This window comes from Triturus cristatus, chromosome 1_1 (assembly GCF_964204655.1).
Source record: "Triturus cristatus chromosome 1_1, aTriCri1.1, whole genome shotgun sequence".
NCBI lineage: Eukaryota > Metazoa > Chordata > Amphibia > Caudata > Salamandridae > Triturus > Triturus cristatus.
In genome coordinates, this window is record NC_140579.1 from 70797185 (window position 1) to 71085542 (window position 288358).

A 288358-nucleotide genomic window follows, 5' to 3' on the forward strand; every position below is an offset into this window, starting at 1 on the left:
ATGCTAAAGTAGCGCAGAGGATTAAGGTGCCTGCTGCATAGAACATGTCCTTGTGTGTCTGTAAGTTTTTAGGCACCAATAAAAATGTAAAGGTAACTTTGGCGATTCATGTTCCTGCTGGAGAGAGATGGAAGTTTTATCTAGTGGCTGTTTTCACTCATGCTAAAGTAGCGCAGAAGATTAAGATGCCTGCTGCAAAGAACATGTCCTAGTGTGTTCAGAGGTTTTCAGGCAACAATAAAAATGTAAAGGTAACTTGGGCGATTAATGTTCCTGCTAGAGAGAGATGGGAGTTTAATTTAGTGGCTGTTTCCACTCATGCTAAAGTAGCACAGAGGATTAAGATGCATGCCTGCTGCAAAGAACATGACCTTGTGTGCTCAGAGGTTTTCAGGCAACAATAAAAATGTAAAGGTAACTTTGGCGATTAAAGTTCCTGTTGGAGAGAGATGGAAGTTTTATCTAGTGGCTGTTTCCACTCATGCTGAAGTAGCGCATAGGATTAAGATGCCTGCTGCAAAGAACATGTCCTTATGTGTTCAGAGGTTTTCAGGCAACAGTAAAAATGTAAAGGTAACTTTGGCGATTAAAGTTTCTGTTGGAGAGAGATGGGAGTTTTATCTAGAGCCTGTTTCCACTCATGCTGAAGTAGCGCAGGGGATTTAAATGCCTGCTGCAAAGAACATGTCTTTGTGTGTTCAGAGGTTTTCAGGCAACAATAAAAATGCAAAGGTATCTTTAGCGATTAAGGTTCCTGCAGGACGGAAAAGGAAGTTTTATCTCGTGGCTGTTTCCACTGATGCTAAAGGATCACAGACGATTAAGATGCCTGCTGCAAAGAACATGTCCTTGTGTATCAAGAGATTTTCAGGCGAAAATAAAAATGTAAAGGTGACCTCGGCAATTAATGTTTCTGTGGGAGAGAGATCTGAAGTTTATCTAGTGGCTGATTCCACTCATGCTAAAGTAGCGCAGATGATTAAGATGCCTGCTGCAAAGAACATGTCCTTGTGTGTTCAGAGGTTTTCAGACAACAATAAAAATGTCAAGGTAACTTTGGCGAATAAAGTTTGTGCGGGAAAGAGATGGAAGTTTTATCTAGTGGCTGTTTCCACTCATGCTGAAGTAGCACAGAGGATTAAGATGCCTTCTGCAAAGAACATGTCCTAGTGTGTTCAGAGATTTTCAGGCAACATTAAAAATGTAAAGGTAACTTGGGCGATTAATGTTCCTGCTGAAGAGAGATGGGAGTTTAATTTAGTGGCTGTTTCCACTCATGATAAAGTAGCACAGAGGATTAAGATGCATGCCTGCTGCAAAGAACATGACCTTGTGTGCTCAGAGGTTTTCAGGCAACAATAAAAATGTAAAGGTAGTTTTGGCGATTAATTGTCCTGCTCTAGAGAGATGGCAGTTTTATCTAGTGGCTGTTTCCACTCATGTTAAAGTAGCGCAGAGATGAAGGTGCCTGCTGTATAGAACATGTCCTTGTGTGTCAGTAAGATTTTAGGCAACAATAAAAATGTAAAGGTAACTTTAGCGATTAATGTTACTGCTGGAGACAAATGGGAGTTTTATCTATTGGCTATTTCCAGTCATGTTAAAGTAGCGCAGAGGGTAAACGTGCCTGCTGCAAAGAACCTTGTGTGTCTGTAAGTTTTTAGGCAACAATAAAAATGTAAATGTAACTTTGGCGAATAAAGTTCCTGCGGGAAAGAGATGGAAGTTTTATCTAGTGGCTGTTTCCACTCATGCTGAAGTAGTGCAGAGGATTAAGATGTTTGCTGCAAAGAACATGTCCTAGAGTGTTCAGTGATTTTCAGGCAACATTAAAAATGTAAAGGTAACTTTGGCGATTAATGTTCCTGCTGGAGAGAGATGGGAGTTTTCTCTAGTGGCTGTTTCCGCTCATGCTAAAGTAGCACAGAGGATTAAGATGCATGCCTGCTGCAAAGAACATGACCTTGTGTGCTCAGAGGTTTTCAGGCAACAATAACAATGTAAAGGTAACTTTGGCGATTAAAGTTCCTGTTGGAGAGAGATGGAAGTTTTATCTAGTGGCTGTTTCCACTCATGCTGAAGTAGCGCATAGGATTAAGATGCCTGCTGCAAAGAACATGTCCTTATGTGTTCAGAGGTTTTCAGGCAGCAATAAAAATGTCAAGGTAACTTTGGCGAATAAAGTTCGTGCGGGAAAGAGATGGAAGTTTTATCTAGTGGCTGTTTCCACTCATGCTGAAGTAGCACAGAGGATTAAGATGCCTGCTACAAAGAACATGTCCTAGTGTGTTCAGAGATTTTCAGGCAACATTAAAAATGTAAAGGTAACTTTGGCGATTAATGTTCCTGCTGGAGAGAGATGGGAGTTTTCTCTAGTGGCTGTTTCCACTCACGTTAAAGAAGCGCAGAGGATTAAGGTGCCTGCTGCAAAGAACATGTCCTTGTGTGTTCAGAGGTTTTCAGGCAACAATAAAAATGTAAAGGTAACTTTGGCGATTAATGTTCCTGCTGGAGAGAGATGGGAGTTTTCTCTAGTGGCTGTTTCCACTCACGTTAAAGAAGCGCAGAGGATTAAGGTGCCTGATGCAAAGAACATGCTCTTGTGTGTTCAGAGGTTTTCAGGCAACAGTAAAAATGTAAAGGTAACATTGGCGATTAATGTTCCTGCTGGAGACAGATGGGAGTTTTATCTTGTTGCTTTTTCCACTCAAGTTAAAGTAGCGCAGAGGGTTAATCTGCCTGCTGCAAAGAACCTTGTGTGTCTGTAAGTTTTTAGGCAACAATAAAAATGTAAATGTAACCTCTGCAATTAATGTTTTTGTGGGAGAGAGATCAGAAGTTTTATCTAGTCGCTGTTTCCAGTCATGCTAACATAGCGCAGAGGATTAAGATGCCTGCAGCAAAGAACATGTCCTTGTGTGTTCAGAGGTTATCAGGCAACAATAAAAACTGTAAAGGTAACTTGGCGATTAATGTTCCTGCTGGAGAGAGATGGGAGTTTTATCTAGTGGCTGTTTCCACTCACGTTAAAGTAGCGCAGAGGATTAAGGTGTCTGCTGCAAAGAACATGCTATTGTGTGTTCAGAGGGTTTCAGGCAACAGTAAAAATGTAAAGGTAACATTGACGATTAATGTTCCTGCTGGAAAGAGATGGAAGTTGTATCTAGTGGCTGTTGCCACTCATGCTGAAGTAGTGCAAAGGATTAAGATGCTTGCTGCAAAGAACATGTCCTTGAGTGTTCATACATTTTCAGACGGCAATAAAAATGTAAAGGTAACTTTGGCGAATAAAGATCTTGTTGGAGAGAGATGGGAGTTTTATCTAGAGTCTGTTTCCACTCATGCTGAAGTAGTGCAGAGGATTAAAATGCCTGCTGCAAAGAACATGTCCTTGTGTGTTCAGAGGTTTTCCGGCAACAATAAAAATGTAAAGGTAACTTTGGCGATTAAAGTTCCTGCGGGAAAGAAATGGAAATTTTATCTTGTGGCTGTTTCCATACATGCTGAAGTAGCGCAGAGGATTAAGATGCCTGCTGCAAAGAACATGTCCTAGTGTGTTCAGAGATTTTCAGGCAACATTAAAAATGTAAAGGTAACTTTGGCGATTAAACTTCCAGTTGGACAGAGATGGAAGTTTTATCTAGTGGATGTTTCCACTCATGCTGAAGTAGCGCAGAGGATTAAGATGCCTGCTGCAAAGACCATTTCCTTGTGTGTTCAGAGGTTTTCAGGTGACAATAAAAATGTAAAGGGCACTTTGGTGATTAATGTTCCTGCTGGAGAGAGATGGGAGTTTAATTTAGTGGCTGTTTCCAGTGATGCTGATGTAGAGCAGAGGATTAGGATGCATGTCTGCTGCAAAGAACATGCTCTTGTGTGTTCAGAGGTTTTCAAGCAACAATAAAAATGTATAAGTAACTTTGGCGATTAAAGTTCCTGTTGGAGAGAGATGGGAATTTTATCTCGTGGCTGTTTCCACTGATGCCAATGGATCGCAGAGGATTAAGACGCCTGCTGCAAAGAACATGTCCTTGTGTATCAAGAGGTTTTCAGGCGACAATAAAAATGTAAAGGGAACCTCGGCAATTAATGTTTCTGTGGGAGAGAGATCGGAAGTTTTATCTAGTGGCTGTTTCCACTCATGATAAAGTAGCGCAAAGGATTAAGGTGCCTGCTGCATAGAACATGTCCTTGTGTGTCTGTAAGTTTTTAGGCACCAATAAAAATGTGAAGGTAACTTTGGCGATTCATGTTCCTGCTGGAGAGAGATTGAAGTTTTATCTAGTGGCTGTTTTCACTCATGCTAAAGTAGCGCAGAAGATTAAGATGCCTGCTGCAAAGAACATGTCCTAGTGTGTTCAGAGATTTTCAGGCAACATTAAAAATGTAAAGGTAACTTGGGCGATTAATGTTCCTGCTGGAGAGAGATGGGAGTTTAATTTAGTGGCTGTTTCCACTCATGCTAAAGTAGCACAGAGGATTAAGATGCATGCCTGCTGCAAAGAACATGACCTTGTGTGCTCAGAGGTTTTCAGGCAACAATAAAAATGTAAAGGTAACTTTGGCGATTAAAGTTCCTGTTGGAGAGAGATGGAAGTTTTATCTAGTGGCTGTTTCCACTCATGCTGAAGTAGCGCATAGGATTAAGATGCCTGCTGCAAAGAACATGTCCTTATGTGTTCAGAGGTTTTCAGGCAGCAATAAAAATGTAAAGGTAGTTTTGGCGATTAATGGTCCTGCTCTAGAGAGATGGCAGTTTTATCTAGTGGCTGTTTCCACTCATGTTAAAGTAGCGCAGAGATGAAGGTGCCTGCTGCATAGAACATGTCCTTGTGTGTCAGTAAGATTTTAGGCAACAATAAAAATGTAAAGGTAACTTTAGCGATTAATGTTACTGCTGGAGAAAAATGGGAGTTTTATCTATTGGCTATTTCCAGTCATGTTAAAGTAGCGCAGAGGATTAACGTGCCTGCTGCAAAGAACCTTGTGTGTCTGTAAGTTTTTAGGCAACAATAAAAATGTAAATGTTACTTTGGCGAATAAAGTTCCTGCGGGAAAGAGATTGAAGTTTTATCAAGTGGCTGTTTCCACTCATGCTGAAGTAGCGCAGGGGATTTAAATGCCTGCTGCAAAGAACATGTCTTTGTGTGTTCAGAGGTTTTCAGGCAACAATAAAAATGCAAAGGTATCTTTAGCGATTAAGGTTCCTGCAGGACGGAAAAGGAAGTTTTATCTCGTGGCTGTTTCCACTGATGCTAAAGGATCACAGACGATTAAGATGCCTGCTGCAAAGAACATGTCCTTGTGTATCAAGAGGTTTTCAGGCGAAAATAAAAATGTAAAGGTGACCTCGGCAATTAATGTTTCTGTGGGAGAGAGATCGGAAGTTTATCTAGTGGCTGATTCCACTCATGCTAAAGTAGCGCAGAGGATTAAGATGCCTGCTGCAAAGAACATGTCCTTGTGTGTTCAGAGGTTTTCAGACAACAATAAAAATGTCAAGGTAACTTTGGCGAATAAAGTTCGTGCGGGAAAGAGATGGAAGTTTTATCTAGTGGCTGTTTCCACTCATGCTGAAGTAGCACAGAGGATTAAGATGCCTGCTGCAAAGAACATGTCCTAGTGTGTTCAGAGATTTTCAGGCAACATTAAAAATGTAAAGGTAACTTTGGCGATTAATGTTCCTGCTGGAGAGAGATGGGAGTTTTCTCTAGTGGCTGTTTTCACTCACGTTAAAGAAGCGCAGAGGATTAAGGTGCCTGCTGCAAAGAACATGTCCTTGTGTGTTCAGAGGTATTCAGGCAACAATAAAAATGTAAAGGTAACTTTGGCGATTAATGTTCCTGCTGAAGAGAGATATGAGTGTTTTCTCTAGTGGCTGTTTCCACTCACGTTAAAGAAGCGCAGAGGATTAAGGTGCCTGATGCAAAGAACATGCTCGTGTGTTCAGAGGTTTTCAGGCAACAGTAAAAATGTAAAGGTAACATTGACGATTAATGTTCCTGCTGGAAAGAGATGGAAGTTTTATCTAGTGGCTGTTTCCACTCATGCTGAAGTAGTGCAGAGGATTAAGATGCTTGCTGCAAAGAACATGTCCTTGAGTGTTCATACATTTTCAGACGGCAATAAAAATGTAAAGGTAACTTTGGCGAATAAAGATCCTGTTGGAGAGAGATGGGAGTTTTATCTAGAGCCTGTTTCCACTCATGCTGAAGTAGTGCAGAGGATTAAAATGCCTGCTGCAAAGAACATGTCCTTGTGTGTTCAGAGGTTTTCCGGCAACAATAAAAATGTAAAGGTAACTTTGGCGATTAAAGTTCCTGCGGGAAAGAGATGGAAATGTTATCTTGTGGCTGTTTCCATACATGCTGAAGTAGCGCAGAGGATTAAGATGCCTGCTGCAAAGAACATGTCCTAGTGTGTTCAGAGATTTTCAGGCAACATTAAAAATGTAAAGGTAACTTTGGCGATTAAACTTCCAGTTGGACAGAGATGGAAGTTTTATCTAGTGGATGTTTCCACTCATGCTGAAGTAGCGCAGAGGATTAAGATGCCTGCTGCAAAGACCATTTCCTTGTGTGTTCAGAGGTTTTCAGGTGACAATAAAAATGTAAAAGGCACTTTGGTGATTAATGTTCCTGCTGGAGAGAGATGGGAGTTTAATTTAGTGGCTGTTTCCAGTGATGCTGATGTAGAGCAGAGGATTAGGATGCATGTCTGCTGCAAAGAACATGCTCTTGTTGGTTTCAGAGGTTTTCAAGCAACAATAAAAATGTATAAGTAACTTTGGCGATTAAAGTTCCTGTTGGAGAGAGATGGGAATTTTATCTCGTGGCTGTTTCCACTGATGCCAATGGATCGCAGAGGATTAAGACGCCTGCTGCAAAGAACATGTCCTTGTGTATCAAGCGGTTTTCAGGCGACAATAAAAATGTAAAGGTAACCTCGGCAATTAATGTTTCTGTGGGAGAGAGATCAGAAGTTTTATCTAGTGGCTGTTTCCACTCATGCTAAAGTAGCGCAGAGGATTAAGGTGCCTGCTGCATAGAACATGTCCTTGTGTGTCTGTAAGTTTTTAGGCACCAATAAAAATGTAAAGGTAACTTTGGCGATTCATGTTCCTGCTGGAGAGAGATGGAAGTTTTATCTAGTGGCTGTTTTCACTCATGCTAAAGTAGCGCAGAAGATTAAGATGCCTGCTGCAAAGAACATGTCCTAGTGTGTTCAGAGGTTTTCAGGCAACAATAAAAATGTAAAGGTAACTTGGGCGATTAATGTTCCTGCTAGAGAGAGATGGGAGTTTAATTTAGTGGCTGTTTCCACTCATGCTAAAGTAGCATAGAGGATTAAGATGCATGCCTGCTGCAAAGAACATGACCTTGTGTGCTCAGAGGTTTTCAGGCAACAATAAAAATGTAAAGGTAACTTTGGCGATTAAAGTTCCAGTTGGAGAGAGATGGAAGTTTTATCTAGTGGCTGTTTCCACTCATGCTGAAGTAGCGCATAGGATTAAGATGCCTGCTGCAAAGAACATGTCCTTATGTGTTCAGAGGTTTTCAGGCAGCAATAAAAATGTAAAGGTAGTTTTGGCGATTAATGGTCCTGCTCTAGAGAGATGGCAGTTTTATCTAGTGGCTGTTTCCACTCATGTTAAAGTAGCGCAGAGATGAAGGTGCCTGCTGCATAGAACATGTCCTTGTGTGTCAGTAAGATTTTAGGCAACAATAAAAATGTAAAGGTAACTTTAGCGATTAATGTTACTGCTGGAGAAAAATGGGAGTTTTATCTATTGGCTATTTCCAGTCATGTTAAAGTAGCGCAGAGGATTAACGTGCCTGCTGCAAAGAACCTTGTGTGTCGGTAAGTTTTTAGGCAACAATAAAAATGTAAATGTAACTTTGGCGATTAAAGTTCCTGGGGGAAAGAGATTGAATTTTTATCTAGTGGCTGTTTCCACTCATGCTGAAGTAGCACAGAGGATTAAGATACCTGCTGCAAAGAACATGTCCTTGTGTGTTCAGAGGCTTTCAGGCAACAATAAAAATGCAAATGTATCTTTAGCGATTAAGGTTCCTGCAGGACGGAAAAGGAAGTTTTATCTCGTGGCTGTTTCCACTGATGCTAAAGTAGCGCAGAGGATTAAGATGCCTGCTGCAAAGAACATGTCCTTGTGTGTTCAGAGGTTTTCAGACAACAATAAAAATGTCAAGGTAACTTTGGCGAATAAAGTTCATGTGGGAAAGAGATGGAAGTTTTATCTAGTGGCTGTTTCCACTCATGCTGAAGTAGCACAGAGGATTAGGATGCCTGCTGCAAAGAACATGTCCTAGTGTGTTCAGAGATTTTCAGGCAACAATAAAAATATAAATGTAACTTTGGTGATTAATGTTCCTGCTGGAGAAAGATGGGAGTTTTATCTAGTGGCTGTTTCTACTAATGCTAAAGGATCACAGAGGATTCAGATGCCTACTGCAAGGAACATGTCCTTGTGTGTTCAGAGGTTTTTAGGCAACAATAAAAATGTAAAGGTAACCTCGGCAATTAATGTTTTTGTGGGAGAGAGATCGGAAGTTTTATGTAGTGGCTGTTTCCACTCATCCTAAAGTAGCGCAAAGGATTAAGATGCCTGCTGCAAAGAACATTTCCGTGTGTGTTCAGAGGTTTTCAGGCAACAATAAAAATGTAAAGGTAACATTAGCCATTAATGTTACTGCTGGAGACAGATGGGAGTTTTATCTTGTGGCTGTTTCCACTCATGTTAAAGTAGCGCAGAGGATTAATCTGCCTGCTGCAAAGAACCTTGTGTGTCTGTAAGTTTTTAGGCAACAATAAAAAAGTAAAGGTAACCTCTCCAATTAATGTTTTTGTGGGAGAGAGATCAGAAGTTTTATCTAGTGGCTGTTTCCAGTCATGCTAAAGTAGCACAGAGGATTAAGATGCCTGCTGCAAAGAACATGTCCTTGTGTGTTCAGAGGTTATCAGGCAACAATAAAACCTGTAAAGGTAACTTGGCGATTAATGTTCCTGCTGGAGAGAGATGGGAGTTTTATCTAGTGGCTGTTTCCACTCACGTTAAAGTAGTGCAGAGGATTAAGGTGCCTGCTGCAAAGAACATGCTATTGTGTGTTCAGAGGGTTTCAGGCAACAGTAAAAATGTAAAGGTAACATTGTCGATTAACGTTCCTGCTGGAGAGAGATGGGAGTTTAATTCAATGCCTGTTTCCAGTGATGCTAATGTAGCACAGAGGATTAAGATGCCTGCTGCAAAGAACATGACCTTGTGTGTTCAGAGGTTTTCAGGCAATAATAAAAATGTAAAGGTAACTTTGGCGAATAAAGTTCCTGCGGGAAAGAGATGGAAGTTTTATCTAGTGGCTGTTTCCACTCATGCTGAAGTAGTGCAGAGGATTAAGATGCTTGCTGCAAAGAACATGTCCTTGAGTGTTCATACGTTTTCAGACGGCAATAAAAATGTAACGGTAACTTTGGCGAATAAAGATCCGGTTGGAGAGAGATGGGAGTTTTATCTAGAGCCTGTTTCCACTCATGCTGAAGTAGTGCAGAGGATTAAAATGCCTGCTGCAAAGAACATGTCCTTGTGTGTTCAGAGGTTTTCGGGCAACTATAAAAATGTAAAGGTAACTTTGGCGATTAAAGTTCCTGCGGGAAAGAGATGGAAATTTTATCTTGTGGCTGTTTCCATACATGCTGAAGTAGCGCAGAGGATTAAGATGCCTGCTGCAAAGAACATGTCCTAGTGTGTTCAGAGATTTTCAGGCAACATTAAAAATGTAAAGGTAACTTGGGCGATTAATGTTCCTGCTGGAGAGAGATGGGAGTTTAATTTAGTGGCTGTTTCCACTCATGCTAAAGTAGCACAGAGGATTAAGATGCATGCCTGCTGCAAAGAACATGACCTTGTGTGCTCAGAGGTTTTCAGGCAACAATAAAAATGTAAAGGTAACTTTGGCGATTAAAGTTCCTGTTGGAGAGAGAGGAAGTTTTATCTAGTGGCTGTTTCCACTCATGCTGAAGTAGTGCAGAAGATTAAGATGCTTGCTGCAAAGAACATGTCCTTGCGTGTTCATACGTTTTCAGACGGCAATAAAAATGTAAAGGTAACTTTGGCGAATAAAGATCCTGTTGGAGAGAGATGGGAGTTTTATCTAGAGTCTGTTTCCACTCATGCTGAAGTAGTGCAGAGGATTAAGATGCCTGCTGCAAAGAACATGTCCTTGTGTGTTCAGAGGTTTTCCGGCAACAATAAAAATGTAAAGGTAACTTTGGCGATTAAAGTTCCTGCGGGAAAGAGATAGAAATTTTATCTTGTGGCTGTTTCCATACATGCTGAAGTAGCGCAGAGGATTAAGATGCCTGCTGCAAAGAACATGTCCTAGTGTGTTCAGAGATTTTCAGGCAACATTAAAAATGTAAAGGTAACTTTGGCGATTAAACTTCCAGTTGGACAGAGATGGAAGTTTTATCTAGTGGATGTTTCCACTCATGCTGAAGTAGCGCAGAGGATTAAGATGCCTGCTGCAAAGACCATTTCCTTGTGTGTTCAGAGGTTTTCAGGTGACAATAAAAATGTAAAGGGCACTTTGGTGATTAATGTTCCTGCTGGAGAGAGATGGGAGTTTAATTTAGTGGCTGTTTCCAGTGATGCTGATGTAGAGCAGAGGATTAGGATGCATGTCTGCTGCAAAGAACATGCTCTTGTGTGTTCAGAGGTTTTCAAGCAACAATAAAAATGTATAAGTAACTTTGGCGATTAAAGTTCCTGTTGGAGAGAGATGGGAATTTTATCTCGTGGCTGTTTCCACCGATGCCAATGGATCGCAGAGGATTAAGACGCCTGCTGCATAGAACATGTCCTTCTGTATCAAGAGGTTTTCAGGCGACAATAAAAATGTAAAGGGAACCTCGGCAATTAATGTTTCTGTGGGAGAGAGATCGGAAGTTTTATCTAGTGGCTGTTTCCACTCATGATAAAGTAGCGCAAAGGATTAAGGTGCCTGCTGCATAGAACATGTCCTTGTGTGTCTGTAAGTTTTTAGGCACCAATAAAAATGTGAAGGTAACTTTGGCGATTCATGTTCCTGCTGGAGAGAGATGGAAGTTTTATCTAGTGGCTGTTTTCACTCATGCTAAAGTAGCGCAGAAGATTAAGATGCCTGCTGCAAAGAACATGTCCTAGTGTGTTCAGAGATTTTCAGGCAACATTAAAAATGTAAAGGTAACTTGGGCGATTAATGTTCCTGCTGGAGAGAGATGGGAGTTTAATTTAGTGGCTGTTTCCACTCATGCTAAAGTAGCACAGAGGATTAAGATGCATGCCTGCTGCAAAGAACATGACCTTGTGTGCTCAGAGGTTTTCAGGCAACAATAAAAATGTAAAGGTAACTTTGGCGATTAAAGTTCCTGTTGGAGAGAGAGGAAGTTTTATCTAGTGGCTGTTTCCACTCATGCTGAAGTAGTGCAGAAGATTAAGATGCTTGCTGCAAAGAACATGTCCTTGCGTGTTCATACGTTTTCAGACGGCAATAAAAATGTAAAGGTAACTTTGGCGAATAAAGATCCTGTTGGAGAGAGATGGGAGTTTTATCTAGAGTCTGTTTCCACTCATGCTGAAGTAGTGCAGAGGATTAAGATGCCTGCTGCAAAGAACATGTCCTTGTGTGTTCAGAGGTTTTCCGGCAACAATAAAAAATGTAAAGGTAACTTTGGCGATTAAAGTTCCTGCGGGAAAGAGATGGAAATTTTATCTTGTGGCTGTTTCCATACATGCTGAAGTAGCGCAGAGGATTAAGATGCCTGCTGCAAAGAACATGTCCTAGTGTGTTCAGAGATTTTCAGGCAACATTAAAAATGTAAAGGTAACTTTGGCGATTAAACTTCCAGTTGGACAGAGATGGAAGTTTTATCTAGTGGATGTTTCCACTCATGCTGAAGTAGCGCAGAGGATTAAGATGCCTGCTGCAAAGACCATTTCCTTGTGTGTTCAGAGGTTTTCAGGTGACAATAAAAATGTAAAGGGCACTTTGGTGATTAATGTTCCTGCTGGAGAGAGATGGGAGTTTAATTTAGTGGCTGTTTCCAGTGATGCTGATGTAGAGCAGAGGATTAGGATGCATGTCTGCTGCAAAGAACATGCTCTTGTGTGTTCAGAGGTTTTCAAGCAACAATAAAAATGTATAAGTAACTTTGGCGATTAAAGTTCCTGTTGGAGAGAGATGGGAATTTTATCTCGTGGCTGTTTCCACTGATGCCAATGGATCGCAGAGGATTAAGACGCCTGCTGCATAGAACATGTCCTTGTGTATCAAGAGGTTTTCAGGCGACAATAAAAATGTAAAGGGAACCTCGGCAATTAATGTTTCTGTGGGAGAGAGATCGGAAGTTTTATCTAGTGGCTGTTTCCACTCATGATAAAGTAGCGCAAAGGATTAAGGTGCCTGCTGCATAGAACATGTCCTTGTGTGTCTGTAAGTTTTTAGGCACCAATAAAAATGTGAAGGTAACTTTGGCGATTCATGTTCCTGCTGGAGAGAGATGGAAGTTTTATCTAGTGGCTGTTTTCACTCATGCTAAAGTAGCGCAGAAGATTAAGATGCCTGCTGCAAAGAACATGTCCTAGTGTGTTCAGAGATTTTCAGGCAACATTAAAAATGTAAAGGTAACTTGGGCGATTAATGTTCCTGCTAGAGAGAGATGGGAGTTTAATTTAGTGGCTGTTTCCACTCATGCTAAAGTAGCACAGAGGATTAAGATGCATGCCTGCTGCAAAGAACATGACCTTGTGTGCTCAGAGGTTTTCAGGCAACAATAAAAATGTAAAGGTAACTTTGGCGATTAAAGTTCCTGTTGGAGAGAGATGGAAGTTTTATCTAGTGGCTGTTTCCACTCATGCTGAAGTAGCGCATAGGATTAAGATGCCTGCTGCAAAGAACATGTCCTTATGTGTTCAGAGGTTTTCAGGCAGCAATAAAAATGTAAAGGTAACTTTGGCGATTAAAGTTTCTGTTGGAGAGAGATGGGAGTTTTATCTAGAGCCTGTTTCCACTCATGCTGAAGTAGCGCAGGGGATTTAAATGCCTGCTGCAAAGAACATGTCTTTGTGTGTTCAGAGGTTTTCAGGCAACAATAAAAATGCAAAGGTATCTTTAGCGATTAAGGTTCCTGCAGGACGGAAAAGGAAGTTTTATCTCGTGGCTGTTTCCACTGATGCTAAAGGATCACAGACGATTAAGATGCCTGCTGCAAAGAACATGTCCTTGTGTATCAAGAGATTTTCAGGCGAAAATAAAAATGTAAAGGTGACCTCGGCAATTAATGTTTCTGTGGGAGAGAGATCTGAAGTTTATCTAGTGGCTGATTCCACTCATGCTAAAGTAGCGCAGATGATTAAGATGCCTGCTGCAAAGAACATGTCCTTGTGTGTTCAGAGGTTTTCAGACAACAATAAAAATGTCAAGGTAACTTTGGCGAATAAAGTTTGTGCGGGAAAGAGATGGAAGTTTTATCTAGTGGCTGTTTCCACTCATGCTGAAGTAGCACAGAGGATTAAGATGCCTTCTGCAAAGAACATGTCCTAGTGTGTTCAGAGATTTTCAGGCAACATTAAAAATGTAAAGGTAACTTGGGCGATTAATGTTCCTGCTGAAGAGAGATGGGAGTTTAATTTAGTGGCTGTTTCCACTCATGATAAAGTAGCACAGAGGATTAAGATGCATGCCTGCTGCAAAGAACATGACCTTGTGTGCTCAGAGGTTTTCAGGCAACAATAAAAATGTAAAGGTAGTTTTGGCGATTAATTGTCCTGCTCTAGAGAGATGGCAGTTTTATCTAGTGGCTGTTTCCACTCATGTTAAAGTAGCGCAGAGATGAAGGTGCCTGCTGTATAGAACATGTCCTTGTGTGTCAGTAAGATTTTAGGCAACAATAAAAATGTAAAGGTAACTTTAGCGATTAATGTTACTGCTGGAGACAAATGGGAGTTTTATCTATTGGCTATTTCCAGTCATGTTAAAGTAGCGCAGAGGGTAAACGTGCCTGCTGCAAAGAACCTTGTGTGTCTGTAAGTTTTTAGGCAACAATAAAAATGTAAATGTAACTTTGGCGAATAAAGTTCCTGCGGGAAAGAGATGGAAGTTTTATCTAGTGGCTGTTTCCACTCATGCTGAAGTAGTGCAGAGGATTAAGATGTTTGCTGCAAAGAACATGTCCTAGTGTGTTCAGTGATTTTCAGGCAACATTAAAAATGTAAAGGTAACTTTGGCGATTAATGTTCCTGCTGGAGAGAGATGGGAGTTTTCTCTAGTGGCTGTTTCCGCTCATGCTAAAGTAGCACAGAGGATTAAGATGCATGCCTGCTGCAAAGAACATGACCTTGTGTGCTCAGAGGTTTTCAGGCAACAATAACAATGTAAAGGTAACTTTGGCGATTAAAGTTCCTGTTGGAGAGAGATGGAAGTTTTATCTAGTGGCTGTTTCCACTCATGCTGAAGTAGCGCATAGGATTAAGATGCCTGCTGCAAAGAACATGTCCTTATGTGTTCAGAGGTTTTCAGGCAGCAATAAAAATGTCAAGGTAACTTTGGCGAATAAAGTTCGTGCGGGAAAGAGATGGAAGTTTTATCTAGTGGCTGTTTCCACTCATGCTGAAGTAGCACAGAGGATTAAGATGCCTGCTACAAAGAACATGTCCTAGTGTGTTCAGAGATTTTCAGGCAACATTAAAAATGTAAAGGTAACTTTGGCGATTAATGTTCCTGCTGGAGAGAGATGGGAGTTTTCTCTAGTGGCTGTTTCCACTCACGTTAAAGAAGCGCAGAGGATTAAGGTGCCTGCTGCAAAGAACATGTCCTTGTGTGTTCAGAGGTTTTCAGGCAACAATAAAAATGTAAAGGTAACTTTGGCGATTAATGTTCCTGCTGGAGAGAGATGGGAGTTTTCTCTAGTGGCTGTTTCCACTCACGTTAAAGAAGCGCAGAGGATTAAGGTGCCTGATGCAAAGAACATGCTCTTGTGTGTTCAGAGGTTTTCAGGCAACAGTAAAAATGTAAAGGTAACATTGGCGATTAATGTTCCTGCTGGAGACAGATGGGAGTTTTATCTTGTTGCTTTTTCCACTCAAGTTAAAGTAGCGCAGAGGGTTAATCTGCCTGCTGCAAAGAACCTTGTGTGTCTGTAAGTTTTTAGGCAACAATAAAAATGTAAATGTAACCTCTGCAATTAATGTTTTTGTGGGAGAGAGATCAGAAGTTTTATCTAGTCGCTGTTTCCAGTCATGCTAACATAGCGCAGAGGATTAAGATGCCTGCAGCAAAGAACATGTCCTTGTGTGTTCAGAGGTTATCAGGCAACAATAAAAACTGTAAAGGTAACTTGGCGATTAATGTTCCTGCTGGAGAGAGATGGGAGTTTTATCTAGTGGCTGTTTCCACTCACGTTAAAGTAGCGCAGAGGATTAAGGTGTCTGCTGCAAAGAACATGCTATTGTGTGTTCAGAGGGTTTCAGGCAACAGTAAAAATGTAAAGGTAACATTGACGATTAATGTTCCTGCTGGAAAGAGATGGAAGTTTTATCTAGTGGCTGTTGCCACTCATGCTGAAGTAGTGCAAAGGATTAAGATGCTTGCTGCAAAGAACATGTCCTTGAGTGTTCATACATTTTCAGACGGCAATAAAAATGTAAAGGTAACTTTGGCGAATAAAGATCTTGTTGGAGAGAGATGGGAGTTTTATCTAGAGTCTGTTTCCACTCATGCTGAAGTAGTGCAGAGGATTAAAATGCCTGCTGCAAAGAACATGTCCTTGTGTGTTCAGAGGTTTTCCGGCAACAATAAAAATGTAAAGGTAACTTTGGCGATTAAAGTTCCTGCGGGAAAGAAATGGAAATTTTATCTTGTGGCTGTTTCCATACATGCTGAAGTAGCGCAGAGGATTAAGATGCCTGCTGCAAAGAACATGTCCTAGTGTGTTCAGAGATTTTCAGGCAACATTAAAAATGTAAAGGTAACTTTGGCGATTAAACTTCCAGTTCGACAGAGATGGAAGTTTTATCTAGTGGATGTTTCCACTCATGCTGAAGTAGCGCAGAGGATTAAGATGCCTGCTGCAAAGACCATTTCCTTGTGTGTTCAGAGGTTTTCAGGTGACAATAAAAATGTAAAGGGCACTTTGGTGATTAATGTTCCTGCTGGAGAGAGATGGGAGTTTAATTTAGTGGCTGTTTCCAGTGATGCTGATGTAGAGCAGAGGATTAGGATGCATGTCTGCTGCAAAGAACATGCTCTTGTGTGTTCAGAGGTTTTCAAGCAACAATAAAAATGTATAAGTAACTTTGGCGATTAAAGTTCCTGTTGGAGAGAGATGGGAATTTTATCTCGTGGCTGTTTCCACTGATGCCAATGGATCGCAGAGGATTAAGACGCCTGCTGCAAAGAACATGTCCTTGTGTATTAAGAGGTTTTCAGGCGACAATAAAAATGTAAAGGGAACCTCGGCAATTAATGTTTCTGTGGGAGAGAGATCGGAAGTTTTATCTAGTGGCTGTTTCCACTCATGATAAAGTAGCGCAAAGGATTAAGGTGCCTGCTGCATAGAACATGTCCTTGTGTGTCTGTAAGTTTTTAGGCACCAATAAAAATGTGAAGGTAACTTTGGCGATTCATGTTCCTGCTGGAGAGAGATTGAAGTTTTATCTAGTGGCTGTTTTCACTCATGCTAAAGTAGCGCAGAAGATTAAGATGCCTGCTGCAAAGAACATGTCCTAGTGTGTTCAGAGATTTTCAGGCAACATTAAAAATGTAAAGGTAACTTGGGCGATTAATGTTCCTGCTGGAGAGAGATGGGAGTTTAATTTAGTGGCTGTTTCCACTCATGCTAAAGTAGCACAGAGGATTAAGATGCATGCCTGCTGCAAAGAACATGACCTTGTGTGCTCAGAGGTTTTCAGGCAACAATAAAAATGTAAAGGTAACTTTGGCGATTAAAGTTCCTGTTGGAGAGAGATGGAAGTTTTATCTAGTGGCTGTTTCCACTCATGCTGAAGTAGCGCATAGGATTAAGATGCCTGCTGCAAAGAACATGTCCTTATGTGTTCAGAGGTTTTCAGGCAGCAATAAAAATGTAAAGGTAGTTTTGGCGATTAATGGTCCTGCTCTAGAGAGATGGCAGTTTTATCTAGTGGCTGTTTCCACTCATGTTAAAGTAGCGCAGAGATGAAGGTGCCTGCTGCATAGAACATGTCCTTGTGTGTCAGTAAGATTTTAGGCAACAATAAAAATGTAAAGGTAACTTTAGCGATTAATGTTACTGCTGGAGAAAAATGGGAGTTTTATCTATTGGCTATTTCCAGTCATGTTAAAGTAGCGCAGAGGATTAACGTGCCTGCTGCAAAGAACCTTGTGTGTCTGTAAGTTTTTAGGCAACAATAAAAATGTAAATGTAACTTTGGCGAATAAAGTTCCTGCGGGAAAGAGATTGAAGTTTTATCTAGTGGCTGTTTCCACTCATGCTGAAGTAGCGCAGGGGATTTAAATGCCTGCTGCAAAGAACATGTCTTTGTGTGTTCAGAGGTTTTCAGGCAACAATAAAAATGCAAAGGTATCTTTAGCGATTAAGGTTCCTGCAGGACGGAAAAGGAAGTTTTATCTCGTGGCTGTTTCCACTGATGCTAAAGGATCACAGACGATTAAGATGCCTGCTGCAAAGAACATGTCCTTGTGTATCAAGAGGTTTTCAGGCGAAAATAAAAATGTAAAGGTGACCTCGGCAATTAATGTTTCTGTGGGAGAGAGATCGGAAGTTTATCTAGTGGCTGATTCCACTCATGCTAAAGTAGCGCAGAGGATTAAGATGCCTGCTGCAAAGAACATGTCCTTGTGTGTTCAGAGGTTTTCAGACAACAATAAAAATGTCAAGGTAACTTTGGCGAATAAAGTTCGTGCGGGAAAGAGATGGAAGTTTTATCTAGTGGCTGTTTCCACTCATGCTGAAGTAGCACAGAGGATTAAGATGCCTGCTGCAAAGAACATGTCCTAGTGTGTTCAGAGATTTTCAGGCAACATTAAAAATGTAAAGGTAACTTTGGCGATTAATGTTCCTGCTGGAGAGAGATGGGAGTTTTCTCTAGTGGCTGTTTTCACTCACGTTAAAGAAGCGCAGAGGATTAAGGTGCCTGCTGCAAAGAACATGTCCTTGTGTGTTCAGAGGTTTTCAGGCAACAATAAAAATGTAAAGGTAACTTTGGCGATTAATGTTCCTGCTGAAGAGAGATATGAGTGTTTTCTCTAGTGGCTGTTTCCACTCACGTTAAAGAAGCGCAGAGGATTAAGGTGCCTGATGCAAAGAACATGCTCGTGTGTTCAGAGGTTTTCAGGCAACAGTAAAAATGTAAAGGTAACATTGACGATTAATGTTCCTGCTGGAAAGAGATGGAAGTTTTATCTAGTGGCTGTTTCCACTCATGCTGAAGTAGTGCAGAGGATTAAGATGCTTGCTGCAAAGAACATGTCCTTGAGTGTTCATACATTTTCAGACGGCAATAAAAATGTAAAGGTAACTTTGGCGAATAAAGATCCTGTTGGAGAGAGATGGGAGTTTTATCTAGAGCCTGTTTCCACTCATGCTGAAGTAGTGCAGAGGATTAAAATGCCTGCTGCAAAGAACATGTCCTTGTGTGTTCAGAGGTTTTCCGGCAACAATAAAAATGTAAAGGTAACTTTGGCGATTAAAGTTCCTGCGGGAAAGAGATGGAAATGTTATCTTGTGGCTGTTTCCATACATGCTGAAGTAGCGCAGAGGATTAAGATGCCTGCTGCAAAGAACATGTCCTAGTGTGTTCAGAGATTTTCAGGCAACATTAAAAATGTAAAGGTAACTTTGGCGATTAAACTTCCAGTTGGACAGAGATGGAAGTTTTATCTAGTGGATGTTTCCACTCATGCTGAAGTAGCGCAGAGGATTAAGATGCCTGCTGCAAAGACCATTTCCTTGTGTGTTCAGAGGTTTTCAGGTGACAATAAAAATGTAAAAGGCACTTTGGTGATTAATGTTCCTGCTGGAGAGAGATGGGAGTTTAATTTAGTGGCTGTTTCCAGTGATGCTGATGTAGAGCAGAGGATTAGGATGCATGTCTGCTGCAAAGAACATGCTCTTGTTGGTTTCAGAGGTTTTCAAGCAACAATAAAAATGTATAAGTAACTTTGGCGATTAAAGTTCCTGTTGGAGAGAGATGGGAATTTTATCTCGTGGCTGTTTCCACTGATGCCAATGGATCGCAGAGGATTAAGACGCCTGCTGCAAAGAACATGTCCTTGTGTATCAAGCGGTTTTCAGGCGACAATAAAAATGTAAAGGTAACCTCGGCAATTAATGTTTCTGTGGGAGAGAGATCAGAAGTTTTATCTAGTGGCTGTTTCCACTCATGCTAAAGTAGCGCAGAGGATTAAGGTGCCTGCTGCATAGAACATGTCCTTGTGTGTCTGTAAGTTTTTAGGCACCAATAAAAATGTAAAGGTAACTTTGGCGATTCATGTTCCTGCTGGAGAGAGATGGAAGTTTTATCTAGTGGCTGTTTTCACTCATGCTAAAGTAGCGCAGAAGATTAAGATGCCTGCTGCAAAGAACATGTCCTAGTGTGTTCAGAGGTTTTCAGGCAACAATAAAAATGTAAAAGGTAACTTGGGCGATTAATGTTCCTGCTAGAGAGAGATGGGAGTTTAATTTAGTGGCTGTTTCCACTCATGCTAAAGTAGCATAGAGGATTAAGATGCATGCCTGCTGCAAAGAACATGACCTTGTGTGCTCAGAGGTTTTCAGGCAACAATAAAAATGTAAAGGTAACTTTGGCGATTAAAGTTCCAGTTGGAGAGAGATGGAAGTTTTATCTAGTGGCTGTTTCCACTCATGCTGAAGTAGCGCATAGGATTAAGATGCCTGCTGCAAAGAACATGTCCTTATGTGTTCAGAGGTTTTCAGGCAGCAATAAAAATGTAAAGGTAGTTTTGGCGATTAATGGTCCTGCTCTAGAGAGATGGCAGTTTTATCTAGTGGCTGTTTCCACTCATGTTAAAGTAGCGCAGAGATGAAGGTGCCTGCTGCATAGAACATGTCCTTGTGTGTCAGTAAGATTTTAGGCAACAATAAAAATGTAAAGGTAACTTTAGCGATTAATGTTACTGCTGGAGAAAAATGGGAGTTTTATCTATTGGCTATTTCCAGTCATGTTAAAGTAGCGCAGAGGATTAACGTGCCTGCTGCAAAGAACCTTGTGTGTCGGTAAGTTTTTAGGCAACAATAAAAATGTAAATGTAACTTTGGCGATTAAAGTTCCTGGGGGAAAGAGATTGAATTTTTATCTAGTGGCTGTTTCCACTCATGCTGAAGTAGCACAGAGGATTAAGATACCTGCTGCAAAGAACATGTCCTTGTGTGTTCAGAGGCTTTCAGGCAACAATAAAAATGCAAATGTATCTTTAGCGATTAAGGTTCCTGCAGGACGGAAAAGGAAGTTTTATCTCGTGGCTGTTTCCACTGATGCTAAAGTAGCGCAGAGGATTAAGATGCCTGCTGCAAAGAACATGTCCTTGTGTGTTCAGAGGTTTTCAGACAACAATAAAAATGTCAAGGTAACTTTGGCGAATAAAGTTCATGTGGGAAAGAGATGGAAGTTTTATCTAGTGGCTGTTTCCACTCATGCTGAAGTAGCACAGAGGATTAGGATGCCTGCTGCAAAGAACATGTCCTAGTGTGTTCAGAGATTTTCAGGCAACAATAAAAATATAAATGTAACTTTGGTGATTAATGTTCCTGCTGGAGAAAGATGGGAGTTTTATCTAGTGGCTGTTTCTACTAATGCTAAAGGATCACAGAGGATTCAGATGCCTACTGCAAGGAACATGTCCTTGTGTGTTCAGAGGTTTTTAGGCAACAATAAAAATGTAAAGGTAACCTCGGCAATTAATGTTTTTGTGGGAGAGAGATCGGAAGTTTTATGTAGTGGCTGTTTCCACTCATCCTAAAGTAGCGCAAAGGATTAAGATGCCTGCTGCAAAGAACATTTCCGTGTGTGTTCAGAGGTTTTCAGGCAACAATAAAAATGTAAAGGTAACATTAGCCATTAATGTTACTGCTGGAGACAGATGGGAGTTTTATCTTGTGGCTGTTTCCACTCATGTTAAAGTAGCGCAGAGGATTAATCTGCCTGCTGCAAAGAACCTTGTGTGTCTGTAAGTTTTTAGGCAACAATAAAAAAGTAAAGGTAACCTCTCCAATTAATGTTTTTGTGGGAGAGAGATCAGAAGTTTTATCTAGTGGCTGTTTCCAGTCATGCTAAAGTAGCACAGAGGATTAAGATGCCTGCTGCAAAGAACATGTCCTTGTGTGTTCAGAGGTTATCAGGCAACAATAAAACCTGTAAAGGTAACTTGGCGATTAATGTTCCTGCTGGAGAGAGATGGGAGTTTTATCTAGTGGCTGTTTCCACTCACGTTAAAGTAGTGCAGAGGATTAAGGTGCCTGCTGCAAAGAACATGCTATTGTGTGTTCAGAGGGTTTCAGGCAACAGTAAAAATGTAAAGGTAACATTGTCGATTAACGTTCCTGCTGGAGAGAGATGGGAGTTTAATTCAATGCCTGTTTCCAGTGATGCTAATGTAGCACAGAGGATTAAGATGCCTGCTGCAAAGAACATGACCTTGTGTGTTCAGAGGTTTTCAGGCAATAATAAAAATGTAAAGGTAACTTTGGCGAATAAAGTTCCTGCGGGAAAGAGATGGAAGTTTTATCTAGTGGCTGTTTCCACTCATGCTGAAGTAGTGCAGAGGATTAAGATGCTTGCTGCAAAGAACATGTCCTTGAGTGTTCATACGTTTTCAGACGGCAATAAAAATGTAACGGTAACTTTGGCGAATAAAGATCCGGTTGGAGAGAGATGGGAGTTTTATCTAGAGCCTGTTTCCACTCATGCTGAAGTAGTGCAGAGGATTAAAATGCCTGCTGCAAAGAACATGTCCTTGTGTGTTCAGAGGTTTTCGGGCAACTATAAAAAGGTAAAGGTAACTTTGGCGATTAAAGTTCCTGCGGGAAAGAGATGGAAATTTTATCTTGTGGCTGTTTCCATACATGCTGAAGTAGCGCAGAGGATTAAGATGCCTGCTGCAAAGAACATGTCCTAGTGTGTTCAGAGATTTTCAGGCAACATTAAAAATGTAAAGGTAACTTGGGCGATTAATGTTCCTGCTGGAGAGAGATGGGAGTTTAATTTAGTGGCTGTTTCCACTCATGCTAAAGTAGCACAGAGGATTAAGATGCATGCCTGCTGCAAAGAACATGACCTTGTGTGCTCAGAGGTTTTCAGGCAACAATAAAAATGTAAAGGTAACTTTGGCGATTAAAGTTCCTGTTGGAGAGAGAGGAAGTTTTATCTAGTGGCTGTTTCCACTCATGCTGAAGTAGTGCAGAAGATTAAGATGCTTGCTGCAAAGAACATGTCCTTGCGTGTTCATACGTTTTCAGACGGCAATAAAAATGTAAAGGTAACTTTGGCGAATAAAGATCCTGTTGGAGAGAGATGGGAGTTTTATCTAGAGTCTGTTTCCACTCATGCTGAAGTAGTGCAGAGGATTAAGATGCCTGCTGCAAAGAACATGTCCTTGTGTGTTCAGAGGTTTTCCGGCAACAATAAAAATGTAAAGGTAACTTTGGCGATTAAAGTTCCTGCGGGAAAGAGATAGAAATTTTATCTTGTGGCTGTTTCCATACATGCTGAAGTAGCGCAGAGGATTAAGATGCCTGCTGCAAAGAACATGTCCTAGTGTGTTCAGAGATTTTCAGGCAACATTAAAAATGTAAAGGTAACTTTGGCGATTAAACTTCCAGTTGGACAGAGATGGAAGTTTTATCTAGTGGATGTTTCCACTCATGCTGAAGTAGCGCAGAGGATTAAGATGCCTGCTGCAAAGACCATTTCCTTGTGTGTTCAGAGGTTTTCAGGTGACAATAAAAATGTAAAGGGCACTTTGGTGATTAATGTTCCTGCTGGAGAGAGATGGGAGTTTAATTTAGTGGCTGTTTCCAGTGATGCTGATGTAGAGCAGAGGATTAGGATGCATGTCTGCTGCAAAGAACATGCTCTTGTGTGTTCAGAGGTTTTCAAGCAACAATAAAAATGTATAAGTAACTTTGGCGATTAAAGTTCCTGTTGGAGAGAGATGGGAATTTTATCTCGTGGCTGTTTCCACCGATGCCAATGGATCGCAGAGGATTAAGACGCCTGCTGCATAGAACATGTCCTTCTGTATCAAGAGGTTTTCAGGCGACAATAAAAATGTAAAGGGAACCTCGGCAATTAATGTTTCTGTGGGAGAGAGATCGGAAGTTTTATCTAGTGGCTGTTTCCACTCATGATAAAGTAGCGCAAAGGATTAAGGTGCCTGCTGCATAGAACATGTCCTTGTGTGTCTGTAAGTTTTTAGGCACCAATAAAAATGTGAAGGTAACTTTGGCGATTCATGTTCCTGCTGGAGAGAGATGGAAGTTTTATCTAGTGGCTGTTTTCACTCATGCTAAAGTAGCGCAGAAGATTAAGATGCCTGCTGCAAAGAACATGTCCTAGTGTGTTCAGAGATTTTCAGGCAACATTAAAAATGTAAAGGTAACTTGGGCGATTAATGTTCCTGCTGGAGAGAGATGGGAGTTTAATTTAGTGGCTGTTTCCACTCATGCTAAAGTAGCACAGAGGATTAAGATGCATGCCTGCTGCAAAGAACATGACCTTGTGTGCTCAGAGGTTTTCAGGCAACAATAAAAATGTAAAGGTAACTTTGGCGATTAAAGTTCCTGTTGGAGAGAGAGGAAGTTTTATCTAGTGGCTGTTTCCACTCATGCTGAAGTAGTGCAGAAGATTAAGATGCTTGCTGCAAAGAACATGTCCTTGCGTGTTCATACGTTTTCAGACGGCAATAAAAATGTAAAGGTAACTTTGGCGAATAAAGATCCTGTTGGAGAGAGATGGGAGTTTTATCTAGAGTCTGTTTCCACTCATGCTGAAGTAGTGCAGAGGATTAAGATGCCTGCTGCAAAGAACATGTCCTTGTGTGTTCAGAGGTTTTCCGGCAACAATAAAAAATGTAAAGGTAACTTTGGCGATTAAAGTTCCTGCGGGAAAGAGATGGAAATTTTATCTTGTGGCTGTTTCCATACATGCTGAAGTAGCGCAGAGGATTAAGATGCCTGCTACAAAGAACATGTCCTAGTGTGTTCAGAGATTTTCAGGCAACATTAAAAATGTAAAGGTAACTTTGGCGATTAAACTTCCAGTTGGACAGAGATGGAAGTTTTATCTAGTGGATGTTTCCACTCATGCTGAAGTAGCGCAGAGGATTAAGATGCCTGCTGCAAAGACCATTTCCTTGTGTGTTCAGAGGTTTTCAGGTGACAATAAAAATGTAAAGGGCACTTTGGTGATTAATGTTCCTGCTGGAGAGAGATGGGAGTTTAATTTAGTGGCTGTTTCCAGTGATGCTGATGTAGAGCAGAGGATTAGGATGCATGTCTGCTGCAAAGAACATGCTCTTGTGTGTTCAGAGGTTTTCAAGCAACAATAAAAATGTATAAGTAACTTTGGCGATTAAAGTTCCTGTTGGAGAGAGATGGGAATTTTATCTCGTGGCTGTTTCCACTGATGCCAATGGATCGCAGAGGATTAAGACGCCTGCTGCATAGAACATGTCCTTGTGTATCAAGAGGTTTTCAGGCGACAATAAAAATGTAAAGGGAACCTCGGCAATTAATGTTTCTGTGGGAGAGAGATCGGAAGTTTTATCTAGTGGCTGTTTCCACTCATGATAAAGTAGCGCAAAGGATTAAGGTGCCTGCTGCATAGAACATGTCCTTGTGTGTCTGTAAGTTTTTAGGCACCAATAAAAATGTGAAGGTAACTTTGGCGATTCATGTTCCTGCTGGAGAGAGATGGAAGTTTTATCTAGTGGCTGTTTTCACTCATGCTAAAGTAGCGCAGAAGATTAAGATGCCTGCTGCAAAGAACATGTCCTAGTGTGTTCAGAGATTTTCAGGCAACATTAAAAATGTAAAGGTAACTTGGGCGATTAATGTTCCTGCTGGAGAGAGATGGGAGTTTAATTTAGTGGCTGTTTCCACTCATGCTAAAGTAGCACAGAGGATTAAGATGCATGCCTGCTGCAAAGAACATGACCTTGTGTGCTCAGAGGTTTTCAGGCAACAATAAAAATGTAAAGGTAACTTTGGCGATTAAAGTTCCTGTTGGAGAGAGATGGAAGTTTTATCTAGTGGCTGTTTCCACTCATGCTGAAGTAGCGCATAGGATTAAGATGCCTGCTGCAAAGAACATGTCCTTATGTGTTCAGAGGTTTTCAGGCAGCAATAAAAATGTAAAGGTAGTTTTGGCGATTAATGGTCCTGCTCTAGAGAGATGGCAGTTTTATCTAGTGGCTGTTTCCACTCATGTTAAAGTAGCGCAGAGATGAAGGTGCCTGCTGCATAGAACATGTCCTTGTGTGTCAGTAAGATTTTAGGCAACAATAAAAATGTAAAGGTAACTTTAGCGATTAATGTTACTGCTGGAGAAAAATGGGAGTTTTATCTATTGGCTATTTCCAGTCATGTTAAAGTAGCGCAGAGGATTAACGTGCCTGCTGCAAAGAACCTTGTGTGTCTGTAAGTTTTTAGGCAACAATAAAAATGTAAATGTAACTTTGGCGAATAAAGTTCCTGCGGGAAAGAGATTGAAGTTTTATCTAGTGGCTGTTTCCACTCATGCTGAAGTAGCGCAGGGGATTTAAATGCCTGCTGCAAAGAACATGTCTTTGTGTGTTCAGAGGTTTTCAGGCAACAATAAAAATGCAAAGGTATCTTTAGCGATTAAGGTTCCTGCAGGACGGAAAAGGAAGTTTTATCTCGTGGCTGTTTCCACTGATGCTAAAGGATCACAGACGATTAAGATGCCTGCTGCAAAGAACATGTCCTTGTGTATCAAGAGGTTTTCAGGCGAAAATAAAAATGTAAAGGTGACCTCGCCAATTAATGTTTCTGTGGGAGAGAGATCGGAAGTTTATCTAGTGGCTGATTCCACTCATGCTAAAGTAGCGCAGAGGATTTAGATGCCTGCTGCAAAGAACATGTCCTTGTGTGTTCAGAGGTTTTCAGACAACAATAAAAATGTCAAGGTAACTTTGGCGAATAAAGTTCGTGCGGGAAAGAGATGGAAGTTTTATCTAGTGGCTGTTTCCACTCATGCTGAAGTAGCACAGAGGATTAAGATGCCTGCTGCAAAGAACAAGTCCTAGTGTGTTCAGAGATTTTCAGGCAACATTAAAAATGTAAAGGTAACTTTGGCGATTAATGTTCCTGCTGGAGAGAGATGGGAGTTTTCTCTAGTGGCTGTTTTCACTCACGTTAAAGAAGCGCAGAGGATTAAGGTGCCTGCTGCAAAGAACATGTCCTTGTGTGTTCAGAGGTTTTCAGGCAACAATAAAAATGTAAAGGTAACTTTGGCGATTAATGTTCCTGCTGAAGAGAGATATGAGTGTTTTCTCTAGTGGCTGTTTCCACTCACGTTAAAGAAGCGCAGAGGATTAAGGTGCCTGATGCAAAGAACATGCACGTGTGTTCAGAGGTTTTCAGGCAACAGTAAAAATGTAAAGGTAACATTGACGATTAATGTTCCTGCTGGAAAGAGATGGAAGTTTTATCTAGTGGCTGTTTCCACTCATGCTGAAGTAGTGCAGAGGATTAAGATGCTTGCTGCAAAGAACATGTCCTTGAGTGTTCATACATTTTCAGACGGCAATAAAAATGTAAAGGTAACTTTGGCGAATAAAGATCCTGTTGGAGAGAGATGGGAGTTTTATCTAGAGCCTGTTTCCACTCATGCTGAGGTAGTGCAGAGGATTAAAATGCCTGCTGCAAAGAACATGTCCTTGTGTGTTCAGAGGTTTTCCGGCAACAATAAAAATGTAAAGGTAACTTTGGCGATTAAAGTTCCTGCGGGAAAGAGATGGAAATGTTATCTTGTGGCTGTTTCCATACATGCTGAAGTAGCGCAGAGGATTAAGATGCCTGCTGCAAAGAACATGTCCTAGTGTGTTCAGAGATTTTCAGGCAACATTAAAAATGTAAAGGTAACTTTGGCGATTAAACTTCCAGTTGGACAGAGATGGAAGTTTTATCTAGTGGATGTTTCCACTCATGCTGAAGTAGCGCAGAGGATTAAGATGCCTGCTGCAAAGACCATTTCCTTGTGTGTTCAGAGGTTTTCAGGTGACAATAAAAATGTAAAAGGCACTTTGGTGATTAATGTTCCTGCTGGAGAGAGATGGGAGTTTAATTTAGTGGCTGTTTCCAGTGATGCTGATGTAGAGCAGAGGATTAGGATGCATGTCTGCTGCAAAGAACATGCTCTTGTGTGTTCAGAGGTTTTCAAGCAACAATAAAAATGTATAAGTAACTTTGGCGATTAAAGTTCCTGTTGGAGAGAGATGGGAATTTTATCTCGTGGCTGTTTCCACTGATGCCAATGGATCGCAGAGGATTAAGACGCCTGCTGCAAAGAACATGTCCTTGTGTATCAAGCGGTTTTCAGGCGACAATAAAAATGTAAAGGTAACCTCGGCAATTAATGTTTCTGTGGGAGAGAGATCAGAAGTTTTATCTAGTGGCTGTTTCCACTCATGCTAAAGTAGCGCAGAGGATTAAGGTGCCTGCTGCATAGAACATGTCCTTGTGTGTCTGTAAGTTTTTAGGCACCAATAAAAATGTAAAGGTAACTTTGGCGATTCATGTTCCTGCTGGAGAGAGATGGAAGTTTTATCTAGTGGCTGTTTTCACTCATGCTAAAGTAGCGCAGAAGATTAAGATGCCTGCTGCAAAGAACATGTCCTAGTGTGTTCAGAGGTTTTCAGGCAACAATAAAAATGTAAAGGTAACTTGGGCGATTCATGTTCCTGCTAGAGAGAGATGGGAGTTTAATTTAGTGGCTGTTTCCACTCATGCTAAAGTAGCACAGAGGATTAAGATGCATGCCTGCTGCAAAGAACATGACCTTGTGTGCTCAGAGGTTTTCAGGCAACAATAAAAATGTAAAGGTAACTTTGGCGATTAAAGTTCCAGTTGGAGAGAGATGGAAGTTTTATCTAGTGGCTGTTTCCACTCATGCTGAAGAAGCGCATAGGATTAAGATGCCTGCTGCAAAGAACATGTCCTTATGTGTTCAGAGGTTTTCAGGCAGCAATAAAAATGTAAAGGTAGTTTTGGCGATTAATGGTCCTGCTCTAGAGAGATGGCAGTTTTATCTAGTGGCTGTTTCCACTCATGTTAAAGTAGCGCAGAGATGAAGGTGCCTGCTGCATAGAACATGTCCTTGTGTGTCAGTAAGATTTTAGGCAACAATAAAAATGTAAAGGTAACTTTAGCGATTAATGTTACTGCTGGAGAAAAATGGGAGTTTTATCTATTGGCTATTTCCAGTCATGTTAAAGTAGCGCAGAGGATTAACGTGCCTGCTGCAAAGAACCTTGTGTGTCTGTAAGTTTTTAGGCAACAATAAAAATGTAAATGTAACTTTGGCGATTAAAGTTCCTGGGGGAAAGAGATTGAATTTTTATCTAGTGGCTGTTTCCACTCATGCTGAAGTAGCGCAGAGGATTAAGATACCTGCTGCAAAGAACATGTCCTTGTGTGTTCAGAGGCTTTCAGGCAACAATAAAAATGCAAATGTATCTTTAGCGATTAAGGTTCCTGCAGGACGGAAAAGGAAGTTTTATCTCGTGGCTGTTTCCACTGATGCTAAAGTAGCGCAGAGGATTAAGATGCCTGCTGCAAAGAACATGTCCTTGTGTATCAAGAGGTTTTCAGGCGAAAATAAAAATGTAAAGGTGACCTCGCCAATTAATGTTTCTGTGGGAGAGAGATCGGAAGTTTATCTAGTGGCTGATTCCACTCATGCTAAAGTAGCGCAGAGGATTAAGATGCCTGCTGCAAAGAACATGTCCTTGTGTGTTCAGAGGTTTTCAGACAACAATAAAAATGTCAAGGTAACTTTGGCGAATAAAGTTTGTGCGGGAAAGAGATGGAAGTTTTATCTAGTGGCTGTTTCCACTCATGCTGAAGTAGCACAGAGGATTAAGATGCCTGCTGCAAAGAACAAGTCCTAGTGTGTTCAGAGATTTTCAGGCAACATTAAAAATGTAAAGGTAACTTTGGCGATTAATGTTCCTGCTGGAGAGAGATGGGAGTTTTCTCTAGTGGCTGTTTTCACTCACGTTAAAGAAGCGCAGAGGATTAAGGTGCCTGCTGCAAAGAACATGTCCTTGTGTGTTCAGAGGTTTTCAGGCAACAATAAAAATGTAAAGGTAACTTTGGCGATTAATGTTCCTGCTGAAGAGAGATATGAGTGTTTTCTCTAGTGGCTGTTTCCACTCACGTTAAAGAAGCGCAGAGGATTAAGGTGCCTGATGCAAAGAACATGCTCGTGTGTTCAGAGGTTTTCAGGCAACAGTAAAAATGTAAAGGTAACATTGACGATTAATGTTCCTGCTGGAAAGAGATGGAAGTTTTATCTAGTGGCTGTTTCCACTCATGCTGAAGTAGTGCAGAGGATTAAGATGCTTGCTGCAAAGAACATGTCCTTGAGTGTTCATACATTTTCAGACGGCAATAAAAATGTAAAGGTAACTTTGGCGAATAAAGATCCTGTTGGAGAGAGATGGGAGTTTTATCTAGAGCCTGTTTCCACTCATGCTGAAGTAGTGCAGAGGATTAAAATGCCTGCTGCAAAGAACATGTCCTTGTGTGTTCAGAGGTTTTCCGGCAACAATAAAAATGTAAAGGTAACTTTGGCGATTAAAGTTCCTGCGGGAAAGAGATGGAAATGTTATCTTGTGGCTGTTTCCATACATGCTGAAGTAGCGCAGAGGATTAAGATGCCTGCTGCAAAGAACATGTCCTAGTGTGTTCAGAGATTTTCAGGCAACATTAAAAATGTAAAGGTAACTTTGGCGATTAAACTTCCAGTTGGACAGAGATGGAAGTTTTATCTAGTGGATGTTTCCACTCATGCTGAAGTAGCGCAGAGGATTAAGATGCCTGCTGCAAAGACCATTTCCTTGTGTGTTCAGAGGTTTTCAGGTGACAATAAAAATGTAAAAGGCACTTTGGTGATTAATGTTCCTGCTGGAGAGAGATGGGAGTTTAATTTAGTGGCTGTTTCCAGTGATGCTGATGTAGAGCAGAGGATTAGGATGCATGTCTGCTGCAAAGAACATGCTCTTGTGTGTTCAGAGGTTTTCAAGCAACAATAAAAATGTATAAGTAACTTTGGCGATTAAAGTTCCTGTTGGAGAGAGATGGGAATTTTATCTCGTGGCTGTTTCCACTGATGCCAATGGATCGCAGAGGATTAAGACGCCTGCTGCAAAGAACATGTCCTTGTGTATCAAGCGGTTTTCAGGCGACAATAAAAATGTAAAGGTAACCTCGGCAATTAATGTTTCTGTGGGAGAGAGATCAGAAGTTTTATCTAGTGGCTGTTTCCACTCATGCTAAAGTAGCGCAGAGGATTAAGGTGCCTGCTGCATAGAACATGTCCTTGTGTGTCTGTAAGTTTTTAGGCACCAATAAAAATGTAAAGGTAACTTTGGCGATTCATGTTCCTGCTGGAGAGAGATGGAAGTTTTATCTAGTGGCTGTTTTCACTCATGCTAAAGTAGCGCAGAAGATTAAGATGCCTGCTGCAAAGAACATGTCCTAGTGTGTTCAGAGGTTTTCAGGCAACAATAAAAATGTAAAGGTAACTTGGGCGATTCATGTTCCTGCTAGAGAGAGATGGGAGTTTAATTTAGTGGCTGTTTCCACTCATGCTAAAGTAGCACAGAGGATTAAGATGCATGCCTGCTGCAAAGAACATGACCTTGTGTGCTCAGAGGTTTTCAGGCAACAATAAAAATGTAAAGGTAACTTTGGCGATTAAAGTTCCAGTTGGAGAGAGATGGAAGTTTTATCTAGTGGCTGTTTCCACTCATGCTGAAGAAGCGCATAGGATTAAGATGCCTGCTGCAAAGAACATGTCCTTATGTGTTCAGAGGTTTTCAGGCAGCAATAAAAATGTAAAGGTAGTTTTGGCGATTAATGGTCCTGCTCTAGAGAGATGGCAGTTTTATCTAGTGGCTGTTTCCACTCATGTTAAAGTAGCGCAGAGATGAAGGTGCCTGCTGCATAGAACATGTCCTTGTGTGTCAGTAAGATTTTAGGCAACAATAAAAATGTAAAGGTAACTTTAGCGATTAATGTTACTGCTGGAGAAAAATGGGAGTTTTATCTATTGGCTATTTCCAGTCATGTTAAAGTAGCGCAGAGGATTAACGTGCCTGCTGCAAAGAACCTTGTGTGTCTGTAAGTTTTTAGGCAACAATAAAAATGTAAATGTAACTTTGGCGATTAAAGTTCCTGGGGGAAAGAGATTGAATTTTTATCTAGTGGCTGTTTCCACTCATGCTGAAGTAGCGCAGAGGATTAAGATACCTGCTGCAAAGAACATGTCCTTGTGTGTTCAGAGGCTTTCAGGCAACAATAAAAATGCAAATGTATCTTTAGCGATTAAGGTTCCTGCAGGACGGAAAAGGAAGTTTTATCTCGTGGCTGTTTCCACTCATGCTGAAGTAGCACAGAGGATTAAGATGCCTGCTGCAAAGAACATGTCCTAGTGTGTTCAGAGATTTTCAGGCAACAATAAAAATATAAATGTAACTTTGGTGATTAATGTTCCTGCTGGAGAAAGATGGGAGTTTTATACACTGGCTGTTTCCACTCATGCTGAAGTAGCACAAAGGATTAAGATGCCTCCTGCAAAGAACGTGTTCTTGTGTGTTCACAGGTTTTCAGGCAACAATAAAAATGTAAAGGTAACTTTGGCAATTAAGGTTCCTGCAGGACATAAATGGAAGTTTTATCTAGTGGCTGTTTCTACTAATGCTAAAGGATCACAGAGGATTCAGATGCCTACTGCAAGGAACATGTCCTTGTGTGTTCAGAGGTTTTTAGGCAACAATAAAAATGTAAAGGTAACCTCGGCAATTAATGTTTTTGTGGGAGAGAGATCGGAAGTTTTATGTAGTGGCTGTTTCCACTCATCCTAAAGTAGCGCAAAGGATTAAGATGCCTGCTGCAAAGAACATTTCCGTGTGTGTTCAGAGGTTTTCAGGCAACAATAAAAATGTAAAGGTAACATTAGCCATTAATGTTACTGCTGGAGACAGATGGGAGTTTTATCTTGTGGCTGTTTCCACTCATGTTAAAGTAGCGCAGAGGATTAATCTTCCTGCTGCAAAGAACCTTGTGTGTCTGTAAGTTTTTAGGCAACAATAAAAAAGTAAAGGTAACCTCTCCAATTAATGTTTTTGTGGGAGAGAGATCAGAAGTTTTATCTAGTGGCTGTTTCCAGTCATGCTAAAGTAGCGCAGAGGATTAAGATGCCTGCTGCAAAGAACATGTCCTTGTGTGTTCAGAGGTTATCAGGCAACAATAAAACCTGTAAAGGTAACTTGGCGATTAATGTTCCTGCTGGAGAGAGATGGGAGTTTTATCTAGTGGCTGTTTCCACTCACGTTAAAGTAGTGCAGAGGATTAAGGTGCCTGCTGCAAAGAACATGCTATTGTGTGTTCAGAGGGTTTCAGGCAACAGTAAAAATGTAAAGGTAACATTGTCGATTAACGTTCCTGCTGGAGAGAGATGGGAGTTTAATTCAATGCCTGTTTCCAGTGATGCTAATGTAGCACAGAGGATTAAGATGCCTGCTGCAAAGAACATGACCTTGTGTGTTCAGAGGTTTTCAGGCAATAATAAAAATGTAAAGGTAACTTTGGCGAATAAAGTTCCTGCGGGAAAGAGATGGAAGTTTTATCTAGTGGCTGTTTCCACTCATGCTGAAGTAGTGCAGAGGATTAAGATGCTTGCTGCAAAGAACATGTCCTTGAGTGTTCATACGTTTTCAGACGGCAATAAAAATGTAAAGGTAACTTTGGCGAATAAAGATCCGGTTGGAGAGAGATGGGAGTTTTATCTAGAGCCTGTTTCCACTCATGCTGAAGTAGTGCAGAGGATTAAAATGCCTGCTGCAAAGAACATGTCCTTGTGTGTTCAGAGGTTTTCCGGCAACTATAAAAATGTAAAGGTAACTTTGACGATTAAAGTTCCTGCGGGAAAGAGATGGAAATTTTATCTTGTGGCTGTTTCCATACATGCTGAAGTAGCGCAGAGGATTAAGATGCCTGCTGCAAAGAACATGTCCTAGTGTGTGCAGAGATTTTCAGGCAACATTAAAAATGTAAAGGTAACTTGGGCGATTAATGTTCCTGCTGGAGAGAGATGGGAGTTTAATTTAGTGGCTGTTTCCACTCATGCTAAAGTAGCACAGAGGATTAAGATGCATGCCTGCTGCAAAGAACATGACCTTGTGTGCTCAGAGGTTTTCAGGCAACAATAAAAATGTAAAGGTAACTTTGGCGAATAAAGTTTGTGCGGGAAAGAGATGGAAGTTTTATCTAGTGGCTGTTTCCACTCATGCTGCAGTAGCGCAGGGGATTTAAATGCCTGCTGCAAAGAACATGACCATGTGTGTTCAGAGGTTTTCAGGCAATAATAAAAATGTAAAGGTAACTTTGGCGATTAAAGTTTCTGTTGGAGAGAGATGGGAGTTTTATCTAGAGCCTGTTTCCACTCATGCTGAAGTAGCGCAGGGGATTTAAATGCCTGCTGCAAAGAACATGTCTTTGTGTGTTCAGAGGTTTTCAGGCAACAATAAAAATGCAAAGGTATCTTTAGCGATTAAGGTTCCTGCAGGACGGAAAAGGAAGTTTTATCACGTGGCTGTTTCCACTGATGCTAAAGGATCACAGACGATTAAGATACCTGCTGCAAAGAATATGTCCTTGTGTATCAAGAGGTTTTCAGGCGAAAATAAAAATGTAAAGGTGACCTCGGCAATTAATGTTTCTGTGGGAGAGAGATCGGAAGTTTATCTAGTGGCTGATTCCACTCATGCTAAAGTAGCGCAGAGGATTCAGATGCCTGCTGCAAAGAACATGTCCTTGTGTGTTCAGAGGTTTTCAGACAACAATAAAAATGTCAAGGTAACTTTGGCGAATAAAGTTTGTGCGGGAAAGAGATGGAAGTTTTATCTAGTGGCTGTTTCCACTCATGCTGCAGTAGCACAGAGGATTAAGATGCCTGCTGCAAAGAACATGTCCTAGTGTGTTCAGAGATTTGCAGGCAACATTAAAAATGTAAAGGTAACTTTGGGGATTAATGTTCCTGCTGGAGAGAGATGGGAGTTTTCTCTAGTGGCTGTTTTCACTCACGTTAAAGAAGCGCAGAGGATTAAGGTGCCTGCTGCAAAGAACATGTCCTTGTGTGTTCAGAGGTTTTCAGGCAACAATAAAAATGTAAAGGTAACTTTGGCGATTAATGTTCCTGCTGAAGAGAGATATGAGTGTTTTCTCTAGTGGCTGTTTCCACTCACGTTAAAGAAGCGCAGAGGATTAAGGTGCCTGCTGCATAGAACATGTCCTTGTGTGTCTGTAAGTTTTTAGGCACCAATAAAAATGTAAAGGTAACTTTGGCGATTCATGTTCCTGCTGGAGAGAGATGGAAGTTTTATCTAGTGGCTGTTTTCACTCATGCTAAAGTAGCGCAGAAGATTAAGATGCCTGCTGCAAAGAACATGTCCTAGTGTGTTCAGAGATTTTCAGGCAACATTAAAAATGTAAAGGTAACTTGGGCGATTAATCTTCCTGCTGGAGAGAGATGGGAGTTTAATTTAGTGGCTGTTTCCACTCATGCTAAAGTAGCACAGAGGATTAAGATGCATGCCTGCTGCAAAGAACATGACCTTGTGTGCTCAGAGGTTTTCAGACAACAATAAAAATGTAAAGGTAACTTTTGCGATTAAAGTTTTTGCGCGAAAGAGATGGAAGTTTTATCTAGAGGCTGTTTCCACTCATGCTGAAGAAGCACAGATGATTAAGATGCCTGTTGCAAAGAACATGTTCTTGTGTGTTCAGAGGTTTTCAAGCAACAATAAAAATGTATAAGTAACTTTGGCGATTAAAGTTCCTGGGGGAAAGAGATTGAATTTTTATCTAGTGGCTGTTTCCACTCATGCTGAAGTAGCGCAGAGGATTAAGATACCTGCTGCAAAGAACATGTCCTTGTGTGTTCAGAGGCTTTCAGGCAACAATAAAAATCTAAAGGTATCTTTAGCGATTAAGGTTCGTGCAGGAGGGAAAAGGAAGTTTTATCTCGTGGCTGTTTCCACTGATGCTAAAGGATCACAGAGGATTAAGATGCATGCTGCAAAGAACATGTCCTTGTGTATCAAAAGGTTTTCAGGCGACAATAAAAATGTAAAGGTAACCTCGGCAATTAATGTTTCTGTGGGAGAGAGATCGGAAGTTTATCTAGTGGCTGATTCCACTCATGCTAAAGTAGCGCAGAGGATTAAGACGCCTGCTGCAAAGAACATGTCCTTGTGTGTTCAGAGGTTTTCAGGCAACAATAAAAATGTCAAGGTAACTTTGGCGATTAATGTTCCTGCTGGAGAGAGATGGGAGTTTTATCTAGTGGCTGTTTCCACTCACGTTAAAGTAGCGCAGAGGATTAAGATGCATGCCTGCTGCAAAGAACATGACCTTGTGTGCTCAGAGGTTTTCAGACAACAATAAAAATGTAAAGGTAACTTTTGCGATTAAAGTTTTTGCGCGAAAGAGATGGAAGTTTTATCTAGAGGCTGTTTCCACTCATGCTGAAGAAGCACAGATGATTAAGATGCCTGTTGCAAAGAACATGTTCTTGTGTGTTCAGAGGTTTTCAAGCAACAATAAAAATGTATAAGTAACTTTGGCGATTAAAGTTCCTGGGGGAAAGAGATTGAATTTTTATCTAGTGGCTGTTTCCACTCATGCTGAAGTAGCGCAGAGGATTAAGATACCTGCTGCAAAGAACATGTCCTTGTGTGTTCAGAGGCTTTCAGGCAACAATAAAAATCTAAAGGTATCTTTAGCGATTAAGGTTCGTGCAGGAGGGAAAAGGAAGTTTTATCTCGTGGCTGTTTCCACTGATGCTAAAGGATCACAGAGGATTAAGATGCATGCTGCAAAGAACATGTCCTTGTGTATCAAAAGGTTTTCAGGCGACAATAAAAATGTAAAGGTAACCTCGGCAATTAATGTTTCTGTGGGAGAGAGATCGGAAGTTTATCTAGTGGCTGATTCCACTCATGCTAAAGTAGCGCAGAGGATTAAGACGCCTGCTGCAAAGAACATGTCCTTGTGTGTTCAGAGGTTTTCAGGCAACAATAAAAATGTCAAGGTAACTTTGGCGATTAATGTTCCTGCTGGAGAGAGATGGGAGTTTTATCTAGTGGCTGTTTCCACTCACGGTAAAGTAGCGCAGAGGATTAAAATGCCTGCTGCAAAGAACATGCTCTTGTGTGTTCAGAGGTTTTCAGGCAACAGTAAAAATGTAAAGATAACATTGGCGATTAAGGTTCCTGCAGGACGGAAAAGGAAGTTTTATCTCGTGGCTGTTTCCACTGATGCTAAAGGATCACGGAGGATTAAGATGCCTGCTGCAAAGAACATGCTCTTTTGTGTTCAGAGGTTTTAGGGCGACAATAAAAATGTAAAGGTAACCTCGGCAATTAATGTTTCTGTGGGAGAGAGATCGGAAGTTTTATCTAGTGGCTGTTCCACTCATGCTAAAGTAACACAGAGCATTAAGATGCCTGCTGCAAAGAACATCTCCTTATGTGTTCAGAGGTTTTCAGGCAACAGTAAAAATGTAAAGGTAACTTTGGCGATTAAAGTTTCTGTTGGAGAGAGATGGGAGTTTTATCTAGAGCCTGTTTCCACTCATGCTGAAGTAGCGCAGGGGATTTAAATGCCTGCTGCAAAGAACATGTCTTTGTGTGTTCAGAGGTTTTCAGGCAACAATAAAAATGCAAAGGTATCTTTAGCGATTAAGGTTCCTGCAGGACGGAAAAGGAAGTTTTATCTCGTGGCTGTTTCCACTGATGCTAAAGGATCACAGACGATTAAGATGCCTGCTGCAAAGAACATGTCCTTGTGTATCAAGAGATTTTCAGGCGAAAATAAAAATGTAAAGGTGACCTCGGCAATTAATGTTTCTGTGGGAGAGAGATCTGAAGTTTATCTAGTGGCTGATTCCACTCATGCTAAAGTAGCGCAGATGATTAAGATGCCTGCTGCAAAGAACATGTCCTTGTGTGTTCAGAGGTTTTCAGACAACAATAAAAATGTCAAGGTAACTTTGGCGAATAAAGTTCGTGCGGGAAAGAGATGGAAGTTTTATCTAGTGGCTGTTTCCACTCATGCTGAAGTAGCACAGAGGATTAAGATGCCTTCTGCAAAGAACATGTCCTAGTGTGTTCAGAGATTTTCAGGCAACATTAAAAATGTAAAGGTAACTTGGGCGATTAATGTTCCTGCTGAAGAGAGATGGGAGTTTAATTTAGTGGCTGTTTCCACTCATGATAAAGTAGCACAGAGGATTAAGATGCATGCCTGCTGCAAAGAACATGACCTTGTGTGCTCAGAGGTTTTCAGGCAACAATAAAAATGTAAAGGTAGTTTTGGCGATTAATTGTCCTGCTCTAGAGAGATGGCAGTTTTATCTAGTGGCTGTTTCCACTCATGTTAAAGTAGCGCAGAGATGAAGGTGCCTGGGGTATAGAACATGTCCTTGTGTGTCAGTAAGATTTTAGGCAACAATAAAAATGTAAAGGTAACTTTAGCGATTAATGTTACTGCTGGAGACAAATGGGAGTTTTATCTATTGGCTATTTCCAGTCATGTTAAAGTAGTGCAGAGGGTTAACGTGCCTGCTGCAAAGAACCTTGTGTGTCTGTAAGTTTTTAGGCAACAATAAAAATGTAAATGTAACTTTGGCGAATAAAGTTCCTGCGGGAAAGAGATGGAAGTTTTATCTAGTGGCTGTTTCCACTCATGCTGAAGTAGTGCAGAGGATTAAGATGTTTGCTGCAAAGAACATGTCCTTGAGTGTTCATACGTTTTCAGGCGACAATAAAATGCAAAGGTAACTTTGGCGATTAAAGTTCCTGTTGGAGAGAGATGGGAATTTTATCTAGAGCTTGTTTTCACTCATGCTGAAGTAGCGCAGAGGATTAAGATGTTTACTGCAAAGAACATGTCCTTGAGTGTTCATATGTTTTCAGGCGATAATAAAAATGTAAAGGTAACTTTGGCGATTAAAGTTCCTGTTGGAGAGAGATGGGAGTTTTATCTAGAGCCTGTTTCCACTCATGCTGAAGTAGCGCGGAGGATTAAGATACATGCTGCAAAGAACATGCTCTTGTGTGTTCAGAGGTTTTCAGGCAACAGTAAAAATGTAAAGGTAACTTTGGCGATTAAAGTTTTTGCGTGAAAGAGAGGGAAGTTTTATCTAGAGGCTGTTTCCACTTATGCTGAAGAAGCACAGATGATTAAGATGCCTGTTGCAAAGAACATGTTCTTGTGTGTTCAGAGGTTTTCAAGCAACAATAAAAATTTATAAGTAACTTTGGCGATTAAAGTTCCTGTTGGAGAGAGATGGGAATTTTATCTAGAGCCTGTTTCCACTCATGCTGAAGTAGTGCAGAGGATTAAGATGCCTGCTGCAAAGAACATGTCCTTGTGTGTTCAGAGGTTTTCAGGCAACTATAAAAATATAAAGGTAACTTTGGCGATTAAAGTTCCTGGGGGAAAGAGATGGAATTTTTATCTGGTGGCTGTTTCCACTCATGCTGAAGTAGCGCAGAGGATTAAGATACCTGCTGCAAAGAACATGTCCTTGTGTGTTCAGAGGCTTTCAGGCAACAATAAAAATGTAAAGGTATCTTTAGCGATTAAGGTTCCTGCAGGAGGGAAAAGGAAGTTTTATCTCGTGGCTGTTTCCACTGATGCTAAAGGATCACAGAGGATTAAGATGCCTGCTGCAAAGCACATGTCCTTGTGTATCAAGAGGTTTTCAGGCGACAATAAAAATGTAAAGGTAACCTCGGCAATTAATGTTTCTGTGGGAGAGGGATCGGAAGTTTATCTAGTGGCTGATTCCACTCATGCTAAAGTAGCGCAGAGGATTAAGACGCCTGCTGCAAAGAACATGTCCATGTGTGTTCAGAGGTTTTCAGGCAACAATAAAAATGTCAAGGTAACTTTGGCGATTAAGGTTCCTGTTGGAGAGAGATGGGAGTTTTACCTAGAGCCTGTTTCCACTCATGCTGAAGTAGCGCAGGGGATTTAAATGCCTGCTGCAAAGAACATGTCTTTGTGTGTTCAGAGGTTTTCAGGCAACAGTAAAAATGTAAAGATAACATTGCCGATTAAGGTTCCTGCAGGACGGAAAAGGAAGTTTTATCTCGTGGCTGTTTCCACTGATGCTAAAGGATCACGGAGGATTAAGATGCCTGCTGCAAAGAACATGCTCTTTTGTGTTCAGAGGTTTTAGGGCGACAATAAAAATGTAAAGGTAACCTCGGCAATTAATGTTTCTGTGGGAGAGAGATCGGAAGTTTTATCTAGTGGCTGTTCCACTCATGCTAAAGTAACACAGAGCATTAAGATGCCTGCTGCAAAGAACATGTCCTTATGTGTTCAGAGGTTTTCAGGCAACAGTAAAAATGTAAAGGTAACTTTGGCGATTAAAGTTCCTGTTGGAGAGAGATGGGAGTTTTACCTAGAGCCTGTTTCCACTCATGCTGAAGTAGCGCAGGGGATTTAAATGCCTGCTGCAAAGAACATGTCTTTGTGTGTTCAGAGGTTTTCAGGCAACAATAAAAATGCAAAGGTATCTTTAACGATTAAGGTTCCTGCAGGACGGAAAAGGAAGTTTTATCTAGTGGCTGTTTCCACTGATGCTAAAGGATCACAGACGATTAAGATGCCTGCTTCAAAGAACATGTCCTTGTGTATCAAGAGGTTTTCAGGCGAAAATAAAAATGTAAAGGTGACCTCGGCAATTAATGTTTCTGTGGGAGAGAGATCGGAAGTTTATCTAGTGGCTGATTCCACTCATGCTAAAGTAGCGCAGAGGATTAAGATGCCTGCTGCAAAGAACATGTCCTTGTGTGTTCAGAGGTTTTCAGACAACAATAAAAATGTCAAGGTAACTTTGGCGAATAAAGTTTGTGCGGGAAAGAGATGGAAGTTTCATCTAGTGGCTGTTTCCACTCATGCTGAAGTAGCACAGACGATTAAGATGCCTGCTGCAAAGAACATGTCCTAGTGTGTTCAGAGATTTCCAGGCAACATTAAAAATGTAAAGGTAACTTGGGCGATTAATGTTCCTGCTGGAGAGAGATGGAAGTTTTACCTAGTGGCTGTCTACACTCATGCTGAAGTAGTGCAGAAGATTAAGATGCCTGCTGCAAAGAACATGTCCTTGTGTGTTCATACATTTTCAGGTGACAATAAAAATGTAAGGGGAACTCGGGTGATTAATGTTCCTGCTGGAGAGAGATGGGAGTTTAATTTAGTGGCTGTTTCCAGTGATGCTAAAGTAGCGCAGAGGATTAAGATGCCTGCTGCATAGAACATGACTTTGTGTGTTCAGAGGTTTTCAGGCAACAATAAAAATGTAAAGGTAACTTTGGCAATTAAAGTTCCTGTTGGAGAGAGTGTGGAGTTTTAGCTAGAGCCTGTTTCCACTCAAGCTGAATTAGTGCAGAGGATTAAGATGCCTGCTGCAAAGTGTTAGAAGGTGGTTCTGACACTATGGGCCGCCCGAAGTTTTCGCTTTTTGAGCACCTAATTGTTGAGCTTCTACTGTGGGGGAGCCTCATAAGTTGGGACTCACCCACAGTGAACTCAGGATGTAAGAGACTGCATGGGGATTTTACTGGTGTTCCCCTGGCTTGGCCAGGCCACTGCGTAGCAGCTGGAGTAAGGGACATCGGGCTGGTTACATGCAGACACATGTGTACATGCATGTGCACACGTGTACGGGCTGCACAGGGGAGATTCCTAGCGTGCGCAGTCCAGGAGCAGCTACAAAGTGAATGCTGTCGCAGGACTTATGCAGTATTGGGTGGTGACATGGAATAGGCTTTATACACTGGAAAGAAACATGCCAGGGAAAGTCAGTGTGTCTTATTGTGTTTTTTACTTCCTTATTCCCCTATGGGAATGTGGAGCCAGGGGCTAGATTAACTTCTATTATCCTACAGATTCCAGACACGCGCTTAAGTCCACCTTAGAGGATGTGAAAAGAAGTATTCTGCAGAGTCCAAAGTCATATTTGTACTGCTTTTGGGTCATCCAGAACTGTCATATTTCTCTGAGCCAGCCATGACCAGACCCAGGCTGAGGGCTGGCCTCAGCTGGATGGACTGATAACCTTTCTTCCACAAGGGAGGGCCTCCTCTCCATGAAGAGATGATGGGTGGGGCGACAGGCTCATCCATTAGCAGCTGTCACTGGGTGCCAGGCACCAGGCTGCACCAAGGAGGGAAGGCAGCGTGGGGGGAAGGGACTTCCGAGACATGTGGCCAGAGACACCGGACAACGCCATTTTGAACACACCCAGAGGCTGGACAAGAAGTATGGAGCAGAGGCAGGGATGTGATGTGTCGCTGTTTGATAGGACCAACAGAGACTTCCTGCCAGCCCCCTACTCAACTTTTAAAAAGTACTTGCACAGGAGGAGAAGCTCTCTCTGGGGTGTGGTCTGCTGAGGCTGAAGGTGCTGGAGCCTGGCGCAATGGGCAGTTGGAAGGAGAGGCCCCCTGACTGCCCCCAGGACCCTAACAGCACCAGAAGAAGAGCCCAGGACCGGTGCGCAGGAGCAGTGGCCTCTGCGCAGGGAGAAGAGAGGTCAAGGAGGAGAGCCAGGTGAAAGGCTGGCGCAGGGAGCCAGTGAAGACAGCTCCCTGCTGAATCCACCCTCTCAGAGACCCCGAGGGCGGAGGAGAGTGTTCCCAGTGGCTGGGGCTGGTAAAGAGGAGCATGAAGCGCCCCATAATGCCTCGCCAGGCATTTGGAAATCTGCCGTTTTGGTGCTTTGTGGCCTCCTGAGGAGGGGGGTCACCCTCACTTGTGGAAAGGTGCTGGGGGGAGCTGCTGGAGAAGCGCAGTCTTCCCCCCCCCCTCCCCCTCCGTAGCACGAAGAAAAGTCCCACCCTCAGTGCCATGGGGACCTAAAGGAAACTACCCCTCAAGGGCTCAGCTAGCATTTAAACACCTTCTAGGCTGGAACTTTTGTTCTACAGCTGAGGGTGTACTATGAAGTGCATCATGAAGTGAAGGGCTGAGTTGGGGATGTCTGGAGAAGGGCATCCCCTGGAGGTGAAGTGGTGAAATTGCACCGAAATGCATTTACTAGTGGTTATTTCTTTTTAGGTGGACTGAAAGTCACATGTGTAAAGTGAAGTACCTGTGTACGGTGATGTTAAGCTAAATGGACTTACGTTGCTGGACCTTCCTGCTAGGGGTCTGGCTGTATTTATGTAATCCCATGCTTTTACCTGTGATTCCTTTTAAAGTGAAGAGGCGCACTGCAGGAGAAGGCTAGTTGCCAGGAGTACTTCTTTTGAAGGGACTGTAAGTCACATGTGTAAGGAGATGTCATAAGCCAAGTGGGGCTATGTTGCCAGACAGTCCTGCTAGGGTGTCTGGCTGTATATGCGCAATCCTGTGATTTAATCTGTGATGCCTTTAGAGGCTGTAATTGCAATGCATTCAAATGATCAACCAAGGTGATGAGTACTCTCATTCTAAAGTGTGCGTAAACATGGATTCTTGCTGCTGCGCTTAGGTGAAGACCCCAGACTGCTAGCCCTTAAGATATAGAGGTGCCAACTTTATGGTCAGTAGGAGATGCTCAGTCAGGGTCATGTGTCACCAAGGCAGGTTTACCCCTTTTTAATGCTTGTTGAGGTAATGGGGTGGGTCGCCACTGGGATGGTGCCAGTGCGCAGGGCCCTCGCTCCAGGTTATGTTCAACTAACTGCATTGGGGGCAAGTTGTTGTGCATACATGGGAGTGGTACAAGACCCCACCCCCCCTGCGGGAGGGGTGGAGATGTTATGCAATGTCACAAAGTAATTCCAACAGCTTATGTATATTTGTAAATTGGTGCATAGTATTGAGTAGTGTGTGTGTTTAATAAATGTACTCTTACTTTTATAAAGCAAAGTACAGACTGGACAATCAATTATTGAGTGTTATTTTTGCGCACCTGCAAATGGCGATTACTAGCCCACACCACCTCCCTTGAGTAAGCCTCAGACTGCTCTGCAACGCTACCCTCTGAGAGTCAGCCGCTACAATGGGGTGTTTGGTTCCCAGTGAAGGACAAATGTAGTCATGTTATTTGTGCAGGCCCCACAGATGCTGCCTCATTTTCCAACACAAAGAACATGTCCTTGTGTGTTCAGAGGTTTTCAGGCAACAATAAAAATGTAAAGGTAACTTTAGCGATTAAGGTTCCTGCAGGACGGAAATGGAAGTTTTATCTCGTGGCTGTTTCCACTGATGCTAAAGGCTCCCAGAGGATTAAGATGCCTGCTGCAAAGAACATGTCCTTGTGTATCAAGAGGTTTTCAGGCGACAATAAAAATGTAAAGGTAACCTCAGCAATTAATGTTTCTGTGGGAGAGAGTTCGGAAGTTTTCTCTAGTGGCAGTTTCCATTCAACCTAAAGTAGCGCAGAGGATTAAGATGCCTGCTGCAAAGAATATGTCCTTGTGTGTTCAGAGGTTTTCAGGCAACAATAAAAATGTCAAGGTAACTTTGGCGATTAATGTTCCTGCTGGACAGAGATGGGAGTTTTACCTAGTGGCTGTTTCCACTCACGTTAAAGTAGCGCACAGGATTAAAATGCCTGCTGCAAAGAACATGCTCTTGTGTGTTCAGAGGTTTTCAGGCAACAGTAAAAATGTAAAGGTAACATTGGCGATTAAGGTTCCTGCAGGACGGAACTGGAAGTTTTATCTCGTGGCTATTTCCACTCATGCTTAAGGATCACGGATGATTAAGATGCCTGCTGCAAAAAACATGTCCTTGTGTGTCTGTAGGTTTTCAGGCAATAATAAAAATGTAAAGGTAACTTTGTAAATTAATGTTCCTGCAGGAGACAGAACGGAGTTTTATCCAGTGGCTGTTTTCACTCAAGCTAAAGTTTCGCAGAGGATTAAGATGCCTGCTGCAAAGAACATTTCCTTGTGTGTGCAGAGGTTTTCAGTCGACAATAAAAATGTAAAGTTAACCTTGGCAAATAATGTGTCTGCGGGAGAGAGATCGGAGTTTTATCTAGAGGCTGTTTCCACTCATGCTAAAGTACTGCAGAGGATTAAGATGCCTGCTGCAAAGAACATGTCCTTGTGTGTTCATACTTTTTCAGGCGACATCAAAAATGTAAAGGGAACTTTGGCGATTAAAGTTCCTGCGGGAAAGAGATGGAATTTGTACCTAGTGGCTGTTTCCACTCATGCTGAAGTAGCGCAGAGGATTAAGATGCCTGCTGCAAAGAACATGCTCTTGTGTGTTCAGAGGTTTTCAGGCGACAATAAAACTGTAAAGGTAACCTCAGCAATTAATGTTTCTGTGGGAGAGAGATCGGAAGTTTTATCTAGTGGCTGTTTCCACTCATGCTAAAGTAACACAGAGGATTAAGATGCCTGCTGCAAAGAACATGTCCTTATGTGTTCTGAGGTTTTCAGGCCACAATAAAAATGTAAAGGTGACTTTGGCGATTAATGGTCCTGCTCTAGAGAGATGGCAGTTTTATCTAGTGGCTGTTTCGACTCATGTTAAAGTAGCGCAGAGTATTAAGGTGCCTGCTGCATAGAACATGTCCTTGTGTGTCTGTAAGTTTTTAGGCAACAATAAAAATGTAAAGGTAACTTTGACAATTAATGTTTCTGTGGGAGAGAGATCAGAAGTTTTATCTAGTGGCTCTTTCCACTCATGCTAAAGTAGCGCAGAAGATTAAGATGCCTGCTGCAAAGAACATGTCCTTGTGTGTTCAGAGGTTTACAGGCAACAATAAAAATGTAAAGGTAACTTTAGCGATTAATGTTACTGCTGGAGACAGATAGGAGTTTTATTCAGTGGCTGCTTCCACTCCTGTTAAAGTAGAGCAGAGGATTAACGTGCCTGCTGCATAGAACATGTCCTTGTGTGTCTGTAAGTTTTTAGGCAACAATAAAAATGCAAAGGGAACTTTGGCGATTAATGTTCCTGCTGGAGAGATATGGAAGTTTTATCAAGTGGCTGATTCCACTCATGCTGAAGTAGCGCAGAGGATTAAGATGCCTGCTGGAAAGAACATGCTCTTGTGTCTTCAGAGGTATTCAGGCAACAATAAAAATGTAAAGGTAACTTTGGCGATTAAAGTTCCTGTTGGAGAGAGATGGAAGTTTTATCTAGTGGCTGTTTCCACTCATTCTGAAGTAGTGCAGAGGATTAAGATGCCTGCTGCAAAGAACATGTCCTTGTGTGTTCAGAGGTTTTCAGGCAACAATGAAAATGTAAAGGTAACTTTTGCGATTAATGTTCCTGCTGGAGAAAGATGGGAGTTTTATCTAGTGGCTGTTTCCACTCATGCTAAAGTAGTGCAGAGGATTACGGTGCCTGCTGCAAAGAACATGTTCTTGTGTGTCTGTAAGTTTTTAGGCAACAATAAAAATGTAAAGGTAACTTTGGCGATTAATGTTCCTACAGGAGACAGATAGGAGTTTTATCCAGTGACTGTTTCCACTCAAGCTAAAGTTTCGCAGAGGATTAAGATGCCTGCTGCAAAGAACATTTCCTTGTGTGTTCAGAGGTTTTCAGTCGACAATAAAAATGTAAAGTTAACCTTGGCAAATAATGTGTCTGCGGGAGAGAGATCGGAGTTTTATCTAGAGGCTGTTTCCACTCATGCTAAGGTACTGCAGAGGATTAAGATGCCTGCTGCAAAGAACATGTCCTTGTGTGTTCATACTTTTTCAGGCGACATCAAAAATGTAAAGGGAACTTTGCCGATTAAAGTTCCTGCGGGAAAGAGATGGAATTTTTACCTAGTGGCTGTTTCCACTCATGCTGAAGTAGCGCAGAGGATTAAGATGCCTGCTGCAAAGAACATGCTCTTGTGTGTTTAGAGGTTTTCAGGCGACAATAAAACTGTAAAGGTAACCTCAGCAATTAATGTTTCTGTGGGAGAGAGATCGGAAGTTTTATCTAGTGGCTGTTTCCACTCATGCTAAAGTAACACAGAGGATTAAGATGCCTGCTGCAAAGAACATGTCCTTATGTGTTCTGAGGTTTTCAGGCCACTATAAAAATGTAAAGGTGACTTTGGCGATTAATGGTCCTGCTCTAGAGAGATGGCAGTTTTATCTAGTGGCTGTTTCCACTCATGTTAAAGTAGCGCAGAGTATTAAGGTGCCTGCTGCATAGAACATGTCCTTGTGTGTCTGTAAGTTTTTAGGCAACAATAAAAATGTAAAGGTAACTTTGACAATTAATGTTTCTGTGGGAGAGAGATCAGAAGTTTTATCTAGTGGCTCTTTCCACTCATGCTAAAGTAGCGCAGAAGATTAAGATGCCTGCTGCAAAGAACATGTCCTTGTGTGTTCAGAGGTTTACAGGCAACAATAAAAATGTAAAGGTAACTTTAACGATTAATGTTACCGCTGGAGACAGATAGGAGTTTTATTCAGTGGCTGCTTCCACTCATGTTAAAGTAGCGCAGAGGATTAACGTGCCTGCTGCATAGAACATGTCCTTGTGTGTCTGTAAGTTTTTAGGCAACAATAAAAATGCAAAGGGAACTTTGGCGATTAATGTTCCAGCTGGAGAGATATGGAAGTTTTATCAAGTGGCTGTTTCCACTCATGCTGAAGTAGCGCAGAGGATTAAGATGCATGCTGGAAAGAACATGCTCTTGTGTCTTCAGAGGTATTCAGGCAACAATTAAAATGTAAAGGTAACTTTGGCGATTAAAGTTCCTGTTGGAGAGAGATGGAAGTTTTATCTAGTGGCTGTTTCCACTCATTCTGAAGTAGTGCAGAGGATTAAGATGCCTGCTGCAAAGAACATGTCCTTGTGTGTTCAGAGGTTTTCAGGCAACAATGAAAATGTAAAGGTAACTTTTGCGATTAATGTTCCTGCTGGAGAAAGATGGGAGTTTTATCTAGTGGCTGTTTCCACTCATGCTAAAGTAGTGCAGAGGATTACGGTGCCTGCTGCAAAGAACATGTTCTTGTGTGTCTGTAAGTTTTTAGGCAACAATAAAAATGTAAAGGTAACTTTGGCGATTAATGTTCCTACAGGAGACAGATAGGAGTTTTATCCAGTGACTGTTTCCACTCAAGCTAAAGTTTCGCAGAGGATTAAGATGCCTTTTGCAAATAACATTTCCTTGTGTGTTCAGAGGTTTTCAGGCGACAATAAAAATGTAAAGTTAACCTTAGCAAATAATGTGTCTGCGGGAGAGAGATCAGAGTTTTTTCTAGTGGGTGTTTCCACTCATGCTAAAGTAGTACAGAGGATTAAGATGCCTGCTGCGAAGAACATGGCCTTGTGTGTTCATACGTTTTCAGGCGACAATAAAAATGTACAGGGAACTTTGGCGATTAATGTTCCTGCTGGAGAGAGATGGGAGTTTAATTTAGTGTCTGTTTCCAGTGATGCTAAAGTAGAGCAGAGGATTAGGATGCATGTCTGCTGCAAAGAACATGTCCTTGTTTGTTCAGAGCTTTTCAGTCAAAAATAAAAATGTAAAGGTAACTATGGCGATTAAAGTTCCTGCGGGAGTGAGAAGGAAGTTGTATCTAGTGGCTGTATCCTTGAAGGAGTATGTGGGAATGTGTGGAGTCTACAGTGGAACTAGATTTCACTTTACTAAAAAGTGTTGGAAGAGTTTATCTGGTAATGGGGAGGGGGCGTTTGTGATGCAGACGGTGGGTGAGTCCAGAGTCTTTTTTGGGGGGAACAGTAAATTTCTGAGATTTAAAAAAAAAATGTTGCTAGATCATTGCAATGAGTGACTGTGTGTTCTGGGAAATTGTCGCCAATCGATGTGGTTAGGGATTTAACAATTTGGAAACACAAACAGTAAAGTAAGAGTTAACAACAGGCCGGTAGTTTCGTTGTTTTCAATCGATATTTTACTATTATAAACATGTTAGATTGGTCCATGGGGCCATGCATATTACTATTACCCTTATTGCCCTTTCAATAGTTTGCAGACAAGCATTATTAATCTTATTACAATTGGTGATTTTTGTTGTAGAGATGCATATGCCACACACATATGCACCCCAGCACACTACCCACATGCATCCCACCAACACACACCTTATAACAACACACCACACCATGCCACTGCCCCACGTCACTGCACTAGACACCAAGTTTGCAGTACGGAGCACAGCAGCCACACTGCTCCACAACATACCTAAACACTTACAAGCTCCTAAAGCCGAGACCTGTTGGCTATGCCAATGCTTGTTTAATTCTGCAGAGACTTTATCATATGTTACATGCGGTTTGGTGCATGATTCACACTGCAAACATTGTCTGCCCTTGTTTTAAAAATGTAGAAGGAAAAGAGATACATAGTTTCACGTGAGGCTTCCGGTTGTCATGGCAACAGGCGAGAGGGTCCTTGTGAAGAAGGTCCTTTGGAATGTTGGGGTTTGAACCGTGGATGACAGTCGAGGGGGGGGGGGTTCACACCAGCCTCAGCTCCGTTCCTCCCCAGAGACCGAAGTACGGGAAGAGCCTCTGCGTGAAGGGCGCCTGCGGGAAGGAGTAGAGAAGCTCCATGGAGTCAGCATTGTACAGGGACAGCCGCCCCCCCTCGTAGTCCAGATACACCCCCAGTTTCAGGGGCTTCTCAGGAGGGGACAGAGGGGTCCGAGGGGAGGTGAGAGCCGAGTACTGACCCCCCCGCCCCTGCACAGCCCAGACTCCCCCCTTAGGTGACCATGTGATCTCTCCCTTCCTGTCCACAGACTCTGCTGCGACCCCCACATACAACCCTCCCCCCTCCTGCAGCAGCTGCACCTCCCAGTAATGTCTGCCGGAGGTGAACCCCTCGCTCCCCAGCACACAGGGGAAGATGGTGAATCTCTTGGGGGTGTGCGGCAGGGTCTGTGCTGTGTCCGTCCATCTCACACGTCGCCCCCCCTCAGACAGGAGGAGGCAAGGGTGAGCCGTGTCAGGATCCAGAGTCACCGTCACTGCAGAGAAGAGATTCACAATTAGAGATTTAATGACACAAAAGAAAGGCTGTAATCACTGCTTCTGTTTTACATATGATTAATGTACAACACACCTGGAAGGAGCACGCGGCGCTAGAGAGCGCGGCACTAGACTGCTCACTACACTAAAGCGTGCAGCACTAGACTGCTCACTACACTAAAGCACGCAGCTCTAGACTGCTCACTACACTAAAACGAGCAGCACTAGACTGCTCACTACACTAAAGCGCGCAGCACTAAACTGCTCACTACACTAAAGCGTGCAGCACTAAACTGCTCACTACACTAAAGCATGCGGCACTAGACTGCTCACTACACTAGAGCGCGTATTCATCCAGAGCACACACTACACCGAACAGCACACTGCACTACATAGGACATTCTACTATACACTACACGCAGCATACTACATTGCTCTACCACACATGACGCACACTACAATAGCAGAGAGTAACAGTAACTTGATTAGATGGTACGGAGTGGCAGAGCTACTCCAAGGTTTACTGTTCTAATCAGTAATCTCTAATAGATAGTACAGAGTGACAGAACCACTATAAGGAAACAGTACTAGTCAGTACACTCGTGAGAGAGCTACGAGAAGGTATACAGTACTAGACAGTACACTGAATGAAATGGCACAGAGTAGCAGAGGTACTGGGAGTGTACTGTACTGGTCAGTACACTGCATTGGATGGCACAAAGTGACAGGGATACTCCAAGGCATACTGTACTAGTCAGTACTCTATAATAGATAGTACAGAGTAACAGAGCTGCAACAAGGAGAACAGTACTAGTCAGTACGCTGGATTATATTGTACAGAGTGAGAGAACTCCTAGAAGTCATGCTGTACTAGTCAGTACACTGCATGGTATACAGTACTGTACACTGCATTAGATGACACAGAGTGACAGAGCTCCTCCAAGGTATACAGTACTAGTCAGTACACTGCATTGGATGGTACGGAGTGAAAGAGCTACTAGAAGGTATACAGTACTAGTCAGTACACTGCATTACCTGTCACAGAGGTACTAACAGTGTCCAGTACTAGTCAGTACACTCCATTCGATGGTAAACAGTAACAGCTACTACAAGGAAAGCAGTACTAGTGAGCACACTGGATTACATTGTACAGAGTGAGAAAGCTGCTAGAGGTGTACAGTACTAGTCAGTACACTGTATAATTTTGTACAGACAGAGAGCAACTAGAAGTTATATAGCACTAGTCAGTACACTGAGTTGGATTGCACAGAGTAACAGATCAACTAGAAGTGTACTGTACTAGTCAGTATACTGTATTAGATGGCACAGAGTGACAGAGCTACTACGAGGTAAACAGTACTAGTCAGTACACTGCATTACATGTCACAGAGTGACAGAGGTACTAGAAGTGTACTGTAGTAAAGTTTACAAAAAAAGGAGCTTCCCTTTTGTATTTATTTAATATATCCAATTATGGATTCATATATTCTGTATTGTGAACCCGAGATAGAAAATCTACAGACTATTGCACTACAAGTATATGGTATGATGTTTTTTATTAAAAACTTATTTCACAAATTTATTTAACAATGTTACATCCAGGACTGCTTGAAGTTTTGCAGTCACCATCAATAAATGAAATTCATATAATCCTAAACCATAAAAACACACATATTCAACATTTCTAATCAATAATTGCACATGATTGGATTTAACATACAATAAATCATTTAAATAAATTAAACAAAACAGAAATACAAATATAAAAACAACAAATATGATTTGTGTCCTCTTGTCGACGCGTTTCGGTGTAATATCTAGTATGTGACACCTTCTTCAGGACCAACACATTAAAACAGCTCTCAATATCGATTAAAAACAATACTAAACTGGGGCTTCAACTTCAATATCATAGATAGCCATAGGAGAGTGTCTCAATTCACTGCATCCCAGGTTGTTGCTCAAATGTCTAATATTGATGGATCCTCAATATTACGTTCGTATTTGTACTCGTACTTTTGATTATTGATTCAAAAGGCATTTGAACATTAGTAAAGTTTTACTTAATTCTTGGCTGTTTAGTCATATTCCATATGATGCATTCATTTCAGATTGTGTATCGCAGTCACTATGGTTCTCTTGCTTTCAATTAAATTCAAGCAGAGGCCAGTACCTTGTTGTACCGCGTAGCTTTACGTCTCACGGGGTTTCCAGATGATGTTTGCATGATTAATCCATTAGATGGTACTCTATATTAGATAGTACAGAGTAAGAGAGCTGCTAGAAGGTATAATGTACTAGTCAGTTCACTGCATTAGATGGCACAGAGTGACAGAGCTACTCCAAGGGATACAGTACTACCCAAATCACTGCATTAGTTGGCACAGCTACTCCAAGGTATTCAGTACTAGTCAGTACACTACATTAGATAGTCCATAGTGCAGAGCAAGAGAGCTACTAGGAGGTACACTGTAGTAGTCCCCACACTGTATTAGATGGTACAGTGCGACAGAGCTACCAGAAGGTGCACTGTACTGGTCAGTACACTGAATTGTGTGTTACAAAGAAACAGAGGCATACTACACTAGTTAGTAGACTGCAGTAGATGGAACAAAGTAACAGAGCGACTCCAAGGTATACTGTACTACTCAGTACACTGCAATAAACAGTACACAGTAACAAAGTCAGTCTAAGGCATACTGTACAGGTCAGTACCCTACATTAGATGGTACACAGTACCAGAGCTACTTTAAATTATACAGTACTAGTTAGTACACTGCATTAGATGACACCGAATGACAGAACTACTCCAAGGTATATTGCACTTGTCAGTACACTGCATCGGCTGGTACAGAGTAAGAGAGCTACTAGAAGGTATACTATACTAGTCAGTACACTGCATTAGATGGCACAGAGTTACTCCAAGGTATACTGTACTAGTTAGTACACTGTGTTATATGATAGAGTAACAGAGTTACTCCAAGGTATACCGTACTAGGCACTACTCTCCATTGGATGGTGCAGAGTAGGAGAGCTACTAGAAGGTATACTATACTAGTCAGTACACTGCATTAGATGGCACAGAGTTACTCCAAGGTATACTGTACTAGTCAGTACACTGTGTTATATGATAGAGTAGCAGAGTTACTCCAAGGTATACCGTACTAGGCACTACTCTCCATTGGATGGTGCAGAGTAGGAGAGCTACTAGAAGGTATACTATACTAGTCAGTACACTGCATTAGATGGCACAGAGTGACAGAGCTACTTCAAGGCATTCTGTACTAATCAATACTCTATATTAGATGGTACACAGTATGAGAGCTACTAGAAGGTATACAGATGCGTTCAGTTGAAGAGCCCGGTTTTAACTGTCTTCCTTGAAGCTGTTCAGGTTGGGGGCACATCTGATGTCGATCGAGAGCTCGTTCAAGGTTTTGGCTACGACACTGCAATTTATGGTACAGAGAGACAGACCTAGTCTAAGTTAAATTGCACTAGACAGTACACCGAATTAGACGGTACAGAGTGACAGACTTATTCCAAGGTAGTCAGTACACTGTGCTATATGACAGAGGCACAGAGCTACTCCAAGGTATACAGTACTAGGCAGTACCCTGTATTGGATGGGACAGAGTAGGAGAGCTACTAGAACGTATATAGTAGTAGTCAGTACACTGCAATACATGTCACGGAGTGACAGAGGTATTAGAAGTGTACAGTACTAGTCAGTACACTCCATTAGATGGTACAGAGTGACGGAGCTACTCCAAGGTATACTGTACTAGTCAGGACACTGTGTTATATGACAGAGAGCAACAGAGCTACTCCAAGGTGTACAGTACTAGGCAGTACACAGCACTGCATGGTACAGAGTGACAGAGCTACTCAAAGGTATACTGTACTAGTCGTTACACTGTATTAGATGGCACAGAGTGACAGAGCTACTACAAGGTAAACAGTTCTAGTCAGTACACTGTATAATATGGTACAGACAGAGAGAGAAACTAGAAGTTATATAGTACTAGTCAGTACACTGTATTAGATTTACACAGTGAGAGAGTTACTAGAAGTTATATAGTACTAGTCAGTACACTGTATTAGATGGCACAGAGTGACAGAGCTACTACAAGGTAAACAGTACTAGTCAGTACACTGAATTGGATTGCACAGAGTGAGAGAGCTACTAGAAGTCATATAGTACTAGTCGGTACACTGCATTAGATGCCACAGAGTAACAGAGGTACTAGAAGCGTACTGTACTAATCCATTAGATGATACAGAGTGACAGACGTATTCGAAGGTATATTGTACTAGTCAGTACACTGTGTTATATGACAGAGGCACAGAGCTACTCCAAGGTATACAGTACTAGGCAGAACCCTGTATTGAATGGCGCAGAGTAGGAGAGCTACTAGAAGGTATACAGTACTAGTCAGTAAACTGCATTGGATGGTACAGAGTAAGTGAGCTACTAGAAGGTATACTATAATAGTCAGTACACTGCATTAGATGACACAGTGACAGAACTACTCCAAGGCATTCTGTAATAGTCTGTCCTCTATATTAGATGGTACAGAGAGCAATCGAAGGTAAACAGTACGAGGCAGTACACTGCACTGGATGATAGTGTAAGAGAACTATTAGAAGGTATACTGTGCTAGTCAGTACACTGCATTCAATGGTACAGTAACAGGGCTACCAGAAGGTGTACTGTACTAGTCAATACACTGTATTGGATATTACAGAGTGACAGGGCCACTCCAAGGCATACTGTACTAGTCTGTAGAACACTCTAGATGGTACCAGGTGACAGAGCTACTCCAAGGTATACGGTACTTGTCAGTATACTGCATTACATAGTACAGAGTTACTCCAAGACATAGTGTACTGGTCAGTACTATATATAAGACAGTACAGAGCAAGAGAACTACTCGAAAATATAGAGCACTTTTCAGTACACTCCATTAGATGGCATAGAGGGACAGAGCTATTCCAAGGTATACAGTACTAGTCAGTACACTGTATTAGATGGTACAGAGTAAGATAACTACCAGAAGGTATACTGTACTAGTCAGTGCACTTTATTCGATGTTACAGAGTAACAGAGACCCTCCAAGCCACACTGTACTAGTCCGTACACTGCATTGGATGTCATTGAGTAAGAGAGCTACCAGAAGGTATATTGTACAAGTCAGTGCACTTTATTCGATGTTACAGAGTAACAGAGACCCTCGAAGCCACACTGTACTAGTCAGTACACTGCACTACAAGTTAGGGAGTAACAGAGCTACTAGAAGTGTGATGTGCTAGTCAGTACACTGCCTTAGATGGTGCAGAGCGACAGAGACCAGAAGGTGTACTGTACTAGTCAGTAAACTGAATTAAATGTTACAGAGAAAGAGAGCCACTCCAAGGCAAACTGTACTAGTCAGAAAACTGCAGTAGATGTAACAGAGTAAAAGAGATACTCCACGGTATTCTGTACTACTCAGTACACTGCAAAACATAGTACAGAGTAACATAGTAACTTCAACGCATACTGTACAAGTCAATACTCTACATTAAATGGTAAGGGAGTACCAGAGCTACTAGAAGGAATACAGTGCTACTCAGTACACTGTATTAGATGGCACAGAGTAACAGACCTACTCCAAGGTATACAGTACCAGTCAGTATACTGCATTGGATGGTGCAGAGTAGGAGAGCTACTAGAAGGTATACAGTACCAGTCAATACACTGTATTAGATGGTTCAGAGTGACAGAGCTACTGGAAGGTAAACTGTACTAGTAAGTACTCTGCATTAGATGGTACAGAGTGGCAGAACTACTCCAAGGTATATAGCACTAGTCAGTACACTGTATTAGATGGCACAGAGTAACCGAGCAACTCCAAGGTATAAAGCACAAGTCAGTACACTGCATCGGATAGTGCAGAGTAACAGAACTACTAGAAGGTGTACTATACTAGTCAGTACACTGCATTAGATGGCACAGAGTGACAGAGTTTCTACAAGGTATATTGTACTAGTCAGTACTCTATATTAGATGGTACAGAGCAAAAGACCTACTAGAAGGTATACAGTAAGAGTCAGCAAACTGCGTTAGATGTCACAGAGTGACAACGCTACTCCAAGGTATGCAGTACTACTCAGTACATTGCATTAGATGGTAGAGTGACAGAGGTACCAGAAGGCATACTGGATTTGTCACTGGACTGAATTGTATGTTACAGAGTGACAGAGCAACTTCAAGGCATACTGTCCTAGTCCGTACACTGCATTGAACAGTACAGAATAACAGAGCAAGAGAGCTACTAGAAGGTAAACAGTACTAGACAGTACACTGCATTAGATGGTACAGAATGACAGAGTAGAAGGTATTCTGTACAAGTCAGTACACTGCATTAGATGGTAGAGAGCGATAGAACTCCTAGAAGGTGTACTGTACTAGTCAGTACACTGCATTAGATTGTAGAGAGTGATAGAACTCCGAGAAGGTGTACTGTACTAGTCAGTACAGTGCATTAGATGGTAGAGAGCGATAGAACTCCTCCTAGAAGGTGTACTGTACTAGTCAGTACACTGCATTAGATAGTACAGAGTACCAGAGCTACTAAAAGATAAACTGTTCTAGTCAGTACACGGCATTAGATTGCACAGTGACAGAACTACACCAAGGTATATGTACTAGTCAGTACACTTCATTAGATAGGACAGAGTAACAGAGCTACTAGAAGGATAGAAGGAATACTGTACTAGTCAGTACACTGCATTAGATAGTACATTGTTAGATGGGTACTCCAAGGTATACTGTATTATTCATTACCTCCTCGTAAGTCTTCCTCGCCACATGATTAACGAAGTGAGCTTCAGCTCCACACCAGAACCCTCCAAAGCAAAAGTTAGCCTCCCACGCCTCCCATCCCTTCCCAACATGGCCGACCCCTATCACCCCTGACCTCTATAAGAGGAGGGCCGGCCCAACCCTCAGCCTGTTTTTTTGGTACTGCGCTGCAGATTCTCCAGAGCGTGTTTCAGGTAAGTGGTTCCTGCTGTAGCTGGAACTGGGGTCCCTGGTTGGTGTCCCTGCTCTAGCGGGCCCTAGGACTCTGAGACCCTCCTCCTTCCTTCCCCCGGTGTCAGGACTGGGCTGGTTAGGCTCTGCTTTAGCGAGTCAAGGGTTTACAGGGGGATGGACGAGAGGGCTGGGGCTCTTCCTGGGGGCCTTCTTTCCTCTCCCCTCGGCAGAGTGTTTTGGTGGTTATACTTGTGCCGGGACCCCCTCCCCACCCCCCCCTCTCCACCCCCCCCCAGTGGCGCTCTTTTTGTTGGTGAGGCTCTTGACGTCCCCGGGTCTCCCATTGCTGGGGCGGCTTGGGGCTTGTTTGTGAGGTGGGGGTGGGGGCACCCAGCGGTCCGTTCTACGGTCCCCGGGCGCGCCTCGTGGTTGTTTGGTTTTTCGGGGCAAAACTATACTGTTTCTGTCCTGAGGGACTGGCAGGGCACAGGCTGCTACAGGGCTTCGCTACCTCTAGCGACCTCGGTTGGGCGGTTTGGCCCGTATCGCATTTCCGGCTCCTTGATGTGGAGCCGGACTCATGGTCCTTGCCGCGATAATACGCTTGCTGGGTGTAGTCTCTTTGGACAGGTTGGATCCCTGCAGCTTCCTCCGGAGTGGGCGCGCGTGTTACCAGGAGCTGGGCGCAGCTTCATTCAGCCTGGAGCCGCGCGCTGCGGCCATTGGCTCAGCCGATCCCTGTCCTGTATGATGCCGCATTACTCATCCGTTCCTCAGGCCGAGGACGTGCGGCTTGTACTTTACTGGTGTCCTTTGCGTGGCACCAGTCCTTAGTGGGATTCTTTCTGATTCTTTTACATACGTAGTGAGTTGTGTTTCTCTCACCTTACTACACATAGCTTCTGTTGTGTATATGTTGTTTGAGGCGTCTGGCACACACGCATGGGCACTACGTTATTCTCAAGCAGCGAAACTGAAATTCCGGGTTTCACATGGCAGGAAAAGTGAGCAAGTAATGGTAGGAGCTCTCGATTCTGCTTGGCTCTTCTGCTGCTGTCACGTTTCAGACTCTGGCATATCATTGTTTTTTGTGGATCCTGTTATACGGGATCATCGTACTCTGGGTGAGTGTGATATTTATGTATACATATCTTTTAATATTCCGAGAGGGGTTTCAGACACCAGTTGCACGGTAGGTCTGTGTTTGCCTAACAGCTTTCATTGATTGATTGTGGTAACTTTTTCCAATCTGGGTGCATTGGTTTCCCCCATCATAACTAGTGTTAACGGACCTGCTTCTAAGCGCAGTGTGTAAATGGGGAGTAGAGATAATGTGGCCTTAAGACTAGAGCGGTTGCCCTTAAGACTGGGGAAATCGGTTTGAGTCTCGGCAATGAAATTACTGCTAAATTACGAATCTATGCTTTATGTGAGGTGGTCTGCTACGTACTATATTTGTTGCATAAATCTTTGTATTTATTACCTGCTGGTCATTTCTGACTATTGTATAGTGCGGATTAGTGATTTTTGTAGCGACATCCAGGAGCCGTGCGCACACTGTAAAGTGCTCTGCATGACACAGCATTGGACCCTTCTGGGTGTTTTCTCATGTTTTCTTTATTATAGGGTTGCCAAGAAGAATTCCATATGGGAGTGTCACGCACTGAATGACAGCGCTGTATATTTTGCCATCAATGTATGTACTGGTGGGACAAAAGATTTTGGCCATTTGTCCTATGGTTTGTGAGTTCATGTCCTGGTGTTTTACTGGCGTTTGGGGTATGTCGCAGGGCCATGGTTTCATTTTGTTTGCTGTGTTTGTCGCTGGCTCTTTCTTCCCTTCCGGGCTTTGGGTCTGCGGTCCTTCTGTCCTGTATGTTCCTGTTCCCGCCTGCTCGTCATTGTTGTGCGGGGTCTGGCCTGGTTTGTCCCTGGTTGGGCGTCCTCCTGGGGATTCTGGGGGCTGTTGGCTGCTGCGTGTCTGATGGGGGCGGGCTGCTGTTGGCGCATGTCCGTCCTTCTCTGGGCTGCTTCTGTGGTCTCCATGCAGGGTTTTGTTTCTGCTTCTGCTCCTGGCGGCTTGCCCTTTCCTGTCCGGGGCCAAGTCCATGGTGCACCTTTCTCATCCTGCTTCCTGGCTCAGCAGGCAGCTGCTATGCCTCCTGTCCATGTCATGCTTCTCCTCGGCTCCTTGCTATTGGGGCTATGTTGGGGGCCATCTGTTGCCTCTCCTTAAGTCCTGGGTGGCCTCTGTTGCGGCTCCGTGGGTCCTGCCTTCTGCCGCGCCTCCCCATTGTCGATCTTGGCAGTCTCCCAGGTTCTTCTCCGGCGGGGCCTGTTTGTCTGTTTCCCTGTTTCCTGGTGGGGTCTTGGTGCTCTTATGATTCCTGCCGGTCCCCCTTGGTTTTTCCTCTGGCCCCCTGGTTTTCTTGTTGGGGTGGTCTTCCTTGGTCGGGGACCTCGACGGGATGTGTGTCGGGTGTTCTTGTGCCTTGTTGGTGGGCGGTGCTTTGCATTGTCCTTCTCTTGGGGGCTCGTCCCATCCGGTGGGTCTCAGTGCTGCTGGGCCATCCTGGGTTCTGGTGCATTCTCGTCTTCACATGTTCCCGTGGGTTTACTTTCTCTAGTCCCGCCCACGGTTCCGTTATGCCAGTGGTTATGCTCCACGGGTTCGGTCCGGGTTGGTGATGTCCATGCTTTTCCCCTTTTCTTGGTCTCGGGTCGGGCATGCAGCTCCCTTTCTGCCCTGTCTGCAGTTGCGGCCTGAGGTCTTCCTTTTCTGGTGTCCCCTTCCCAGGTGGTTGTGGTCTTTTCCGGCCTGTGGGGCGTACTTGGATTCCCGGTCTGTGCGGGGTCGGTTGGTCCCCCTGCTGGCGGGTTTCTCATCTACCTTCTGTTGGCCGTTCCTTTGACAATTTGTTCTGGCCTTGGCTGGGATCCGGGGGTGGTCAATCGGGACTGTTTCTCTTCCAGGGGTATTCAGCATGTTGTTTCTCTGGTGCAGGTTTTTTCCTCCCATGACTTCCGTCTTCCTATGGACAGCTGGCTTCCTTTGGTTCGGGCTCGGTTTGGGTCTTCGGTGGTGGCTCTCTTTGGCTTCCTCGTTCGGGCCTCAGGCTTGGCGCTTTCCTCCACCCCATTTGCTTACGCGGGTTCTGGGCTTGTTTGGCCTGGACGGGGCATTTGATCTGTTGGTGGTGCTCGCCTGGGTTCTTCTCCCTTGGTTTCTGCCGCTTTGGGTTTTGATTGTCTGTGGTGGCTGGACTTTCCCAGTCCTTCGTTCCCCTTTGCGGAGCCCTCCGCTTCCTGTCCGGATTTTGTGTCCTCTTCTTCTTTATCCCTGGCTCTGGGGTAGGTACAGGTACATGCTGGCTTGGGGTTGCTCCCTGGAGGTGTTGGCATTGCTTCGGGGTCGTTTCGCCCAGCTCTTCTTTCCTTCTAGCCATTGGTGTGTTTCTGCCTATGGCCTTACCTCCCTGTATGCTCCTTTTCTTGGTGGCTCTCAGTTTTTCAGCTGGGTCGGGCCTGGTCAGTGGCTGGCTTGGTGGCCTCCTGGGTCCTCGCTTTGGCGGCTCGTTCACTACACGTGAACCATTACAGGGACAGGTTGCTTGGCCCCTGCGCTGGGATGTCACGCTCGTTCACCCAGCGTTCCCCATGCTGCTGGTGCTGTATGCTTCCTTGTGCATAGTGGCACTGTGATGGGCCCTCGCTTTTCTTTCTGGTGGCTTAGCCATGGACCTGGTCCCTTCTGATTTTCGGGCTCCTTGGGCGGTCTTGCGGGTTTTCCGCTGTTAGCTGCTTTGGTGGCCGGGTTGCTTCCGGGTTGTTTCCTGTGGCTACCTGGGGCTGTTTTGCCCAGTGACTTTGCTGGTGTTGCGTTCCCTTCCGGGGGGTCCTTTGAGCCAATAGGGTCCATGGCCTGCCTGTTTTTCACCATGTTGATGGTGTTTTGTTGGCATTCCGTTTTGCAGGTCGGAGGGGGTGCTGGGTCCCTTTCTGCGTTCTCCTCCGTTCTTGCGGCTCCTGCTGGTCTGCTTGGCTGCGTCTGGTTCCTCGGCTTCTGCCTTCGGTTTCCTCAGTTGACCGCCGGGCCTGGTGGGTTTTGTCTCCTTCTTTCCCTCCGGTCACTGGACTTGGGGTGGTTTCTGTTCTCTCGGTGTGGTGGTCCAACGTGCTGTTTTCTTGTGTTTGCGTCAGACTGTGTCTTTTGGCTGCTGTGGCATCTTGTTGTCTCTGTGGTGGCGTTGCCCTCTTTCCTTCGATTCCAGAGCCTGGGGCTTCCCTCTCTCTTTTGACTGTCCATCGGGCAGTCTTGGCAGTTTGGGCCAGCCGTCCTCTTGCAGTTGTGGTGCTGGTTTGTTTGTTGCTTTTGGCTCCGTACGGTCTGGTTCCATCCTTCTCTGTCCTCCTTCAGTCATTGGTTTCAGGCGGATTTTCTGGCAGCCCTTCGGGCCTCAGGGGTTTTGGGTTTTCGGCCCTCCCCTCCCGGTGTCTCTCTGTCCGGGCTGGTTCTCCCTGCTCATGGTTGCCTGTCTCTTGGGTGTTTTCTTCCACTCGTCTGTGTTTTTGGGTTTGCCCTGCTTCTTTGGCATCCCCTTCTGGTCCATTGGTTTCTTGTGAGTTTCCATGAAGCCGCTTGGCTTTAGTATGTGCTCACTTTGTTAATCAAGTGGCGAGGAAGACTTACGAGGAGATAATGCCCCGGTTACTTACCAGTAATCTTCATTACTCCATGTATAGTCTTCCTAGCCACGAGTTCCCATCCCTCCCTCCCTGTGTTGCTATCGGCTTCTTGTTTCTGCTTGGTAGTTCTCAGGCTGAGGGTTGGGCCACCCTCCTCTTTTAGAGGTCAGGGGTGATAGAGGTCGGCCATGTTGGGAAGGAATGGGAGGCATGGGAGGCTAACTTTTGCTTTGGAGGGTTCTGATGTGGAGCTGAAGCTCACTTTGTTAATCATGTGGCGAGGAAGACTATACTCGGAGCAATGAAGATTACCAGTAAGTACTCTATATTAGATAGTACAGAGTAAGAGAGCTACTAGAAGGTATAATGTAGTAGTCAGTATACTGCATTAGATGGCACAGAGTGACAGAGCTACTCCAAGGTATACAGTACCAGTCAGTACACTGCATTGGATGGTGTAGAGTAGGAGAGCTACTAGAAGGTATACATTACTAGTCAGTACACTGAATTAGATGGTACAGAGTGGAGGAGCTACTAGAAGGTATACTGTAGCAGTCAGTACGCTAGATGGTACAGAGTAAAAGAGCTACTAGGAGGTACACTGTAGTAGTCCCCACACTGTATTAGATGGTACAGTGCGACAGAGCTACCAGAAGGTGTACTGTACTGGTTAGTACACTGAATTGTATGTTACAAAGAAACAGAGCAACTCCAAGGAATACTACAAGAGTTAGTACACTGCAGTAGATGGAACAAAGTAACAGAGCGACTCCAAGGTATACTGTACTACTCAGTACACTGCAATAAATAGTACACAGTAACAAAGTCAGTCTAAGGCATACTGTACAGGTCAGTATCCTACATTAGATGGTACACAGTACCAGAGCTACTTTAAGTTATACAGTACTAGTTAGTACACTGCATTAGATGACGCAGAATGACAGAACTACTCCGAGGTATATTGCACTTGTCAGTACACTGCATTGGCTGGTGCAGAGTAGGAGAGCTACTAGAAAGTATAAAGTACTAGTCAATACACTACATTAGTTTGTACAGAGTGACAGAGCTACTGGAATGTATGCTGTACTAGTCAGTACACTGTATTAGATGGTACAGAGTAACAGAGCTACTAGAAGATATACTATACTAGTCAATACACTGCATTAGATGTCACAGAGTGGCAACGCTACTCCAAGGTATACAGTACTACTCAGTACACTGCATTAGATGGTACAGAGGCATTTTGTACTAGTCAATACTCTATATTAGATGGTACACAGTATGAGAGCCACTAGAAGGTATACAGTACTAGTCAGTACACAGCATTAGATTGCACAGAGTGACAACGCTACTCCAAGGTATACAGTACTACTCAGAACACTGCATTAGATGGTACAGAGCCATAAAGGTAATCGAAGATGCGGCTGAGCGCTTCGGGCATATCTCTGGATATGATCTGAATCAAGATAAGACGCAGCTGGTGCTTAATGATAAAGTCAAGATGATAGACAACCGGGTAGTCGAAAAGGCCACGTATTAGTATAACCTTCAGGTTGGATAAAGTGGTCAAGGACAATATGGAGCCTCTAATGGAGAATACTAAAAAAGATCTCGCAAGGTTAAATAACCTACATTTATCCGTAGGGGCTAGGTGTAGTGTGATAAAAATGCTCTTTTTCCCGAAATGTTTATATCTTTTTAGGGTCATCTGTTTAGAATTCACTCCTCAATGGTTTATAGCAATAGAAAATATATTCTCCCAGTTTATATGGGCATATTCGCGACCTCGCCGAGCCCTTAGGTTTCTCATCCTACCGAGGGACAGGGGGGGTTTGGCTCCCCCGAACCTGAAACTATACTATTGGGCCTCCACACTGATATATAGTCGCGAGCTGCTCAGGACGAATGCAGGTTCCTTCTCCGTTTGAACTTATTTTGGGGGGAGAGACGGGAGGATGTTTTTGGCGACAACAATACAACAGTTATTACAAAATAGTTTGCTTTAAAACTCTTTTTAGTGCCTTTAAAGTATGGAGTGCTATATGTAGAACCCTGGGATTATCTTTTTATACACCTATATCTAATAATTGCAATCTTCCCGAGCTCTTTGGAGATTTGTTTATGGATAAATGGATTAGGGCTGGAATAGATCAGTTTGGCTGTTTTTACTCCCCCTCAGGGCTCCGGTCCTTTGATGAGATGAAAGAAGAAAATACCCTTTATTGGTGGGATTTTAGTTTCTCCAGATTTGGGATTTTCTCTTACGAAAAGGAAGTGGACGGGCCAAGTTTGAGAGAGTGGAAACAATTAAAAGTATAGTTAAAGATAAAGTAAGTTCTATCAGGGAGATCTATGGCCTTATAAATGCTGCTCGGCCCGATGATTTGGACAAGTGTTCTCAAAAATGGCAGCTGAAATTGGGGGTTTCAACTGTGACTTTTCTGTATGCGTATGAGATGTCACAATATATTTTAATGTTCACTAGGCTACAAGCACAATTTTATAAGACCTGTTTTTCTTTATACTATGCGCCCGACAAGATAGCAAAATGGGGGGCTGGAAAGGAAACATTCTGTCCACGTTGTGCACTTTATAGAGGTGATCTAATTCACATATTTGCGTCTTGTAACTTATCGCAAAAATTAATCAAGGATATATAAGGTTTTTTATCGGAGGTGTTAAGAACTGAAATAATATTGTCAAAGGATGTAATATTGATAGGGATTTCTGAAGCAAATCGAAAGGGGAAGGGTCATGAATTCATTTTTATATCTATGGCGGTCCTAAGGATGTGTATTGCGTCCGCCTGGCTGGACTCTAGGTCACCTGCTATTCAACAATGGCTAGCCAGATTATTAGCAACGTATAGTTTGGAAATAGCTATATATAGACGGAAAGGGAGCCGCTTACGCTGAAAAGGCATGAAAATCTGGGACCTCCTGATTACTTGGATTCAAGGTCAAAGCGTGTCATGATCGAGTATATGTATTTATTTTCCCCTGTGGTTTTTTTCTGGCTGAATAATGGCGTTTATATTGTAAGAGGAAATCTGCACATTTCACTTTAGGAATGTTTTATGCGCGTCACACAAATTGCTCTTTAACAGGATTGTATCGGATTGACAGATCCTTGGGAGTTTATATGTATTTTAAATATGAAATAATGTCATGTATTGCACTGCACTTGATTAATTATGTTTGATGCAATGATGCTTTACCTGTCTGAGGTGGGGGTTGGGGGTTCACGAGAGGGGGTGGATCGACAGGTATTTAAAATAAAATGAATAAAGATTTTTTTTTTTTTAAAGAAGGTATAAAGTAAGAGTCACTCCACTGCATTAGATGATACAGAGTGACAGAGCTATTCCAAGGTATACAGTGCTACTCAGTACATTGTATTCGATGGTACAGAGTGACAGACCTACCCAAAGGTGTAATGTATTAGTCAGTACACTCAATCAGATGGCACAGAGTGACAGAGCTATTAGAAGGTATACTGTACTAATCAGTGCACTGCATAAGATGGTGCATAGTAAGAGAGGTACTAGAAGGTATACAGTACTAGTCAGTACAATGCATTAGATAGTTCCTAGGCATACTGTACTAGTCAGTACTCTGTATTAGATGGTGCAGAGTACCAGAACGGCTCCAATGGAAACTGTACTAGTCAGTACTCTATATTGGATGATACAGAGCAAGAGAGGTACTAGAAGGTATAAAGTACTAGTCAGTACACTGAATTATATGATAAAGAGTGACAGAGATACAAGAAAGTATACTGTACTAGTCAGTACACTGCATTAGATGGCACAGAGTAGGAGGGCTACCAGAAGGGATAAAGGACTAGTCAGAACACTGCATTCGATGGCACAGAGTGACAGAGCTACACCAAGGTATACTGTACTAGTCAGTACACTGTATAGGATAGAACAGAGTACCACCGCTACTAGAAGGAATACTGTACTACTCAATGGACTGCATTCAATGGTACATAGTAAGATGGCTACTCCAAGGTATTCTGTACTAGTCAGTACTCTAAATTAGATAGTACAGAGTAGGAGAGCTACTAGAAGGTGTACAGTAGTAGTCAGTACACTGCATTAGATGGCACAGAGTAACAGAGCTACTCCAAGGTATACAGTACTAGTAAGTACACTGTATTAGATTGAACAGAGCAATCGGGCTACTAGAAAGCATACTGTGCTAGCCGGTACACTGTATTAGATGGTACAGAGTGACAAAGCTACTCGAAGGTGCACTGTACCAGTTAGCACACTGTATTGGATGTTACAGTGTGACAGAGCCCCTCCATAGCATACTGTACTTGTCAGTACTCTATATTAGATGGCACAGACTGACAGAGCTACTAGACGGTAAACAGTACTACTCTGTAGACTTCATTAGATGGTACAGAGTGACAGAACTACTCCAAGGTATACAGTACTAGTCAGTACACTGCATTAGATGGAAAAGAGTAACTGACAGCTACTCTAAGGTCCACTAAGAAGGGGGACCCCTGAAATATGATAGGGGCAGGTAAAGCAGGGGAACTAAGAATTATCGAAAAGGAAGGAAATTACCTGCCACAGATTAATAATGAAACAAGGCCCTATACGGGGTCCAAACAATTTATACCCACGACCAGTAGGCAAACCAGGACAATGAACAACTCAATATTGATGTCACTGAATTTATTAATCTTTTAATTAATTTTTTTTAAAAGATTTTTTGAGTGTATTGATCAACATCAAAGCCTAGGGTAGATATCAAAACATTACAAAATTCATGTAAATAAAGCTGCTAACAGTCCCACACAGCTCCTTCAAAACAACACGGTCAAACTAGCACTCACTCAACAGCGACATCCTACACCACATCACATCAGTACACAAAAATAAAATCATATAGATGATTAGGTAGCAATTCTGCTGTTCACATTCAACAAATAAAGTTTCAGCAGCCCGGTGGGCTTAAAAACGCCAACGCGCGTTTCGGTGTCAGGCCCCAACAGGGGCTACACCTTCATCAGGGCGAAGGAGGGCAGGTAGAGTGGGACAGACACACCTATAGACAGAAAAAAATAGAAAAAAATATATATGTACATGTTCAATTACCCAAATACTATCAAGGGTCAGACAGCAAATAAATGATACGTGATATACATTTCTTCTACAGTGTATGACTATAGTTCATAGTCTGTCAGGGAGGCATGCTAAAATAATCACTCGAGCCTATATATTATAGATCAATTGTCACTGAAGGTTTGCCATAGGTATGGAAAATTAAATATAAAGAATTAAAGATAACATCTATGAATTGGAATAAAGTGCAAAGAAAGGGGGAAGAACAGAAAACATATATATGTATATTTTTTTTATATATATACACATATATATGGGCAGACGTGCAAAAAACCAGCTACCCACCAGCCGTGCGTCTAAAGATCGATCCTCGTCCAATAGGAGGGAAAGTTCGCCACCAATTGGCCAGAGGGGGTAGAAATTGATCTCGTCAGGGTGAGTGTCAAGGAACGAATGGATCCCGGTCAGTTGAGCGGGATAAGAGGCATCGAAGTTAAGTAGAGGAGAGTTGTAGATACGTCGATGCCTAAGATAGCAATAAAAAGGATAAATGTCACACGGCCTACCAGCGCACAGGAAGGCGGGAGGGAGGATAGGCGGGTCCGAACGGATTCAAGGCCACTTACCTGTATTAACCGGCGGGAGAACAGCACGGAGCATTAGTCTCACTGATTCGCGACGGATAAGGTACTTCCGTGAATGGAAGAAACAAGAGAGACAAGGAGGCGTCATAAGCCGAGGCAGAATGTCGGCTAGCCAATAGACGGCCAGGAATAATTAACGCAAATGTGAAATGTGAAATAAAGAAAGGACTAAAGGAAAAAGGTGTGCAAAACAGGCTCTGCGGCCATCTTGAGCGAGTAAAATACACTCGATTCAAGTAGTGGATGGCCAAATACACTCAGACGCAATCGGGGTAAGAATAAATGGCCAGGGGTTATCAACGCGGATGTGAAATGTGAAATAAAGAGAGGACTAAGGAAAAAGGTGTACGCAACAGGCACGGCGGCCATCTTGAATGAGTAAATTAAACTCAATTCAAGTAGGGGAGGGCCAAATATACTCAATCGCAATGGGGATAAGGATCAAAAACAACAATAGGGACTCACGAAAGACAGTAAATAAGAACAGATAAGGGGGGATCCAAGAGTGTCCATTCAAGGAGGGAAATGCGAACAATCGACAATAAGGTTATGTTATCGCATTCTCCCAAGGGCAATGTTCGTTTAAGCCCTTATTCACTGCGTTAAGGAGGTAGATCCAAAATACCTCTCTTTTTTTGCGGATCTGCACAGGGTCTTTTCCGGGATAGGTCACGATTCTCTCCAGGATAGACCACTTAAGATCCTGTTCAGTATGATTCTTTTCAAGCCAATGAGGAACCAGTGGGGCAGACGATTTCTTAGTCCGAATATTGGACTTGTGTTCTCCAATTCTGGTCCTGCATTCGCGTCCAGTCTCTCCAACATAAACTAGGCGACATGGGCACAAGATCACATACACAATATTAGAGGTGCGGCAGTTTGTCATTTTCGATAGTTTGACCAGACGTTCCGGGGTGTCAATGGTATCTCCTATAAGGGCATTGGGGCAGGCCTGACAGTTGCCACAACGATGGTTACCCAAAATAGGTCCATGGCCAATGATAGCTTTTTGATGAAGGGAAGGGGGTTCCTGTAGTTTGCCTTTGACCAGATGGTTCTTAAGGTTCTTGTTCCTTTTGAACGCAAAGATGGGTTTCGGAAGAATGTAATCTTCATTGCCCGTGTTAAAGAGATACCAACAAGAATTGATGGGCTGTCTCAATTTGTGGTCAATGTTGGAGTGTTTAGTCACACAGATCATTTTGTCAGCAGGTTGTTTTTCCTTAGGTAGGAACATAGAGTCTCGGTTGAAATATCTGGCCCTTTTGAGGGAGTCCTTTATAAGTTTCTGGGGATAACCTCGATGGATAAGTTTTCTCCTAAGGACCTCAGCTTGTTTAAGAAAGTCCTTGATGTTGGAACAGTTTCTTCGAATTCGAAGAAATTGACTAAATGGGATACTATCCCTTTGGCAGCGAGGGTGGTAACTGCCATACTGCAGAAGCGTGTTCCTGGCAGTAGGTTTGGTTAATAGGGATACATAAAGTTTGTTTTGATTATGTCTAATCCAAACATCAAGGAACTCCAATTGGAGGTTGCTGGAACGGGCCGTGAACTTGAGATTGATATCGGCCGCATTGATCCACAATATGAAAACATCCAATGAGGTTTGGTCGCCCTTCCAGATGAAGAAGATGTCGTCAATAAATCAGACCCATGTTCGAACATTCTCATGAAAGGGGGCCATCTTGTTGTATATATTCCTCTGTTCAAAATGTCCCATATAGAGACAAGCAATACTTGGAGCACAAGAGGCCCCCATACTGACTCCTTGTATCTGTTGGAAGAAGCAGTGGTTAAATTCAAAATAGTTTTCGTAGAGAACTATTTTGAGACATTGAATGATAAAGGGTGCGTTAGTAATCTCAGGGGGATGTTAGTATATAAGGATTCGAGATCCAGGGTTACCAACAATTCCCTATCAGCATGAAAAGGCGCTCCCTCAGTTCTGGAGATGAAGTGGCCAGTGTCTTTGACAAAGGACTCCAGTTTATTAACCAAAGGTTGAAGAAAACGGTCAATATATTTGGAGAGGGGTTCCGTGGCTGATCCGATAGTGGATACTATCGGTCTCTGAGGGGGGTCAATAGTGTTTTTGTGGGTCTTGGGGACCCCATAAATAATAGGCATGCGGGTATAACTAGGTGTCAAAAACTCTGCTTCCTTGGAACATATATATCCTTTGTCAACAGCCTCCTCCACCATTGCAAGGATACGTTGTTTCAAGATAGGTTCAGGGTTCCTGCCAATTTTTTTGTAGTGTCTATCAGCAGCCAAAAGGGTGTTCATTTTGTCAATATATGTGGGGGTGTCAAAAATCACAATGCCACCACCCTTATCGCAGGGTTTGATGGTAAGGTTTTGATTGGACTTAAGAGCTAGCAAAGTGTTATTTTCCTCCCTAGAGAGGTTGCTAGGGGGTTTTGGTACATATTTGATGATTTTACAGATCTTTTTTGTCACGACCTTCTCAAAGATACCAACCTCCGGTCCAACTACTTCCAGCGAGGGGGTGAAATTGGATGGAGGCTTCAAACCAGATGGGCTTTCATCAGTTTCAGGGGAAGGTCTGTTGGAAAAATATTTTTTTAGTCTAATTTTATGAAAAAATAGATAGAGATCTTTCAAAAGTTCAAATTTGCTGGATAAAAGAGTCAGAGCTTCAGGGCCCACACAGGTAGTAGACAGATTGAATACAGGAATGCTTTTTACGTTTTCCAGTATTGTTGTTGGCGTGTCTGGATGTACATTTGTGGCAGGGTTTGATCCTGACGGTAATTCCTTTGTTGTGGGTTTCGCGTTCTGGGGCGAAAATTCCCCCTGCGATTGCCTAAAAAACGATTAGGCATGGTTGGTCTTTCAAAGGTGTCTTGTCTATGCTGGTAGTTAGGGTCATAATTACTGGGGCCCTCACCCTCGGAATCTGTAGTGTCTGAGAAGGTGGTAACCCGTCTGTTGCCCCATCTGGGGGTGTCGCTGCCAGGGGTGGAGCCTTCTGAGATGTTGTAGAAGTTAGTAGTTAAGTAGGGGTATGCGCGTTCTTGGGTAAATGCGCGAATGTCTTTCCTGAGCTTATCTGTTTTTCTCTTTAAGAGATAATCTGTGAAGGAGTCAAGTTCTAAACAGATTTCCTCTAGTTTCTTCTTCCCCATTTCAACTGGATTATCTTTTTTCAATTTTTCTTCCAGTTCATCTATCTCTCTGTTGAGGATAGCTATAACTTCTCTGGCAGTTTCCACAATCAACATCATCCAATCTCTGGAACATCTATTGGATATTAGAGCCTATTTTTCTAGAAATTGTCTAATCTCTATGAAAAGACCAGGTATATTTCTGACTCTCAGTCCAATAGGGATCGTTCCCGCTTTCAGATATTCCAGCATGAATTTGGCATGAAATTCAGTACGTTTAGTCTTTTTCTTTAAATTTAAGAGTTTGGTTCATTCCCCCTCCAACCCTTTATTAAAAGAGAATTGTTGATCATTACCAGCAGCTAAGCCTATCATTTTGGCAAAGTCTTCATCTGAAAATCCGAAAGTCTTGATACTTTCCATGGTGGGAGGGTGCTGAGGGCACCACCAAATTATGGGGTCCCAGGCAAACCAATAGCCAAAAACGGTGATTTTGGAAAGGAAATAGTGAGACAGAGAAAAAAGGACAAAAAGGAGAAAAACAATTAAAGCACAATTATTCCAAAGAAAGGACCAAATAGCCCCCACAGCACAGGGCTGTGACTTAACATCCACTAAGAAGGGGGACCCCTGAAATATGATAGGGGCAGGTAAAGCAGGGGAACTAAGAATTACCGAAAAGGAAGGAAATTACCTGCCACAGATTAATAATGAAACAAGGCCCTATACGGGGTCCAAATAATTTATACCCACGACCAGTAGGCAAACCAGGACAATGAACAACTCAATATTGATGTCACTGAATTTATTAATCTTTTAATTAATTTTTTTAAAAAGATTTTTTGAGTGTATTGATCAACATCAAAGCCTAGGGTAGATATCAAAACATTACAAAATTCATGTAAATAAAGCTGCTAACAGTCCCACACAGCTCCTTCAAAACAACACGGTCAAACTAGCACTCACTCAACAGCGACATCCTACACCACATCACATCAGTACACAAAAATAAAATCATATAGATGATTAGGTAGCAATTCTGCTGTTCACATTCAACAAATAAAGTTTCAGCAGCCCGGTGGGCTTAAAAACGCCAACGCGCGTTTCGGTGTCAGGCCCCAACAGGGGCTACATCTTCATCAGGGCGAAGGAGGGCAGGTAGAGTGGGACAGACACACCTATAGACAGAAAAAAATAGAAAAAAATATATATGTACATGTTCAATTACCCAAATACTATCAAGGGTCAGACAGCAAATAAATGATACGTGATATACATTTCTTCTACAGTGTATGACTATAGTTCATAGTCTGTCAGGGAGGCATGCTAAAATAATCACTCGAGCCTATATATTATAGATCAATTGTCACTGAAGGTTTGCCATAGGTATGGAAAATTAAATATAAAGAATTAAAGATAACATCTATGAATTGGAATAAAGTGCAAAGAAAGGGGGAAGAACAGAAAACATATATATGTATATTTTTTTTATATATATACACATATATATGGGCAGACGTGCAAAAAACCAGCTACCCACCAGCCGTGCGTCTAAAGATCGATCCTCGTCCAATAGGAGGGAAAGTTCGCCACCAATTGGCCAGAGGGGGTAGAAATTGATCTCGTCAGGGTGAGTGTCAAGGAACGAATGGATCCCGGTCAGTTGAGCGGGATAAGAGGCATCGAAGTTAAGTAGAGGAGAGTTGTAGATACGTCGATGCCTAAGATAGCAATAAAAAGGATAAATGTCACACGGCCTACCAGCGCACAGGAAGGCGGGAGGGAGGATAGGCGGGTCCGAACGGATTCAAGGCCACTTACCTGTATTAACCGGCGGGAGAACAGCACGGAGCATTAGTCTCACTGATTCGCGACGGATAAGGTACTTCCGTGAATGGAAGAAACAAGAGAGACAAGAAGGCGTCATAAGCCGAGGCAGAATGTCGGCTAGCCAATAGACGGCCAGGAATAATTAACGCAAATGTGAAATGTGAAATAAAGAAAGGACTAAAGGAAAAAGGTGTGCAAAACAGGCTCTGCGGCCATCTTGAGCGAGTAAAATACACTCGATTCAAGTAGTGGATGGCCAAATACACTCAGACGCAATCGGGGTAAGAATAAATGGCCAGGGGTTATCAACGCGGATGTGAAATGTGAAATAAAGAGAGGACTAAGGAAAAAGGTGTACGCAACAGGCACGGCGGCCATCTTGAATGAGTAAATTAAACTCAATTCAAGTAGGGGAGGGCCAAATATACTCAATCGCAATGGGGATAAGGATCAAAAACAACAATAGGGACTCACGAAAGACAGTAAATAAGAACAGATAAGGGGGGATCCAAGAGTGTCCATTCAAGGAGGGAAATGCGAACAATCGACAATAAGGTTATGTTATCGCATTCTCCCAAGGGCAATGTTCGTTTAAGCCCTTATTCACTGCGTTAAGGAGGTAGATCCAAAATACCTCTCTTTTTTTGCGGATCTGCACAGGGTCTTTTCCGGGATAGGTCACGATTCTCTCCAGGATAGACCACTTAAGATCCTGTTCAGTATGATTCTTTTCAAGCCAATGAGGAACCAGTGGGGCAGACGATTTCTTAGTCCGAATATTGGACTTGTGTTCTCCAATTCTGGTCCTGCATTCGCGTCCAGTCTCTCCAACATAAACTAGGCGACATGGGCACAAGATCACATACACAATATTAGAGGTGCGGCAGTTTGTCATTTTCGATAGTTTGACCAGACGTTCCGGGGTGTCAATGGTATCTCCTATAAGGGCATTGGGGCAGGCCTGACAGTTGCCACAACGATGGTTACCCAAAATAGGTCCATGGCCAATGATAGCTTTTTGATGAAGGGAAGGGGGTTCCTGTAGTTTGCCTTTGACCAGATGGTTCTTAAGGTTCTTGTTCCTTTTGAACGCAAAGATGGGTTTCGGAAGAATGTAATCTTCATTGCCCGTGTTAAAGAGATACCAACAAGAATTGATGGGCTGTCTCAATTTGTGGTCAATGTTGGAGTGTTTAGTCACACAGACCATTTTGTCAGCAGGTTGTTTTTCCTTAGGTAGGAACATAGAGTCTCGGTTGAAATATCTGGCCCTTTTGAGGGAGTCCTTTATAAGTTTCTGGGGATAACCTCGATGGATAAGTTTTCTCCTAAGGACCTCAGCTTGTTTAAGAAAGTCCTTGCTGTTGGAACAGTTTCTTCGAATTCGAAGAAATTGACTAAATGGGATACTATCCCTTTGGCAGCGAGGGTGGTAACTGCCATACTGCAGAAGCGTGTTCCTGGCAGTAGGTTTGGTGAATAGGGATACATAAAGTTTGTTTTGATTATGTCTAATCCAAACATCAAGGAACTCCAATTGGAGTTTGCTGGAACGGGCCCTGAACTTGAGATTGATATCGGCCGCATTGATCCACAATATGAAAACATCCAATGAGGTTTGGTCGCCCTCCCAGATGAAGAAGATGTCGTCAATAAATCAGACCCATGTTCGAACATTCTCATGAAAGGGGGCCATCTTGTTGTATATATTCCTCTGTTCAAAATGTCCCATATAGAGACAAGCAATACTTGGAGCACAAGAGGCCCCCATACTGACTCCTTGTATCTGTTGGAAGAAGCAGTGGTTAAATTCAAAATAGTTTTCGTAGAGAACTATTTTGAGACATTGAATGATAAAGGGTGCGTTAGTAATCTCAGGGGGATGTTAGTATATAAGGATTCGAGATCCAGGGTTACCAACAATTCCCTATCAGCATGAAAAGGCGCTCCCTCAGTTCTGGAGATGAAGTGGCCAGTGTCTTTGACAAAGGACTCCAGTTTATTAACCAAAGGTTGAAGAAAACGGTCAATATATTTGGAGAGGGGTTCCGTGGCTGATCCGATAGTGGATACTATCGGTCTCTGAGGGGGGTCAATAGTGTTTTTGTGGGTCTTGGGGACCCCATAAATAATAGGCATGCGGGTATAACTAGGTGTCAAAAACTCCGCTTCCTTGGAACATATATATCCTTTGTCAACAGCCTCCTCCACCATTGCAAGGATACGTTGTTTCAAGATAGGTTCAGGGTTCCTGCCAATTTTTTTGTAGTGTCTATCAGCAGCCAAAAGGGTGTTCATTTTGTCAATATATGTGGGGGTGTCAAAAATCACAATGCCACCACCCTTATCGCAGGGTTTGATGGTAAGGTTTTGATTGGACTTAAGAGCTAGCAAAGTGTTATTTTCCTCCCTAGAGAGGTTGCTAGGGGGTTTTGGTACATATTTGATGATTTTACAGATCTTTTTTGTCACGACCTTCTCAAAGATACCAACCTCCGGTCCAACTACTTCCAGCGAGGGGGTGAAATTGGATGGAGGCTTCAAACCAGATGGACTTTCATCAGTTTCAGGGGAAGGTCTGTTGGAAAAATATTTTTTTAGTCTAATTTTATGAAAAAATAGATAGAGATCTTTCAAAAGTTCAAATTTGCTGGATAAAAGAGTCAGAGCTTCAGGGCCCACACAGGTAGTAGACAGATTGAATACAGGAATGCTTTTTACGTTTTCCAGTATTGTTGTTGGCGTGTCTGGATGTACATTTGTGGCAGGGTTTGATCCTGACGGTAATTCCTTTGTTGTGGGTTTCGCGTTCTGGGGCGAAAATTCCCCCTGCGATTGCCTAAAAAACGATTAGGCATGGTTGGTCTTTCAAAGGTGTCTTGTCTATGCTGGTAGTTAGGGTCATAATTACTGGGGCCCTCACCCTCGGAATCTGTAGTGTCTGAGAAGGTGGTAACCCGTCTGTTGCCCCATCTGGGGGTGTCGCTGCCAGGGGTGGAGCCTTCTGAGATGTTGTAGAAGTTAGTAGTTAAGTAGGGGTATGCGCGTTCTTGGGTAAATGCGCGAATGTCTTTCCTGAGCTTATCTGTTTTTCTCTTTAAGAGATAATCTGTGAAGGAGTCAAGTTCTAAACAGATTTCCTCTAGTTTCTTCTTCCCCATTTCAACTGGATTATCTTTTTTCAATTTTTCTTCCAGTTCATCTATCTCTCTGTTGAGGATAGCTATAACTTCTCTGGCAGTTTCCACAATCAACATCATCCAATCTCTGGAACATCTATTGGATATTAGAGCCTATTTTTCTAGAAATTGTCTAATCTCTATGAAAAGACCAGGTATATTTCTGACTCTCAGTCCAATAGGGATCGTTCCCGCTTTCAGATATTCCAGCATGAATTTGGCATGAAATTCAGTACGTTTAGTCTTTTTCTTTAAATTTAAGAGTTTGGTTCATTCCCCCTCCAACCCTTTATTAAAAGAGAATTGTTGATCATTACCAGCAGCTAAGCCTATCATTTTGGCAAAGTCTTCATCTGAAAATCCGAAAGTCTTGATACTTTCCATGGTGGGAGGGTGCTGAGGGCACCACCAAATTATGGGGTCCCAGGCAAACCAATAGCCAAAAACGGTGATTTTGGAAAGGAAATAGTGAGACAGAGAAAAAAGGACAAAAAGGAGAAAAACAATTAAAGCACAATTATTCCAAAGAAAGGACCAAATAGCCCCCACAGCACAGGGCTGTGACTTAACATCCACTAAGAAGGGGGACCCCTGAAATATGATAGGGGCAGGTAAAGCAGGGGAACTAAGAATTACCGAAAAGGAAGGAAATTACCTGCCACAGATTAATAATGAAACAAGGCCCTATACGGGGTCCAAACAATTTATACCCACGACCAGTAGGCAAACCAGGACAATGAACAACTCAATAATGATGTCACTGAATTTATTAATCTTTTAATACATTTTTTTAAAAAGATTTTTTGAGTGTATTGATCAACATCAAAGCCTAGGGTAGATATCAAAACATTGCAAAATTCATGTAAATAAAGCTGCTAACAGTCCCACACATCTCCTTCAAAACAACACGGTCAAACTAGCACTCACTCAACAGCGACATCATACACCACATCACATCAGTACACAAAAATAAAATCATATAGATGATTAGGTAGCAATTCTGCTGTTCAGATTCAACAAATAAAGTTTCAGCAGCCCGGTGGGCTTAAAAACGCCAACGCGCGTTTCGGTGTCAGGCCCCAACAGGGGCTACACCTTCATCAGGGCGATTTTATTTTTGTGTACTGATGTGATGTGGTGTATGATGTCGCTGTTGAGTGAGTGCTAGTTTGACCGTGTTGTTTTGAAGGAGATGTGTGGGACTGTTATCAGCTTTATTTACATGAATTTTGTAATGTTTTTATATCTACCCTAGGCTTTGATGTTGATCAATACACTCAAAAAATCTTTTTTTTTTAATTAATTAAAAGATTAATAAATTCCGTGACATCAATATTGAGTTGTTCATTGTCCTGGTTTGCCTACTGGTCGTGGGTATAAATTGTTTGGACCCCGTATAGGGCCTTGTTTCATTATTAATCTGTGGCAGGTAATTTCCTTCCTTTTCAGCTACTCTAAGGTATACTGTAGTAGTCAGTACACTATTTTAGATGGAATATAGTTCCAGAGCTACTAGAAGGTCTAATGTACTAGTCAGTACACTGTATTAGATGTAATCGAGCAACAGAGCTACTAGAACATATACTGTACTAGTCAGTACACTGTATTAGATGTAATCGAGCAACAGAGCTACTAGAACATATACTGTACTAGTCAGTACACTGTATTAGATGGTACAGAGTGACAGAGCTACTGAAAGGCATACTGTAGTAGTCAGTAGACTGAATTAGATGGCACAGAATTACAGAGGTACTTGAAGGTATTCTGTACTTGTCCGTACACTGTATTAGATGGCACAGGGTAACAGAGCTTCTAGAAGGTATACTGTCCTAGTCAGTACACAGCATTAGATGGTACGGACTGTCAGAGCTACTCCAAGGTCTACTGTACTAGTAAGTACACTATATTAGATGGTACAGAGTGGTAAAGTTACCCCAAGGTATACTGTACTAGTCAGTACACTGCATTAGATGGTACAGAGTAAATTAGCTACTTCCATGTATACTGTACTAGTGAGCACACAGTATCAGATGGTACAGAATGACAGAGCTTCTAGAAGGTATACTGTACTAGTTTAGTGGCCCAGGTAGACACCACCCTTTAGGGATGCTTCGATTGGTTGGCATTAGTAGAATTAATGAGTGTAGTTACAGATGTTATTCCAGGTGTAAGTCCGCAGCAGGTAAACTCATGCACAGATACCACTCTGCACATCTTGCTGGTGGTCCCCGTGACTTTTAGACTCCCACAGACTTTGCAGACACTGCCTTTGGCTTTAGCTGTCCACAGACGCTGCCTCCCTATTCCTACTAGACCTCAGCCAGGATTTGGGGTCACAGTTAAGTTTCTGATCAGAAGTGCTGTGGACGAAAGACATGTGGTTGTGACGTAAAGGCCGGAAAGCCGAGGTCCATCTCTTGGGATGTCCAATCTCAGGTCCATGTTCGCAAGGCCCCTGTCTAGCCTTAGGAATGTCTGAGAGGGAATAAACATTTCTACCTCAGGTCAGTGCAGCCGGAGAGAGGATCATTTTAATCTGATTCACTTCCAGCAGGGGCCGGCCCAGGCCTGAGCTAAGCTCTAGTGAAGTCAAGACTTTGTGTTGTGTGGGAGGGTTTTCACGTTTTCCTAATACATTTATTTAAAACTCCAAGTATTTAGGGAAATAAACCACCGCACATCATTTGTGGGTTAGAAAGTTACAGTGGGAACAAAGCAAGATTACAATTTGGGTGTCTGATTATTTACAGACATATTGGAGACTAAGGTATCTTGTAGAAACACTGCAGGGGCTGAGCCAGAATATCTTACTGAACTCCAACACCCTGTCAGAAGCCACAGACCAAAGATTCCTATTTACAGTTTTGTGTCAACACTAATGTGACAAAAAAATGAAGTTTCTGCCCAACTGGTATTCCAGGTGACAGTATTACCACATGCAGTATAGCCATGTGCAGCATAACCACATACAGTATAGCCACATGCAGTATTACCACATGCAGTATAGCCACATGCAGTATAGCCATGTGCAGCATAACCACATGCAGTATTACCACATGCAGGATTACCACATGCAGTATAGCCACATCCAACATAACCACATGCAGCATAGCCACATCCAACATAACCACATGCAGCATAGCCACATCCAACATAACCACATGCAGTATTACCACATGCAGTATAGCCACATCCAACATAACCACATGCAGCATAGCCAGATCCAACATAACCACATAAAGCATAGCCACATGCAGTATTACCACATGCAGTATTACCACATGCAGTATAGCCACATCCAACATAACCACATGCAGCATAGCCACATCCAACATAACCACATGCAGCATAGCCACATGCAGTATTACCACATGCAGTATAGCCACATGCAGTATAGCCACATGCAGTATAGCCATGTGCAGCATAACCACATGCAGGATTACCACATGCAGTATAGCCACAACCAACATAACCACATGCAGCATAGCCACATCCAACATAACCACATGCAGCTAAGCCACATGCAGTATTACCACATGCAGTATTACCACACGCAGTATAGCCAGGTGCAGCATAACCACATGCAGTATTACCACATGCAGTATAGCCATGTGCAACATAGCCACATGCAGTATTACCACATGCAGGATTACCAAATGCAGTATAGCCACATCCAACATAACCACATGCAGCATAGCCACATGCAGTATTACCACATGCAGTATTACCACATGCAGCATAGCCACATCCAACATAACCACATGCAGCATAGCCACATCCAACACACATGCAGCATAGCCACATCCAACATAACCACATGCAGCATAGCCACATGCAGTATTACCACATGCAGTATTACCACATGCAGTATAGCCATGTGCAGCATAACCACATGCAGTATTACCACATGCAGTATTACCACATGCAGTATAGCCATGTGCAGCATAACCACATGCTGTATTACCACATGCAGGATTACCACATGCAGTATAGCCACATCCAACATAACCACATGCAGCATAGCCACATCCAACATAACCACATGCAGCATAGCCACATGCAGTATTTCCACATGCAATATTACCACATGCAGTATAGCCATGTGCAGCATAACCACATGCAGTATTACCACATGCAGTATTACAACATGCAGGATAGCCATGTTCAGCATAGCAACATGCAGGATTACCACATGCAGTATAGCCACATCCAACATAACCACATGCAGCATAGCCACATGCAGTATTACCACATGCAGTATTACCACATGCAGTATAGCCACATCCAACATAACCACATGCAGCATAGCCACATCCAACATAACCACATGCAGCATAGCCACATCCAACATAACCACATGCAGCATAACCACATGCAGCATAGCCACATGCAGTATTACCACATGCAGTATTACCACATGCAGTATAGCCATGTGCAGCATAACCACATGCAGTATTACCACATGCAGGATTACCACATGCAAGATTACCACATGCAGTATAGCCACATCCAACATAACCACATGCAGCATAGCCACATGCAGTATTACCACATGCAGTATAGCCATGTGCAGCATAGCCACATGCAGGATTACCACATGCAGTATAGCCACATCCAACATAACCACACGCAGCATAGCCACATGCAGTATTACCACATGCAGGATAGCCACATCCAACATAACCACATGCAGGATAGCCACATCCAACATAGCCACACACAGTATTACCACATGCAGTATTACCACATGCAGTATAGCCATGTGCAGCACAACCACATGCAGTATTACCACATGCAGTATTACCACATGCAGTATAGCCATGTGCAGCATAACCACATACAGTATTACCACATGCAGGATTACCACATGCAGTAGAGCCACATCCAACATAACCACATGCAGCATAGCCACATGCAGTATTACCACACACAGGATTACCACATGCAGTATTACCACATGCAGCATAGCCATGTGCAGCATAACCACACATTACCCCTTGCGGTTCCACTCAACCAGATATTACTGGGGACATATTCCACTTTGGCAGAAATTACAAAACTTGTAGCAGGAATTATCTGCAGAAATCAGTGCAGCAGTCTCTACTATTGTCTGGTGTTGTGTGTGTGCGTGCATGGCATGAGAGCATATGTGCATGATGCGACGGGCCTAACTGCTAGTGCAGAGTGGGAGTGTGGACTGTGAGGGAAGATCTCATGAATTGTGTGCGTGCAATAGGTCAGTGTAGGTGCATGCACTAGGTCAGTGTAGGTGCATTCTCTAGGTCAGTGTGGATGCATGCGCTAGGCCAGTGTAGATGCATGCACTAGGTCAGTGTAGATGCATGTGCTAGGTCAGTGTAGGGTCACAAGCAAGGTCAGAGTAGGTTCATGAGCTAGGTCAGTGTTGGTTTATGAGCTAGGTCAGTGTAGCTCCATGCTCTAGGTCAGTGTTGGTTTATGAGCTAGGTCAGTGTAGATGCATGCTCTAGGTCAGTGTAGGTGCATGCTCTAGGTCAGTGTAGGTGCATGCACTAGGTCAGTGTAGATGCATGCGTTAGGTCAGTGTAGGTGCATGCTCTAGGTCAGTGTAGGTGCATGCGCTAGGTCAGTGTAGGTGCATGCGCTAGGTCAGTGTAGGTGCATGCTCTAGGTCAGAATAGGTGCATGCTCTAGGTCAGTGTAGGTGCATGCGCTAGGTCAGTGTAGGTGCATGCGCTAAGTCAGTGTAGACCCATGCGCTAAGTCAGTGTAGGTGCATGCACTAGGTCAGTGTAGGTGCATGCGCTTAGTCAGTGTAGGTGCATGCTCTAGGTCAGCGTAGGTGCATGCACTAGGTCAGTGTAGCTGCATGCGCTTGGTCAGTGTAGGTTTATGCTCTAGGCCAGAGTAGATGCTTGCGCTAGGTTAGTGTGAATGCATGCATTAAGTAGGTGCAGGTGCAGGCACTAGCTCAGTGTAGATGCATGTGTTAGGTCATTGTAGTTGCATGAACTGGGTCCGTGTAGATGCATGCGTTAGGTCAGTGTGGTTGCATGCATTGGGTCCGTGTAGATGCATGTGTTAGATCATTGTAGTTGCATGAGCTGGGTCCGTGTAGATGCATGCGTTAGGTCAGTGTGGTTGCATGCGTTGGGTCCGTGCAGATGCTTGCGCTAGGTTAGTGTGGGTGCATGTGCCAGGTCAGTTTACATGCATGCATTGGGTCTGTGTAGATGCATGCTCTAGGTTAGAGTGGGTGCATGTGCCAGGTCAGTTTAGATGCATGCGTTGGGTCCATGTAGATGCATGCTCTCGGTCCTTGTTGGTGCTAAAACTCTGGGAAATAGAATGTTATGTGGTAAATAATTCTGAGGTAATTTCCAATTCAATAGTCCCAGAATACTGCAGTAACTGAGTTGCTCGCAGTTGTCAATCCCAGCAGTATCATTAATGTGAGGTGTGAAATTACCACATCTGAATTTCCAATAAACTTAGCATGAATGTTCAAGGGGAAGTATGATTTAAACAAAGGAAATGCGGCAACACGTATACAGAATGGAGATAAGAAGAAATCTAGAAAAATCTGGAAAAGACAAAGTTTAGAGACACAAATCAAGTAACTGTACCCTGACGTGAGTGCACGTTACCACTAAATGCCATACAATACCATACCATACCACACCAGACCATACCATACAACACCATACCATATCGCCATCCCATTCAATCCATTACCACCATACCAAACTATCCCATACCACTATACCATATTATACCATGATCTCACCCTTTAGTACACCACACCATACCATCATAACATACCAGTCCACACCATCCCATCTGATGCTATCCCACCATAATATCCCATAACATACCATACATACCACACCATTCAGTAGCACACCACACAACACCACACCACACTACACCACAAGATACCATAGCGTACCACACCACACCACACCATACCATACCATAGCACACCACACCACACCATAGCACACAACACCATACCATAGCACACCACACCATACCATAACACACCACACCATACCATAGCCCACCACACCATAGCACACCATGCCACACCATACCATAGCCCACCAAACCATACCATAGCACACCACACCATACCATAGCACACCACACCATACCACACCATAACATAGCCCACCATACCATAGCACACCACACCATACCACACCACACCACACCACACCATACCATACCACACCACACCATACCACACAATACCACACCTAGCGCTGGGACACTCCCGGGTAGCCATGCGATTTACAAATGCCCTTTCATTCATCCATTCATTCATACCATAGCACACCACACCACACCATTCCATACCATAGCACACCGCACCATACCACACCACAACATACCATAGCACACAACACCATATCATACCATATCATTTTCATGAAGAGTAATATTCAGAGCTAATCATCACAATGGTATTTACCTTTATAACTCTTCATCACCTCTGGGCTCTGAATCTTCACATTATTACACCTGTAATAACACACACATCATCTTTATATTAAAGAGCAATGACAGCTACAGGAACAAAGGATGAACATCACACAAGACCCGTATTTGAAATAAGATTCAGTATTAAGAGCAGCGCCTGCGGACTAGAGCTCAGTGCGAGTTACTGTTCATACACAACAGTCAAAGCTCTAACGATATCCAAAAGTACCTTTAACATCTTATGACAGGATGTGGGTGTTCTAAGGCAGATGGCTCAGTGAGACAAGTGTGCTTTATATGATGCTATGGAGTGCCTCGTTGTGGGTTTTCTAGGAGCGGCCGTTGGCTGAGTGAGGGGGATGGGTTGAGTAACAGGTTACATCTGCTCCTGGTGGGGTCTCGTGTATACACTTAATAAAAACCTTCCTACCTGAGCTCTACGTGAATTCCTGACAGGACGCACAACACAACATTGTCACATCCAATCCCTGCCAGTGTAAACCTTGTCACCATTCTCTACAAGTAAGATATTGGAGAACCTTAGTGGGATATATAAGGAAGATATGAACCCAGACCGCTAAGTAATGAAAAACTGGTTGCAAAACTAAAACTCCCACGTCGTATGGAACAGCAGATTTTAGGCTGTAGGGGAAGGATCACAGGGGGAGAGATAAGGGAACAGGTTAGGAGGCTCAGTGAAGGGAAAGCAGCAGGCCCAGGCGGGATCACAGAGGGAGAGATAAGGGAACAGGTTAGGAGGCTTAGTAAAGGGAAAGAAGCAGGTCCAGGCGGGATCCCAGAGGGAGAGATAAGGGAACAGGTTAGGAGGCTCAGTAAAGGGAAAGCAGCAGGCCCAGGCGGGATCACAGAGGGTGAGATAAGGGAACAGGTTAGGAGGCTCAGTAAAGGGAAAGCAGCAGGCCCAGGCGGGATCACAGAGGGTGAGATAAGGGAACAGGTTAGGAGGCTCAATAATCGGAAAGCAGCAGGCCCAGAGGGGATCACAGTGGGAGAGAAAAGGGAACAGGTGAGGAGGCTCAGTAAAGGGAAAGAAGCAGGCCCAGAAGGGATCACAGAGGGAGAGATAAGGGAACAGGTTAGGGACTCAGAAAAGGGAAAGCAGCAGGCCCAGAGGGGATGACAGAGGGAGAGATAAGGGAACAGGTTAGAAGGCCCAGTAAAGGGAAAGCAGCAGGCCCAGAAGGGATCACAGAGGGAGAGATAAGGGAACAGGTTAGGAGGCTCAGTAAAGGGTGAGCAGCAGGCCCAGATGGGATCACAGAGGGAGAGATAAGGGAACAGGTTAGGAGGCTCAGTAAAGGGTGAGCAGCAGGCGCAGACGGGATCACGGAGGGAATGATAAGGGAACAGGTTCAGAGGCTCAGTAAAGGGACAGCAGCAGGCCCAGGCGGGATCACAGAGGAAGAGATAAGGGAACAGGTTAGGAGGCTCAGTAAAGGGAAAGCAGCAGGCCCAGGCGGGATCACAGAGGGTGAGATAAGGGAACAGGTTAGGAGGCTCAATAATCGGAAAGCAGCAGGCCCAGAGGGGATCACAGTGGGAGAGAAAAGGGAACAGGTGAGGAGGCTCAGTAAAGGGAAAGAAGCAGGCCCAGAAGGGATCACAGAGGGAGAGATAAGGGAACAGGTTAGGGGCTCAGAAAAAAGAAAGCAGCAGGCCCAGAGGGGATGACAGAGGGAGAGATAAGGGAACAGGTTAGAAGGCCCAGTAAAGGGAAAGCAGCAGGCCCAGAAGGGATCACAGAGGGAGAGATAAGGGAACAGGTTAGGAGGCTCAGTAAAGGGAAAGCAGCAGCAGGCCCAGGAGGGATCACAGAGGGAGAGATAAGGGAACAGGTTAGGAGGCTCAGTAAAGGGTGAGCAGCAGGCCCAGATGGGATCACAGAGGGAGAGATAAGGGAACAGGTTAGGAGGCTCAGTAAAGGGTGAGCAGCAGGCGCAGACGGGATCACGGAGGGAATGATAAGGGAACAGGTTAGGAGGCTCAGTAAAGGGAAAGCAGTAGGCTCAGGCGGTATCACAGAGGGAGCGATAAGGGAACAGGTTAGGAGGCTCAGTAAAGGGAAAGCAGTAGGCCCAGACGGGATCACAGAGGGAGCGATAAGGGAACAGGTTAGGAGGCTCAGTAAAGGGAAAGAAGCAGGTCCAGGAGGGATCACAGAGGGAGAGATAAGGGAACAGGTTAGGAGGCTCAGTAAAGGGAAAGCAGCAGGCCCAGACGGGATCACAGAGTGAGAGACAAGGGAACCGGTTAGGAGGCTCAGTAAAGGGAAAGCAGCAGGAACAGAGGGGATGACAGAGGGAGAGAGAAGGGAACAGGTTAGGAGGCTCAGTAAAGGGAAAGCAGCAGGCGAGGCGGGATCACAGAGGGAGAGATAAGGGGACAGGTTAGGAGGCTCAGTAAAGGGAAAGCAGCAGGCCCAGGCGGGATCACAGAGGGAGAGATAAGGGGACAGGTTAGGAGGCTCAGTAAAGGGAAAGCAGCAGGCCCAGACGGGATCACAGAGGGAGAGATAAGGGAACAGGTACGGAGGCTCAGTAAACGAAAGCAGCAGGAGGGCCAGGAGGGATCACAGAGGGGGAGATAAGGAACAGGTTAGGAGGCTCAGTAATGGGAAAGCAGCAGGCCCAGGCGGGATCACAGAGGGAGAGATAAGGGAACAGGTTAGGAGGCTCAGTAAAGGTAAAGCAGCAGGCAGACGGGATCACAGAGGGAGAGATAAGGGAACAGGTTAGGAGGCTCAGTAAAGGGAAAGCAGCAGGCCCAGACGGGATCACAGAGGGAGAGATAAGGGAACGGGTTAGGAGGCTCAGTAAAGGGAAAGCAGTAGGCCCAGACGGGATCACAGAGGGAGAGACAAGGGAACAGGTTAGGAGGCTCAGTAATGGGAAAGCAGCAGGCCCAGGCGGGATCACAGAGGGAGAGATAAGGGGACAGGTTAGGAGGCTCAGTAAAGGGAAAGCAGTAGGCCCAGAGGTGATCACAGAGGGAGATATAAGGGAACAGGTTAGGAGGCTCAGTAAAGGGAAAGCAGCAGGCTCAGGCGGGATCACGGAGGAAGAGATAAGGAAACAGGTAAGGAGGTTCAGTAAAGGGACAGCAGCAGCCCCGGCGGGATCACAGAGGGAGAGATAAGGGAACAGGTTAGGAGGCTCAGTAAAGGGAAAGCAGCAGGCCCAGGCGGGATCACAGAGGGAGAGATAAGGGAACAGGTACGGAGGCTCAGTAAAGGGAAAGCAGCAGGACCAGACGGGATCTCAGAGGGAGAGATAAGGGAACAGGTTAGGAGGCTCAGTAAAGGTAAAGCAGCAGGCAGACGGGATCACAGAGGGAGAGATAAGGGAACAGGTTAGGAGGCTCAGTAAAAGGAAAGCAGCAGGCCCAGACGGGATCACAGAGGGAGAGATAAGGGAACGGGTTAGGAGGCTCAGTAAAAGGAAAGCAGTAGGCCCAGACGGGATCACAGAGGGAGAGACAAGGGAACAGGTTAGGAGGCTCAGTAATGGGAAAGCAGCAGGCCCAGACGGGATCAGAGAGGGAGAGATAAGGAACAGGTTAGGAGGCTCAGTAAAGGGAAAGCAGCAGGCCCAGACGGGATCAGAGAGGGAGAGATAAGGGAACAGGTTAGGAGGCTCAGTAAAGGGAAAGCAGCAGGCCCAGGCGGGATCACAGAGGGAGAGATAAGGGGACAGGTTAGGAGGCTCAGTAAACGGAAAGCAGCAGGCCCAGAGGGGATCACAGTGGGAGAGAAAAGGGAACAGGTGAGGAGGCTCAGTAAAGGGAAAGCAGCAGGCCCAGGCGGGATCACAGAGGGAGAGATAGGGGAACAGGTTAGGGTCTCAGTAAAGGGACAGCAGCAGGCCCGGACGGGATCACAGAGGGAGATATAAAGGGTACTGGTTAGGAGGCTCAGTAAAGGGAAAGCAGCAGGCCCAGAGGGGATAAAAGAGGGAGAGATAAGGGAACAGGTTAGGAGGCCCAGTAAAGGGAAAGCAGCAGGCCCAGAAGGGATCACAGAGGGAGAGATAAGGGAACAGGTTAGGAGGCTCAGTAAAGGGAAAGCAGCAGCAGGCCCAGGAGGGATCACAGAGGGAGAGATGAGGGAACAGGTTAGGAGGCTCAGTAAAGGGAAAGCAGCGGGCCCAGGCGGGATCACAGAGGGAGTGATAAGGGAACAGGTTAGGAGGCTCAGTAAAGGGAAAGCAGCAGGCCCAGACGTGATCTCAGAGGGAGAGATAAGGGAACAGGTTAGGAGGCTCAGTAAAGGGAATGCAGCAGGCCCAGAGGGGATGATAGAGGGAGAGAGAAGGGAAGAGGTTAGGAGGCTCAGTAAAGGGAAACCAGCAGGCCCAGGGATCACAGAGGGAGAGATAAGGAAATAGGTTAGGAGGCTCAGTAAAGGGTGAGCTGCAGGCCCAGACGGGATCACAGAGGGAGCGATAAGGGAACAGGTTAGGAGGCTTAGTAAAGGGAAAGAAGCAGGTCCAGGAGGGATCACAGAGGGAGAGATAAGGGAACAGGTTAGGAGGCTCAGTAAAGGGAAAGCAGCAGGCGCAGAAGGGATCACAGAGGGAGAGATAAGGGAACAGGTTAGGAGGCTCAGTAAAGGGAAAGCAGTAGGCCCAGGCGGTATCACAGAGGGAGCGATAAGGGAACAGGTTAGGAGGCTTAGTAAAGGGAAAGAAGCAGGTCCAGGAGGGATCACAGAGGGAGAGATAAGGGAACAGGTTAGGAGGCTCAGTAAAGGGAAAGCAGCAGGCCAGACGGGATCGCAGAGGGAGAGATAAGTGGACAGGTGAGGAGGCTCAATAAAGGGAAAGCAGCAGGCCCAGACGGGATCACAGAGGGAGAGATAAGGGAACAGGTTAGGAGGCTCAGTAAAGGGAAAGCAGTAGGCCCAGACGGGATCACAGAGGGAGCGATAAGGGAACAGGTTAGGAGGCTCAGTAAAGGGAAAGCAGTAGGCCCAGACGGGATCACAGAGGGAGCGATAAGGGAACAGGTTAGGAGGCTCAGTAAAGGGAAAGCAGAAGGCCCAGAGGGGATCTCAGAGGGAGAGATAAGGGAACAGGTTAGGAGGCTCAGTAAAGGGAAAGCAGTAGGCCCAGACGGGATCACAGAGGGAGCGATAAGGGAACAGGTTAGGAGGCTCAGTAAAGGGAAAGCAGTAGGCCGAGACGGGATCACAGAGGGAGCGATAAGGGAACAGGTTAGGAGGCTCAGTAAAGGGAAAGCAGTAGGCCCAGGCGGGATCACAGAGGGAGAGATAAGGGAACAGGTTAGGAGGCTCAGTAAAGGGAAAGCAGCAGGCCCAGGCGGGATCACAGAGGGAGCGATAAGGGAACAGGTTAGGAGGCTCAGTAAAGGGAAAGCAGCAAGCCCAGAGTGGATCACAGAGGGAGAGATAAGGGAACAGGTTAGGAGGCTCAGTAAAGGGAAAGCAGGAGGCCCAGACGGGATCACAGAGGGAGAGATAAGGGAACAGGTTAGGAGGCTCAGTAAAGGGAAAGCAGCAGGCCCAGAGGTGATCACAGAGGGAGATATAAGGGAACAGGTTAGGAGGCTCAGTAAAGGGAAAGCAGCAGGCCCAGACGGGATCACAGAGGGAGCGATAAGGGAACAGGTTAGGAGGCTCAGTAAAGGGAAAGAAGCAGGCCCAGACGGGATCACAGAGGGAGCGATAAGGGAACAGGTTAGGAGGCTCAGTAAAGGGAAAGCAGCAGGCCCAGGCGGGATCACAGAGAGAGAGATAAGGGAACAGGTTAGGAGGTCAGTAAAGGGAAAGCAGCAGGCCCAGACGGGATCACAGAGGGAGAGGTAAGGAACAGGTTAGGAGGCACCGTAAAGTGAAAGCAGCAGCAGGCCCAGGAGGGATCACAGAGGGAGAGATAAGGGAACAGGTAAGGAGGTCAGTAAAGGGAAAGCAGCAGCAGGCCCAGGAGGGATCACAGAGGGAGAGATAAGGGAACAGGTTAGGAGGCTCAGTAAAGGGAAAGCAGCAGGTCCAGAGGGGATCACAGAGGGAGAGATAAGGGAACAGGTTTGGAGGCTCAGTAAAGGTAAAGCAGCAGGCAGACGGGATCACAGAGGGAGAGATAAGAGAACAGGTTAGGAGGCTCAGTAAAAGGAAAGCAGCAGGCCCAGGCGGGATCAGAAAGGGAGAGATAAGAGAACAGGTTTGGAGGCTCAGTAAAGGGAAAGCAGCAGGCCCAGACGGGATCACAGAGGGAGAGATAAGGGAACAGGTTAGGAGGCTCAGTAAAGGGAAAGCAGCAGGCGCAGAAGGGATCACAGAGGGAGAGATAAGGGAACAGGTTAGGAGGCTCAGTAAAGGGAAAGCAGCAGGCGCAGAAGGGATCACAGAGGGAGAGATAAGGGAACAGGTTAGGAGGCTCAGTAAAGGGAAAGCAGCAGGCGCAGACGGGATCGAAGAGGGAGAGATAAGGGAACAGGTTAGGAGGCTCCGTAAAGGGAAAGCAGCAGGCCCATGGCACCACTGGTGGCATTCATTCTAAACACACAAGGTGTGGGGAGCAACCACAACTGCAGCGCTTCCGCCAGAAATCCTAGAGATATTGGGGGAGAGAAAGTTGCAGGTCCTCAAGTTGGCATGGGTAAGGACAAACTGCGCAGGGGCAGCAAGCAGACAAAGATTGACCAGTTCACGGTACAGGGAGCGGGTACCACCACATCACAGTCTCTTGAAGAGGCGACACGACCTGCAATGGAGTCCTCAGGGGCCCAGATTCTGGCAGCAATTGAAGCCTCAGGCCAAAACCGAAGCCATGGCCATAGACATGAACCTACTCCGCACCGACCTTCGCACGGTAGCCGAGCGATCACTGGAAATGGAGACACAGGTCACGGAAGTGCGGGGGGAGATCTACACATTGAAGGTGACGGTGGCCGCCCAGGCGGTCTGCTTGAGTCGATTGGAGGCACGGATGGAATATGTGGAGGGCTGGTCCCGCAGATGTAACCTATGATTTATGGGATTCTCTGAGGGCGCCGAGGGTAACGTCCCAGAGACCTTCATGGAAGACTGGATCAAGACGGCACTCACAAACGTGACACTATTTTTTGTGGTGGTCATTGGTCCTACCGCCGCAACCAGGAGCTCGACCCCGCAGCATAATAGGGAAATTTCTCAACTACAGAGAACGGGATAAACTACCATGAGGGGTTCGGAGCCATGGAGACCCGATATTTGTAAATAGCATAGTGCTGAATGTCAGCCTTCGACATCTACGGGACGGGCTCGGAATTCACTGTGGCAGATAGAAGGCCCCTCAGCTATTCTAAGGAGACAAAGCCAACGTAGACGCCGTTCCAGATCTGCTGCGAGAATGGTGGTGCAATCTGATGGTACTCTGGACCAAGCAAAACAATGACAGGAGTGAGAAGCAGCCAGGGCCTTAGTTGAGGGAGTTACTTCTGCTGCTTCTTCAAGCACAGAATCGGATCTGTTGGGGACTCACGAACACCCGAGCGAGCAGATGGTCAAATATGGACACATATTTATGGACCACACTGAAGGTGTGTAGAATGATGTTGCACTTGCCCCAGGCGTGACAGGTATGAGGAGGGCTGGAGGGTTAATGCCACCCAGTAGTACGACGGGCCTGATTAGTCTGTTTGTTGAGGCTCCCCCTGGGACACTCGGTCATTGTTGTATGGACTTTAAGTGAGGTGTGATAAGATGAGGTGGTGGCACCGATAGAGGGCCCGGGTCTTTCACCCACCAAGCTGCCAACCCTCCCTTTTTCCCTTGCTCTATTATACTTTACTTCTTGTTTTTCTCCCATACCCTCTCCCGTTTCTACTTTTCTGTGGTGTGACGGATTACCTGACTACCAGTGTGATAACCTCAGGGAATTAGGGAGCGGAACTACTGATTGAGCCGCCCCCTGGGGTGAGATATGACTGTTTTCTGCCCCTAAGATATAATACCAGTTTATACCCAATAGAGGGATTGTACACACACTGTAGTTCAATTGAGACTTTTTTTGGGTGGGTGGGAGTAGCATTATGTGTGGGAGGACACTAGCTAAGTTGAAAGGTGTTTACCCAGGTGGTATAATGGGAGTCACATATGGTTTGGGGTTATTATCGTTGTTGAAGCATCAGTTGTGTGTCTGAGGGTGGCGTGGGTTTGGGAATGGTGTGGGGAGGTGTGTCTACGGAGGAGGAGAGCGAGGGGGGGTGGGATGTTACGAGATGGGTGAAATTTTAAATTTGCCACATTTAGTATTAGAGTTCATATAGCTCTCCTCCGAGAGATACATATGTTGAAGACAGAAGCCCAGAAACTCCACAAAAAAATGGAGGGACAGCTTTACTCATCCACTTATTCATCCTATGCCAGAGAGGTATCCATATGGGTGGCTCGGGGCTCTTATTTCAGCTGAGTGGCTGGGTTGCGGACTTGACAGGATGCTACATACTCATACACAACCTATTGAATGGCCGGAATATCTGCTTGCTTAAAGCAGTGACAAGAGTGACTTTTTCAAGGCCCTAGAAATGGAATTATATACTCCATCCGGAAATTCACGGGACAACAATTCGTACATTGGCCCTTTTCATATTATTCCGCTACACATGGAATCACTTCCCTCGTCTCACCTGGGTGACCAGTTTTCATTCTAAACTGGTCTACTTTTATATGTTGTTATTTGCACTTCCCTTTTTACTACTCAGGAGACTTTGCTCTCCTTACGGTGTACTGATTTTTACTTTTCTGCACAATCCTATATTTTCCTCAGCATAGTTGCATATACATGCAGTTTTATATATATTTTAAATAGATTCCGACAAGATCTTCTCTGTATCTATCGGACTACTTTTGGACATTGTCCTTACTACAGGGCGCTCAGGTATTCTATATTCTTATTAAATCTCACTACAAATATATATTCTTTCCTTGCATGCAAAAAGGAACACCAAATGCACATATTTCTATGTATCTTAGAGAGCACAATGTATGCAAAATCTAGTTTTTCACTTGTATTATAATATTTACTGGCATTCCCTGTGGCCCTCATGGGTTCTCTTCTTTCGGTCAACATCGCCTATCATGGGTACCGCTTTTTATGGCTTTGGGTGACCTGACGCTTCAATGCATTTTTACACAATATCCTCAGTGCGTTGTGACCGGCTTATATAATTTCATGTCACTATTTTCCTTCGCCTCATCACTGCTATATGAGGTTGACAAATATGAATTTTATGGAAAAGATTTCATGAGAGATGATGTTCTATACCAATGTATGTATATTTTCTGCAGCCTTGAAAGGGGCCAATGGACGAAACATGGGTCGGCTGCTTTTGCTCATATAGACCAGATATTGGCTGTTCCTGCTTGTATATAAACTGAACATTGCGGAAACTACAAATGGAATAAGATAACTTCACAAAAAAGGGCAAATAATTTGATGGACTTCACATTAGGACTACTTTCTTTATTCAATGGACTTTCTATGTGTGCTCTAGTACTTATTATTTTTTATAATTGTTGCCAAGGACATTGTCCTAAGCAGGTGCACACCCTAGGTGCCAAGGTGTCTGCAGTACCATGGTAGCACCTCTACCCCACATGAAGATATATGTGTATGATCCAACATCCCTAACAATAGTGCTGATTTTGGACCTGCAATTGTTGTGAGCAGAGCCACCATTTGTGTTTGTATAGTTAGGACATTTTGACTTAGTTTTTGCACAACTCTGATTTGAGTAAAACGTAAAAAGATCTTTCCAGAATGTGCTTGCGTTTTCTGTGTGTTCAGGTTACTTTTCTTAGGACTTCAGTTAAGCTTTAAAGATGCAAATAGGTTTTGTGAGGACAGCAGCTCATTTTTGTTGCAATTATTTCAGGACTCACAGGAGTCTTCTGACAACTCGCAGGGATTTATGAAAATGTAAGGGTTTCCTGATGACACAGGAGAGTTTACAGAGAAATTAAGTTTTCAGGAGAGCCCGAGGACTTAGGTATTTTTCAGAATGTGAAGTGATTTTATGAGGGTCTGAAAGTTTCCTAACACTTTATGTGAGCTCAGCAGTAGCATTTACACACTGCAGCAGTGAGACCTGCTCCTTACACACTGGCAGGAGGATAATAAACCAGCCTTACCTGCTTAGGGTGCTTCTGACATCCTGCAAAACAGAGAAACAAACACAGTGAAATCAGTTTCCACAGGAGATCTTAAAGTTATGGTAGTATTTTTAGGAGTGACACACTTCCATCTATGGTTAAAAAACAGTGCCTGGGGTCACATGACACAGCACATTCTGGGGTATTGCATGACTAAGCACAGAATGAGGGATTCTGAATGAGGTCACATGATATAACAGAAACTGATCTTCGGAATGGTAATGACATAGCACAGTGTCATTCTGAATGGAGTCACAAAACACAGCACATTCTGATATTCTGAATGGAGTCACCTGACACATTGTATGATGTTCGCAACAGGGTCACATGCATGGGCATCATTTAGGGATTGCCAGGGGTCACAGCTGTGACTCCTGGTTTGCCCCTTGTGACCCCTGGCACTGCTTGTACGACCTCTGGCTTCATAGGTAGCAAAATGAGTACCGAGAACACCGCTGACGCTCGCCCTTATGGGTGTCGTGCTCCACCTTTGCTTTCAGTCAATTGTATATTAAACTACTAGTGAATGATAGATCACTATTCACTGTTAGTGTAGTATAAAATGGGGCACGAGGATCTAGAATGAGAACTTCTGTAGCAGATATTTTAAATAAAAAAATGCTTTTAAATGTATGTAGGGTACGTGCTTGGGGATCGGAGTGTGGTTGTCTGTGAGTGTGTTTGTACATGTGAGCATGAGTGTGTGTAAGTAAAAGTGAGTGTCAGTGACAGGTAGTGTGTGAGAGCCACTAAAAGGTAGTGAGTGAGAATAAGTGAGAATGAGTGGCAGTGAGCATGAGAGTCAGAATGAGTGACAATAAGAGTGAGTGCACAAGTGAAAAAGTATGAGTGAGTAGGAGTTGGAGTGAGTGTGAATGAAGGAGAGAGACTGAGTGATACAGAGTGTGTGAGAATGACAGATAGAGCAAGTGAGTATGAGTAAGTATGTTTAAGTCAGAGTAAGAATGAGAGAGAGTGAGGTAGACTAAGTGAGAATGAATGATTGTGGCTGAGTAAATGTGAGTGTGAATATGATGTAATGCTTGCTAGTCTGCCATTGGCCCTTACATACTGAAGGTAATGTGTGGCGTATAGAGGGACCCATAGAAACTTCTACTACTGGAATACTGGAGGCAATTGTAGGCATGGGCAGGCACCTGTGAAAACCACTGCTACTGGCACACTGGAGGCAATTGTAGGCCTGCACAGGCACCTGTGAAAACCACTGCTACTGGCACACTGGAGGCAATCGTCGGCATGGGCGGGCACCTGTGAAAACCACTGCTACTGGCACACTGGAGGCAATTGTTGGCATGGGCAGGCACCTGTGAAAACCAAAGCTACTGGCACACTGGAGGCAATTGTCAGCATGCGCAGGTCCTGTGAAAACCACTGCTACTGGCACACTGGAGGCAGTTGTCGGCATGGGCAGGCACTCGTGAAAACCACTGCTACTGGCACACTGGAGGCAATTGTCGGCATGCGCAGGTCCTGTGAAAACCACTGCTACTGGCACACTGGAGGCAGTTGTCGGCATGGGCAGGCACCTGTGAAAACCACTGCAACTGGCACACTGGAGGGAATCGTCGGCATGGGCAGGCACCTGCGAAAACCACTGCTACTGGCACACTGGAGGCAATTGTTGTCATGGGCAGGCACCTGTGAAAAACACTGCTACTGGCACACTGCAGGCAATTGTCGGCATGGGCAGGCACCTGTGAAAAACACTGCTACTGGCACACTGGAGGCAATTGTCGGCATGGACAGGCACCTGTGAAAAACACTGTTACTGGCACACTGGAGGCAATTGTCAGCATGGACAGGCACCTGTGAAAAACACTTCTACTGGCACACTGGAGGCAATTGTCGGCATGGACAGGCACCTGTGAAAAACACTGCTACTGGCACACTGAAGGCAATTGTAGGCACGGACAGGCACCTGTGAAAACCACTGCTACTGGCACACTCGAGGAAATTGTTGGCATGAGCAGGCACCTGTGAAAACCACTGTAACTGGCACTGTTGCAGGAATTCTGCTTATGCACAGAACTATGCGCAGGAACCCAGGACCTCAGAGAATTGTGGTGTACCAAAAACTCCCCTCAGAACCCAGAACCCTTTATCCGACTAGCTTAGTGTCCCATTTGTTATCCGAGATCTAGCTCGGCGGTCCCAATGTATAGACAACCCAGAACAAGCGACGTAGAATTTTCTCAGGAATGGTGAGAATCAGAAATACCTTTTCGTTATTATTCTCATATCAGTCCACAACAGAATAAACAGAGACATGGTTAGAGTTTAAAGAGTTTAATTTATAAACCTCGTGTCCTAAGATGCAGTATTTTGGCTAACATAAGCAGACAAATGGTTAAGATCAGAACCATCAGCATTGTTACAATACCATAGAAAATGAAAGGAGCAATCATAATAAAATGACAGTGGAAATCAGCCACCTTCCTTTCGCTAGTAAACTAATAGTAGTATTATTATTAGACTAATAGAAGGTCTCTAGGCTTGAATGGGGAACCCCATACCGTATAGATCAGCTTAGTGGAATCACATCACAGGATCAGCTAGGCTCTCTCCTGGGAACACTCTTCTGCCGACTAACTCTAAAACGTATTTGCTTTGTGCAGGAAGTGTGTGCAATAATGTTGATAGCAGAATTGCTCATCATAATTTGCGGTATCTAAATACAAGTCTTCAGCATCAAACGCAGCATAATATTTCAAATCAGAAAACAGTGCTTCAATGGCTTTAACATCCCAATCATCCGAGTGGATGTTCTGTTTAATCACATCACCCATAGAAAAACGAAACACATTCGGCACATTAATTACTTCAGTGGGGCCATGAATTTGAAATTTAACAGCATCCCAAGCAATCCCATCATGGACAGGCCAGGCGGTAATGTTCACAAATGTCTGGTCCCTTTTCATGATATGTGATGAGGAGTGGGGGGCTAAAGTTCCATCAATGAGACGAATTGTAGACCTTTCATTCAGGTAGTGTCCATTGATAAGTCTAAAAAACACTACCACAAAGCCAATGGACATAAACAAAAAAATACATATGATCACCAGCCAAATTTAAGTCCAAGGGGGAATTAAAAAATGTATTTTGATCCAGGCAACAAAAATAGAAACTTTGGACGGGGCAATGGAAGTCATTGAATTATTGTCAAAGGAAGAATGTGACTGGTTAATTGCGGTTGATTGTAAAAGAGGCACCGGGACTTCTGTAGGATAAGCATACTCAGGATCTTCAGGCAGACTACCAGCCGTCGGTGGCAGTAAATGACCAGCAACTGTATGCATCTGGACGGCAACATCAGGCAAGGTGTTAGAAGCAGGGGCCACAACAGAATTTCTCAGCATTGAAGGGCAAGAAACTGCTGGTGTCATACTAAGAAGTATCGGCCACTCGCTGTAGCTTGACATTGTCGATAGAGATGTACCTGTTATCCTTGCGACCAGGAAGTGGAGGTAAAATGACTGTACGTGTACCCTGTACTCCAAGCACTGGAACTGGTGCACGATAAGAGGGGCCGAACTCCTTCTTGTTCTCCACCTTCTCACGGACCAGGTCACCAACTCGAGGTAGCCAGCCGACTACCGGAATCTGAAGTGCAGCATCAGATGTGGAGGGTACGTGTTCCTTCGCTAGAGTGTCTCTGGCTTCTTGAAGAGTCTGCAATACAGCACAGTGATCATCTAGGTCAAAGGGTGCGGACGACGCCGCCATGTCTAGACCATCAAGGTCTGGGACAAACATTTGTATGCCAAAGAGCATCATGTATGGAGTCCGCCCACCCAGAGACCTTCTAGGGAGATTATTAAGTGCACGTTGCACGTCATACAAGTGGGCTAGCCAGTTCCGGCCAGTACCTAAAACCCTGGCTGTCAAAGATTGCTTTAAGTCACGGTTCATCCGCTCCACCACATTATTGCCCTCAGGCTGGTATGGAGACGAAAATTTGACTTGGACCCCCAAATTTCTCATGGCTTCTTTGTACGCCTTAGAGGCGAACACAGGGCCGTGATCAGAATGAAAGGTACCACACGCAAAACTTCCAACGAAGACACGCAAATCCTTGATGACAGTACGGGCATCAGCACTCCTTTGTGGCCACACCCACAGAAAACGTGTGCACGAATCCACTGCAACCAAGATGTACTTGTACGCAGTATCAGAGGTAAAAGGACCGCAATGATCTAAATAAACACAAATAAGTGGTTTATTAGATATATACAACTGCGTTTGTGGCGGACGCGCTGCAGATGAAGGGTTTATCTGCTGACAAATGTCACAGTTAAGAACATAGGCGCACGCTTGTTTGTTTAAGCCAAACCACCAGTAACGTTGCTGTAATAAAGATACTGTAGCCGCAACGCCGGCATGCGCGGACGCCATGCCCTCGTGGACTGCTGATATCAAAGATGGTCTGCAGTCCGCGTTGGGAATCAATCTGTCACCAACGTCGTTAATCCTCACTAACGGGATGTTATCAGGACTTAAGTGATAATGGTAACAAGAAGGGAAACCTTTCGGATAGCCTTTTTCTGTCTCTTTAGCAGCAACTGCTGCCAAGATGTCATCATCGATCTTACTTTTGGATCTCCTAACTGCTGCTACTAACTATGTCGCCACTGCGGTTTTTGCTGCCTCGTCAGCCAAACTGTTACCGACAGCATGGACGCCAACACGTTGGTGACCAAGAGTGTGAATTACATTCACGAGAGGCAGACGTTCTTTAAGATCTGCCACTCGAACCCAAAGCAGTTAATGCTTAATCGTGCTACCTTTGGAATCATGGTAGTCATTCTGAGACCAAAAATGGAGATTGTCGTTGTATGCTTGGACACAATAAAACGAGCCACTCACTATAAGAGTAGTGACTCGAGGATCAGCAAACTCTAGTGCAAGCACCAGAGCATGAAGCTCCGCCAACTGTGCGGTACAATCACCCAATGACTGTGTATGTACTACATCGGATTGGAAATCACCATTTACGAATGTACCAACCACAATTGCGCAAGCCGCTGAATAGGCGTGCTTTGATCCAGTTGCGGGTTGCGCAGACCCGTCAATGTAAATGACACAATGGTAATCCTCGAGCGGGCGCAAAGACAGAGGAGCCGGATGAACAAATTCATACTGTAAGAACTCCTGAGTCTGTAATGCCGCGTCAAAGATATATGTGACGTCCGGCGAAGTCAAGAAAGTTGCCCATTGTATCCACCTTGGATGCAAAGCTTTAGAATTGGGTACACTAGCTTTCGTCACTGCCTCAAGGGCAGGATATGGTGTCACCACCAGCATGCGTTTCCCTTGTGATAGCGCTCGTTCTTTCAGGATCGCCATCTGAACTGCTGTCAGTACTTTTTCAACAGCGGAAAATCGCAGCTCAGCTGAAGTGTACAGGTGTGATTTGTATGCAATGGGGACGGTGTCGCCCTCATTGAACGTTAAGTATTTGAAAGCCACTGCGCCCGGTACAATTCGAATGACCAGGTTAGTGTGGTTATCACGCGTTTGTAAGTATTTCGAAGCAAGAAGGTCAGCCTGCAATAACTGTAATGCAGCTGAATGCTCCGGCAGCCAACAAGATTTGGAAAAAGTAGGTTGTACCAAGGCATAAAGCGGCTTGATACGCTGGGCATAGTCAGGAATGTACGTGCGACCGAAATTCAGAAAGCCCAGCAGTGATTGCAATTTTTTCAGCGTTGTAGGAGCACGGAGGCGTGCGCATTTCCCAAGGAAGTGCGGAGCCAATCCTCGACCTTCATTGTTGAGTTCGTACCCCAAGAACAACACTGTATACTCGGCAATGTGGGACTTCGCAAAGTTGAACTTGTAACCGAAGTCAGCAAACATAGTAATTATGTTATCCACGCGAGCAAGGTGTGGAAGCAACTTGTCGTCCGTTAGATAGATGTCATCGACATACGAGTATGCCTTCAGCTCTACCATCTCCAAGAGAGAGACCACTCGAGCGGCAAAGACTCCAGGGCTGTTTTTATAGCCCATCGGGAGCCTTTTGAATTGTTTTTGTATGCCGCCCGAGGTAAACGCCGTCCACTCATAACTGCCAGGTTATGGCTGTAAAAGCCATTGGAAATGTCAAGTGTGGTTTTGAACCGTTTTCTCACGAGACTATCGACGAGAGCCGAACTTTGGGTATTTTGCACCGCGCACTTCCGGCAGTGTGAGTTTAGGTGCCGGTAATCCAAAACTAGGCAGTACGATCCGTCAGGCTTCGTCACAGTGAATAAAGGATTATTCATTGGTGACACACATGTTTCAATTACTCCCTGATATTCCAATTGTTCAAGGATGGAAGCGACGTGAGGTCGTGCCTCACGACGCATGGGATATTGGGGTTGTGGCTGGGGCGTGGACCGCAACGGAATCTCATGGTTGGGAAAAAATGTATCCCAGCCGACCTGATTACGATACAAGCACCTGCGCCCACTCCCCGGCCAACCTAGTAGAATGTTACGTCAGCACTGTGTGCCCAAAGGACGGGAGGATCACGTCCTCCCCTCGAGGAGCATCTAAAACGAAAGCCGGGAGCCAATCAGCCTCCGCCAAAAGAATATCATAGGTGGAGGTCAGATTATCCCAAAAAACTACTCTAATTTTGCGTTGTATGTCACCCTCAATTAAAAGGACAATTTCAAACAGTCTTTCAGGGGGAGCCACGCGAGTATCAGCAGTTTCAACACTCACAAATGTATCAGTTGCTGTCACCGCCAGATATGGACGCAGTGCTTGCCGCACTACTGTAACTTCCGCCGCGCTGTCTAGCAGCGTTAGCGCCCATGTCAGGTTCCGAAGCTGTGTCCGTACCATCTGAGGCATACCTCGCTGTTAGTGCAGCAACTTTCTTTTTCTGAAACGAGGGCCGTTGACGTGCAGACTCGTCCTGCTTGCCTTTACCGTCAGTCTGGCGAGGTTGCTCACGACCTTGAGCACCTCTTCCTTTCCCACGGTCTCCGCCACCGGATTGTGAAGCCGATGTTTCCTGTGAAGAACGAGGAGAGCGTTGTTAAGAAACCTGAAATCTATCAGGTGACTTAATACGAGAATGATCGCGCAAATCATACGTGCGGTCACTGGACGACCGGACGGGTGAGGCAGAACGAGAACCCTGTTTCTGTTGCTGTTTCCCCTGTTTCTTAGCTCTCCAACTTTGTTTTGGAAAGTTGGGCTTTTCGTCTTAGTAGACGAACTCACCTTAGTTTGCTGTACTACATCAGGAATGATCACGGTGGGTTTCACACCCAAGGCGCTACGTCCTACCATTCTGTAGGCTTTCGCAATACTTTTCGCGAATTCCCTGGGCCTGTCGTTTACATCCACAAGTTCCAGCATATTTCCAACTTGGAACTGCATGGCATCTCCTCTGAGGTTGCCCATCACCATGAAACAAACAACATCGAAGCTATCGACAAGCCTCATTCCCAATTCAATAGCCGCCTCCGCACCATGGTTCTCTTGAACCTTCTTGATGACGGAGGGTAGTACAGACATAGACGGAGTGCAATAGCACTTCGAATAGGTCGCCGCAAAGACCTTTCCCCAGTTGTCACAATCGGCAATGTCCGGGACCAGGTCTTTAGGCAAAGTAATGGTGAGGATCCTGTGTTTCTCCACAGGAGTAGTATTTGAAAAACTGCTTCCAGTTGATCAAATTTCTCAGCAAGCCAATAAGGAAATTCATCCTTACTGGTGGGGCGCTTGCCGACCACCGAATTAACCATAACAGGACTAATAACCACCGCATGGTGGCACACTGGAGGCAATTGTCGGCATCGGCAGGCACCTGTGAAAACCACTGCTACTGGCGCACTGGAGGCAATTGTCGGCATGGGCAGGCACCTGTGAAAACCACTGCTACTGGCACACTGGAGGCAATTGTTGGCATCGGCAGGCACCTGTGAAAACCACTGCTACTGGCGCACTGGAGGCAATTGTCGGCATGGACAGGCACCTGTGAAAACCACTGCTACTGGCACACTGGAGGCACTTGTCGGCATGGACAGGCACATGTGAAAACCACTGCTACTGGCACACTGGAGGAAATTGTCGGCATGGGCAGGCACCTGTGGAAACCACTGCTACTGGCACACTTGAGGCAATTGTTAGCATGGACAGGCACCTGTGAAAACCACTGCTACTGGCACACTGGAAGTAATTGTAGGCATGGACAGGCACCTATGAAAACCACTGCTACTGGCACACGGCAGGCAATGTTTGGCATGGACAAGCACCTGTGAAAACCACTGCTACTGACACACTAGAGGCAATTGTAGGCATGGACAGGCACCTGTGAAAACCACTGCCACTGGCACACTTGAGATAATTGTTAGCATGGACAGCCACCTGTGAAAACCACTGCTACTGGCACACGGCAGGCAATGTTTGGCATGGACAGGCACCAGTGAAAACCACTGCTACTGACACACTAGAGGCAATTGTAGGCATGGACAGGCACCTGTGAAAACCACTGCCACTGCCACACTTGAGACAATTGTTAGCATGGACAGCCACCTGTGAAAACCACTGCTACTGGCACACGGCAGGCAATTGTTGGCATAGGGGGTAACTGTGACAAAATAGTGGCACTAGCTCATTGGAGATGCTTCTTGGCATAAGGGAGGAAAACTATGACATACCGGGACAACAATCACAAAATTCTAGTCCTGATGTACTAGATGTAATTCCACCCAGCGGCGGTTTATCTATGGGGGCATTGCCCGCCTGCATTTGCTGCCCCCCTGGACCCTAAAATGCATTTATAAAGTTTATATTACTGGCCACGGTGCTTATTTTACAGCCGCGGGCCGGCTGCACATTGCAAGCAGCAGACTTTCAATTTATGAGTGGGCGGGGGGCAGGGCATGATTATAGACGTAACCAGAAGAGTGTCTGGGTCTAAAGATGTGTAAGTGCGCATGTCAGGATGGATGTGTGTCTTCCTATGACCAACCCGACATGTGCACATAAGGCCTCTCCTACCCGCACAACGTTAGGGAGCCAGGGATCACTGGATCCTAAGGAGAGCTGACTTTGCCTGCTCCAGCCAATCCGGACGCTGCTCTTATGCTGGATTGGCTCAAGAGGCGAAGAGTAGGCCTAGTCTTGGAGGCAGCAGGTTTGGCTTTACAGAAGGACATGGCCAATCAGAGTATGACTTTACTATGAAGCCATGCAGTGATGGGTCATTTTCTATCCCTTGCTGCGTTCCCTTCAGTCGCTCTACTGTTACCGCCTCATCATGCCTAGCACAGGGAGTAGCAAAGACGAGGGCGGGAAGCGATGCGAGTAAGTAAGTAACAGTTATGGTAATAAACTATTTTACAGGATTAATGTTTTCACAAAATGTTTTACAAGACAGAAAATTAACCTGGTAAACAGACATAAGAGATACCTGAAAAGATGTTCAGAATATGGTATAAAAACATCATGAAAACGGGCCATGAAATTAAAGGGTGTCGAGAGATAAACAAAAGAGGAGTGAAAAATAAAATCACATGGGGAAGCCAGATGAGTGAGGCACAAAAATATACATTTTCTGATTGGTAAAATGTAGACTTCATCATTTAAGTGAACCATGAAACCTCGAAGATGATCTAACAAGGCCACGCAGCACTAAAACGGTAATAAAGTATGACTTCAGGATGGTAAAATTTTAAAGTAATAAGCAAGCGTCCCATGGCCGTATGTTGGTTCATTACAGTAGGACTTCAGGATGATAAATATTCAATAATAAGAAAGAGTCCTGTGGTGGTATGTTGGCTAATGTTTAATGAAATTACTATCTAGAATGATGAGGGAGAAAATCAACAAACATATAAAGCAGGGGTCTGCAACTGATCGATCGCAAGCTATTGGTAGCTTGCCGACAACCTATCAGTAGCTCGCAGCATGACCCCACTTTTGTATTCTGTCATTGCAGTTTTGTTTATTTTTAGGCCTTTTTTTGCTTCTTTTCCATTCTTGCATGGTGTCGCACACACCAACTGCTCCCATTGTCTATTAAGCTTCGCTGGGGAGTGGTGGGGCAAAGCGAGTGACATCAGTCCTGCATGAGCAGTGTTAGACTGACCACCATCAGTGACTGGTGCGCTTCCAGTCCATGTTTACCGCTTCTCATTGGTTGACATACAAGGTGGGATATGCAGTCTTGGATGTGCGTACACTGCCTCTGCCAGCATCCCGCGTGCTGCGACTATGTCTGCAGCACTTGAATAATGTAGGTTTGCTAGTGTGGCGGCTGTGGATGAGAAGCTTTCTCTAGAAACAGAAGTGCATCAGCTGCATTGCTAGTGCGGCGCCTGTGGATGTGAAGCTTTCTCTAGAAACAGGAGTGCATCAGCTGCTTTGCTAGTGCGGCACCTGTGGATGAGAAGCTTTCTCTAGAAATAAAAAGTGCATCAGCTGCTTTGCTAGTGCGGCGCCAGTGGATGTGAAGCTTTCTCTAGAAACAGAAGTGCATCAGCTGCATTGCTAGTGCGGCGCCTGCGGATTTGAAGCTTTCTCTAGAAACAGAAGTGCATCAGCTGCATTGCTAATTAGGCGCCTGTGGATGTGAAGCTGTCTCTAGAAACAGAAGTGCATCAGCTGCTTTGCTAGTGCGGCGCCTGTGGATGCGAAGCTTTCTCTAGAAACAGAAGTGCATCAGCTGCTTTGCTAGTGCGGCGCCTGTGGATGTGAAGCTTTCTCTGGAAACAGAAGTGCATCAGCTGCTTTGCTAGTGTGGCGCCTGTGGATGTGAAGCTTTCTCTTGAAACAGAAGTGCATCAGCTGCTTTGCTAGTGCGGCACCTGTGGATGTGAAGCTTTCTCTGGAAACAGAAGTGCATCAGCTGCTTAGCTAGTTTGGCGCCTGTGGATGTGAAGCTTTCTCTAGAAACAGAAGTGCATCAGCTGCATTGTTAATGCGGCGCCTGTGGATGTGAAGCTTTCTCTAGAAACAGAAGTGCATCAGCTGCTTTGCTAATGCGGTGCCTGTGGATGTGAAGCTTTCTCTAGAAACAGAAGTGCATCAGCTGCTTTGCTAGTGCGGTGCCTGTGGATGTGAAGCTTTCTATAGAAACAGAAGTGCATCAGCTGCTTTGCTAGTGCGGCGCCTGTGGATGTGAAGCTTTCTCTAGAAACAGAAGTGCATCAGCTGCATTGCTAATGCGGCGCCTGTGGATGTGAACTGTCTCTAGAAACAGAAGTGCATCAGCTGCTTTGCTAGTGCGGCGCCTGTGGATGTGAAGCTTTCTCTAGAAACAGAAGTGCATCAGCTGCTTTGCTAGTGCGGCACCTGTGGCTGTGAAGCTTTCTCTAGAAACAGAAGTGCATCAACTGCTCTGCTAGTGCAGCGGCTGTGGACGTGAAGCTTTCTCTAGAAACAAAAGTGCATCAGCTGCTTTGCTAGTGCGGCACCTGTGGATGTGAAGCCTTCTGTAGAAACAGAAGTGCATCAGCTGCTTTGCTAGTGTGGCGCCTGTGGATGAGAAGCTTTCTCAGGAAACAGAAGTGCATCAGCTGCATTGCTAGTGCGGCCCCTGTGGATGTGAAGCTTTCTATAGAAACAGAAGTGCATCATCTGCTTTGCTAGTGCGGCACCTGTGGATGTGAAGCTTTCTCTAGAAACAGAAGTGCATCAGCTGCATTGCTAGTGCGGCGCCTGCGGATTTGAAGCTTTCTCTAGAAACAGAAGTGCATCAGCTGCATTGCTAATGCGGCGCCTGTGGATGTGAAGCTGTCTCTAGAAACAGAAGTGCACCAGCTGCTTTGCTAGTGTGGCGCCTGTGGATGTGAAGCTTTCTCTTGAAACAGAAGTGCATCAGCTGCTTTGCTAGTGCGGAGCCTGTGGATGTGAAGCTTTCTCTAGAAACAGAAGTGCATCAGCTGCATTGCTAATGCGGCACCTGTGGATGTGAAGCTTTCTCTAGAAACAGAAGTGCATCAGCTGCTCTGCTAGTGCAGCGCCTGTGGATGTGAAGCTTTCTCTGGAAACAGAAGTGCATCAGCTGCTTAGCTAGTTTGGCGCCTGTGGATGTGAAGCTTTCTCTAGAAACAGAAGTGCATCAGCTGCATTGTTAATGCGGCGCCTGTGGATGTGAAGCTTTCTCTAGAAACAGAAGTGCATCAGCTGCTTTGCTAGTGCGGCACCTGTGGCTGTGAAGCTTTCTCTAGAAACAGAAGTGCATCAGCTGCATTGCTAGTGCGGCGCCTGTGGATGTGAAGCTTTCTCTGGAAACAGAAGTGCATCATCTGCTTTGCTAGTGCGGCACCTGTGGATGTGAAGCTTTCTCTAGAAACAGAAGTGCATCAGCTGCTTTGCTAGTGCGGCACCTGTGGCTGTGAAGCTTTCTCTAGAAACAGAAGTGCATCAACTGCTCTGCTAGTGCAGAGGCTGTGGACGTGAAGCTTTCTCTAGAAACAAAAGTGCATCAGCTGCTTTGCTAGTGCGGCACCTGTGGATGTGAAGCCTTCTGTAGAAACAGAAGTGCATCAGCTGCTTTGCTAGTGTGGCGCCTGTGGATGAGAAGCTTTCTCAGGAAACAGAAGTGCATCAGCTGCTTTGCTAGTGTGGTGCCTGTGGATGTGAAGCTTTCTCTAGAAACAGAAGTGCATCAGCTGCTTTGCTAGTGCGGCACCTGTGGATGTGAAGCTTTCTCTAGAAACAGAAGTGCATCAGCTGCTTTGCTAGTGCGGCGCCTGTGGATGTGAAGCTTTCTCTAGAAACAGAAGTGCATCAGCTGCTCTGCTAGTGCAGCGGCTGTGGATGTGAAGCTTTCTCTAGAAACAGAAGTGCACCAGCTGCTTTGCTAGTGCGGCGCCTGTGGGTGTGAAGCTTTCTCTAGAAACAGAAGTGCATCAGCTGCTTTGCTAGTGCGGCGCCTGTGGATGTGAAGCTTTCTATAGAAACAGAAGTGCATCAGCTGCTTTGCTAGTGCGGCGCCTGTGGATATGAAGCTTTCTCTAGAAACAGAAGTGCATTGTGAGACCGGCCTCGTGGCGTGGGCCCTCCCGACCAGCAAGTCACACTACAAACACGCCGAACCTCGTGGGCACGGCCTTCCGGCCTCCGTGGACCAACATCCCGAGGGCCGACCAGATCCCCAACACGCATGCCCGGCCGAGGGAGAAAGAAACCCCCCCCAAACCAGACCGAGAGGCGCCGACTCTGTCACACCTCTGGACTCTTCCCCGAGGGAGGTTTCGATCGGCCACCAGGCCCCCGGTGAGCGGGCGCCTCTCCTGCTGGGCGTCTGGGGTCCCTCCCGGACACATCTGAACAGATCAAGGGGCTGAGCGACAGGAAACCCCGACACATCGCCCCCCAGGCACGAGACCCCTCTCCGCGAGGACTCCGATCTTCAAAGAGGAGGGGGAGTATAACAAGGGGTGCTGAAGGGACGAGAGGCAGAGAAGACCTGGACTGACGAGAGCCTGCGGACCTGGTCGCGGCTCGATCGCTCACCGAACAGAAGAAACGCTATCCGAACTCTGAAACCACCTGAGCCCTGCTGACGCCGTCGCGGCTCCTCGAATTCTGAACCATCTGAGCCCTGCTGACGCCGTCGCGGCTCCCCGAACACTGAACCATCTGAGCCCTGCTGACGCCGTCGCGGCTCCTCGAATCCTGAACCATCTGAGCCCTGCTGACGCCGTCGGGGCTCCTCGAATTCTGAACCATCTGAGCCCTGCTGACGCCGTCGCGGCTCCCCGAACGCTGAACCATCTGAGCCCTGCTGACGCCGTCGCGGCTCCTCGAATCCTGAACCATCTGAGCCCTGCTGACGCCGTCGCGGCTCCTCGAATTCTGAACCATCTGAGCCCTGCTGATGCCGTCGCGGCTCCCCGAACGCTGAACCATCTGAGCCCTGCTGACGCCGTCGCGGCTCCCTGAACTACGACTCTCCGGTGCCTGCTGAGTGACTCGCGGCCCGCTCCTCCAAGAGAATCGGCAGAGATCGCCGAGAGAAGCAACATCCCCTCAGCTCGAGGATTGAGAGCTGTGCGCCGGATACCTCGCAGAGACACTGATTGAAAGACTGTCCCGCTACCCCTTTTCCCATCATCACAAGATCGCTGCCGCTTGTGGCATTAATTCTGCACCTGCCGGCCGGATCATAAAGATCCCTGACAACTACCGATAAAAGCTTATTGCCTTATAAAGAACTACTGTGTGGTGTCCCTCTATCCGAAGAGAGAGTAAGCGCAGCACGTGCAATCCTAGGTGCGAGACCCTTCCAGGAAGGGCCTCCCTGCTCTTGCTCGGCCTAATTCTGGGAAAGGTGGGCCTCAGGGTGGTCAGGAACCCATTCCGCAGCCTCCCCGGGGAACGCCTTCCAACATTTGGTGGCAGGCGACGGGATCCGAGCCAACACCTAGAGATCGTGCAGTAGACGGCTTACGCACCACCAAGAAGAATGGAAGGAGAAACTTCCCTAGGTGCCGCAGGCACCAACCCAAGCACGGCATTTCAAAAGGACCAGTTAGAATCGTATACGCACCGAGAACTGAAACAATTTTGCAAAGACTTTGGAATCGCTACCACCGGACTAAGCACGAAAGAGGACTTCCAGGGGGCATTAAAAACCTGGGTCGAGGCAGAAACTCCCCGGTCACAAGCAGAAGGAGAGCACCCCAACGAACCACGAAGCAGCCCGGGGAGGAACGGCGCCCCCGAGGGGGGCCTATCCCCAGAGGAACTAGCGGACCGAGAAAGAAGTCGCAACCACGAACTGGAACTAGCAAAACTAAAAATCGAAGGAGAGATAAAACTGGCTGAGAAAAAACTGGCAGTAGAACAGTTACGCCTACACGGAGAACTAGAGGAAAAGAAACGACAGAGAGAACACGAAGAAAAGAAACTCCAACTAGAGCACGAACGTAGCCTAAAAGAAATCGAGCTCAAGGCCAAGAGGGCGGAGGCCCGACCCTCGGAAACACAACCCATCTCCTCCACCGTGGAACCGAAGATCCACATCCCCAAGGATGTGGTGAAAGAATACTATAATAACGACGACATTCAGCAATGGTTCAAGGCCTATGAAGTCGCCATGACCTCCCACCGAGTCCCGCAGAAAGACTGGGGGGCTGGGCTGTGGGGCCGGTTCCTGAGTGAGGGGAGAGATACCCTGCTGGACCTGCCCTCCATCGTGATGAACTCCTACAGTCACATGAAAGAGGCCCTGGTAGCCAGATATGGGCTCACCCCTGAAATGTACCGGCAACGGTTTAGAGACTGCAAAAAGATACCCGGTACAACATGGGTGGAGTACGTGAACTTTTACAGCCGGGCCTTGGACGGATGGATCAAGGGCAGCAAGGTCTCCACTTTTGAGGAGCTGTTCGACCTAATCGCATGGGAACACTTGGCCGCTAATTGCTTCGTAGAGCTGCGCCAGCACCTCCTGGACAGCAAACTCACAGACCCTCGAAAATTGGCCGTCGAGGCTGACCGGTGGGTGAACACCCGGACCTCCCGGGGCCCCGTGGGAGACTACGGTCACCACAATCAGGGACCCCCCCGCCCGAGGGGCGGAGGGAACCAAGGCCGGCAAAGGGAGCTCCCGGGGGGATCCCCGCTCAGCCCTCCCAGAGGACAATCTCCGCCCTTTCCAGCTCCGCATCCGGCCAGCACCGGGCCCCCAGGGAGGCCGGGACCCCGAGGGAGAATCACATGTTTCCGCTGCCAGCAGACCGGACACTATGCCAGTGACCCTCAGTGTCCCCTGTACCAGCGGACCACCACCACAACCCCGCCGGCTCGACAGATGGCCTCTGTAGCCCTGGGGGAAGAGATGGAAGACTCCGAAGAATGGGAACCAGCCGCCATGGCCTTGGTCTCCCTAGGGGACCGGGAGATGGTCCCCGGAACGCCCCTGCCCGCCAACACGAAGAAGTACCGACAGCAGGTGACGGTCAACGGTCACCGCATCGAGGGGCTCCGGGACACGGGGGCGAGTGTCACGGCGGTCCACTGTCACCTGATTTCCGAGGATCAGATCCTGCCTGACGCCTTTTGCCCCGTCATCTCATCAGACAATTCCGAGAGCCTCTGCCGGATGGCCCTAATCCCCTTCGAATGGGGGGGAGTCACCGGCAAGTTAAAAGTAGCGGTCCGAACCTCCCAGCCCGTGGACTGCCTCCTGGGCAACGACCTGGAGAACTCCCCGTGGGGACAAGTGGAACGAAGGGCCCACCTCGAGATGATGGGCCTACCCGAGTGGGTATGCGCCACCACGCGCTCGATGACTCTCCGGGCGCCTTCCTCCGAGGGGGGAGAGGCCATGCCCCTGAACACCGCCACCATCCCCGAGAGCCAGGATACACCACCAGAGGCCAACGACCCCCTTCTGGACGAACCAACCGCTCCCGGCGAAGAATCCGGGCCTTCCGACCCCACAACCCTGACCAAACTCGGTGACTTGCCAGAACTGGCCCCGTGGCCCTGCGAAGGGGGCCCCTCCCGTGAAGAGTTCTGCCAAGAACAATCCACCTGCCCGTCCCTCATTGGACCCCGACAACAGGCCGAGGCCCAAGCAGCAGGCGACCAGACTGGCACCCACTGGGTATACTGGGAGAACGGACTGCTGTACAGTGAACAGAAGTCGGCCGAGTTGGGATCGGCCCGAGTACTAGTAGTACCCCTACGCTTCCGAAGTCTTCTCCTGGGCCTGGCCCATGATGTACCCCTGGCCGGACACTTAGGCCAAGATAAGACATACCAGCGACTCGTCACCCACTTCTACTGGCCCAAGATGCGAGCAAATGTGGAGGCCCACTGCAAGTCCTGCCCCACGTGCCAGGCCAGCGGAAAGAGTGGGGGCAAGCGCAAGGCTCCGCTCCAACCCTTCCCCGTCGTCAGTACCCCTTTTGAGCGGGTAGGAATCGACATTGTCGGACCACTGGACCCTAAGACCGCCCAGGGCCACCGGTTCATCCTCGTCCTGGTGGACCATGCCACCCGTTACCCCGAAGCCATCCCTCTCCGCACCGTAACGGCCCCCGTGGCGGGCCGGGCCTTGATGGGGATCTTCTCCCGCATGGGGTTCTCCCGCGAAGTCGTGAGTGACCGGGGTACGAACTTTATCTCCCGATATATGAAGTCCCTCTGGCAGCAGTGCGGAGTATCGTACAAATTCACCACCCCGTACCACCCCCAAGGAAACGGCCTAGTCGAGCGCTTTAACAAGACACTGAAAGGGATGATCATGGGCCTCGAGGAACCCCTACGCCGGAGGTGGGACGTCCTCCTCCCATGTCTCCTGTTCGCCTACCGGGAGGTCCCCCAAAAATCCCTGGGGTTCAGCCCATTCGAACTGTTATATGTGCACCCCGTCCGAGGACCCCTGAGCCTGGTCAAGGAGGGGTGGGAAGCAACCTCCCGGGGGACCCCTCCAGACGTGTTCCGATACATCCTGGCGCTCCGCAACCAGACCCGAAAATTCAGGGAACTCGCAGAAGCAAACCTCGAGGCCAGTCAAGAAGAGATGAAGCACTGGTATGACCAGAATGCTACGCTGGTCGAGTTTCAGCCGGGCCAACAAGTCTGGGTCATGGCCCCGGTGAGACCCTGCGCTCTCCAAGATAAATGGACTGGGCCCTTCAAGGTGATCGAGCGGAAGAACCTATCTCATCGATGTGCAGTCCCCGCGGAACCCCCTCCGGGTTCTCCACGTGAACCGCCTCAAGCCCCACTTTGTGCGGACCGAATTAAGTCTACTCCTGGCCACCGACGATGGGACCGAAGAAGACACCGAGCCCCTCCCAGACCCCCTGGGGGCGAAGGAAACCGATGGATCCGTGGAGGGAGTGAGACTGTCAACCGCCCTCACAGCCCAACAGACCGACGACTGCCGCCAGCTACTTGGGCAGTTCGCGGATCTCTTCTCCCTGACCCCCGGGGTCACCAGCTGGTGTGTCCACGACGTGGACACCGGAGACAGCCCGCCAGTGAGACATCGAGCCTACCGGGTCCCTGATCGGGTCCGGACCTGCATCCAGACCGAGGTGGCAAAGATGTTAGACCTTGGGGTGATTGAACACTCCGACAGCCCCTGGGCCAGCCCGGTAGTCCTGGTTCCGAAAGCGACTACCCCGGGTGTTGCCCCCGAGCTGAGATTCTGCGTGGACTACCGAGGCCTCAATGCGGTCACCCGAGCAGACGCTCACCCTATCCCCCGTGCCGACGAACTCATTGACCGCCTTGGGGCCGCCTGCTACCTCAGCACCTTCGACCTGACCAGTGGGTACTGGCAGATTGCCCTCACCGAGGGAGCCAAGGAGCGCTCCGCCTTCTCCACCCCGGATGGGCACTACCGCTTTAGGGTGATGCCGTTCGGAATGAAAAATGCCCCGGCCACCTTCCAGCGGCTGGTGAACAGGGTCCTGGCCGGACTAGAGGGGTTCAGCGCAGCATACCTTGACGACATAGCGGTCTTCAGCTCCCAATGGACCGAGCACCTCCAGCACCTCCGTCAAGTCCTGCTGGCTCTACGCCGGGCCGGCCTCACCATCAAAGCTAGCAAATGTCAAATTGGGCACGGCTCCGTAACTTATCTGGGGCACCAGGTGGGGAGTGGGCAGGTCGCCCCCCTCCAGCTGAAGATCGACGCCATCTTGTCCTGGGAACCCCCTACAACCCAAACGGAAGTCCGAGCCTTCCTGGGCCTCACCGGCTACTACCGAAAGTTCATTAAAAACTATGGCAGCATCGCAGGCCCTCTCACAGAACTAACCTCCAAAAAACACCCCAAGAAAATACACTGGACTCCCGCCTGCCAGAAGGCGTTCGACACCCTAAAGGCCGCAATGTGCGCGGCTCCAGTACTCAAAGCACCCGACTACGCCCAGGAGTTTGTGGTCCAGATGGACGCCTCGGAACACGGCATCGGGGCAGTCCTCTCACAATACGACGACAAAGGCATAGATCAGCCCATAGCCTTCATCAGCCGAAGGTTACTGCCCCGGGAACAGCGGTGGAGCACGATTGAACGTGAGACGTTTGCCGTAGTCTGGGCTCTCAAAAAGCTACGGCCCTACCTGTTCGGAACACACTTCCGAGTGCAAACAGATCATCGACCCCTGCGGTGGTTGATGCAGATGCGAGGGGAAAACCCCAAGCTGCTACGCTGGTCCATCTCTCTCCAGGGGATGGATTTCACTGTGGAACATCGCCCCGGGACTGACCACGCCAACGCGGACGGTCTGTCCCGATTCTTCCGCTTCAGCGAGGAGAACTCCCAAGTGGATGGGTAGTTCTCCCCACCTTTCAGCTGGGGTGGGCACGTGTGAGACCGGCCTCGTGGCGTGGGCCCTCCCGACCAGCAAGTCACACTACAAACACGCCGAACCTCGTGGGCACGGCCTTCCGGCCTCCGTGGACCAACATCCCGAGGGCCGACCAGATCCCCAACACGCATGCCCGGCCGAGGGAGAACAAACCCCCCCCCCAAACCAGACCGAGAGGCGCCGACTCTGTGACACCTCTGGACTCTTCCCCGAGGGAGGTTTCGATCGGCCACCAGGCCCCCGGTGAGCGGGCGCCTCTCCTGCTGGGCGTCTGGGGTCCCTCCCGGACACATCTGAACAGATCAAGGGGCTGAGCGACAGGAAACCCCGACACATCGCCCCCCAGGCACGAGACCCCTCTCCGCGAGGACTCCGATCTTCAAAGAGGAGGGGGAGTATAACAAGGGGTGCTGAAGGGACGAGAGGCAGAGAAGACCTGGACTGACGAGAGCCTGCGGACCTGGTCGCGGCTCGATCGCTCACCGAACAGAAGAAACGCTATCCGAACTCTGAAACCACCTGAGCCCTGCTGACGCCGTCGCGGCTCCTCGAATTCTGAACCATCTGAGCCCTGCTGACGCCGTCGCGGCTCCCCGAACGCTGAACCATCTGAGCCCTGCTGACGCCGTCGCGGCTCCTCGAATCCTGAACCATCTGAGCCCTGCTGACGCCGTCGGGGCTCCTCGAATTCTGAACCATCTGAGCCCTGCTGACGCCGTCGCGGCTCCCCGAACGCTGAACCATCTGAGCCCTGCTGACGCCGTCGCGGCTCCTCGAATCCTGAACCATCTGAGCCCTGCTGACGCCGTCGCGGCTCCTCGAATTCTGAACCATCTGAGCCCTGCTGATGCCGTCGCGGCTCCCCGAACGCTGAACCATCTGAGCCCTGCTGACGCCGTCGCGGCTCCCTGAACTACGACTCTCCGGTGCCTGCTGAGTGACTCGCGGCCCGCTCCTCCAAGAGAATCGGCAGAGATCGCCGAGAGAAGCAACATCCCCTCAGCTCGAGGATTGAGAGCTGTGCGCCGGATACCTCGCAGAGACACTGATTGAAAGACTGTCCCGCTACCCCTTTTCCCATCATCACAAGATCGCTGCCGCTTGTGGCATTAATTCTGCACCTGCCGGCCGGATCATAAAGATCCCTGACAACTACCGATAAAAGCTTATTGCCTTATAACGAACTACTGTGTGGTGTCCCTCTATCCGAAGAGAGAGTAAGCGCAGCGCGTGCGATGCTAGGTGCGAGACCCTTCCAGGAAGGGCCTCCCTGCTCTTGCTCGGCCTAATTCTGGGAAAGGTGGGCCAGAGGGTGGTCAGGAACCCATTCCGCAGCCTCCCCGGGGAACGCCTTCCAACATGCATCATCTGCTTTGCTAGTTTGGCGCCTGTGGATATGAAGCTTTCTCTAGAAACAGAAGTGCATCAGCTGCATTGCTAATGCGGCGCCTGTGGATGTGAAGCTTTCTCTAGAAACAGAAGTTCATCAGCTGCTTTGCTAGTGCGGCACCTGTGGATGTGAAGCTTTCTATAGAAACAGAAGTGCATCAGCTGCTTTGCTAGTGCGGCGCCTGTGGATGTGAAGCTTTCTCTAGAAACAGAAGTGCATCAGATGCTTTGCTAGTGCGGCGCCTGTGTATGTGAAGCTTTCTCTAGAAACAGAAGTGCATCAGCTGCATTGCTAGTGCGGCGCCTGTGGATGTGAAGCTTTCTATAGAAACAGAAGTGCATCAGCTGCATTGCTAATGCGGAGCCTGTGGATGTGAAGCTTTCTCTAGAAACAGAAGTGCATCAGCTGCATTGCTAGTGCGGCGCCTGTGGATGTGAAGCTTTCTATAGAAACAGAAGTGCATCAGCTGCATTGCTAATGCGGAGCCTGTGGATGTAAAGCTGTCTCTAGAAACAGAAGTGCACCAGCTGCTTTGCTAGTGCGGCGCCTGTGGATGTGAAGCTTTCTCTTGAAACAGAAGTGCATCAGCTGCTTTGCTAGTTTGGCGCCTGTGGATGTGAACCTTTCTCTAGAAACAGAAGTGCATCAGCTGCATTGCTAATGCGGCGCCTGTGGATGTGAAGCTTTCTCTAGAAACAGAAGTTCATCAGCTGCTTTGCTAGTGCGGCACCTGTGGATGTGAAGCTTTCTATAGAAACAGAAGTGCATCAGCTGCTTTGCTAGTGCGGCGCCTGTGGATGTGAAGCTTTCTCTAGAAACAGAAGTGCATCAGATGCTTTGCTAGTGCGGCGCCTGTGTATGTGAAGCTTTCTCTAGAAACAGAAGTGCATCAGCTGCATTGCTAGTGCGGCGCCTGTGGATGTGAAGCTTTCTATAGAAACAGAAGTGCATAATCTGCTTTGCTAGTGCGGCACCTGTGGATGTGAAGCTTTCTCTAGAAACAGAAGTGCATCAGCTGCATTGCTAGTGCGGCGCCTGTGGATGTGAAGCTTTCTATAGAAACAGAAGTGCATCAGCTGCATTGCTAATGCGGAGCCTGTGGATGTAAAGCTGTCTCTAGAAACAGAAGTGCACCAGCTGCTTTGCTAGTGCGGCGCCTGTGGATGTGAAGCTTTCTCTTGAAACAGAAGTGCATCAGCTGCTTTGCTAGTGTGGCGCCTGTGGATGTGAAGCTTTCTCTAGAAACAGAAGTGCATCAGCTGCTTTGCTAGTGCGGCACCTGTGAATGTGAAGCTTTCTATAGAAACAGAAGTGCATCAGCTGCTTTGCTAGTGCGGCGCCTGTGCATGTGAAGCTTTCTCTAGAAACAGAAGTGCATCAGCTGCATTGCTAATGCGGCGCCTGTGGATGTGAACTGTCTCTAGAAACAGAAGTGCACCAGCTGCTTTGCTAGTGTTGCGCCTGTGGATGTGAAGCTTTCTCTAGAAACAGAAGTGCATCAGCTGCATTGCTAGTGTGGCGCCTGTGGATGTGAAGCTTTCTATAGAAACAGAAGTGCATCAGCTGCATTGCTAATGCGGCGCCTGTGGATGTGAAGCTGTCTCTTGAAACAGAAGTGCACCAGCTGCTTTGCTAGTGTGGCGCCTGTGGATGTGAAGCTTTCTCTAGAAACAGAAGTGCATCAGCTGCATTGCTAATGCGGCACCTGTGGATGTGAAGCTTTCTCTGGAAACAGAAGTGCATCAGCTGCTTAGCTAGTTTGGCGCCTGTGGATGTGAAGCTTTCTCTAGAAACAGAAGTGCATCAGCTGCATTGCTAGTGCGGCGCCAGTGGATTTGAAACTTTCTCTAGAAACAGGTGGTGACAACCACCCTCCGCTTCGGAACCCAAGAGCATAATCTGCGACGTCCTTCAAGGCTGCTCAAGTCAGCCCCACCCTGTTCAACACGTACATGACGACTTTGGCCGACATCATCAGAACCCACGGCCTCAACGTCATATCCTACACAGACGGTGCCCATCCTCTCGCTCACAGAAAACCATCCCACCACCAGGGCCAACTCCCACAACTGCATGACGAGCGCCACCGACTGGATGACGACCAACTGCCTGAAGCTCAACACGGATAAGAAGGAAGGGCTGATATTCTGGGAATAACACCTTCCTGTGGAACGACACCCGATGACCTTCCTAACTCAGACGCACACCCACACCGACAGACCACACACGCAACCTCAGCATCATCCTGGACAGCAAACTCACCATGAAAGACCAGATCAATGCAGTTTCCTCCGTCTGATTCCTCACCCACCACATGCTCCAAAAGATCTTCAGATGGCTCCCAATCAACACCAGGTAAGCTGTCACTCAAGTTCTAATCACCAGCTGGCTGGGCTACGACAACCCGTTCTATGCAGGACTCATCATCCAACTCCTGAATGGATTCCAGATGGTACAGAACTCAACTGCCAGACTCATCCTGGACCTCACATCCCTCCCACCCCAGGAACCTCCACTGGCTTCCCATCCGTAAAAGATGCCAATTCAAGATGTTGACCGACGCCTATAAGGCCGTCCACGACCAAGGACCAGCATACATCAACCAACGCCTGAACCTCCACCAACCCTCCAGACACCTGTCCTTCACCTCCCTCGCCCTCACTCACACTCTCCACATCCGCCGAAGCAACAGTGGAGGATGTTCCTTCTCCTACCTCACTGGAAAGTCCTGGGTCGACCTTCCCCTGCACCTCCGAACATCATCCTATCTCACTCATTTCAGAAAAGGAATCGAGACCTGGCTTTTCAACTGATCCCAGCAAGAGCCCAGTGCCTGGACACCCTCACGGGTGATTAGCCGTGCTCTACAAATCCAAGTAGATTGATTGATTGATTGATTGATTGATATCTCACCTTCAGGAGTTCCCACGCTGGCGCCTCACACTTCTTTTCTATTACTGTTATCAGGGCGTTGAGAGAGGTGATTTGATTGGACAAATTGGTGATTTTTCCATTTTCTACCATGGTGATTTTCTTCTCCATCTCCTCCAGTTTTTCACAAAGTGTTTGCTCGTGTTCTTTCAGGAGCTGCCGCAGTTTTTCAAACCCAGATTCAATTTTATTCTTCTCAGTTCTTAACTTGTCCTGTCGTGAGCAAAGACACAAAAGCTGGTTAGATATTAAAAAGTTCAGGGGGAGGGTGGATGGGTTGATAGCTACTTTAAAAAATCAGAACACTAGCGTGCTTCTCCCAATTTCTGAACTGCAGCCTTTTACTACCTTCACTTTTACTGTCTTACATCCTTCTCCCACTCCTGCCCTCCCCCTGTCCTCAGACACCTCAAGAACTGTGGGGAGGTCAGAATTTGTGAGGCTGCAGAGAAGTTAGATCCATGAAGAAAGTGCAAGGAAGCGAACCCACCACAGGCAGAGACAGTCAAAGACCCAGAGACAGGCTGAGTGGAGACTGGCTGAACAATTCCAAAACCTTTATTATGGAATGTGGTGTGGGATGTAAAAAACCCCATGCCTTTTTTATTGATGGCCACAAGGTGCTAACAGTGGAGTCTTTTAATTACCTTGGCATCACCTTTTCTAAAACGGGCGGTTGGACCAGAGAGATCAACTGTGTCCAGGCCAAGATGGCGAAAAGCTCCCATGAGGTGTTTAAATTTGCTACCAATATTGGAGACAGAAGGATTAAAGATATGCTAAATATTTTCCAAATGAGATGCCTCTCGGTGGTCCTTTATGGAGCCGGGGTGTGGGGGCACACCAAGGCAGGGAACTTGCAAGTGGAGGAAAACCTCTTCCTTAAAAGGCTCCTGTGTTTGCCGAAATCAGCTACCAATGATTTGGCCCACAGGGAACTAGGTATTTTTCATCTCTCTGACCTATTAACAATAAGGCCTTTAATGCTGTGGCGCTCAGTTTGGTTAAAGGAAGAGACCTCCTTAAATAGAGCAATTATTGGAGATTGTCTCTCCACTGACGGCCACCTAAAGATCCCCTGGATTAAATTTGTTTTAAACTGTTATCTGGAAATTTACGGTATTAATCTTAAAGATGATTGTTACGCCCCTTCTAGTCTGCCCAAAGAAATGGTAAAGTCGTTTTTTATGAATTTTAAGTCAGAGAAGCGGGAAAGGACTAGCAGTAACTTAAGTACATGTATGTTTTATGACAGATTCTGTGAAACAGAGGGATTTCAGCCTTATCTAAGTCTAGTCACCCGACCCTCCCACCGGTACGTTATTACCAGATTAAGGTTCGGGATAGTGCACCCTTTGGTGGCCTACCCGTGTATCAAAAAACACCCGGTTGGCCCCTGCCCATGTGATAATGTATCAGTTCAAAGCACCATGCACTTTCTTTTACTGTGCAATCTATACGGTTATATTCGTCAAGCCTACCTCAAGCCTATACTGTTAAAATATGGAGTCAGGAATATACAAGACGCTATGAAGTTGCTTTTTAAACCATATCCTGATGTTTGCTTTTTTACTGCCACCTTCCTCCTACTAGCTATCAAAGCAAGGCCCAGTATGCTTTTTTAACTTTTTAAATGTTTTAATCATGTAATCTGTTTTGCTATTTTATTATGGTTATGTTTACTGTATTTGTTGTTTATTTGTTTTGCTTTTATGGACTTGTTTTTAAGCTCCGAATAAAGCCTTATGAAGTGAAGAAGTGAAGTGACTGGCTGAAGTCAAGTGTGAGTGGATATGACTGGCACAATAGAATGTAAATGAGGGGGGGCAGGAAGTTTGAACCCTTGGGATGAAAGAGAGGATGTAGGTGGTGTGCAGGCTGCCCCTGTCCTGCCAGGACACTGGAAATGTTTGCTCAGAAGGAGACGCAGAGGGTGTGTCCTACTAAGGCGCCCATTCAGAGTGAGGAGGAATCACTGGTGTGGTTATTTCCCGTTCAGAATCATAAAAAAATGATGCATATTCTGTTATTGAATGGAGAACTACCAGATAAATCAATGTTACTGCACTGGTTTCTGTCAGTAATTCAGCAATTCCTATACAAGATGGGTGAGGAGGATGATTAGAAAACTTGTCCTATCCCAAGATAGGAGCCTGTGTGTTATCAGGTGGGGTACGTCAAACTGTGGCTTAGAGCAGGAGCCTGTGTGTTATCAGGTGAGGTACGTCACACTGTAGCTTAGAGCAGGAGCCTGTGTGTTATCAGGTGAGGTACGTCACACTGTAGCTAGGAGCCTGTGTGTTATCAGGTGAGGTACGTCACTCTGTGGCTTAGAGCAGGAGCCTGTGTGTTATCATGTGAGGTTTGTCTCACTGTAGCACATTACAGGAGCACAACCCCCTATTTGTACAGTATTGATGCAGCACAGCAGCACAACCCTAAACCTGTATACTAGTAACACGACACAGCAGCACAGCCCTCTACTTGAATACTCGTGACATATCAGAGGAACACAGCACACTACCAGTGTACTATTGACACAGCACAGGATCACAACCTTCTAGCTGCATACTAGTGATAGATCACAGGAGCACAACCCTCCACCTCCATACTAGTGGCATTGTACAAGAGAACAACCCTCCACCTGTATACTAGTGAAAGATCTCCTATGCTGTGTCACTAGTATACTGGTAGAGGACTGCACATCTGTAATGTGTCACTAGTATACAGGTGGAAGGTAGTGCTCCCCTCTGTGTACAGATAAGAAAGGTATGCTCATGTGCTTTGTCATGCTCCTGTGATGTGTCAATACTATACAGGTTGTGCTCCTATGGTGTGCATCTAGAATACAGGCAGAGGGTTGTGCTCCAGTATATGTCACTAGTATATAGGTGGAAGTTTGAGCTCCTATAGATGTCAGTAGTATACAGGTAGGGGATCCTGCTTCTGTGTTGTGCCACTAGTTTACAGGTGGAGGGTTACACTCCTGTGGTGTATTACTAGTATACAGGTAGAAGGTTGTGCTCCTGTGATGTTTCACTAGAAGACAGGTAAAGGGCTGTGTTCCTGAGATGTGCAATTAGAATAGAGGTAGAGGTGTTTAGTCCCGTGCTGTGCAACTAATATACAAGTAGAGGGTGGAGCTCCTGTGATGTGCCACCAGTGTACAGATGGAGGGTTGCGCTCATGTGCTGTGTCATTAATATACAGGTGTAGGTTTGTGCTCCTATGCTATGTCGCAAGTATACAGGTGGATGATTTTTTCTCCTGTATGTGTCACTAGTACATAGGTGGAGGGTTACACTGCTGTGTTTCACCAGGTCACAGGTGAAGGCTTACACTTATGCGATATTTCACTAGTATTCAGGTGGAGGTTAGTGTTCCTGTAATGTTTCACTAATATGCAGGTGGAGGGTTGCGATCCTGTGGTGTCATTAGTATTCAGGTGGGGGATTGGACTGCTGTGCCACTACACAGGTTGACAGTTGTGCTCCTGTGCTGTGGCACTAGTACACAATTAGAGGGCTGTGCTCCTCCTTTGTGTCACTAGCATACAGGTAGAGGGTTGTACTCTTGTTATGTCACTAGTATACAGGTGGACGGTCGTGCTCCTGTATATGTCACTAGTTTACAGGTAGAGGTTTGTGCTTCTGTGCTGTGTCACTAGTATAGAGGTAGAAAGTTGTTCTTCCTTGATGTCAGTAGTATACAGTTAGAGGGTTGTACTCCTGTGATGTGTCACTAGTATACAGGTAGAGGGTTGTGCTTCTCTGCTGTGTCACCTCTTTATGGGTAGAGGAGTGTGCTCCTGTGCTTTGTCACTAATATACAGGTAGAGGGTTGCACTCTTGTATGTTTCACTAGTATACAGGTATAGGTGTGTGCTCCTGTGCTGTGTCACAAGTATACAGGAAGAATAGTGTGCTATTGTGCTGTGTCACTAATATACAAGTAGACTGTTTTGACCCTGTATGTGTCACTAGTACACAGGAAGAGGTTTATGCTCCTGTGCTGTGTCAGTAGTATACAGGTGGAGGGTTCTGCTGGTGCTCATGTGATGTGTCACTAATATACAGGTAGAGGGTTGAGCTCCTGTATGTGTCACTAGTATACAGGTAGAGCTTTGTGCCTCTGTGCTGTTTTTTTTGTTGCTCCTGTGCTGTGTCACTTGTATACAAGTAGAGTGTTGTGCTACTGTGCTATGCCACTAGTATAAACGCAGAGGGTTGTGCTCCGGTGCTGTCTCACTAGTATAAAGAAGGTGGTTGTGCTCCTGAGCGGTGCCACTAGTATACAGTTAAAGGGGTGTGCTCCTGTGGTGTGCCACTAGTATACAGGTAGAGTGTTGTGCCTCTGTGCTGTCACTAGTATACAGACAGAGCGTTGTGCTCTTGTAAGTCCCTAGTATACAGGTGGAAGGTTGTGCTCCTGTGCTGTCTCACTAGTAAACAGGTTGAGGGATGTGCTTCTGTGCCATGTTACTAGTATATTGATAGAGGGTTGTGTCCTGTATGTGTCAGTATACAAGTAGAGGGTTGTGCTCCTGTTCTCTGTCAATAGTAAACAGGTAGAAGGTTGTGCTGTGTTACTAGGATACAGGTTGAAGGTTGTGCTCCTGTGTATGTCACTAGTACACAGGTGGGTGGTTGTGCTCCTGTATAAGTCACTAGTTTACAGGTAGACGTTTGTGCTTCTGTGCTGTGTCACTATTATAGAGGTAGAAGGTTGTTCTCTCTTGCTGTCACTAGTATAGGGTTGTACTCCTGTGATGTGTCATTAGTATAAAGGTAGAGGATTGCGCTCCTCTGCTGTGTCACTAATATACAGGTAGAGGGTTGCGCTCCTCTGCTGTGCCACTCGTATACAGGTAGCGAGTTGTCCTCCTGCATGTTTCACTACTATACAGGTAGAGGTTTGAGCTTCTGTGCTACGTCGCTAGTATACAGGTATAGTATTGTGCTCTTGTGCTGTGTCACTGATATACAGGTAGACTGTTGTGCTCGGGTATGTGTCACTAGTACACAGGTAGACATTTATGCTCCTGTGCTGTGTCACTCGTATACAGAGTAGAGGGATGTGCTCTTATGCTGTGTCACTAATATACAGGTAGAGGGTCATGCTCCTGTGTATGTCACTAGTATACAGGTGGACGGTTGTGCTCCTGTATGTGTCACTAGTATATAGGTAGAGGTTTGTGCTTCTGTGCTGTCACCAATATACAGCAAACAAATGATGGACGGAATGCTGACAATGCAAACATTCTCCCCCAGTCAAAAGATCTGGGTTAAATCCATTGTTCTTTTGCCCACTACGCCACCCGTTTGGACCCAGCCATATGCAAATCAGTCTTGACCCTGTGCCCCATGGGAACAGTCCAGACTGAACTGCCAGGCCAGGTCCTCCCTGGACCGGAAACAAACATCCTGGGACTGGTTTCATATGTCACCCTTTTTCAGCCAGGCTAGCTTGAATTCAGTGGCACAGTGAGCAAGGGACCCACGTCTGGGCATACCTATCCCACTTAGGGCGAAAAGTGTTACAGCAAACAAATGATGGACGGAATGCTGACAATGCAAACATTATTCCCCAGTCAAAAGATCTATCCTGGCTGAAGAGGGGTGAGACCCTGAAACTGGTCCTAGGATGCTTGTTTCCAGTCCAGGGAGGACCTAGCTTGGCAGTTCAGGCTGGACTGTTCCCATGAGGCACAGGGTCAAGACTGATTTACATATGGCTGGGTTCAAACTGGAATGGCATGGTGAGCAAAAAACGATAGATTTAGGCCCAGATCTCTGTACTGGGGTGAATGTATGACATTGTTCTGCATTCGGTCCATCAACTGTTGTTTTTGCATTTGTCACCCCGAGTGGAATGGGTATGCCCAGACGTGGGTCCCGTACTCTCCATGTCACTGGAATCAAGCTATCCTGGCTGAAGAGGGGTGAAACCCTGAAACCGGTCCTAGGATGCTTGTTTCCAGTCCAGGAAGGACCTGGCTTGGCAGTTAGGGCTAGACTGTTCCCATGAGGCACAGGGTCAAGACTGATTTGCATATGGCTGGGTTTAGGCTCAGATCTCTGTACTGGGGTGAATGTATGACATTGTTCTGTATTCTGTCCATCAACTGTTTTTTTTGCATTTGTCACTCCGAGTGGGACGGGTGTGCCCAGACGTGGGTCCCGTGCTCTCCATGCCACTGGAATCAAGCTATCCTGGCTGAAGTGGGGTGAAACCCTGAAACCGGTCCTAGGATGCTTGTTTCCAGTCCAGGGAGGACCTGGCTTGGCAGTTCGGGCTGGGCTGTTCCCATGAGGCACAGGGTCAAGACTGATTTGCATATGGCTGGATTCAAACTGGAATGGCATGGTGAGCAAAAAAATGATGGATTTAGGCCCAGATCTCTGTACTGGGGTGAATGTACGACATTGCTCTGCATTCTGTCCATCAACTGTTGTTTTTGCATTTGTCACTAGTATACAGGTAGAGGGTTTTGCTCTTGTGCTGCTCCTGTGCTGTGTCACTAGTATACAGGTAGAGGGGTTTGCTCTTGTGCTGCTCCTGTGCTGTGTCACTAGTATACAGGTAGAGGGGTTTGCTCTTGTGCTGCTCCTGTGCTGTGCCACTAGTATACAGGTAGAGGGGTTTGCTCTCGTGCTGCTCCTGTGCTGTGCCACTAGTATACAGGTAGAGGGTTTTGCTCTTGTGCTGCTCCTGTGCTGTGCCACTAGTATACAGGTAGAGGGTTTTGCTCTTGTGCTGCTCCTGTGCTGTGCCACTAGTATACAGGTAGAGGGCTGTGCCCCTGTGCTGCTCCTGTGCTGTGTCACTAGTATACAGGTAGAGGGTTTTGCTCTTGTGCTGCTCCTGTGCTGTGTCACTAGTATACAGGTAGAGGGTGTTGCTCTTGTGCTGCTCCTGTGCTGTGTCACTAGTATACAGGTAGAGGGTTTTGCTCTTGTGCTGCTCCTGTGCTGTGCCACTAGTATACAGGTAGAGGGGTTTGCTCTTGTGCTGCTCCTGTGCAGTGTCACTAGTATACAGGTAGAGGGTTTTGCTCTTGTGCTGCTCCTGTGCTGTGCCACTAGTATACAGGTTGAGGGTTGTGCCCCTGTGCTGTGTCACTAGTATACAGGTAGAGGGTTTTGCTCTTGTGCTGCTCCTGTGCTGTGTCACTAGTATACAGGTAGAGGGTTTTGCTCTTGTGCTGCTCCTGTGCTGTGCCACTAGTATACAGGTTGAGGGTTGTGCCCCTGTGCTATGCCACTGGTATAAAGGTAGAGGATTGGCCTCCTGTGCTGTTTCACCAGTAGAAAGGTAGACGGTTGCGCTCCTGGGCAGTGTCACTAGTATACCGTTAAAGGGGTGCGCTCCTGTGGTGCGCCACAAGTATACAGCTAGAGTGTTGTGCTTCTGTGCTGTCGCTAGTATATCGATACAGGGTTCTGTCCTGCATGTGTCACTAGTACTAAGTTAGAGGGTTGTGCTCGTGTTCTGCGTCACTGGTATAGAGGTGGAGGGTTGATCTCCTGCGCTGTCACTACTATACAGGTAGGGGGCTGCGTCCCTGTGCTGTGCCACTAGTATATCTGTGAAGGATTGTTCTTCTGTGATGTGCTACTAGTATACCTGTAGAGGGTTGTGCTCTCGTGCAGAGTCACTGGTTTGAAGGTAGAGGTCGGTGTGCCTTTTGTGCGGCTGAGTAATCCTGCTAATATAACACGTGCACAGAATCCTAGGCCTATCTTTGGGAATGTGAGTTTCAGAACCTGTTTGGTGACCTGGAGAAGCACGTCAGGCGTGCACTCATAACCAAGATAACACTACTTCTCATGTCCTGAGTGAGCCACCTAATGTGGTGGTCGTAGCATCCCAAGTTTTGTGGATCATTAGTTATGTCCAGACCTCTTTCCGTGTCCAAAGAGAGTTCAGTCTCCTGTACTGCTTTAGAAGAGTTCGAGACACTTGCACTAACCTTTCGTGTGCATTTCCAGTGCATGTACGTATGGTGGATGTGCAGCACGTGTGGTAATAGAAATCAGTGTATGGTGAGAGTCCAAGTATTGGGGCCAGTGGCATCCATTTTGTATCCCTCTGGTTTAGATGGAGGGTGGATACAGCTTCCAAAGACAATGGAAGTGCATTGGCTGCATTCCTGTGTCTTGAGGTTGGAGATCCAGACACTAAAGTGAGTGAGGATGGGACAGGACTCCCCTTGGTACTGAAGTTTAAGTCCTTGTTAAACGAACATTTGCAATGCAATAGGTCTCGCATTTACATAAGTTTAAGCTATTGGCATTGTAAATGACAATGCCTTTTATTTTATGCTTTAAAAACCAAAACATAAATAAAAGGCATTGTCATTTACAATGCCAATAGCTGAAACTCGCGTAAATGCGAGACCTATTGCATTGCAAATGCTTGTTTAGCTTGTTAACCAAAAATATATTTTGAGAAAGAGTTTACAAAAAATGGCTTCTATATGTACAGATATATGTAATAGAAGTAATTGTATGCATTGTCAGATTAATGTGGTAGCACAGTGGGTAAATGTAATAATTATAGCTACAGCATGTGTGCTTTTTTGAGCAGCGGTATCAAAGTCATATAATATGTGTGTATAGAAATGGTTTATTTTCTTAGGTATGGTATGATAGAGAATAGAAGACTAAATGTGTGTAAGAAGGGTGCAACTGTTATGTAAAGACATGTGGTATATTAACGTGTTTGAAAATACAGTATGTAATGGTGAAGGTTTCTTTTTTAAAAGCATGCTGGGAAAAGTTTTTTTTAAGTATAATTGCAAATCTATTGGAGTGTATTACGAAGAGGTAATCTGATGTCTTTTTGTTGTAATGTTTGTAAACAGGCTGGTATAATAGAGCTGTTATGTTAAAGATGTGTGCATGTGCAATGATAACTGTTGGACATTAGGGTATGCACTCTAAAAAATCTGTAGTGGCAAAATATTGGCTAATGGAAAAAGTAAAAATGAAAGAAACTTAAAATGTGTAAGTAGCACAGTAGTACAATATAAGGACAGGTGGCAGTAGAGAGTGCAAAGCAGAGAGAGATCGAGCAAGTGGAGAAACATGAGGAGAGGTGGCAGCAGAAAGTGTGTAGTAAGGGATAGACACGATGATTGAAGAATATGAGGATAAGTGGTAAGTTAGAATGTAGGGCAAAAGGGAGAGAATATTGTACTGGTGCGTGTTTAGGCAGCAAAAGCGAAAAAATGCAATGTAAGTACTATGTGGCAGAAAATAAAACATGAGGGACCTAATAAAGACAAAAAAAGGGAGCAAGCAACGAGGTGTAAGGAAAGGTAGACTGTATGCATATGTTTAAGTGGGAGGAGAGAGTGCGAGACAGAGGGATAAGTATAAAGTTTTTTGAATATTTGTGAGACAACGTTATACGTTCTGGGAGGAGTTGTGTTTTCTTTCTATTGAACCAGCTGGACTAGCACGTCGGATATGGTAATTGAACTGACATACCGGATAACAAGTCCCGTACCAGAAACCTGATGTCCTAACAACATGGAGTAACGCGCAAGCAAGGTAGCAACCCTAGATTATTTTTTTAGGAGAGTAGTCCTTGCTCTGCATTCGGTTTACAACTGTAGATACTCACGAGCACTTATATGAAAATAACTGTTAGGACAGAGTACGGGGCAGGTGAAAGGCAAAAGTGAAAAACATAAGGATAACTGTTAGGACAGAGTGCAGGATAGAAAAGTAGGTACAATGATTAAAGAACATAAGGGTAAGTGGCAAAGCAGAGTGTGGAGCCGAGGGACTGGGCACAAGAGAATAACATGAGGATAAGTGAGCATGGAAGCAATGGCGGAACTGTATTTGGTAGCAGGAGAAAGTGCGAGCACTTGTGATGTTTTTTTCTATTGAACCAGCTGGACTAGCATGTCAGATAAAGTAATAGAACAGACACACCGGATAACAAGTCCGTAGTAGAAACATGATGTCCTAACAGCATAGAGTAAGGCGCAAGCAAGGTAGCAACCCTAGATTATATTTATAGGCGAGTTGTTTTTGCGATGCGTTCTGTTTACATCTTTAGTTACTCAAGAGCACTTTATTAACCCCCTCTCTTCAGTCGCGTTGTAGGCATTGAAGGAAAGGACTGAAGGCCACCAGTACACCCATTGTTGTTTTTGTGATACATAAAATTTACAAAAAGGGCGCCTTTGCGCGAGCTATCTTGGTAATGTTTTAAGTGAGCTCATGAAGTGTTAGCGTCCCAGTGCTCCCCCTAAGCGTGAGGCCTAAGGCTGAGTATGATTTCACGGTAACTCAGTTGTAAGTTGCGCACAAGTGCCGCATGCGCAGAGCCAGTTTGTAGGTCTCCAGCCTCTTTAAGAAGGTGGCAGGATTGAGTGCAAGGCAGAGGGACAAGCATAGCGAGTGTAGAAAATAAGTGTAACTGTGAGCTGCCGCCTCTGATGCAGGAAACCAGGGTTTGAGCCTCGAGGTCACGTCCACATCCTGTGATTCTGGGCAAATCACTTAATCTCCCCGTGCCTGAATGTGTAATGTAAATACGGTGCTATGTAAAGCGCTCCAATACCTTCGGGTCGAGTTCGCGCTATATAAATATGCAACAACAAAGCAGAGTAACAGCCACGGGGAGTGAAAAGCATGAGGAAAAGTGGTAGGAGAGAGTGCAGGACACAGTGACAGGGACGCTAATTGAAACACGCGGCCGTGCGGCCGCGAAAGTGATCGCGATTAAACATCAAAGCGGCCGCCAAAGTGAAAGTAATCGCGTCAAGCGCGGCGCGTGCGCCCGCGCACATGCACTGTAGCGCTAGGCTGGCCTGGTAGCACTTTTTGGAGCCCTCTCAATAAGTCTCGCCAGACCAGCGCATGCGCTGGGTCAGGCGAGACCTAAAAAGCGCTCCGGATTAGTTTTTCGGGCACACTGCCATTTAGTAGATGGTACTAGTGATGGGTGGGACAGCAGTTTCTGTTGTTAGGATAGGAATTATTTAAGCAGTCCTGGTCCTGATGAGGCTGTCCTACAGACGCACACAACTGAATCCGCTGCTACTGGAACGGGTACACCGACTACGCCACCACCGAGTAGGTACACCAGGATAGAGAAATCTTCGGTCTGAGTAATATAGATTTTGCCTGTATGAGCTCTTTGAGGCAAAAGCCGTTGAACTGATCTATGCAGTAGCCAGTGGGGTGACATATTGCAAACTGAGTCTGTGCTTGAATAATGTCTATGCCCGTATGACATCAATCAATTAAACAGAATTTAAAGAACGCGAATTCCAGAAGAGAGGCTGCGGTCCGTAGGTGGGGAGGAGGTAATACCAGGATTTTGCCGCAAGGTAGGAGAAGGAGTGTCCTCCACTGTTGCTTCTGCGGGTGCGGGGAGTGTGTGCGAGGGAGAGGGAAGCAGAGAGCAGGTGTCTGGAGGGTTGGTCGAAGTTCAGGCGGTGCTGGATGTCTGCTGGTCCTTGATTGTGAAGGGCCTTGTAGGTTGGATGAGCATCTTAAATTGACATCTTTTTTGAATGGGGATCCAGTGGAACATCTTGAGGTGGGGGTGGTGTGGGTCTGTTTGGGGAGGTCAAGGATGAGTCTGGTTGCTGAATTCGGTATGGTTTATAGTCTCCTCATGGGGTGCGTTGTGATTCCTACATAGAGTACGTTTACGTAGTCCAGCCGGCTGGTGTCTAGGGCTTGAGTGACTGTTCGTTTGTTGTTGACGGGGAACTATTTGAAGATTTTACAGAGCATGCGAAGGGCGAGGAAGCAGGCAGAAGAGACTGCATTGATCTGGTTTTTCATGGTGGGCTTGCCGTCCAGGAAGATGCCAAGGTTGCAAGCCTGAACTGTTGCAGTGGGCGCTGGTCTTAGTTTGTTAAGCCACCAGGAGTCGCTCCACGGAGAGGTGCTGTTCCAAAAGATCATAACTTCCGTCTTGTCTGTGTTGTTTTAGGTAGTTTTTTTTAATCCAGTAGGCGATGCCAATCCTGCATCTTTGGAAGTTGGCCTTCTTGGTGGAGGGGTCTTCTTATAGTCAGAGGATGAGCTAGGTGTTGTCAGCGTATAACATGGTATAACATTCGGTGAGTTATGCTGATGTTGGCCTAGGGAGTCATGTAGATGTTGAACAGAGAAGGGCAGAGGGACTCCGCAGATGATGTTCTTGGTTCTGAGGTGAAAGGTGGTAGGTGGATTCTCTGGGGTCTTCCTGTGAGGGAGGATGAGATCCATTTGACAGCATCTCTGTCAGATCTCACCTTAGTTTTTGCACGAGCGATATGGATTTCCCGAGGTAAGTTTCCAACTTTACCCACCACCGAGACAGCCCGATACTAGTCAAAGCCAATCTAGGTTAAATGGGGGAAGAGGGGCTGGGAAGAGAAAGGTCACAGGTCCTACGGAGTCAGTGCAGAGATGTTTATGTTATCCAGATATATTCTATATGCCTTCTGAGTAAAAAGGAAAGGAAAAGTTGCAATCAGTGAATCTGCTATTACGATAGGTTCTAAACAGCATGTGTTTATATTGCTTATTACTAGTGTAAGAAAACCTGAGTAAATCCCCTCTTCCGTTAAGTAGGCAAATGACTGCATATAATGAAGTATCATACAATCTAAGAAAATAAGAATAGAGAGTAAAGGTTTATGTGGCAACAGGAATCAAGAACACCATGGATCCTATATACATGTGTGAGAGTTAAGTATACCTTGTAGCTTTCTGTGGGGCAATAGAAGGCTCAAACAACAGACTAAAAAAGTAGAAAAAATGGAATCAAAGGTAAAACGAACTTCTATATACAATTTCCAACTGTGTATCTCTTCTAGTCAAAAAAAGGTCAAAAACATAACACAACAAGCATTGGCATAGCCAATAGGTCTCGCCTTTGGGACCTTATATGTATTTAGTTATGCGTCACAATATCCTTGGTGCAACAACATTAACTGTTGCATGGTTAAACACTTATAAGGTCCCAAAAGCGAGACTTATTGGCTATGCCAATGCTTGCTCAATCTGGTGAGCGCCATTTACTTTGAACATTTATACTATGTCACTATTATAGACATAGAAAACAGATCTTGGTTCCAACTTTTTGAAAACAGATACGCACGGATTAAAACTGAGAGAAAGTGCACTCAAAATACATACACGTGAAATACATTTGGTAAAATAAGTGGTCATAATAAGAACTAAGCAATTATAAAAACGCATAGTGCATTTAACATAAATCCATTAACAGGATTGCAGAGGATTCAGTCAGCCGCAGCCAAATTGGTGCTCGAAAGGCAACCCCGCTCTTCGTCCACCAGAGCACTAAGGGACTTACATTGGCTTCCGGTGAGAGAAAGGATCCTCTTCAAGTCCTTGTGCCTAACTTTTAGAGCAGTGCACGGACTTGGTCCAGCCCCTCTACAGGACAGGTTTGCTCGCTACCTACCAAGTAGGCAATTACGTTCAGCTACAGCTGGTCTACTGGTGGTCCCGAGATTCAAGCGCATGAGGGTAGGCGGAAGAGCCTTCAGCACGGTAGCTCCTGGCGAGTGGAACAAGCTCCCTGCGAACCTGCGACAGTGCAATTCCTTACTTGAATTCCGGAAGGGACTTAAGACCTGGTTATATCCTAAAGCTTAATCTAGGCATGCTCACTCGGCCCTCCTTCTGCCATCTCTGATGCTGTCTTCTCAGTCTAAAGCGCCAAGATGCCCGTAGGGCGAAAGCTGCGCTATACAAGTTTCACAATCAATCAATCAATCAATCAATCAATCAACTGCAAAGTGCATCATCGGACCACTGAAATATACATGCAATGTATAGAATTGACAATTGTAGTGGAAATGTATCGATTTCATTATATAAGAACATCTGCTGTCGTTGTCATATATCTTAAAAAATTGCGCAAACCCCTTTCGTATAACATTTAAAAATGAAGCATGCTGCATAAACATGAGGCATCAGGGAGATAGGAATAAGTACAGCTGATCCCTTAATTAACAGAGAAACCGCTCAAGGCTAAACCCGTAAAACACACTTGTAATTGAAATAAAATGCATGGCTGCTCAGAGCCGAGTTAAATATAAACAAGTAGGAGCGATTGATGCTTAAGGTCAATAGAACATATGCCAGACTTTCGAAATGTGACACATAATGTGTGTTTATGATCTCAAGTGCCAATCCATGAATAGCATGTTGAAACAAGCTGGACTGTAAGTCCCATAATGCCTCATTGTAATCACATGCAAAATGTAGAATAGGCAAGGAAAAGTCCAAAGGCATCTATAGTATGAATAGCGTCCAAACTCAACAACCAAAGCGTAGCCTACAAAGTTATGCTAGTGTTCAGAAAAATCACGTGCCATGCAACACACTATAAGTGAATGCGCATCTTCACCACTGAACTCCGGACACGGGCACCGAGTGGATTCCGGATGGGAAGGAATGTAAATTAAAAAACACCCTAATAGTGTTAATGTCAAGTGTTCTCTGCTGCCTATGCAAATTCATTAAAGTGTAGGGTCGGGGAAGATCTTTGTGTAAAAATGTACGAGCCAAGCAAACCTCACCATTGGCATTTCTAATCAGGGGAAAACAAAGACACAAAGACAGACAGACAGACAGACAGACACACACACACACACACACCCCCACCTCCTCCACCCCCCCACCCACCACCCGCCACCCCCCACCCCCCGTGAGAGGCACACAAGGCATAATGTGCCTTGACAGAAACCTGCATGCAACACACTAAGTGAATGCGCATCTTCACCACTGAACTCCGGACACGGGCGCCAGGGGGATTCCGGATGGGAAGGACTGTGAATTAAAAAACACCCTAATAGTGTTAATGTCAAGTGTTCTCTGATACCTATGCAAATTCATTAAAGTGTAGGGTCGCGGCAGGTCTTTGTGTAAAAATTTACGAGCCAAGCAAACCTCACCATTGGCATTTCTAGTCAGGGGAAAACAAAGACACAAAGACAGACAGACAGACACACACACACACCGCCAACCCCACCCCGCCACCCCCCATCCCCCCCGCGAGAGGCACGCAAGGCTTAATGTGCCTTGACAGAAACCCACATAGCAGCTACGCGCGTGCACGCGCATGCAAGGTTTGGGCCAGGAAAAGCCTGTAGTAGCACTTTCAAAAGCCACTCACTAAATTTCTCGCAGCGCATGCGCTTGCTGAGCAAGACCTAAAAATATATAGAGCCTTAGTAAGTTTCCGTGTACTTAATTCTTTAGTGTTTTAGAGACAAGAATTATTATGGCTCTTACATTTTGTCCTTAGGATTATCACCACCATGTGCCAGAATGGCGGACTCCTGAGGCTGAGTACTGTGATCTGATAAGTATAGTTTCATGCAGAAATTATCATCAATTAAACGCAGAGTGTGTTACCACCAAGGAGACTGGAAAATGTGATCCTTTGAATGTCCTGGTTTTCCTTTCTTGTCTCTGCAGGGATGTTCAGGAGCTGAGCAGGAGCGGCCATGCACGATACCGTAAAGCAAGAGAGAAAGCCGATGAAAACACAGCTGAGGAGGCTGAACATGGCGTGTAGTGACCTGGAAGTAGAAGGTAAGTGAACCGACGGCAGGAAGGCTGTAGGCACAAACACTAGAATGCCTAGCAGCTTCCTGCCGGGTGAGGCAGCTCCGCCCCTGCCACATCCGATATACAGATCGCGGCAGGCTCGATAATCTCCTTAGGTTTCGATGTGATAAAGCCTGTTGATAAGGTTGTGGTAGCATACGGTGCTGAATGCTGCTGAGAGGTTGAGAAGGATCAGGGCGGCTGTTTCTCCCCAACCGAGGAGGGATCTAATGTCATTAGTGGCATCGATCAGGGAGGATTCAGTGCTGTGGTCGTACGGAATCCAGATTGGGAAAGGTCCAGAAGATTGTTGATCTCCAGGTGTTCATTGAGTTGATGGTTGATGGCCTTTTTGAGGACTTTTGTGGAAATGGAGAACAGAGAGATGGGATGGTAGTTCTTGAGTTTGCTGGTGTCATTGTAAGATTTCTTGAAAAGGGGCTTGACTTCTTGACATAGTATAGACATTAGAACTCCTATAGAGGGTAAAGAACACCAGAGGTGGTGCTAAACTTTTTTGGGGATTGTACATTGCAACCCTGCAATTGTACCTTTATTGAACTGTTTAGTATTTTGTTTTGTTGGGAGCTGAAAGGACTTTATTGCTTACTAAAAATAAGAGCAGGGGTGGACATTACATTATTGTGTCTGTTGGTTGACAGTTTAGTTCTGAATGCTTGCCTCGCCCTCTACTTCAGTGAAAAGACTTTGACTGCTCGATCTCACTATCGTGAGAGTCAAGTGCAGAAAGGGATGTCGGTGGCTCAGTTTTGAGCTATAGTAGGACAGACCCCAGGACACTAGAGGCAAACGACCTCAACCAACATGATCATTACCCTTGATCGTGGTCTGGCAGTGCCTGTGCAGGGCTATGATCTGGTGACAAGCACTTTGCAGCAATGAACGCGTCACTCAGTTGTCAGTACTATCAGGCGGCATAGTGACATGTGAGGTAACAATCATTGCAGAATAAAGAGTGTATTTTAGGAAAAACTCTTTACAAAAACTGTGAATTAAACACTTATCATGAAATGTTTATGGCAATGACACCCTTGTTAACTCTATCACTACAGACACCCCAATGCAACACTTAAATATCGCGACCAGTGGCCATGTCAGAGCGGTGATAAATGTGCGCCAATGCTAGTTGTGCGTCCACGTTACAGGCCTGCCCTTTCTTCCAGCCTGAGACAGGGTTAAGTGCACTAGTTATCCTGGGACATTCCAATCAGCTATGTCCTATCCCTGTAAGAGAGGTCTAATAAAGGCATAAAATATGACCGATTAAATAGGCTGTTGCAGGAAAACCTTGCAATGAAGATTGAGCAGAACAAAGAATGTCCACGGTCAGTGGCTGATGATATATAAACAACACCGGAGCACGATTACATTACTAAATCCTTGGTTTAGGAAGAGTCTTACACCATGCTTGCTCGATGGGTGGATAGATAACTCCAGATCCATGCATACACATACGATCAGAGGTACACATTCATACAGATGTACACATACAAATGCTTGTACAAACTCACAGAGGGAAATCTTCACTCCATTCATACACAGGCTCACAGATATACCCATGTGTGCACACACTTACACGCAGATGCATTTAAAATATCAAAGATGTATAACTCCAGACCCACGCATACACAAACTCACAGAGGCACAAACTCATACAGATGCACACATAAATGTGTGCACTCACACAAATATCCATAGACAGTTGTACAACACAGATGAACATCTCCAGACCGTGCATACACAAACCCTGCAAATCACACTCTCACATTGGCACACCCATACATATACATACTGACCCAGAGATGCTTACATAATCTCAATGATGTATAACTCCCGACTTATGAATACACAAGCTCACAGACGCACAGACACATACAGATGCACATGCATTTGCAAACTCACAAATACCACCAGAATTTGCGATATGAAAACCCCTAGACAGGCATTCAAATATTAAAGTACAAACCCACAACCAATAAATCCAAACTAAAGCATACCCAACCTTCAAACACACGTGTACCCATATAAGCACATGCATCTATGACTCGCAATATATACATACATACACAGACACACAGAAAACTCATCCATGCCCGCAAAAACACACAAATATAGAGATGTGCAGACATGCATGCACTCCCATGAATAACTCCAGGACCATCCATACATGAACACCTAAGCATGAACATGCATGCTGCTCTCTGCCACCGTTTTTCTGAAAGTTAATTGTTTTTTTGCACATTGTTTTATGTGACATACATGACTGAGGCTAATATTTTAGTTAAATAACCTTGTGAGGATCTAATGCTGCTATTTGGATTTTAGACCGAACTTTTTAATTTGTGCTCGGGGGTGCGAAAAACTGTGTTATTACATTGTGTGGGAATTCAATTTTAAAACTGCTGTGACCTAATTTGAAGTGCGCATAGGAAGTGGGTAGCGGGAAGTTTTGAAACACTCTCGGGGCTCTGACGCGCCTCCCCTGGCCGCCATCTTGGAGCGGGGAGCGGTCTAGTCATTCCACAACCTGGAAAATATAAAAAGGGGCGTGGCGCGAGTGCGCACGACCCTGGACAGAGTAGCGGCTGCTCTCTGCCACCGTTTTTCTGAAAGTTAATTGCGTTTTTGCACATTGTTTTATGTGACATACATGACTGAGGCTAATATTTTAGTTAAATAACCTTGTGAGGATCTAATGCTGCTATTTGAATTTTAGACCAAACTTTTTAATTTGTGCTCGGGGGTGCGAAAAACTGTGTTATTACATTGTGTGGGAATTCAATTTTAAAACTGCTGTGACCTAATTTGAAGTGCTGCATAGGAAGTGGGCAGCGGGAAGTTTTGAAACACTCTCGGGGCTCTGACGCGCCTCCCCTGGCCCCCATCTTGGAGCGGGGAGCGGTCTAGTCATTCCACAACCTGGAAAATATAAAAAGGGGCACGGCGCGAGCGCGCAGCGGATGCGCGCAGCGGGCGCGCCGCATGCGCGCCAAAGGCACGCACAAGGCAAGCCCGTCTGCGCCCGTCCGCGACCCGGAAGAGACCAGAGCCAGAAGTCATGCCAGATTAGACTCAGTTAACGCCACAACTTGTCGTCGCGTTTTAGAGTACAGTAGGCAGCAACTGATGGAGCTGGAAAAGAAGGTATGCCAACGCCCCCGCCACTTCTTAGCGGTTGACTCGGGCACATTGTCCTGTAACACCTGCTTTCGGAACTTTAGTATCCAGTCGAGGGCCCAGGAGTACCAACCCGGAATGGAGTGCGTTGGTGAGCAAAGTGAGTCGGGTGCGGCGGATCTAATGCAAGATAGATTAAAGATGGCTTTACTGAATGTAAGATCTATGAACAAACATGAACTCCAGCTATACGATCTCCTTCTAGAGAATCAGCAGGAGTTAATGTTTCTTACTGAAACATGGCTACATGAGGGTTCGAACCCCACCGTTGCCAGTGCTCTCCCCCCAGGCTATAGGATACTGAGGAAGGACAGAGAGGGAGGCAGAGGCGGTGGGATTGCGATCGTTTATAAACAGCCTTTGGTCTGTCAACAAATTTCGCTGACAGAACCTATTGGAGCTGAATGTCTCGGCTTTAGTCTAACAGTATCCCCCCATCAAACGATTGCTGGGGTTTTGGTCTACCGCCCACCTGGGCCTGCCAGGAGTTTTCTAGCAGCTATTGGTCCTGCTATCACTCCAATTATGACCAAATTTGGACAGTGTATGATATTAGGGGACTTTAATATTCACTCTGACCAAATCATGGATGCAGATTCTGTTAAACTCCATGAGTTACTGAACATTTTTATGCTGGCTCCTTACGTAACACACCCCACACATGAAAAAGGCCATACTTTAGACCAGATTTTTTCTACTACGAAGCTGGAAGTAGGGACCCCTGAGCATATTATCTGGTCTGACCATTTTCTGATAAATTTTACAATAGCTAAAACTCTAACCAAACCATCGAAATATTGTAATCCTCGGTCAGAAACTTTTAGGTCTTTTAAACAAATAACCCCAGACACAATTGCTCATCTGCTTAATAAATTTCCCCTGGCGGTCAACAATAATCTGGAGCATGACGCTCTTGTATTGGAAAATTGGCTCCAGGAGTATAGCATGAAATTGGCTCCTTTTAAAGTACGAGTAGCCAAACAGGGCCGAAATTCGGCTCCATGGTTCACTGAGTCTCTGAGAAAGAGAAAAAGCGTGTGTAAGGTCTTTGAAAGGCGCTGGAGAAGGAATTTCGACTCAGAAGAAAAAATAATATATAAAGATGCTCTGAAGGCCTACTATGCAAAAGTCCACGAGGGTAAAAAGCAATTCCTGGCCAGGAAAATTGAGCAATCAGAGAACTGTGCGAAGGAGCTATTCAAAATGGTCAAAGACTTCACGGTTCCCCTTGCCTCAAAGAGCCCTTTCTCTCCAACAGAAACCTGGGTAAAGGAAATGGCACAATTTTTCTATAATAAAATCCCAAAAATTCAAGATTTGTTCGGGGGCTCCGGGATTAGTAGCACGCCTAGCTCTTCTCCTATTAATCCTCCTAGCAGGCACTCTCTGTCGGAGTTTGCTCCTATGACTAAGGAGGCCTCCCTAAAGATTATGTCAGCTCTAAAATCTGGTTCACCTACGGACCCTATTCCGGCAAAAATACTGGCTAAAATTGCCGAAGTTATAAATCCGTCTGTCAATAAAATACTTAATCTGTCGTTATCCGAGGGAAGGCTTCCTGAAATCTGGAAACATGGAAAAATTCTCCCTCTTCTAAAAAAACCAACTGCGGACCCATTGGTGGTGTAAATGTAAATTGATACTTGTATAGCGCACTACTCACCTGCAAAGGTCTCAAGGCGCTTGTACAAATACCGCTGTGGAACCCATCCTGGCTTTCCCTGTGAGGCGTCCACTCCTGGGCACCCCCAAGGTGGAGGCCAGGCATCCTTAGTGTTGTGGGGGCTGTTGTGGAGATTAAGCAAGCTATTGCCCAGAGTTGCAGAGTGGGACTCTATGATTGGAATAGGCACCGAGGCGAGAATTATCAGGTCCGTGGAATTTTTGAGCCCAAGACCCACCGAGGCGGGGAATTGAACCCTGGTCCCAGGCTAGACCTCTGCATCAGGGTCTGCCGCTCTAATCATTGAGCTACACTTCTCCATTGGTGAGCAACTATAGACCAATTTCTCTCCTACCGTTCTTTTCCAAGGTAGTGGAGAAATATGTAAACTCAACCCTGACTGATTTCATTGAAGAAACCCAGATGCTCCACCCTAGTCAATCAGGCTTCAGGGCGAATTTCAGCACTGAAACTACCTTGTTAGAAGTTGTTGAAACCATTAAAAAATCACTGGATACTGGAGGTAAAGCTGTACTGATATTATTGGATCTGTCAGCAGCCTTTGATACCGTGCCCCATGATAGGCTCCTCCTTAGGCTGAGAGAGAGTAATATCGAGGGCACGGTTCTCAGATGGTTTTCCTCCTTCTTAAGTAACCGTCAGCAGACAATTTTGGCCCCGCCTTTTTCCAGTCCCATTCAAGCCTTAAATGTAGGAGTTCCACAGGGCTCGGTGTTGAGTCCCACCCTCTTTAATATTTATATGGCCCCTTTAGGCCTACTGGCTGAAAAGTATGGGGCAAAAATTGTTTCATATGCTGACTGTGGAAATATGGATTTTTCTGGTCAGTTATGTCCCCTATCTTGGACCCCAACAGTTCTATGTGCATGTCACAAGTACCTGTGTGTTCCCTCCAGTTCCAGTTATAAAGACGCAAACGCATGTGCGTCCACCGTCAACATGTCCTCTGTCAGATCCGCCATGAATAGGCCGGATATTCCATTCCTAAGTATGAAAAGCCATCGGCTTTATATGGTTCACTTATGCCATTTTTCAGTCCAGGCAAGTAGGCCCTGATTCTGTCATCAAAACTCCTCTTGCCTTCTGCCTCTGAAAGCTCCAGCCCGAGCCTGCATCTGTGACCATGAACTTTGTCTCATTCTCTGCGCGGCTCACGAAGCCTGACATCAGCCTACTCTCTGCCAAGAACTGTATTTCACCTTCGAATTATCTGCTTCCCCCTCAGCCGATGCATTCCTGCCTAGTAGTTTAAGTAAACATTCTTCCAGTTACCAAGCAAAAAGGCCCAACTTCTCTGTCCTCATGCAAGTAATTCATAGCCCTGTTACCATGGAATATTCCTACCCCCTCGCATTCAGTGTAGACACTTAGACGCTTGTACACGCACGCACAGTCAGTATAGAATAGATTCTGTCCGAGAGTCCTTCTTTTATGGATAACATAGTTCTTTAAACATAGGATGTTAGATATGATTTGGGATTAGGTTGACTTGACCCCCCAGACTTCTTGTCTCCACATGTGGAGCTAAATGTCAAGTCCCCGTCACCCCCTAGTTACACGTCAATTACACGTCATGCTGCTGCGCGCGCATCAATGCCAAGTATTATCTTATAGATCCACCTATGTATTACATCATAACCAATCATGTTCCTTTTTACTCATTATTACACCCATTTTCGGTTACGCAAACCAAACGTCAATGTCCTTATCAATTGTTACGCCTACTGTATTCACTTCATTATGATGTATGTACTATAAAAGTTACTTCTTGTCAATAAAGTATGTACTTCACTTCCTGAACCCCCGTGGTGATGGAACTTGAGGCATCCGATTATAATCGTTTATTGGAATAAAGCCCATTCCGAAACTCTAATATCACGGATTCTGCCTCTCATTTTACTGAGCTATTTTATAATGTTTCTGTATCAAATTCAGTCCCGGTAAAGGAATTTTTATTTACCACATGATGGCGCCCGAATAGGGACACTTTCTCATCTCACGCGCCGGCGGTGCGTTGCAGGCCCGGTCTCCTGCCACAGCTGGACGGACAATAACGCGTACCAGCAGGATTTCCTGTATCTCCCTCCGGTCAAGCGGGGGCGACTGAGACTGCGATCAACACCCAGACGAGGCGGTGAGAAGTGCGAAGTATCCCGACCAGAGCCTAGCTGAGAGAGCAAGATCCGAGGTATATAGAGACCCACCAGTCCGAAGTCAAGCCCAGTGTCCGACGAGTCGAGTCGAGTCGAGTCCGGTCCGGTTCAAGTTCAAGTTACTGAGGCCTTCCGTTTCCGAAGCTACCCGGTGAGTACCATTGCTGGGGAGGCATTTCTGACGTGCACATAGGTTGTGCCGGTCAAGACGGGTTTGGGTACACAAATCCGGTCTGCACTGTTTTAGCAGTGTATCTGTACTGTTTAGCAGTATATCAAGTATTCCGAAGTATTCCGAAGTGTCTAGTTATTGTCTAGTTATTGTCGAGAATTAAGCTTGGTGATTAGTTATGCAGACGATCATCATTGTTGTTTCAGTTAATGGTTTAATGTTAAATGTTTAAAGTGTTTAAGTATGTTCTGAATATCGTGGTATGAATGACTGTTCATTATCGTGTTTATTGTATTAAGTCTGTTCAAATTCAAGTATCAGGTCAAAATCAAGTATAAGGTCAGTTCTCAATATGCCGCTCTTTTCGAAATTAAGACAGATCACTACCAGAAAAGGGGTTCTCGAAGAAGCAGTCCCTATTCCTCCTAGGGACACTCCAGGGCACTTTATGTATCACAAACATGGCTTAGACGCTATATTATTTCTTGATTTATGGGTAGACTATACCAAGGGATTACCAGAAAGTCAGAGGTGGCCCACAGCGGGGACCTGGGATGCAGAGTGCATCATGAAAGTCGAGGAAGAGTTATGGAAAAGGAAAGTCAGACAGTCACAGAAAGACGCCGTTGAATTATGGCGTAAAGAATCTCATAGACGAACAGAAAAAGCACGTAGACAGGAAGAGAAGAGTAAAGAGAATTCCAATAAAGTTCGAGAGAATCTATTAATTGAGGAAGGTATCCGAGTGAAATCAGAACAAGTAGACAGACAAAGAAATGCCCTTATGAATGGTATGTATCCCCTTCTGGCCGAAGGATTACCTAAGGCTACTCCAGAGATACCGAAAGACTTGCCACCCCCATTATTCCCAATCAAGGTACATCCTAAGGGGCATCCTAGAACCGCAGAAGATGTTTTTCTTTCCTCATATTTAGATGACGCAGCTCCCGAGTATGCTAATTCCGCCCCACGTAGACCGCATACCAGGGAGGTTCAACGCCAAGATCCAGTGCCCGTATCCCTACAGCAACAAATCGAGTCACAAGTTCCGGCAAGCACATCTGTTTCTGTATCCGCTCCTACAGCTACTTCTATGGCTGTGTCCACACCTATAGTTGCTGTGTCACGTTCGACGAATCCTTTTACACCCGACGCCCCAGATGGGGCCGCGGGAGGAGCTACCAATATCTTTTCTACGCCACCCAGAATAAATAAACTTACTTTTCAAGAGTCAGCGCATTCACGTACACCCAAACTCCTTAGTGCCCGTGCGCTTAAGGAACTTCTTATAGATTGTAGATATGACCCGGTGCCTGGAAAAGAGGACGAAATGACCCTAGCATCATTGCGTATCAGACGAGCCGCAGTGTATTTAGCGAAGTTACCAGGAATGACTGCGCATCTAGATAATATATATCATTTTGTCCAAACGGGGCGAGATCCAGAATGTATTTACAGAGCTATGGAATACCAGAAAGTAGAGATACAGGGGGAACTGTTATGTTTCCTCATAAACTGTGTGATCAGAAATCAAGACCGACCGGGGGTAGACCCGGAAGCAATGAAAATTCTTACAAGATGGAGCCAGAATATATCGGAAGGGAGACATGATAAACAAAACTGTATAATAGCCATGTGCCGAAAGATCCGTAAAGAAATAGAACGCCTACACGAAGAGAGATTAGAGACAGACGAGTTCGAGCAAAGCGAGGAAGAAGGGTCAGGACTGCCCGCCGGACAGTCAGACACCATAGCCTATGTAGGTAAAGGAAGATCTTGTAATAGGAATCAGACTAGATATCATACTGACTCAATACATCCGATATGTCCAGATAATAACAGGAATTTTCAAATACCTATAATTAATATAAGGTCTAACGAGCATTCGTTCCAAACCGCCGACAAACTACTCCGAGAACGAAGGGGTTATCATTTCCTCGATTCTATGGATGAACAAGATTTAGCCAGGGCAGCTGTCCATTGGGTGGACAGTCCCGGAAAATATAGTGATGATACAGTAGTACGCACATTTTTGAATCTTACCCCAGATGAACAAAGGTTAGCTGGGATTTATATGATTCAACAACTCATTATACTATATCGGAGTCAGCATTCGGACCCTGGTCCCTTGCCTGACATACTGACTGAATTACTTATGAATAAATGGAGAGGTCCAGGTACTGAATTAATTAAAGAAATTCTAGAATCAAGAAAGCAGTATATTCTTTTTGTATGTTCAGAACATGTTCCATTGTCCGTCAAGGAAAGAACTACGTATCACATAGATAGACAGAATCCCTTACGAGAAGTGCACCCAATAAAGGGTAAGGACAATCAGTTTAAACGCGTATTTGTATATACGCCCATATCGAAAATAGAATTGTTAGAAATGAAGAAAGTGGTACCCAGTCATGACAAAGACCCAGCGGGTTTTCACCGAGAAATTAAAGACATGTTACTCATGGGAGAGTATACCTACCCCGACATTATGACAATATTAAAGGTGTTGATGCCTGCTGGCATTTATGAGAAACTCAAGGAAAAAGAGTGGGAGATAGGTGATCAAAAGATAGAATGGTCAGCATTAGAAGCAGAAGAAAGGGCCCGAGGTCCAGGTTCGGGGCTTGGGGACAAAACTAAAGCACTACCAGGTCTACTAGTACAGGTACTGCCACGTTTATTAACTACGAAAAAGGAAGATTGGGGTACAATTTCAGCCTGTAAGCAGAAGCAAGATGAAGACACTAGTGATTACTATGCCCGATTTGAAAAATGTTTTGGTATAAATAGTGGCATAAAAGCAAGTAGCGAATCATACCCACATCTGTTTGTAACAAAATTAGTAGAAAATGCTCTGCCCCCAGTAAAGAATAGAGTATTAAAATTCGAGAGTACCTGGCAAGGTAACACTCCAACACAAATGTTACAAATGTTACAGTACCACCACAATAGAATTAAAGAGGAACAAGAACATGAACACAGACGCATGAAAGACACGAAAATGAAAATGCTAGTTTCCCAGACAGTTCCTGCTGAAGGACATAAAAAGGGTATGACACATTCCGATTCAGCAGGACCTGTAAAAGGGACATGCAATTATTGTAAAAAGCCAGGCCATTACGTACACGATTGTCCAGTTTTAAAACATAATATCGCCATAGGTAAAACACAAGAAAGATCACGGCCACTTAGACAAGATCAGAATGAACAAGGAGCTACGCAGCATGCCCAGGCCATACCAGCCGCACAACAGCCAATACAGTTTGTGCCAGCTGCACCACCGTTGCCTGCTGCTGCCACACAGACAACAACACGACAAATGTATCAGACCGCACAGTATGAATATCCCGAGTATCAGCGTTACGCATGAACAAGCCTAGAGAGGGAAGTTGACTTACCCCTTATTGAAATCCCGGTAGACCAAGAAGGACCTTATGTACATAGTGAATTATTAGGCCAAGATAGAAAATTTCTACTCGATACAGGGGCAAGTCGAACGACCATAAAACGTAGTGAAGTTCCAGGGGCACCCCTCTCAGGCTCACAGAATATTTCCCTTGGTTTTTCAGGAAAACCTATTGTTAATGAAGTGTCACAACCTCTGCCACTTACGATAGGACCTTTGACCCGAACTACAGATTTATTGCTTACTAAATCATGTCCAGAAAACTTGTTAGGAATAAAAACGTTGAAAGCCCTAGGAGCCATAATATGTTGTTCTCCGGAAGGAGTAAGGTTGTTTTTACGTGATTTTAAAGGTCACTATGTATCTAGAGACATGGATCCCCGACTGCAGACTTTACCTACACATCTATGGGCACAAGGCCCTACTGATGTTGGTTGCATGAATATTACACCATATCGGGTCACACTAAAGGCAGGAGTGGTGCTACCACGAATGCGACAATACAAGTTACCACCAGATGCTGTAACGGCTTTACTACAAATCATTGACGAGCTTATTGCCCAAGGAGTAGTTGTAGAAACAGACTCCAATGTATGTAATTCACCGATAATTCCGATTCTTAAACGAACAGATCCTACAGCTCCGCCAGTATATCGATTGGTTATTGATCTGCGCGAGTTAAACAAATGCATTGTGCCACAATTCCCTGTGGTCCCAGATATCTCGTCATTACTGACAGCTATTGATTCCGAAGCGACATTCTTCACTGTAATCGATCTCAAGAATGCCTTTTTCAGCGTCCCAATAGATCCGGAAAGTCAATATTTGTTCGGATTTAGTTTAAATGGGCGTAGCTTTAAATTCTCCCGCGCACCTCAAGGATTTACAGAAAGCCCCAGCATCTATAGCCAAGCACTGAAACGAGAACTTGACAGTATCCACATGCCAGTTAACACTGCTCTGCTTCAATACGTCGATGATCTGCTGATCACCGCTAGAAGCGAACCTGAATGTGAAAAAGCATCACTGACAGTTTTACAATTTCTAGCCGAAAAAGGGCACAAGGTGTCCCCTTCTAAGCTGCAATTCTGTGTCCAGCGAGTTATTTATCTTGGACACTCGCTGTCCAAGGAGGGAAGGCAGCTTACACCAGACCGCATTCAGTTGATAGCTAACATGCCAATACCCAAGACACAAAAGGAGGTGCGGGCTTTCATAGGCCTCACTTCATACTGTAGACAGTGGATCCCGCAATATGCATTTCTAGCAAAACCACTCATTCAGTTGACAACCCAGGAGGCAGCCACATCGACTGTTCTCCCTTGGACTCAAGAACATACACAAGCTTTTGAAAGCCTAAAGAAAACTTTATGTCAAGCACCTGTTTTAGCAACACCATGTTACAGAAAACAGTTTACACTCTTTGTTACAGAACGCGAAGGTACTGCCTTGTCAGTACTCACACAGGAACAAGCAGGAGCACACAAACCATGTGCTTATTTTTCTAGTACATTAGATCCCGTAGCTCAGGCTTTGCCTGCCTGTCTGAAGTCAGTGGCAGCGACAGCTTTGGCAATCAGACAAAGCGATGCCATAGTGTTAGGACATCCATTGACAGTTCAAGTACCACACGCAGTAGAGGTTCTTGTAAATAGAACACAAACACAACACTTGACCATAGCACGACTTACAGGGTATGAACTTACATTGTTTCAGCCACATATAGAAATCAGACGCTGTAACACATTGAATCCTGCCACACTTTTACCAGTAGTCGGAACAGACCCACTAGCCCATGACTGTATTGAAGTTATTACAATAACAACAAAACCCAGACAAGACTTAACCGATGTCCCATTGTCAGACCCAGACCTGACCTTGTATGTAGATGGTTCATGCATGAGAACAAGTACAGGAGAGTTAGTAGCCGCCTACGCAGTCACAACAGATACTGAAGTCATTGAAACTAATCGTATAAATACTTTGTCAGCTCAAGCCGCAGAACTTATCGCTCTGACACAAGCCTGTATTCAAGCCATAAATAAAAAAGTCAACATATACACTGACTCGCGTTATGCATTCGGAGTTGTACATGACTTCGGCGTACTGTGGCGAGAGAGAGGTTATTTAACTTCCCACGGTGCCCACATTCAGCACGGACCCCTCATTCATGCATTATTAGATACAATACATCTACCCACTAAAATATCAATTATGAAATGTAAGGCCCATACAAAGGTTACTGATATCATTTCCCAAGGCAATGATCTAGCCGACAGAACAGCTAAACTGACTGCTCAAACTCAAACCCCCGATATGACAAAGACAATAGTCCCGACACCGACACATTGTATGACAGTTAAAGATCCTACTCTTGACGTAATTGACATACAGACACATGCTACACCAGACGAAATAAAGAAATGGACTGAATTAGGAGGGATCCAAACGGACCAAGGATGGATGATGAAGCAAAGGTCTGTATGGTTCCTTCCTGATTCAATGGTCCAAGTCATAATTAACACTATACATAGTCCAGCACATTTAGGAGAAAAAGCCATGCTAGACAGCATTCAACACATTTGGTTCAATAAACATTTACGAGCAGCAGCAAAACAAAAGGTCCGTACCTGTATGATCTGTTGTCAGTTCAACCCAGGAAAAAGCGTTCCCGTAGAACAGGGTGGATTTCATACCCCTAATCATCCTTTTGAAGTCCTCCAGATGGATTATATCCAGATGGAACGATGCAGAGGATTCAAATATGTTCTCGTAGTTGTCTGCGCTCTGTCCCGTTGGACGGAGGCATACCCGGTTTCAGATTACACTGCCCCGACTACTGCCAAACAGTTAGTTCGAGAATTCTTCCCACGGTACGGTTTACCACGTGCTGTCTACTCAGATAACGGCCAGCCGTTCTCATCCGAATTAATGAAACACGTTTCACTTCTGTTAGGTTATCAGTGGAAATTCCACTGTGTCCGACACCCCGAGGCAGCAGGTCTCGTAGAAAGACATAACCAGATACTGAAAATTAGAATGTCCAAAATATGCAGAGAGAAAGGTGTCGACTGGGTAGTAGCGTTACCAGTTGCACTCTTTTACATGAGAATGGTAGCACATTCACGAACAGGGCTATCCCCGTATGAGGTGATCTTCGGTAGACCACCGAATATGTGGGGGACGCCTATACCACGCAAAATAACTGATATTGACTGTAATATGCTGACAGATTACTTGGCTTCCTTGATGTCTGCACTACAATCTTCTCGTTCACAGGTAGCTGCAGCTTTTCCCGACAACACTGAGGTGAAACCCCATGACGTTGTTCCGGGTAATCTTGTCTTTGTGAGGAATTTCGACCGAAAGACTCAGCTGGAGCCCAGGTGGAAAGCACCCAAGTTGGTCCTGTTGACCACAAGAACAGCCGTGAAGATCGAGGGCCGCAAGGGCTGGATTCATTCAAGCCACATCAAGAAATTTCATGGACTATCTTCGGATATAGACATTGTGCCCTGCACTCCCTCACAGACTGATACAAAACTCCCTTTTGTTGAACCTAACAAATCTGAAAATTACAAACTAAAGCTTAGGCCCAACCAGTCGAGCAATTTGATTGTTTAAGTCCTCTCCAAGGTGAAGCGGTTGAATTGTCTCTGACATGTATCCCTTGGACCTGAGTAGAGAAAATACCCGAAAGATGTTGAAACGACAGGCGTATTGTAAATCACTGCGTAGCCACTGCATAGTGACATTATTAATTTTGTTTTTATTGAGTCTTTTAATAATTATTACAAGTATGTTGTTGCACATATATTACCCTATTTCTAGACATGTTTATAATGTTGCTGCTGAACATTCTTTTAGTGACTTACCTCCGCATGAATTGTCTTATAGACTTGCGCTGCGCAATAACACTTTCATTAGTATGTTACATCATTCCCATCAGACTAGTAATGCTACTAATTGTTGGGTGTGTGGCCGACTCCCTCCCTATCAGAATTATGAAGGAGTCCTGCCTTTCTTTCCACATTCATTCACACATAATGGCTCCTGTGGAGCATGGTTCAGTTTAATCAATTCCATAGACTCAGACACAGCAGTTTACCAAGATCATTGGATATGGGGAAACCTGAACCTAGTTTTACTCAAAGTCTGCTACCCTGACAAGGAGGGTCGCCCCAAAAGAACAGGAACTGATCTAGAAAATGAAGTGTATGGATTAGGTAATTTTACACCTAATCTCATGATTCTAAATGTCGTATCCGAAGTTGAGCTAGTCTTACCCACCATGTCAGTATTCCCAGCAAAAGGTGAATTGTGTGTAAGAAAGGTTGGTTCCATACATATGGGCCATAGTAAATGCACTACTATAGTAGAATTCAGTGATCAAGGAAAATCTTCATTTAGAGCTTCTCGCCACTCCTACTTTATATGTGGTCAGACTGCATATATGCGTCTACCTCTAGATTGGGATGGTACCTGCTACATTGCATTCCTTTTGCCACCTGTTTTCCTAGCTCCTCCTGATTATTACAGAAATATTCATTTAGTACACAACAGAGAACGGAGAGATCTCCCCATTGTCGATTACACTGAGACGGCATGGGACAAGTATGTAGATTTTAATAAAGGCATCTTTCCCTATATAGGTACTGTTACTAATAGTAAGCTGATACGTAGATTAACTAGAACCCTTGAAGCAGTAGTGAATGAGACTATTTCCGCCTTAGGCAATTTAACGGAAGAGCAGTCTGCTATGCGGATTGTTGTGCTTCAAAATCGTCTTGTCCTTGACGTCATCCTGGCTGATAGGGGCGGAGCTTGTAGGGTCATCGGATCAAGTTGCTGCGTATTCATACCAGAAAATTCGCCATCTGTATATAAAGCCATCACTCGCCTTCATAAGATTGTAAGCCAGATACACCAGAACCCAGGCACTTGGACTTGGTCCAGTTGGTTTTGGAATGCGGTATCAGCCTGGGGATGGAGAGTTTTATCCTTCCTAGGTATTGGCCTTCTCATACTATTCAGTTGCTGTCTATGTCTACAATGTGGACCAGCGATTTGTGGTCTGTGTGCCACATCGTGCATTCCACATCAAGATTTTCATTCAAGATCCCGGAAGAAGAAAGAAGAACAAATGATGCTATATGAACAGATCAATGGATTGATGAAGATTGATATCTCTTGAAGGGCAAGTAGGGGACAAGGAGGGAATGTGGAAATATGGATTTTTCTGGTCAGTTATGTCCCCTATCTTGGACCCCAACAGTTCTATGTGCATGTCACAAGTACCTGTGTGTTCCCTCCAGTTCCAGTTATAAAGACGCAAACGCATGTGCGTCCACCGTCAACATGTCCTCTGTCAGATCCGCCATGAATAGGCCGGATATTCCATTCCTAAGTATGAAAAGCCATCGGCTTTATATGGTTCACTTATGCCATTTTTCAGTCCAGGCAAGTAGGCCCTGATTCTGTCATCAAAACTCCTCTTGCCTTCTGCCTCTGAAAGCTCCAGCCCGAGCCTGCATCTGTGACCATGAACTTTGTCTCATTCTCTGCGCGGCTCACGAAGCCTGACATCAGCCTACTCTCTGCCAAGAACTGTATTTCACCTTCGAATTATCTGCTTCCCCCTCAGCCGATGCATTCCTGCCTAGTAGTTTAAGTAAACATTCTTCCAGTTACCAAGCAAAAAGGCCCAACTTCTCTGTCCTCATGCAAGTAATTCATAGCCCTGTTACCATGGAATATTCCTACCCCCTCGCATTCAGTGTAGACACTTAGACGCTTGTACACGCACGCACAGTCAGTATAGAATAGATTCTGTCCGAGAGTCCTTCTTTTATGGATAACATAGTTCTTTAAACATAGGATGTTAGATATGATTTGGGATTAGGTTGACTTGACCCCCCAGACTTCTTGTCTCCACATGTGGAGCTAAATGTCAAGTCCCCGTCACCCCCTAGTTACACGTCAATTACACGTCATGCTGCTGCGCGCGCATCAATGCCAAGTATTATCTTATAGATCCACCTATGTATTACATCATAACCAATCATGTTCCTTTTTACTCATTATTACACCCATTTTCGGTTACGCAAACCAAACGTCAATGTCCTTATCAATTGTTACGCCTACTGTATTCACTTCATTATGATGTATGTACTATAAAAGTTACTTCTTGTCAATAAAGTATGTACTTCACTTCCTGAACCCCCGTGGTGATGGAACTTGAGGCATCCGATTATAATCGTTTATTGGAATAAAGCCCATTCCGAAACTCTAATATCACGGATTCTGCCTCTCATTTTACTGAGCTATTTTATAATGTTTCTGTATCAAATTCAGTCCCGGTAAAGGAATTTTTATTTACCACATGACGATACACAACTGCTTTTTACCTGTGGAAAGGAGTCGTTCGACGGACAGAAAATCAACATCTGTCTTACTGAGGTGTTTAACTGGTTTAGCCAAAATCAGTTACTCTGTAATTCAGATAAATCTGAAATTATTTTTTTGGGACATACCCCAGACAATGAATGGCGCAAATGGTGGCCAAGAAACTGTACCCCCCCAGCTAAACCGGCTTACACGGCAAAAAATCTGGGAGTAAAAATAGATTCCGAACGGACGATGAAAACCCAGGTCCAAGCTACGGCGGGCACATGCTTTGGTCTGCTGAAAACTATGCGAAACTTCCTCCCTCTTCTCCCAATTGCGCATAAGAAAACAGTGGTCCAGGCTCTGATCATGTCCAGATTGGATTATGTGAACGTACTGTATTTGGGTCTTCCAGACTATCTGTTGAATCGTCTGCAGGTGGTTCAAAATGCTGCGGCCAGGGCTGTGTTAACAGTGGGTCTAAGAGACCATATGTCCTCACACCTGAGTACCTTACATTGGCTGCCTGTAAGACAAAGGATATGTTTTAAATCTTTGGTCCTAACGTTTAAAGCCATAAATAAGATTGGTGCGCCATATCTTAGAAATAAGATTCAGCTATATAAACCCTTCAAAACACTTCGTTCATCCTCACATCTACTCTATGTGCCTAAATTTCTTCTCTCCCGTATAGGTGGTCGCTCCTTCCAGGTGGTCGCAGCAAAGCTTTGGAATAGCCTCCCTTTTAAACTGCGACAGGAATGCGACCTTTTAAACTTTCGTAAGGGTGTGAAAACCTGGCTCTTTCAGAAATAGAATGGGAGTAGATGATAGTTTGCTTTCTGTGTAGGGGTTAAATCAGCGCCGGGACACTCCTTGGAGTAGCTGCGCGCTTAAAAAATACCCAATAACATAACATAACATGCATGCACATGCACACATGCACACACACACACTGGTACATATTTACAGCCAAATAATGCCACACCTGTACACATATACACTAACGTGCACCATGTAAGTATGTAAGTGCTATCTTAAGGTCAGAAAGTAATTCTTGTTTTCATTTATTTTAGGATGGACCCTTGCCGATTTCAGCCCCAATATCCAAGCACAGTGACTCTGGTCAGTAGATTTATCAGGTGGAAACCTTGTCGCAGTCTGTAGGGTCACTCATCAGCCTCTGTGTGTCCTTACAAAGACATGGGCACAGACATATACAGACACACAGAGACACAGCACTCCCTGCAGCCACTCACTCTGATGGTTTCATATTGTTCCTCTTCCTTGAGTTTCGACTCCAGAATATATTCCTCCTCTTTCTTCAGAAGACGCAGCCACTCTTGAAGTTTTACCTGCAGGGATGAGAGCGCAAGAAATAAGTGTAGATCTGTAGAGTGCGGTCTTACTTACAGAAAAGAGTCACTAGAGTTTCTGCCCCATGTGCGCAGACTGTACGTGTCAGTCATACATTAATATTGTGAGTCCCACCCAAACATATCCAGATTGTAAGTACCAGTCGCACATATCAGGATTGTAAGCACCAGCCCCAAGTATCACAGCCAAGGAGACAGACAACGGTGTCACTTCTTTGGACCTGTTCTTGCCTAAAAGGACCTGAAATCCTGTTCCATGCAAACTAGCTTCATCACTGGCACTTACTTGCACTTGATAAAGACACTGGGCTCGAGTCACAAAGGTAATCTTAGACTTATGGTCTAAACTTAGACCAAACGTCTAAGGTTATGACTTTGGAAATTCACAAAGGGCATTTACAGGTACCATCTTTTAGTCCGCACTCGGTTTGTTTGTGAATTCCCAGAGTTGTAAACGTAGACGTTTGGCCTAAGTTTAGACCATATTATAATACAACAAGGGCACCCAAGAAAGGTCGACCAGGGACCCTGGGAGTTAATTATTTTGAACAACAACGGTCGCTCGAGAGTTCAAGAAAATAAGGAGGAATGAATATAGACTCAATCAGTACTATATTGAAGAGACTTGTCCAGCCGGACAGAGGTCAAATATTTACTTATGAGTAATACCTTGAAAAAATGAGTGAGATTTTCAGGCACTGTCTTTAAATAGTTCACATCCTACATCACCAACTGGAATCCGTTCATGCAAATAGGTTCCACAAGATCACAGAAATTCCCTGTCTCCAGCGGAGTGCCTCAGGGTTCTATTCTTTCTCCCATCATCTTTAACCTCTACACGGGATCTCTCGGATCCAATCTTACAGACAGCAGCATCAAGATCCATCAGAATGCAGATGTTGCGCAACTCTACCTTAAATATCCTCACCCAACCACAGCCTTAAATTGTGCCCTGATCTCATCCAGTCTTGGATGTCCACTAATGTATTAAACTTAAACGCCACAAAGACTGAACTCTTCCTGTAAGCCGCTAGCTCAGAACAGACCCAGATTTTAGCCTGGCTCTCCAATGAACACGTATCAGTCTTTACTCCCACCCTCGACACAGACCTCTCATTCAAGCAACACACTGAATTAATGACAATGAATGCCAAGAAAGCTCGATTCCAATGTCCTCTCTTGAGGAGGTTGTTTATACTGGAAGATGACGTCAGAACAAACGTACAAGGCCTTGCCCATGGGGCTAAAGACAAGGCCCTGGTCAACAGTCTCTCCAACACCAACCTAGCACCCCTGAAAGGCAGCAAAAATAAAGCAGCGCAGCTCATCAAGGACTTGAAGAAATCACCTCGACATTAAAAGACCTACACTGACTCCCCCTTCCAGGCCAGATCATTTTTATCACTTATAAAGCGCTCAACAACAAGACTCTGCTAATCTGGCAAACCAACTATACACGTTCAAGGAACATCATCAGATGAGGAGCGTGGATATTCAAGAGGTTATAATCTGGTAAACCAAGCTGCTTTACATTCCTTCGAGACTTAGCCTGAAGGCTGCTCTCCACATCTACCACTAGGATAGCTTCCAATAAAGGTTGTCTTTAACCTAATCATCAATAAGGGTCGCTTGGACTGATGCAAGGTGTCCAGTATAACTAGTGAACAGCATATACCAGGCCAACTTCTCACATGCCACACACTGCATTACTGCACCTCTTGTGCTGTGTCTGAGCCCATGTGAGCCCGTGTGCCACATCCCGCATTACTGCACCTCTTCTGCTGTGTCTGTGCCCATGTGAGCCCATGTGTCACACCCTGCATTACTGCACCTCTTCTGCTGTGTGTGATGACCCCGTGAGCCTGTATGTCACACCCTGCATTACTGCACCTCTTGTGCTGTGTCTGAGCCCATGTGAGCCCGTGTGCCACATCCCGCATTACTGCACCTCTTCTGCTGTGTCTGTGCCCATGTGAGCCCATGTGTCACACCCTGCATTACTGCACCTCTTCTGCTGTGTGTGATAACCCCGTGAGCCTGTGTGTCACACCCTGCATTACTGCACCTCTTCTGCTGTGTCTGTGCCCATGTGAGCCCATGTGTCACACCCTGCATTACTGCACCTCTTCTGCTGTGTGTGATGACCCCGTGAGCCTGTGTGTCACACCCTGCATTACTGCACCTCTTCTGCTGTGTGTGTGCCCCTGTGAGCCCGTGTGCCACACTCTGCATTGCTGCACCTCTTCTGCTGTGTCCATGTGAGCCCATGTGCCACACCCTGCATTGCTGCACCTCTTCTGCTGTGTCTGTGACCATGTGAGCCTGTGTGCCAGACCTTGCATTACTGCACCTCTTCTGCTGTGTTTGATGACCATGTGAGCCCATGTGTGACACCCTGCATTACTGCACCTCTTCTACTGTGTCTGAGCCCATGTGAGCCCGTGTGCCACATCCCGCATTGCTGCACCTCTTCTGCTGTGCTTGATGTCCAAGTGGGTCCATGTGCCACATCCTGCATTGGTGCACCTCTTCTGCTGTGCCAAGCAGCATGTGAGTATGTGTGTCACACCCTGCATTACTGCACTTCTTCTGCTGTGTCTGTGTCCACGTGAGCCCATGTGCCACACCCTGTATTGCTGCACCTCTTCTGCTGGGTCTGTGACCATGTGAGCCTGTGTGCCGCACCCTGCATTGCTGCACCTCTTCTGCTGTGTTTTATTACCATGTGAGCCTGTGTGCCACAGCCTGCATTGCTGCACCTCTTCTGCTGTGTCTGTGGCCATGTGCGACACCCTGCTTTGCTGCACCTCTTCTGCTGGGTCTGTGACCATGTGAGCCTGTGTGCCAGACCATGCATTGCTGTAACTCTTCTGCTGTGTTTGATGACCCTGTGAGCCTGTGTGCCACATCCTGCATTGGTGCACCTCTTCTGCTGTGCCAAGCAGCATGTGAGTATGTGTGTCACACCCTGCATTACTGCACTTCTTCTGCTGTGTCTGTGTCCACGTGAGCCCATGTGCCACACCCTGCATTGCTGCACCTCTTCTGCTGGGTCTGTGACCATGTGAGCCTGTGTGCCAGACCCTGCATTGCTGCACCTCTTCTGCTGGGTCTGTGACCATGTGAGCCTGTGTGCCACACCCTGCATTGCTGCACCTCTTCTGCTGTGTTTGATGACCCTGTGAGCCTGTGTGCCAGACCCTGCATTGTTGCATCAAGTCTTCAGACACTGAGAACTCACACTGCACTGCCACCCTGAATCCGTTGAGTACAGTGCAAGGTCCCAGAACACCCACACACATCCCTTCTGCTCTTCTGCAGCCGCCTCTGTGCGTCACAGTGTGCGGCCTATGATCTCGGTGCTCTGACAGAAACACTTTGTGCTCTTTTGCAGGTACTTATAAAGCCTCTGTAAAGTGACCACAGTGAAGTGCTAAAGTATTTATTCATAACATGCCAACACGGGGTCCAGGGGGAAAAGCCCTGGACGCAGAACAACGTGCAGGTGGCAGGGTGATCAGCTGTCAACTGTCAACGGCAGCTGACAGCTGGTGACCTCACTCACGGTACGGGTGCCCAGAGGTGACACCCGAGAGCGGACGCATTACAGTGTCCGCGCAGGGACACAAAGGTCAAACACAACACATCTTCCTCCTGTGGAAAAAATGATGGGGAAATTAAATAGAAAAGGAAGGAAGGTGGAAAGAACTATTTCATACAAACGAAATCTCTAAACCAGGTAGGTGGCCCTAAAAGTCTTCCAGCCCCACTGGTTGTAACAGGGTCAACATTGCTTCGCCCCGGTAATGTAGGCAACTTCCGTCTGACTCTTTCCTTGGTGGTTAGCAGTGGCTGTCTGTCAACATTCCCGGTGTTCATTCTCTCTCCATGACTTCCAACTGGTCTGTCCTCTGTGTTGTACTCACATTCAGTTTCCTCATCAGAAAAACAAGGACGTTTCTGTTCATTTTCTCTTTTATTGTCACTTTTAACAACCTGGGATGAGCCGGTAGTTGAGTCATTATTTTGGTGCTTAAATGGCGCAAGATTTGAGAAATGCCACACCCTTCCATCACTGAGGAGAGCAGAGTTGCAGTAAACTTCTTGCACTGTCAAAGGAGGTGTGAACTTGTTCTGTCCTTTGGCAACGTGGCCACTCCTCTTTACTTTGACCACGTCTCCTTCCTTTAGATTTACAGGCTTACTCCCGTGTTTCTTGTCGTATTTGTCTTTTGCCGATGCCTGTGACTGCCTAAGTTTTCCTAAACTCGCGGAGTAGACCAGTCTATTGGAAATGGAAATGGATGTACATTTGTAAAGCGCGAATTGCTGCCTGGAGGCGTCCAAGCACTTGAAGATAATAGAGGAGACCTTATAGAGTGGCTGAGTGGGGATTAATAGGGGAGATTGAAAAGGAATGTTTTTAACTGCTTTCGGAATAAGGAAAGGTTGGAGTTGGCTCTGAGATGCAGAGGGAGAGCATTCCAGGTCTTGGCTGCATTATAGGCGAACGTCCTGCCGCCCGACCTGGTCTTTTTTATTCTGAGGGGTGTAGCTAAGAAGGTCTGGCTAGAGCGGAGGTTTCTGGTGGGTATGTAATGGGTGACTAGATCCCGGGTGATCATAGGACCCGTATCCCAAAAGGCCTGATGAGCAATGCACATGGCTTTGAATCGGATTCTTTGACGAACTGGCAGCCAGTGAAGGTTGACCAGACCGGCCCTCACAGATTGTCTGCGAGGAAGTTCGAGCAGTAGACGGGCCGCGCAGTTCTGCACTGTCTGAAGTCTGCGTAGGGTATAGTCTGGAGTGCCAAGGTATAACACATTGTTAAAACCCAGGCGGGACTGTATCAGGCCCTGTATAGCTACCTGCTTGGCTTCCATTGGGAGAAGAGGCAGGATTTTCTTAAGCATTTTAAGGAGGCCAAAACAGGTTGCAGAAAGTTTTGTGGCTTGAGTCTTAAATGAGAGGGAGCTGTCCAGCCATACCCCAAGGCTCTTGATGTTGTCCTTAGGTGCTGGAGGGGGGCCTAGATCAGAGGGCCACAGGGAGTTGAAAAAAAGGGTGTCGGAGGGGCCCAAGAGCATCAGCTCCGTTTTGTCCCCATTCAGTTTAAGGGATGATGAGGACATCCAGCTTTTTACTTCTTTTAGGCAGTCTCTAAGTCCGCCTGACGTAGGTGGATTGGCTACCTGCGCCAGTGAGACCACCAGCTGCGTGTCGTCCGCGTAAGAAATGATCTTAATCCCAAAAGGGCGGACGACATTGGCCAGTGGCATCATATAGATGTTGAAAAGAGCGTGACTTAAAGAGGAGCCCTGAGGGACTCCGCACCTCAATGGTCTACTGGTGGACACGGCCTCACCGTCAAAGACTCGGAAGGATCTATCCTCCAGGAAGGATTTAAACCAGAGCCAAGCTTTGTTCTTAATTCCGACGCTGGACATACGGTGCAGCAAGGTGTCATGGCTGACCGTGTCGAAGGCTGCGCTGAGGTCAAGGAGGATCACTGCCACTGATCCTCCTTGATCCAGGATTTTTCTGGATTCCTCCGTGACCATGAGGAGGGAGGTCTCAGTCCAAGTGAAGGTTAAGATCACCTAGCAAAGTGAAGTTGGACGTGGTGCTAACGCGTTCCGCGACAATCTGAGGAAGAAGGAGGTGGAATTGCTTAGGGGGACCTGGGGGACGGTAGATAAGTGTACCGGAGAAACAGTTATTCGGAGAGAGATCAATGCTGAAAGCAAGGCTCTCACAGTCGGGAATGGTTTCAGGAATAACTCGGCATTGAAACTGTTCTTTATGAATAATTGCTAGGCCTCCACCTCTCCCATCAGAACGGTCCTGCCGAGTAATTTGGAAGCCAGGAGGCGAGAGCGCTAACTAGGGCAGGATCGGAATCTGTGGTGAGCCATGTTTCCGTCAGGAATACTATGTCTGGAGTGAGTTCATCTAATAACAGGGCAATTTCTGTTCTATGTTTCGGCAGAGATCTGCAATTTAACAAGAGCATATGATAATCGTGGGTTAGAGCAGCTGTAGGCTTGGGTTTAAGAAGTGATTTACATTTAGGGCATGTTTGTTGAATGTTTTCGGCTGACTAGAGGTGCCGTGAACAGTTCGTAGCAGGGGGCCTTAGGCTGTGAAGGGTTTCAGCATTGTAGTACCTGGGCTCTGGTGTCTGAGGAATAGGGGGTACGGCCCTGTGCCCGGACTCGGCGCGGACGAGCGCAGACAAGCTTGCCTTAAGCGCGCCTTCGGCGCACAATCGTCGCGCCCGCTGCGCCTTCGGCGCGCAATCGTCGCGCCCGCTGCGCTTCCGGTAGATACACATGTATATAGTGTAGGGGAAAGTACAGGGGGCGTGGCCTCAGAGTGGGCGTGTCCCTGTCTGGGCATGGGTGATGGCGGGTGGAGTAGGTCGGCGATTTTCTCCCTTACCAGCGTTCGTTCCGCTGAGTGGGGGATGCCTGCACACCGTGATCGTGTGTCAGGAGGAAAGGTGAGTGAGTTTTAAAAAACTTGCCTGCTCTGATCCAACCCACATTGTCTCTTGATAATGGGGTCCTTCCACGCATCATAACAAAAGGACTGAGACCGGTGGATTCACACGGGGTTATTCTGTACGCCCAAACAGTCTTTAGAGTTTCTTGTTTCCAATCCAGATTGTTGCTGTTGGCTATCTGAATTACATCTTTTATGACTCTGTTAAATCTTTCCACTGCCCTGTTTCCGGCAGGATGATATACTGATGTGGTCTTATGGTCAATGCTATTTTTCTTGATGTAACTTTGGAATAGATCGGAGGTAAATTGAGTGCCGTTGTCGCTCACAACTTGTATTGGTAAACCCTCACGGGTGAACGCTTCATCCATGAATTTCACAATGTTTCTTGATATCGGATCCTTTGTGAATCTTACTTCCGGCCATTTTGTCAAATGATCAATCATGACCAACACATACCATTTTTCGTGGTTGTCTTGAATGGGTCCCATCATGTCTATTCCCACTCTTTCCCATGGCATTCCCGGAATTGGTAATGGCTGCAAAGGTGGTCGGTAAGTCACCTGTGCTTTGTCAGAGTTAATACACAAGGTACATTCCCTTACCGTTCTTTCAATGTCCAAATTTATGCCAGGCCACCAGTACATTTCTTTTACTCTTCCTTTAGTTTTTACAATTCCTAAATGTCCTTCATGACACAGCTTCAGTATTTTACTTCTTATTGTGCAAGGTGGGACATATTTTCCACTTCTTAGAACGAACTTATCTTCATAAGATAATTCATTCTTTACTTCCCAAAATGCTTTGTACTCATCAGTTAGTTTTTGTTTTTGTACCCAACCATTCTTTATCATTTGTACAACATTGCTCAGTATTTCATCTGTCTCTTGCTCCTGGAACCACTCCTCCTTGGTTATCCCGCATGTTTGATCCAATACGCCAGCAATGGCACTCTCCTCCATTTTAGCTTCCTCATCTTCGCTAGGTTTACCAACGGGCATCCTACTTAAAAAATCAGCTACAACATTTTTAACTCCAGGGACATATTCAATTTCATACATAAAATCGAATAGACGCACCGATAGTCTAGCCAGTCTAGGAGACGCAGTGTATAAACCCTTTGTTGTTAGCACTTTCGTCAATGGTTTATGATCAGTGCATAATGTTACCTTCCTACCCCATACAAAATGTCTGAAACGTTCCAAAGACCATACACAAGCCAAGGCTTCTCGTTCTATTACTGAAAAGTTTTCCTCTGCAGGGGTGAGTGAGCGTGAACAGTATATTCCTTACCTTTGGTGTCTTTTTGGGTCAACACTGCACCTAAACCTTTGCTGCTAGCATCTGTGGTAACAAAATTTTTCAAGGTTGTGTCAAATCCTTGAAGGGGAAGAGCAGTGCACAAATCTTCCTTTACACTTTTGAATTTTTCTTCACATTCCGTTGTCCACACAAATTTATTCCTCATTTTTATGAGCTGACTTAGTTCATGTGTCTTTTGTGAAATAAATTTATGAACTTGGAATAGAACTCCACCATTCCCAAGAATGACCTCAGTTCATCCTTGTTGGTGGGGATGGGTGATTCTTTTGTTGCCAGAAGCAGCTCTTTTTTTGGACTGATACCGTCCCCCGTAATGCAATGACCAAGATAATTGACAGACGTACACGCAAATTTGCATTTCTGGTACTCTGCAGTCAAACCCTTGTCCTCCAGAATGCGGAGTACTTGATGTACCCCTCTGTCATGTTCCTCCTTAGTTCTACCCATGACTAAGATGTCGTCTTGGAATATTAGGATGTCTGGTACACCCTCAAACATGTTGTTCATGAGCCTCTGAAACATCGCGGCTGCTGACGCGAGACCGAAAGGCACACGCGTGAACCTATAACATCCAAATTGTGTAACAAAAGTCGTCAGTCTTTTACTATCACGATGGAGTGGCACTTGGTGATAGGCCGACTTTAAATCTATTGTGGAAAACCACTTTATTCATTTAGTGGTCGTTAACATCTCATTAATTTTTGGGAGCGGGTATTGCTCAACCACTATACTTTTATTCAGGTCACGAAGGTCCACACAAAGTCTCATTTTGCCATCGGCACGTTTTGCGATCACCAAGGGTGCAACCCACTCTGACGCATCAACTTTCTCGATTATCCCTTCTTCCAGTAGTTTATCTAGTTGATCCTTGACTTCTTTTCTTACTGTGAAGGGTATGTTTCTCACTTTATGCACTACAGGTATATTTATTGGCTTAAGTCTTATCCTGTGTTGGTATCCTACCAATGCGCCTACTTTACCGCTAAAAACTTTTGGGTATTTTTTTTAATGGAACTTGCTTGGTCATCGAATTCCGTTAAACTCAGTACTGGGTCACTTTTCGTTGGATCTAACACTATCCCTAAATTTTCTTGGTCTTTCCACCCCAAGACTGATGGTCCAACCTTTGCAACATACAATTTTCCTACGGATTCTCTGCCTTTGAATTCAAATTTTAAATCTCTGTATCCACAAACATCTATTCGCTCGCCTGTGAAAGAGTTTATGATTATATCTGGCCTCTTCAAGTGGCCTCCAATTATATCTCTGAATTTTTCCAACCATACTTTTTCATTTACTATCGTGTAAGGCGAACCTGAGTCTGCAACGATACTCATCTCAATTCCACCAATAGTCAGGTTACAAATTGGTTTCTTTGTTTTTGTTGCATTTCCATCTTTAGTTTCAACGTCTTGTTCTTCATCAATGTTTAAGATAAACATGTTCATATTTTGTTCATCTGATTCTTCATGTTCATACTCATCGGTTTCGTCTACTATCTTTATTTGTTTGGTTTTCCATCTATTGCATGCCTTGAAGAAATGACCCTTGATGCCGCAATTTGTGCACTTTGCGTCACGAGCAGGACATTTTAAATCATTAGCTAGATGTAAACTACTGCCACATCTGTAACATTGTCCCCACTTTTGTGTTTCACTTCTTCTGAACTGTGGCTTGAATTCTTTCTGTCTCCAATTTTGTTTAGGTTTCATTTTCTGGTCGCATACTTTGCTAATATTTTCACCATCCTTCTTTTCTTTATTTTCTGTTAGAACTGCCTTTGCACACCGTCCTGTTAGCTCCGCCTTGCGCGCAATATCAATTATATTCTGTAGCGAATACTCTCCCTTTGCCCATAAATTGTTTTGGTTATTTTCATTCGACCCTTGCATCACAATCTGGTCTCTTATAAACTCATCATGTAGCGCTCCGAATCCACAGTTTATTGCTAGATTTTTCAATACAGAGACATAGTCGTCGATAGATTCTTCTTTACCCTGTTTGCGATGGAAGAACTTATTACGATCCACTCCCACACATACTGCAGGTTTGTAGTATGTATTCAAATCATCAATTGCAGTCACGAATACATCACCTTCATTTTCTGCTCTTACTTTCTTGTTTTTTGAATTATAAACTTTTATGCCTCCTGCACCAAGACAATGCATTAGCATTTTGTATTTTTTTTCTGGTTTCACTTCGTCATCCTCCTCTAAAGTTGAGATATAGTTAAAAAAATACTCTCTCCATTCTTCCCATTTTAGAGTTGGTTCTCCACCACCACGTAGAAATACTTCCGGTGGCGATAAATTCCAGATGCATCCTGATGCCATATTTATTTTCAAGTTTTAGTTCTTTTATATCAATTAGAAATTTGCTATGCTGCAAATTCAAATCAACTGGAATGAATAAAAGGTTGAATAACGTATTAAGTAAGTAATTAATTAATTGTCATTGTTCTGTTTTTTTTTCCTTTTTAACTCCAGATTAAACCCTTCTGTGACAAAGAGCACGACCCCGTTCAAACTGTCGCCAACCCTGTAAGCACTGACTATATGTCCTACTACCTGTCCCCTCTTTACCTTCAGAATCCTGACATCCGGGACGGACAGACAGCCTTCAGGAGCCCGGGCGCAACAGGGGAGTACTGTTTCTTTAATTGGGACGAACTCGCTGCTGACCACACCCCCAGTGGTAACGACGCGGAGTGGGAACGGTCATATCCCGGAAGCAGTGCAGGAGAAGTGTGCGCGGACACCTGTGAGGAGCGGAGAGAGAAAGGAGAGAGGCGGTTGGAGAACGAGGAAGAAGAGACGGAGCACGAGAGCACCAGAGATCTACCAGAGTTGCCGGTAGCCGAGCCAGGAGGCCTAAACGACCCCGTGTCTCGCCCCGCCACGTTTCCATGGGAGAAGCGTGGCACCAGCAGGTACGGGCTTGTATCGCGGGTTGGGTGGGACGCCAGCGTTTGCCTAGAACATAGTAGCCGTATCCAGCACCGTACCCCTTCCTCACAACACTCGTCACATAGGATAAGAGTTTTGAGCACGGTGTGATTCCCCCACTCCCTGGCCCATTTCACGTAACGACGTTTGAGCACTAGTCTGACCCACTTCTCCCTTCTGTCCCCTTTTCACCCCACCCTCGCCGCTTGGACCGGAGAGCCGTCCTGTCCTGAAGACCAAGGCACCCTGGAGAGGAGCGGGAGAGGGAGGACGCCTACAAACCACCGCCTGGCCCAAGATCTCGAGGAGGAGAATACTTTACCCTATTACCGCCCCACGAAACATAGAAAAAGTGTGCAGAGAGCGAATAAACCGTCACCAAAACACCTTCCTGCCTCTGTGCTTCATTCCATCCCGCAACAAGTGGTGGAGAATGCGGGCATAACCACCGACGTATGTACGGAAAAGATGGACGAAGTACTGCAGCACATCATTAAGGGCCAGGAACAGTTAGGCTGGGTGGTAGAGCAACAACTCAAGTCCGCTGAAGCCGATAGAGAAGCGTTTAAAACCACTATAGTGGCCCAGCTGGAGGGCATGCAAACAATGATACGGGACCCTGTACCTGGACATGGACCCAGCCCCCGTCCAGTCACTCCGGGACCACCAGGGATTTCGCTACAAAAGTACGTTGCGGGGGAGGATCCTGATGCCTTCCTCCTTAATTTTGAAAGAGCTGCCCTAGCGTGTGGGTGGCTGGTAGAGAAGTGGCCATTCTTCCTCGCTCCCTTGCTCACCTGCGAGGCCCAGGCAGCTTATCAGGTCGCCAACGCCACCGGCAACGTCCCCTATGCTAACATTAAGGCCATCATTCTAGACCATCTTGGGCTAGATGCGGAGGCGTACCGAGTTCGATTCCGGAAGGAAAGAGGAAGACCTGGCGAGAACCCTAAAACCTTATTTTTTCGCCTAAAGATGGCTGCCGACAAATGGTTGACACCGGTTTCCAGCACCAAGGAGGAGATAATGGACAAGGTGTACCTAGAGCAGTATTTGGAAGCACTGCCCTTCAACACCCAAAAGTGGCTTCGGCAGCAACCACACTTGACCATAGCCCAAGCCGTCGAGATGGCAACGTCCTACGCTCGAGCGCAGCCCTGCAACGCTCCGTGGGAAGCGGAGAGGGTGCCTCGCCCAATTCCGCAGAAAGTTGAAAGGAAACCGCGACCTATCGGAGACAATCCCCCGCCAAAACCCTTCAGACCAGAGGGCCTTCCTAGCAAAGGACCCCAGTGCTTCGAATGTGGGACCTGGGGACACATCGCCCGATTATGCCCTTATCGCCGGTCGCAGGAAGAACCCATGGAAGTGGGATATGTCCCCAAATCCGTCATGTACACAGCAGAATAGGGGAGCTCTTTTTACGTAAGTGTAAGGGTGAATGGGCTATTGGTCCGGGCTCTCCTAGATTCGGGTTGCCGGCAGTCAGTGATCCAAGGGAGAGTCGTAGAGACCAAGCAGGTGGTGCCCCACTCCATCGTAAATATCAAGTGTGTACATGGGGATACAAAACCATATCCAATAGCGGTCCTAAGGCTCGAGATCCCTGGGGGTGCTCAGCATAGAGTAAGACTAGGTGTCCTAGAAACGCTGCCCGAGGAGTTAATCATTGGGACCGACAACCCCGAGTTTCTAGATCTTTTTATGAAATCAGCCTCCCTGCCTTCCTCAGATAAACCCACCTATACAACAAAGGGTCAAGCTCACCCCGCTTATATAACACCAGAACCGTGGGAGGGGGACAGAAACTTCAGGTTCGCACAAGCGAACGATCGTTCCCCCTTTAATGCCTGGGAACATGCACACCATTCACAGGGTGAAACCAATCCCCCATACCCCCGCTTCATAATCAAGGAGGGATTGTTGTATAGACAAGGGAATATGGACGAGTCCCTACAGCTGTTGGTGCCCACCCCCTTTAGGGATCAGATAATGTTTTATTCGCATTCTCATCTACTGGCAGGCCACATAGGGAGTGAGAAAACGACCCAGAATGTCCTTAGACACTTCTATTGGCCTGGTATATACAAAGACATCAAACTACATTGTTCCACCTGTGAGATCTGCCAGAAGAAAAACCTGCATCGACCCCCGGCGGTACCATTACAACCTCTACCCGTCATAGGGACCCCCTTTGAGAGGGTCGGAATGGACTTAATAGGTCCATTACCAAAAACCAAAAAGGGAAACCTATACGCCTTGGTCATAGTAGATTATGCTACCCGCTTTCCCGAAGCCTTTCCCTTACGCAACCCCACCACCCGAGTAATCGCCGACAAAATGATCGAATTGTTCTCCCGCGTTGGTTTCCCGAAGGAAATACTAACGGACCAGGGCTCCCCGTTTATGTCCAGACTAATGAAGGAAGTTTGTCAGCTAGTGGATCTCCGTCAAATACGAACATCAGTATACCACCCACAAACTGACGGCCTAGTCGAACGATATAACGGGATCCTTAAGACCGTATTGAAGAAGATGCTTGCGGTAAGTGGGAGAGATTGGAACGCTGTCCTCCCTTTGGCGCTATACGTCATACGGGGGCAAACACAAAGCAGCCTGGGATGCTCGGCGTTCGAGATGCTCTACGGGCGACAACCCCGCACGCTACTCGAAATGACCAAAGAGGCTTGGGAGAAAGATACAGGGGAATGCCATGGAGTACTGGAATATACCCAAGACCTGAAGAACAAGTTGGGAAAGCTGCGAGAACTGGCCTACGTCCACCTAGCCCAAAGCCAAACGCGACAGAAAACCTATTACGACAAATGCAAGAAATGGAGAAAACTGATGATCAACGACTGGGCATTGGTATTGTTACCATCTACCACCCAACGATTCCAAACGGACTGGGTGGGACCATATAAAGTCACGGATACGATTGGGAAAACCAGTTACAGACTACAGATATCACCGAAGAAAACCCAGGTGTACCATATCAATTTACTAAAAAAATGGATTGGACCGCCTCCCAAAGATGTACACATCACGATGTCGCCGCTCGGTCCCACGGAATCTACATTGGCGGACCTCAACATAAATGACGAACTTTCCCAACAACAGAAGACGACCTTACACGAGACCCTGAGTACCTATGACCATTTATTCTCAGATGTGCCAGGAAAAACCTCGGCTATAGAACACCGCATCGACACACCTCCCGGAGCCTTAGTGAAGAAGCGACTGTACTGAATTCCAGCCGCCAGACGCCCAGCCATACAGAGGGAGGTCCGAGAAATGTTACGACTGGGAATCATAAGGCCCTCTCGAAGTGAATGGTCATCGCCGATAGTGATGGTACCAAAACCAGACGGAAGTATGAGATTTTGTATGGACTTCCGGGCCTTGAACCAACTGTCATCGTTTGACGCATACCCCATCCCCCGAGTGGACGAACTCATCGAGCAGTTAGGAGAAGCCAAATACATCAGTACCCTGGACCTGACAAAGGGGTACTGGCAGGTACCACTGAGGGAAGAGGACCGCAAGAAAACAGCGTTTGCCACCCCTGAGGGGTTGTTTGAGTTCAATGTACTACCCTTCGGCCTCCACGGAGCTCCCGCGACCTTCCAAAGATTAATTAATGAAACTCTACGAGAATACACCAACTTCACCTCGGCGTACCTCGACGACATCATAATCTTCAGCACCAGCTGGGAGGAGCATCTCCTACACCTGTCTTTGGTTCTTCAAGCCCTACAGAGAGCAGGATTACACATAAACTCAAAAAAATCCAAAGTGGGCTACCAGAAGGTAAAATACCTGGGTTATATCCTGGGCCACGGGGTAATTGAACCCCAGATTGAAAAGGTCAGAGCCATTTCTGACACCCCTTTTCCCTCCAATAGAAAGGAAATGAGGGCCTTCCTCGGGCTCATAGGCTACTATAGACGGTTCATCCCCTCCTTTGCCGAAATAGCCGCCCCTTTAACAGACACGCTAAAAGGGCAACACCCCGCCCAGTCTTTTCAGTCTCCGTCTCCTTTAATGTGGAAAGCATTTAACACCCTGAAAGGGATCATCACTACGAACCCTGACTACAATCGGCCGTTTATACTCCATACTGATGCTTCGGACTATGGGGTGGGGGCGGTGTTATCACAGAAGACAGACGAAGGGATCGAGCACCCCATACTTTACATAAGTAGGAAACTGTTTCCTAGGGAGGACAAATATCCCACGATAGAAATGGAGTGTTTGGCCATCAAATGGGCCGTGGACAAGCTACGATATTATCTGGAGGGTCACCCGTTCACCCTATACACAGACCATGCCCCATTACAGTGGATGAGCCGGAACATTTCAAACAACCCCAGAGTCTTACGATGGTTTCTGTCCCTCCAACCCTTTTCGTTTACCGTCCTTCACCGGAAGGGGGCTGAGAACTGTAGCGCGGACTTTCTCTCGAGACATCCTCTCCCCGATCGGGAGAATCCAAGGGGGAAGGTGTGTGACAAAGAGCACGACCCCGTTCAAACTGTCGCCAAACCTGTAAGCACTGACTATATGTCCTACTACCTGTCCCCTCTTTACCTTCAGAATCCTGACATCCGGGACGGACAGACAGCCTTCAGGAGCCCGGGCGCAACAGGGGAGTACTGTTTCTTTAATTGGGACGAACTCGCTGCTGACCACACCCCCAGTGGTGACGACGCGGAGTGGGAACGGTCATATCCCGGAAGCAGTGCAGGAGAAGTGTGCGCGGACACCTGTGAGGAGCGGAGAGAGAAAGGAGAGAGTCGGTTGGAGAACGAGGAAGAAGTGACGGAGCACCAGAGCACCAGAGATCTACCAGAGTTGCCGGTAGCCGAGCCAGGAGGCCAACGACCCCGTGTCTTGCCCCGCCACGTTTCCATGGGAGAAGCGTGGCGCCAGCAGGTACGGGCTCGTATCACGGGTTGGGCGGGACGCCAGCGTTTGCCTAGAACATAGTAGCCGTATCCAGCACCGTACCCCTTCCTCACAACACTCGTCACATAGGATAAGAGTTCTGAGCACGGTGTGATTCCCCCACTCCCTGGCCCCTTTCACGTAACGACATTTGAGCACTACTCTGACCCACTTCTCCCTTCTGTCCCTTTTTCACCCCACCCTCGCCGCTTGGACCGGAGAGCCGTCCTGTCCTGAAGACCAAGGCACCCTGGAGAGGAGCGGGAGAGGGAGGACGCCTACAAACCACCGCCTGGCCCAAGATCTCGAGGAGGAGAATACTTTACCCTATTACCGCCCCACGAAACATAGAAAAAGTGTGCAGAGAGCGAATAAACCGTCACCAAAACACCTTCCTGCCTCTGTGCTTCATTCCATCCCGCAACACCTTCAGAACTAAAGTCTTTCAAACGCTATGTATTCACGTTTATCTCACGAAGCAATGTAGAAGCATTTATGGCACAAGATATTATATTAACTCGGGAGTATAACTGTTGTATTTAGTCTTTCAACAACTCTCTGGTCACTTAGAAACCATTTCACCAACGATGTGCACTTTATACTTTAAAACGTTGTGCTCCATGTAGAATTTCATTCAATTGCAGCGCGCTTACTCAGAGTCTGACACAACAAGAGATACACGCGTTATTCATGAACGCGTCGTTGCCACAGTAGCATTCTTTGTTTACATTCCTAAAAATGCCACTTAAGTTCAAAGCACGTACGCTGGAACGCAGACTTTTTTTTTTTTTTAAATGGCCGCCACGCTGTGTACTGTACGTCGCTCACGTCACAGGAATGATCAGGATGACGAGCCGTTCAGCTGTTAGTTGCAGCAGTTGACAGTTCGTTATTTTTTTACCGTTGAAATGTCTGAAGAGGGGTTATTCTTTTCCTCTTTTGCAAAAATCTTCCGTAACGTGCTCCGTTTTGTCACAATATGTAGACAGATGTACTACATTCCTTTCCACACGAATTAAGCAGTTAGTCTTTAAACTCCGTTTGTCATTAATTTTAATAAATTATTTCTTATGTCAAAAAATGCTTGAAACTTGCCACGAAGAAGCGCACTGTTGTTTTCCAGTTTCTTCTTTCTTTTTAAAGATTTCGCTGAAGTAAATTCCTTTTTTTTGCTTGATAGTCCTTAAAATTAGATATTCCTTGAAAATCAAATTTCATCCGCGTGGGTGTCCCGTGTTGGCCCTCGTCGCCACTTTGTAAAGTAAACGCGGTGACCACAGTGAAGTACTGAAGTATTTATTCATAACATGCCAACACGGGGTCCAGGGGGAAAAGCCCTGGACGCAGTACAACATGCAGGTGGCAGGGTGATCAGCTGTCAACTGTCAACGGCAGCTGACAGCTGGTGACCTCACTCACGGTACGGGTGCCCAGAGGTGACACCCGAGAGCGCACGCATTACAGTGTCCGCGCAGGGACACAAAGGTCAAACACAACAGCCTCACAGAGTGTATTCACTTGCGATCCCTAAAGACCAACGAACATACCTTGTAATTTTCCGCAGCCTTCTCTAGGGACACATAACACCCCCAAAATATACATTGAAACCTCTTAAAAACTTAACATGTGCATTCACGTGTGAATCGTGAACATCCACGGACATGCGTTGTGCTCCTCTGCAGCTCATTCCTCTGGGGAACGTACAGTGTCTTCACTTGTCAATGTTGGACACCTACACACATACCTTATGTTGATCTTACAGAATGTCTTCACTTGTGAATCCTGAACATCAACACACATACCTTGTGCTCCTCTGCAGCTCCTTCCTCTGGGGAACGTACAGTGTCTTCACTTGTCAATGTTGGACACCTACACACATACCTTATGTTGATCTTACAGAATGTCTTCACTTGTGAATCCTGAACATCAACACACATACCTTGTGCTCCTCTGCAGCTTGCAGCTTTTTCCTCTGTGGAACTTACAGTGTCTTCATTTGTGAATCCTGAACACCCAGATACACTCCTTGCACAGACTACCCTTAAGGGCCTACGGGTGCACTATGATCCATAAACATTCACACGTACGTCTAGAGCTCTTTAGCAGCCTCCTCTATGGACTCTTGGGTGCCTTTTAACTCCCTGAACAGCCACAGACATACCCTGTTCTCTTATGCAGCTTCCTTAATGGCATACACAAGTAGATTGACCAGATGACTCCAAGCCACCGGGACACATTTCCTTTTCTGGGCTTTTGATTTAACAGATCAGGTCATTCTGGGACTTGTAGTCTTGGTTCATTTTACTTGACTCTATTGCTTCAACACACAAAATAACAAGCATTGGCATAGCCAATAGGTCTCGCCTTTGGGACCTTATAAGTGTTTAGCCATGCAACAGTTAATGTTGTTGCACCAAGGATATTGTGCTGGATAACTAAACACTTATAAGGTCCCAAAGGCGAGACCTATTGGCTATGTCAATGCTTGTTTTCATAGCGCCAACTTAGCTCGAGGGCTTTAGAGCAATTTCCAATAGGACCGGAGTATGTATCTTTTCCCCCCTTGTAGGCACGGGGAGATTGAGTGGTTTGCCCTAAATCTCAGGATGTTGCCTGTTCCATGGCAGGCAGCTCTAGGCGCTAGACCACCACCCCCTTCAGATAGGATGGAAACGAAGAAGGAGAAAAGAGAAGAGATAGAGACCGCCGAGGGAGTGATGAAATCAATGACAGGCACTCAGTAAGTTAGGATAGCGAGAAAGAGCGAACGTGATAGAGACAGTCCGTCAACGCAATCTAACTTACATGCATTTCTACCTAAGCTATATAAGGCATGTGGGTCAAGGGAGATAAAAGGTACAGATTGGCATTATGTTTCATTAGTATGAAAATCAGCATTCAGGTCATCGCCTTCCCTTTCTAGGTGCCCGTATTGCTCTATTTCACGTTCAGGTACAAATGACAAGTGGACAGCGACACCTGTCAGTTGTAATTCACCCAAAACCATTCAAGAAGCCTTTAAAGTATGCATTTGCAAAGATTTGAAAGAGTTGGAATGTACTCTAATTGCACGCACTGTAGAGGATACAATGACAGAAGAGGCCGCTGTTTAAAACGGAATGAATCAATATGAGCATATGGACTGATAAATCATTAGTAATTTAATGTCAAGGCAGAGGAAATAACGAATAAATCTTGCAATTCAAGCATGTTTTGTACTTAAAGTTTGGGAAACAATACGTGCAGTGACGAGATGGGAGTCGGAACAAAGGACAGTGCAAAGACAGCACACAACACACATTGAGTCATTGTTTTCTTTTGTAAACATATTTTCAAAATTGAAGAAAAGATGGCATTCATTGAGTTTCCATCATCATTACATGATTGTCAGTACCATGCAAACTAGACAAACAAGCTGTGCTTTGGAACCCATAGAGTCATGCCTTCTGGCACGCCTGACATAGGCTCGAGGGGTGCAAATGCACAGAGAGGCACTGCTGTTGCACGGGTCCCCCATTGAGTCATTTGCATGTGAAAATACCCTGATTCTAGATTTTGATTGACTGTTCTGTGCTTTACTTTTTGGAAAGTGAAGCAACATCAAGTTACCAAGTACCATGAGTCAAACTTGGCAAATTTAGGTCAAGATGTACTAAGCATTTTTATAGTCACAAACTCTCCGATTTGGCAGTAATAACAGTAGAAATTATTTTTCAGGTGTACTAATCTCACTTTAGGCATCAGCAAAGTTTTTCTGACTCATAAAATGGGATTGCGAATGGATACAAACTCAGTATGTAAGGGGTGTGTTGCAGAGTTCTCTTCCAATACTGAATTAGCATGCTATATATCAAAGTTTGGAGACTGAAACTCATTAAAAGAGAAGAGATAGAGACCGCCGAGGGAGTGATGAAATCAATGACAGGCACTCAGTAAGTTAGGATAGCGAGAAAGAGCGAACGTGATAGAGACAGCCAGATAGATGTTCCAACAGACACAACGCTAGGGAGTGAAAGACGCTAGGAGGAAACTAGGGCAGAGCGCGGGTAGAGACAGCGTTTGATGTATGGAGATGAAAAAAAATGAACTATGTCAAGAGAGCAGGGAAAGAAAGAGACAGCGAGCAATGTCAAGAGAAGTGACAACACCGAGATAGAGACAACGAGAGGTGTCAAGAAAGCGTTCAGAAGATAGACGAAGACAGACAAGTGTGACAAAGCGGCTGGCAGACTGTGGTGACAAATGAGAGACACAGGGAAGAGTAACAAAGAGAGAAGCATGCCCTAGGAATAAACAGAGCCGACGAGCAACAGAGGGCACGAGGAGGGGAAAGGGCGAAGGAGGCAAAGAGACAAGATGCAAACCAGATCTTTAAGCCAGTGAGACGACATCAAACAGTCGTCAGTATTGATGTGAATTGCTTTAGTATTTCCATAGCGCACCGTTACTCAGGAGCCGGTTGTCTTGGCGCTATCTTGACTAGACTGTAAGTGTAATAGGGATTTAGTTGAAAAGAAGCAGAGAAAAGAAACGGTTTAAGCGGTTTCCTGAAAAATATTATTTGTGTATGTGTATAGCGCTTCACAGCCGTTTCTAAGCACTGTTTTGGCTGCATTCAGTTTGCTGACCTCCGAGGGCTGTGTAACCTGGCATCTACAGCTCTGACATAAAAAGGCTGACGTAAATCAGGACGTAGGCATAAAGTAACAAATGCTGCCGTGGAGTGGGGACTCGCTTATATTAATTCAGCCAGAGTGACTTGGGGCGAACAACATTCGTTAGTAAGTGGGACAAGAAGGGCTGGGCGAGAAGGGAGGGGGAAATGCCAGCAACAGAGGAGCCCGCGAAAGTGAAAGTGATCGTGATTACAACGATCGCTACGGAGGAAAGACACATGGCGCTGCGCGCGTGCACGTTCACGTGCACTGTAGCTTTAGGCCACGGCAGCACTTTGTAAAGCCCATATATAAAATGTCTCTTCGAGCCTTTGGCTCGCGAGACCTAAAAATGATATGTAAAAGCTAAATCCAGGAATGGAAAAGTGGTGTCTCAGTGACATGGAGCCATCTGGCCACCTTATAAAAAGGGTGACTCGTGATTTGTTAACACCGCGTACTTCGCTTGTGGTCTTTCACTGCCCCTTGGTGTGGCTCACCAAGTGATTTTGTGATCCCTGGACGCCCACAGACAAACCTTGTACTCCTCTGCAGCCTCCTCTACAGGACTTGCTGAGTGAGTTTTATGTTCCTTGGACTCCCGGCAGACCCAGCATATCATCCTCTGATCCTCTGCACAGAACAGCCTCAGTTTCTCTTCATGTTTCTCACACAGATTCTCCTCCGGGGGCTTCACGGGGGGCAGATAAAGCTGTTTTGCAATTTTCACCATGTTCCCCAGTTGCCTGTTGGGTCGGAGTTTTTTCCTCCGAGATATTTCCCTGCACTGTGGACAGGGGAAGTTTCCATCTCTTTCCTCCCAGCTCTGAGTGATGCAGGAGTGGCAGAAGTTGTGTCCACAGTCGATCATCACCGGATCCTTAAAATATTCCAAACAGATGGAACAAGTGGCCTCTTCCTGGAGCTTCCCGAGCTGAGCTGCCGCCGCCATGATTCAGAAATGCAGGAAGTAAACTTAAGTTTCAGTTTCTCTCTCTCTGTGAAGTGGGCGTGTCTGTGCGTCTGCCCCTCTGGCTGCGCTGGGACTTCCGGGTTCATGTTAGTCACAGAGCAGGGAACTGACTCCTCTGCTGCCTGTGCTCTGACTGGAGGTTTCCCTTCTTTCTCGGTAAAATACCAGCGATTTTAGTTTTCTTCTCAGCTTCTGTAAGTGCCAGGAGCGGTCACCTAAAGATGGATTTCGAAAGAATCCTCCGAGTTAGTTTTAACCTGACAATTCTGCGTCTGCTTGTTATAATATTTGTTTTAGAACTGGAATGACATCTGGAAAATAATTATGAAACAATTTCTTCAGGCATTTTCTGTTTGAAATGCTGAAAAATAACTGCTTTTCTCACTTCTTTACATGTAATAATTCATTATCGGGATCACTGGCATTACCCCCAATTGGAGGAGCAGTTTATACCGCAGGGTGGACTAAATTATACAGTGAGATGAGGCAAAATATGCGGCTTAATAGCAACCTTTGACCGCATGATTTCACTATCCTGCAATGTTATCCAACACAATCATTGTCTGAGCAGAGGTTTCATCTCATTAGCGCAGTTAAACTCCTCACTACAACTTTCCTCAGATAAATGGTGACCAGTGGAGCCTTGGAAAGGGGCTGCCACATGTGGCGCTTTTTAGTCATTGCTCATCTGTTTGAGGCAGACACCGTTTTATGCGGTACATGTGGCATAGCCGTAATTACATGCCCAATTCAGCTTGTGCAAAATCCATTATTTCCATTGACTCTGATCACAAAACATTTGTGCAAAAACAAGCTTTCTATTTTGTTCGGAAAATATTTGTAAATATTTTACTGGTTATAACTACACATTATTTTAATTTAACACCTTGAAATTTCACGTGTATTCAGTATTTACACTGCTCATATCAGTTACTTCTATACTCAAACAGGAGCTGTTCATTAAAGGTCAGAGGTCAGAACCTACCAGTGATTACAATAAAAAGCTGTTTGCTTTCTCGTGGTAGACACTGAAAAAGTGAATAAAACATAAAAGACCCTTTTACTCTCCTCGTCTTGCATAGTTAGTGGTGACTATTAACTATTTCCAAATCCAAAGTAAACATGAGATATATAGACTTCTGCGAATTTTAGGTGTGCACCTTTAATTGTTTGTATGTGTTTCTTTAGCAGACGTCCTGGTGCTGTAAAGTGTATTGATCACTAATTTCCTTCTTCGTGCTCTCGACTCTGTTTGTGGTTTATTACAGCTTAAGACGTTTCAGGCTGATGCTGAAAGAAGAGAGAGGGGCTTCACCCGGATTCTTTGAATTGTGTAAGGATGGAAAGTCCTTCAGGGTCAGTGTAAGACATGAGAGTGAAATATCTCCACAACATGTCTGCAGCTTGCAACACTCCTGTGTGTCATCAGAACAATTCACTGTCTACCATGTACCAGGGCTCCCCTGAGAATCTGTAATTATTGAATATACTATGCAGCTAACTACAGATGTGTACGTTATACCCCAGAGAGTACATACATATTCCGCTGTTCTTATGCCAGTCTAAACTTTGTCCTAACAGGCTGCACCAAGATGGGCCAATCCCCGTGTGGACATTTACTGACACATATATGAATGATTAATTATGTAAAAATACGCATGCAGGTTTTTAGCCATACATTTCAGTCATTCATTAAAAATATCCTGATGTGAGGTTTCTATTGTATTCTATTTTTAGGTCTGGCGTTAACCAAGACCTTTTGATTGTACTAAAATATATATAATATACTAACATATAGCGGCTTTCAGCCACCCCTTTTCATCCATTGGTCTGTTGTTGTGTCATTCACATTTTGCCTCCACCCACTACACCATGTAGCATGGGGCAGAGGGTCAGCCTACTAAAGCCACTGGTTAACGTCACTTTGAGTGACTGCATTTCGCTCACTCACAAGGAGCACATCCACACATAAGCCAGTTCCCTTCAGTGGCAGTATTTTTTGTTTTTACTTTATAATTACTTTAGTCTTGCCTTTGTGTTTAGAGGGTTCTGATGTGACCACAGGGCACATAACATCTTTAGCACATCCCAGCTCTTGCCATTGCTGTTGTAAATTCCTTTTGGAATATTTAGCTTTTCTGGCAGCTTCTATTTCACATGATTGAGTTAGTTTGAGACTGTTCTGTATTAATTTGTTTTATTTTCACTTTATTTATTTTTCTCTTTCTTTCTTCCTTTCTTTCTCCTTTCTTTCATCTTCTTTCCTTCTATCTTTCTCTCTTTCCTTCTCCCTGTTTCTTTCTTTCTCTTGCTCTTTCTATTACTTTTTACCTTCTTTCACCTTTTTTCCCTTTTTTCTGTCCTTCCTTCATTTTTCTCTCGTTCTTTCTTTATTATTCGCTTTCTTTCTCTTTCCTTCTTTCTTTCACTTTCCATGTTTCTTTCTTTCTCTTGCCTTATCACCCTTGCTTTCTTTCATCTCTTCTTTAAATGTTTCCTTCTGTCTTTCTTTATCTTTCCTTCTCTTTTTTCATTCTCTCTATCTTCCTTTCTTTCATTCTCTTTCTTTCCATCTTTATGTCCTTCTTTCTTTCTTTCCTTCTCTTTCTTTCTTCCTTTCTTTCTCTGTTTATTTTCTTCTCTCATTCTGTCTTTCCTTTTTTTCTTGCCTTTTGTCAGAACCCTTTCAGAGGGCCAAGGGGCATATAGGGGCTACTGGGCTCAACCGTGGTGGTTGAGGCCTTCTACATCTGATGTCCCAGGGCTCTACCTACTATGGGTCCGGATCAACTGGGACAGGTATCCTTTCTGCACTTGACTCACAGGGCTAGCTGTGGTTTAGCACTCACGGCTCCCTTGGGGGCATTTAGATACAGTTCAATGAACACGTCTCCTAACTCAAAGTGCAAACAGTACGAGCAATAAATCAATCTCCAGTCCAATACTCGCTTTTATAGAAAAAAGAAGCATTTTATTTCTAACACTACAAATACAAAGGTAAATGACATTCGGAAGCAATAAAGCAATCTCCCTTCAAGTCTGGGCTCTAGTAGTTGTCAGGCAGATCTCTGTTCCCACCCGCCTTCTTGTAATGTGTTTGGCGTTATTCCACATTTAGTGGTGGCTGCATCCAGGTAATGCAAACTATTAGGCCGCACTCAACAGTTTTCCCTTTGACATTTGAGGAATTATTCAAAAGCGTCCATGGTGCCGTAGCAGCGTTAGCAGCAAGTCCTCCGGGGCCACAAAGGCCCAGTTCCAGTCTTACCCGCTCTGGCGGTGTGGCAATGTTCATTGGTGAATCGAGTGCCCTCTCCTCTGGCTCTCATGAGTCCGGATGGTGTAGGGTAGGAATGTGCCGCTCCCGATGTACACATCAGCACCCAGCAGCCCAGTCTCTCACTGTAAAGCGGCGCTGCCACTTCTTTCCAGTGATCAGAGCTTCTCCGGCTCGGCAGACACAAAGCTAAGCTGCTCTTCCCCCTAGCGGAGGGGGGAGGGCGGGCTGGTGTCGTCCTCTGGCTCCCAATCGTAGCTCCAATGAGGGTATTATGTCCTCGGCAGTGTCTTGATGATCCTCGGGGAATCCGTCAGGTTAGATCTAATCGTGTGGACTAGACGCACTGATCACAGCAGTATTGCTTAGGCCTGAACCCTTGGCCAAAGGGATACTGGCAGCCCCATGTTGATCATGATCCAGGCGCAGACTCTCCTTATGCAATCGCCCTCACTACATTGGCCGCTCCTGGCATAAGGAGTCGCTGATTTCGGCAGTCACAAATCCGGCACTCCTGGCACAAAATCAGTTCACCTGTGACAACTACTGTAACACGATGTCTCCGCAGCGGAGTGACCTGGTAAACCGTGCTTCCGATACGGCTCAGAACAAGGCACCCCTTTCTTGGCATTCTGGCGTTGCACAGGTGATATTGCACACGGGCCACACCCTGATTGGTGCATAGCCTCACACCTCACCCAGGGAATGCACGTGCAGGGCTCCCCACTGGACCTCGCTCCCTCCAAAGCTCTCCTCACCCTCACAGGGCACACTAGTCTTAGCAAGCAGGCAGAGGATGGTGCTCCAGGGGAGGTAATCTTGGTGTCCTGGGTGATGTCCCCTCACCTAGCATGGACCCCGCAGGCCTTTGCACCGAGGCAGGAGTCTTGTAGAGCTTCCCCTCCTCACACAGCCTGTCTGGCTGCTTGGCAGAAGACCAGTATTTGAGGACTCGAACCTCCCCTTCTTATAGTCCTTTTCCAGACACCAAATGTGATTTAGAGTCTGAGTCTTTGAAGGTTTATGTTGGGGTTCTGCTTCTTTTAAAGTGGGCACCTCTCTTTTTCTTTCCTCATGACACATGTCTGTCACAGTAGGCAAGACTTTGAAGCGGATTGTCCCATAAAACCACTCATGGAAGTGACCAGACTTCACACCTGGATGTCACCCACAGTGATATGTGCATCTAAAGGTTAATCCCAGACCCCAGCCCTCCTCTTTATGACTCCCTTTTCAGCCCTAACTCTCTTCCTGTGATGTGTCCAGGCCCCTTCCTTCTGACCTCTCACAGAATCAAAGAGCATCCTTTGAAGTGTGAAGGGAGTCGCTTCCTTTTCCTTCCAGTGTGTGTCCCACCCATCTCACAGGAAGGCAGCAATACACAATCTGTCGGGGGGATCACTCTCCCAAACACACACACACACACACACTGACAGCACACCCACTCACCATCTGCGCGCTGCACAGCACTTCATGTATTGTACTTCACTCAAGCACACATGCAACCAGGGCAAGCTTTCATAGCGCACACACTCCGCAGCATTACATCTTTCATGTCATGTCATGTATTCCCCAAGGTATTAAAAGTCACAGGAGAAATCCGTAACCCCAGTTGAGACCTAGAGGGGTACGGTATCATACAAAAACGTCTCAATGGGAGTCTATGAGGGAATACAATTTGGAAAGTAAATTAATCATACAAAACACGTAGTCCCAATTTTTTGTTTCAACATAATTACATTAACAAAGCAGCATAGATTTATACTTTAAACGGGTTATGAAGCAGCATCAACCATCACTATTTGGTTGTGTACTACATGCAAGGTGAACACCTTGTGTTTGTGAAAATGTGTTTGAGCGCAAGTGAAAGACGTGAAAAACGTAAACCAGCGTTTTTTGGGAATATTTTAAACTATTATTATGCATAAACATTTACTTTATAATACAAGCAGTGGAAAAGCAAGGCATGATTAGCAATCCCGATTAGGCTGATACAAGTCGACCGCGTTTCGACCTTCATGACTTGAGGTCATCATCCGGACAAGGGAACACAAGGAAGGTAATCGCTGCTTAATGGGAAACAAGATGAGAGTTACCACTAACAAAGAATAAACTTAGATCAACGCAGATAAATATGGGGTACGTGCTTTAAGGTACCTGAAGGGAGTCGAAGGCACCTGGGAAGGATGGAAATAGAGACCAGCATTTGCAATGCAGTCGGTCTCGCATTTGAGGAAGTTTGAGTTTTTGGCATTGTACATTTTTTTGTTCCTTATTTATGTTTCGTATTTTTGCAGTGGAGTGGATGCATGTTGTTTGTAGTGGAATTATGTGCTTTGAATTGGAATTGTTAGTTTTGGAATTGTGTGGTGTGTAGTGTATTTGTGTATTGTAAATATGTGGTATGGTGAATAGATAGGGGTGAGAGGTGTATAAATTATATAGAAAGTAAGAATGAGAGGGACAGGTAGTTTGTGTATGACGTGGTGAATGAACTGAAGAAAACATTGTTAGAAATGGGGGTCTCTAGTTGGCAATGGCTGGCCACTGTCCAAGTAGGGACCCTTCTTCCTAAGTCAGAGTAAGCAGCCTACACCCTTTGATAACCCAGCTAGGCTTATCTCAGAGGCAGTGTGTGAAGCATTTACGACCATACACAGTAACACAGTGAAGAACACTACAAAGGGACACCACACAGGTAGTTATAAAAAATAAGTATCTTTATATATAGACTTAACACAAGACCAATAACGGTAAAAAGCCACAATACTGAAAAATAGGATTACTCTTGCAATGCTGCAAAAATGGTTCAAAGTGTGCAAAGAGGAGTTCAGTTCAAAGCAGTGGTCTCTGCGACCCTTTTACTTACAAAGTACCTGGATTTTGTAGCAAAACCAACAAAATGTCGCAAAGAAGCTGTAGCGATGATTTTCAGCACGCGAGGCCGGCGATGCGATGAATCCTTGCCGCGAGGGAGGAGATGATGCGCTGATCTGCTGATGCGTGCGGGGACAAGGCGACAAACTTCTGCACGCTAGGCCGTTGATGCGATGACTCCTTGCCGCAAGGGAGGAGACGAGGCGACGATCCTGTTGCGTGTGCGATCGGGTTGCGATGCAAAGAAATGGCGCTCCGCGAGGGAGTGACGTTCCTGATGCGATCCGATGAAAATGGCAGACGCCCGGCGTCCGTGCGGCGATGTCGTGATGCGATGATCTCGATGCGATGATCTGTGGGGTTAGCGAGCACTATGCAGCCCGCAAACATGCGATGTGATGATCTTTGGATTTAGCGAGCACTTGGCAGCCCGCAAGCGTGCGATGCGATGATCTTTGGTAGCGAGCACTCAGCGGCAGCAGCGCGATGATTTTCCGGTGCGCTTTTAGCTGCGGCGGCTCGCAAACGGGCATTAGCGACGATTTCAGCACTCTCTTCTCTGTAGTAGAACTAGAGGCCCTGGTACTCACAGGAGCCTCACCTGCAGATAGAAATCAAATCCTCGCTGGGAGGAAACAGGAGGCTGGTGGTGGAGTCTGATGTGCCTGAGACTCCTGCAGGAGGCTAGCTCTCTCCTAGCCCTTGGGTGATTGCTTTAGCAAGATTAATAAAAGTTCTCTCAAAGTCCTTTTCCCTCTTCTTCCAAGTCCAATGGTAACCACTGCAGGCCAGTCCAAGAAACAGCACACAAGCACAAGGATACCTCCTGCAGATTCCTTCAGTTACACGGACAGAGGTTCGTCTTGATGTCCAGGAGCAATACAAATTGTAGGGGTTTCATCACAGATATTTATACCCCAAAAGTCATTGTTTTCAAAAGCTACAAGTCACTGAACCCAGCCAGAACCAGTTCTGCCCAGTCCTGGAGCACTTTGTTTACCAGGCTGCATCCTTCCTTTCAGAAAGAGGGGGTCTGCCATCAGACGCACAGTAGGAGGTGGAGCCAGCATTCACCTTGCCAGGCACAGCCCTATTCAGGTCAAGGAGCTACCCCTCCATATACTCCAAATGCAGATCTCTCTATTCAACCCAGGTCTGACTCAGCCTGCCCCGTCCCTCCCAAACCAGACAGCCAATACACATAACATCAGAGCACACTGGAAGGCTTAGGCAAGAAAATACCTACTTTCTAAAAGTAGTATTTTGAAACACAGAATATAAAAATAAACTTCACTAAAAGATGTATTTTAATATTCTGAGCTCAGGCATACTAAATTTGTTTTTCTACCATGTTCTTTGGGTCAGTTAGGACTATAGAGTGAAATAGTCAAACTGCATATTCTGGCCTATGGAGAACAGGTAGCCTTACAGTAGTGAAAAACGAAATTGGGTGTAATTCACTACCAGGACATGCTACACACACCAAGGTATGTCCTACCTTACACATACAATGCTCCCTACCATAGGGGTGGCTTACATGATATTATTCTACACAGGCCTAGGTCTTAGAAGGTATATTGGCCGTAGCACGTGGTTCAAACCCTATCGCTTAAGGTATTTCATACTCCCCATATTTCTAGATTTTGAGGTAGTCACCAACATGCTTGCCACCTTCAATTTTTAATTACTAAGGATTTTACTTCAGGCAGTCTCCCCAATGAGCCTCACGGTGTACAAGCTCATGTAGATTACACCTGGTATTTCTCAAATCCAATAATGAAAGAAACGTGAAGAGTGAAATATATCCAATAGTGATAGAGACGTGAAGAGAAAAAAAATGTGAGGGAGGCGAGATGGCACCTCATGTGCGCAACACCAATGGAGCCTGCTGACTGGTACTCATCAGCTCTGCCCACTCTTATCATCATTGGTTGCCATCACGCTCCGAAAATAATAAAGTGTCCAACAAAATATAAACCCAAAGAAAATGTTTTGCAGATAGGTAGTGCGACTGAATAGTGAAAATAAAAAATGAACACGGTGCACCCTCTATGGGTTCAAACTTTATTCTTCCCTAGATGTGCACCCAGTTCAAGACTTAAAAAGGTTGCTAAATATGCATACCATTATTTTGTGCCAACATGTTTCATCGCCAAATGTGTTTGCAGCGATTTCGTCAGGGCAAATATAGTCGCTTGGCACACGTCAGGGACACTTCTTAGAGTTTCATTTGGGGACTGCCAGAGGTAAAACGACACACAACACTTAACTATTACCACAACTCATTCCACATGAACGAATAAATGTCTCTCAATTTGAGTCCATCAATTACCCTTGTAGAGCCATGGCCTCGCGTACCAGCTCATTCATACAGGTCACCCTAGGGCTCCTCTAGTGAGTCCTCGTGGTGGTTCAGCATTCAGCTGTAATGCCAATCTATAGATAGGGCAATTTCAATAAACTCAGATTTCTGTTGTTTACACATTCTTATCAACCACATAATGTCCCATAGTAGTACAGCAAATCCCTCATTATCACTGTTCTAATGTTCCTCTCTCCTTAAGTTGTTTCTCTGTATACTTCCCAGCACTGTACTGGGATTACAAATATCCAGTATACATTCGTACAAACTAATGGGTCCTCCCTCATAGGCCACATGACCCCCGCTACTGCGAAAACATCAACCCAACGTCGAGAGGCAAAAAAGGTTATCAATTCTGGCCCCCTTCTCTCAGGATTTTATAGAGGTTTTGCCCATAGATAGACATTTAGCACAGTATTTAAAAACGGGGTCATAGACCAATGGAATCATCGATGTCATGCAAAGACCCCTCCTTCTCATTCAACACCTCCTTACCACCCAAAGCCTCACGGAGCTCCTTATCTCCGCCGGTCGAGTGTGTTGTGTTCTCGCGTTTGATTATATTCCCTCTCCAGGACCGCCCACTGTCTCGCGGAACAAATACAAGCGCCATTTTGGATTGGGGAGGCTGTAGATCCCAGTAAAACGCTTGCACGTGCCGATCTGTATTCCATTTTTTAAAAATCTTTTCTTGCATGGTTCAGTCCTGGACCATAGTCTAGAAATCCATAGGGTTCATTTGTGGAAATATGGATTTTTCTGGTCAGTTATGTCCCCTATCTTGGACCCCAACGGTTCTATGTGCATGTCACAAGTACATGTATGTTCCCTCCAGTTCCAGTTATGAAGACGCAAATACATATGCGTCCACCGTCAACATGTCCTCTGTCAGATCCGCCATGAACAGGCCGGATATTCCATTCCTAAATATGAAAGGCCACCGGCTTTGTATGGTTCACTTATGCCATTTTACAGTCCAGGCAAGTAGGCCCTGATTCTGTCATCAAAACTCCTCTTGCCTTCTGCCTCTGAAAGCTCCAGTCTGAGCCTGCATCTGTGACCATGAACTTTGTCTCATTCTCTGCGCAGCTCACGAAGCCTGACATCAGCCTATTCTCTGCCAAGTACTGTATTTCACCTTCGAATTATCTGCTTCCCCCTCAGCCGATGCATTCCTGCCTAGTAGTTTAAGTAAACATTCTTCCAGTTACCGAGCCAAAGGCCCGGCTTCTCTGTCCTCATGCAAGTAATTCATAGCCCTGTTACCATGGAATATTCCTACCCCCTCGCATTCAGTGTAGACACTTAGACGCTTGTACACGCACGCACAGTCAGTATAGAATAGATTCTGTCCGAGAGTCCTTCTTTCTTGGATAACATAGTTCTTTAAACATAGGATGTAAGATATGATTTGGGATTAGGTTGACTTGACCCCCCAGACTTTTTGTCTCCACATGTAGAGCTAAATGTCAAGTCCCCTTCACCCCCTAGTTACACGTCAATTACACGTCAAGCTGCTGCGCGCGCATCTAGGCCAAGTATTATCTTATAGATCCACCTATGTATGACATCATAACCAATTATGTTCCTTTTTACTCTTTATTACACCCATTTCTGGTTACGCAGACAAATCGTCATTTTCCTTATCAATTGTTACGCCTACTGCATTTGCTTCATTGTAATGTATGCACTATAAAAGTTACTTATTGCAATAAAGTATGTACTTCACTTCCTGAACCCCCGTGGTGATGGAACTTGGAGCATCCGATTATAATCGATCACTGGAATAAAGCCCATTCCGAACCTCTAATATCACGGATTCTGCCTCTCATTTTACTGAGCTATTTTATAATGTTTCTGTATCAAATTCAGTCCAGGTAAAGGAAAAATTATTTACCACATGATGGCGCCCGAATAGGGACACTTTCTCATCTCACGCGCCGGCGGTGAGTTGCAGGCCCAGTCTCCTGCCACAGCTGGACGGACAATAACGCGTACCAGCAGGATTTCCTGTATCTCCCTCCGGCCAAGCGGGGGCGACTGAGACTGCGATCAACACCCAGACGAGGCGGTGAGAAGTGCGAAGTATCCCGACCAGAGCCTAGCTGAGAGAGCAAGATCCGAGGTATACAGAGACCCACCAGTTCGAAGTCAAGCCCAGTTTCCGACGAGACGAGTCGAGTCCAGTCCGGTTCAAGTTCAAGTTACCGAGGCCTTCCGTTTCCGAAGCTACCCGGTGAGTACCATTACCGGGGAGGCATTTCTGACGTGCACATAGGTTGTGCCGGTCAAGACGGGTTTGGGTACACAAATCCGGTCTGCACTGTTTTAGCAGTGTATCTGTACTGTTTAGCAGTATATCAAGTATTCCGAAGTATCTAGTTATTGTCAAAAAATTAAGCTTGGTGATTAGTTATGCAGACGATCATCATTGTTGTTTCAGTTAAAAGTTTAATGTTTAATGTTTAATGTGTTAAAACGTCCTGCATATTGTGGTATGAATGGTTGTTCATTATTGTGCTTTCGTATTAAGTGTGTTCAAGATTAAGTGCCAGATCAGTTGTCAATATGCCGCTCTTTTCGAAATTAAGACAGATCACTACTAGAAAAGGGGTACTCGAAGAAGCCGTCCCTATTCCTCCTAGGGACACTCCAGGGCACTTCATGTATCACAAACATGGCTTAGACGCTATATTATTTCTTGATTTATGGGTAGACTACACCAAGGGATTACCAGAAAGTCAGAGGTGGCCCGCAGCGGGGACCTGGGATGCAGAGTGCATCATGAAAGTCGAGGAAGAGTTATGGAAAAGGAAAGTCAGACAGTCACAGAAGGACGCCGTTGAGTTATGGCGTAAAGAATCTCATAGACGTACAGAAAAAGCACGTAGACAGGAAGAGAAGAGTAAAGAGAGTTCAAATAAAGTTCGAGAGAATCTATTAATTGAGGAAGGTATCCGAGTGAAATCAGAACAAGTAGACAGACAGAGAAATGCCCTTATGAATGGTATGTATCCCCTTCTGGCCGAAGGATTACCTAAGGCTACTCCAGAGATACCGAAAGACTTGCCACCCCCATTATTCCCAATCAAGGTACATCCTAAGGGGCATTCTAGAACCGCAGAAGATGTTTTTCTTTCCTCATATTTAGATGACGCAGCTCCCGAGTATGCTAATTCTGCCCCACATAGGCCGCATACCAGGGAGGTCTCACGCCAAGATCCAGCATCCGTATCCCTACAGCAACAAATCGAGTCACAAGTTCCGGCAAGCACATCTGTTTCCGCATCTGTTCCTACAGGTACTTCTATAGCTGTGTCCACACCTATAGTTGCTGTGTCACGTTCGACGAATCCTTTCACACCCGACGCCCCAGATGGGGCCACGGGAGGTGCTACCAATATTTTTTCTACGCCACCTAGAATAAATAAACTTACTTTTCAAGAGTCAGCGCATTCACGTACACCCAAATTCGTAAGTGCCCGTGCGCTTAAAGAACTTCTTGTAGATTGTAGATATGACCCGGTGCCCGGTATAGAGGACGAAATGATCCTGGCATCATTGCGTATCAGACGAGCCGCAGTGTATTTAGCGAAGTTACCAGGAATGCCTGCGCATCTAGATAATATATATCATTTTGTCCAAACAGGGCGAGATCCAGAATGTATTTACAGAGCTATGGAATACCAGAAAGTAGAGATACAGGGGGAACTGTTACGTTTCCTCATAAACTGTGTGATCAGAAATCAAGACCGACCGGGGGTAGATCCGGATGCAATGCAAATTCTTACAAGGTGGAGCCAGAATATATCAGAAGGGAGACACGATAAGCAAAATTGTATAATAGCCATGTGCCGAAAGATCCGTAAAGAAATAGAACGCCTACACGAAGAGAGATTAGAGGCAGACGAGTTCGAACAGAGCGAGGAAGAAGGGTCAGGACTGCCCGCAGGACAATCGGACACCATAGCCTATGTAGGTAGAGGAAGATCTTGTAATAGGAATCAGACTAGATGTCATAATGACTCAATACGTCCGATAGGTCCAGATAATAACAGGAATTTCCAAATACCTATAATTAATATAAGGTCTAACGAACATTCGTTCCAAGCCGCCGACAAGCTACTCCGAGAACGAAGGGGTTATCATTTTCTCGATTCTATGGATGAACAAGATTTAGCCAGGGCAGCTGTCCATTGGGTGGACAGTCCCGGAAAATATAGTGATGATACAGTAGTACGCACATTTTTGAATCTCACCCCAGATGAACAGAGGTTAGCTGGGATCTATATGATTCAACAACTCATTATACTATATCGGAGTCAGCATTCGGACCCTGGTCCCTTACCTGACATATTGACTGAATTGCTTATGAATAAATGGAGAGGTCCAGGTACTAAATTAATTAAAGAAATTCTAGAATCAAGAAAGCAGTATATTCTTTTTGTATGCTCAGAGCATGTTTCATTGCCCGTCAAGGAAAGAACCACGTATCACATGGATAGACAGAATCCCTTACGAGAAGTGCACCCAATAAAAGGTGAGGACAACGAGTTTAGGCGCGTATTTGTATATACGCCCATATCAAAAATAGAATTGTTGCAAATGAAGAAAGTGGTACCCAGTCATGACAAAGATCCAGCGGGTTTTCACCGAGAAATTAAAGACATGTTACTCATGGGAGAGTATACCTATCCCGACATTATGACAATATTAAAGGTATTGATGCCTGCTGGTATTTATGAGAAACTCAAGGAAAAAGAGTGGGAGGTAGGAGACCAAAAGATAGAATGGTCAGTGTTAGAAGCGGAAGAAAAGGCCCGAACTGCAGGAGCAGGACTTGGGGATAAAACTAAAGCATTACCAGGTTTATTAGTACAGGTACTGCCACGTTTATTAACTACGAAAAAGGAAGATTGGGGAACAATTTCAGCCTGTAAACAGAAGCAAGATGAAGACACTAGTGATTATTATGCCCGATTTGAAAAATGTTTTGGTATAAATAGTGGCATAAAAGCAAGTAGCGAATCATACCCACATCTGTTTGTAACAAAATTAGTAGAAAATGCCCTGCCCCCAGTAAAGAATAGAGTATTAAAATTCGAGAGTACCTGGCAAGGTAACACCCCATCACAAATGTTACAAATGTTACAGTACCATCACAATAGAATTAGAGAGGAACAAGAACATGAACACAGACGCATGAAAGACACGAAAATGAAAATGCTAGTTTCCCAGACAGTTCCAGCAGAAGGTCATAAAAAGGGTATGACACATTCCGATTCAGCAGGACCTGTAAAAGGGACATGCAACTATTGTAAAAAGCCAGGTCATTACGTACACGATTGTCCAGTTTTAAAACATAATATCGCCATAGGTAAAACACAAGAAAGATCACGGCCACTTAGACAAGATCAGAATGAACAAGGAGCTATGCAGCATGCCCAGGCCATGCCAGTCGCACAACAGCCAATACAGTTTGTGCCAGCTGCACCACCGTTGCCTGCTGCTGCCACTCAGACAACAACACGACAAATGTATCAGACCGCACAGTATGAATATCCTGAGTATCAGCGTTACGCATGAACTAGCCTAGAGAGGGAAGTTGACTTACCCCTTATCGAGATTCCTGTAGATCAAGAAGGACCTTATGTACATAGTGAATTATTAGGTCAAGATAGAAAATTTTTACTCGATACAGGGGCAAGTCGAACAACTATAAAACGTAGTGAAGTTCCAGGGGCACCCCTCTCAGGCTCTCAGAATATTTCCCTTGGTTTTTCAGGAAAACCTATTGTTAATGAAGTGTCACAACCTCTGCCACTTACGATAGGACCTCTGACCCGAACTACAGATTTATTGCTTACTAAATCATGTCCAGAAAATCTGTTAGGAATTAAAACCCTGAAAGCTCTAGGAGCCATAATATGTTGTTCTCCGGAAGGTGTAAGGTTGTTTTTACGTGATTTTAAAGGTCACTATGTGTCTAGAGACATGGATCCCCGACTGCAGATTTTACCTACACATCTATGGGCACAAGGCCCTACTGATGTTGGTTGCATGAATATTACACCATATCGAGTCACATTAAAGGCAGGAGTGGTGCTACCACGAATGCGACAATACAAGTTACCACCAGATGCTGTAGTGGCTTTACTACAAATCATTGACGAGCTCATTGCCCAAGGAGTAGTTGTAGAAACAGACTCCAATGTATGTAATTCACCGATAATTCCTATTCTTAAACGAACAGATCCCCCGGCCCCGCCAGTATATCGATTGGTTATTGATCTGCGCGAGTTAAACAAGTGCATTGTGCCACAATTTCCTGTGGTCCCAGATATCTCGTCATTACTGACAGCCATTGATTCCGAAGCAACATTCTTTACTGTAATTGATCTCAAGAATGCCTTTTTCAGCGTCCCTATAGATCCGGAAAGTCAATATTTGTTCGGATTTAGTTTAAATGGGCGTAGCTTTAAATTCTCACGTGCACCTCAAGGATTTACAGAAAGCCCCAGCATCTATAGCCAAGCACTGAAACGAGAACTAGACAGTATCCACATGCCAGTTAACACTGCTCTGCTTTAATACGTCGATGATCTGCTGATCACCGCGAGAAGCGAACCAGAATGTGAAAAAGCATCATTGACAGTTTTACAATTTCTAGCCGAAAAGGGGCACAAGGTGTCCCCTTCTAAGCTGCAATTCTGTGTCCAGCGAGTTGTTTATCTTGGACACTCGCTGTCCAAGGAGGGAAGGCAGCTTACACCCGACCGCATTCAGTTAATAGCTAACATGCCAATACCCAAGACACAAAAGGAAGTACGAGCTTTCATAGGCCTCACGTCATATTGTAGGCAGTGGATCCCTCAGTATGCATTTCTAGCAAAACCACTCATTCAGTTAACCACACAGGAGACAGCCACATCGACTGTTCTCCCTTGGACTCAGGAACATACACAAGCTTTCGAAAGCCTAAAGAAAGCTTTATGTCAAGCACCTGTTTTAGCAACGCCATGTTACAGAAAACAGTTTACACTCTTTGTTACAGAACGCGAAGGTACTGCCTTGTCAGTACTTACACAGGAACAAGCAGGAGCACACAAACCATGTGCTTATTTTTCTAGTACATTAGATCCCGTAGCTCAGGCTTTGCCTGCATGCCTGAAATCAGTAGCAGCGACAGCTTTAGCAATCAGACAAAGCGATGCCATAGTGTTAGGACATCCATTGACAGTTCAAGTACCACACGCAGTAGAGGTTCTTGTAAATAGAACACAAACACAACACTTGACTATAGCGCGACTTACAGGATACGAACTTACATTGTTTCAGCCACATATAGAAATCAGACGCTGTAACACATTGAATCCTGCCACACTTTTGCCAGTAACCGGAACAGACCCACTAGCCCATGACTGTATTGAAGTTATTACAATCACGACGAAACCCAGACAAGACTTAACCGATGTCCCATTGCCAGATCCAGACCTAACATTGTATGTAGATGGTTCATGTATGAGAACAAGTACAGGAGAGTTAGTGGCTGCTTACGCAGTCACCACAGATACTGAAGTCATTGAAACTAATCGTATAAACACCTTGTCAGCTCAAGCCGCAGAACTCATCGCTCTGACACAAGCCTGTATTCAAGCCACAAATAAAAAAGTCAACATATACACTGATTCACGTTATGCATTCGGAGTTGTACATGACTTCGGCGTGCTGTGGCGAGAGAGAGGTTATTTAACTTCCCACGGTGCCCACATTCAGCACGGACCCCTCATTCATGCCTTATTAGATGCAATACATCTACCCACTGCAATATCAATTATGAAATGTAAGGCTCATACGAAGGTTACTGATATCATTTCCCAAGGCAATGATCTAGCCGACAGAACAGCTAAACAGACTGCTCAAACTCAAACCCCCGACATGACAAAGACAATAGTACCGACACATTGTATGACAGTTAAAGATCCTACTCTTGACGTGATTGACATACAGACACATGCTACACCAGACGAAATAAAGAAATGGACTGAATTAGGAGGGATTCAAACGGACCAAGGATGGATGATGAAGGAAAAGTCTGTATGGTTCCTTCCTGATTCAATGGTCCAAGTTATAATTAACACTATACATAGTCCAGCACATCTAGGAGAAAAAGCTATGCTAGACAGCATTCAACACATTTGGTTCAATAAACATTTACGAGCAGCAGCCAAACAAAAGGTCCGTACCTGTATGATCTGTTGTCAGTTTAACCCAGGAAAAAGTGTTCCCGTAGAACAGGGTGGATTTCATCCTCCTAATCACCCTTTTGAAGTCCTACAGATGGATTACATCCAGATGGAACGATGTCGAGGATTCAAATATGTTCTCGTAGTTGTCTGCGCTCTGTCCCGTTGGACAGAGGCGTACCCGGTTTCAGATTACACTGCCCCGACTACTGCCAAACAGTTGGTTCGAGAATTCTTCCCACGATACGGTTTACCACGTGTTGTTCACTCAGATAACGGCCAGCCGTTCTCATCCGAACTAATGAAACACGTTTCACTTCTGTTAGGATATCAGTGGAAATTCCACTGTGTCCGACACCCCGAGGCAGCAGGTCTCGTAGAAAGACATAATCAGATACTGAAAATAAGAATGTCCAAAATATGCAGAGAAAAAGGTGTCGACTGGGTAGTAGCGTTACCCGTTGCACTCTTTTACATGAGAATGGTAGCACACTCTCGAACAGGGCTATCCCCGTATGAGGTGATCTTCGGTAGACCACCAAATATGTGGGGGACGCCTGTACCACGAAAAATAACTGATGTTGACTGTAATATGCTGACAGATTACTTGGCTTCCTTGATGTCTGCACTACAATCTTGTCGTTCACAGGTAGCTGCAGCCTTTCCTGACAACACTGAGGTGAAACCCCATGACGTAGTTCCGGGGGATCTTGTCTGTGTGAGGAATTTCGACCGAAAGACTCAGCTGGAGCCCAGGTGGAGATCACCCAAGTTGGTCCTGCTGACCACAAGGACAGCCGTGAAGATCGAGGGCCGCAAGGGCTGGATTCATTCAAGTCATATCAAGAAATTTCATGGACTATCCTCGAATATAGACATTGTGCCCTGCACTCCCTCACAGACTGATTCAAAACTTCCTTTTGTTGAACCAAACAACTCTGAAAACTATAAACTAAAGCTTAGGCCCAACAAGTCGAGCAATTTGATTGTTTAAGTCCTCTCCAAGGTGAAGCGGTTGAATTGTCTCTGACATGTATCCCTTGGACCTGAGTAGAGAAAATACCCGGAAAATGTTGAAACGACAGGCGTATTGTAAATCACTGCGTAGCCACTGCATAGTGACATTATTAATTTTGTTTTTATTGAGTCTTTTAATAATTATTACAAGTATGTTGTTGCACATGCTGAACATTCTTTTAGTGACTTACCTCCGCATGAATTGTCTTATAGACTTGCGCTGCGCAATAACACTTTCATTAGTATGTTACATCATTCCCATCAGACTAGTAATGCCACCAATTGTTGGGTGTGTGGCCGACTCCCTCCCTATCAGAATTATGAAGGAGTCCTGCCTTTCTTTCCACATCCATTTACACATAATGGCTCCTGTGGAGCATGGTTCAGTTTAATCAATTCCATAGACTCAGACACAGCAGTTTACCAAGATCATTGGGTATGGGGAAACCTGAACCTAGTTTTACTCAAGGTCTGCTACCCTGACAAGGAGGGTCGCCCCAAAAGAACAGGTACTGATCTAGAAAATGAAGTATATGGATTAGGTAATTTTACACCTAATCTCATGATTCTAAATGTCGTATCCGAAGTTGAACTAGTCTTACCCACCATGTCAGTATTCCCAGCGAAGGGTGAATTGTGTGTAAGAAAGGTTGGTTCCATACATATGGGCCATAGTAAATGCACTACTATAGTAGAATTCAGTGATCAAGGCAAATCTTCATTTAGAGCTTCTCGCCATTCCTACTTTGTATGTGGTCAGACTGCATATATGCGTCTACCTCTAGATTGGGATGGTACCTGCTACATTGCATTCCTTTTGCCACCTGTTTTCCTAGCTCCTCCTGATTATTACAGAAATATTCATTTAGTACACAACAGAGAGCGGAGAGATCTCCCCATTGTCGATTACACTGAGACAGCATGGGACAAGTATGTAGATTTTAATAAAGGCATCTTTCCCTATATAGGTACCGTTACTAATAGTAAGCTGATACGTAGATTAACTAGAACCCTTGAAGCAGTAGTGAATGAGACTATTTCCGCCTTAGGCAATTTAACAGAAGAGCAGTCTGCTATGCGGATTGTTGTGCTTCAAAATCGTCTTGTCCTTGACGTCATCCTGGCTGATAGGGGCGGAGCTTGTAGGGTCATCGGATCAAGCTGCTGCGTATTCATACCAGAAAATTCGCCATCTGTATATAAAGCCATCACTCGCCTTCATAAGATTGTAAGCCAGATACACCAGAACCCAGGCACTTGGACTTGGTCCAGTTGGTTTTGGAATGTGATATCAGCCTGGGGATGGAGAGTTTTATCCTTCCTAGGTATTGGCCTTCTCCTACTATTCAGTTGCTGTCTATGTCTACAATGTGGACCAGCGATCTGTGGTCTGTGTGCCACATCGTGTATTCCACCACCAAGATTTCATTTGTCACGGAAGAAGAAAGAAGAACAAATGATGCTATATGAACAGATCAATGGATTAATGAAGATTGATATCTCTTGAAGGGCAAGTAGGGGACAAGGAGGGAATGTGGAAATATGGATTTTTCTGGTCAGTTATGTCCCCTATCTTGGACCCCAACGGTTCTATGTGCATGTCACAAGTACATGTATGTTCCCTCCAGTTCCAGTTATGAAGACGCAAATACATATGCGTCCACCGTCAACATGTCCTCTGTCAGATCCGCCATGAACAGGCCGGATATTCCATTCCTAAATATGAAAGGCCACCGGCTTTGTATGGTTCACTTATGCCATTTTACAGTCCAGGCAAGTAGGCCCTGATTCTGTCATCAAAACTCCTCTTGCCTTCTGCCTCTGAAAGCTCCAGTCTGAGCCTGCATCTGTGACCATGAACTTTGTCTCATTCTCTGCGCAGCTCACGAAGCCTGACATCAGCCTATTCTCTGCCAAGTACTGTATTTCACCTTCGAATTATCTGCTTCCCCCTCAGCCGATGCATTCCTGCCTAGTAGTTTAAGTAAACATTCTTCCAGTTACCGAGCCAAAGGCCCGGCTTCTCTGTCCTCATGCAAGTAATTCATAGCCCTGTTACCATGGAATATTCCTACCCCCTCGCATTCAGTGTAGACACTTAGACGCTTGTACACGCACGCACAGTCAGTATAGAATAGATTCTGTCCGAGAGTCCTTCTTTCTTGGATAACATAGTTCTTTAAACATAGGATGTAAGATATGATTTGGGATTAGGTTGACTTGACCCCCCAGACTTTTTGTCTCCACATGTAGAGCTAAATGTCAAGTCCCCTTCACCCCCTAGTTACACGTCAATTACACGTCAAGCTGCTGCGCGCGCATCTAGGCCAAGTATTATCTTATAGATCCACCTATGTATGACATCATAACCAATTATGTTCCTTTTTACTCTTTATTACACCCATTTCTGGTTACGCAGACAAATCGTCATTTTCCTTATCAATTGTTACGCCTACTGCATTTGCTTCATTGTAATGTATGCACTATAAAAGTTACTTCTTGTCAATAAAGTATGTACTTCACTTCCTGAACCCCCGTGGTGATGGAACTTGGAGCATCCGATTATAATCGATCACTGGAATAAAGCCCATTCCGAACCTCTAATATCACGGATTCTGCCTCTCATTTTACTGAGCTATTTTATAATGTTTCTGTATCAAATTCAGTCCAGGTAAAGGAAAAATTATTTACCACACATTGGTAATTCTCAATGGAGTGTTACACGTGCGCTTCCCTACATGTCTATATGCCTTATATTTACCATTATGGGCGCCATCTTTGACTAGTAGAATAAGTGACCTGGCTATCCACTGGCCGGTTAAATTTTTAGTTTCAGGTTTCTATTGCATCGCCTTAGTGATTCTAAGGGGGACTATTTTGAATTGGGGAGATTATGTGTCCAGAGTCAGAATTAAACACAACGAGTAACTCACTATATGGTGTTTCTGATTGTATCATGAACGACAATATGGAAACTACCAGGTGAGGTTCCTCTCTAAAGGTTTCCTTAATGATTCATAGTGGGATGCTACACGTGTGCTTCCCTACGTGTCTCCATACCTTTCTTTTTCACCATTCTGCCTCGTTTTTTCTTCTCTTATCATATGTGTTATACGTATATCTCTCAACGTATAACTACAATCTAAATAAACCCTATCATTGTAGAAAATGTATCTTGTTCATCTTTTAAAATATGGTTTTTTGTTAAAATAGAATTTTTATTGGAGTGTAATTTTTGTAGGGTCGGGATATAAAGAATATCAAGATATTAGATGTTATCTCATAAACACACCTCTTCAAGACAAGAGTTGGCGAAAAAAAGGGGAAGTCAAATCGTCCATTTAATGAACACTCAGTACCTTGCCCTACCCCACTCAATTTGGTCATTCAGTCCAAACTGGTCAGACTTCTCCTGGAAAATCCATCTAGCTTCTTTTGAAGCCAGTAGATCTCCAAGACCACCCACGTAAAGGTATGCTTGGTATTATGACAGTGTTGTACTAATTTAGTCGTGAGCTTGCCTACTCTCATTGTACTAAGATGCTCCTGTATTCTGACTTTCACCTTCCTCGTTGTAAGTCCAATGTATTGAAGGTTACATTGGCACGTCAGTCTGTAGACCACATTCGCAGTATTGCAATTACTAAAACACTTCAAATGCCAAATTTTTCCGGAGTTAAGGGTTACACTCTGGGTTTTCTTTGTTAATCCACACACAGAACATAGTCCACATGGGTAATGTCCAGGGGAGATAGATTACTCTATAGGCCTCTGTGCCATTTTCACCCGTGTGTGAACAAGTTTGTCACCCAGGTTGCTAGATCTTTTAAAAGCGAACCTCGGGGGAGGCATGGTGAATTCATCAGTTGACAACAATGCCCAATGCTTTCTTATGGACTGACGAATCTGTGTGGCTAAAGGATCAAAAGTCATGACCACAGGTAAGCAGTCATCTTTTGTTTTTTCATTTTTCTGAAGCAAAACACTCCGTGGGGTGTTCATTGCTCTTTTTTTAGCCTGTCTGATGATCTTCCGGGGGTACCGCCTCATCTCAAGTTTGGCACAGAGTTCCTCTGATTGGTCCAAGAATGTTGCAGTGGATGAACAGTTCCTGCGGTACCGAAGGAACTGTCCCACGGGTAAATTATCCCTGAGTGCTCTGGGATGGTACGAGTTGTAAGCCAGGAGGGAATTTTTATCCGTGGGTTTTTGATGTACTTTAGAACATAACCTACCCCCTTCTTCATAGATGTCCAGATCAAGATATACTACTGTCTGGCTACTGTAGTTCCATGTGAACCTGAGGCTGGGGTCCTGATGGTTGAGCCAATTGAGAAACTCTAGTAACCCATCCTCTAGTCCAGACCAGACGCAGAGCTTTTTTTTCTCTTCACGTCTCTATCACTATTGGATATATTTCTCTCTTCACGTTTCTTTCATTATTGGATTTGAGAAATACCAGGTGTAATCTACATGAGCTTGTACACCGTGAGACTGCCTGAAGTAAAATCCTTAGTAATTAAAAATTGAAGGTGGCGAGCATGTTGGTGACTACCTCAAAATCTAGAAATATGGGGAGTATGAAATACCTTAAGCGATAGGGTCTGAACCACGTGCTACGGCCAATATACCTTCTAAGACCTAGGCCTGTGTAGAATAATATTGATTGAGAGGAGGGCGACCTAGGCCTTTTCTTTCCCTCTGTAGCTCCTAATTGTGTGAGTGGCTTACATGATGCCAAGGGAAGGTTCAGGGGCTGGGAAGTGGGTGCACTTCACAGCCAAGGTGGCAGTTCTGGACTGCACACAGGCCACTATACTAGGGACTAACAGGTAAACCAAATAAGCCAATCATGGATATACCAATTCACATGTCATATTTACACAGGGAGCATTCGCGCTGTGGCACTGAATGGCAGTGGCACAACGCCCAGAGCATCTAATACCAGCAAAAACAGAGGAGACAACAGCGAAAAATGGAAGGGAGACCCTCGCCAATGGTGCCAGGTCGAACAAACGTAGGGGCATATTATCAAGCACGGGGTCAAAATTATCGCTGCTTTAGCGGCAGAAAACTGCCGCTAATGCGGCGATAATGGGCTTGATAATATGCCCTTGAGAATTCCAATAGAAGCCCATGTTGATACCAGAACATGGGCTTTTATGGGAATTCTGAAGGGCATATTATCAAGCCCATTATCGCCGCTTTAGCGGCAGATTTCTGCCGCTAAAGCGTCGATAATTTTAACGCCTTTTTTTGTTAATATGCCCCATAGTGTACATAGTGTGTGAGAAAGAGAGATAGAGGGGAGAGCATGTCAAAGGTGTATAAAGAGGCTGTAGTTGTGTATGTAGAAGAGAGTGAAAGAAGAGGAGAGTGTATGTGATGTTATTATTTGAAAAGGATGGTATTGAAAGTGTGTAGAAAGATATGAAGTGAATTAATAGTGTAAATGCTTAATTAGTGTGTGAGAGAGCGAGATAGTGGTGTGAGTGACTATGAGTATGGGAGAGGAGTGAGAAAGGAAGTTGTGTGCAATATCTGAGTTACATGAACTTTTCTAAAAGCAAAAAACTAAGAAAGATGAAAGGCTAACAATATAGAAAATCAGTGTTTTTGGTACCAGCTCTTTCACTAGACTGCTGGTCTATTTCTTTAAAAAAACATATCGGGCATGGCCGAGATGGCGACCAGGTAGGACGTGCCTGCTTGTCGCTTGGTCTCGCCGACAGGGCCCACTGCCCATGCCTTGTCACACCGAAGCAGAGGACTGGTTGCCACGGAGGTCTTGGGGTAGCCTGAGGCGACAGAGTCACAGGAGTGGTAACGGCTGAATCGTGATCCAGAGAAGCCTTGCAGGAGCCTGCAGCCCGGGACTGGGCTTGGCCCCGACACAGCGAGAGATCAACGGAGGCAGTAGCAGCAGTCGATCGGGGGTCCCCAGAGACGGAGAGCGTAGCAATAGCTGGGCATTGCCCCCAAAGCTGGTGGACCGAGAAGCGTATCCAGAGCCAGGCTGTGAGAGATCGAGGGGCCGGATCAGATCCGGCCCTGGGCCTGCATCACTAGCGGTAGGCCGACTGACTGGCCGGCCCGCGCTACTCCTGAGAGCGACTGGTGCATCGGGCCCTAGTCACTGGTGATGGTGCTGGAGCGAGTAATGCAGAATTTTGTATACCCTCCCCAATTTGCATGCTTATACTAATTAGATTAATTGATTACTTGTAATCGTATTAATTGTTTGAAGTGAAAAGTACTAACTAACCTTATTAATAACTGATTACACGTGGGATTGCATTTGCATGGCCTAATTGATACATAAACTAAATATGTACGCATACTAATAATAGTCAATTAGAATATTGCATGATATATGTCGCTTTTGTGATGTATTTGTGATTTGTGCTTTATTAAGTGAGTATAAACCGCTTTGAGTGTTGCTTTCTGCTAGATAAATACATACACATATGGGTATTAGCGAGGGAATAAATTTTTTTTAGCCATTTCTATGTATTAATTACGTTTTGTGTTTCTTTTGCTTAAGTTGACCATTTGGGCCTGCCACAAGATGGCTGCCTCCTGTACCTACCGTGACCGACGACACTCCACGAGGTTTTGGGTGAAGTGCGCCTGCGCTAACGCCAGCAACAGTGGCCTCGTCTTGACCCTAACCAGACTGTACCCACCAGGGTCGCCCTGGGAAGCCAGCCAGTTTCCTGGGAACAATGGATTGTCTTTAAAAACCGGAACCAGCAAGTGTGATGATCTAATGGACAAACTTCATGAGAACTCTGTAGGACGATCTCTGATTACCCAATCAGAAAAGCCGAAAACCAATATTTGTTACTTTTTGTCAGTGATTTTACTATAAATTATGGTAGAATAGTGAGGTTGGGGCGACGACCCTTCTTCTGATCGTTCTTTGGTTCCTGACGTTATGCTGACGGAGAGGACGGTGACACTGCAGGACAGCTGTTTCCCTGAATCTTTGACAGACTAAACTGATGCCCAAAATTTTGACTTAGAGGATGACAATTAGCCAGAATAGGTAAATATGATGATTGGCAGCTTGAATAACAAATTATTTAACTTGTATTGATTAGATAAAGATTGATTTGATCAAATTATTAAATGAGTTGGGTTGTTTATTCATGGAAAATGTATTAATTGAAAGTGAATGGAGAATTAGAGATTACCTAACCAGCAACTAACTGATTCATCACCAATCTATGAAAGGAATACCAAAGGTGGAATTTAGGGCCGAATGAGCTGAAAAGAAGGTTAGGTAGATTTATTGCTCATTTGGGTCGAGGGGTATTTCCTTTCATGACAGCGTTGGGAACAATCATCTCCCGAGAAATACAGACTGAGGATGAATGAATGTTGGTGTTATGGGCCACACCAGTGAATGTATTGATTGAGTTTGTTTGTGAGATCTTTGGTCTGTGCCGAAGGGAAGGATTTTGTATCCCACGCTCCAGCAGTTTTCTGGTAGCAGAATGATGGTTGTTATTGTTTTGGTTTGGTGATTATTGCTTGTACATTGCTTATTGATTATTGACTAGTATTGATTTATGTACTTACACTCTATGTTGAGTCGCGTCGAGTTCTATGTCGTTAGCACGGCTTCTGGGATGTAGGAAGTCGGAAGTTTGTAACGGTTCCGTAGTAGAGCAGAGGTAAGCGCTGCTCTCGGGAAAGACGGAATTGTTGTTGCCCTGTAGGTACACAGGGGAAACGTGTAACGATTGAAGTTGCATGACGCATTGTCTGGGTTCGATTCGGTAGCATCGTCGCGTGTTACCATTAGAGACATTTCCTATGTGAGAGAAGTGTGTATGATAGCGAAGGTTACCTGTGAAATTTTGGTCTTAGGTACCAGGAGTCCAAATGGCATTCCGGTAACGCTTATCACTAGAAAGGTAATAGGTGCTCCCTAAGCTTGCTAGAAGGGTAAAGTAGGGGGAAGTGCTACTTTATCAATGTATGTCATAATTCTGTAGTAGGACAGACTGTTCGCTGTTCTCGGGAAAGACAGAATTCTGTGTGAATGTACTACATTTTCCATATGAAAGTGTGTGTATGAAAAGGCATTCCGATTAATTGCGAAACTCTGGTTTTATTTCTCAGGAGCATTGGGTCTCCAACTAGGTGTCTTAATTCTAGAGAAGCGGTTAGTTGATGCTTGCTAGAAGGGTGAAGTGGAGGGATGTGCTACTTTATCAACGGAAGTAGCGATTTTGTAGTAGGGCAGAGGTAAGCGCTGCTCTCGGGAAAGACAGAATTCTCGTGAAAAAGGGCTATTGCTATGCTTTGGTTAGCGAAGCAGACAATGGAGACGTTTCTATGTTGTTACTAACAGAATTGTAGAAATTGAAACAAAAACTTACTCAGCGGATTGTGAAGGAGGGGTAGACAGGAGCAGGAGCTGCCGCAGCAGCTGTTGACGTCAGAAGGACCGCGATGGGATTGGCCAGTTAGCTGGAGACGTAAAACGCCTGTGATTGGTGCATTAGTGTATGCAGCGCTAGGATTGGAGAATACAGGGTGACGTAAAACGCTCCGGATTGGTGCGTTAGTGTGAATCGCGCTGGGATTTGAGAATTGCGACAGTGACGTAGACGCTTCGGATTGGTGCGTTAGTGTGAGTCGCGCTGCAATTGGACAGAGTAGCAGTACAGTCATAAGAAGAAACTAGCGATACACGAAAGACAGGAAAATGTATTACGATCCACCAGAAAAGGGGTAAAAGTCATGATTTGGTCAAATTAAAAGGCGGTTTAAGAAGGACAAACCGATTGTGACAAGGGAAGGACAGTTACTTCCTCCACTTAAAACGCCCGCATCCTTCATGGTTGCAAAATACGGATATCATACTTGTATTTGGTTAGACAATTGGGTAAAATATACGAGGAACGATGGAGTCCTAGCTTTCCCAGAACATGGTTCATATAATTTGACAATTTTGAGAAATTTGAGAGAGAAAATGATGAATTTAGAACCAAGACCCAGACCAACACAGTTTGAGGCATTGGCAGAGTGGGAAGATGAGATGCACGAACGAGAGAGACAGAGAAGTGGCGGAAGATATAGGTACATGTTTGGTCGACAGTACGGACATGAAAATCATGATGATCGGATGAGAAGGTGGCGGGATGCAAGTATGACTGAAGGTTTGTTTCCCGTAAGAACTGCAGGAGAGAATGAAGGACGAAAATGTGTAGAAAAGAGGCATAATGTGGAATCGAGAAGATATGGAGTGAATGAGTCAGAGGATGATGTTCTTGATGATATGTTTTATAAGAATCCACCACCATACCAACCAGAACCAGAAATATTAACTCCAAGTGCCCCAATGAAATAAACAGTAAGAATAATAAAATAGGAACCAGAGTTCCAAGATTTGGGTAAAAACAATGCCATTAGAGAGGTAGAAAAGAAGTCCGGAGGGAAAATGGATGGAGAAAATTTTGTAGAATTAGCAAAAACGACCCTAGAATTAACCAAGAAAATAAGAGAATTGACTAAGAATCTAGAAGCGGTAACTGTTCCAGTAAGGATAGGTCCAGTAATGCCTATTTTTGACAAGCAGAAAGATAGCGAACATTGTTTGACAGTTCCATATAAAAGTAATAAACCAGTTGAACAACCAAGAATGAGTCAGAGTGAGAATCCATGGAGACAGACTATGAATATGATTGAACCGAATTTTTCAAATAACCCGTTTGTAGGTCAGAACTGTGCAGAGAAACGTATGACAATGATAGAGACGATGTCAGAAACACAATAAGATTTTGGACAGGGAAATGTAGAGAAACCAGTAGGACCATCTACAGAGGAATTAAGTGAATGGTTAAGAAGTTTGCAGAGAAAAGATAAAGAATCCCAATCAATTGATGTGGCAAAGTTACGAATGGTATTAGAAGAATTAATAGTAGGGACTATCCCCACGGAAAAGTTGAAAACTTACCAGGATGAGGAATTGCTATTTTTGTGCAAAAGTGTGACATGGAGAGCGAAAAACCTACATGAAAGGTTAGAAGAAGTGGCAAATGAGATGGGTATTGATATTGAAAAGGTAAAAGCCTTACAGAAACCATATCGAGTAGATTTCACCGAAAAAGAAATTGAAAACATGAATAGCACAGGACGAACAGGCCAGATTAGGGAAATAATTATTTTGTTGAGAAAATGGGGAGATGTGGATAAATGGAGAAGCAGGTGGTATAGAAAACGGGATGATGCCTCAGATAAGACATTTTCAGCATTTCCTGTAAGAGAAAAGGAAAAGGTAGTAACAGAATGCCCTATGAGAGAGATTCCAGGAGGAGGATATGTACATGTACCATGGACAAGACAGGATATTTTGTCTTTTACGAATGATTTCCCTCGACTGCGCGAGAAGCCCGTTGAGTGGTACAGGCAAGTAGACCGATTTGTAAAATTGTCTAAAGTACTATGGATTGATTTGAATAGTCAATTTGACATAATAGTACCAGCAGATTTATGGACAGAGTGCAAGCTCATGATAAATTGGCCAACTCAGGAATACCCTAGGGATCCTAAAACCGGAGCTCCAGACCCTAAGGTAATGAAGAAATATGAATAGGTTATGGCATTTCTGAAAAAGAAGGTACCTCCTAAAGAAACAGACTGGGTAAAGATTGAACGAACACATCAAGAAGGTAAGGAGTCAGTACATGCATACTATGAAAGGCTGATACTAGCTTTTAAACAGTTTAGTGGAGATGAGAATCTGAGTGAAAAGGATTTGAGTCATTTTGTATACAGATTTGTATATGGTCCACGTCCAGAAATTGGTGAAATGATTAAACAGCATACTGTTGATTGGCAAAATAAGAAAATAGATGAAGTATTGAGGAGACATGCTAAATACTTTAGTGATGAGATTGAGGCAATACAGCGAAAATTGAAAGAAAAGGCTATGTGGACACAGGTAAAGGTAGCAGAAAGGCAGGAAGCTCAATTAGTGGAACAAGCAAATAACACAGGAATGAGACAGAAATTTGGTCCTGGGAAAGGAAAGGGCAATATAGAAGAAGCTAAAAAGAAGTTCTCATGCCATAATTGCGGTAGGATAGGGCATTGGAAATCCGAGTGTAAATTTCCCCCAAGTACTAACAATGAAAATCCATCATTGAACCCACAGGTGCAGCATGAGGTGAGTGGTCAACTGCAACAACAGCAGCAGGTTGTTACCTCACAGAATCAGGTGCCAAAACCGCCTTTTCCACAGAGCAGAAACTCACAGAAGTATAGTAGTGAATCGGGATTCTACAATGAGGAACAGGTAAATAAGCTGCCACGCGCTCGTGCTGTTTCGCAGTATTGGCTGCAACGCGATGAAAGTGACTCAGAAGAAAGTTATTGATGGTGCCGAAGGGAGGAAGAAGATTGCGTACTTGGCGCAACTCTAGAAGTAGACCAGACAGGCCCATTTGTAGATGGGAAGGTTAATAATGAAAATATTACTTTCCTAGTGGATACTGGTGCTACTCGATCAACTGTTAGATCAGCTGACGTTAAGAATCTTCCTCTCTCGGATGAAACGATCCAAGTAGTTGGTGTATCCAACAGACAGATTAAAACTTACCTTACACAACCAGTGAGAGTTAGCATAGGGAAATTTTCAGAGATGCACCGCTTTGTTGTGTGCGACACCAGTCCTGTGAATTTATTAGGTAGGGACCTGTTGTGCAAAATGAATTGCACTATATTCTGTACTCCGGATGGAATAGCATTTGAAACACCAGATGATGATGTACTGTATAAAATGACCATAGCTAACAGAGAAAATTAGGTTACTGAAACATATGCTGTATTCAACCCTGATGAATTACCTAAAGAATTGAAACAGTCTGTAAAAGCGGAAGTTTGGGATTTCACTGGAGAAGATGTAGGGCTAATGAGAAATATAGATCCAATTAAAATAACCGTAAAGGAAGGAGTAACCTATCCAAACGTCCCACAATATAAATTGACACCTGAGATAATTGAAGGAGTAATAGAGAAAATGATCAGGCAAGGGATCTTGAGAGAAATAATGAGTAGTCCATGTAATTCACCAATAATGGGACTGAAAAAGCCTAGTGGGAAATTTAGAATAGTACAAGATCTGAGAAAGGTGAATAAAAGTGTTGTGTCATGTTGTCCTATTGTACCAAATCCATCAGTGATTTCATATCAGATTCCCCATGATGCAGAATGGTATACAGTGATTGATCTGTGCCATGCTTTCTTTTCTACCCCATTACATCATGACAGTCAGCAAATTTTTTGCATTTCGTTTTGGTGAGCGTATTTTGGCATGGTGCCGAATCCCACAGGGGTATACAGAGAGCCCCTCAATATTCAATCAGTGGTTAAAAAGATCTTTGGAGAGTCTAGAAATGCCAGAAAATTCTGTATTAGTGCAATATATTGACGACCTTTTGGTGGCGTTGAAAACACGTGAAGCTTGTGAGGTAGACACTATAGCCTTGCTGAATCATTTGGCAGATGGAGGACTTAAAATGTCACCATCGAAATTACAATTTTGTAAAAAGGAAGTACAGTATTTAGGACATAACATTGAGAAAGGACTAAGGAAAATAACGATAGACCGAATCAGAATCATAAAAGCAATGAGAGCTCCCATGACTCAAAGAGAGGTGAGAATGTTTTTGGGAATGGTTGGATACTGTCGTCAGTGGATTAGTAATTTCTCCTTGATTGCAAAACCTTTGGTACGACTGACAAGAAGTGATGTGAAAGACCCCATTGATTTAAGCAAGGAAGAATTGGCAGCATTCAAACGATTGAGAGATGGTTTGTGTGAAGCACCTGCATTAGGTATGCCTGACTATGAGAAAGAGTTTGAATTGTATTGCAGCGAAAGAAATGGATGTGCACTCTCTGTGTTGATACAGAAGCATGGAAAACTGAGGAGACCAATTGCATACTTTTCATCAATGCTTGACCCAGTGGCTGTAGCTTTACCTGGGTGTTTGAAAGCAGTGGCTGCAACATGCCAAAGTTTGGAGCAGAGTGAAGGAATTGTGATGGGATATCCATTGAAAGTGTTTGTACCTCATGATGTGGCGATCCTGTTAACAAGGAGTCGTACTCAATATATGACACACAGTCGGCTGACTAAGTATGAAAAGGTCATATTAGGTGCAACTAATGTAAGCCTTGCGAGGTATTTGAATGTGAATCCTGCAACATTGTTGCCTGATGCTGAGAATGTGGAAGTAAGAGATGAAGCAGATCACGATTGTTTGGATGTACTTGATTTTTGCACAAAACCACGACCAGACCTAAAAGATGTACCTTTACCAGAAAGTGATTTTGTGATGTTTGTTGATGGGTCTTGTTTGAGAACAGATGAAGGAGTGCTGAGTGCAGCATACGCAGTGTGCACAGTTGCAGCAGTAATGGAAGCATCCTATCTGAAAGGAGTAAAATCAGCCCAAGTGGCAGAACTAGTGGCTCTGACTAGAGCGTGCAAGATTGTGAAGAGTGTGAGAGTGACTCTGATAATGGACAGCCAGTATGGCTTTGGAGTTGTCCACGACTTTGGTCATCTATGGCTACAAAGAGGTTTCCTAACCTCAAGTGGAACTCCCATTAAGAATGCTGAAGTGGTTGGAAAGTTGCTTGAGGCGATACAGCTGCCTAGAAGGATTTTGGTTGTGAGTTTCTGTGAGCTAGTGCTTTTCTGTTGGGTGTTCTAATGTGGAGAAGCTGCTTTGTTTTCTGTTGGATGAAAAAAAGGTTTCTTGCATGTTAAATGTTAATTTGTTGGTAGTTTGTAGAAGTTGAGGTTGTTTATTTGTATTCACTATTTGGGTTAGTTTATACTTTTAAAATAATTGATGTATACTTACTGTGAGAAGTTGGCCTGGTATATGCTGTTCACTAGTTCTAGTGACCACCTTGTACCATGCCAAGCAACCCTTATGGTGTGGTTGTAAGTCAACCTTTTTGGACTAGCTGCCCTAGTGGTAGCGTAGGCTAAGCAGTCTTTGAGGCTAAACTCGTGAAGCGTGTTAAGCAAGCTGTTTTACCAATAGTAACCCCCTTTTATACCAATGAAAGGACACCACACAGATATATATTCAAAATATATATGTATTTATTTCTCAAAGTAACCCCTAGTCTCTTTATGAGCACAGGAGCACAAATCGTCAAACAAGATTATCACAGAATACACAGAAGTTGCACTTTATATGGATAGGCCCTGGTGGCCACTCGAACCATATACTAAAATAGTGGTATAAGTACCACGAACAGAAAAGGGAAAAGGCCTAGGGCCTCTAGAATCGCTGGGCCTACAAGGAGCTAACGTCAGTTAGTGACCAGGAGGTCCACGGGTGGCGTGTGCAGAGCAAATAGTCACACGCGTGCTCCCTTAGGTTTCAATGGGTGCGTAAAAAGTACAAAGTTACTGCAAAAGGAATCTTCCGGATGACCTAGGAACTTAAGATTTGGAACACAGGCACTAGAGATGTAATACTACACTTGGGCACCGGAGTGCCAGCTTTACCTCACACACAGGAAGCGGGTGCATAGGCCTCGAAGTGCGTCGGGTTTCTTCTATCGGTTCCGTGGGGCCTGTAGACAAAAGTGCTGCAGGCGGTCGGTCGGGAAGAGATGCAGTGGATCCAAGAGTGGATCGGAGATGTTGAAGACCTGTAAGCAGAGGGGACAGTGTTCACAGTCACTAGCCAGTGACCAGCGTGGCACCAGGTGGGTACCAGGCGATGTCGGGTGCAAACAGGAAGGAAGGTGTAGCTTGACTCTGCAGCCACGTGGTCCCTGAAGGTCGACGACGTCCAGGAGTCGAGTCACGAGCTGGCCCACGCAGGCTCTCGCTGTCGGCGGTGTCGGCGACTTGATCGAAGCAAACAAGTCTTGGCAAAAGCAATTGTTGTAGGCAAGGAGATAAGCTGATGGTTCTGACCAGCAAGGTCAGAGGAACTGCTCCTTTGGAGGGGAGCAAGGGCCAGTCTGGAGCAACCAGACCAGCGGTGTTTGTCGTAGATTTCGTCGCCAAGATGGCCACTAGCCAGCGGGCCAGCAACCGGTTAGGCGCGTCGAGTGGCAAAATGCAGAAGGGCCCCACGCAGATCGTGGAGATGCTGGAGGGCTCACCTTTGGTGCAGATGCTGCTCGAGGGTTGGGCTTCTCAGGACCCAAAGTACAACTTGGAGGGAGCCTCGGTTGTTGCACTGGTCAGCTTGTCGTAGTCGTTTCAAGATGGCTGGCTCCACGTGTCTCGGTGCCTCCACGGGTCTCCTCTTTGCAGGGACTGTGGATCGGGCGGTGAGAGGTCTGGAGGTCCAGGTCTTGTCAGTCTCTGGGCTCGGGCTCCGGCGGGAGGCGGCGGCAAAGCAGACGTTGATTCGCTGGATGGTGCTTGCATTAGCAAGGTGGTCACTCCCTGACCACAGGGGAGATTGGCTTCAGTCCTCTGTGCAGCAGAGCGTCGAAGTTCCCGTCTTCTTCTTAGTTTTAAGTTGATTCCAGGATGTCTGAAGTCTTAGGACACAGCTCCTACCTTTAAGCGGATTCTAGGGGCCGGACTACCTGCTAGGTCCCTCCCTATGGGTGGGACCAGGAAGGGGGGTGGTTACACCCCCAATCCTTTGTCCAGCTCGCCCCAGGCCCGGGACTGGTGTGCCCCAGGACCGGTTTGAACTGGCATATGCACCGAGGCTCCTTGTGAGCCACAGGCATGTCTGGTTTCTTTCAAGCCCTACCTGACCAATACACAAAATCCTGTCTGGGGTGGTGCACGCACCTCCCCTGGCAGGAAACCCTTTGTCCACACCTCCCAAGCTGGAAGGACTCCCAGCAGCAGGAGGGCAGACTTGTGTCTGTGGTGGCAGCATCCATTTTGTGGAGCTGAGGCTATGTCTGATTTTACCCGGGTTTCAGGTACTGTACATGTCGTGTCCCTCTAGAAGGGTGGAATGCTAACCCCGTCGCCAGAATTGGCGAGGGGTTAGTATTCCGATTCGTATGACACCTTACTCGACATGTTTTGATAAAGCCAAACCAAAGATAGCATTTAACCGCGAGGTTCATAATGCACTTAAGAGTATATGGTATGACGATATCTGGAAACAGTAGAAGGAAGTTGTTCCGACCACTGCAGACAGGCTCAGCTCATGCCAGAGCACCATCTCACATGGAACCAAGCACTCTGCCTTCAGGATTGTTAAGGCCTGCCATAGGAGTGACTTATAGGTTACCAGGTGTCCCATTTAAGGTTAGGTATAGGTATACTACACCTAAGTAAGAGGTGATTACACCAACTTACCCCAGCTGAGTGATCAGCCAGTTGTGTCAAATTGTTAGGCCAAGCCTGGGGTGGCATAATACATGCTGCAGCCCTTGGCAGGCCTTGGGTACACCAATGCCCTGGGTACCTAGTGTACACTGGTACAGGGGCTGACAGGGTGATCCACTTCCAATTGGTTATGCACCTAGGGTGCATAGTTTTAATTTAGTAGAGAGAACAGCAGGCTGGGGGTCTGATTGGCAGGCCCACAGCCTCAATATGTCAAAAACCAGTGAAGCAAAAAAGCAAAAATGTGGGGTGACCATAGGATAGCAGACCCTACTCTCCTACACAACCCCCCCCCCAAACGCTGGGACATTAAACTAGCCTTGACCAGTCTCGTCTTCATGTCCTAAGTGGAAGTACCTGGAGAGACCATCTGCATTCCCATGGTCAGTACCTGGCCGGTGCTCCACTGTAAAGTCCATCCCCTGTAGGGAAATGGACCACCTAAGCAGTTTGGGGTTTTCACCCTTCATCTGATTTAGCCACAAGAGGGGCTTATGGTCGGTCTGAATCTTGAAGTGAGTGCCAAACAAGTATGGCCTCAGCTTCTTCAGGGCCCACACCACAGCAAAGGCCTCCCTCTCAATAGCTGACCAATTCTTCTCTCTGGGGGTCAACCTTCTGCTAATAAAAGCAATGGGTTGGTCTTGACCATCTACATTAAGTTGTGACAGCACAGCTCCCACACCCAACTCAGAAGCATCTGTTTGGACAATAAACTCTTTGGAGTAGTCAGGACTTTTCAGGATAGGTGCAGAGCACATGGCCTCCTTCAGGTCATCAAATGCCTTTTGACAGCTTACTGTCCACTGAACCTTTTTGGGCATCTTCTTGGATGTCAGATCATTAAGAGGAGTCACAATGGACCCATAGTTCTTAACAAACTTCCTGTAGTACCCAGTCAAGCCCAAGAAAGCTCGAACTTGAGTCTGGGTGGTTGGAGGGGACCAGTCCTTGATGGATTGTATCTTACTCTCCAGTGGTTGAACTTGGCCTCCACCTACAAGGTGGCCCAAATATACAACCTTACTCTGCCCTATCTGGCACTTTGTAGCCTTGATAGTGAGGCCTGCCCTTTGCAGAGCCTCAAGAGCCTTCTTCAGGTGGATCAGGTGATCCTCCCAGGTGGAGCTAAAGACAGCAATGTCATCAAGATATGCTGCGCAAAAGTCATCCAACCCAGTAAGGACTTGGTTCACCAGCCTTTGGAAGGTGGCAGGTGCATTCTTCAGACCAAAGGGCATCACCACAAACTGGTAGTGCCCACCTGGGGTTGAGAATGCTGTTTTGGCCTTAGACTCCTCAGCTAATCTGATTTGCCAATAGCCAGCTGTTAAGTCAAATGTGCTCAAAAACTTTGCAGAAGCTAGTTTGTCTATGAGCTCATCTGCCCCTGGAATAGGGTGTGCATCTGTCCTGGTGACAGCATTGAGTCCTCTGTAATCCACACAGAACCTCATCTCTCTCTTGCCATCTTTGGTGTGAGGTTTGGGGACCAGAACCACTGGGCTAGCCCAGGGGCTCTCTGAGGGTTCAATGACACCTAATTCCAGCATTTTATGTACCTCAGCCTTTATACAGTCCCTGACGTGGTCAGGTTGTCTGTAAAGTTTGTTCTTTACAGGCAGACTGTCACCAGTGTCCACCACATGGGTACACCAGTCAGTTTGACTAGGTATCAAGGAAAACATATGTGAAAATGATTGTAGAACCTGTCTACATTCAGTCTGCTGATGGGCAGTGAGGTTGCCTCCAAGGGTCACTCCTTCAACTGAGCCATCTTCAGGGTTCTGAGACAACAGGTCTGGGAGAGGGTCACTCTCTTCCGCCTGCCCCTCATCTGTAGCCATGAGCAAGCCCATGTCTGCCCTGTCAACATATGCTTTAAGCCTGTTAACATGGAGTACCCTGTGGGGACTCCTGGGAGTTCCTAGGTCGACCAAGTAGGTGACCTCTCCCTTCTTTTCCAGGATTGTATTGGGTCCAGACCATTTGTCTTGGAGTGCTGCTGGGGCCACTAGCTCCAACACCCATACCTTCTGTCCTGGCTGAAACTCAACCAAGACAGCCTTTTGGTCATGCCAAGCTTTCTGTAAGGCCTGGCTTGCCTCAAGGTTTTTGGATGCCTTCTCCATATACTCAGCCATCCTGGAGCGGAGACCAAGTACATAGTCCACTATGTCTAGCTTAGGCTTTTTGAGAGGTAACTCCCAGCCTTCCTTCACCAAACACAGTGGGCCTCTCACAGGGTGCCCAAACAACAATTCAAAGGGGCTGTAGCCAACTCCTTTTTGTGGGACCTCTCTGTAAGCAAACAGAAGGCAGGGTAGAAGGATGTCCCATCTTCGCCTGAGCTTTTCAGGTAATCCTTTGATCATACCCTTTAGGGTCTTGTTGAATCTCTCAACAAGCCCATTGCATTGTGGGTGATAAGGGGTGGTGAACTTGTAGTTGACACCACATTCCTTCCACATAGCTGTTAAGTATCCTGACATAAAGTTGGTACCTCTGTCAGATACTACCTCCTTAGGAAACCCCACTCTGGAGAATACTCCCAGCAGGGCCCTGGCCACAACAGGAGCTGTAGTGGTCCTAAGGGGAATTGCCTCTGGATACCTGGTGGCATGATCCACTACCACCAGTATAAATCTGTGCCCAGATGCAGTGGGAGGATCCATGGGACCCACTATGTCTATTCCCACTCTTTCAAAGGGGACCCCCACCACAGGTAGTGGTATTAGGGGGGCCTTTGTTGTGCCACCTGATTTGCCACTGGCTTGGCAGGTAACACAGGAGCGACAAAACTCCTTTGTATCTTCATTCATATGAGGCCAGTGAAAGTGAGGGACAAGTCTGTCCCAGGTCTTGTTCTGGCCTAGGTGTCCTGCTAAAGGAATATCATGGGCCAAGGTAAGAAGGAAGCCCCTAAATTGCAGAGGTATAGCCAACCTCCTGGTAGCACCAGGCTTGGGGTCTCTAGCCTCTGAATAAAGGAGCCCTTCATCCCAATACACTTTATGGGTACCTTGAGCATTCCCAGCAGCCTCAGCAGCAGCCAGCTGTCTGAGGGGTTCAAGAGAGGGACAGGATAACTGAGCCTGCCTCAAGTCAGCCCTTGAAGGTCCCCCTGTCCCCAGAAACTCAACCTGATCAGGTTCAAGCTCTTCAGGGACAGTTCCTTCAGGGTCCTCTAGATCAGCTTCCTGGGAAGGCTGATCATCACTCTGAGGCAGGGGGGAAGGCACAGCCTTGACCCTCCTGTTCTTCTTCTTGGTAGGTGCTTGGTCCATTGTTCCAGGATCCAAGACCTGTGGTTCAGTGAGGCACTTTTTGGCCTGTGACCTGGTCACAGCAAGGACATGTGATGATATACCTAACATCTCTGCATGAGTCCTGTACTCCACTTCTGACCATAGAGAACTCTCTAGGTCATTGCCCAACAAACATTCTACTGGGAGGTCTGCACTAACCACAACCCTTTTGAGGCCAGTTACCCCTCCCCATGAGAAGTTAACAACTGCCACACTATGTGAAGTAGTGGCATTGCTGGCATTGGTCACCAGGTAGTTCTCACCTGGTATGTACTGTCCAGGGTCCACAAAGCCTGGTGTCACCATAGTGACACTGGCACATGTGTCCCTGTAGGCTTGAGCCACTTTGTCATTAATTAAAGGAGTCTGTCTGTACTTGCCCAGGTTACTGGGGCTCACAGTCAGGGACAAATCAATGTCCCCATCACAGATCAAGACTGCCTGTGTCAGGGTTCTGTCTAAGTCAGAATCTCCTTCAGTTCCCATAGTGATTCCCACTACACCCTTTGTCTGGGGACCAACACTGCTAACAGTAGTACTGGGAGCAGGTGCCTTAGGGGCAACAGTGTTGGGGGCTCCACCCTTTTTGCAATCACTAGTCCAGTGAGTTGTATTTTTGCAATGATTGCACCAGGGTTTCTTTTGACCTTCTTTCTTCTTTTTGGACTGTTGTTGGGACCCACCCTCCTTAGCAGTAGTTTGGGGCCCTGTTGAAGACTTCTGGTCTTTAGGTTTCTGATCTCCACCCTTTTGGTCTGTTTTCTTCTGATCACCCCCTTGGCCCTGGTTCTGGTTCTTTTGCTTAACCCTGGTTCTGACCCATTTGTCTGCCTTCTTTCCCAATTCTTGGGGAGAGGTCAGATCAGAGTCAACCAAGTGTTGATGCAGTTGCTGGTTTTGACAGTTATTTAAAATCTGTTCTCTCATCATCAAATTATACAATCCTGTAAAATCAGATACCTTACTTCCCAGCAACCAACCCTCCAAAGCCTTAGTGGCACATTCAATGTATTCAGACCAGTCCTGAGTCTGTGTCTTTTGGGTGTCTCTGAACATTAACCTGTACTGCTCAGTGGTTAAGCCTAACCCATCAACTAGAACACTCTTCAGGACTCTGTAGTTTCTGACATCCTCTTCTCTAACAGTGAGGAGTCTGTCTCTGCCTCTTCCCTCAAAGGAGAGCCAGAGGATTGCTGCCCACTGGTCTTCAGGAACCTGCTGTACTTTGCAGGCTCTCTCAAGAGCAGTTATCCATTTGTGGATGTCATCCCCACTTTTGTAGGGGGGCACAACCTTAGACAGGTTTCTATTATCGAAAACCCTATCTTTGTCCTTAGGGACAATGCTGCCACCAGTGGGTATAGACCCACTCTCTTTATGCTGTCTAGCCTTGCTCAGTTTCTCTTCCATCAGGGCTACTTCTAGCTCCTGCTTCCTGATCCTCAGCTGGGCTTCTTGCATCTTGGCCTCATGTTCCCTCCTCTGAGGGGTGGTCATCCTTCTCCTGGAGTGACCTTGAGAGCCTCTAGAGCCATGGGAAGCATTGGAGTCACCTGAGCGATTCCTTTGCCTTCCAAGCCCTGTGTTAAGTCCACTGGGGAGATCCAGTGGGGTGAACCCACTGTCAGTCCCCAATAGCCTTGGTTTAGCTGGGCCAAGTATAACACTTGGCACTGGGCTAGTTCTCCCTTCATCCTCACCACTGTCTGTATCCCCCTCACTTTCCTCCTCTGTAGTATGGTTTTCATCTAAGGAATGGCTATTGGAAAGGGGTACCTCAGTGGCATCTTCAGAAGGGGGGCCTCCTGTTCCTGTCCCTAAGGGGGCTAACTGGGAAGCTCTCTTGAGCTCTCTTTGATTCTCATCTTCTTGCAAGAGTGCTCTGAGCACAGCAGAGGTAGGGTTCTTGGGCTGTTTAAGGCCTCTAAGAGTTGCCAACTGCCTGAGCTCATTCTGATTAAGGGTAGCAAAGATGGATGGTGCCCTCGGGGGGTCACTCTCAACAGAGATGGGTACAGTGGACCCCTCTGCCCCAGCCATTGCTCTTAAGTGTGGGTGGATGTGTTGCAATCTACCTACACTTGGGTTTACCTACTAAACCTATCTAGTAGTTGTAGTCAGGGTGTGCTACTCCCTTTGCTCTACAACAACTAAGTTCAGTAGAACTTAAGTATATCTAATCTTGTTTTATATGTACCTACCGGTACCTATGTGATCTTTCAATTGGTAACCAAGAGATTACAATGGTAAAACACAGCAAGCTCAAATCCAACCGCTGCTCACCAATGTGAGAAGTTGGCCTGGTATATGCTGTTCACTAGTTCTAGTGACCACCTTGTACCATGCCAAGCAACCCTTATGGTGTGGTTGTAAGTCAACCTTTTTGGACTAGCTGCCCTAGTGGTAGCGTAGGCTAAGCAGTCTTTGAGGCTAAACTCGTGAAGCGTGTTAAGCAAGCTGTTTTACCAATAGTAACCTCCTTTTATACCAATGAAAGGACACCACACAGATATATATTCAAAATATATATGTATTTATTTCTCAAAGTAACCCCTAGTCTCTTTATGAGCACAGGAGCACAAATCGTCAAACAAGATTATCACAGAATACACAGAAGTTGCACTTTATATGGATAGGCCCTGGTGGCCACTCGAACCATATACTAAAATAGTGGTATAAGTACCACGAACAGAAAAGGGAAAAGGCCTAGGGCCTCTAGAATCGCTGGGCCTACAAGGAGCTAACGTCAGTTAGTGACCAGGAGGTCCACGGGTGGCGTGTGCAGAGCAAATAGTCACACGCGTGCTCCCATAGGTTTCAATGGGTGCGTAAAAAGTACAAAGTTACTGCAAAAGGAATCTTCCGGATGACCTAGGAACTTAAGATTTGGAACACAGGCACTAGAGATGTAATACTACACTTGGGCACCGGAGTGCCAGCTTTACCTCACCCACAGGAAGCGGGTGCATAGGCCTCGAAGTGCGTCGGGTTTCTTCTATCGGTTCCGTGGGGCCTGTAGACAAAAGTGCTGCAGGCGGTCGGTCGGGAAGAGATGCAGTGGATCCAAGAGTGGATCGGAGATGTTGAAGACCTGTAAGCAGAGGGGACAGTGTTCACAGTCACTAGCCAGTGACCAGCGTGGCACCAGGTGGGTACCAGGCGATGTCGGGTGCAAACAGGAAGGAAGGTGTAGCTTGACTCTGCAGCCACGTGGTCCCTGAAGGTCGACGACGTCCAGGAGTCGAGTCACGAGCTGTCCCACGCAGGCTCTCGCTGTCGGCGGTGTCGGCGACTTGATCGAAGCAAACAAGCCTTGGCAAAAGCAATTGTTGTAGGCAAGGAGATAAGCTGATGGTTCTGACCAGCAAGGTCAGAGGAACTGCTCCTTTGGAGGGGAGCAAGGGCCAGTCTGGAGCAACCAGACCAGCGGTGTTTGTCGTAGATTTCGTCGCCAAGATGGCCACTAGCCAGCGGGCCAGCAACCGGTTAGGCGCGTCGAGTGGCAAAATGCAGAAGGGCCCCACGCAGATCGTGGAGATGCTGGAGGGCTCACCTTTGGTGCAGATGCTGCTCGAGGGTTGGGCTTCTCAGGACCCAAAGTACAACTTGGAGGGAGCCTCGGTTGTTGCACTGGTCAGCTTGTCGTAGTCGTTTCAAGATGGCTGGCTCCACGTGTCTCGGTGCCTCCACGGGTCTCCTCTTTGCAGGGACTGTGGATCGGGCGGTGAGAGGTCTGGAGGTCCAGGTCTTGTCAGTCTCTGGGCTCGGGCTCTGGCGGGAGGCGGCGGCAAAGCAGACGTTGATTCGCTGGATGGTGCTTGCGTTAGCAAGGTGGTCACTCCCTGACCACAGGGGAGATTGGCTTCAGTCCTCTGTGCAGCAGAGCGTCGAAGTTCCCGTCTTCTTCTTAGTTTTAAGTTGATTCCAGGATGTCTGAAGTCTTAGGACACAGCTCCTACCTTTAAGCGGATTCTAGGGGCCGGACTACCTGCTAGGTCCCTCCCTATGGGTGGGACCAGGAAGGGGGGTGGTTACACCCCCAATCCTTTGTCCAGCTCGCCCCAGGCCCGGGACTGGTGTGCCCCAGGACCGGTTTGAACTGGCATATGCACCGAGGCTCCTTGTGAGCCACAGGCATGTCTGGTTTCTTTCAAGCCCTACCTGACCAATACACAAAATCCTGTCTGGGGTGGTGCACGCACCTCCCCTGGCAGGAAACCCTTTGTCCACACCTCCCAAGCTGGAAGGACTCCCAGCAGCAGGAGGGCAGACTTGTGTCTGTGGTGGCAGCATCCATTTTGTGGAGCTGAGGCTATGTCTGATTTTACCCGGGTTTCAGGTACTGTACATGTCGTGTCCCTCTAGAAGGGTGGAATGCTAACCCCGTCGCCAGAATTGGCGAGGGGTTAGTATTCCAATTCGTATGACACCTTACTCGACATGTTTTGATAAAGCCAAACCAAAGATAGCATTTAACCGCGAGGTTCATAATGCACTTAAGAGTATATGGTATGACGATATCTGGAAACAGTAGAAGGAAGTTGTTCCGACCACTGCAGACAGGCTCAGCTCATGCCAGAGCACCATCTCACATGGAACCAAGCACTCTGCCTTCAGGATTGTTAAGGCCTGCCATAGGAGTGACTTATAGGTTACCAGGTGTCCCATTTAAGGTTAGGTATAGGTATACTACACCTAAGTAAGAGGTGATTACACCAACTTACCCCAGCTGAGTGATCAGCCAGTTGTGTCAAATTGTTAGGCCAAGCCTGGGGTGGCATAATACATGCTGCAGCCCTTGGCAGGCCTTGGGTACACCAATGCCCTGGGTACCTAGTGTACACTGGTACAGGGGCTGACAGGGTGATCCACTTCCAATTGGTTATGCACCTAGGGTGCATAGTTTTAATTTAGTAGAGAGAACAGCAGGCTGGGGGTCTGATTGGCAGGCCCACAGCCTCAATATGTCAAAAACCAGTGAAGCAAAAAAGCAAAAATTTGGGGTGACCATAGGATAGCAGACCCTACTCTCCTACACTTACTTTTTATAACTTTGTTTCAACAATTTTGTTAAAATATTAATTTACTTTACACTGATATTCCACATATAGTATGAAAAATGCTTTATAGATTTGTACTGTATATAAAATAAATATCAATAATATTTCAGTCAAAAGACCATAAAAGTGCAATGTCCCGTACAGTACATATTGGATAGTTTAAAAGGAGTAATACAATTTGAGAATTTGTATTTTTTGCATAATACAGCGACAATAGTCAAGGATTTGGCTAACATCAAGTGGCAATCAACATTGAGTCCCCATCCTCATTAATGTGCAAATGTGCCCAATGGCAGCAAAAACCTCTTGCAAGACCATGTTTAGGTTAAAAAGGGTCCGCTATGCTGTCTAAGATCTCCAAGTGCCAATTTCTAATAATTACAGGTTCCTAGCTACTTGCTTACAGGTTTGAGCCATGTAACCCTTGGGAGGGAGTAGGTTGGACATAAAAATACTACATGCTCAGTTGATTTAGTAACTGCGGTGCAACTAGGGCATAACTCAGAGACTGTTGTGTTGCGGTGCCAATTACTTGTAAAAGAATTCAGAGGGAGTGTACCAAACCTGAAGTGGGTTTACAAGCTCCCTGTCTTAAAGTATCTGGATGATGTCTAGGTAGCCTCACAGAGATCTGATCAGTTTGAAATCCATGAACTCCCGGGTCAGTATTCCCAACGATGTATTATTGAGTGCGGTCTGTGCTACCCAATCCCAGTACTGTGATTTCAATAAGGGGCATATGTATCAAGCCCTTTTCACATTCGCAAACGGGCCGATTCTCAGAATCGGCCCGTTTATGAATGGGAAAAGGCCTTTTGGGATGTATCATCCCAAAAGGGCATCGCAAAACAGGGAAACGCAAAATTAGCAATTCCCTATTTTGCGATTGCATTTAAGAAATCTCAAATTGTAATTCCTTAAATGCGATGCAGGAAGCACCCAAGTTGTGCAATTTTGGCATAAGAAATTGCAAATTACCACCAACTTCAAGTTGGCGGTAATTTGCAATTTCTTTGAAAAATTCACTTTTTTGCATTTTTCAAAGTGCCATGTGGCGCACATACATGCTCTTAGGGCATTTATGTGCGCTACATGTGCACACATACATATTTCAGGGGTGCAACAGGGTGTCCTTTTGACACCATTGCACCCTTGAAATTGCATTCGCAATTTGCAAGTACTTAATGGGTACTCGCAAATTGCGAATGTCTTCCGATTCATTCCTATGGGCCTCTAGGCCAATAGGAATGAATGGTAAAGTAATCCTTATTTGGAATATTAAGGAATATTAAGGAATCGCAATTAATATTGCGATTCCTACATACATTCCATATTGTGAGTCCTTAATGGCAATTCGCAAAAAATCGCTATTAAGGACTCGCAAAACATGCTTTTCATACATACGTCTTTGGGAGGAAGCGTAGAGAATCTGCATTATCCCAAATGCCCTGTAACCCAGTGTCAGTCAGTGGTTGTTTCACATTACTTATCCAGCCTGTCTTGTTTTTCAAATTCAAGGAACTAAGGGGCATATTATCAATGACGACGTTAAAATTATCACCGATTTAGCGGCAAGAAACTGCCGCTAAAAGCGGCGATAATGGGCATGATAATATGCCCTTGAGAATTCCCATAGAAGCTCATGTTCTGGTGTGAACATGGGCTTTTATGGGAATTCTCTGCAGCACATTATCAAGCCCATTATCGCCGCTTTAGCAGCAGTTTCCTGCCGCTAAAACAGCGATAATTTTAACGCCGTCCTTGATATTATGCCCCTAACTTCCTCAAGAGCATTGGCATGTAGAAGTAGTTCAGGGGTAGTCCTAATTCTCCTCCAGAATTACAAGGGGCATAATCTGGGCTTATCTGCAACATATTTTCGGCCCATATCCAGCCTTAAGGGACTGGAGTGGGGTACTCCGAGGTAGCGACACCAAACTCCTCAAAAAAGAAAGCTCGGATGTCAGACATTTTGCTGGTTTCTGATAGTTTTTTTTTCTGGCAATTCATTACTTTTTCAAGTCATGTAGTTTTTTTTAGGAAGTCTATGTACAGAGAAAGAACCTGGAGAGTGATTTATAATTAATTGCTATTTTAAAATTTTACATTTAATAATAGGTTCCTTTTAGTTTAACTATAAGTTTTACTTAATTTGTTATGTAGTTCTTGAGATGAATATATTTCTTCTTTAATCTTCTGGTTAAGGAATCTGTCAGACTTTCCTGTCTTGCAGGGTTTCTCATTACAGTAGTATTTAGTAGTTTAATTAAGTTTGCCTTTTATATTGTTGATTTCATTGTTTGTTTGATTTTATTGGTTAAAGTTGTTCATACTTTGGGCCTTTTTATGAGTTTGGCAGTCTGAACGTCCAAAAACCATGTCCGTGCCCTCCAGTAGCCCACAGCACTGGTGTTGCAAAGACGGCCGTGTTATGAGTTGACCACGGTGCCGGCAGAGTGGATGCAGAGATCTTGCAGTGGTGGTGAGTATTTTTACCAAATCTATTGATGTCAATGCATATGTGTCAGATGCACACAAGCATGATACATGTGAAAAAATACCGTCTACCCATTGCCGGGGTCCGTCCCATATGCGGGCAGTCCTGGCAATGGGTATATGGTACGAAAGGGACTCACCTGGAGATCCTCGCAAACGGGGTCGTATTCATTGTGGTGAAGATCCTGCTGTGAAAGGGGGCCTAGAAGAAAGGGATCTGTGTCCGACTCTGCCTGAAAGAACAAGAAAAGAGTGAGTACGCACCCCAAATCTATTGTGTCCGCCACCTTGAAGCAGGAAGTTGGACCGCCATGGTCAGCTTGTGAAAAATGCAACTCGTAATATGGATCCGGACTGATCCCCTGTACCACCCTATGGAGGCTGCCTTTCCCCGACTGTGAACCTGGCAGACTAGGTGGTCCAGCTGCAGTCTTTGCAAAGGCAATCTGCCCAATTCGTAATATGGCGGTCAGACCCCCAAGCTCGCCACGCTCGGACCACCACCGCTGGTTCAGCAGTCCACAGGACAGCCAAACTCGTAATGAGGCCTTTTGATTTTATTGTTTGGCTGAGATTTGGTTTGAATATTTTTTATCAATTATGTCCTTCTGTGGCAAATGCTAATTTATGTTTAATTTTCGAATGAATGATATATAGTCTAATAGAGCAGGGATGAACAGGGGGGCACCATAAGTGCCCCCTTGTCCCCCAACTGGAGGCTGCTGGCTGAATGGGGGCCTGCTATAGGCCCCCAAAGTCATTTCCGACAGGCTTTCCATGTTGGAAAGCCCAGCATGAAAAGCCTATCAGAAACCAACATCGTAATCCGGACGGCTTCAAATGCTGTCAATAGGGATCATGTGCCGGCCATCCATAGTGATTACGTGCCGGTTCCGACTAGGAGACGGGCTCCTTGAACCTGTCTAAAGCCAGCAAGAATGTCCGGCCGGTTTCAAAACCAACAGCCTCCATTGTAATGAGGCTGCCGGTTTTGAAACCATGATGAGTCTCTCTGTTTTTTTTTGAAGGTGAACATATTTTTGTTTACGATATTTGTGTTTTCAGTATTGACAAAAATCTATATTTTTAACAAGAATGTTTGCGTTGTTGATATTTTGTGTTTTACTAGTTCAGTTAAGGAAGTCGATATTTTCATTATCAATATCTATTTTCTGATATTTTTGTGTTTCGATATTGTATGCATCAATGTTATGTCAGTGGCCCTATGCTTCCCTTATAGAATGTAATACCGCGGCAAGACTCAAAATGAGGAACCTATGCACAAACAGCAGAAATGCACCCTATTACCATGGATGCACTCCCCCCAGGGCATCCGCAAACTCATGCTGTCATAGGGGCAAGCGCAATCCTGTGACAAAAAGGAGCTGCTGCGTTTTCACAGTGCAGGTGCCAAACCGCCTGCACTTTTGAAGGGGTTAGAGATCCCCATGCAGGTGGGTACAGTCAGTGACTGGGGGGTTCTTGTACCCCCTTTCTTGCCTCCAGAGGGCTGCCATCAGGGAGCACACAAAGAGTGAACCTGTTTTTAGATGGGGCACTCTCAGTGCACGTCCTGAGGACTTCTTTGCCTCTGAGCATACCTCTGTAGTATGCCGTGGGTGCAGAGGCAAAGGGATTCCCTCATTTGCATGCAGCACACCCCCATGCAAATAAGGAAATACCCCCTGAAGATAGCGTTGATGCTTTATGAGCGCCAGCACTTTCGGTATTACAGAAGGGACCGCACAAGCGTCTGCTGCCCTTTCTATAATACCAAAGTGCCCTGGGGCACGCAAAGCACGTGCAAATGCCCGTTGCGCTTCAAAGGCACTTTATAGAATACAAAAAGAACAATTGATGGAAAGAATGCAGAACGATGTCATACATTCACCCCAGTACAGAGATCTGGGCCTAAATCCATAGTTTTTGTTGCTCACCATGCATTCCAGTTTGAACCCAGCCATATTTATTTATTATTTATTTTACAGTTTTATAGAGCGCGAACCAGACCCGTGAGGGTATCAGAGCGCTTTACAGGATTGAAGGGGGGGAATAAAACATAAGGATGGGAGGGATCACACTGGGAGAGAAAGGGATACAGGAGGAGCACGCCGTCTAAAGTCAAGCTACATGAGGGAGAAAAATGTAAGCATGCAGAGTAACAATAAAAGGTTTCCAATCCACGAGGTGCATCATAGCTGAGGTCGAAACTACATTTGGGATAAATAATAGGGGAAAAAAATAATAATTTGAACAGGTAGTTATAAGGTACAAGAGGCAAGTCTATGAGGTGATTGTAAAGAGTTCGCTAGATGAGGTATTTTCCCATTAAGAAAGTTTTGGTCTCCTTCTTAAAGTGTGCCAAGGACGGGAGTCTTCTAATGAAGGGTGGAAAAGAGTTCCAGATTCTTGGAGCGGCTCCAGAGAAGGCTCGATTGTAGGTTTTTTTCTTCCGGAAGTGTGCTGGCTGCAACAGCAGGTTTTTGGCAGATCAGGAATTTCTGGCCTGTCCGGATATCATGAGTTTTTGTGCAAGAAATGTCGGTGAGTTTGTGTACAGAGCTTTGTGAGTTATGCAAGCCAGTTTAAATTGTATTCTGGCCTCCAGGGGAAGCCAGTTCAGAGCTTTGAGGTGGGGAGAGATGTGGTCAAATTTTTTTGAGCCCGTTATGAGTCTGGCAGCGGTGTTGAGGCAGGCTTTCAGTGGGGCCAGAGAGTTCTTGGGTAGCCCTGCGAGAGTGCAAATCAGTCTTGACCCTGTGCCTCATGGGAACAGTCCAGCCCGAACTGCCAGGCCAGGTCCTCCCTGGACTAAAAACAAGCATCCTAGGACTGGTTTGGGGCTTTCAGCCCTCATCAGCCAGGATAGCTTGACTCCTGTGGCATGGAGAGCACGGGACCCACGTCTGGGCATACCCGTCCCGCTCGGGGTGACAAATGCAAAAAGAACAATTGATGGACAGAATGCAGAACAATGTCATACATTCACCCCAGTACAGAGATCTGTGCCTAAATCCATTGTTTTTTTGCTCACCATGCCATTCCAGTTTGGACCCAGCCATATGTAAATCAGTCTTGGGCCTGCACCTAATGGGAACAGTCCAGCCCGAACTGCCAGGCCAGGTCCTCCCTGGACTGGAAACAAGAATCCTAGGACCAGTTTTGGGCTCACTTTGCCACTGGATTCAAGCTAGCCTGGCTGATGAGGGCTGTTAGCACCAAACCGGTCTCAGGATGCTTGTTTCTGCTCCAGTGAAGACATGGCTTGGAAGTTCGGACTGGACTGTTCCCATGAGGCACAGGGTCAAGACTGATTTGCATATAGCTGTGTCTGAACTGGGGTGGCGAAGTGAGTTAAAGAAGGATGATAGATTCAACCCAGATATGTGACTGGGGGTAAGTCTGAATAGTTTCAGCGCTCCATCCATCATCTCCTTGTGTTTGCTTTGTTCACCCTAAGTTGGTTGGCAGGGTATGTCCAGATGTGGGTCCCTTGCTCACTTTTCCACTGGATGGAAGCTAGCCTGGCTGATGAGGGGTGTCACCCCGAAACTGGTCAAAGAATGCTTGTTTCTGGTCCATGGAAGACCTGGCTTGGCAGTTCGGACTGGACTGTTCCCATGAGGCACAGGGTCAAGACTGATTTGCATATGGCTGGGTCTGAACTGGGGTGGAGAATAGAGCTAAAGAACAATGATGGATTCAACCCAGATCTGTCACTGGGGGTGTGTCTGAAAAGGTTAGCGCTCCGTCCATCATCTTCCTGTATTTGCTTTGTTTGCCCTAAGTTGGCAGGATATGCCAAGATGTGGGTCCCTTGCTCACTTTGCCACTGGATTGAAGCTAGCCTGGCTGATGAGGAGTGTTATCCCAAAACCAGGTCCCAGGATGCTTGTTTCTGCTCCAGTAAAGACATGGCTTGGCAGTTCGGGCTGGACTGTTCCCATGAGGCACAGGGTCAAGACTGATCTGCATATAGCTGTGTCTGAACTGGGGTGGCGAAGTGAGCTAAAGAACAATGATGGATTCAACCCAGATATGTGACTGGGGGTGAGTGTTTGAAAACTTTCAGCATTCCGTCCATCATCTCCTTGTGCTTACTTTATAGAATACAGCCTTTGGCGTAAATCCATCAAATCTAATCTACATTGCGTAAGCAGTGATTTTTGACTATGCTATTTAGAACTGCAAATTGCAAAATAGGAAAACAAGTATCACCTCAATAAAGAAATACACACATGGAAAACAGTACCACTGGGAGCATATACTTCTGAGCTCTGCTTCTCCCATTGTGTTGAAAGATGTTGTGAGCAGGACACAAGCAATAGACCTCTTGTGTGTCATTGTATGTCTCTGAGTGTGTTTGTTTGTTTTGAACATTCAATGTGAAATAATGTTTCTTTAAGTATGTATCAAGTAGTGTTAACACACAATAGTTTATGATTTGTTATATTATTTTTTTTAAATGCACATATTAGTAATTTTCTGTTTGTAGCTCTAACATGTTATTTTTCTTAGTGGTTGCAATGTATACAGTTATATGGCCTTTTTCCACACTTTTTGTTTTCATTTAATATTAATGTTTATAATGCAGTTTACATAAATGTCTATATGCATATACAATTATATGACTATTTTTATATTAACTTTATTTTTTTACATATGTACAATATGATGAATATCAGTGTATAGATTGTCTAATGTTATAAGACCATTGTTTTCTTTTCTTTTTATTTCTTTGGGAGTTGTGCTTTATGCTGGCAGTGTTATTCCCTGCATGCAATGGTTAAAGTGTGATTCCATTTCAGTATCTATGTGTGCTCATGTAAAGTATATACTTACTCCATCGCTTGGTTGATGTAGATTTAAGCTTCTTTTTACTGTGCTATTACTGGGGTAGATGTGAGTGCTACTTTTGTGAGTTTCAAAAGGCTTACCTTTTTGTAGTTGTGTTTTTTCATGTTCGTGCCCTTGCCCTTGCCTCTCCTAAATTCCTCATTGCACATGATATTCTCATGTTCCAATTACTCTTTCTCGGTACTCTTATCTGCACCTATGAACTCTGTATGGGCTACGTGTGCGGAGTAACTGCCAGCTCCCAATGGTGAAAGTACATGACACTCAGGCTGCCCACTCTGAGTGCAATACCTGCTACTGCAGCCTACCATCCCCACAATTACATTTCACAAGGCTTAAAAATATGTCTGCATTGTTTTTAATTGTTTGAACGGTGGTGCAGTCTGACATGCAGTGATTATAAACTGGTACAAATAAAAACATATGAATATATGCCTTATAGCCCGCCGTAGCGGGCTATACTGGCTATTAAAAGCCCGCTCCAGCGTTAAAGGCCTGAGCCAAAGGCGAGGGCATTTAACAAGGGAGCGGGACTTTAATAGCCAATATAGCCCAGCTACAAAGGGCTAAAAGGCTATTAGAACATTCTACCACTAGGGGGCAGAATGTTCTAACAAATAAAACAAAGGCGCCTCGGAGCCCTAGGGGGATTAAATCCCCTCAAGCTCCAACAGGCTTTTGTTCACAGCAATAGCTGTGAACAAAAGCAACATTGGAATGTTGCTCTGCGGGCTTTTACCGGCCCGTAAAAGCACGGAGAACTCCATTGTATTCAATGGAGTTCTCCACATTCCAATGTTCCAATATATATTATGTATTATTATTATAGATTCCTCCTCCAATTGCGCTTTGGCAAATTCTCTGTCCGTACTTTCGCGCTGGGTCATGAATATTCTTCCTTCCCTTTCCGTACCTCTAAGCATTCTTGCTTCTCGTGTCCTAAATAAACAGGCTCCTGTCTCTCGCCTACTATTATAAACTGTTTTACTTTCAAGACACAATTTCTTGCCTTATACACTCTAAAAGGAATTAAATACCTGACAAATAATTTGTTCTCCATAGTATGAAGGGCACTTAATTAATATGCGTGCAGTAAAAAGTGTTTCTTCTTCTCACAGGGAGCACTAATTTCACTTGTTTTAATTAGCATTTAGAAATAGTTATTCGAGGGACAATATATTAATTATGAATTTTTTTATAGATTCAGCTTGCTCACATATTCTATTTCCTGTAGATGATCTTGAGTCGACCCCCTATAACAAGAACTCCTTGTATTTTATATAAATTGTTTCTGAGGAGTTCCCCTGTATGTTGTCAATTCGATGTATATATTTTAAAGTCACCCTCATTTATCACGTCACGCTTGTTGTCACTTTTTTATGTGAGTACCTGAACTGTTTTTGTTAAAAATAAATCACATAGTTTTTTTAATTTAATCGTCCCTGCGTATACACTTTGTTGCTCCCTCCAGCATTAATTGCCTCTCCCAAAAATCAGATCGACTGTTCTCATTTTTGGCACACAATTCCTGCGTCTTTTTCTAGGACCATTTTGGCCACATAAGAATCATTGTCTATTCAAAATACTAATATATATTATAACACCGAAAAAGAGAAGTCTGGCTATATGGTGGCAGACAACTAGAATAGCACCACCACATGATAGCCCATGGTACTGCATACATTCTTGGCTATAAAGATGAGCTCAAATTGAAATAAGGGCCAGTGGTGAAAGATGACTTTCAGACTGGCTTCCAGCAGCCACTGCGCAAATTAAGTATTACATATGTAATGCTTCTTCTTTGTTCTGTTGTTCCTCACAGACTCCCCGTTCTTTGTGCAGTGAGAGCTGCCCTCCTGGGTACCGCAAAGTGCCAATAAAAGAAAAGCCCATTTGCTGCTATTTCTGTGCGCTGTGTGCAGAAGGAGAGTTTTCAAATAGGACTGGTGAGTGAAACATTCATACTCTGAAGTGTTAAATACATGTCAAATACTAGGGGGAACTCATGTTTAAGGTTTGGAAGGTGAGCACTGCCTGCAACATAAAACTTGCTAGGAAAGGAAATAAGGGTGTTTATGTGGTATGTGATCAGCTACTCCCATCACTTCTGTTATCAACATGTACAATACCAAATTACATCTTTCATAGTAGCAGGATAATGATATCAGTAATCTTTAAAAATCCACAGAATCACACTTAGAAACATTACAACTTCACCACCATGCAAGACACAAACTACAAATATACACAGTTTTGTGATGAATATTGAATAAAACCATCAGCAATCAGCTGTTTAAAGGACATTGAACCTTCAGCCACAATGTGTGAGATACTTCATCTCTCTGCTTCCTTCTGATGGGGGGAGTGTGATGTATCAGGGTTGTTGATGCGATGTGTGTTTGACCTGTAGGTATATCCTGAATAACAGGACTAAGGGATAATCGTGCACTCGAGAACCTACCTTCAATGTCTTATAGAAAGTGTGATAGAAGTGTGTGCTACTCTCTTGTGACATGGCCTGCATTATCCTAATTAAATTATGTGAGGAGAGGTATTTTCACTTCATTATGACATCCCTCCTACCTTGTAAGACAACAATAAATCTGCTCATCTGAACGCAGTCATAGGACCACACCTTGTGCACTTACTGCGGCTAATATCCTGTAACTGTTACTATCAAGTGAACCATATGGATCTAGGGAGAGCATCCTGTTACTTCTCAGAACAGAGGGCACTGAAGCTTCCTCACAGGGGTCACCTGGCCATTGTTCAAACCACCCTCCCAGAAGAGAACATTTGGTATTCTGGCATTCAAAGAGGATTCACATAAATTCCATCCACCTCACCTCATTCCATTACTAATATGGTTCTCAATGCTTGTGTCGGCGAAAGTCCACAGTGGTGATTTCAGTATGAAAAAGACCCAATCAGAATTGTTAAAAAAAATTATCAGATGCAGACTGAATCCTTAACAACTTGCAGGTCCCTGCCATGGATTGAAGGAGAGTGTATTGATACTTAGACAGACCAATGGAAGAACAGAGTGGAGCCACCAGTGGCGGCTGCTCTCGGAAGCAGCAGTGAGGCGGGGAGGGGCAAAGAGAGGGAGGAGATGCAGACTGAACCCTTATCCCATGCAGGTCCCTGTCATGGATGGACACAGAGTGTAATGATACTCAGAGAGACCAATGGTAGAATAGAGTGGAGCCATAGGCTTTCTATGTATCTATATGGATATAAATGTATATATGGAGAGATGCAATATTTAAGGATTTTTATTACAAGATCCTGACAGATAGCTAAGAGATCCGTTCAAGAATGATTACAGTGCATTTCTCCCTCTAGGATTTGTCAGAGGCAGTACCCAACACTAAAATCATTCCCTACAAAAGGTCATTTACCATTTCGTGTAACAAAATACCTACCTGCAGGCTTCAATAATAAGGGATAAAAACCCACCCTCCAACTAGTGCTGATTTTAACATATGCTTTTCACAATCAACCCTAATGGGTTTATCATAACTTTCATAATATACAGATCAGACCTAAGGCAGCAGAACTAATTTTTCCTGGTGAACTAATCAGGCCTTTAGCAGTTATCAATGGTGTATCGATGTAATTAACTAAGGACAACTGTACTGAGCATAAGCTTCCCCACAAGGCAACCATCTGGAAAAGAGTTATAAATCTGCAAACATATACAAAATTAAAGTTGGCAAAGCAGAATAGTATCTGTTCTAATAGGGCTTAAGAAGAATTCTCAAAGTGCACATTTTCTGTACTCATGCCCTGTCAAAGGGGGTATCCAACACCAAAGCCCGTGCCTATTAAAGTGATCTGTGGGATTCCATGTAACAAAAAAAATCTTTAGACTTTAATTCAGAATAATAACAGTCCACCCTCTAAGGCCTCTTGACTTTAAAATATGCTTTTCAATATCAATATGTCAGACCTGTTGCCTTTGTCGTAACTTTAAATAATAAACAATGAGGCATATAGCCTTTATCATTGGCTTGTCACCATAACCAACTTAAGCCCCTTGTATTGAGTGAGAGCTTAGTACAAAGGAACCATCTGGAATACAGTCATAAAAGTCTGTTTTAGTGGAAGCGCACAAACTAAGCCCAATCAAATCCTGCACTCAGGTGGCCCAACATGTGAGTGAAGCCTGGGGCCCGATTCACAAAGGTAAATATAGACCTGAAGTCTAACTTTAGATTAACAGTCGTAGGCCCTCATTTATGAAAACTGTCGCATCGCTGGGATAAACCAGCGATGCAACACGTTTCAGTGTGCCCTCCTTGCGACACCATGGATTCTCTGTATTTACTGTCCGGCGCTCATTTCCAAGGATTTACAGACACATCAGGACTCCTGACGTATCTGTAGGTGCAAAAGTGACGCATTGCTGGGGTGTATCCGAAAACAGACACAACTCCAACAATGTGTCCATTCACATGGGGCAAGCCCCATGTGAAAGGGTCTGCGTCACCCTTACAACTGCTGTGAGGCAGGCATAAGGTTTAGACGCAGTTGAGTCCTAGAAGTGACGCAGTGAATTCTGATAGATTTCACTGCACCACTTCTACGAGGCTTTGATGAGGGGGAACGCCCACCCTGTATACATTATACCTGACGCATGTATAATGCAGTGCAGTGTTTTATAAAGTGATACATCTGCCTAGATGCATCACTTTGCAAATATGGTGCAATGTGGCGCAATATTTATGCCGCCACGAAAAGTCATGCAACGACGGTGCAGAAGAATGTGAAGGGGCTCATAAATAAGCCCCTAGGTTTAGACCTAAAGTCTAACTTTACACCTGGACTCTAACTTTAGACCTAAAGTCTAAGGGCCCAATGTCCAAAGGTAAATTTAGACCAAAGTCTAATTTAGAGCAAAAGTCTAACTTTGCTACTTTTCGGTATTCATAAAGGTTAGTTACTACTAACACCTTTAGTATTAGTAAACATACTAGTAAAGTTACTAGTAGTAAAGTCAACTGGTAAAATGACTTGTAGTAAAGTGTGGAACGGAGGCGACAAGTACCTCACTACAGCGGTGTCCGGGCACGGTGACCCTGTCCCCCGCGCTCGGCCGATTAACGTCCCGGTCACCCAGGACACCCTCTCTTTCTCGTCCCCTGCAGGTACCGCCTCCTGGACTTGGTGAACCGGAAACACTCGCCAGCTCTCCCGGACGCAGACGCTGGACGACCTCGAGCGACCCGGAAGCACCCGCCCCTGACCCCGGAAGAGGCCAGCCAGACAACAAGCCGGAAGGTAGAAAAAGCCCCGAGGAGGACGGAGTGTCGTTCGGAGCAACCGACTCGTGGCAGGAGATAACGGAGAGCGACGAAACCCCGACAGAGAGCGGCGCAGCACGGCTGGACCGAAGCAAGGAAGAGGACGAGGACGTCTGGACGGAGGACTGGTGGCATCCTCAGGAGGAGGCTGGAGAGCGGCCGCAACTCGGACGAGAGTTGCGGCGGGGCACGTGAGTACACGTCACCTTTCTCCGTGACCCTTTTGTAGTTAGAGTTGTAAATATAGACCTGTAAATAACATAGGAGACACGCGCACTAAGACACAGCATACTTATCCCCCGTTTTCACGAGCACTGTATAAATACCGACCACTGCCCCAACACCTGGCACCTCTATCCCCTCCCCTCTCTTACTTGCCTTTTCCACCTCCCCTGTCCGTTCCGTCCTCACTTCACCCTTTCGTAAGCCCTCACTCTCGGGTGTCGGTGGAAGTATTCCGACGGTGTCGCTCGGACTAATAGCCCGTACGCTTCTCTCCTTTGTTTCAAGCCTCCGTGGAGCCCCAGTACCACATCGAGGGGATCACCAGCTGCAAGGGAGAAGCCGGACTCAATCTCGACTCCACCACACCGAACCGGGTCAAGAGCCAAGTCAACCGTCCCGTCCTGTGTTTGACTCTGTACATCTGTTCCCCTGTTGATTAAAGCACAGACATTGCTCACTATATTCGGCCTCCCCGCCTGTTATTCCGGTCCGCCTTGCCCACAAGTCCACAAGTGGTGTCAGAAGTGGGATCAGCCGGAAGCATGGAGGCCGCAGTCAAACAACTGGCAGAATGCCAGGAGCAACTGGGGAAGATGATGGAGAGATTCCTCAAAACAGCTGAAGACGATCGGGGACAGCTGCATGACGTATTGAAAGGCCAGGGTACCGCGCAGGACCAAGCCCTCGAGAAACTCACCACTGTCATGGGACAACAAAGACCCGTCACCTCCCTGCCCTCAGTCGTGGTACAGAAGTACGTACCTGGAGAGGACCCCGATTACTTCTTCACGAACTTTGAGCGCCTAGCACAGGCAGCTGCCTGGCCCGAAAACCGGTGGGGCCACTACTTAGGTCCCCTATTGACCGGAGAACTGCAGGCCGCCTACCAGCAGGCCAACATCCAGGGACAAACACCATACGCCGACATCAAGACCTGCATCCTGGAACGTTTAGGGATATTCGACGAGATGTATAGGGTCCGACTCCGTCAAGCAAGGGAAGAACCCCAAGAAACTCCCAGGGCTCTAGCGTTCCGTATTCAAGACCTGGCCAATCGGTGGTTAAAATCAGCTACCGCCACTAAGGAAGACATTCTAGCCAAAATATATTTGGAGCAATTTCTGGCTTCCCTATATCCTGCCACCCAGAAGTGGGTACGCCAACATTCACGTCTAACGCTCGACAGTGCGGTGGAAATAGCCAGCGCCTACAGCAGAGCCCAGGAATCCCAGCGACCCAAGGAGGAACATCATTCCCGCACACCTCCGGGGAACCATCCCCGGGTTGTACGACCCCCTCAGGTGGTTAGGAAACCCGAGCCGGCTGCCCTCATGCCTTATCCGGTCTTGCCTCGGCCCCATCCACCTGGACCCCAATGTTTTCATTGTGGTGGGTACGGACATATTGCTCGCGTCTGTCCTCAAAGGGAGGAGCCCATGGACATAGGGATGGCGAAAAACTATGTATGTCTCACCGCTGACACCACTCCTCCTCCGTTTCGATGCCCAGTGCGGATTGAAGGACACAGGATGATGGCACTGGCCGACACCGGCTGCAGACAAAGCGTCCTAAGACCCCAAGAACTGCCTCACCCTGTCGGGCCCGTGACAGGAACCGTGGCTATCAAATGTGTCCATGGCGACACCAAGCACTATCCGACCACACAGGTCCATGTCCAAAACTCCACGGATATGGGTAGTCTGTTGACGGTGGGTCTTATACCTACCCTCCCCGAACAAGCGATATTGGGAAGCGATTATAGTGGTCTACCCCCTCTCCTTCAGGACACCACCGAATCTCTGAGGAAATGGTGGGCCGAAGCTCCGTTTTCCCGTGGATCCCCTCCGGGGCGTCCAACGGTCAAACCAACTAAGACCAAAAGACAGAAGAGGAACGAAAGGAAGGACTTTGCTATGGCCTTTCCTGCCCAAGTCGATATCCATCCATGGGAAACAGACCGGGAATTCCGCGCCACACAACAGGAAGACCCGGTGTTGCAGGAGGCCTGGGCACGCGCGCTGGATGCTGAAGATCCCCTACATGTAGGTCCTTATTTCTTCCGGAGAAACGGACTCCTCTACAGAAAGGGAGGACCCCAACAGCCACCCCAGCTGGTTATCCCCGGGTTGTTTCGTGATAAAGTATTGTTCCTAGCACACAGCCATTTGCTGGGAGGGCATTTCAGTGACGAAAAAACCGGTCAGACCATCCTAGATAAGTTTTACTGGCCAGGGGTACACGGACAGATCAAACAGTATTGCAGAGAGTGCCCAGTCTGCCAACGGAATAGTCGATATCGACCCCCTAGGGTTCCTCTCCAGCCCCTCCCCATCATTGATGTCCCTTTTACAAGAGTAGGCATGGACATTATAGGACCATTGCTTCCCTCGAGATCAGGATGTAGATATGCTCTCGTACTGGTGGACTATGCCACCCGCTTCCCGGAAGCCGTACCCTTACGCCACCCCACCACTCAAAACATTGCCAAAGCCCTCATATCCATTTTTTCAAGGGTGGGTTTTCCCCGCGAGATATTGACCGACCAGGGGACACCTTTTGTATCCACCCTGATGCGCCAAGTCTGCTCCCAGCTAGGCATCAAACAAATACGAACAGCTGCCTACCACCCCCAGACAGATGGGCTAGTTGAGCGATACAACGCCACCCTTAAGACGACCCTTAAAAAGCTTTTGGGCCTCGAAAGTAAAAGATGGGAGGAGATGCTCCCCTTGGCGCTGTTTGCCATCAGGTGTAAGCCGCAAAGCAGCACAGGATACTCACCATATGAATTATTGTATGGAAGAGCCCCTCGGACACTCCTAGATATGGCAAAGGAAGCCTGGGAAGCCGAACCCGACAGAACCCGACCCTTACCAGAATACGTGGACAACCTGAAGACCCACTTGGAACAGATCAGGGTCATTGTGAGGCAAAACCTGGTAGCCGCTCAAGACACCCAAAAACACCAGTACGATAAGGGAACCAAAGCCCGGAAGTTCAGCCCTGGCGATCTAGTACTGTTACTATTGCCTTCTTCCGACCACAAATTACTAGGACAGTGGCAGGGCCCCTTTCCGGTGTTAAGAGCCGTGACTCCCGTTACCTATGAAGTGGAAACCGAACCCACCCGAGGTATCACGCAGATATATCACGTGAACCTCTTGAAGAAGTGGGAGGGCCCCCGTCCTGTCCTGTCCCTTACAATAGCCCCTCCCTTTGAGGGGTGCATTGACCCTGACCTCCCCGTACCTAACAAACAGGATCTCAGGAAAGCCCTGTCCTCGGTGCAAACAGTCTTTTCCTCCCTTCCAGGACACTCCACCGTGGTTGAACATGCTATCCACACGGAACCAGGAAAAACCGTGAGACAACGGCCCTACCGCATCCCTGAAACACGTAGAGCCATCATCAGAGAGGAGACGAATCAAATGTTGAAAATGGGCATCATAGAGCCCTCCAACAGCAGCTGGAATTCCCCCATAGTGTTAGTACCCAAGCCAGATGGCTCCACCAGATTCTGCATTGACTTTAGAGAAGTGAATAAAATATCGGCCTTCGACACATATCCCTTACCCCGCGTAGACGAAATGGTGGAACGCATAGGCAAAGCTAAGTACATAAGCACCCTGGATCTCTGCAAGGGTTACTGGCAAATCCCCCTCAAAGAAACAGATAAACCCAAGACCGCCTTTTCCACCCCTGAGGGTTTGTTTCAGTTCAAGGTGATGCCTTTTGGGCTTCACGGTGCCCCGGCTACATTTCAAAGAGCCATGAACTTGGTACTACAGCCACACCTAAGGCATGCCGGGGCATACCTCGATGACATCGTCATTTATAGCGACGATTGGGAGCAGCACTTACAACACTTACGTTCTGTAGTGACCTCTCTGGGGAACAGTGGCTTTACCATCAACCCCTCCAAGACCACCCTAGCTGCCCAGAGTGTAAAATACCTTGGATACCTGTTGGGGAAAGGGCTCATACGGCCTCAGAACAACAAGATCAAAGTCATTCAGGCCATCCCCTTCCCTCAAACCCGGAAGGAACTTCGTGCCTTTCTGGGTTTATTAGGGTACTATAGGAGGTTTATCCCGAATTTCTCCCAAACCGCGGCCCCTTTAACTGATTTATTGAAGAAATCCACAAGAGCTGAAGAACTGCTCAGACATCCCTCAACCCCGATGGTACACGCCTTTGAACGGCTGAAGCAGTCCCTACTCTCGGAGCCGGTGTTAATCAGCCCGGACTATACCCAGACTTTCATCTTGCAGACCGATGCCTCTGATCAGGGCTTAGGGGCTGTTCTTTCCCAGAAGGACTCGACAGGGATCGAACGACCAATATTATACCTCAGCAGGAAGCTTTTTCCCCGAGAAGTAAATTATGCAGTAATAGAGAAGGAGGCCCTAGCCATTAAGTGGCAGTGGAAAGTCTTCGGTACTACCTGGAGGGGCGTGAATTTATATTATATACCGATCATGCCCCTCTAGAATGGATGGCCCGTAATAGGGGCCACAATGACCGAGTCCTTCGGTGGTTTCTCTCCCTACAGCCCTTTCGGTTTACAACCGTACACCGGAAAGGACTACAACAGGGCAACGCTGATTATCTGTCCCGGTATCCACCTCCCAGCCCCCCTACCAGAAAGACAGCTAGGGAAAGGGGATGTGGAACGGAGGCGACAAGTACCTCACTACAGCGGTGTCCGGGCACGGGGACCCTGTCCCCCGCGCTCGGCCGATTAACGTCCCGGTCACCCAGGACACCCTCTCTTTCTCGTCCCCTGCAGGTACCGCCTCCTGGACTTGGTGAACCGGAAACACTCGCCAGCTCTCCCGGACGCAGACGCTGGACGACCTCGAGCGACCCGGAAGCACCCGCCCCTGACCCCGGAAGAGGCCAGCCAGACAACAAGCCGGAAGGTAGAAAAAGCCCCGAGTAGGACGGAGTGTCGTTCGGAGCAACCGACTCGTGGCAGGAGATAACGGAGAGCGACGAAACCCCGACAGAGAGCGGCGCAGCACGGCTGGACCGAAGCAAGGAAGAGGACGAGGACGTCTGGACGGAGGACTGGTGGCATCCTCAGGAGGAGGCTGGAGAGCGGCCGCAACTCGGACGAGAGTTGCGGCGGGGCACGTGAGTACACGTCACCTTTCTCCGTGACACTTTTGTAGTTAGAGTTGTAAATATAGACCTGTAAATAACATAGGAGACACGCGCACTAAGACACAGCATACTTATCCCCCGTTTTCACGAGCACTGTATAAATACCGACCACTGCCCCAACACCTGGCACCTCTATCTCCTCCCCTCTCTTACTTGCCTTTTCCACCTCCCCTGTCCGTCCCGTCCTCACTTCACCCTTTCGTAAGCCCTCACTCTCGGGTGTCGGTGGAAGTATTCCGACGGTGTCGCTCGGACTAATAGCCCGTACGCTTCTCTCCTTTGTTTCAAGCCTCCGTGGAGCCCCAGTACCACATCGAGGGGATCACCAGCTGCAAGGGAGAAGCCGGACTCAATCTCGACTCCACCACACCGAACCGGGTCAAGAGCCAAGTCAACCGTCCCGTCCTGTGTTTGACTCTGTACATCTGTTCCCCTGTTGATTAAAGCACAGACATTGCTCACTATATTCGGCCTCCCCGCCTGTTATTCCGGTCCGCCTTGCCCACAAGTCCACATAAAGGTACTAGTAGTAGCTTACCTTTGTGAATACCGAAAAGTTAGACCAAAAGTCTAATTTTATTACTTTTCAGTATTCATAAAGGTTAGTTACTACCAGGACATTTACTATTAGTAAACATACTACTAGTAAACCTTTGACTGGTAGGACTACTAGTATTAAAGTTACTAGTAGTAGCTTACCGTTTCAAAGTTAGACTCTTGTTCTAAGTTAAACTTTTGGTTCAACTTTAACTTTGTGAATCGTGCTCTAAGCCTCTCTCAGTAGGACTCTGATACTTATTTTTTCCTGAGCTCTTTTTCATTTGCTCTCTCAAGCCAGACCTAAAAGTCCATGTAGGTTAATGACTGCCCCACTCCCATCTGTGCCACTTTCAAAGAAAAATACTGTAAATTATCCAGTTATCTAAGATGCTTTAACAGCATTACATTGTCATGTGTGTACCCCTCAAAGTTCAAGCTCAAGCAGCTGTCTAAATTAAGTCATACGTGTGGCCAGCTAGTAAACCTACCTCTTATTCGCAACAAGTAAAACACGATTTGCCTACTTGGTTTGACCATCTCTAGTGTAATAGAGTCTGAGATCCTCAGCTGTATGCTCCTCCACGGGTAATGTGACAGCAGCTTAGTTGAAGTGATTGCTCCTTTCCTTAGGGCACTATAAGAGTCTACTCATGTAAACAAGGATGAAAATAAAAGATGGATAAAGGATAATACAAAAGCTAAAGAGGCGACCATCCCCAGCTGTTGTGAAAACAGCCTAGTATGCGGCTTCTAGTTTCTCTTTAATATGCTAAGGAATGCATGATGTGGCTTGTAAGCCTGTCTCTATGCCTGAAGGAAGGCACCAACTACGCAGTGCGCATGTCTCTTCATCAGTTTATTAGTAGGAGAGCACCACCCTTGCATTCATACATCTTAATGGTACAATCTCTCTCAACAGAAAACATCTTCTTGAATACATAAGCATCACCAGAACAGGATAACATTTTTGTTTGGAAAGATGAAGCTACTACATTATTTAGGTCTAAAAGGTAAAAATACCAGAATAACTCATTAAACCCTCATGTGAAGTCAATGTGTTTCATCTCCCTTGTGTAAAAGATAGGCGTCAAAGGAATTCACCAGGACTCATGTGATAGTACATCCTGCTTACAATTAGGGTGACTCTAATACCAAAATTGCTCTCAGTCACCAGCCCTTTTGGGGCTTGACCAACTGCAGGCTGCTTGAAGACACTGGTTAGAGGGCGCCTCAAACCTTCACCTCAGTCTCTAGCCGGCCTGACCACGAAGACAAACTTCTCACATTATAACAAATCCCTCATCAGCCACCTGATTAGTGATATCACTTAAACCCTCAAGATTATTACTAGGCTGGGTAAAAAATGAGACCATCTTAGGGCTTCAAACTGTGTCAGTAGCAATAATGTTTGAGGTGAATGCTTCAGGATCTGTCACCTCAAGGGGGTGCAGCGGTAACCGGCCATCTGGGAATGTTTTGAGCACTTTTAAGTCAGTCTTCACTTTCTGGCCTACTTGACTTCTACACTTAACCTGGTTTAGCTGAGCCCGTGATGGATCAGACTGGTTACCAGAAATTGGAGGCTTTGATTCTTTCTCCTTTATTCGTATTTGTCCATCTCAAAGTACAGGTGATAATGTCCATTGTGTGTCCTCAGATAACCTGCTGTCTTGCTAACAGATTTACCACTGAGGCTGATTGTTCAGAGAGCATCATGTGATGAATGGGTGAATCAATCATCTCAGGCTGAGGGATGTTATCCTCCTGCAAGAGGCAGGTCGAAGCTGATCTGGGAGGGAGACATACTTCTTTAACTGGAACTTTGATTGGGGGTTCTCATTTCCACTCCCTAATGACACTTTGATTGAGTGGAGACGCAGCGCCAGGGTGCAGGGGCGAGTGCATTGACCAGCGTGTCCAGCGTGACTACAGGCCCCAGGAGACATTGGGGACAACGTGAGACGGCCCCAGCCCTCCCTTTCCGCCCGCACTGGCAGAAGAAGACCTTGCGCCTCCTGCTTCGCGGGAGACGCAGCACCAGGGTGCAGGGGCGAGTGCATTGACCAGCATGTCCAGCGTGACTACAGGCCCCAGGAGACATTGGGGGCAACGTGAGACTGCCGCAGCCCTCCCTTTCTGCCCGCACCGGCAGAAGAAGACCTTGCGCCTCCCGCTTTGCGGGAGACGCAGCTCCAGGGTGCAGGGGCGAGTGCATTGACCAGCGTGTCGCTCATACTAGAGTAGGAAGGAGGAAATCGTCAGGATACCTGAAATTAGTGGGGGACTCTGGGACATTCAGACACGGACACGGACTTAATCTGATACTTGTGTGGAAGATCGCAAGGTGGAGGGTGTGAAGAATTGTGACGAAATCTTCCGCCCTCCAAAGGTGTAGAACCCGGCTCCCCGCCATACAAGATTCTTCGGTGACAACCTGATTGTGATATCTACAGGAGGTTGTTGTGACTAGTCGTGATATGAGTACCCGGAAGGAGATAAGCAGGATGGCGGGGGGAGGGGTAAGAGGTACTTTGGATGCCTTTATAGTGAGGGCGGAGTCTCTTTTAAACCACAAAATTCAGTTAACTGAAAAAAGGCTCTCCGTGGACAAGCTTATTGAACAAAAGATATCATCTATGGGCCCCATCGCCAGATGCCCATCCCCATTTACAGGGTCTGTCCCGGGGCAAAGCACTAGGGGAAAAAAGGTTAGCACTAAGGCTATATTACACGTCGCACCGTTAATAACAGGGGAGGCTCTACAACCATTCACACTGGAGGCAGATGATAATATCTACGATCAGTCAATTATTCCCTCACAGGAGGGGGGAGTAACACCTGATCGAATTTCTTTGACATCTGTTTTTTTAGGACAAGGGGATGTGGAGGATATAATGCCCACTCAGGAGTTAGTGGAAAAAAATACTCTAGAGTCCAGAGGGGAGGTGGTCACCCGCTCAAAAAAGGCTTTGCAGGCAAAGGGCACCGTTACTAATACTGATATTAATTTTATAAGAGAGACGAAGGCCCCAGCCAAGAGTATAAGGAAAGGGGGATCATATGCATTGAAAAAACCAGGTCAAGGAGGAGGAGGAGAAGGAAGGGGGTCATGGTAGAAGGGGCTTCTACATCTTCAATACGGTGTCCGTATTGTAGTGAGATAGCAGAATCGGAGAGATGCAATAAAGATTTAATCACTAAGTTGGAATCCCTATTGTTAGTATACCTGGGGCCTCTGCAAGAAAGGCTAAACGTGATAGAAGGGCAACTTTCGCAGCTAATTACAAAAGTTGGGACGGAGGCAGTAACAGAAAAGGGACACAGCCCGATAGGGAGGGGAGGCACGGAGACCAACACATACCCAAGACAGGATTGCTTAACTATGTCAGTATTGGGACGACTAATAAAGTAACGGACTCGGCCCTACCTAGACAAGAGGTGCGAAGGAACAATTCTCGAATTGGAGGTATCAGCAGCAAGGCTCGAGGCCACCCCGGCACAAGGGAAGAAAATGGCCAACCAAGGGGGGAGAGGCCCGAGGTCGCACCAAACAGGAATACTGCGTCCCAAGCACAGATGGTCGAAATGGTCATGTCGACCGATTCGGCACCTCCAGCAGTGGACAAGGTAACTAAAACTCAGGACTTGCCAGTATTAGACTTACCCCCAGATGCAAGCCCTTACACAGTGGTTTTGACAGGGATCCATGCATGCTCGGCAGGCAGGGAAGAGCCCACAAGCGCCCTGATCAATAAAGGAGCTCATTGGTTGGCCACTAATCCAGGTTTTAGCATTAGCAATCATAAACACATTCTAATGGCGAGAAGAGTGTCATGGATTGGGAAAAGCAGGAAGGGGTTCCCGGGAGACTGCGTTATACTGAATTTCAGATATCCAGAGTTGGTAAGAGATCTGCTGTATTACCAAAAGAAGGGTATCTATCAGGAAGAAAGTGCTTCTAGGGTTAGAATGCTCCCACTGGGCTTTTTCTATCGAGACTCATTGTATGCCCAGAACAGGGAAGATCCGAGGCAATTAGGTACAAGGAGAATAGGGGGGGAGGATTTAGTTCCTTTGTTTAATCGATATGCCCCCCTACAAAGTGTCTCTGCCTTAAGTGACCTAGATTGACTAATAGAGTGGCCACTTATAGATCAAGGGGGTGCCCAGGAGGATGCGCATTATGCTACGGTTATTGGAGGACTAGGTGGGGAACCAACCACCATGATAACTCAGCCTCCAATACAGCTATCTCCCAGCAAGACTAATAATGGGTCTAGCCCCTCTAGAGGAGCGGTACCCCAAATGGGGCTTACTGTCTCAAGGCCCAAACCTTCATTTACAGAAGGACAAGGAACCCTTAATATAATCTGCTGGAATATAGCGGGCTTGTCTAGTAAGCTAAAAAATCAGGATTGGCTAGATTATATAAGGAGTTTTAACATCATTTGCCTGCAGGAATCATGGGAGGTAGATTCTTCCAATCTAGCAATGGAAGGGTATAAAATGTACTTTGTACCTGCACGAAGATCTTCGGCAGGGCGAGCAAAAGGGGGGTCTTATCACTTACGTGGACCTGAGGATAAGGGGAAGATGGGAGAATTTAGCCTGGGACTCTGTCTGCATTCAAGGCTTACAGCTTATAACTAGGGGTCTAAAATTGATATTTATTAATTTTTACAACGCCATTAATGGAGGACAGACATTGGCCAATCTGGTAGAACTGGATTACAGGCTGACAGGAATAGAACTGAATGGGGCAAGTAGAGCGCAGTTGGTGGTGATGGGTGACTTTAATTGCCACCTGTGCATCCATCTACTTAATAGTAAGGGGGAGTGGGCCTCATGTCCAAGGGAAGCGGGACTACATATGGAACATACTAGGGAGGGACTGGAGATAAGTAAGATGCTGGGCACCCATGCCCTGACTCATACTTTGGATTTGATAAGAGAAGTTGGGGAGCCGGGCATTGCCCCAACCTTCAAAGGGAAGGGAAGGGGCTCTATTATTGACTTTATCTTCGTACCCACCGCTCTATTAAACTGGATAGTGAGTTTTATTGTTGAGCCAAGCATTTTTAGTGACCACAACCCGCTGGTCCTGATTTTACAGGACCCTGATCCAGTTAAGCACCCCCCCTCTAAGCAGACTAGAGGCTCCTTTAAAACCACGGATCAGGGAAGAAGACTAAGATGGGAAAACATCAAGTGTGATGAATTCTACAAGGCCCTAATGACAGAGGAAAATCAACAGATATGGAAGTGCCTAGACCCTGCCATTGTGGGGGCGGGTTTAATTACCGCATTTGAGGGAGTTGCCCATTGCATAGATGGGCTGCTTAGAAGTAGAGGCAGAAAAGAAGTAGAAGTTACTCCTAGGTGGTTTAACCAGCAATGCTCTAGTGCCCTGAGAGATCTGAAAATAGCACTAAAGATCGTCCCCAAAGATAACAACAGGGTGTCTGTGTGTAGGGGGAGATACAAACAGGCTCTGAAACAACGTAAAACCTCATTGCAGAATGAGGCATGGGAAAATCTGAGAGTAGCGGCAGAAGCTAGGGACATGACTGCTTTTTGGAAAATTGTGAATGAACCACTTTTCCAAGACAAGAACAAACTTAAGCCAGTCTGTCATGTCCTCCCGGAAGCCTGGGTGGAGCACTTTGAAGGGCTTTACAATCACGAAAGCCAAAGCACTCCTGTCTCATCTGATGGGGCAGGAGATGGTGTAGCTTTGGAAATCCCTTTCACCTTAAGTGAGATAAAGGCAGGAATTGAGGGACTGACCCGTAATAAGGCCCCAGGCCCGGATGGGATCCCCCCGGATCTCTTGATTTCTCAGGTAGATTTGTGGGCGCCCATCCTGGCAAGAGTAATTAATACAGCAGTAGAGGTAGGCATGCCTCCTTCATGGTCCACTGCGATAATTGTCCCAATATTTAAAAAGGGCAACAAAGATAACCCACAATGTTACAGACCCATTTCCCTCAAAGATGTCTCAGTGAAAGTCATGGTGAGAGCAATACTAAACCACTTAATGGAATGGGCGGATGAGCATGACATTATCTCGGACATCCAGTACGGCTTTAGGCCGGGCCGCTCAACAACTGATCAATGCCTCAATCTTTATCTTCTGGCTGCCAAGTACACCATCGCTAGCAAAGAGACGATGTACCTGGCATTCATGGACTTGACAGCGGCTTTTGACCGGGTTAATCGCACAAAATTGTGGGCACTATTGGGGGATATGGGTGTGGATCCAGGTTTGGTTAACATCCTATGCACTTTACATCAGTATACTTCAGCCCGGGTCCGGTACAAAGAGGAGGGTGACACCACGGATCCTTTTCCCTGTTCTAGGGGTGTCAGACAGGGCTGCATTCTGGCACCTTTCCTATTTACATTATATATCAACGGCTTAGATAAGGCCCTGGGGGTATTAGGGGCAGACGCCCCGAGGATAGGTAACAGAGAAATACCAGTCCTGCTTTATGCGGACGACGCAGTGCTTTTGTCATGCACCGCGTGGGGCCTTCAGCATTTGATTGATGGTTTTGTTACCTTTATTGAGAACCTGGAGCTGTCCGCTAACCTCTCCAAATCTTACATTATGGAGATGGGAAAGAGGCCAGGCAGGAAATTTATTTTTAGGATTGGCTCCCACCCCCTAGAAAAAGTGCAGGCATTTTCGTATTTGGGAATTGTGTTTGACACCCGTAATAGGTTCAATAAATTGTTAGATGAGAAATGCAGTTCCCTTACCAGCTCTTCTGGGGCATCTATGAAATTCGCACACAGGCTGGGACGATGGGCTCCATAACAAATTGTGAATTTGTATAGGGCCATTAGCAAGGCAAAAGTCTTATATGGCAGTGAGGTATGGGGATTTATTAACCACAAAAGGATACAGGCTGAAGAAAATAAGTTCCTGCGCAGGTTACTTAGAGTCCCACAGAGTATCCCATCCTACTCAATTCACGAAGAGCTAGGTCTCTCTCATATCAGAGACGAGATCCAACTAAAGCCTCTATCCTGTTGGATAAACATATGGACTAACCCCGAAGCTACCTTAGGCAGGCAGATCCAAACTGATTGCATTAACAGGGAGCATGGGCATAACACTCCCTGGCTGAAATTTGTAAAGGAAACTCTCTCTGGTTTGGGCTTTGCTAAATATTATAATAACCCAAACTTGCTGGCAGAACGGGACAAGGAGTTTATTAAGTTGGCATTCGAAAAGCAGAGGGCGTCTGCCAGGGAAGATATTGAAATGGTTGAACCAACCGTGAGAGCACATCTGCTTGCCAAATCTAGTCCAGAACTGGAAGCATACCTGGCGCACATTTACAACGCCCAAGATAGATTCCTGATGACTAGATTCAGGATGAACCTATTGCATCACACACTGGGGAGCCCATCTGGGTTTTTATCATCGATTGAGTTGAGGGGCCCTTGCGGTTGCGACTATAAGTCTCCGCAGGATACGCTTCATTTTGTTTTATTGTGCCCCTTTTCTGCCCATCCCAGGATGTTGTTTTTAAAGAATATTCTAAAGTCCTTAAGGTTCAAACAAGCAAGGGTGGCGTTGCTATTTTTAAAATTGTCTGAGGAGCCCCTCACCCTTTTCTGTACTGTAAATTTTTTAAGGATGGCTGCTAGATTAAGAAAAACGATAGACTCCGGTTGCTGATTTGGGACACAAAATTTTTCTCCCGTCTCCCGTGCCGTTTTACACATGATCTTACACTGATCTTTTACCTCAGACAATTCTCTTAAAAATTAAATTGCCAGTCTATTCTACCTGCATTTCATGATGTTTTGTATTTTTACAGGTTATATACTGCTTTTAAATTATTTAAAATAATGGTAGAATGTTTACTGTCTGTGTTTTAAATATTTGTTTGGTACTTTTATGGTATTGATGGATACCGAATAAAGTAAGTAAATCGAAATCGACACTTTGATTGCCGTCCCTAATACAATGACCCATAATCCAATGTGCCACATTAACCAGCTCTCAGATTCTGGGCTTCTACTGTTTGGAAAGTTATCTTGGAACCATTTGAATTAAGATCCTCCATTAACGGGGAGGAGGGTCTCAAATAGTGGATAGCGAAGCTCCCTCAACCCTTATCAATTGGGAAGGTGGTTGGAGATAGACAGCTTTTACTCAGAATGGGATAATAATGAGTCAAGTTGCTTTTTCCTATTAAGTGCACAAATTCACCGTGTGATCCAGACAAATTTAAAATAAATGCCTTTTTGCTCCTCTAGCAGTTCTCCAACATTCTTCAGCCAACCCCTGGTATCACTCATACCAGGTGCAGTGTTACTGCCAGTTTCCTGTCTGGGTTTGCAGGGTGGGAGGTGTGATAATGATTGCATTAGAACCGCACAAGTTTAAATCAGACACTAATCCTTCTATCTAAAGAAGTCAACAATTAACACTTTATTTTCCCTAACAAAACATTCTCAAAGTAATGTAGGAATATGTTTTATTACATCATCAAATGACTATCTGTAACAGTTTAAAGAGTGGGAATGGCTGATATCCTTTTTACTTTCTTGCAGACATGGAGAGCTGCCTGCAGTGCCCCGAGGACCAGTGGCCGAATGACAGGAAGGATGGATGCCTCCTGAAGGTCATTGACTACCTCTCATACAGCGATAGCCTAGGTGTGACGTTTGCCACTGTGGCCATTATCTTCTCCGTGGCCACTGCTGGATCACTGGGAATCTTTATCAGACACTGGGACACCCCAATAGTGAAGGCCAATAACCGGGATCTCAGCTACACACTCCTTGTCTCGCTAATTTTGGCCTTTCTCTGCTCTCTCTTATTTATTGGGCAGCCTGCAACCTTCACCTGTCTGGTCCAACAGGCTGCATTTGGGATTATTTTTACTGTTGCTGTGTCTTGTGTTCTATCAAAAACCATCACTGTAGTCATTGCCTTTAATGCCACCAGGCCTGGCAGCAAATTGAGTCGATGGCTGGGATCCCGAATGTCTGGCTCTGTTGTCCTCTTGTGCACACTGGGAGAAGTGGCAATCTGTGTCTCTTGGCTGCTCACCTCTCCACCTCACCCTGGCACTGACATGCACTCTGAGACTGGGAAGAAGATCCTGCTGTGTGACATGGGCTCTATCACTGCCTTCTACACTGTGGTTGGTTACATGGCCCTCTTGGCCTTTGCCAGCTTCACTGTGGCTTTCCTAGCCAGGAACCTCCCAGATAAATTCAACGAAGCCAAGTTCATCACATTCAGCATGCTGGTGTTCTGCAGCATCTGGGTCTCCTTCATCCCAGCTTATGTCAGCTCGAAGGGCAGGTACATGGTGGCCGTGGAGGTCTTCGCCATCTTGACTTCTAGCACTGGACTGCTGGGCTGCATATTCATTCCCAAATGTTACATCATTCTGTTCAGGCCAAACATTAACACCAGAGAACGTTTAACTTTATGTCGACATTTATAGTTTCAGACTGGAAGTTTGAAAGTCACTATAATATTTGAATTTTGCATTTTCTTTGTGGTGGTGGGGGCAGAAAATTGAGTCCACAATTGCATCATCCTTTTTTTCAACCATTGGGCCCTTTGCAGGAAAGCATTAAAAATGTTTAAAGTAACAGGCGTTTTTTTGAGGACAGCCAATAGGGATGGGTTTGCGTCCCTGCTGATACAACTCAAAGAGTAGGCATTTTTGGTTGGTTGAATAAGAATAGAAGACTGGAATGTACCTGAGCAGTTCAAGTGGTGATTCCATTTGTTTTATTGTTGTTTGAGTCTAGTTGTAGTTTCTCACTCTAGAAAGACCAGTCTTGCAGCGCCTCATCTAGAGTCTATAAATATACACGTTTTGTTCTTGAGTAGCCTGTTCGAGGTGTCCTTGGTATTTCCAGGAGTTGCTTTTGAGGCAGTGAGTTTGTAAATGGAGCTTCACCCTTTTAATGCTTCAAGTAACTTCACAAGGATTTATGTGCAAAGAGCAGCGTCTGCATGTGCTTCACTGCAGGGAAGACAATCTTGGAAGGGTTATTCATCCTGTAATGTGGTTCTGTGTCCTGGGATGCAGTCATATGTTTACATGTGGCTGATTGTTGTAAAACATCACAGTTTATTTGCAATGCATGTGTTTAAGGGCAGAGTCTGTGTTAATGAATTCATTCATTGTATTAATCTAATTCGTTTTTGCTGTAATATTTCTTCATTGATATGGATATTTCCAGATCAGAATGAACTGTATATGGTGAGTCAGAACAATTTCTTACAATGTATTACAACCCTATTATATAACATGTTTGTAGCATACATTATCATCAATAGTAGACAATAAAGAAAAATAAAAGAAATCATATTTTTTGTGGTATTTGGACAAAGGAGAGTTATGAAATACCAGAGGTGACACTTACATTTTTGGTTAGAGGTAATCGATTAGAGATGCTGTTTAAACATTCTGAGTAGTTTATGCAGGTGTCCGTTTATATAACATGGAACCCGGCGGCACAAACCGTGCACTATCAACCTCTGACACCATTATCAATGCTACACGTTTCCCAATGTCCTGTCTGCTTTTCTGTTATGCTTTAGTAACAGCTGGAATCCTAAATGTTCTACTTTGGTATTGGTGGTCTGCCCATACTTCCTTCGGGATATGGGTGGTTGTTTCTGTCGGGTCACACTGCTGTATGTGTATGTGTAGGAAGAGCTGAGGAGTTACATGAACGAGACGGCTGTCAGAAATCATTGCAATAGTTAGAATGACTCTCCCTCATTTGTGTCAATCTCTCATCCCTGTATCAATAAATGGGGACCAAGGGCCAGATGTTTCATACTTCCACGCAACGCAGCGAGACAACTTGCTGCGCAGCGTGACAGGGAGATGGCAGGAATGCACCATATCCATGAATGCATGGCCCTTTCCTGTTCTCTGCCTGCGTTAGCCCACAATCTGCTGCATAGCGCCAATGCAGGCACCCTTGTGCCATGCTGCAAGGGTGCCTGTGTTTCATGCAGGGATGTTTTTGTGCAGGAAGGTACACTACATTTTAAGGAACACATGCATTTTGTTTTGGAACCTATAAATAGTTTGTTCATATGAGTCTATTTTATTTATTTCAGTCATCCATTCTTTACTCGTTGGCGAGTTATCCAAGTACCAATGCATGAGTATGCACGTCTTAGCTATCACTAGTGCAGGTGATAGCAATCTCCTACAGTGAGAAGAATTGCCTGACATATCAGTTGTCAGTGGCAGGATAGTCAATTACCAATGTCTGAGTATGCATAAATTAGCTATAACAAGCACCGGTGGTAGCCATCTCCTACAGTGAGAAGAAATGCCTAAGATATCAGTCATATCACGTAGAAGTGATTGTTTGCTTTTGGGGGATATTGGCCATTTCAGAGAGCCATAAACATATTGGTTGGCATACAGCAAGGGACAGATTTACTAACTTTTTGAGTAGTGGTTGTGCCACTTTTGTGATGCAGCCACAACACAAAATGCTAGTAGATATTTGCAAAGCCATGCCAGGGACAATTTCGGCTTACTTGCATGGCTTTATAAAGAAATGTAAAGAGCGGTGTTCCATGGGTGGAGTATGGGCGTTCCTGTGCATTCACCAATGTATTTCAAAGGTTTGTAATGTCTGGGATTGTGTGAAAACACTGAGCCTTTCAGAGGATGGCATAATGAGGAGAAATATTTTTTTTCTTCTCATTAGTTCCGTTTTCTATGCACACATAGAAAGAGGAACCTTCATTGAGGGATTGTTTTTGTGTAGGAAGGTGTCTCTTTCTTCACAAAAACAATCCTTCTTGTAGTAGAGGCTCCTTTGCATGTGGTGCATGGGTGCCTGAGTTGGGGCTAGGCTGCCTGGAGTGTGCCAGCGCTATGAGAGAGCAGAAGGGTGACATACCCTGCGCCTCATCCCTGGTTGTCAAGTGGGAGAGCCTTGCTCTTCCGCTGGCCGCTGCTATGTGTCTCTGTCTTTGTGCCATTTTTCTGTCTTTCTGTGCTGTTTTTCTGTCTTCCTTCTAGCCTCTTCACTGTAATTTTTTATTGTGCCTGTCTTGTCATTGTACCTGTGCCTGTTTGTCAATTTAGCGTTTCTTTTCTGTCTTCTGTGCCCTTTTGCTTGCGTGCCCTTTCCTGCCGCTGTAGCCCCCGTGGCCCCTGCCGGTTCCCACACTTCCCTCCCCTACTTAATGGCGGCCGCTGTGAAGGAGCACAAGCAAGAACTCTGACCTCCTGGTCAGGGACCTGATCTCCCCCCAGCAGCTCCACCTTTAAGTGTAGCTGCTCCGTGCACTGTGCTCTTCTCGGTCAGGTAGGTGTTTGAGGCCCTCCACCACCTTCATGCTCCTGCCTGCACCTCATTCCTGGTGGTCCAGTGGGAGAGCCTTGCTCTTCTGCTGGCCCCTGCTGTCTGTTTCTGTCTTTGTGCCATTTTTCTGTCTTTCTGTCCAAGTTTTTCAGTCTTCCTTCTAGCCTCTTCACTGTATTTTTTATTGTGCCTGTCTTGTCATTATACCTGTGCCTGTGTGTCTATTTAGCCATTTTATTTTCTGTCTTCTGTGCCTGTTTGCTCTCCGTGCCCTCTGCCGCTTGTGCTGCCCCGGTGGCCCCTCCCACCCTGTTGGTTCCCGCGCTTCCCTCCCCCTCCCCTACTTTATGGCAGCCGCGTTGTTGACACGCCAAAGGCGCACCAAAAGCAAGCCCGTCTGTGCCTGTCCGCGACCCGACTATGGCCAGTGCCAGGAACCCTGGATCTGCAACCTCCCACCGGTACAACTCCACTGCCCTCCTCGCACTCAACCCGGGAAGGAACAACAACTGCCAGCGGTTGACGTCAAAACCCCACTCATGGCCAGTTCTCCTGCCGTCACTGCTGCCAATCCTTCACCTCCGACTGCACCCCCACAGCCCCCCACCGAACGCCAACAACACCAAAGCTGCCAGCGGTTGACGTCAAAACCCCACTCATGGCCAGTTCTCCTGCCGTCACTGCTGCCAATCCTTCACCTCTGACTGCACCCCCACAGCCCCCCACCGAACGCCAACAACACCAAAGCCCGGAAGTGCATCCTCCTCAACGTGCGCTCCCTGCACTGACACACCATAGAGATCTAGGACCTCCTCACCACCCTCTCGCCAGACGTCGCCTTCTTTACAGAAACCTGGACCAACGACTCTTTTGCCCCTGACATCGCCACGCCATCCCCGAAGGATGCAAGTTCCAGAGGGAGGGCTGCCCCACTGCCCAGGAGGAGGACTCGTAATCGTATACAAGAGCTCACTTTGACTCTCCACCTCCACCACGAAGGACTCCTTCCCCACCCCTGAACACCTTCACTTCCAGATCCAGACCAGCCACAGAACCTCTCTCCGTGGCACTCTCACCTACAGACCCCACCAGACCCCACGCTTCCTTCACCACTACTCATCGCACCCCACGCCATCGCCTCCATGCACTGCATACTCATCGGAGACCTGAACTTACACCTCGTCAACCCCCAGCGACCCCAACTCCACCACCCTCCTGGACCACCTCGCCAACATTGGACTGAAACAGACTTGTCACCATGCCCACCCACAAGGCAGGACACACCCTCGACCCATCTTTCAAGGAGGAAACAACAACCACTTCAGCCACACTCTGCAACCCCCATGGACAGACCACCACTGCATACACTTCTAGGTCCACAAATCCATGTCGCCCAAACCTGCAAAAACGCCCCCGACAAAAGAACTGGATCAAAGTCACTGAGGAACAACTCAGCTCTACCCTCAACCACAACACTCCCACCAAGTTGACCGACCCAACCTCACAGCGAAAGGACTCAACAGATGGATCTCAAGCTGCGCAGACAAGCTTGCACCACTACGCAACCCCGACAGACAATGCCCATGGAAAGCCACCTGGTTCACCACTGACTTCCAAGACACCAGACGCACCTGCACACGTCTTGAGAAGCAATGGAGAAACAGCAAACTGCCAGAGGACCGCACCACCTACAAAAAAGCCATGACAGAATACCAGCCAACTCATCAGATCCACCAAAAGGACCTTCATCCAAAACAAGATCCTCTCCAACACTGGCAACTCCAAGCAACTCGTCAGCGTCATCCAGGAATTCACCAACCCCTCAAGCGAAACCACAGACATCAACCTTCCCAGGACCTCTGTGACAAGCTTGGATCCTACGTCCATCTGAAAATCAACGCACTCTACGACAAGTTCAATGACCAGACATCCCACTCCGAAACCACTTCCTGTTCCAGCAATGCCATCCAGCCCACCATCTCCTCCTGGACCCCAGTCACCACCGAAGACACCACTTCGACCATGAAAGGCATCCACTTAAAGGACCCCATAGACACCTGCCTCCCGCACATCTTACACAGAGCCGCCATCGCTCCCAAACTATGACACGCCATCAACACCGCCTTCAAGACCGGTATCTTTCTCGACAACTGGAAATGCACAGAAGTCAGACCCCTGCTCAAGAAGCCCTCAGCAGACCCCACCGACCTCAATAACTACTGACCCATCTACCTCCTCCCCTTCGCAGCCAAAGTTACCGAGAAGACCGTCAATGCACAACTAACCAAATTCATCTAAGAAAACTCCATCCTTGACCCTTCCCAGTCCGGATTGCGCAGCAACAACAGTGCTGAAACCGCTCTACTCGTTGCCACAGACGTCATCTGCACCCTCCTCGACCAAGGACATACAGCAGCCCTGATCCTACTCGACCTCTCTGCAGCCTTCGACACCGTCTCCCACCACACACTCAGCGCCAGACTCCACGACGCTGGCATACAAGGAACCGCCCTCGACTGGATCCACTCGTTCCTCACCGGCAGAACCCAAAAAATCAGATTACCACCTTTCCTCTCCGAACTCATGGAAATAAACTGCGGAGTGCCCTAAGGATCATCACTCATCCCCACGCTCTTCAACATCTACATGACCCCCCTCGCCGCCATCATCAGACAGCACAGACTCAGCATAGTATCCTACGCCAATGACTCCCAGCTCACCCTCTCCCTCACCAAGGACCCAATCACCACCAGACTTAACTTCCAGGAAGGAATGAAGGACGTCGCATCCTGAATGAGTAGAAACTGCCTAAAGCTCAACTCGGAGATGAGAGAAGTCCTCGTCCTTGGACCCTCCCCCTCGGCATGGGACAACACCTGTTGGCCTACCGCCCTCGGCAGTCCCCCCACACCCACGAACCATGCCTGAAACCTCAGCATCGTACTCAACTCCTCCCTCTCCATGACATGACAACTCAACGCCATCGCCTCCAGCTGTTTCAACACCCTCCAAATCCTTCCAAAGACTTTCAAGTGGATCCCCCCCGAATCAAGGAAGGTCGTTACCCACGCACTCATAACCAGCAGACTGGACTAAGGAAGCGCCCTCTAAGTCGGGATCAACAAGTCTCTGCTTCTCAAGCTCCAGACCATACAGAACACTGCAGCCAGACTCATCCTCGGCATTTCTCGACACAAACGCACCACCCAACACCTAGGGAGCCTCCACTGGCTCCGCGTTGAGAAGAGAGTCACTTTCAAGATACACACCCACGCCTACAAATGCCTCCACAACACGGGTCCCCAATACCTCAATGAGAGAATCTCCTCCCATGTACCCAAGAGAAACCTCCGATCCGCCGACCTCCCCCTCCCCAAAACCCCACACAGCCACAGAGCCAGAACATGTAGAAGAACCCTCTCCTACAGTGCAGCCAAGACCTGGCACGAGCTCCCGCTCAACATCAAATGCACACCCTCCCGGAACAGCTTCAAGAAGAGGCTCCAGACCTGGCTTTTCGACTGGTAGGGTGCGGGTCACCCCCCCTCCAGTGCCTTGAGACCCTCATGGGTGAGTAGCGCGCTTACAATTCCCCTGATTGATTGATTGATTGATTACTGCTCTCTCCCTGTCATACAACCAGCACTGTAAGTTGCCGTGCTGCACTGCGTTGCGTGAAAGGTTAGTACATCTGTCCCTCAGTATTGAACCTATATCCTTTTGCATAAACCAGTTTCTAGCCTGAGATTTGATGGGCAGCTGCTGTGATATTGTTTCAAGAAGTTACTGAAGCAGGTGCGGTAGGTATTCATTGGAGATGGTAGAACATATTTTAATAGACCGTGTGGATGAACACATCCACTGAGGATCCGTCTAGTGCAATGATCTTTCTTTATCGAGCTGAAGCAATAAAGATTGTTAGCATGCTATCAGAATATGTGGCTGATGCACTCACTCGACAGCGAATGGTTAAAATCTAACAGTGTAATGTGTTATCTAAACAGAGGTTTGTGTCTATTGATTACAAAGTTGTACTGTGTAACATCTGAATTTTGAATTTAATCGATGTGCAGTTTGTCTATTCAAAGTGTTTAATGTATTTTATACCTGGATACACATTAAATACCTTGAATTGATCAGTCTTCCAAGGCTATCTCCGTTTCCCCACTGAAAGCGCCCCTCGAACGGCACAATATTCGGATGAGATACATAAGGAAGTTATGTATCTTCAAGGATTTCTTACTGTGTGGTTTGTAGATGCAGGTCAAGGCACAGAGAAGCTTGTGTCTCAATTTGGCTGGTGTTATTTATTATACTGAAATGTGTACGGGTATTTGCACCTTCATCCCTCGCTGATTTCAAGGTGGTTCCAGTGATCTACAGACACAGAGGCCCAGATTTGACACAAGGCAGCGCTTGAAGACAACATGTTGTGTTGCGTCCAATGGAGAGCACATATGGCGCATTCCTGCTCTCTCTCTGCACTGGCACTCTGAGTGCCGCCTAGTGCTACGCAATGGTGCAAGGAACCCTGCATTACTGGGGGGAATGTTTTGGTGCAGGAAGGGACATCGTCCTCAGAGACATTTCAGAATCCAGCACGTGTAGAAAGAGGAAATAAACATAGTTCTCCTCATAATGCCTCTGTAGGTACGGCGTGGCATTTGGATGCATTCTTAGGATTACTAACTTTAGTAAATCTGGGAATGCGCCAGATTCTGTGATGATGTGTGAGAACGCCCACAATACACCCAGGGAACGCCCACACTACACCCATGGAATGCCGACACTACACCCATGGAACGCCTACACTACACCCATGGAATGCCCACACTACACGCATGGAACGCCCACACTACACGCATGGAACGCCCACACTACACCCATGGAGCACCCACACTACACCCATGGAACGCCCACACTACAGCCAGGGAACGCCCACACTACACCCATGGATCGCCTACACTACACCCATGGAACGCCCACACTACACCCATGGAATGCCCACACTACATCCATGGAATGCCCACACTACACCCATGGAGCGCCCACACTACACTCATGGAGCGCCCACACTACAGCCAGGGAACGCCCACACTACACCCATGGAACGCCCACACTACACCCGTGGAACGCCCACACTACACCCATGGAATGCCCACACTACACCCATGGAACGCCTACACTACACCCATGGAACGCCCACACTACAGCCAGGGAACGCCCACACTACACCCATGGAACGCCTACACTACACCCATGGAACGCCCACACTACACCCATGGAATGTCCACACTACACCCATGGAGCGCCCATACTACACCCATGGAACGCCCACACTACAGCCAGGGAACGCCCACACTACACCCATGGATCGCCCACACTACACCCATGGAACGCCCACACTACACCCATGGAAAACTCACACTACACCCATGGAACACCCACACTACACCCAGGGAACGCACACACTACACCCATGGAACGCCCACACTACACCCAGGGAACGTCCACACTACACCCATGGAACGCCCACACTACACCCATGAAACGCCCACACTACACCCATGGAACGCCTACACTACACCCATGGAACACCCACACTACACCCATGGAGCGCCCACACTACACCCATGGAACGCCCACACTACAGCCAGGGAACGCCCACACTACACCCATGGATCGCCCACACTACACCCATGAAACGCCCACACTACACCCATGGAAAACTCACACTACACCCATGGAACACCCACACTACACCCAGGGAACGCACACACTACACCCATGGAACGCCCACACTACACCCAGGGAACGTCCACACTACACCCATGGAACGCCCACACTACACCCATGAAACGCCCACACTACACCCATGGAACGCCTACACTACACCCATGGAACACCCACACTACACCCATGGAGCGCCCACACTACACCCATGGAACGCCCACACTACAGCCAGGGAACGCCCACACTACACCCATGGATCGCCCACACTACACCCATGAAACGCCCACACTACACCCATGGAATGCCCACACTACACCCATAGAATGCCTTCCCAATGCACAGTAATGCAAGGCAGAGATTTGCGCTGCCTTACATTAGCCTGAATTTACTAAGCCATGCAGAGCAACTCAAGATGGGTATATGTGGCTTAGTAGATATCACTTAAGCCCTTGCGTTGCTTTGCATCGCCTTGCATGACACAATGGCAATACAAAGGCGTAGGAAACCTGAGCCACACAGTTCTTCATCTATAGATAGTGACAAATGAAATTAAATATTATTGGTGTCTCTGCGATCTCAATATTCTTCTGCTTCTCCTACTAGTGTGCTCACCTGTCCTCATCTCTCCCCCTCACTAGTCCATGAACTCCATACACAAGGCCTGATCCACAAAGGGAAACTTACATTTTTTGGGTTTTCACAATGGGATTTACAAGTAGTATCTTTATGGGTACGGAGTGTCTGCACATAAAAGTTAGGAGTGTTTTTGTGTGTGGAGACTGCACTCTTAAAGATACTACTCCTAAATCTCTTTGTGATCACCAATGAATCATAACCTTACACAAAAGTGTATGTTTGCCTTTGTGAATCCGGCTGACTATGTTTCCAGGCCTTCACTCTTCATTGAGTCAACACCACATCTCCCCCAACCCACCAAATGCAGCAAACAATTTTCAAAACAGGTCTCATAAACAATTTCTCAACCTAAGAGAGTCCATAGGGGTACTGAATGGGCACACAAAAATCATTAAAATACACAAGGACACTTCATGTGCATAAACTTAAAGAACAATAGGGTATGTTTGTCACCTAAATTAAAGAAAGGCCTAAAATGCCAAACTAATTTTAACCAGGAGTAAGGTGACAGATACAATTCAAAATAAATTGACAGACCACCTTGGACACAATTTTAACCATTGTTTGACTGTTCCAGTACACCTGTACCAAGAGAGGCGCTGACACTGCACACAATGATACGGAATGCAGAGTATATTACAATTTAGATTTGCTTTTATAAAAAATGAATTATTTTTGAGTGGTACATCAAATACAGTTAAATGACATTGAAACTTGAAAATACATATTGTTATGTTATGTTATGTTAGAACTATATTTCTTGAGCGCACGGCTACCCAGAACGGGTGTCCCGGCGCTTTGGCAGAGAGTCCTAAACACAACCAAGAAAAACCCAGCGGCAGAAACACTGTAGGCCCACTGGTTAGGCGGAGAAGAGGAGCGTCTTGAGCTCCTTTCTAAAGGCCAGAAGATTGTTAGCCTTGCGGAGTGACAGAGGGAGCTCATTCCACAAACTGGCCGCCATAAACTGGAAAGACCGGCCTCCCATCCGCACGCGTTTGATCACTGGTACCTCCACTTTAGCCAGGTCAGCAGATCTCAAACTCCTCCGGGGAACGTAGAGAGCAATCCGCTTCCTGAGGTAAGCTGGGCCAATGCAGTGGAGGGCTTTAAACGCCAACGTGAGGACCTTGAAACTAATTCTGCTAGGGATAGACAGCCAATGCAGCCTACCGCGCAGTAGAGAGGCACTGGCTCTCCGTGGAAGGCCAAAGATGGCTCTGGCCGCCGAGTTTTGGACAACTTGCAATCTGGATACCAGATATTTAGGCAGACCAGAGAAAAGTGCGTTAGCGTAGTCTAAACGCGAGCCCACAAGTGCTTGCACGATGTTCTTGCGATATTGAAGGGAAAGCAGTGGGAGAAATTTCCTCACCATCTTCAAGATACCGAAGCATTTCCCCGCCAGGCCCGTGATGTGGGGACGAAAAGAAAGACTGTCGTCAAATACCACACCCAGATTTTTTACTTGGGCAGATGGTTTCTCAGGGGGGAACATGTCGGAAGGCCACCACGATTTCCAGCCAGGGTCCTCAGCGCAGCCAAAAAAGAGCAACTCGGACTTATCCGAGTTACATTTCAGGTTCTGGTGCTGAAACCATGCAAAAACAGCACTCAGGCAGTCTCTGATTCTGTCGCCATTAAAAACCTCTCCCTTCCTGCAGGTAAACAGGAGCTGGGTGTCATCAGCGTATGAGATGACCCGGGCTCCAAATGCCTCCGCGACCTTCGCCAAAGGGGCCACATAAATGTTAAATATGGTGGGGCTCAGGATGGATCCTTGAGGCACCCCCACCTCTAGCGAAGGCATTTCCGCGGAGAACGGAGGAGCCCAGATCACCTGCCGACGGTCGGTTAAGAAGGATTGAAACCAGTCCAACACCGTCCCCCGCAGACCTACCTCCCTGAGTCTTAGGAGGAGGCCGGCGTGTGGGACGGTGTCGAATGCCGCCGACAGGTCCAGCAAGACCAACATAGCCTTTCCCCCAAGATCAAGCGTTTCCCTGATGGCGTCGGTCACCTCCACAAGAGCTGTCTCCGTACTGTAATTGGCACGGAAACCAGATTGGGAGTCATGCAGCAGTTTGTTATTCTCTATAAAGGTGGTAAGAGTATGCTGAACATGTTTCTCCGCCACCTTCGCTAGAGCAGGGAGGAGGGAGATTGGTCTATAGTTGGCCCACTGTAAAGGGTCGAGCAGAGGTTTCTTAATAAGCGGGAGAATAAGAGCATGCTTCCATTCTTTAGGGACCACTCCAGAACTCAGAGACATGTTGAGCAAGGGGTTCAGCAAGTTGTTAATAGCTGGTGCCACCGAGCTCAGGCATTTAGCCGGACACGCATCCAAGTGGGATCCAGATTTCACCCATAATTTGTGTTCGTGTTTTATTTATTTATTTATTTTATAGTTTTATAGAGTGCGAACCATACCCGTGAGGGTATCAGAGCGCTTTACAGGATTAAGGGGTAGTATACAAAGCGTAACGATGGGAGGGATCAAATTGAGAAAGATAGGGCATACATTATACAGGAAAAGCACGCAGTCTAAAGTCCAGGCTACATGTGGGATAAAAATTAAAACAGGTAGATATATTATACAGGAAGGCATGCAGTCTCAGCTCTTGGGGGAAGCACAGGAATGCAGAATAGGTGTCATCCGTAGAGGCCGTGGATAATGCCGAGGTGGAGGGTAGAATATGTTGATGAGGTGATTGTAAAGTATTCATTAGGCGAGGTATTTTCCCATTAAGAAGGTTTTGGTCTCCTTCTTAAAGTGTGCCAAGGACGGAAGTCTTCTGATGGCGGGTGGGAGAGAGTTCCAAATTCTTAGCCTGGTCCCAGAGAAGGCCCGATTGTAGGTTTTTTCTTCCAAAAGCGTGCTGGTTGCAGCAGCAGATCGGGAGTTTCTGGCTCCTCCGGATACCACAAGTTTTTGTGCAAGAAATATAGGGGAATTGGAGTAAAGAGCTTTGTGAGTAATGCAGGCCAGTTTAAATTGGATTCTGGCCTCTAGGGGAAGCCAGTTCAGAGCTTTGAGGTGGGGAGCGGTGTGGTTGAATTTCTTTGAGCCAGTTAGGAGTCTGGCGTCGGTGTTGAGGCAGGCTTTCAATGGGGCCAGGGAGTTCTTGGGTAGCCCTGTGAGAGTAAAGCATCCATATTCCAGTCTGGGAATGACTAGTGCCTGGATTGCTGTTTTAAGGTCGGACACACCGAGAAAGGGTTTTAGGTTCCTTAGGTAACTCAGGTGGAATCTAGCCGTTTTGGCCATCGAGTTTATATGGCCACGCATGTTCAGGCTGCCGTCAAGGTTTATTCCAAGGGATTTCGCTGAGTCAACAATGGTAGGCGGGCAGTTTAGTGCTGTGATGGTCTTGATCCATTCCTAGATGTCTGGATTGGGTTTGGGTGGGGAGATCAGAAGAAATTCAGTTTTATTTGTGTTGAGTTAAATCTGGTTGGCGGTGAGACAGTGGACTGTCAGCTTCAGGGCCTCGTTCAGGGAGAAAATGTCCTCAGGGGAAGAGATTTTTATGTAGACCTGTGTATCGTCGGCGTATATAAGGTAGGAGATGTTGGCACCACGTAGCACCTCAGTGAGAGGTTCAAGGTAAAGGTTGAAGAGGGTAGGGGAGAGGGTTGATCCTTTTGGGACTCCAACCGTAACCGGAGAGGGGGCGGATAGATCACCGTTGATGAGGACTCTCTGTGAGCGGTTTTGGAGGAAGTAGCTAAACCATTCAAGGACGGTGCCATCCAACCCCATCCTGAGTTTGAGGCGTTCTAGGAGAATTTTGTGGTTAACCGTATCAAAGGCAGAGGAAAGGTCTAGGAAGATTAGGAGACAGGTATTGCCTAGGTCGAGGGCTTGGAGGGCATCATCCACAATGTGGTGGAGGGTGGTTTCCATGCTGTGTCCAGGTCTGATCCCTGATTGGAAGTCATCTAGCAGGTAAAAGTTGTTGATGTGTAGGCTTAGCTGCTGAGGAATAACTCATGTTGTATCTATGCTAATGGGAAGCTCTTTGCTTTGATTGTATTTCTAGATCCCGCCCTCAATAACCCTTACAGGATCAAACCCTGTGATTATTTAGGACTCTAGATTGGATATTCATTAACATCATCAAGGGAAGGCAGGGAATCTTCACCAACATTTTATTGGTGTCCACATGCAGTAGGATAACCCATGGATACAATCTAACTCTTGTTCCCTCCTCTAATTTGTAGCTGAATTCTCTATCACATTGATGTAATGTATGAATACATGAACAAATGGGAGTATGTGTATAGTATGCAGCAGGCAGCGCTTGAAAAATCCATCTATGTGGCTCCTTGTTTTCTGTATTGGGAGTGAACAGAAAGGTTTTGAGCCTCTTACAAAAGGCACTTGGAGGGACACTGATGGGATAAAGGAAGGATTTTCCAGAGCTGAGCTCCTACAAATGACGAATTGTCTCCCCTAATATAATTTAGAGCTGTGTAACATCGGCATAGTGAAGTAAAGAGAAGCCTCAGAAAATGAATCACAGCAGCAAGAAGGGAATCAGGAGGGCAAGAAATTGCTACAAGTCATCAAGGAAATACGTTAGCCAATCAAACATATGGGATCTATACCCCAGAGAATGTAGTCTATGACAAGAATGAAATGTCCCTCAGTTCCAAAAATAGCAGAGGCCCTTGGACCAAGTTCCTGCAGGTATCATAGATGCCATAGAAAGAGACTGCGCCTAGGCCACCTGTGGAGTGAATAATAGATTGTTGATTCCAAGGCTTCAAAGATATCTTGAAAGGGGGATCTTTTTCCAAAAACGTTGGCTGCAGGGGAGTCATAGGACACTGTTGTGTAGTTTCCACTAATCAGTAGAAACTGTGCGCTTGTGGATGACATAAACTTAGGGATGGTGCCAGACTGATTCTGAGCATCTCAGCAGGATATGTTGTCCCTTAGACCAACTAGCTCATAGTGCTACCATTAGCCCCCCTCAACCTAGACAGGGAATGAACAGTTCTGGCATCCACTAAACATGACAACCTTGTTCCCTCAGGAACTGTGGTAATAGACTTAGAACTTTTCACTCATGGGTGATTACTTCAGCATGTAGGGACCTCTCGAAGCCAGCAGAAGTGTCTCCTCTGACTATACTTGGAAACAGATGTTTATATATACAAAAAGGCAACCTTGCCTTGGGGTCGTTATCTGGCTGTAAATAACAAACACATTTGCACAAGATACCTGGAGGACTTGTACACAATGCCAATGCAATATGATCGTGTTCCTACAAAATTTATTTGTGTAGGCAAGGTCGGTGATTCCAGGAAACTAACCCAAGTGTCACAAAAGCCAATGTGTGTCATAAGTCGATGTGAAAAAAGTGAAGGCAATTTTAGGAAAGATGTGTGTACATATAAAAATGGAAATGTTTCCTACATGCATCTTGGACAAAAGATACCCACTCCTGATACAAAAGTTGGCTAGGAAGTTATCTAAGGCAAACAAATACTGACACTAAAATTTGAAGACCCAAAGCATAAAGAAAGTCAATGTGTCTTAAAAGTATTAAAGTTATAAAATGTAAGGCAATTTAAAAGAAATTTAGAAGTTAAAATCAGGGCAAATTAAAAATCCCCACCAAACGGAAGAGACAGCTGTTTACATGTTCTGAGTGGTACACAAAACATTCCTTTTCCCAGTGTCCAGAGAGGATGATCCCAGAGGCATACCCTGGAACAAGCTGATAGAACAAGTATATTTCCATCCACCCCCCACTGCAGCCACTGAGGGAGCGAAATCAGCCAATTGGTGTTCTGTCGTGCAAGAGCCAAGATAAAAACCACCAGCCTTGGAGGCAACCCAGGGAAGCTCATAGGATTTGGTTAGAAGCAATGGAATCCTCAAGGGACAGCTATACAAATAAGCCTTTAACCGGTCCATAAGTATGTGCATGCCTGAAGGTTCAACCAACTGCGACCTCAAGTACAAGTCCAGGTCACACTAGTAAGTGTACAGTATCCAGTTCCCGAAGCAAAGGTGCAGCGAAGCAATGCACCATGCGTTCAGAGCACAACAGGAAGTAAGGCAGTGCCATCTCCATTCAATCTTGAAATGGGACATACATTGAGGAGTAAAAATATTAAAAGCAATGTTCCTACAATTTGAAGCAGGACCAGCGGAAGCCCTCAAAAAAGGCATTCGAGGACGGAGTGGATAAAAGATGGAATAACTCCAAACACCTTCTGGAAGTTGCTGACCAATCCAAAGCATATGCTCCTAGAAAACCCAGCTATTCCATTTGTACTAGACATGTCGAAAATATGATGTTGTGGGAAGTAGGTGTGGAGAAGCGCCTCTATCTCCAAAGAGGAATGTTCCACCTGAAGATCAAACATCTCTTTGGCCGAAGTTAAGGCCACATCATTTTTGAAATATTAAGGTTTTCATTTTACTCAGGGTGTCAATGCGCACGTTGGTTAGATTAATTGAAGGCCATATCGTATCCTCCCTTAACTGTATGGGCAAGCAGAAACAGGACTTGAGTACAACAAGTAACAATGGAGGATATGGTTACCACATAGGCACCCCTGATTTCATTCTACAGCAACCTTGACTGTTTAACATCAGGTAACTCTTATTCGAGAGTAATCTGAAAGTTGAACATATCTTGGCCACCAGAGACCCTTTCAAGTAGCAAGAAAAATTTGCCACAGAGACATTACAACGGAAAATCTTTGCATACATGTGACCCATTTAAAGTATTCCCACAGTCAGAACCACTGAAAAAAACTTCAGTATCCTTATTCAGGTACCGGAATTTGACAGGAAGCTCCCAGTTCTCATGTGTGTACCCTTCACCTAATGCTTCATACCTGTCCACTTGATGGCTTTGTAGACAGTACTGAAAGTGAAAAGTCGCGATTAGTAGTGTAATGTAGCCATGGATTATCCAATCCAAGGACGCTATCTCAGCAATCGTAAAAGGTAATTTCCCTTGCCTTTCAGTATGTAACATTGTTTATTTTGCATCCTTTCGTGCCATTGCAATCTGCTGTTCCGAAAGGCTGTATGGTGAAAACAGATTTGTGATGTTAATTGGTTGCCACTACACCTGGCCAGAACATAGTGTCTGTAGTGTCCAGCTCAACAACAAAATTGACCTAAGTCGGGACTGTCCGTGTTGTAATGCAAACATGTCTTGCTGTATGACATCAAATCCTTAATGAGACAATGTTACCCAAGGAATATATTCTGCATGATAAGATAGTCATACCGTTGTCGACTACTGCAAGAGCCTGTTCTAGATTGGCCCTGTGATTCTTGTGCAACCTTTCAGCAACCTCTTTTTGAGATAATTTCCATATATCGTTATAGACGGCATAAAGGAAAAGTTTTTGATGTGTTTTTTGTAGATTCAATAAAAAGTCCCATAGTTCCAGGCCATCAAATAAAAGGGACAAGTGCTGCTTTACGTTAGACAGTGTTGAGGTCTGTAGCCAATCAAGGCACAATTTTCCAATCATGTATGTAGTTACCACCCCAAATGTTCAGCCTGCAAACATCGCATGTTGGTCCTCTTTGCTGTAAATCCTTTGCTGTTAACTAGGAAACAAGTCTGACGTTTGCTTCTGTCTCAAAGGCAAACTGTGGGATCTGATGAGTTATGTTTACTCTTACGCATTACGCTGTCTATGGTATCCTCAATGCACGGTGTTAACTGCTGCCAGTTCTAAAATTATGTAAGAATTGGAACCTGTGGTGTGTTCAAATCTTGGCAAGGCCAAGACACATTGTCTGTAACACAGTTTTGTTCAGGAAAATTATTTGTTATGGTATTAAACAGGCCCTAAATAAAGCATCTGTTCCCTGAACCTGCCAATCTTCTGTCCCCAGATAGATTTGACATCTACTGTATCCCTACAAAAGCCCAAATTCTTGTACAGAGAACTGGGAAATGAAAGAAGCAGAGTATATCAGTTTGGTGTTAGTTCATATATATTTTTTTGCAGGTAATGGTGTAAGCCTATGATAAAAAGATACTCTGTCGGAAATGTCATATCCGGAACAATAGTCAAAGCTCTCTGCAAATGCTTTTGAAATACCCCTTGTTGGTAGGGCAATTTTCCCATTGTGTTAAGTTAAAAACTTCACAAGGAATACTAGCCTTGTGTATAAAATGATATCCGTAATGTTGAAAACAAAACTTCTCATCAAAATTAGCTGTACAATCATATAACTGATCGGAGGAAAACACAGTTGAATGTTCCAGAGCTTGCAACATTGTATTAATGTCCCAATCATCAGAAACAGTACTGAGAGTAATAATTTAATTTAAGGAAATATTAAACAAATGTGGAATTTGTAAAAGTTCAGTGAGACTTTACACATCAAATTATACCTTTTCCTATACATACCCATTCAGAACTAGAACAGCTGAAATGTCCACGAGGGACAAGTCTCTGTTCATTGCAAGATGATGCATCTGGTTTCAAAATCAAGTTTACCATGTGTACTGCAGAGCGTTCTGGGATAAAATGTCCATTCAGAATCAGAAAGAACACTGTCACAAAACCAATCCAAAGAACAAAGAAAAATATTGCAATTGTAATTTAAAGGTGTAACATCGAGAAACAATATATGCCCTTTTTAGCCACTGATAGAAACCATGCACCTTTAGCTTAAAAGGCAGAGGAGATGGGGGAGGAGACTGCTCTGATGTGTCAGAGAAGAAGTCATACAAGTCATACAAGTCAATGGAGTATCCTGAAGCTGACCAGTCTTTCTTTGGCAGCTCAGCAGGTTGAGTTGAACTTGATGAAAGCTTTTGATCTGTCTTACATTGATGTAGACATTGTTGATGTCAGGATTCCGAATTGAAATCTGTGTTTCTGTACTTGTTGACTGTACAGTTATCATTGTTTTTGTAACAGGTAGAAGAAATACTTCATTGTTGTTTAGTTTTGACTCTAGTTGAATAGAGCAGACTTCCTTTGTAATTAAAGCTTCCATCTGAACCTCCTGTACAGTAGCGGGAGGAGATTGGTTGCTACCCAGGAGCCCATGCAGCTTACTGTTGAGAATTGGCCACATAGTGTGGTTTGATCATATCAATAGAGACAAACCATTTGTCTTGACGTCTGGCATGGGGCGGAAGGAGTACAGTCTGTGTACCTTTAACGGGCAGGCCAAGCACAGGAGCTCCATAAGACGGGCCAAATTCTTTCTTGTCCACAATCTTTTTTCTGCCCAGATCCCCGACCTTTGAGGTCTATCTTGACCTTGCCAGAACTACCTTCACTTCTCCAGTAGAAGGGCGTTTTACTCGGACATTGATTTGTTCATTCCGGAAGTCATTCCTGTATAACAGCCAAATTTTGATTGATGTCAAGTGGTATTTCTGCTGCCACTGTGCTGGTATTGTCCAGGTCTGGGACCCACATCTTAACCCCAAATAGGTTCTCATGAGGAGTCCGACCACCCAGGGATTTTCTTGTCATATTGTTTAAGGCTCTCTGGAACCCATATATGTGATTGACCCAACTGCACCCAGAGCTTTAGACCTTTGCTGTTAAAGACTTCTTTAAGTCTCCAATACCACATGGATGGGACGGCCATGAGAAACACATGGTCAACCAAAAACTTAACATGGGCTCTTTGTATGCCTGTGAGCTAAACGCTGGACCCGAGCCAGAATGTAGTTTTCCAACTGCGTATTTCCCAAAAGAGACTCATAGTTCTTTTATAACAGTCCGGGCATCAGCCGATCGCTGTGGCCAGACCCAATGAAATCAAGAGCACAAATCCACTGCTACTAAGATATACTTTTAAGCCCGGTCTGATGATAGCAGGATGCAGTAGTCCAACTATACACAAGCCAATAGCTAGTTAGAACTCATTAGAGGTGTATGAGGTGGACGCACCACAGTAGAACTCTTCAACTGCTGGCGCATGTCACACCTAAGTCTTTGGTTTGCTTGTAAAGACCTGGCCGCCAATTGCTTGTGCTTTACTGTGCATCCTTGTGAATTTCTGAATCCATTCTGGCTCCAATAATGGAGGTATTCATTATATGACTGTGCACAAAAATACAAATCACACACTATATGTGTGGGGAATCCAGCATCCGTATTCTGTAGTGCCAGTACTAGGGCCTTTGGTTCTGCCAGCTGTGCTGTGCAGTCACCTGGTAACTGTGTGTAGGTTTTCTCAAGATGAAAAAATCCATCAAGCATATGCCCTTTACCAACTGCACAAGAAGCTGAGTATAGAGGTTTTGTCCCTATGGTGGGCTGAGAAGTATAAATGATGTAGATATAGCGATCAAGAGGCAAACTTTCATTAGGCAGAGGATATTCTTGTTTGTCCGGCAGAAATGCTTGTGTTTGTAATGAACAGTCAAATCTGTAATTTACATCTGTTGCAGCAAGAGAGTTTGCCCATTGTATCCATCTTGAATGTAGAACTTTAGCGTTTGGAATACTTGCACTGCTAACCGCCTCTAAGGTTGGTACCGGGGTCATGATAATAATGTGTTTCCCTTGAGCCAGGGCTAACTTGCTCTCTCTACAACAGTCTGTACTGCTGTCAGTATTTTTCAGTAGGAGCAAAATGCATTTCAGCATTGGTATATAAATGTGATTTACATGCTATTGGTACTGTGTCACCTTCTTGAACGTAACATATGTTTATCCTGATGTACATGTAATTACACAGATCTCCAGGTTTGTCGTGTTTATACGTAATTGTAGGTGTTTATCATGTCAGCTTGAATGGAATGTAAACTTTTTGTGTGGTTTTGTGTCCAACGGTTGCTGGAGAAGTCTGGATGTATCAAGTCGTAGAACGGTTTTACCGGTTCTGCTGTAATCTGGAATGTATGTTCTGCCAACATTTAAGAATTCTAATATGGATGGTAGTCTTTTCAGAGTTGTTGGATGTTGGAGCAACACAAATTGTTCTAAAAATGGGTCTCCAGGCTTTTGCCCTCACTTGACAATTTGTATCCCAAAAATAGGACACTAACGTGAGTGATCTTTGATTTTTTTTAAATGAAATCAATAGCCTATGTAGGCAAGCCCCAGGATTATGCGATTGACTCTGGTCAAGTGTTCCATATGGTCATTGTCTATTAAATATATTTCATCAACATATGACAATGCCTGATCATCACAATTTTCAAGTAGTTCTGTAATCCTGGCTGAAAACAGCCAAGGGCTATTTTTATACTCGTGTGGTAAAACGCATATCTGTTGCTGAGAACCTAGTGTGGTCAAGGCTGGCAAATATCTTCTTCAAGGCACTATATTTTGGCTGAAAATCCATTTGAGCTATCTAGTCTTGTTTTGTATTTCTTCCGCACAATGTTATTCATTAGTGTGGCACTGTGTTCATTCTGTACAGCGAATGTGTGAGTAGCTGTGTTTAAATGTTTATAATCTAATACCAGACAATATGTAGATCTGGTTTAATTTCCAGAAATAAAGGACTACTCATTGAAGATTTGCAACTTTCTATTACAACTTGGTATTCAAGTTTTTCTAGGATTTCGTTAACTTATTGTTTAGCTTCATTTTTTATTGGATATTGTCTTTGAGGTTGTAGGGTCCTCCTCCATGGAATGTCAAGATAATGTGAACGGTCAACCCATCCCACATGGTTGCGGTATAATGCAAGAGCTAGGGCTAGTGCCCACTCCTGTTCATATGAATGTTTAATTTATTCTGTAACAATGTTGGAAAATTCTGGTAAAATCCCCGTTTTCCATTTTGGGCAATCAATTGCAAAATCAGGTGGCCAATCCTCTTCAGCCAGAAGAACATTGTACCCTTGAATGAGTTCCTCCCAAAAGAGGACATTAATAAAACTGGCTATGTCCCCCTCCAACCTCAGTTGGACTTCGTATAAAGGATGAGGAATACTAACCCTGGTATCTGGTGTTTCTAGCATGATATACTCACTCAACGTTACTGTTAGACCTGGTACCATGGGCGTGAGTCTCCCGTCCATTTTTTTACTGATTGCCTCCTCTGTTTTTGATCTGTTTTGCTGGTTTAGATGCTTTGGGCACTGTGCCACTGATATTCAGTGCCACAGTGCCAGTGCTCCCTATGTAAATTGATGTATGGATTAGTGACTCCATGATTGGCTTATTTGATTTACTTGTCAGACCTTAGTTTAGTGCACCATGTGTGCCCAGGGCCTGTAAATCAAATGCTGATGGTGGGCTTGCAGCACTGGTTGTGCCACCCACAGAAGAAGCCTGTAAAGTGTGTCTCAGGTCTGCCATTGCAGAGCCTGTGTGCAGTCTAGTACTGCCATGCTGACTTGGTGAGTGCACCCACTTGCCAGTCCCTAAACCTTCCCTTTTCTTCGTATCAGACACCCCTAAGGTAGGCCTGGACGGTAAATTCCGTTCCGCTCGCAGAATTTGGGTAATTTCGCGTTCTGCGGAGAATGCAGAATTGCCAAAAATTCTGCGATCAGCGGCTTCGCGGAATTTTTTGCTTGTTCGTGCTTTCAAAATGCGTGTTCGCTTTCTATTTTCCATCGAGCACGCAAACAGCGTTCGTGAACAGGAAAAAAGCATCGCAAACGGGCGGAACAAGCAGAACTGGTTTGGACTAGTGACAGACCCCTCTGCCTTCAGAGGGCAAAGGATTTAGTAGTATAAATATGGGGACCCAGACCCCAAGATTGTAGATCACTTCTGGAACAACAAGACAAACCTCTGCCAAGGAGAAGAACCAAGGAAGCTGTAGGAGTTGGACTGCTGCCCTGCCAGTGTGCTGTGTGGTGCTCGGTTGGCCTACAGTGGTGTCTTCAGTGTCAAGGAGAGGAGAAGGAACTTTCAAAGAACTGTTATCATCTTGCAGAATATTACTCCAAGGGCTTGAACTTGTGCTTGCCTCCTGATGAAGTCTCAGGGACAAAATGAAGAAATCAAAACCTTCTCAGGGGTTTCACTGATACACCTGGTCCTTTTAAACCAACAAAGAAGAGATTGGCACAGAAGCTGTAATATAAAAGACATCTTTTTTATTAACCTCAGATGAGGGAGATTGCGTCACACAGTAATCTCAAGTCACTGTAGGAGGCATTCTAAGGAGTACAGAGAACAGGGGCCTTATATACCCACACAGGGGCTCAAAAGAAGGCAGTACAAGTACACATGAGAAGAGTTACACACATAGATGGTCATACAGAAAATGCACAGTCAACAAGTAGGAAGAGTAATGAGTTGAACAGCCTGACAGTTCTATCCTAGGAGCAGGTGCATTCTACTAGCTAGGCCCTTCTGAGCATGTGCAAGGGTCTGTAAGAGGGAAACAGCAAATAGCTAATTAAAATGGCTGCCAAGTACAAAATGGCTTTCAGCTCATGCTAACAGATCCCTGTAATCTTTAACAGACCTGTAATCTTTAACAAAAATACTTCACCACCAGCTACCACTCTGAATTTCCTTGATGGGAATTCTGTCTGCAGAAGCCTGTGTGTTGCCGGCAGCTGTAAGCGCGACTCAACGATAAGAAGCGTGTCGCTGTCGCAGCTGTTGCCATTGCATCGCCGGAGAAGTGTATCGCCACCGCATCACCAGAGAAACGTGCCTTCATCAAAGCTGTTACCCGATGCATCACCGGAGAAGAATGTCGCCGCTGCAGAGGTCGCCATCGCATCACCGGAGAAGCGTGCCGCAGGGCCTGTCGCAGATCCAAAGTTACAGAGTTTGCCGCACGGCCGCCGGGCGTGCATGCATCGTCTTCACGTAGTCACATCAAGGGCACCATTTTATCGCATCGCACCGAAATGTCGCATCGAGGCGCCATCTTGTCGCATCGTAACCGGAACGCAGCATGAGAATCAACGCATCACCTCCTCTCCGGTAAGGACCAAGACGCATCCCCAACTCTGCGCAAGCATTGAGGTGCGACGCATCGTCTTCCCCGAACCAAGGAACCGACGCATCTCCATCCCTGCCAACATTTTTTTTGTTTTGTGTTACGCATCCAGGTACTTTTGTGAGAACTGTGTCGCATTTATCATCAACTTGAACTAAGTGACTTCTACCATCTCTAGGTCCATTTTGAGTACAGTGTTGTGGATATTTGTTGTTTGTGGAATTGTGTTAAGTCTATATAAAGACAAATTATTTTTATAAAACCTGTGTGGTGTCCATCTGTAGTGTTTTCCCTATATTACTGTACGTGTTCATAAATGCCTCTGAGATAAGCCTGTCTTCTCGTGCCAAGCTACTAAGGGGGTGAGCAGGGATTATCCAGTAGATGTAATCCCCTTTCCATGACTTAGAAGCAAGGGTCCCTATTTGGTCAAAGGTACCTGCCAACTAGAGACCCCCAGTTCTAACATTGGTGGTCAGCGGTGAGGATTTAAACTTGCATTTGTGACTCATATACAGTAATTAGTGTACACTACTAGTGAGTGCAGACTAAATACGACCACATACTTTTTGGGTAGAATCTTTTTTTTCCTTGGACTGTTATTTTCCCTCAGAACTGCCAATTCTTGCGTCCATGAGCAGACCAGCATCTGTTGCATATATGGATCTAGATTTTGATGAAGAGAGGTTGGAAACCTACAATTTGAAAAGCTCAAGCATCTCTGCAAAAAATTGAAAGTTGCTACGCCAGTCGATTCCAAAAACAATGACTACCAAAAGGCGCTGAGGACCTGGGTAGAAGCTAGAAATGCCCCTGAGCTGGTGGTGGAGACATCTGGGGATGCAGATGGGCAGCTGGATAGGCCAGTGTTTCCAGCTAGGGAAGGGGCACCGTCCCCACCTGGCAGTAGCGTCTCTTCCAAAGACCTGTCCCCCAGAGAGCTGGAAGACAGGGAGAGAACCAGGGTGCACAGAATGGAGATGGCTAAGCTTAAGATGGAGGGTCAGAGGGAACGAGAGAATAACAGGTTGTCCTTGGAGAGAGAGAGAATGAGAATGGAGCATGAGAGGATGTTGAGGGAGCTATAAATCAAGGCAAAAGGCTTAGAGATCAATCCCTCTGGTGGCAGAGCACCATCTGTGCCTGCGGAAGGCAGGGTATATATCCCCAAGGATGTCATCAAAAGATTTCCATAAGCATGAAGATATTGGGCAGTGGTTGGCAGCCTATGAGATATCAATGTTGGGCCAACGGGTCCCTGAGAAGGATTGGGGAGCAGGGTTGTGGGGCCGCTTTGTGAGTGAGTGGAGGGATACTTTGTTAGACCTACCCAGTGGGAATAGGATGTCTTATACCCACATGAAGGTAGCCCTGATGACAAGGTATGGTTGACCCCAGAACTCTATAGACAGAGGTTCAGGAATTGTAAGAAGCTGGAGGCAACCACTGAGTAGAATATGTATCTTTCTTTTGCAGAGCTAGGGATGGTTGGGTGAAGGGTAGCAAAGTGGATACTTTTGAAGCGCTCTCTGATTTGTTTGCATGGGAGCACTTGTCTGCTAATTGTTTTCCAGAGCTATGCCAGCACCTTATTGATAGCAGGTTAACTAACCCTAGACAGCTTGCTGAGGAGGCGGACCACTGGGTCAGTACCAGGGTCCACAAGGGTGATGTGGGAGACTACGCAAAAGGTGGGCAGGGTCCCCAGCAGAAGAGTGGGGGACAAGGGTAAACAGAGGGAGTTCCAGAAAGGGCCCCAAAGTAATTCCCACAGGAACGAAGGGAAAGGTTCCCAGCCTCCCCCTGAGAAGAAGCAAGAGGCCCCAACAGGGAAAACTGTTCAGAGGGGCCCCTACAAGTGCTTTACGTGTGGTCAAGTGGGCCACCATTGGTATGATGCCCAGTGACCCATGAAGGATTCCAAAGCACCACCACATGCACCACCCCGTCAGATGGCGAATGTAGCCCTGGGGTGGAGGAGTTGGGTGCCCAAGGTGGGTGGGATCCCACAGAAATGTCCCTTGTCTTATTAGGAGACTTTGAGATGGTCCCTAAGACCCAGCTGCCGGATAAGACTAAGAAGTACAGGCAGTGGGTGACCATCAATGACCATAGTGTGGAAGCTCTAAGTCTTAGAGTCTAAGAGACACCGGGGTTAGTGTGACAGCTGTCAGTTGCTGGTTGGTGTCCAAAGAGCAGGTTATACCCCATGCATTCTTCCCTGTAGTTGCTGCGGACAACACGCAGAGCCAGTGTTAGATGGCTCAAGTTCCCTTTGAGTGGGGGGGTCTCTGGTACTCTTCAAGTAGCTGTGAGGCCAGCCATGCCTGTTGATTGTCTGTTGGGCAATGATTTAGGGAACTCCCCTTGGGCTAAGGTGGAGAGAAGGTCTCATTTGGAGATGTTGGGTCTGCCTGAGTGGGCGTGTGTGACCACTCGGTCTATGGCAGCCAATAAGGGTGTTCAAGAGATCCTGAAGCCTGAAAGTATTGCCCAGAAACCTGCCTTAAAGAGAAGAGGTAGGGGGCATGGGAAACCAGCCCCCATTGTTCCCACAGTCCAGGAGGAGGAAGACCTTGAGGGGGATGCCCTGGAACCTACAGGGGAGCAAGTTGCTGAACTGGGGGACTTACCTGAGCTGACCCATTGGCAGCAAGAAGGAGGACCCTCCAGGGAGGAATTCTGTGCATAGCAGAGGAAGTGCCCTTCTCTTAAGGGTTTGTGGCAACAGGCCACAAACCAGGCAGCAGGAGATCAGTCTGGATCACATTGGATCTACTGGGAGAACGACCTACTGTATAGCGAGCCTAAGATTGCTGAGCCTGGGTCAGCCTGTGTGCTGGTGGTACCCCAGCGTTTCAGAGCCTTCCTACTCGGGTTGGCTCATGATGTGCCTTTAGCTGGACATCTAGGGCAGGACAAGACCTTTGAAAGTCTTGTCACCCACTTTTATTGGCCCCAGATGCTGAAGAGTTCAGACACTCATTGTTGGACATTTCAAACTTGCCAGGCAAGTGGGAAAAGTGGAAGGAAGCAAAAGGCTCCTCTCCAACCTTTCCCTATAGTCCGTACCCCCTTTGAATGGGTGGGCATTGACATTGTGGGGCCACTGGACCCTAAGACAGCCATGGGCAACAGGTTTATCCTGGTCTTGGTGGACCATGCTACCCGGTACCCGGAAGCCATCCCGCTCAGGACAGTGACGGCCCCCGTGGTTGGAAGTGCACTGATGGGGATATTCTCCTGTGTGGAGTTCCCCAGAGAGTTGGTGTCAGACCGTGGTACAAACTTCATATCTAATTATATGAAGTCCCTGTGGCAGTAGTGCGGTGTTACATACAAGTTCACCACTCCTTACCACCCCCAAGGCAATGGGCAGGTTGAGAGATTCAAACCGACCCTTAAAGGCATGATTATGGGTCTTGAGGAACCTATGAGGCTTAAGTGGGATGTCCTCTTGCCATGCCTTCTTTTTGCTTACTGTGAGGTGCCACAGAAATCCCTAGGGTTCAGGTCCTATGAACTGCTGTATGGACACCCAGTAAGAGGACCTTTGAGTCTGGTCAAGGAAGGCTCGGAGCAATCTCCCAGAAAACCTCCCCAGGATGTATACAGTTACATGCTGACATTCAGGAACCAGACTCGGCGATTCAGACAACTCGCTCAGGCGAACCTGGAAGCCAACCAGGAGGAAATGAAGCAGTGGCACGATCAGAATGCCAATCTGATTGAGCTTCAACCTGGTCAGAAAGTTTGGGTCATGGCCCCTGTAGAGCCTTGTGCACTCCAGTACAGATGGACCGGACCATTTGAGGTGGTGGAGCGCAAGAGTGATGTCACCTATTTGGTGAACTTTCAGTCTCCTAGGAACCCTTTGGGGGTCCTGCATGTTAACCATCTGAAGCCCCACTTAGAAAGGTCCGAAGTGGGCATGCTCCTAGCGACAGATGAGGAATGGAGGAGGAGACAGCCTCTTCCTGACCTCCTGTGTGCAACAGAGCAAGATGGGTTAGTGGATGGTGTCAACCTCTCTGCCACCCTGATCCCCGATCAGTAGCAAGATTGTCGCCAACTGTTGGGTCAATTCTCTGATTTGTTTTCCCTGGTTCCTGGTATCACTGAGTGGTGCGTCCATGATGTGGACACTGGGGACAGTCCTCCTGTTAAGTACAAAACTTACAGATTGACTGACAGGGTGAGAGCTTGCATCAAGGAGGAGGTCTCCAAGATGTTTGCCTTAGGGGTGATTGATTCCTCTCACAGTCCTTGGGCCAGCCCATTGATCTTGGTTCCAAAGGCTGCTGTGCCTGGTGCCACACCTGAACTCCGGTTCTGTGTGGACTACCGAGGACTCAATTCAGTAACCAGGGCTGACACGTACCCCATCCCTAGAGCTGATGGGCTCATTGATCGGTTAGGGTCTGCACGGTACCTCAGCATGTTTGATTTGACATCTGGATACTGGCAGATCGCCTAAACTGATAGGGCCAAAGAGAGGCATTCTCCACACCAGATGGGCACTACCAATTCTGGATTATGCCCTTTGGGATGAAGAATGCCCCTGCCACCTTTCAGAGGTTGGTCAACAGGGTGTTGGCTGGACTGGAGGATTTCAGTGCTGCCTACCTGGATGACATTGCAGTGTTCAGCGCCAGTTGGGAAGAACATCTGTGCCACCTCTGGGAAGTGTTGATGGCACTGCAAAAGGCAGGCCTCACGATCAAGGAGAGTAAGTGCCAGATCGGGCGGGGGTCTGTGGTGTATTTGGGGAACCAGGTAGGGAGAGGCCAGGTGGCACCCCTACAATCCAAGATTGATACCATCCTGGCATTGGAACCCCCCCAAGACTCAGACGCAGGTGAGAGCCTTTTAGGACTCACGGGGTACTACAGGAGGTTTGTCAAGGGGTATGGCATTATTGTTGCACCCTTGACTGAGCTGACTTCCAGGAAGCAGCCCAAGAAAGTGAACTGGACTGACACCTGTCAGAAGACTGCCATGTGCAAAGCACCTGTGCTTCAGGTACCCAACTTCTCAAAGGAATTCATTGTTCAAACAGATGCTTCAGAGCATGGTATGGGGGCTGTTCTTTCACAGATTAATGAGGAGGGCCTAGACCAAACTGTAGCCTTCATCAGTAGGAGGTTACTTCCACAGGAACAGGTGGAGTGCAAATGAGCATGAGGCATTTGCTGAGGTCTGGGCACTGAAGAAGTTGAGACTGTTTGGGACTCATTTTCGGGTTCAGACAGACCACAGGCCCCTCAGAAGGTTAATGCAGGTCAGGGGTGAGAAAAAACTGTTATTGAGGTGGTCCATTTCCCTACAGGGGATGGACTGTACGGTGGAACACTGCCCTAGGGCAGAACACGCCAATGCTGATGGTCTGTCCAGATTTTTCCGCCTAAGTGAAGAGAACTCCCAAGGGGAAGGGTAGATCTCCCCACATTTGAGCTGGAGGGGACATGTGTTAGACATGGTACCATTGGCGTGAGTCTCCCTTCCATTTTTTTACTTATTGCCTCCTCTGTTTTTGATCTGTTTTGCTGGTTTAGATGCTTTGGGCACTGTGCCACTGCAATTCAGTGCCACAGTGCGAGTGCTCCCTATGTTAAATTAATGTATGGATTAGTGACTCCATGATTGGCTTATTCAATTTATTTGTGAGACCTTAGTATAGTGCACCATGAGTGCCCAGGGCCTGTAAATCAAATGCTGCTAGTGGGTTTGCAGCACTGATTGTGCCACCCACAGAAGCAGCCTGTAAAGTGTGTCTCAGGCCTGCCATTGCAGAGCCTGTGTGCAGTCTAGTACTGCCATGCTGACTTGGTAAGTGCACCCACTTGCCAGTCCCTAAACCGTCCCTTTTCTTCATATCAGACACCCCTAAGGTAGGCCCAAGGGCAGGTTGCATTGTATGTAAAAGGTAGGACATGCCCTGATGTATGTGGCATGTCCTAATAGTGAATTACAGCCATTTTCATTTTTCACTATTGCAAGGCTACCAGTCCCCATAGGCCAGAATGGGCAGTTTGATTATAACACCTTATAATCCTAACTGACCCAGGGAACATGGTGGAAATTCGAGTTTAGTATGCCTGAACATAGAATGATAAAATACATCTTTTAGTAAAGTTGGTTTTAACATTCTGTGTTTGAAAATACCACTTTTAGAAAGTAGGTATTTTCTTACCTAACCATCCAGCCTGCCTCTGCTGGCTTGTGTATTGTATGTCTGGTCTTGTGAGTGATAGGGGCTAGGGGATTCCAGGAGACAGGGTGAGTCAGCACAGGGCTGAATGGACCTGTCTGCATGTAGAGTGATGGGAGGAGTAGCACCTGGGTCTGAATAGAGCTGGTCCTGCCTTTCACAATGCTGGCTCCACCCCCTGTGGTGTGTCTGAGGACCCTGGGCCACCCTGCCAAAGGAAAGAAGGAGTCCTGTAAACTAAGTGCTCCAGGACTGCACAGAACTGGGTTGGACTAGGTACAGGCCCCTCTGCCTTTAGAGGACAAAGCATTTAGTAGTATAAATATGGGGATCCAGACCCCAAGATTGTAGATCACTTCTGGACCAACAAGACAAATCTCTGCCAAGGAGAAGAACCAAGGAAGCTGTAGGAGTTAGACTGCCCCCCTGCCAGTGTGCTGTGTTGCTGGGTTGGCCTACAGTGGTGTCTTCAGTGCCAAGGAGAGGAGAAGGAACTTTCAAAGAACTTTCATCATCTTGCGCAATATTACTCCAAGGGCTTGAACTTGTGCTTGCCTCCTGCTGAAGTCTCAGGGACAAAAGACTTCACCACCAGCTCCCCCTCAGAATTTCCTTGCTGGCAATTCTGTATGTAGAAGCCTGCATGTCCCTGGGAGCTGGGAGCGTGACTCTACAAGAAGAAGTGTGTCGCAGTTGCAGCTGTTGCAGTCGCATCACCGGAGAAGCGTGTCGCCGCCGCAGAGGTCACTGCCACATCATCAGAGAAGCATGCCTTCTTCAAAGCTGTTACCCGATGCATCACCAGGTAAGTGTGTTGCCGCCACAGAGGTTGCCGTCGCATCACCGTCGAAGCGTTTCGCAGGGTCGGTCACGGCTCCAAAGTTGCAGAGTTTGCCGCACGTCCGCAGGGCGTGCACGCATCATCTTCACATCATCGCATCAAGGGCGCCATCTTATTGCATCACATTGGATTGTCGCATAGCATCAAGGCGCCATCTTGTCGCATCGTAACTGGAACAAAGTACGAGAATCAACGCATCACCTCCACTCTGGTATTGACCAAGATGCATCCCCTACTTTGCGCAAGCATTGAGGCGCGACGCATCGTTTCCCCCGAAGCAAGGAACCAACGCATCTCCATTCCTGCGAACCTTTTGTTTGTTTTGCGTTACGCATCCAGGTACTTTTGTGAGAACTGTGTTGCATTTATCATCAACTTGAACTAAGTGACTTCTACCATCTCTAGGTCTATTTTGAGTAAAGTATTGTGGATTTTTGTCGTTTGTGGACTTGTGTTAAGTCTATAAAAAGAATACTTATTTTTATTAAACCTATTTGGTGTCCATCTGTAGTGTTTTCACTGTACTGCTGTATGTGTTCACAAATGCTTAACACACTGCCTCGGAGATAAGCCTGTCTGCTCGTGCCAAGCTACCAAGGGGGTGAGCAGGGGTTATCCAGTAGTGTAATCCCCTTTCCCTGACTTAGAAGCAAGGGCCCCTATTTGGTCAAAGTTACCTACCTTTGCCAACTAGAGACCCCCAGTTTTAACAGTTACTCCCACCAGACAATCCATCAGGGTCTAGTGAACTACTGTGACTTGTGCTGCGCTGTCCATCGCTGTCAATGCCCAGTTCCTGTTCAGAAGCAGAGCATCTGACTGCCTCCCTTCACCTCCAAAACGAATGAGATCTTATGCAGCGTACCCTAAGGATCATCCTTTAGCACCTCCTTGTTTAACACCTACATGACCCTCCTTACAGACATTCCATGGCTTCAACATAATTTTCCATGCAGATGACACTCAACTTTTTCTTCCACTCACGGAAGACCCCTCCACCACCAGGATTAACTTCTGTGACGCCATGACCAATGTAGCCAACTGGATGGGATACAACTGACTTAAACTCAACTCTGACAAGCCAGAGGTAATGATCTTTGGGAAGAACACAACCATATGGGACCACAGCTGGTGGCCAGCAGAACGCAAAAAAACACCTACACCTACAGAGCATGCACAAAACCTAGGCATCATCCATAACAGTGAACTGATGATGAAACAACAAGTCAAAGCAGTCGCCTCCTCCTGCTTCCACATCCTTCCCATGCTTCATAGAATCTTCGGATGGATCCCAGTCAACACCAGGAAGACCGTCACTCAGGCCCTCATCACCAGCCGGCTTGACTATGGCAATGCTCTCTATGGGGGGAAACTCCATCCAGCTCCACAAAATACTCCAGCCCATAAAGAATGCTGCAGTCAGACTCATCCTGGACCTTCCCAAACACACCCAAATAACCCACCACCGGCTCCCCATCCAGAAGAGACATCAGTTCAAGGTACTCACACATCCATACAAAGCTCTGCATGATATAGGATCGGCCTATATCAACCAATGACTGAGCTTCTCCCTACCCACAAGACATATGCGCTCTACCTCACTAGCCCGTGCACACCTCCGCTTCTGTTGCAGCCACAGCAGATGCCGCTCCTCCTTCTACATCACCACCAAGAACTGGAATGACCTACCCCTCCATCTTCAAACAGCACCCTCCCTGGTGGACTTCAGAAAAAACTCAAGACCTGGCTCCTTGATGGAGACGTCACACCGACAGCACCCAGAAACCCCTAGGGGTGACAGTGCTATGCTTTACAAATGCTGATTGATTGATTGAAAGCAACTGACATATTGTGCCAAAAGTGATGGTCAGTGCAGGAGGAAAACTGCAGGGGTCCGAAGTCACTTTCTGAGTGAATGTTCTCGATTCATGTTAAGAAAACGAGTTAGATATTGTTCCACAGTTTGAAAACTGGGAGCATTGTAGTGCTCTAACAAAGACGATTACCAGGCTCTTCAGTAGCTCTTTGTATGTGGCCCGGACAGATGCTGGTGGCGGAAGCTCTCATCCTAACTTCCCAAATTAGTGTGGTAGGTTTATTATTATAAAATAAACCACGCTATGATGAGCTGAGCGTTTTCTCCCTACTCACAGGAACCATTGTTAATTGTACGGTGTCTACCATGCCTCACATTGTGGACCAGGGCAGTTAAACTTTGCATCTGGAAGACCCTTACACTGCACTGCACGACCAAAAACATCAGCAGTGGCGTGGGAAAGAGGCTGCTATCTTTGGTTGCCAACTGGCTGAGCCTGACCACTGACGGATCCTCCTGCTGTTAATCATAGGGAGCTATCAGTCTGTTGGAGAAGAAGCTCTGATTATTTATGGCAGATCTCCCCTCTCCAAACTCTACTAAAGAAGGACCACCTTCGTTTGTGATATTAGACACTGCTTTTGAAGTATCAGAGAAAGAAGAAATGTCCTTTTGAGAGTCAGAGATGTACACTTGAAAAATGTCTTTTATTGGTGACTGGATTATATCTATGTACAACTTCTAGGGTGGTATGATATGTTTTCTGCCAGGAGGGCTCGAGGTTTGTTCCCTCAGTTTTAAGTTCTGAGAGGTGAAAGGATTAGTTGTGCATCAGGACAATAGACACCACTGGATCTTCTTGATCTCAAGCAGATGATCAGAATTGTCTACAATAAAATTCATCAGGTCTGGAGTTGATTCGAAGCCTTTACAACTGATTGGCATGTGGGGCGTGGTCTTGTTAGAAGAAGCAGTGTTATCTTTTAACAGAATTGGCAAATAATTTGATAATGGAAGAGTATTAGTCTCAGAATGTTGGCTCGCTGGTTCTCCTGGGTGGGGATGCCATCAAGTGTAAGAGTATAAAGTACACAGAACTAAAAACTATTTGGGAAAGCATGATGGTGTTAAGAGATTGATAAGAGAGTCCCTGAAAGAGATAATGTTCAAGCGTGAAGGAAGGTAGGCATAGAGGGTTGAGTCAACTAGAAGCAGAGTCTTATCAGCATTAACAGTAGGAGGGTTAAGTTACTGGTAAGTAGCAGATGGACTAGAAGGTCAGTGGAAGAGAAGCCAGAGCATGGTGGTATTGATGGAGGGAAACTGTAAGACTCTCAGCCTTTAAACCAGGGAGTTTCATCTGGGGAAACATTTTATGAATGTCACAAACAATCTGCACATTCTCATTCCTGTACTCCTAGGGCTTACAATGAAATATTCAAGACCAAAATCATAAATAGGAATGCAATACTCAGAGGGAGGGAATATTAAAGGGAGCCTCCTTAAGAAAGGAATGAATTCCAGACACAGGTGTTTCTGTGATTAAATGAGCTGAATATAGATAGATGCAGTTGGCCTCCAGTTAAGCATAGCAGACTAGGTTAGCAGTGCTTCGTCGATTGTTCATGGCTGGGGCAAAGATAGAGAGATGTACATGGCCTCAAGTTAAGCATAGCAGACCAGGTGTAGCAGGGCCTGGTCAATGGCCTGGTGCAGAGTCAAAGATAGAGAGATGCGGGTGACCTCAAGCTAAGCATAGTGGACCAAGTGTAGCAGAGCCTGGTCGTTGGTCCATGGCTGGGGCAAAGATAGAGAGATGCAGGTGGCCTCAAGTTAAACATAGCAGACCATGTGTAGCAGGACTAGGTCGATAGTCCATGACTGGTACAAAGATAGAGAGATTCAGGTGGCCTCAAGTTAGGCATAGTAGAACAGGTTTAGAACAGACCGGTTGATGGTCGGTGGCTGGGACAGAGGAATCAGCATGCTCTGCTGATACCACAGACAAGCTGGCTCTGATGCACATGATGTGCCGGTCCACTGTGCACCCTCTGGTATCAAATCTTTCTGCAAGCTTATTGGGAAGGGCGCCATTAAACCAAACATGATGCTGCCATGCTGAAATAGGAACTTCGAGAGTTGTATATGGCCGATACACCACAGGTACTGCATTGGGAGTGTATTCATGAAATAAGCTATCATCTCCATTCACTGCTGGGAAAGTCACCCAAGAGTGAAATACCTCAAAGTGGTAAGCCGGATCTGCTCCAACTGCAAATATTAGTGCTATACCTGTATCCGGCACCCCATACGCCGTCAAATGTTGATGGAGGCGTGTGCGGCTATGAGCCGCAATAGCAACTTCGGCCATACAAAAATAGAATTAAAGGTTAACAACTTATTGCGGCAGCGCAAAAAAGGGTTATGTTTCATACGATAAAGAAAACCGTTTAATTGTGTCAAGCTTGAATTGACCTATAAGTACAATGTAGGTGGGTTAAGCCACCACCGCTGTTTAACCGGAAAACAGTGGTGAGGGTATTGTGGACAAGTAGAAGCACTAATAAAGCATCACATAAATAAGTACCGGACCAAACTTTAGGTGCGCCATGTTGCAGGGATTCTGCTCATGCACAAAACTATGAACAGGAAACCAGGACCTCGGTGTATTGTGGTGTACCAAAAAAGCCACCTCAGTGCCCAGAACGCCTATGTGACTAGCATCAGTGTCTCATTCGTTCCCCGTACTGCAGCGAAGCTACCAATGATTAGACATCCTAGAACATGCGAATTAGTGGGAAACAAGAACACTCTTCATTCACACTCGTACCTGTCCACAACGTGAGTAATCAGAGACACGATATAGTTTCAAATGTTTATTTATAACTAACGTGCTCTAAGATGCAGTACTTTTGCCAATACTAGCAGAATAATGCATAAAAACAATATAATCAGCATTGGTACAATTCCATAAAGCACAAAAGGGGAAATCATATTATAATGAGAGTGGAAGACAGTAGTCTAATGTCTTTCTTCACCATCCCTGTGCTCATAAGCTAGTTTAATATAATTACAGAAGACCTCTCGGCTTTGTCGTGGAACCCCATACATATGAGATCAGATGCAGTAAATCACATCTCCGGATCAGCACAGCTCATCTCTGTTGAAAAGGTTTTCTTCAAGTGCCTTCTCATGCATGTAATGCCATATTAAAAGCACCAGAATTGCAGTTGGGCCACTGTGCCTAATGTTATGTCTATGTGTGTGGGTCTGACCAAAGCGAATCAACAGCATACATTGTTATTCGACCTTGAACACGCTGTGCAGACAGAAAGCACAGACTGCAGCTGGGCTATGTGAAAGGCAGACGATTCCCATGCAATGCAGCGCCAGCAAAGTGTTTACGTGAATAAAGCCATGTAGTGTTGTGTGCAAAAGCGGCAGAATGGCAGCGAAGCATCTATTACTTATGCTAACTTTTTGTAAATCTATTTTTATTGTTTTAAACAAGAACATTCCTTGGCATTTGACACAATAGGTAAGCAGTGAGTTGGAAACATATGTGGGGGATCACCCCGCTCCAGGATCAATAACTACTACTTCATGACATGCACTCAGGCTAATTTGCGAACACTGTCCACAGCGGGGCCAGTTACAGTCTCTTGGTTACTTATGCTAACTTAATGATGTTTGCAAGGACCCCTATTTCTCCACGACAAGACATTATGATTGAAATTGCTTCCTCAGTTCACGTTATTATCATGCACAACACTTGACAGTCGCTGGTGTGTGGCATGCAGATAATTAACCAGTCTATTTCTCTTGACTTTCGCAGGATACTGAGTTATATCTTGTGTACTTCTCATGTATATTGTCAGTCAAGTTTTTATGGAATTGCAGGTTTGGGTTTGTCTTTCAAAGTTTCAAGGTATTGTTAATTCTATTTCAGACCCTTCATCGTTGTTCTTTGTTCTTCAGCCATAGGCAGTTCCTGAGACAATAGGACCGCTCCTTGGCATTGTTCTGATTGCTGCCTCAGTTAAATAATCTGCTTTTGACAGTATTGTTACAAATGGTGTAGCTTGTATGTTAACAGCATTTCCCATTTTCTCACTAGAACTTAGAGAAAGACAATATAGCGGCATTTCATTTAAATGTTGGAGGTTTCAAATCAAAATATACTAGATTTCTGGGTGGTAGGGCAAAGTGGTAGGTGGTGGGCTGGGCCGGGCCGCTGGCGCTCGGGCCCTCCATGTGCTTTGCAGGGGGCCCCCTCAAGTTTCGTTACGCCACTGATTTAATGGGCAGCTGCTGTGATATTGTTGCAAGAAGTTACTGAAGCAGGTGTTGTAGGTATTCAATGGAGATGCAGAACATCTTTTAATAGACGTGTTGATGAACACGTCCACTGGGGATACGTCTAGTGAAATGTTCTTTCTTTATCGAGCTGAAGTAATAAACATTGTTAGCATGCTATCAGAATATGTGGCTGATGCACTTACTCGACAGCGAATGATTAATATCTAAAAGGCTAATGTGTTATCTATACAAAGGTTTGTGTTTAGTGATTACAAAATTGTACTGCGTAACATCTGAATTTTAAATTTAATGGATGTGCAGTTTGTCTATTCAAAGTGTTTAATGTATTTTATACCTGAATACACATTAAATACCTTGAATTGATCAGTTTTCCAAGGCTATCTCCGTCTCCCCACTGAAACCGGCCCCGAACCGCACAGTATTTGGATGAGATACATCAGGTAGCTATGTATCTACAGGGATTTCTTACTGTGTGGTTTTGAGATGCAGGTCGAGGCACACAGAAGCTTGTGCCTCAATTTGTCTAGTGTTTAGTTATTATACTGAAATGTGTACGGGTATTTGCACCTTCATCCCTCGCTGATTTCAAGACGGTTCCAGTGATCTACAGACACAGAGGCCCAGATTTGACACAAGGCAGCGCTTGAAGACAACATGTTGTGTTGCGTCCAATGGAGAGCACATATGGCGCATTCCTGCTCTCTCTCTGCACTGGCACTCTGAGTGCCGCCTAGCGCAATGCAATGGTGCAAGGGACCCTGCATTACTGGGGGGAATGTTTTGGTGCAGGAAGGGACACCTTCCTCAGAGAAATTTCACAATCCAGCACGTGTAGAAAGAGGAAATAAACATAGTTCTCCTCATGATGCCTCTGTAGGGACGGCGTAGCATTTTGATGCATTCTTAGGATTACTAACATTAGTAAATCTGGGAATGTGCCAGATTCTGTGATGATGTGTGAGAACGCCCACACTCCACCCATGGAACGCCCACACTACACCCATGGAACGCCCACACTCCACCCATGGAACGCCCACACTTCACCCATGGAACGCCCACACTCTACCCTTGGAACGGCTTCCCAATGCACAGTAATGCAAGGCAGAGATTTGCGCTGCCTTACGTTAGCCTGAATTTACTAAGCCACGAAGCAGAGCATCAGACTGCCTCCCTTCACCTCCAAAACGAATGAGATCTTATGCAATGTACCCTAAGGATCATCCTTTAGCACCTCCTTGTTTAAAACCTACATGACCCTCCTTACAGACATTCCATGGCCTCAACATAATTTTCCACTCAGATGACACTCAACTCATACACCAACTCACCGAAGTCCCCTCCACCACCAGGATTAACTTCTGTGATGCCATGACCAACATAGCCAACTGGATTGGAGACAACTGACTTAAACTCAACTCTGACAAAGCAGAGGTACTGATCCTTGTGAAGAACACAACCTTATGGGACCACAGCTGGTGGCCAGCAGAACGCGGAAAAACACCCACACCTATAGACTATGCACACAACCTCGGCATCATCCTTGACAGAGAACTGATGATGAAACAACAAGTCAAAGCAGTCGCCCCCTCCTGCTTCCACATCCTTCATATGCTTCGTAGAATCTTCGGATGGATCCCAGTCAACACCAGGAAGACCGTCACTCAGGCCCTCATCACCAGCCGGCTTGACTATGGCAATGCTCTCTATGCGGGGAAACTCCACCCAGCTCCACAAAATACTCCAGCCCATACAGAATGCTGCCGTCAGCCTCATCCTGGACCTTCCCAAACACACCCAAATCACCCACCATCTCAGAAACCTTCACTGGCTCCCCATCCAGAAGAGACGTCAGTTCAAGGTACTCACACATCCTTACAAAGCTCTGCACAATATAGGATCGGCCTACATCAACCAATGACCGAGCTTCCACCTACCCACAAGACATCTGCGCTCCACCTCGCTAGCCTGTGCACACCCCCACTTTTGTTGCAGCCACAGCAGAGGCCGCTCCTCCTTCTACATTACCACCAAGAATTGGAATGACCTACCCCTCCACCTTCGAACAGCACCCTCCCTGGTGGACTTCAGAAAAAACTCAAGACCTGGCTCCATGATGGAGACGTCACACCCACAGCACCCAGAAACCCCTAGGGGTGACAGTGCTGTGCTTTGCAAATGCTGATTGAAAGCAACTGACAGATTGTGCCAAAAGTAATTTTCTGAGCCATCTGAGTTAATACAGGTGGAAAACTGCAGGGGTCTGAAGTCACTTTCTGAGTGAATGTTCTCAATTCATGTTAAGAAAATGAGTTAGATATTGTTCCACAGTTTGAAAACTGAGAGTATGGTAGTGCTCTAACAAAGACGATTACCAGACTCTTCAGTAGCTCTTTGTATGTGGCCCGTACAGTGGCTAGTGGCGGAAGCCATCATCCTACCTTCCCAGTGGAGTGTGGTTGGTTTATTGTTATAAAATAAACCACGCTATGATGAGCTGGGAGTTTTATCCCTACTCATAGGAACCATTGTTAATTGTACGGTGTCTACCATGCCTCACAATGTGGACCAGAGCAGTTGAACTATGCATCTGGAAGACGTTTATACTGCAATGCACTACCAAAAACATCAAAGGTAGTGGAGTGGGAAAGAGGCTGCTACTTTCTGAGCCTGTTCCACTGACAGAGCCTCCTGCTGTTAATCATAGGGAGCTATCAGTCTGTTGGAGAAGAAGCTCTGCTTGTTTATGGCAGATCTCCATTCTTCAAACCCTACTTCAGAAGGACTGAGCTCTTTAGTGATATTAGACACTGCTTTCGAATTATTAGAGAAAGAACAGACGTCCTTTTGAGAGTCAGAGATGTACACTTGAAAAATGTCTTTTATTGGTGACTGGATTATATCTATGTACAACTTCTAGGGTGGTATGATATCTTTTCTGCCAGGAGTGTTCGAGGTTTATTCTATGACTTTTAAGTTCTGAGAGGTGAAAGGATTAGTTGTGCATCAGGACAAGAGACACCACTGGATCTTCTTGATCTCAAACAGATGATCAGACTTGACACTGAAATTCATCAGGTGTGGAGTTGAATCAAAGCCTTTACAATTGTTCGGCATATGGGGCATGGTCCTGTTAGAAGAAGCAGTTTTACCTTGTAACATAATTGGCAAATAATATCAGTCTCAGAATGATGGCTCACTTGTTCTTCTGGGTGGAGATGCCATCAAGTGTAAGAGTATGAAGTACACAGGACTAAAAACTATTTGGGAAAGCATGATTGTGTTAAGAGATTGATAAGAGAGTCCCTGAAAGAGATAATGTTCAAGCGTGAAGGAAGGTAGGCCCAGAGGGTGGAGTCAACTAGAAGCAGAGTCTTATCAGCATTAACAGAAGGAGGGTTAAGTTACTGGTAAGTAGCAGATGGACTAGAAGGTCAGTGGAAGAGAGGCCAGAGCAAGGTGGAATTGAGGGAGGGGAAATGTAAGACTCTCAGCCTTTAAACCAGGGAGATTCATCCGGGAAACATTTTATTGATGTCACAAACAATGTGCACATTCTCATTCCTGTGCTCCTAGGGCTTGAAATGAAATATTCAAGACCAAAATCATAAATAGGGATGCAAAACCCAGGGAGAGAGTGAACGTTAAAGGGAGCCTCCTTAAGAAAGGAATGAATTCTAGATACAGGTGTGTCTGTGATTAAATAACCTGAAGAGTGAGAGCTACGGGTGGGCCTCAAGTTAAGCATAGCAGACCAGGTGTAGCAAGGCCTGGTGGATGGTCCATGGCTAGGACAAAGATAGAGATATGCAGGAGGCCTCAAGTTAAGCATAGCAGACCAGGTGTAGCAGGGCCTGGTCCAAGGTCTGTGGCTGGAGCAGAGATAGAGGGATACAGGAGGCCTCAAGTTAAGCATAGCAGACCGGGTGTAGCAGGGCCTGTTCCAAGGTCTGTGGCTGGAACAGAGATAGAGGGATACAGGAGGCCTCAAGTTAAGCATAGCAGACCGGGTGTAGCAGTACACAGTGCTGCTCTTCTCCTTGCTCTCCCAGCTCAGCAGGGTCAAACAGGAAGGCTAGCCCAGGGAGATGCGGGGAATGATATCCAACACAGGTAGCCTCTTCTGAATCCCCAAAAGGTTCAAGGAAAGTGAATTCAAATGAGTGTCCTAGGAGAGAAAACAAGAAATGCCCCAAATGAAATTCTATCCCCATATGTAAATCTCAAAAACTTCGTAAGGGTATTATGCCTGTCCTGCAGAGACAGTCGTTCCACTTACAAGCCAGATTTGATAAGGAACGTATGAACTTTGTGAGTGATTCGAAGAACAAGGTAAATCAGGCACATCAGTTATTTCCTTCACAGTCCGCAGAAGATCCGAAGAAGAAGAGGCAGATAAATCCCCAAAGGTTTGCTTTCAATGTCCAAACATGTTTAAAGGCGTAAGTTCCACAAAAAGTCTGACTTTACAAATTCGTAGGCCTCCTAAGAGCATTCACAGTCTATTACTGAGAACATATGGAGAATTCCAAAAATAGGGACTTTGGCACAAAATAAAAAAGCTGGAGTATGGTTCAATTTCCCAAAAGGCCTTTTTTTTCGGGGGCGTTTATTCAGCCCAATGTTGCCACTTGATATTGGGGCCAGAAATGTTCATGAATTGGCGCTTAAGCCAAAAAATAATCAGAGAGGTGCTACTGTAATAAACATGGCCGCGCATTAGATATATACGCGACCGCGGTTGCAGCGAGAAAAAGGACGCGGCCACGAAAGCAATCTGAATGCGGCCACGAATTCAATGTCAATGCGGCCGTGAAATCACTTTAAACGCGGCCGCGATTCTTATGGAGTTTAGGACGTTGCCGCGAAGTAAAATAAGAAAGCAGCAACGAGTTCAAAAGGTATCTGATGCGGCCATGAATTACCTTCAAACGCGGCCGCAGAGTCACACACTGCTCAAAAATAGGTGCTGCTCATTAAATGCCTTTAGCACTACTGCGCAATAACAAAAAGAATCAGGGAGCGGTAGCGTGCCAGCTGGCAAAAGAAAAGAAACAAAAAGGATTGGCAGCCCAAAAGAAATAGGATTTTAATACCTCCACAGAAAAACAGGTTTCAGCCACAGCAAGGATGATCTCCACGAAGGAATAGGAAGTGGGCGTGGTCTCAAGGGTGAAGTTTCCGGAAGACAAGCACTGGGTCCATCTGCTGGCCTGCATTTATTCCCTTAAGGGAGCGTGTATAAATTCCTGACCTTCTTCAGCCCCTTAAGGGAGCGTGTATAAATTCCTGTCCTTCTTCAGCATGGCAAGGGAATCTCGCAAAACGTTCTCTATCTCTGCAGAGCAGGCATTGCTATCCCTGACTAACAGTGGGGCCATTTGATGGTACAAGAGGCTTGAGCTGTGACAGAGTACAACTAACTATAACGGAGGAATTTCAATGGTTTTGTACGAGTGAAATGTCCAGCTAACTATAACAGCCCTGAAACCTATGGTTTTTTTCAGTGAATTTCTAAGGTTTTTTAAATGATAATTCCTAACTATAACATGTCTGAAACCTATGTTTTTTTCAGGGAATTTCAAAGGTTTTTTAAATGATAATTTTTAAATGTACTAATAGTTATATGTATTTTTTTATACTGATTTTTACAGTTTTTTAACTGTTTATTTTTACATATTTTAATTTTTAAATTATATTATATGTTTTTAATATAAATGGAAATAAAAATGTTTTTTAAAATATTGAAACTGAAATATTGTTTTTTTTGTAGAATGTATAAGTGCAGAACTATAAGTGTGTTGGTTAGTTAGGATACTGCATGCATAGTGGATAGGGGTTTGAGGCAGTCCATGTGCTAATGCCTGGCTCGCTGCATGAGTACTTGGATACTGACTGAATGATTAGAGTACTGCAAGGAGAGTGCCTGGGTGAATTCATAAGTGTTAGAATTACTTTTCAGAATCAGTACTGGGCTGAAAGATGCAGCACTGAGGTCTCTCCTGATAACAGGTGAGTAAATCGGAAATTGTAGTGCGGCTGATTTTAGATGAATATTTTAAAGTTCCAAAAATGCACACTTAGAAAAATTTCCAAGTGAAACCAGTCAATGTTAGCCTATGGAAGGAAATTCAAGTTACTGGTAAGTACGGTTAAAATTACTTTTCAGGATCAGTACTGGGCTCAAAGATGCAGCACTGAGGTCTCTCCATGTTCACGGGAGTACTATTAAACAGGAACAGGGGTGGGAGCACACCACTTCAAATCCCAGCAAGGTTCGCCTCTGGCATTGTAGTACATGCAGTTTCAGTTACTTGCTTGCTTCAAGACTGTTCGAGTGTTTCGCCACAGTTGGCGCAGATAATGCTGATCTCTAGACACATGGTTCTAGTTCTTTAACCGTCATTAGTAGAGATTACAGTCTTTCAAATGTGGAGTTTGCTGAGTAGGCTGCCAACATCTTTCTCAGGTCAAGTACCTCTCACAGGCATGCGGGTGCTTCATGCACGAGCTCGTCAGCTCAATGACTCACGGGAATACTATTATAAACAGGAACAGGGGTGGTAGCACACCGCTTCACCTCCCAGCAAGGTTCGCCCCTAGCATTGTGGTAAATGCAGTTTCGGTTACTTGCTTGCTTCAAGAGTGTTCGAGTGTTTCGACACAGTTGGCGCAGATAGTGCTGATCTCTAGACATGTGTTTCTGGTTCTTTAACCGTCATCAGTAGAGATTACAGTCTTTGAAATCTGGGGTTTGCTGAGTAGGCTGCCAACATCTATCTCAGGTCAGGTACCTCTCACAGGCATGCAGGTGCTTCATCCACCAGCTCGTCAGCTCAATGACTCACGGGAGAACTATTAGACGGGAACAGGGGTGGGAGCACACCGCTTCACCTCCCAGCAAGGTTCGCCTCTGGCATTGTGGTAAATGCAGTTTCGGTTACTTGCTTGCTTCAAGAGTGTTCGAGTGTTTCGCCACAGTTGGCACAGAGAGTGCTGATCTCTAGACACGTGTTTCTGGTTCTTTAACCATCATCAGTAGAGATTACAGTCTTTCAAATTTGGGGTTTGCTGAGTAGGCTGCCAAGATCTTTCTTAGGTCTGGTACCTCTCAAAGGCAAGGAGGTGCTTCTCAGCAACTACTGAACGGATTTACACCATTTTTAAAAAGGTCACTTTCTGCGCCAAGCAGTACCTTTTTGCCAAATTTCGTGTAATTCCATTCCGCAGTTCGGGCTGTAGCCTTGACTAAAGTTTCCTATGGGAAATTTCTTTTTTGACTCTTATTTTTGAATTTCTCAGCAACTACAGAATGGATTTACACCATTTAAAAAAAAAGGTCGCTTACTGAACCAAGCGCTACCTTTTTGCTAAATTTGGTGTAATTTCGTTCAGCAGTTCGGGCTGTAGCCTTGGCTAAAGTTTCCTATGGAAATTAACATGGAGAAAACACTTTTTGGGACCCCCTTTTTTCTCAGCTTCCGCTTGACGAATCACCCCCAAACTTTCAGTATAGGAGCTGACCTGGATGAAACATTTTTTGGGAGAATTTTGCGAAGATTCATCTAACGACGCCAAAGTTATTAGCAAATCAAAAAATGTTTTTCCTATGAAAACTAGGTTCTAACTATAACTACCTACTGGCGACTGGCAGTAGTTAATAAATATATATATATATATATATATATCTCCACACAGTTCTGCCTTGATGCGGGAGCAGACAACAGCAGCTGACAGGAAAACCTTTATTTTCAAATGCCGGCAAATGAGCTTCGTGATACAAAGTAAAATCCGATGCGTTTTGGTGCTGGCAAACGCTCCTTCTTCATGGATTGATGGCTTGCTGGCATACTGGAAAGCTCGTTCACGGAACCATCTTTGCATGCTGAATAAATAGTCCCAATGGACTTCCGGAGTGGAACGATGCTAAGCATGATGGTACCCGTAGTCCGTCGAACTGCGAGCACGGTCATTCCCTTGTGGGACCAGTATCACAACAAGTCATAATGTCTCTTTAGTATTCCCCAAGTGGGTCTCAAAATTCACTTTGTCGGTGCGATAGTTGAACAGCTGTGCCGCAAGGTTGAGAAAATTCAGAACCTCCTGGACCCAAACAATTCATAAGGTGATCTGCTCCACGGAAGTCCATTGGGACTATTTATTCAGCATGCAAAGATGGTTCCGTGAACGAACTTTCCAGTATGCCAGCAAACCGTCAATCCATGAAGAAGGAGCGTTTGCCAGCTCCGAAACGCGTCGGATTTTACTTTGTTTCACGAAGCTCATTTGCCGGCATTTGAAAATAAAGGTTTTCCTGTCAGCTGCTGTTGTCTGCTCCCACATCAAGGCAGAACTGTGTGGACTTTAATTGCGGCAGCCTGGCTGCGGGAGCAGATCACCATATAAATTGTTTGGGGCCAAGAGGTTCTGAATTTTCTCAACCTTGCGGTGCAGCTGTTCAACTATCGCACGGACAAAGTGAACTTTTTTTCAATGAAGCAAAGCTGATTGCTTTTCCACATGGGGAGCAGCATGTTAGCTGCTCCCCATGTGGAAAAGCAATGTCGGCTCCTGCAGGAAGTGGGAGCCAGCTGGGACCGTGGGGGGATTGGGAACCCCACGGTCCCCAACGAGTTGGCCAGGCCCTGGGGGATGGGGTCCCCGGGGCTATTAGTGGCCCGGGAGGGGGGCCACTCAGCCCCCCTCACCAAAATGTTTTTTTCAACAAAAAAAAACCACACAAAAAAAGGGCTGGCCCTGGGAGATGGGGTCCCCGGGGCCATAAGTGGCCATAGGAGGGGGGCAAGGCAGCCCCCCACCAAATAAAAAATATTTTTAAAAAAGGTCCATGCCCCGGAGGATGGGGTCCCCGGGGCAGATTAAGGCCTCCGGAAGGGGGCCACCATCCACAGTTTTAAAAAAAAATTAAAAAATTAGGGGGCAGGCCCTGGGGGATGGGGTCACCAGGGCCAAAAAATAAGAAAAAGAAGGGGGGCCACTCAGCCCCCCTCACCAAAATGTTTTTTTCAACAAAAAAAAAACACACAAAAAAAGGGCTGGCCCTGGGAGATGGGGTCCCCGGGGCCATAAGTGGCCATAGGAGGGGGGCAAGGCAGCCCCCCGCCAAATAAAAAATATTTTAAAAAAAGGTCCATGCCCCGGAGGATGGGGTCCCCGGGGCAGATTAAGGCCTCCGGAAGGGGGCCACCATCCACAGTTTTAAAAAAAAATAAAAAAATTAGGGGGCAGGCCCTGGGGGATGGGGTCACCAGGGCCAAAAAATAAGAAAAAGAAGGGGGGCTACACAGCCCCTCTTCTTATAAAGATTTTTTTTTTTTAAACGGGATCGGGAGGAGGCCATGCCCCCTCCTTTCATCACTCATCACTCTGCAAACGCGCCCCCTGGCATGTTTGCAAAGGGGGAACGAATTCCGCTTCAATACTGGGGGTCCCTGGGGGCCAAATAGCCCACCAGGAACCTCCAGTATGCGCCAGGGGGCTGCATTGCAGAGAGGTGTTCTGAGGCCATGCCCCTTTTTACACCTCTCTGCAACGCAGATCTCTGGCGCTTAATGGAGGTACCTGGTGGGCTAGTTGGACCCCAGGGACCCTCAGGATTCAAAGGGACTTAATCCCCCAACTTAAAACACGCCATGGGGTGCGTTTGCACAGTGGTGAAGGTAGGGGGCGGGACCTGAGGTGATATGTGTGCAAACACACCCTGTGGTGCATTTTAAGTTGGGGAATTAATTCCTCTTCAATCCTGAGGTCCATTGGGGGCCAACTTGCCCACCAGGTACCTCTAGTAAGCGCCACAGAGCTGCGTTGCAGAGTGTTGTAAAAAGGGTCGTGGCCTCTGAAGACCTCTCTGCAATGCCGCTCCCTGGTGCATACTGGAGGTACCTGGTACCCTTCCTTCACCATTGTGCAAACGCGCCCTGTGGCGCGTTTTAAGTTGAGGAATTAATTCCCCTTCAATCTTGAGGGTCCCTAGGGGCCAACTAGCCCACCAGGTACCTCCAGTATGCACCAGAGAGCTGCTCAGAGGCCACG

General features: G+C 45.6%; 2 protein-coding genes across 3 annotated transcripts; one reads left to right on the forward strand and one right to left on the reverse strand.

Moving 5' to 3' along the window:
* Positions 1-48192: 48192 nt before the first annotated feature.
* Positions 48193-171445, reverse strand: LOC146869453 (E3 ubiquitin-protein ligase TRIM39-like). Of its 2 annotated transcripts, XM_085599855.1 has the most exons (7): positions 171012-171427; positions 149980-150075; positions 149118-149246; positions 116098-116328; positions 92464-92486; positions 82306-82355; positions 48193-49280 (listed from the first exon to the last, which is right to left on the reverse strand). In XM_085599855.1, exons 1-7 carry the CDS (start codon positions 171423-171425, stop codon positions 48769-48771), a joined length of 1455 nt encoding a protein of 484 aa, XP_085455981.1. In that variant the 5' UTR covers positions 171426-171427; the 3' UTR covers positions 48193-48768. The 2 variants fall into 2 exon arrangements, with proteins under 2 accessions (XP_085455981.1, XP_085455982.1); XM_085599856.1 differs by lacking the exon at positions 149118-149246 and having other exon boundaries at positions 171012-171445.
* A 69666-nt stretch (positions 171446-241111) lies between these two features.
* On the forward strand, positions 241112-242016 carry LOC146869454 (vomeronasal type-2 receptor 26-like). The gene has a single exon (XM_085636592.1). The coding sequence runs from the start codon at positions 241114-241116 to the stop codon at positions 242014-242016; it is 903 nt and encodes a 300-aa protein (XP_085492718.1). The 5' UTR covers positions 241112-241113.
* Positions 242017-288358: the final 46342 nt, after the last annotated feature.

What these genes read in the sequence shown, in the direction of transcription:
- LOC146869453 (XM_085599855.1), bottom strand. Translation starts at nt 171,425, where the DNA reads ATGGCGGCGGCAGCTCAGCTCGGGAAGCTCCAGGAAGAGGCCACTTGT. An exon ending in AGGCTGCAGAGGAGTACAAG is followed by an intron (nt 150,076 to 171,011) that starts GTTTGTCTGTGG and finishes TCATCCCTGCAG; the next exon opens with GTAAAACTTCAAGAGTGGCT. An exon ending in GTCTGGAAGACCCAAATACA is followed by an intron (nt 116,329 to 149,117) that starts GTACGTTCACAT and finishes TGCTCACGACAG; the next exon opens with GACAAGTTAAGAACTGAGAA.
- LOC146869454 (XM_085636592.1), top strand. Translation starts at nt 241,114, where the DNA reads ATGGAGAGCTGCCTGCAGTGCCCCGAGGACCAGTGGCCGAATGACAGG.